We start from the raw sequence: 288358 nt of genomic DNA on the forward strand, positions 1-288358 counted from the left end.
CAATGGTAGATGGATAATAGCTCAATTGGAAGTGCGTAATATCCAATTCTTATTGATAAATGTTTATGCACCCAATGGAGATTCTCCGGAGTTCTTTTTAAACCTCCTTACCATGATTCAGACATTTGACCCCGTACCCATTATATTGGCAGGAGACTTCAATATCCCATTTGATCTTCATATAGATAAACAAACTACTACTAAGATAACTCCGCAAAAGTCTCACATATCCTTTCATTCACTTATTACACAACTACATCTTGCGGATTCCTGGCGAATTCAACATCCTTCTGCTAGAGAATATACCTATCACTCAATTCCTCACAATAGTTACTCACGTCTAGACTATATCTTTGTATCTCAACATCTTCTGCAATCACTTACAAATTCTTCTATATCCCCGATACTTATATCTGATCACTCTTTAATTTCATGTGTTCTATACTGGACCCCTGATTCTGTTCCTAAATCTCCTATATGGAGAATGCCAATCTCTCTCCTGGAAGATGACCAGATTGTGCAGCGCATAAAATTTTTTATTGCAGATTATTTTGCACGAAATCCATATTTGGATACCAATCCTTTAACAACATGGGAAGCATTTAAAGCTTCTTTAAGGGGGGAATTTATCTCCCTTGCTTCCCATAAACACAAATCTGAACAATCTGCTTTAGCAGATTTAGAGACTCAAATTTCGACATTAGAAATACAATTCTCCATTACAAAAGATCCTAACCAGTATAATGCTTTATGTCAGCTTAAATATAAATATAATTCTATCCTCTCCAAACAGGCTGGAATGCAAATCTTTATGACTAAGGCCATGTATTATGCTGAAGGAAATAAAAGCGGTAAAATGCTGGCCTCTTACCTAAAGAGGAAAAGAAATAAAACGCAGATTCCTGCTATACAGATTTATGATAATGTAAATGTAACTTCCTACACCGAGATCCTTACAGAGTTTCAGACCTTTTATAATGCGCTGTACCAATCTGATTCATCTCCATCATCGTCCTCCTTGTCTTCCTTTTTACAGGAACTAGATAGGCCTACTTGGTCTCCAAATGATAATGCCATTCTAGAGAAACCTATTGAATTAGAAGAACTACAAGTCGCCTTGAAACAATTACCATCTCTTAAATCTCCTGGAGCAGATGGAATCCCAGCAGAGTTTTATAAACTCTTTCAGAAAGATTTATTACATCATCTCCACAACCTGTTTCAGTATCTGACCCCTGAGAATGTCACGAATACCCGCTTCTCTGAAGCTATAATCACTGTTTTGCCGAAGCCAAACAAAAATCCTCTTTTTGTTAAAAATTATAGGCCTATATCACTTTTAAATGTGGACTATAAATTATACGCTAAAATTCTAGCAAATAGACTCAAATTGATCATTCACAAAGTCATTCATCCAAATCAAATAGGCTTTATGCCTGGTAGGCTGATTGCAGATAATACTAGATTATTTTTTCATTTGGCCCATATTGCTGAAAATTCGCAACACCCTATTATTGCCCTTTCGCTTGATGCCGAAAAGGCTTTTGATAGAATTGAATGGAATTACCTCTTTTCTATTTTACAATGGTTTGGCGCTCCATTTTCCTTTATTAAAATGATTAGAGTCATGTACGCTGACCCCTCTGCCAGAATAATTGCAAATAATACCCTTTCTACTCCTTTTCAACTACATAGGGGAACTAGACAAGGGTGTCCTTTATCCCCTTATCTGTTCAACCTCGCACTTGAACCCCTGCTACTTAGCATTAGACAAAACTCTAATATTTCAGGTATAGTGTGTAACTCCTTTGAAATAAAACTTTCCGCTTACGCAGATGATGTGTTTTTATATATCTCTAATCCTGAACATTCGCTAAAAGAACTCCTTCAAATTATTGCAGACTACTCCTCTTTCTCCGGATATAAGCTAAATCAAGACAAGACTGAATCTCTCCCTCTCAACCATTACTCCAACTCTTCCATGATTATGCCCTATCATCTTCAATGGACCCCTACAAAATTAAAATACCTTGGTATTGAACTCACTACGTCTCTTGCAGATACTATTGATATCAATACTCAACATATTTTTCAACTTGTCAAGACCCTGATTCATTCTTGGCATCCTCTACATTTATCATGGTGGGGTCGTCTTGAAACGATTAAAATGATGCTAATGCCCAAAATAAACTACATTCTGCTTATGATTCCCTCTCTTTTCCCAGCTGTTTTTTATAAAAATCTTGACTCACTCTTATCCTCTTTCCTTTGGAAGAATAAGCAACCGCGTATAGCTTTACATAAACTTAAGAGAACCAAAGATAATGGTGGTGTTCTTTTTCCTGATTTTCTTACTTACCACAAAGCATTTATCATTCACCAAGGCCTTTATTGGTTTGCAGAACATGGAATATACTCACCAATATGGTTTGAATTGGAAAAACATATTATACAACCACTTCACCTTTCAGCTCTCCTAACGGCCTCTCCAGATTCTCTTACCAATCCCATTTTAAAACAGACGTCACAATGCCTATTTGAGTTTGACTCACACTTAGATCATCCTTATCTCCAATCAATGTCTCTTTCACTGTGGTTTAATTCTAATATTCGTATCAATAAGAAACCCTTCCTTTGGAAGGAATGGATAGACAAGGGTGTTTTTTGCTTACAAGATGTCTTAGATGCAGATTATAAGTTGCTCCCATTTAATATCCTTCAAGCTAAATTTGGCCTTCCATCTTCCTCTTATTTTAAATGGGTGCAACTTCATCATTGTATAAAAGCCACACCTCTTTTTGATTCCATTAAACCTCAACTACCTACCCTTCCCCAACTTGCTACACAGTATTTGACAATAGGACATGTTGCTTCTAAACTATACAAATTACTATTGATGAAAAATGTACCATCAACTGTAGTTCTTAAGGACATATGGGAGAGGGATTGTAAATGTCAGATTGATACTGCATCATGGTCACTTTTATGGTCTAAAACAATAAGAGCAGTTTCCTCAGCTAGTGCGCTGCAATCTATGTACTTTTTATATCATAAAGCAATCTGGACTCCCCATAAGCTCCATACTGCTGGCCTCGGTTCCTCTAATGTCTGCTGGAATTGTAAGCTGCATCCTGGTTCCACCATTCATATGTTGTATGAATGTTCCTTTACTCACTCCTTTTGGTCTGATGTATGGAATATTATAAAATCAATCTTCCACCTGGACAGTGATTTATCGTTTTCTATAATAATGTTTAAGTTACAATCTCCTCATGTGGTCTTAGCAGACCAGCATAAAAAACTCTTCGATATACTATTGATTTTAGCTCAAAAATTAGTTCTTTCCAATTGGAAATCATCAAACTTACTTCATGTTCATCACTGGTGGAATCTGGTTTTACAACATCAACAATATGAGTTACAATTGTACAGGAAGCGAGGTCAGCTCACAACTATATCAATGAGATGGTCTCCATTATCTACATATTTACACAATGTATGCACCTGAGCTTCTTAACCTCTATTTCTGTATATGCATAATGCCTATGTACTCTGTACCTTTTCTTTTATTTTCCTGTTTTTTGTTCTTGAAAACTTAATAAATTTTCATGGAAAAAAAAAAAAAAAAAAAAAAAAAAAGTTTCTCTCTAGGGCAGGGGTAGGGAACTCTGGTCCTCGAGAGCCGTATTCCAGTCGGGTTTTCAGGATTTCCCCAGTGAGTATGCATTGAAAGCAGTACATGCAAATAGATCTCATGCATATTCATTGAGGAAATCCTGAAAACCCAACTGGAATACAGCTCTCGAGGACCGGAGTTCCCTACCCCTGATCTATCAGGAGGCATGGTTTACATAGTAACATAGTAAATGATGGCAGATAAAGACCTGAATGGTCCATCCAGTCTGCCCATTAGTTATACCCATTAAAAATACCTGATTAAATTAACTTGTCTCTTCTTTGATAGTTCTGGGTCATAGACTGTAAAGTCCACCCGGTATTGTCCTAGGTTCCATCTAATAAAGCCATTGTGACATCACTGCTGAGGTTGGCGCTTAGGCATTGGTGGAATGAGGCATTATGACATCACAATCTCAGCTCTGGAATGTTGCCACTCTTTGGGTTTCTGCCAGGTAACATAGTTTCATAGTACATGACGGCAGATAAAGACCTGAATGGTCCATCCAGTCTGCCCATTAGTTATACCCATTAAAAATACCTGATTAAATTAACTTGTCTCTTTTTTGATAGTTCTGGGTCATAGACTGTAAAGTCCACCTGGTATTGTCCTAGGTTCCAAATGCTTAAGTTGCCATCCAAGCTTACTCTAGCCTATCCAACCATCCTCTTTGCAGGATATCTACCATAACGTCTGGCCAGTAACATCCTCATGTTCCAAGTTAGTGGGGTTCCTATCGATGCCCTCCCCAGCCCATCCTGCTATATAATGTAGGCTACTTTCCTTATAATGTGTACTCCTGGCAAAATTCTGCACAAAACTTTTGAAAATTCTGTGCACAATATTTCAAAATTCTGTAAAGTTTATTGTAGTGTTTTGCATAGAATTCTCCAATCCTGAGACCTGAAATTCCTTCCTCCCTTTTCCTATCTTGGGTTCCAGCCTCTTCATTCCCTCTCTCACTCAAACTGCAGTTCTGTCTCCCTTTAAATCCCACCCCTCTCTCACTTGCACCCTGAATCCCCTACTTGGTCCCCGTAGTCTGGTATGTCTCTCTTCCTCTCTCCACTGGCTGTCTCTTCCTCCCTTCCCACCCCCTTTTTGGTCTTGGTCACTCTCTCTTCCTCTCTCAATTACCCCCCTTACGGGTCCAGAATCCATGTCCCATCATCCCACTCACCACCTCTGTTGCTTGCACTCTGAATCCCTTCCCCACTGCCCATGGTCTGACATCTCTCTCTCTCTCTCTATGATCAAGCATCTCTTCTTTCTCACCTGTTCCCCCCTTTTCTGGCTTAGGTTCCTTCTCATCCTCTTTCCCCTCTACTTACTGGTCCATCATCCATGCCCCCTCCCTTCTCTTCCTCTTCCTGCAGGTTTAGCATCCATGTCCCTCCCTCCCTCCCTCAACTTGCAGCCCAGGATTGATGTCCCCTTCTCTTCCTTCCCTCCACCACAGGCCTAGCATCCATATGTGATATGGTGACCAGAATGGAATGAAATATTCAAGGTAAGGTCACACCACAGGGCCGGATTTAGATGAAAAGAGGCCCTAGGCTATTCCACTTATGAGGCCCTTTCACCTCCCATTTTTAAGTTTGTAAATTACATGAGAGATAATAAAATACATCATTACTGTGATATATATCAATATGTTAAATGAAGCATGTTGTTATTGGTTCTAACCTTTATAAAAAATGTGACACGGATAATAAATAAAAAAAAGTCGAGAACACTTATTTGGACATTTATTCTCAGCACCATATATAGTACTTGTAACAATAACTAATCAAACATAACACACATTATCCCAGGACAAGCAGGCAGCATATTCTTAACACATGGGTGACGTCACCGACGGAGCCCTCGGTACGGACCTTTTTAACTAGAAGTTTCTAGTTGGCCGCACCGCGCGTGCGCGAGTGCCTTCCCGCCCGACGGAGGAGTGCGTGGTCCCCAGTTTCTTCGTTTCCGCGGAGCGAAGAAGACGCGTGTGTTTTTTCAACGGCCGTTGAAACCACTTTTTTGCCTTCCCGCTCGCGCTTTTTTCCTTATTTTTTCTCTCTTTACCTTCGGGTTTATTTTTCTTTGATTTGCAAAAAAAAAAAAAAAAAAAAAAACTTTGCTTTTTCGCCTTTTTTCTTTCGTTTTTTGCCCCGGCGGGGCCTGTTGCCACTATACAGGCCTCGGGCTTCGATTTTGCGGAGGCTATCTTCCCCTTCATGCCCCCGCAGGTCGGTTTTAAGAAGTGCCAGCGGTGTGCACGCCCGATCTCCATAACTGACCCACACAATTGGTGTTTGCAGTGTCTGGGTCCGGAGCATCGGGCGGACTCCTGAACCCGCTGTGCCACTCTTCAAAAGAGAACCCTTAAAAACCGAAGAATTCAACAAACTCTTCTCTTCGGCACCGAGTCGGCGATGGACTCCTCACCTTCAACGGCGGTACCTCAAAAATCGGCACCGTCGATCTCGACACCGACCGATCCCACATCGGCGTCGCTGGCGCCAGGTAAGCCGGCTAAGAAGCCTTCCTCTTCCCTTGAGCGCCCTCCAGCTACGGTGGCGACACCGTCCCTACCGGCATCGCACCGGTCCCGCAAACGCTCCGCCCCGATCTCGGTGAGTGCCTCGTCATCGGCCTCCTCATCGCCGGGGCGTGGAGCGGCATCCAAGGAACCGAAGAAAAAGAAAGCGGTTCCGATGCCACCCCTAGATGACCGTATCGCGGCCATCTTAAAGGCTCAACTCCAGGAGCAGTTGAAGAAACAACTTGAACAACTGTTGCCCACTGTCCTGGCACCGCTCCTTCCGGTACCAGACCGGCCCGAGCCCCGTACCGAGCCCCCGGTGTCCACCCCTTCGGTACCGGTGAACACCTCCATGCCGATCCTTTCGGCCCAACAACTTCATGGCGATCCGGTGGTTCATTCTCAGGCCACATTGGATCCTCCTCGGCACCAGGCGGTACGGCATTCTTCTCGGGACCGAGATCGACGCCGGTCATCCTCCCCTGGTACCGTTTCGGTGCGCTCTGGAAAGTCTTTGTCCAAGACGCGCCATACCGCGCCCTCCACCCCGGTGTCTCGACATGCACCAGAGGTCCGGGACCCTGACTTATGGGAGGAAACTCCTCTCGGTACCGAAGAGGATCCCTCCTCATCTGATGAGGAACCATCGGCACCCGATGCCACCTCTAAACCAGAGCAGTCCTCATTTTCTAAATTTCTGAGAGAAATGTCTGCTGCCCTGTCCCTTCCCCTAGAATCTGACTCAAAAAAGTCTCAAGCCTTTCTAGAGGCTTTAGACTTTGAGCAACCTCCTAAGGAGTTCCTCAAGCTTCCCGTGCATGACATCCTACGGGAAACGTTCTACAAAAACTTGGAAAATCCCCTCACGGTACCGGGAGCCCCCCGTAAACTGGACAACCTTTACCGTGTCATCCCTATTCCTGGATTCGACAAATCTCAATTGCCCCATGAGTCCCTTCTGGTGGAATCCACTTTAAAAAAGACTCAGGGCTCCAGTGTCTATGCCTCTACCCCTCCTGGCAGAGAAGGTAAGACCATGGACAAGTTTGGCAAGAGGCTTTACCAGAATGCCATGCTTGCCAACAGGGCAAACAACTATTCCTTCCATTTTTCTTTCTATCTGAAACACTTGGTCCAACAACTGTCTGCCCTCCAGAAGTACCTTACTGAGCGCAAGGTCCCGCTATTTCAACAACACATCTCTGGCCTTCTCCAAATGCGCAAATATATGGTCCGCTCAATATACGACTCCTTCGAGCTCACCTCTCGGGCCTCTGCCATGGCCGTAGCCATGCGTCGCTTAGCCTGGCTCAGAGTCTCCGACCTGGACATCAACCACCAGGATCGTTTGGCCAACGCCCCCTGTCTCGGGGATGAACTCTTTGGAGAGTCACTGGATTCCACCACCCAGAAACTCTCGGCCCATGAGACCAGGTGGGACACCCTGATCAAGCCGAAAAAGAAGGCTCCGCCTGCCCGACCCTATCGGCCTCAATCATCTTACCAGCGGAGGTTCTCAGCCAGGCCTCTCAATCCGCCTCCCCAACAATCTCGGCGACCCCGTCAACAGCAGCACCATGCCCAGGCTCGATCTCAGGCCACTCAACCCTCTAAGCCTCCTCAGCCTGCTAAACAATCTCAGCCCTTTTGACTCTTCTCTCCAGGGCATAGCCAGTCATCCACCCTCGCTGCCTCTTCCACAGCCTATCGGGGGTCGTCTCACCATTTTCTCCAGCCGTTGGGAAGTCATCACGTCGGACCAGTGGGTCCTCAACATCATCCGCCACGGCTACTCTCTCAACTTCCAGACTCTTCCACCGGACAACCTTCCCGTAGAGTCTGCTTCACACTCATCTCAAACCCCCCTCCTCCTGAGGGAGGTTCAATCCCTCCTCCTTCTCAATGCCATCGAAGAAGTACCTCCAGATCAAAGGGGTCAGGGATTCTACTCCCGCTACTTCCTGGTTCCCAAAAAGACGGGAGACCTCCGTCCCATTCTCGATCTCAGGGACCTCAACAAGTGTCTGGTCAAGGAAAAGTTCAGAATGCTCTCCCTTGCCACGCTTTACCCTCTTCTTTCTCAACACGACTGGCTATGTTCCCTGGACCTCAAAGAGGCCTACACTCACATCTCCATCAATCAGAATTCTCGCCGCTACCTGCGGTTCCAGGTGCTCCACCACCACTATCAGTACAAAGTGCTACCGTTTGGCCTCGCTTCCTCCCCCAGAGTCTTCACCAAGTGCCTTATAGTGGTGGCGGCCTTCCTCAGGTCTCACAACCTCCAGGTGTTCCCCTACTTGGACGATTGGTTGGTGAAAGCACCTACGTCTCAACTTGTGCTACAAGCTACTCATCACACCATCTCTCTCCTCCACCTCCTGGGGTTCGAGATCAACTACCCCAAGTCGCATCTGCTTCCCACCCAGCGACTTCAATTCATCGGAGCAATTCTGGACACCACACTAATGAGGGCTTTCCTTCCCTCCGATCGTCAGCAGACCCTGCTCCATCTCTGCCGTCAGGTACTCATGTATCCCTCCATTCCTGCCCGACAGATGATGGTCCTCCTGGGTCACATGGCCTCGACGGTGCATGTCCTTCCTCTGGCACGTCTCCACCTTCGTACGCCTCAGTGGACTCTCGCCAACCAATGGTCACAGACTACAGATCTTCTTTCTCATCCCATCTCTGTGACATCATCTCTTCAGCAATCTCTCCAATGGTGGTTGAACTCCTCAAATCTTTCCAGGGGTCTACTTTTTCATCTGCCCCCCCACTCTATGATCATCACCACAGATGCGTCCCCCTACGCGTGGGGAGCTCACCTAGGAGATCTACGCACCCAGGGACTTTGGACCCCACAGGAGCGTCGTCATCACATAAATTTCCTGGAACTCAGAGCCATGTTCTACGCCCTCAAGGCTTTCCAACATCTTCTCTGCCCTCAAGTCCTCCTCCTGTGCACAGACAATCAAGTCGCCATGTACTACATAAACAAGCAAGGCGGCACCGGATCTCGCCCCCTTTGTTTGGAGGCTCTGCGCATCTGGACCTGGGCCACGGACCGCAATCTCTTTCTCAGGGCGGTCTATATCCAGGGCGAACAGAACTCTCTGGCCGACAATCTCAGCCGCATCCTTCAACCTCACGAGTGGACGTTGGACCCTCCGACTCTGCTCTCCATCTTTGCTCGATGGGGCACCCCGGAGGTGGACCTCTTTGCAGCACCTCACAACCATCAGCTGCCCCAATTCTGCTCCAGACTCTTCTCTCCTCACCGTCTGGCTCCGGATGCATTCCTGCTCGACTGGAGGGATCGGTTCCTGTATGCCTTCCCTCCACTTCCTCTGATGTTGCGGACCTTGTCCAAACTCCGCAAGGACAACGCCACCATGATTCTTATCGCACCTCGGTGGCCTCGCCAACACTGGTTCTCACTCCTGCTCCAACTCAGCTCCAGGGAACCCATTCTCCTTCCTGTGTTTCCTACTCTACTTACGCAGCAACATCAGTCTCTACTGCATCCCAATCTGTCTTCGCTCCACCTGACAGCTTGGTTTCTCTCGGGCTGACCTCTCCAGAGAACCTATCTCAGCCGGTCCGCCTCATCTTGGACGCCTCCAGGAAGCCGGCCACCCTCCAATGTTACCATCAGAAATGGACCAGATTCTCCTCGTGGTGTCTCCGGCATCATCAGGAACCCACCTCCTTAGCGGTGGAAACTGTATTGGAATATTTGCTCTCGCTGTCCAATGCTGGCCTCAAAACTACCTCCATCAGAGTCCACCTCAGTGCCATCACTGCATTTCATGAGCCTATCCTCGGAAAACCCCTCACGGCTCATCCTCTGGTTTCCAGATTTATGAGAGGTCTCTTCAATATCAAACCGCCTCTCAAGCCTCCTCCTGTCGTCTGGGACCTCAATGTGGTTCTCTCAGCACTCATGAAACCTCCGTTTGAGCCTCTTGCCACTACTTCGCTCAGGCTTCTTACCTGGAAGGTGCTTTTCCTAATTGCCATCACCTCTGCCAGGAGGGTTAGCGAACTGCATGCACTGGTTGCTGACCCACCATTCACTGTTTTTCACCATGACAAGGTTGTTCTGCGTACCCACCCTAAATTCCTTCCCAAGGTGGTCTCGGCTTTTCACCTCAACCAGTCCATTGTGTTGCCCGTCTTCTTCCCTAAGCCTCACTCGCATCCTGGGGAACAGGCGTTGCACACGCTGGATTGTAAGCGTGCCCTTGCTTGCTACCTTGATCATACCAGAGCTCAACGAACATCCCCTCAGCTATTTTTATCTTTCGATCCCAACCGTTTGGGTCGTCCTGTCTCCAAACGGACACTTTCAAATTGGCTTGCTGCCTGTATTGCATTCTGCTATGCTCGGGCCGGTCTCTCACTGGAAGGAACTGTCACGGCCCACAGAGTCCGAGCTATGGCTGCTTCTGTAGCTTTCCTCCGTTCCACGCCCATCGAGGAAATCTGCAAGGCGGCCACTTGGTCCTCAGTTCACACGTTCACTACTCACTACTGTCTGGATGCGTTCTCCAGACGGGATGGACACTTCGGCCAATCTGTGTTACAAAATTTATTTTCCTAATGGCCAACCATCCCACCTCCCTCTTTGTTAGCTTGGAGGTCACCCATGTGTTAAGAATATGCTGCCTGCTTGTCCTGGGATAAAGCACAGTTACTTACCGTAACAGGTGTTATCCAGGGACAGCAGGCAGATATTCTTACGTCCCACCCACCTCCCCGGGTTGGCTTCTTAGCTGGCTTATCCTAACTGGGGACCACGCACTCCTCCGTCGGGCGGGAAGGCACTCGCGCACGCGCGGTGCGGCCAACTAGAAACTTCTAGTTAAAAAGGTCCATACCGAGGGCTCCGTCGGTGACGTCACCCATGTGTTAAGAATATCTGCCTGCTGTCCCTGGATAACACCTGTTACGGTAAGTAACTGTGCTACATTGCCCCTTCCTATGTCCATAGTGCCCCCAGTGCGTCCTTCCTCACCTCACCCCCCCTACGATGCCCGCCTGCCTCCCATCCCCCTTCCATTGAACACCCCCCATGCCATCCTGCCTGCCTGCTTTCTATTAAATCCCGCCACCCCCCCCCCCCCCCCCCCGATGCCAGCCTGCCTGCCTCCCATCCCCCTTCCACTGAACCCCCCCCCCATGCCAGTCTGGGCCACCCTGTCCTGACGGATCCACATTTTGCCTCTCTCCCCGCGGGGCTGGGCTTTGCCCAGCTGTTTCCGGACTGACGTCTTTCCCTCCCCGATTCTCCTTCCAGGGCAAGAAAAAGAAAGGGAGAAGCCGAGTCGGCCTCCCGTTGAGGCCGGAGCCGGTTCCGATCCCGAAGCGTAGAATTTCTCCTTATTTTTGGTTTTTTGGTTCAGTGTTTTAGTGTTCACTGTTTTTAGAATAGTGTAATTTTAATTTTGCTAACAATTTGAATGTAGGCCCCTCTTTATCTTGAGGCCCTAGGCTGAAGCCTAGTTAGCCTATAGGAAAACCCGGCCCTGGATACAGAGGCATTATACTATTCAAGATCTCACTAACTGCTCCCATCTCCATAACAATGCAACCGGGGCCATAACTGTAATTTACTTTACATGCCTTGTGATAAGTTGGCTCCGTCCCTTTTGGCTAAAAGGATAGGGTTACCATATGGCTCCAGAAAGAGGAAGGCAAATTGAGACATCTGGGTTTTACTTCCATTGCTTTCAATGTAAGTAAAACTCAGATGTCTCAAATGGTCCTTACTTCCATTACGTTCAATTGAAGTAAAACACAGATGTCTCAATCTATAGTCTGTTATTGAGAAAGACATGGAGGAAGCCACTGCTTGCCCTGGATTGGTAGCATGGAATGTTACAACTCTTTGGGGTTCCGGAATCTTGTTACTCTTTGGGATTCCATAATGTTGCTACTCTTTGGGTTTTGGCCAGGTACTAGAGACCTGGATTGGCCACCGTGAGAACGGGCTACTGGGCTTGATGGATCATTGGTCTGACCCAGTGGGGCTATTCTTTTATTCTTGTGTGATATGCAGTCTTCCAATTGGCGGAATGCTTAAATGAGAAAAATCCCTGGCTGTAAGCACTGCTTAATGCTAAATATTTGTTTACATATTCCTTTTGGCATTATAGTGGAAACCAGTGGCATAGTAAGGGAGCGGTGCGTCCCAGGTGCCATCTTTCTAAGGGCACAGCACCCCTCCTCTCCTTTGCCACATGCGTGCACCCCTTCCCTTCCCCGACATCTGTTTTACTTCCCCGGCGCGAGGTTGCTGCTCGTGTTGGCATTGGCGCGCTCTCTCCGACGCAACTTCTGGAACCCACGCCTAGGAAATGACGACAGAGGGCGAACCGACACCGACGTGGGCTCACGCTGGAGAAGTTGAAAAGGTGCGTGGAAAGGGAAGGGGGTTACACACGCAGGAGGGGTAGGTGGGGAAGGGAAGAGGGCGAGGGAGGGGGGCAACTCCCCCAGGCGCCTCTCACCCTTACTATGCCACTGTGGGAGCTTTACAGAATTTTAGTATAAAATGCGCTGCTTTTGGAAAAGCGTAGTAGGGTATATCTTTAGCTCGTGCAATTATGAAATGCAGAGCAGCTGAAGTGATAGTTTGCAATCCTTGCTAGGCAGTAATATGTCACGCAAAATGTTCCTCATACTCGCAACTTATTAAAAACTATTTATATTGTTTCTGGAACAAAATGTGAAGGGAAAAAAAAGTGTTGGCTGAAGTCCATAATTGAAAAGTATTCTCGCCTCGCTGTCATGCATTCAATAAGGCGTAGCCACGGTGCATCTGCGCCGGTGCCGAAGACAACGCACTGCTTTCTTGGCTCTCCGTCGCTTTCTGGGGATCTAGTAATAAGGGCTTTTGGGGTGATAGATATATGGGTATAGCAGGTTTTTGGGGGAGTTTTGGAGATCTCATCATAAACTGGTCAAGTTCCACATGATTGGTGAGTAAGAGCACTGAGCGCAGTACATCATGAAAAATTCATAATTTATTATTTTTGAATATCATTATATTGTTTTATAAGTACAAATATATAGGAATGATAAAGAAGGGGATCACAAACAGATCGGAGAAGGTTATCATACCGCTGTACCGGGCCATGGTACGCCCTCACCTGGAATACTGCGTCCAACACTGGTCGCCATACATGAAAAAGGACATAGTACTATTCGAAAGGGTCCAGAGAAGAGCAACAAAAATGGTTAAGGAGTTGCCGTACGACGAGAGGCTAGAGAAACTGAGCCTAAACTAAACTAAACCTTAGGTTTGTATACCGCTCCATCTCCGCAAGCGTAGAGCGCGGCATGGTTTACAGAGTTAGGATAGAAAGGAATTCCAATGAAGGGTTAAAGGAAAGGAACTAAGAGGGTATAGAGGGGCCAAGGGTATCAGAGAGGGGGGAGGTGTTAGATTTTTGAAAAGAGCCAAGTTTTCAGGTGTTTGCGGAAAAGTTGGAGGGAGTTTGAATTCCTGAGCGGGGATGAGAGGTTGTTCCAGAGTTCTGTGGTTCTAAAGGGGAGGGATGTTCCTAGTTTTCCTGCGCGGGATATACCTTTTGTAGAAGGGAATGATAGTTTTAATTTTGGGGAGGATCTGGTGGAATTAGGGTTTGACGAATTCCAAAAGAGTGGAATAACGGGAGGAAGGATGCCGTGTAGGATCTTGAAGGCTAAGCAGGCACGTTTAAAGAGGACCCTGGAGGCCTCTTTTCCCTTGAAAAGAGAAGACCGAGAGGGGACATGATCGAAACATTCAAGATATTGAAGGGAATTGACTTAGTAGAGACAGCGAGATCGTTCACCCTCTCCGAGGTGAAGAGAACGAGAGGGCACTCACTAAAGTTAGAAGGGAAAAGATTCCGTACACATGAAAGGAAGTTCTTCTTCACCCAGAGAGTGGTAGAAATCTGAAACGCTCTTCCAGAGGCTGTTATAGGGGAAAGCAAAGGTTGGATAAGTTCCTACTGGAACAGAACATACACAGGTAAGGCTAGACTCAAATAGGGCACTGGGCTTTGACCTAAGGGCTGCCGCGTGAGCAGACTGCGGGGCACGTAGGACCACTTGTTTGACCCAGCAGTGGCAATTCTTATGTTCGTAACTCAAAAAAAAAATGCCGACGATCTTCCTCCTAACCCCACCCACATTTAGACAGGCGCTTTGAACAAGGCGCCAAACTTATTCACTGACCAAGTTGTGCACCTAACATTCAATTGGATCGTAAATTTATACTGGAATGATGGCAAATCCAGTGCAAATTGTAACCTGTTAACTATGTACTATGTGTGTTTAACCTGTATCTCGTTCTGAGCTCTTTGGGAACAACAGGATAGAAAATTAATTAATTAACATTAATTATGAGGTGTTAAGTGCCAACTATCTACACCTCCCCCTCCCCATTCGCGATTTCACATATTCGCGATTTTTTGGGAAGGGGGAAAAAAAACAAAAAAACATCCTTAAGTCTTTCCCCCGGCATCCCGGCCTTACCTGGTGGTCTAGTGGGCTTTCGGGGCAGGAGCGGTCTTCCTATGCTCCTGCCCCGTGCAGATCGCCATTAGGAAATAGCTGTAGGGAGTTCCCGTCGTAGTCTCACGAGACTACGGGAACTCACAGCAGCCTTTTCCTCATGGCAATCTGCACGGGGCAGGAGCGTAGGAAGATCGCTCCTGCCCCGAAAGCCCGCTAGACCACCAGGTAAGGCCGGGAAGGCGGGAGGGAGGGGGTGGGTCAGAGCCGGATATGCGCGGTTTTTCTCCATTCGCGGTCTGGCTCTGCTCGTATCCCCCACGAATCCGGAGGGAGAAGTGTTTATCAATTAAGACTATTAATCAATTAAGTTAGGCACCTACATCGGCTATGCGCGCCAATATAGGTGCCTAATTATCGGCAGATTTTATAGAATTTAAGGGCTAGTTGTTTAAATGTATACACACTGGGCCGGATTCTACAAATGGCACCGCTGAAATGGCTGCCGATTGAGTGTCAATCACACAACGGTGTAATTTGGAGAATTGCTGCTATATGAAAGGCAAGTGCCAGAAATGTAGGCCAGGGTTTTAAAGGTTGGGGTTACCAGACATCCAGGATAACCCAGACAAGTCCTCTCTATAGAGGGCTATCCAGGTGGGTGTCAGGTCAAAAGCGCGCCGGGACATAGGTGCGAGCAGACAATTGAGCGCAGCGCGGAGGCGCGCACCGAAGAAAATTACTGTTTTTAGGGCTCCAACAGGGGGGGGGGGGCCACTTTACTTAATACAGATCGCGCCGTGTTGTGGGGGGCTTGGGGGGTTGTAACCCCCCACCTTTTACTGAAAACTTCACTTTTTCCCTGTTTTTAGGGAAAAAGTTAAGTTTACAGCAAAATGTAGGGGGTTACAACCCCCAAACCCCCCACAACGCCGGCGTGATTTGTATTAAGTAAACTGGGGGTGCTCACCAACAAAACCCCCCATCGGAGCCCCTAAAAACAGTAATTTTCTTTGGCGCGCACCTCCATCTTGCGCTCAGGTGTCGGCGCGCGCCTTTGTCTTCCGCGTTGTTGTCTAGGAACCATCCAGGTGCCCGGGCAGACTTTCTAAAACCCAGCAGTTTGTCCGTGTTTTGGAAAGCTCTGGTCGCATCAGGAGGGCCCCTGAGCATGCGTGGACAACGTCACACGCGCCGCACATGCTTGGAGACGCTCGTACGCGGCCTGGAGGTCAGGAACTAAAAGACAAAGCTTTCTGGCGGTGGGGCTTGGGGCAGAACAGGGAAGGGCTAGAGATGGAACGAGGCATGGCAGCAGAACAAGACGGGGCTGGGGGTGGAACGGGGCATGGCTGTGCGTCCAGGATTTGTTGATGCAAAATATGGTAACCCTATTAAAGGCCTACATTTCCGGTGCCTACCTCTCATGAGAATCGCATCTAAAGAGGTGCCTAAGGCCACTTCTGATGTTAGCCATGCCTACAGTGGCTTTGGTACCCTTAGGCTCCTCTTTAGTCAAGCCAAAGATGCCATTTTCGGGCATCAATTACTGCGCTGATTGAACCAATCAAAACATAGAAACATGACAGCAGATAAAGGCCAAATGGTTCATCCAGTCTTTCCATCTGCAGCATCCACTATCTCTTCCTCTCCCTATTCGCTAAGGCTCTTAACATTTGCATCTCCTCTTCCTATAGGCTAAGGCTCTTTACAGCTGCATTGTGAGGTCACAGAACTTTAGTAACATAGAAACATGATGGCAGATAAAGGCCAAATGGCCCATCTGTAACATCCACTATTTCTTCCTCTCCCTATTGGCTAAGGCTCTTAACATTTGCATCTCCTCCTCCTATAGGCTAAGGCTCTTTACACCTGCATTGTGATGTCACAAAACTTTAGTAACATAGAAACATGATGGCAAATAAAGGCCAAATGGCCCATCCAGTCTGTCCATCTGCAGTATCCACTATCTCTTCCTCTCCCTATTTGCTAAGGCTCTTAACATTTGCATCTCCTCTTCCTATTGGCTAAGGCTCTTTTCATCTGTATTGTGAGGTCATAGAACTTTATGGTCATGGAAACATGATGGCAGATAATGGCCAATCGGCCATCCGCTGTAACCATTATCTCTTCCTCTCTCTAAGAGATCCCACGTGCCTATCCAAGGCCCTTTTGAAGTCAGACACAGACTCTGTCTCCGCCACCTCTTCTGGGAGACCATTCCATGTATCTACCATCCTTTCTGTAAAAAAGTATTTCCTCAGATTACTCTGGAGCCCATCAACTCTTAACTTCATCCTGTGCCCTCTCATTCCAGAGCTTCTTTTCAAATGAAAGAGACTCGGGTCATGCGCATTTACATTACTTAGGTATTTAAACGTCTCTATCATATCTCCCCTCTCCCGTTTTTCCTCCAAAGTATACAGATTGAGATCTTTAAGTCCCCATACGCCTTAAGTTAGGTAGCGGTAGTCCGCCTACTGTAACCTACCTAACGGAGCCATTTTGAGAATTTGCTCCACTGTGGCCAGCGTTTCTACCTTTACTCACCTCTACGTGCGAGTGACTGGAGTGAGAGAGCTCAGTGGAAGTAGTGGCACGGGGGCTTTTATTTTGAAAGTCCCAGACCTACGTTTGGTGTTTGTATTCAAAACAGGTGCAAATGTTTGCCTCATAATTAAAACCCCCATTCCAGCATTCTGGCACTGTTTCCTAAGGAACTCCTCATGCGGTCAATCTGAAAATTGCTCCTTAATCTCACAATTGCCCTTTTAATGATTCAGATCAAACATTTGCCTCACCGACATTTTGGTGCGTCCTCTAATTGGAAGCAGAAATATTCAATATTGCCTTACAGAACAAGGACATTGCAAAGACCTCCAGCTTATGTAGGTTGGTAAAACTGCTACCTGAAATATCTACTGTAGGGAAGGTCAGTTTATCATAATAGCTCTCTCATAATATTTTATTGATTTGATCATTCATGAATAAAGTTAGGCTTGAAAGCACAATGAAAAGTTCAAGTGTTTATTTAACCCTAAATGAAACAACAGCAGAGGCGAGGGTGGGGCGTAAGAGCCTGCTTCTCCCACAATGCCCTCTGCCAATGGCCCCAAATCCTGTTCTACTGCAGAACCACCGAACTTTGATGATTATGAGCCCTGAGCAGAGATGCTTTTCAAAGAAGTGCATGTAAATGGCCAATTTCCTTGTATATTTGTATGCAAATAACCCTCATGAATATTCATGCCTTCCATTTCTGCATTAAAGGAACAGCTCTGTGATTAGTTGTCTGATGAGGGTGCCAGTTAATTCCAGTTTTTAAAAAAAGTTTCAGCGTTATGGATTTGTTAAAACTGGTAACGAAGACCTCCGTTTTTATATCATTTCTGTGGCTTTTTTTTTTTTTTCTTATTAGAATTTTCAAAAATTCCAACAGTTAATCTATAAATATGAGAAAATGAACGCTGTTCTTTTAGGGAATAATAAAAATTTTAATTCAATTTGGGGCCCATTGACGTTCTTTGTAGAATCATTAAAGTTATATTTTTTGTTGTTAGTTAAAATGCACATCCAGGTTAGGGGGGGAATACAAGGTTTTTAATGAACTATTTTTATGGATGGTAATAGGGGAGAAGGGTGGTATTTTTGTGGTTTGATAAATAAGTTTGAATGGTTATATATGTGTATTTTCTGTTTTAAAATATGTATAATATATTTTTAAAACTATGTAAATTTTATAGTAATTTTAATGATAAAATTACATTGGGTGGGAGAGGGTATCAATATGTATGAATCTTGTAAAATTTAATAATAATAATAATAATAATAATAACAACTTTATTTTTGTATACCGCAATACCACAAAACAGTTCAGAGCGGTTTACAAGGAATCAAGTAAACTATCTTGGCATCCCAATTCCTCTAAATTTTCTTCACACTTCTACCTCTAACCCTCTGTTGTAGTTCCTTCCTATTTCTCCTATTGTAAACCGCGTCGAGCTCTATGAACGTGGAGATGATGCGGTATACAAACCTAAGGATTAGATTAGATTAGATTAGAAGAGACTACATTTATAGCGAAGATGCAGAGTCAGATTAACCAGGGTAAAGTAACCAGTAAGAATAACAATTAAAATTAAAAAGTAAGATAGGTACTTAGAAATTCCCTTACTGTCCCGAAGGCTCATAATCTAACTAAAGTACCTGGAGAATAACAAAGAAGTGAAAAATAGAGATAGAGGAAAAATAAGAAATAAACATTCTAACAAGACTACATTGATCTAAAATACTATGGAAGGATGAAGAGAGGAGAGAAAGGAATATATACAGTTACAAGGGAGTGCAGGATGAGGATAGTAAGATCCGGGGAAGAAGAGGTATATAGGTGAGGAAGGAGAGGAAAGGAAGGAAGGACGTGATGTCTACAGTGTAAAATGTTTAATTCATTCTGTTCTCACTTATTGAATGTGTTTTAAAATGAATAAAGAATTAAAAAAAAAAAAAAATTCCAACAGTTCTATGCAAATGAGAAGAATGTAAAGAAATACAAGCAGCCAAACAATTGGAGAATTTTTTCCCCCCCAGGAAATCAATATACAGTAGCTCTAATTAGTCTACAGGAGCTAAGAACAGGAACATGTTTTTTATCAGAAGAATAAAGCAAGCAGAAAAAATTAATAATCTAGGGCCAGCAAACAGACTTAACAACCGTAGCCAGCATGAGAGCGTTACAGTATTGTAATTCATGCAGGTGCATCGATCAATACACTTTCGCCCCCCTTCTTTACCAACAGCAAAATCCAACAACTTCTTGGGTTTGAAGAAAAGATCTTTATTACCATCCAAAGAGACGAAGGGCTCCTTTTACTAAGCTGAGTTAGCATTTTTAGCGCACACAGCATTTTAGCGTGCACTATTCCGTGCGTTAATCCCTAACGCGGCTTAGTAAAAGGAACCCAAATAGCTACAAGGAAATGTTAGAAAAAAGTAGGACCTACTCTAAATCTTTTCTCTGGGTTTTACTGAGATCCTATTCAGGGTTTCTACAAAAGGCGTAATGGGCCGAAATACTGGACTGACTATTCCTAAACTAAACTAAACCTTAAGTTTATATACCGCGTCATCTCCACAGATGTTGTGGAGCTCGGCACGGTTTACAAGAACTTAAAATATAGGAAGAGAAGGAAAAAAAAGGTTTACATGAACTTATATATAGAAGAGAAGAGTAAGGGGGGATAGAATTACATTTTAGTGAAAAGCCAGGTTTTCAGTTGCTTGCGGAATAATTGGAGGGAGCCCAGGTTCCGCAGCGGGGTAGTAAGGTCGTTCCAGAGACCTGTGATTCTGAAGAGAAGGGATTTTCCCAGTTTGCCTGCATAGCGAATACCGTGTAGAGCAAGGAAGGATAGTTTATACCTTTGGCGGGTCTGGTAGAGTCAGGACTCGAGGAGTTATAAGATAGTGGAATTAAGGGAGGAAGGATGCCATGAATGATCTTAAAAGCCAGGCAGGAGCATTTGAAATGGATTCTGGAAATCACTGGGAGCCAGTGAAGTTTGGCTAGGAGTGGGGAGACATGGTCAGACTTCCTGGTATAAATTTTCTTTGTGTGCTGCACCTCTGCCTGTTTTTCATCCCCCTCGCCTGCATTCGAAGGACCTTACTCCCAGGACCTGGGACGTTGTTGACCTTAGCAGGGATAAATGAAGGATTTCTACTCATGACAGGCGGCTTCCTGCCACAATACACACTAGGGATCTAAAGCAGTATACATGGAGGGATATAATAATACAAAAAACCGTCGAAGTCCGTTTTGGGCCTAGGTCGCTAGTCGCCCAAATTCAGAAAAGTCCAAAGTCCATTCTCGCAAAATACGACCCAAAATATTTTTTTTTCCCTGAGAATCGTCTACTTCTAGGTCCAGCCGTTTGACAGTCCAGACTGCTAGGTCATCTTATCTTTATACCCCATTCTTGTCCAAAAAAATCATCCAAGTCAAAAATGTCTAGAACAAGACTCTTTTGGATGTGGGAGGGGTCAGCAAAGAGATGGACTGGACAACCAGACATGGCAACAGAGTAGTGGGGCACCTTACAAGGGCACTGCTGTGAACTTTACAAAAACGGTGCCACATAAACATCTCACCACAACTCCCTTGCAGGTCATAGTGAGCCTCCCCAAATCTACTATAGAAACCCACCTGTCTACAACCCCAATAGCCCTTATGGCTTTTAGGTCATCCAAATGCTGATTCGGGCAGGGGTTTTAGACATATTTCTCTTTCGATTATGAGCCCCTAGCTCTCATTTGTTCCAAATTTGGTCACCATTTACTGAATTTATCCCTTTCTGGGTACAGTGGGAATGCCAACAGTTTTCACAGAAGAAAAAAATAATTTGTGGACCATCAGATAGTGGACTTATAGTACAACATGTATAAAATGTAGTTATTCCCACCCTACTCTTCCTCATCAGTCCTTTTTGCTGAAATTCAGTAAAAAATATTCCTAAATTCTCAGTCCATATTCAATATGCATTATTCAGAATTCATTATTCAAGGTTCATTGTTCAATCTTCTCACTCTCATCATTCCGTTTCTCATATTTGTGTCCCGTTTCCCATATATTTAGGATATTGTTATAAATACAAATTGAAAAACACCGCTATGTTTCACACCAGTTGTGTCAGTGAAGCGTTTTCTGCAAAAAAAAGACAACCATAACTCAGTTATTACCATATTTAACGATGGACAAGCGGTACAGTTATTCAGCAGTTATTTTTCACTAGAAGACCCTGGTTCGCATCTTAAAAATGTTCAGGATTCTTCAAACTTTTATCCATTCTCTTCATTCATTATGGTGGCCACTTCCGATGGTAGTCTATGAACAAGACCTAACAGGCTGAGACCAACGGCATTCAGTTGAGTTCATCATTTGGACCAGTGGTTCCCAACCCTGTCTTGGAGGACCACCAGGCCAGTCGGGTTTTCAGGATAGCCCTAATGAATATGCATGAGACATCTGCATATAACGGAGGTGCCAGGCATGCAAGGAGAAGTTTTTGCATGCCTGGCACCTCCATTATATGCAGACTAGCTGATGCCCCGGCGTTGCACGGGTATTTAATTATAGCAATAACACTGTAAATGGATTCAAATAAAGATACCTTATAGTGGTGAATGAAATTATTTTTTAACAGCTTTATAAAAAGTACAATATTCAAATTATAATGTGAAATATTTGACAAAATGAATACAATACAACTAACACAAAACTTGATTATAAACAACATTTTTAGTTTCACCTCCAGGAGCAAGAACATATAAATTCTTGGGTGAACCCACCCTTGAGCAAGCAACATAGAGTTGTCCATGGGAAAAACAGGGGGATCTTAAATCCACTCCACAGTATGTAATAGTCTGTCCCTGTGATTTGTTGATTGTGATAGAGAATGCAAGTCTCACTGGAATTTGCAATCTCTTAAACTGAAAAGGAAGATATGTTGGAATAAGTGGCATCCAAAAGTTTCAGTATTGATTTAAACAACTCAATATGTGGAAACTCAGGTTGAAAAGAAACTCCATGCAGTTTTTTCCCGGTTCAGAATGGAACCTGTGTTCCTAGTTCAGCATATGTGAGTACTCATGTAATGTAATAACATTATGAACTGGGGTGCATGAAGGAAACAGTTACAAACACAGTTAGAACATACAAACTCTATATGTATGGTGTCCGTGGTAGAATAGAAACGATGTCCCTAGTGGTTATAGTGTCATAGAAAGTGTTTTATAGTTGGAATTACTGTGAGAATGGCAGCTTTTTACATCCTTTCCATTGACATGAATGGGTGAAATCTCATTTTCTGTTTGTAGCTCCGCCCACGTGTGCAGGTGGGCCGCGAGACCCCCAGAACATATCACCCCAGATAGTGAGGGATCTGCATACCAAGTTTCGTTCAATTCGGTCAAGCCGTATTTGAAGTACTGTGAGAATGGCAGCTTTTTACAATTTTACCATTGACATGAATGGGTGAAAACTGATTTTATGTTTGTAGCTCCGCCCATGTGTGCAGGTGGGCCGCGAGACCCCCAGAATATATCACCCCAGGTAGTGAGGGATCTGCATACCAAGTTTCGTTCAAATCGGTCAAGCCGTTTTTGAATTACTGTGAGAATGGAAGCTTTTTACATTATTACCATTGACATGAATGGGTGAAATATGATTTTATGTTTGTAGCTCCGCCCACGTGAGCAGGCGGGCCGCGAGACCCCCAGAACATATCACCCCAGGTAGTTGGAATTAGTGTGAGAATGGCAGCTTTTTACATTTTTTCCATTGACATGAATGGGTGAAATCTGATTTTCTGTTTGTAGCTCTGGCCACGTGTGCAGGTGGGCCGCGAGACCCCCAGAACATATCACCCCAGGTAGTGAGGGATCTGCATACCAAGTTTCGTTCAAATCGGTCAAGCCGGTTTTGAATTACTGTGAGAATGGCAGCTTTTTACATTTTTTCCATTGACATGAATGGGTGAAATCTGATTTTCTGATTGTAGCTCCGCCCACGTGTGCAGGTGGGCCGCGACACCCCAGAACATATCACCCCAGGTAGTGAGGAATCTGCATACCAAGTTTCGTTCAAATCGGTCAAGCCGTTTTTGAATTACTGTGAGAATGGCAGCTCTTTACATTTTTTCCATTGACATGAATGGGTGAAATCTGATGTTATGTTTGTAGCTCCGCCCACGTGTGCAGGAGGGCCGCGAGACCCCCAGAACATATCACCCCAGGTAGTGAGGGATCTGCATACCAACTTTCGTTCAAATCGGTCAAGCTGTTTTTGCGTGATCGCGGCACATACACACACACACACATACATACATACACACATACATACCTCCGATTTTATATATATAGATTGGGAGGACGGGCTAAAAAATTGAGCAAATAAATAAATTAAATAAATAAATCCCTCTCATGCATATTCATTAGAGCTATCCTGAAAACCCGACAGGCCTGGTGGTCCTCCAGGACAGGGTTGGGAACCACTGATTTAGACCATCAGAGTCCACTGACTGCAGTTCATAAATCCAACACTGCTCCTTATAATTCAAGAGGTGTTCAATATCACCGCCCTCTGACCCACATATCAGAGCCTATACCACGCCTGGGTTGAATGATTACGTTGAATGGAATACTATTATATATTATATGCTCTGATATATTGGGTGGCTCTGGTGGGTTTCATTTAATGAATCAACCAGTAATATATTGCATTCATTTCTCTAACTTCGCTCTCTCGCCTAGTGATGTAATTTCCTGTTCAATGCCGCTGGGGATTTCTAAGACGCCAAGACCCCATATTTAACTGGCACGGCATTCTTTTGGCCCAAGGCTGCTTTTTGATTGCCCCTTGAGACAGCTTCATTAGTGGAACTTCAGTGTGGAGTCGGGGAAATTTTGGATTATTTGGATGAGAAATTAAAGTTTGCCAAGTCGCAAGCTAAGTGCCTTTAAATATACTGTATATGATTTAAGTAACTGTTGGTTGTCACTACGGCCCTCTTCTATCAAACTGCGATTGCAGTGTTTAGCGCGGGGAGCCACGCTGAATGGCCTGCGCTGTTCCCGACGCTCATTGAGTTTCTATGAGCGTCGGGAGCAGTGTGGGCCATTCAGCGTGCTTCCTGCGCTAAAAACTGCTATTGCAGTTTGATAGAAGAGGGCCTATGGTTATACCAATAAAAGTTCATAAGGACAATACAACTGCCTTATATTGTTAAACGGCACACTCTATAAAGCCAAAATCAGCTAGCATGCATTACTGATATGTACAGTAACTACTATTCGACTCAAGCCTCTGTCAGTGCACAATCGTTAGAGCAAAAAAATGCCCAGGAGGTAGGAAAAAGCCTCAGAACCCTCCCCACACCAGCCAAATCATTCAAGTGTGAAAATGTTTTACAAGGGTAAGCGTTACCTCATTGACATAAACCTCCTCAACTGGACTGCTTCTAAATAAGCCTTGTGCAATGCAGAGAACAAAGAGTTGAAGGGGACAAGTATTATATGTTTAAGAACATAAGATTTGCCGCTGCTGGGTCGGACCAGTGGTCCATCGTGCCCAGCAGTCCGCTCTTGCGGCGGCCCTTAGGTCAAAGACCAGCGCCCTACTAGAGTCTAGCCTTACCTACGTATGTTCTGGTCCAGCAGGAACTTATCCAACCTTGTCTTGAATCCCTGAAGGGTGTTTTCCCCTATATCAGCCTCCGGGAGAGCGTTCCAGACCTCCACCACTCTCTGGTAGAAGAAGGAACTTCCTTACGTTTGTACGGAATCTTTTGCCTTCTAACGTTAGCGAGTGCCCTCTCGTTCACCTTGGAGAGGGTGAACAGTCTCTCTTTCTCTACTAAGTCAATTCCCTTGTCCAATGATACTGGGAAAAATAGAAACAAAAGTGAAGGGAATAACATCTCAGTCTCAATCGAGGGTCCGTCTCACATCGACGGTGGCCAGCGTTTCGCCGAAAATGGAACGCCTCAGGGTGTGGAGAAAATGGCTAAATCCTATTCGCCCCTGAACAGTGTCTATTTGTTTATTTTTTAAATTTCTATGCCTTCTAAATCCTAGGCGGTCTACAATATATCCACATACATAATACTTAAAACCAGTACAAAAAAAGAGACAAAACATCGTCAGAATTCAAATTCACAGTTAATCTTCGATCAGGACAAAATCAGACCCTATAAAAAAGCACCGACGAACAGTTGTGTTTTGAGGAGGTATCTGAAAGTTCCTCTGTCAGCACATTCCCTTAACTGCCCGACCAACGAATTCCATAATTTCACCCCAGCAAAACAAAAGGTCATTGCGCCGGTCTCAACATATTTCGGATTAACATTGACCTTTAACAAAGCAGAGTTTACAGAGCGCAACGATCTTTTGTGCTGATAAATTTGATAAATAATCCCAGAATGTTTTAATATGAATAATTTTTTTTTATAAAGAATGTGCACTTAATGCAGTATGATGACACTTTTTATTTATAGATCATGGAAAGTAACTGATGATTATTTGAAGGTCTTATTCGCCATTAGACAGCAGCCCATTGCGTGTTACAGTCTGTATGGCGTTGACCTGTGAACTCTGAGACTTATCCCTCACATATCATTATTATAAGGGTCTGGCTATTTTTGGAGAGTTTTTTTTGTTTTTTTTAAATTCAGAATACGGAAATGCTTCCTTCTATAAATGGCAGCTACAAAGTTGGGCACCTGAGTTACCCTCTCTTTTTTGAAGCCGCGTTGGCGTTTTTAAAAAAATTGCCACAGTAAAAGTTCTAATGCTCATAATAATTCTCTGAGTGTCGGAGCTTTTACCACTGCGGCTGGTGATAAAAAAATCCAAAAACCCTAATGTGACTTCATAATTAAAGCTTTTTATTTCATGGCGCCAAGATTATGGAATCGGTTATCACAGGAATTGAGACTGGAGGGGAATCGTAAGGCTATTAAAACAATGTTAAAAACTTTTTTTTTTTTCTTTGAAGAGGTATTTGGAAAAATTCTGTTGCAGCAGAAATAATTTACATATATCGAGTTGTGAAAATTGGCTCCCTCTTCATTGGGATTTTGAAAGAACTGACATCAGAAAACTATTTACGTGTGAATGAGGATGTGCTTTGACTGATTCTTTATTTAGGTCTGTCCTATTGTTGTAGGAGTTATTTTCTTTGTATTCTATTGCATTTGAATGACGTAAACTGCTTGGACCTGTGGTAAGAACAAGCAGTTTAATAAAACTAAAACTACAAAGTCTCTGCCCATTTGGCTGACATTGCTGCCTGGATGTCCTGCCATCATCTGAAACTACACATGTCCGATACTGAGCTGCTCCTCCTCCTCCGTTCTCCATCTCGGTAAATAATACTGTCATCGTTTCAGTCTCTCCTGATTGCAACCTTGGAGTCCTCGTCGATGTTGACCTCTCATTTTTAAGTGTATCCAACAAGCTGCTAAGACCTGTCGCTTCTATCTCTTCAATATCACCAAAACTCGCCCCTTCCTCTCTGAACAAACTACCCGGACCTTTGTCCAAGCTCTCGTAACCTCACGCATAGATTACTGCAATCTACCTCTAACTGGCCTACCGCAGTGTCGGCTCTCTCCCTTGCAATCTGTGCAGAACTCTGTTGCATGACTCATCTTCTACTATGTCACCCCTCTCCTTAAATCACTTCACTGGCTCCCTATCTGCCTTCACATACAGTTCAAGCTCCTATTGTTGACCTACAAGTGGGTTCGTTCTGCTGCCCCTCAATATCTCTCCTCTCTTCTCTCTCCTTATACACCTCCCAGCGAACTCCGTTCCTCAGATTTGTCACTCTTAACGTTACCCTTCTCCTCCACGGCCAGTTCCAGACTTCGTTCTTTTCACCTAGCTGTGGTAGAATAGTAATAGTTCAATAATAATAATAATTTTATTCTCATATACCGCCATACCGAAAAAGTTCTAGGCGGTTCACAACAAGGTGAGGTAATACATGGGATACAGATAAAATACAAATTAGAATAATGGACTTAAACAGATAAAGACAGAAAGCATTTACAATATAATGGCAGGGAAAGAAGTAATACATAGAACAGATCAAATACATCAAGTTGAATCTAAGGAACTTGATTGAAATAATGAAGCAGAATGCATTAAGATAGCAGCCTATCAAGATTCCAGAATCCCAGAGAGTAACAAGATTCTAGAATCCCAAAGAGTAACAAGATTCCAGAATCCCAGAGAGTAGCAACATTCCATACAGAATCTCAAAGAATAGCAAGATTCCAGAATCCCAGAGAGTAACAAGATTCTAGAATCCCAAAGAGTAGCAACATTCCATACAGAATCTCAAAGAATAGCAAGACTCCAGAATCCCAGAGAGTAACAAGATTCTAGAATCCCAAAGAGTAGCAACATTCCATACAGAATCTCAAAGAATAGCAAGATTCCAGAATCCCAAAGAGTAGAACATTCCATACAGAATCTCAAAGAATAATAATCATTTTATTCTTATATACCGCCATACTGAAAAGGTTCTAGGCGGTTCACAACAAGGTGAGCTAATACATGGGATACAGATAAAATACAATTAGAATAATGGACTTAAGAACAGATAAAGACAGAAAGCATTTACAAATACAATGCAGAAAATACCGGCCTGGCAGGGAAAGAAGTAATACATAGAACAGATCAAATACATCAAGTTGAATCTAAGGAACTTGATTGAAAAAATGAAGCAGAATGCATTAAGAGTTGAGTCTTTAACAATTTTCTAAAATCAAGATAGGAAGAGACCTCTAACATCATTTTTCCAAGCCATACATTCAATTTAGCGGCTTGAAATGAAAGGGTTCTCTCAAGGAACTCCTTATGATGACAGGATTTTATAGAGGAATATGAAAACAAGTGCACAAGGGAGGTCAATTTTTTTAATTGGTTCAATTGGCACTCTTAATTGAACAGCACCATTAAAACCAATTTTTTTTTTTTTAAAATTATTTTCAGGTAGGTGCTGAACTCAGGCACCTACCCTCGCTGAAAAAAATGAGCATGGCTAGGGACAGAGTTTGAGCGCGGAATGAGTTAGGCACCCGTATTTTAGGCTACGAAAAACTGAATTTCAAACTGCTTTGGAGAATTAGGCAGGATGACAGACAACATATAACATAACTGCGTACACTTCTCCCTCCGTATTCTCTGCGAGAGGGGATTAACAGACCCGCGAATACAGAAAAGCAGCAAATAACTTTTTCATATGTTATTTGCAGTTTTCTATGAAAAACCAACATGAATAGGGTGAAACCGCGAACAACACGGTGGGAGACCTGGTGTGTTTCTGAAGGAGAGGCAACACACGGTGACAAAAGCGCTGGGAATCGGTGATTTTCTCTGTAAACGATGGGAATTGGCGATTTCTCCCTGTAAGCTGATGTCATTTGGGGGGCGATTGCTGAACTTAATATGTTTTTTGAAAGTCTATAAAAGAATTTGCAGTTGTAAAAACTCCTTCTGTAAATGATTCCCGAAGACGTGCTTATCTCTTTCATTTTTAATCTCTAACAAGGAAAGGCCTATCTGATGGAATACCATCTTTTCATAAGCACCCCAGTGATTGCAGAACAATAAACGACAAGACGCTAGATAATTTTTTTGGGGGGGGGTAAATTGTACATATCGAAATTCAGATAATGCATTATACTTTCAGATCTTCTGACGACATAATAAACAAATCAGCAAATGGTTCTCCGAGGCACAATGGAACCTTCTCTTTACGGTAACTCAATCAGCTGTTGTTTGCTCACTGAGTGGTTCTGAGATTAGATAGTAGACGTCGAGAAATGTCAGTGTTCCGATATGTCATATTAAAGCCTCCCCACGCACGCCGTAATGCTCCCAACACTGGTTGTTTGGATCTTTCTTTTTGTTCTCTGCTAAGATATGACAAATTGTAACATTTCCATTTGTCAGCCAAACACATTTGATATTCACAAGAGGAGAATTCTTAATCTGAAATTTGCAAAATCTAGCTCTAATGTATTCTGCCCAAGAGAAATGACATTATTAAAGTAGAAACTTCATCAGCACATAAAGATCTTTTTTTTAATCTAATTGTCTTGGTACAGCAGAGAAGAAATGCATTTTCTACTCTCTCTGGTATTTTTAAAATAATTGTTCAACCATTGTCTGCTTGTGGTTTGTGGGGAAGATGGCAAGCTGGCATAACATATATAACATAACATAATTTTATTCTTCTATACTGCCATAATCAGACGATTTCTAGGCGGTTTACACTGAAGAGAACATAAGAACATAAGCAATGCCCCCGCTGGGTCAGACCTGAGGTCCATCATGCCCAGCAGTCCGCTCACGTGGCGGCCCAACAGGTCCAGGACCTGTGCAGTAATCCTCTATTTATACCCCTCTATCCCCTTTTCCAGCAGGAAATTGTCCAATCCTTTCTTAAACCCCTGTACTGTACTCTGCCCTATTACACCCTCTGGAAGCGCATTCCAGGTGTCCACCACTCGTTGGGTAAAGAAGATCTTCCTAGCATTCGTTTTGACTCTGTCCCCTTTCAACTTTTCCGAATGCCCTCTTGTTCTTTTATTATTCGGAAGTTTGAAGAATCTGTCCCTCTCCACTCTCTCTATGCCCTTCATGATCTTGTAAGTCTCTATCATATCCCCTCTGTCTCCTCTTCTCCAGGGAAAAGAGACCCAGTTTCTCCAATCTCTCAGCGTATGAGAGGTTTTCTATCCCTTTTATCAAACGTGTCGCTCTCCTTTGAACCCTCTCGAGCTGGACAATCAGCAAAATACAAATAGCGAAAGTACAACATATTTCTTTAAGAATAGTCAGAGTACAATTATTGTAATTAATATAACTTCTATTTAGGAAATGAATCTATCAAACAATATAGTCTTAATTTTTTTCCGAAATGCGCCATAGGTCAACCTGGCTCCATTGATGTAATTGCCTAACCAGAACTGCTTACTTGAAACATAAAAGTCCTATTCAAAAAGGACCTGGATAGGCAAATAAATGACAATTTCTGGTTATCCTTGTAGGGCTGTATAGCACGAAATGAGGCAAAAGATAGGTAGGGGCTAATCCTCAAACCAACTTGAAGCAAATGCAAGAGAACTTAAATATTACTCGTGCCTCCATCGGCAGCCAGTGCAGCAGTCTATAGTAGGGAGTAACATGATCGCTTTTCTTCAGCCCAAATATCAGACGGACAGCCGTGTTCTGTACTATTCTCAATTTTCTCAAAGTTTTTTTAGATACACCCAAGTAAACGATATTGCAGTAGTCCAATATAGATAGAACCAATGACTGCATCAGTAGTCTAAAAGACACGAGGATCAAAATATTTTTTGATGGTCTTTAGTTTCCATAGTGCAAAAAAGCACTTCTTCACCACTAAATTTGCGGGTTCAACCATGGACAAATGATTGTCTAATGTGACTCCTAATATTTTTATAGATTTAGAAATCAAGTAATCGTGACCGTTTAAGTGAAGCGATGTTTTAGTAATTTTATCCTTTGGGCTTGCTAAGAAAACTTTTGTTTTTTCTGTATTTAATTTCAATTAAAAATTGATTGTCCGTTGTTCTATTTCAGAAGGACAGAGGGTAACACTGGCTGTCTTCAGGGGTTAACAGGCTAATATTTCCCATGCCCAGCTAAATTTAATCCACCTACATTTCATTCCCTTGTGTTCTTTTCATTTCAGTTTGGTTGAAGAAGAAAGACACTAGTCTTTGCTATATAGTGAACTGTAAGAAGACACTACTATTTCCCATGTGGGAAAACCATTCATGTAGGGACGCCATTCTGCCATTCTGAAACAGGGTGAGATCGGCACACTGATTTCACCGCCCCTGTGAAAGAATTATGAATTATTCCCTTTCCCTTCTTGCCATGCAGCCATTCTAAGTAAAGGAAAATGCTAGCATCTTGTCACAAGACTGCGTTTGTCACATATTAACCTGACAGAAGTTTGCCCTTATCCCTTATATAGGCAACATCAGAATCTGCCTAGGCCCTGAGCTTAAGACTAATCAAGATAGCTTAAGGAGTATGCATTATAACCTTTGGACTGTCACATGCTTATCTTATTTGAGCAGTCTTTATTAGGAAAGGACATCAGCTGATAGGCCTTGAGGACGTGCAAAGACTCAGGCTCTGTCCACGTGTTAATCAGGCCCTTTATCTAAGTGCTGAGTTGGAGGATGATCACTAGGTAAAGGGAGGGTGATCACGATTCATAAGCATGTACCTATCTTTGTATCCACCAATGTAAAACCATGTACCTTTGTACCCACCAATCATGAGACGTGTAAACAAGGGAGTTACTATGATGTCATTAGCTTAGAAGCATAATAAATAGAGACTCGGAGCTAGCCCCTGACAGCGCCTCCTTCCCGACTCTAAGACTGCGTGTGTGTGTTTCCTTTGTGTAACATTCCTACACATTCAACACAGAAAGATCTTCTCACGGGACTCCTCAAATGTTGTATATTCGATATAGAAAATGTGAAAAGGATGCTATACTGGGGAGATGATACACCGACTTTAGCGTGAAGGACATTAGCATGCCGACAATTCCGCTCAGTCAAATGCGCGCATGAAGGGAGCAGAATTGTTGGGGCACAATTGTAAGTGTAGTGGGGAGGACAGGTTTGCAGCAATCTTTTAATTTAGAGCGCGTCGGCATTGAGCACCCCCCCTAAGAGCACGAGAGCGGGTAGTTGTAAAAGGTTCCCACCCACACACACCCACTTCAGAGCGAGAGCGTGAGTTGTAATCGAGATCGCCAACCTTCCCCCGAATGACAGTGGGGTTTCCCCCCACGCCCCCTTTGAGAGAGCGGAAAATGGAAGGAATAGGGTGGCACGCACGTGTTCTTCGTGCCACTGTTGGGGCTGAATTGTGGGCACGCCAATGTCCTGCGCGCATTTGACTGGTCACCAGGGACACAGGACAGATGCTAAACCAAAGAATCATCTCACGCAGGCACCACATCAAAAACTAGAAAGCAAATGGAGGTGACGCCTTTATGTTCAGGATAACAAGAGGCAGCTTTTTTGTGGTTTCCTCTTTTTTTCTTTGACTGTTTTGTATCTTGCTGTGTTTTAACAGATTATTATTTTTTTTTAGTGTTCCCTTTTTTTTAAACATAAGAATAGCCTTACTGGGTCAGACCAATGGTCCATGAAGCTCAGTAGCCTGTTCTCACGGTGGCCAATCCAGGTCACTAGTACCTGGCCAAAACCCAAGGAGTAGCAACATTCCATTCAGAATCCTAAAGAATAGCAAGATTCTGGAATCCCAGAGTAACAAAAGATTCCGGAACCCCAAGGAGTAGTAACGTTCCATGCTACCGATCCAGGGCAAGCAGTGGCTTCCCCCATGTCTTTCTCAATAACAGACTATGGACTTTTTCTCCAGGAACTTCTCCAAACCTTTCTTAAAACCAGCTATGCTATCCGCTCTTACCACATCCTCTGTGCTTTGCCCCTTTTTTATTTCCGCCTTCTTTTCTTCCTGCACTCCCTTTTCCCCTCCTCCCCTCTCTCTTCCTTTTCCTTTCTCTTCTTTCCTCCTTTGGGTTTTTCCCCCCCCCCTGTTGGTCCTTTTCCCTTCTCTCTCTTTATCTCCCTGTCTTTTTCTTTGTGTTTCTCTGCTCTTTCATATGGTAAAGAACTGGGTTTAGTGACACTGGGAGACACTTGCTTTCTTCGTTTCGGCATGAAAACCAGGCCCTTCCTCTCTCCTCTAGCTGTCTTCAGCAGAAAGAGGCTTTCCCCAGTGTCTTTATAAGACTGTTAGAGGGAAGCCACATTTTTTTCACTTTCGATCCTCCACAGGTAGATGTTGATCTGAGGTAAGTGGGCTGCTGGTTCTCTGTTTTCTATGCTTAGTTGGGGGGGGGATTTACTCCCTATTTTTAATTTTTTTAACTTTTTCATGCAGTGCTATTTGTGCGACAGCTGGGTCTTTCGTTATTAACCCTTTAGGTGCACTTTTTTGTGTTGTTCTATCCATGTACACACTAGAGAGTTGCGCGGGGACAGAAATCCCACCCGTCCCCACCAAAGTCTCACCCGTCCCCACCCGTCTCCGTGAGGAATCCCTCCGTCCCCACCAGTCCCCGCGAGGAATCCCCTACGTCCCTGCCCATCCCCGTGAGGAATCCCCTCTGTCCCCGCCCGTCCCTATAAACTTCAGAAATAGTTATTTCATTTAATTATGCTACTGAATTAAAGGCTCTGGTAGAAACCCATTTACAAATAAGCAGTGTCATAGTAAGGAGGCATGTGGGGGAGTGGGTCCGACCTGGGCGCCATCTTCCTAAGGGCTTGGCACCTCTCCTCCTCTCCACCCCCCTCTTCTCTGTACCTCTTTTCCTTCCCCGGTGCAAGGTTGCTGCCCGCATCGGCATCAGCGCTCTCTCTGATGTCACTTCCGGGACCCACACCTAGGAAGTGACGTCACAGGGCGAGCCGACAATGTCGCGGGCATGCTGCTCACGCTGGAGAAGTTAAAAAGGTACAGGGAAAGGGAATGGGGGCGCGTGCGCTGTGTGGGTAGATGAGGGGCTGTGTAGGGGTGTCACCGCCCCGATCGTCGCTCACCCTTACTACGCCACTGAATGCTTGACATTTTCATGGCACCTACAAGTCGAAGCCTGCCCTGCACTGGCCTTTTTTCCCTCTAATTACTAGTTATCTAATCCCCACCACGCTTGATTTGATTCCATTCTCCTGCCATATAAGAATCCTTTGTGTTTATCCCACTCCTTAAGACATTCCTCTTTAAAGACGCTTCTCAAAATTCCAATTGAGTCCCCCAAATAAAAACGGGAAAATAAAAACGCTTTCAGTGAAAAATTACTTCCTGATGTTACAATTCATGCTCCCTAGTTCTACTGTTTCCCCATCTCTGGAATAGGTTTGTTTGCATATTAATACTTTTAAACTATTTAAGGCCCTTAGTCTATAAACGGTACCCAAACGGCTCCTAACAAGTTGAAAATGCCGTTTAAAAAACCAAACATTACATTACATTAGTGATTTCTATTCCGCCTTTACCTTGCGGTTCAAGGCGGATTACATAAGAATTGTTATGATCTTAAGAAGTACATATTAAGAAGTATTTGAGGAATAGTTTGAACATTTTCTAATTTGCTAAGGAGTAGATAGTATTGCAGGAGGAGTTTGGAACATTATTGGTTGTGTTATATTGGTTTTATGTATTTTTTTGAAGAGTAGGGTTTTTGTTTCTTTTTTGAAGGTTTTGTAGTCTGTGGTCGAAGTCAGCAGATTGGTGAGTTGTCTGGCCAGTTTCGCTGCTCTGGTGGCCAGTAGGTTGTCATATATTTTTTTCATTTGACATTTTTGGTTGGCGGATGTGTGAATATTGTGTGGGTTCGCCTGTGTCTGTTTGAAGTGGAATGAGTTAGTCGATTGTTCCAGTAGGTAGGGCTGTTTCCGTTTATAGCTTTGAATATTAGGCAAAGGAATTTGAAGTGTATTCTGGCTTGTATTGGGAGTCAGTGTGAATTGTGGTATGCCTCTGTGATGTGGTCGTATTTTTTCAATGAATAGATAAGTCTTAAGGCTGTGTTTTGTGTTGTTTGAAGTTGTTTTATCATGGTTGCAGGCCAGGGGAGATATAGTACGTTGCAGTAGTCTATTAGGCCTAGGATCAGTGATTGAACCACGAGTAGGAATTGTTTTCTGTCGAAGAATTTTCGGACTTGTCTTAGGTTTCTCATAGTGGCGAATAATGTTTTTATAATTTTGTTGATTTGTATTTGCATGGTACAACCTCTGCCTATCAGCCCTCCGAGGAGTTTTAGCGTGGGTTGAATGGGGTATGAGATCGAGTTAATTTCTATGTTAATTTCTTGTATGTTAGGGCCTCGAGGTATGCTAGTAAGTTTTCATCTTGTTTGTGGGATTGGTTTTCGAGACATCTCAAAACAAAAAAAAATATAGGCGCCTACCAGTGCCTTAAAAACAGCGCCTGCATTGCGCCTACAGAGGCGCTTTATGACATTAAGGCCCGTATTCTGTAACCAGCGCCTAAAGTTAAGCACCTATTTCGGAGGCGCCCATCTAGATAGGCATCTACCAAAATTGAATAACAAGCCCAATTAAGCTTTTTAATCAGCACTGATTGAAACATAGGCGCCTATCAAGAAAAATGCGATTCTGTAACAAGGCGCCTCTAAAAATTTAGGCGGCCTTTAAAAAAATAGGCGCTATGCATGTTAGGCATGGGCGTGGCTTCGTGTTAGGCGCCTTCTTACAGAATCGCTGCTCTTAAGCATGCTTAAGCGCTCATATGGGCGTCTAACTTTTAGTTGTGCCTAGAGCTGGCCTATTTCTTGGGCGCCTCCGAAATAGCGTGATTCACTAACCAGCACCCAATTTTACTTGAATCACGCTGAACAGTGCCTATATCGGCGCCTAACTTTTGGGCGCTTCTTATAGAATTTGCCCTTAAAAGTCACTGTGAGCGTGGCTACCACTGGATGTGGCGTTGGGTGTCGTAAAGTGCCTCTGTAGGCATGATTCACATGAAATGTAGGCCTTGAAAATCCTGGTCGACATTTCCGGCGCCTACCTTTCCCGGAGCCGCCATTCTATAAATGGTACTTGTCGCGTGATTGACACGGGATCGGTGTCCACTGCCAACGGCGCCTTTTATAGAATCTTGGCCTAAATGACTATATCGCATGACCTCATCTCTCCTTTCTAGGGATACTAGACATCCGGATTTCTCCGGACATGTCCTCCTTTTGAGGACATGTCTGGGGGTCCGGACGGCTTTTCAAAACCTGGCACTTTGTCCGGGTTTTGAAAAACCTCCTCTATATCGCATCGGGCGGGAGGAAATCCGTGCATGCGTGGATTTCCTCCTGCCCGACGAGAGCAGGCAGCGGGATATGGGCGGGGCTAGGGTGGGATTGGGGGTGGGACTGGGGCATAACGGGGCAGGAATGGTTGGAACTGGGCGGGCCTGTGTGAGCAGGTCTAGGGGTTCGGATTTTACTATAGTAAAATCTGGCAACCCTACTCCTTTCTTTCTTTCTCCTCTAGGTTCACATAGTGCGATCATCAAATTTCTTCATTTATTTGTTGATTTTTTTATGCATACTGCATTATGTGGTACGGTACATAATAATCTCCAAATGCCCTGCGCTGCTCTATGAGTGTCAGGAGCTACGTGGGGCATTCAGTGCGGCTCCCTGCGCTAAAAACCACCATTGCGGTTTAGTAAAAGGGGGCCATAGTGCAAAATATAAACAGCAGATATAAATTCTCAAAACGGACACATTTTGATCATTCAATTGAAAATAAAATCATTTTTCCTACCTTTGCTATCTGGTAATTTCATGAGTCTCTGGTTGCACTTCTTTCTGACTGTGCATCCAATATTTCTTTCTTTTGTTCTGACTCCTGCATGTTTCCTCTCCTTCAGAGCTCATTCCATTCCCCAACCAACATCTCTCTCTATCCCTCCATGAGTTCAAATTTTTCTTCTTCTCTCCCTGCCTGCCCACTGCCACCTGACACACTCTATTCCCTCCCCCAATTTTTTCTTTCTTTCTCCTCTAGGTTCACATAGTGCGATCATCAAATTTCTTAATTTATTTGTTGATTTCTTTACGCATACTGCATTATGTGGTACGGTACATAATAATCTCTAAATGTAATCATGCTTAATAAGGATAGTTACAGTGTGTGTCCGACACCAACAATAGACACAAATGTTCGCATCTATCAAAGCACCTGCTGTACATTTAATTGCCTGGAGCATTTTTGGTGTTCCTCCAATTAATATTCAAATTATTCTTCTTGCCGGCAATTATTATGTCTTGTCAAGCTGTATAGAGGTGATGACTCTTAATTCTAAAATTCCTTTGCTTGGTCTCAGTTTGACTATTGTCACTTTGCTTTGGGTTCATGTCATTAAACAGAATCAGAAAATCAGAAATAATAAGATGCCGGAGAGCTCTTGTGTGTTTTGTGTTCATCATTATATCGCACGCCAGAGATCCGCTGCATTCAAGATCAGGGAAATTATCCTTATCAATATGCTGTACTGTCTTGAACAGGGCATAATAAGTTTCTGCAATACCTCCATGACTAGCGAAATGGAAGAGAAAGATAAGATAGATTCCTGCTGAAAAGAGCTTGAAGTTGTTTGCAAGGTTTCTCTTTATGATGACTCCATTGTTGCATGCGCTATCTCTCTCCCTCCAGATGTCCTCACGTCTTCCCCACCCCAGGCGTGTTCATTTCAATATGAATCAAAAGAAATCTAGACTTTTCATACAAGCTATTCAGCTCATTCCATAGATATGTATTAGGGTCGTAATTATGGCATGCTTAGAAAAACTTATCATCTCTCTGAGCGTTAGCAGATGATAAATTACCTTTTCAGTTACTGATTCTTTAAAGTATATATATATATATTGGGGGTGTAGGGGTAGGATGAAATAGGTCATATTGAAATGTATATTGAAGGAATGATAAATTTCATTTTATATTATAGTTTATTAATTACTTCAATACAATGTGAATAGGTGCGGGAAAAGGGAGGGGGTAAATGGGGGGGGGAGGAGGAAGTGGGGGAAGGGAGGTGGGGGTAGAAGGGGGTTGATTTGGGTCATGTGGAAACATATTTTGAAGGAATGATAGAAATATGTATGTAAATATTATAATTGTGAATCTATTTGAAATGAAATCTATTTGTATATTATATTATATTTAATTATTTCCTTCAATAAAATGTTATAAATTAAATATCCAAAATGCAGAGTTTGCAACAGTTTAAGAATATATATATAAGATAAGATAGATTCTTAAACTGTTGAATGGAAGATGACACATATTACTAGGTATTACAAAGTTATAAATGTTTCCAAAGCTTCAATGTAAAATATTAACAATCATACTTCGTGCCCTAGAGGAAAGATTTTGAATATATAGGTCCCAAATTTTTTTCAAAAAACCGTGTACGTCTTGGAAACTTTCAAACATCCCTAACTTCAAATAAAATTAAACAATGAAGTTGATTCCTCCAATGCCAAGTTTTTTTTTTTTGTTTTCTAATTTGATTTCCTTGTATTGTCCATATCGAACGTTTATTTGTTCAGGAAGACAGCATCTAATTTTTCTTTTTAAAAAAATTAAATAAATGATAAAGCGGGACAAGATTGCTCGGAGAAAGTGATCAGAAGAACATTCTTTTAGGGCCCCTTTAACAAATCCGTGCTAGCAAGTCCCACTTAACAAATGCGACACAGCTCATTCAAATCTGTGTCGCATTTGCTGCGCCGGTACTCGCTACCGCGGCTTTGTAAAATGGACCCTTAATGAATTTCAGTCTATTGATGTACAATATATTAAACTACCAAATACCTGACTAGCTGACTCATTCAAATATACGATTATGTTTAATGTTTATAATCTTTTGTAAACCGCGTAGAACCTTTTGGTAACGCGGTCTATAAGTATAATATTATGTTATGTTATGTTAACTGCAAGATGCCATTTAATTCAAATTGCGTTCCCTACACATTTCTAGTTCTACATGTATGGATCTTCCTCTCTTGCCCTCGTCACTCATGTGTAGCAGACTTGTGAATATATTGCAAATACGTTTTTTCATATACAGTTATAAGCAGGGATTCATCCAGACCAAAAATACAAAGATATAGCTGACAAACTGAAAATCAAAAAGATGAAAAAGATGAAAAGGAGAAAAATAAACCTCAATTGAGGGCGGTTGGGACTACACAAGTACCCAATCATCCACTCATCATCACGGGTCTATAAAAAACTCCAAAACATATATAAATAATCAATTCTTACGTCTTTCATTCATACAAAATCTTCTTTTTGTTATTTTTCACAGTCTTTTTTTATGTGATTTCAATATAACTGTCAAGCAGTAAGAGGCCCGAATCCCAAACTTAACCACATTACTTGGCGAGGACTACAGCTGAATATCATAAATATAAGCAGTTTTTAGAGATATGAAGCATATATCTGGAATCGTGAAAAAATACACTCATCTGAAATCGAGGGTTTTCACCAAAGGCTTCCAACTCAAGATCCCGACAGAAAAGACTTTCTGTTTCGCCCGGCAAGGGCTACTTCAGGGGAAGAATGCCAACTCGAATATCTCTCTGCTTCTAATTATTTGCTGGAAGTAAAGCCGACTCCTCTCAAGATGGTGCTGGGACTGAAAGACGCGCCCGGCTCGAATAAAACACGAACCGGGCGTATTGACGTCATCAACAGTGTGATGTACGATAGGTTAAACACAAGCACTTCTAACAACCACCAAAAAACCAAAGGAAGGAACTTTAAAAATAAATTTCAGAGGAACGGCTGCCATTCATAAGCTGTATTTAAGCCATCTGGCTCTAAAGTTTGTAATCGGCTAATCCATTGTTGTTCCTTCTGCCATAGTATTCTTCTGGTATCCCCTCTTCTCTGAGTCGGGCGCAGTTTCTCGATAACCCAACATTTTAAGTTCTCAAACCTATGGTCAAATTGGGTACAATGAGCAACTATCGGAGCTGTTAATTTCCGAGTGTTCAGACAGCTTTTATGTTCAGTAATTCTAATAGTTAAGGTCCGTGATGTTTGACCTATGTATAAGCAGTCACATGGACATTGAATAGCATATATGATGTTCACAGATTGACATGAGGACGTTTGGTGTAAAACAATATTCTTGCCATCACTAGGGTTGATAAAACTAGAAATAGTAAGCATTACCGTATTTTCGCGGATATAACGCGCGCGTTATACGCGATTTTACCTACCGCGCATACCCCTCGCGCGTTATATGCCTGAGCGCGGTATAGAAAAGTTTTTAAACATAGTTCCCACCCCGCCCGACGCCCGATTCACCCCCCCAGCAGGACCGCTCGCACCCCCACCCCGAACGACCGCTCGCACGCGCTCCCACCCGCACCCGCATCCACGATCGGAGCAAGAGGGAGCCCAAGCCCTCTTGCCCGGCCGACTCCCCGACGTCCGATACATCCCCCCCCCCCCGAAGGACCGCCGACTTCCCGACAATATCGGGCCAGGAGGGAGCCCAAACCCTCCTGGCCACGGCGACCCCCTACCCCCACCCCGCACTACATTACGGGCAGGAGGGATCCCAGGCCCTCCTGCCCTCGACGCAAACCCCCCTCCCTCCAACGACCGCCCCCCCCCCAACAACCTCCGACCGCCCCCCCAGCCGACCCGCGACCCCCCTGGCCGACCCCCACGACCCCCCCACCCCCCTTCCCCGTACCTTTGGAAGTTGGCCGGACAGACGGGAGCCAAACCCGCCTGTCCGGCAGGCAGCCAACGAAGGAATGAGGCCGGATTGGCCCATCCGTCCTAAAGCTCCGCCTACTGGTGGGGCCTAAGGCGCGTGGGCCAATCAGAATAGGCCCTGGAGCCTTAGGTCCCACCTGGGGGCGCGGCCTGAGACACATGGTCGGGTTTGGCCCATGTGCCTCAGGCCGCGCCCCCAGGTGGGACCTAAGGCTCCAGGGCCTATTCTGATGGCCCACGCGCCTTAGGCCCCACCAGTAGGCGGAGCTTTAGGACGGATGGGCCAATCCGGCCTCATTCCTTCGTTGGCTGCCTGCCGGACAGGCGGGTTTGGCTCCCGTCTGTCCGGCCAACTTCCAAAGGTACGGGGAAGGGGGGTGGGGGGGTCGTGGGGGTCGGCCAGGGGGGGTCGCGGGTCGGCTGGGGGACGGGCGGAGGTTCTTGGGGGGGGGGGCGGTCGTTGGGGGGGGAGGGGGGTTTGCGTCGAGGGCAGGAGGGCCTGGGATCCCTCCTGCCCGTAATGTAGTGCGGGGTGGGGTTAGGGGGTCGCCGTGGCCAGGAGGGTTTGGGCTCCCTCCTGGCCCGATATTGTTGGGGAGTCGGCGGTCCTTCGGGGTGAGGGTGCGAGTGGTCCTGCCGGGGGGGGGGATGTATCGGACGTCGTGGGGGGGCATCAGGCTTTCAGGATGGGGACAGACCTTCAAGGGGGGACAGGACTTCAAGGGGGGACAGTGCACGGAAGTCAGGGGGGGTGAACGGAGAGTCGGGACAGCGCACGGAAAGTCAGGGCGGGCGAAAGGAGCGTCGGGCATCATGCGCGTTATATGCCTGAGCGCGGTATAGAAAAGTTTTGGTACATATCATCGTGATTTCTGCGCGCTATACCCCTGTGCGCGTTTTACACAGGTGCGCGTTATATCCGCGAAAATACGGTATATCACAATTTGAGCAATGGCCACAAGGTTTGTGACCCTGGGTGTCATTTAAATTTTCTCCTATGAAATCTTCCTTAGATGTATGGCAAAGCCAATCACTTAAATTTTTATTTCTTGATTGTGAAAAAATAAATCTTTTGTTTTCAAAACAAGGAAGCGTTTTTAATAGGGGAAGATGTTTTTTGTATTTCTTAATCACCTGTGATGTCATTCGAGTTTGTTTAATCAGACTTGTGAAACAGTTCATGTTTATTGCACTCCAGACAGAGTGACATCCGAGCCTCAAATGTAAAGATTTGTAGAAATGTAACCATGCTGCAGTGCAATTGTTTAGTTCAGGGGTGCCCACCACGTTTTTGGCTTGCGAGCTACTTTTAAAATGACCAAGTCAAAATGATCTACCAACAATAAAAAAAACACACCACAAAGCACACTGTATGCAGAGAAAATGTTAATTATCATTTATATTCGGGGGGTTTTCAAAGAGGTCAAGGAAGATGACTTTAAAATATGCAATGTCACCATAGTAACAACTATACAAAAATAGACAAATATATCCCCCCACCCATCTTTTACTAAACCAAGATAGCGTTTTTTAGTGCAGGGAGCTGTAATGAATGCCCTGCGCTGCTCTATGAGTGTCAGGAGCTGCGTGGGGCATTCAGCGCGGCTCCCTGTGCTAAAAACCACTTTTGCGATTTAGTAAAAGGGGGTCATAGTGCAAAATATAAACAGCAGATATAAATTCTCAAAACGGACACATTTTGATCATTCAATTGAAAATAAAATCATTTTTCCTACCTTTGCTATCTGGTAATTTCATGAGTCTCTGGTTGCACTTCTTTCTGACTGTGCATCCAATATTTCTTTCTTTCGTTCTGTCTCCTGCATGTTTCCTCTCCTTCAGACCTCATTCCATTCCCCAACCAACATCTCTCTCTATCCCTCCATGAGTTCAACTTTTTCTTCTTCTCTCTCTGCCTGCCCCCTGCCACCTGACACACTCTATTCTCTCCCCCAATTTTTTCTTTCTTTCTTCATGCCAGCCTAACCCCTAACTTTTTCTTTCTTTCTTTCTTTCTCTCTCCCTGCCTGACCCCCAACTTTTTCTTTCTTTCTCTCTCCCTGCCTGCCCCCCAAGCCACCGCCAATTTCTCCCTGCTTCTCCGCCGCCGACTCAGCAACAGGGCCACGCCAAGCGTGGCCGTGCTGCGACTGTACAACGGCCAGCCCACAAGCCTTCCCCCGACGTCAATTCTGACATCGGCGAGGAAGTTCTGGGCCAGCAAATCACTACCTGGCTGGCCCGGAACTTCCACTCCAACGTCAGGGGGAAGGCTTGTGGGCCAGTAACATGCAATTGCTGCACGCACCTAGCCCTTCCTTGCGGCGGCTTCAGCAAGGGACAGGGAGAGATCCCAGGCTCTGTGATCAACTTGTGTAGCCTTTGCAATCTACCTATAGATCGTGATCGACGTTTTGGGCTCCTGGTTAGATTCTGTGTAGGTAATGGCCACTATGCCAGGACTATCCATTTAGTTGAGGCTTACTATTCATAATATACTGTGGTGTACTTGGCTTGTTGGCTGCCAGGGTTGGAGCATCCCCTCCTCGAGGCAGAGCAGCCCCCTCCTCTATGTGTGGAGCGGTTATGGGGCCATGGTCTGCATGGTCTCGGGCTTTGTTTGTTTGTTTATTTCTCACCCCCCCCTTATTCAGGATGAGTTACATATTAACATACAAATTAAAACATTTGCATTTGTCGTACAAAACACTTCAAGGATACACTGTGTTTGGTCACAGGGGGTGAGGCTGGTGGCTCTGTTGATGTCAGAGGGGGTGCGCCCTCACCTGGATTACTGCGTCCAGCACTGGTCGCCGTACACTAAGAAGGACTTCACGGTCCTGCGGTATATAAACTGTTGTTATTATTATAAGGACATGGTACTACTCGAAAGGGTCCAGAGAAGAGCGACTAAAATGCTTAATGGACTAGAGGAGTTGCTGTACAGTGAGAGATTAGAGAAACTGGGCCTCTTCTCCCTTGAGGGGACATGATCGAAACATTCAAGATAATGAAGGGAATAGACTTAGTAGATAAAGACAGGTTGTTCACCCTCTCCAAGGTAGGGAGAACGAGAGGACACTCTCTAAAGTTGAAAGGGGATAGATTCTGTACAAACGTAAGGAAGTTCTTCTTCACCCAGAGAGTGGTAGAAAACTGGAACGCTCTTCCGGAGACTGTTATAGGGGAAAGCACCCTCCAGGGATTCAAGACAAAGTTGACAAGTTCCTGCTAAACTGGAACGTACGCAGGTGAGGCTGGACATTTAGAGCACTGGTCTTTGACCTGGGGGCCGCCGCGTGAGCGGACTGCTGGGCACGATGGACCACTGGTCTGACCCAGCAGCGGCAATTCCTAGGTTCTTATGATGTTCTTATGCAGATGTGTACTGTGGTTCTGTGACTGCACTCAGGGCAGATTGCCCCTACTGCCCTGCCTTTGTTACACCACTGATAATATATGGTTGTTTTGTAATCTGAATGGTTAGAAATGATCCTTATGTCTTTCTAAAATAAAGCAATAGAGCAATTATGTATTCACTGGTGGTCATAAGGGGAAAATTCTATAAACGGCGTCCTGATTGTAGGCGGCGTGCAGCCATAACTCTTCACAACGTCTCTATCCCCGGGTGAAAAATTTGTACGAGGAACCTTTCTCACAAACCGATCAATCAGCGTTTGCCTGCCTAATCTGTCATTTTTTTTGCCTATACTGTTTCATCAGTCCTTCGTCTGTCCTTGACTTAAACAGTAGACAACTCGAACAATTCACGCAGACCATCCGGCCAAAAACCTGCTCACCATTTGCGCCTTCAACCAATCTGAACGTTTTCCAACATTCAGCTTTGCCATCTGCATTTTCCGTCAGGACAGAACAATTTTGAATCGCATTATACAAGCTGTCTGATGACCACAACTGAGATGATTTACAGACATTTTGACTGATAGTTCACTGCTCTTACACACATGGCGGGATTGCCCAGGAATACTCAATCTCAGCTCAGACCGCCAATCAGATTTCTACCTGCAGTCAATCCCGTCCTGCAAGGTTGCACTCAGCCACCAGTGCACGGAACTGGTGTATTGCTTTTACTGGGAAGTTGGGAGTCTCCATTGGGGCTGGGCTGTGCCTGCTCAGTCGTATCATCGTGGGCGGGGAGGGTTTCTCCTCACAATTGTGGCTAAGTTGTGCAGGCATTTCACACGGCAACTTCATGGATCTACAGTAAATTATCTCCCCAAAGCCACAGGCAGCAGAGTTCAAGCTTCTAGAAGCAGCGGCACTCCACACCCCCACCACGGCCTAATGGGCTTTGTAGGAGGGCCAAGCCATAAACACACACTACAGCTATCATGAGGGCTAATAACCTCCAGAGAGCAAGGCAAATTCAAGGAAGTAGGTAAATAAATAAATAAATATAATTTTATCGTGGATCAGGGACTCCGACCTGTGACTCACATGACCCATCCAATATTGTTGATTCGACCCGTGACCCATTGACTCATTATCAGCGTTGGGGTACCATTTATATAATCCTCTTCCCAATGTCTACATTTAGTTGAAATTTAGCTGAAAGAGTGAAGTTATGTCCCCCATCCGTACCATGTCCTCAGGAATGCCTACATTTTCAGCTGCTGAATATTGCACTCAGAGAATAGTTAAGCTCTGGAACGCACTGCCAGAGGATGTGGTAAGAGTGGTTAATGTAGCTGATTTTAAGAAAGGTTTGGACAATTTCCTGGAGGAAAATTCCATAGTCTGCTATTGAGAGAGACATGGGGGAAGCCACTGCTTGTCCTGGATCGGTAGCATGGAATGTTGCTACTCCTTGGGGGATCCGGAATCTTTAGTTACTCTTTGGAATTCCAGAATCATGTTATTCTTTAGGATTCTGAATGGAATGTTGGTACTCTTTGGGTTTTGGTACTAGTGACCCGGATTGGCCACCGTGAGAATGGGCTACTGGGCTTGATGGACCATTGCTCTGAGCCAACAATTCTTATATAGGATATCGAATTTCCCATGAGACCTAGAGAAGATGAAATTGTTTATAAATACTGTATATCTTAACAGTGTTAGCTAAAATTGAGGTGGAAACCTCCCTCCAAAATTCAAACTAATAGCTAAAGTTTACATTGCAGTCTTGCCAGTATTTATTTGTGGACAGTGGCATGAGGCTGGATGTCTGCCAAAAATGAATTTAGTCAAAGGTCTCGTAAAACAGAAACATCGCTCCTGAAAATTATTTAGTTCAGAAATAACACTTGCAACTCCCTTTTCTGTCAACGCAAATCCAAGGAATAACTCAGATGGCTGTGAGGATACCATGTTCCCCACTTGTAATCCCTATAACATAAAGCAGTAGGATACCATCCAAAGAGCCAAGCTATGTTCTGGAAGAGGAAAGCTTCCAAGAAAAACTTTAAGAACATAAGAATAGCCGTACTGGATCAGACCAATGGTCCATCAAGCCCAGTAGTCTATTCTCACAGTGGCGAATCGAGGTCACTATTACCTGGCCAAAACCCATGGAGTAGCAACATTCCATTCAGAATCCTAAAGAATAGCAAGATTCCGGAATCCCAAAGAGTAACAAAAGATTCCGGAACCCTAAGGAGTAGCAACATTCCATTCAGAATCCTAAAGAATAGCAAGATTCCGGAATCCCAAAGAGTAACAAAAGATTCCGGAACCCTAAAGAGTAGCAACATTCCATTCAGAATCCTAAAGAATAGCAGGATTCTGGAATCCCAAAGAGTGACAAAAGATTCCCGAACCCCAAGGTGTAGCAACATTCCATTCAGAATCCTAAAGAATAGCAGGATTCTGGAATCCCAAAGAGTAACAAAAGATTCCGGATCCCCAAGGTGAAGCAACATTCTATTCAGAATCCTAAAGAATAGCAAGATTCTGGAATCCCAAAGAGTAACAAAAGATTCCGGAACCCCAACGTGTAGCAACATTCCATTCAGAATCCTAAAGAATAGCAAGATTCTGGAATCCCAAAGAGTAACAAAAGATTCAGAAACCCCAAAGAGTAGCAACATTCCAATTCAGAATCCTAAAGAATAGCAAGATTCTGGAATCCCAAAGAGTAACAAAAGATTCAGGAACCCCAAAGAGTAGCAACATTCCAATTCAGAATCCTAAAGAATAGCAAGATTCCGGAATCCCAAAGAGTAACAAAAGATTCCGGAACCCTAAGGAGTAGCAACATTCCATTCAGAATCCTAAAGAATAGCAGGATTCTGAAATCCCAAAGAGTGACAAAAGATTCCCGAACCCCAAGGTGTAGCAACATTCCATTCAGAATCCTAAAGAATAGCAGGATTCTGGAATCCCAAAGAGTAACAAAAGATTCCGGATCCCCAAGGTGAAGCAACATTCTATTCAGAATCCTAAAGAATAGCAAGATTCTGGAATCCCAAAGAGTAACAAAAGATTCCGGAACCCCAACGTGTAGCAACATTCCATCAGAATCCTAAAGAATAGCAAGAATTCTGGAATCCCAAAGAGTAACAAAAGATTCAGAAACCCCAAAGAGTAGCAACATTCCAATTCAGAATCCTAAAGAATAGCAAGATTCTGGAATCCCAAAGAGTAACAAAAGATTCAGGAACCCCAAAGAGTAGCAACATTCCAATTCAGAATCCTAAAGAATAGCAAGATTCCGGAATCCCAAAGAGTAACAAAAGATTCCGGAACCCTAAGGAGTAGCAACATTCCATTCAGAATCCTAAAGAATAGCAGGATTCTGAAATCCCAAAGAGTGACAAAAGATTCCCGAACCCCAAGGTGTAGCAACATTCCATTCAGAATCCTAAAGAATAGCAGGATTCTGGAATCCCAAAGAGTAACAAAAGATTCCGGATCCCCAAGGTGAAGCAACATTCTATTCAGAATCCTAAAGAATAGCAAGATTCTGGAATCCCAAAGAGTAACAAAAGATTCCGGAACCCCAACGTGTAGCAACATTCCATTCAGAATCCTAAAGAATAGCAAGATTCTGGAATCCCAAAGAGTAACAAAAGATTCAAAAACCCCAAAGAGTAGCAGCATTCCAATTCAGAATCCTAAAGAATAGCAAGATTCTGGAATCCCAAAGAGTAACAAAAGATTCCGGAACCCTAAGGAGTAGCAACATTCCATGCTACCGATCCAGGGCAAGCAGTGGCTTCCCCCATGTCTTCTCAATAACAGACTATGGACTTTTCCTCCAGGAACTTGTCCAAATCTTTCTTAAAACCAGCTACGCTATCCGCTCTTACCACATCCTCTGGCAATGCATTCCAGAGCTTAACTGTTCTCTGAGTGAAGAGTACCAATTAGCCATCTTGATTCTTGTTTCTTTTCCTGTGTGCAAGTATATAAACACCAAGAAAACCTTTATAGCTTAGACCCCCCATTTCTCTAATAGCTCTTCTCCCCACCCCCACCCATGTTTCTGCCTCACCAGCTTGCAACACTTCAAATGTAACAGCCAATTATTTGACACACAGGAAATTAATCGGTCGGGGCCAGACTGCTAACTTTCACAGCTAAGATTATCATTCCTCCTACATAGCCAAGCTCCCCAGCTCACGTCCTCTGGAGAATTTAAGCAGGATATAAGTCTATGCCAATGAATTTCACATACATTATAACATTTTCATTTCAGTACCTTATATATTTGCTCTCAAGACTGGGTATGAAAATCTTCAGATCCAGGCGTACAAAGCTATTGATCTCAAATACACTTTTGGACACTCTTTCGAACCAAGCACAACTTAATGTACCAGGCAGGTATTCTTACTCAGAGGAATTTCCAAGATGATTAAAACTAAAAACCAAGTGTATTTGTATTTGATGATTAAAGCCCTATGTGTGCAGCAATGGGAAATGGAACAGGCTGACCCAAGGCTGAAGCCAATTCCTGTTGCTGTACAGTTTTAGAAACGCAGAGACTTGTGCGGGTAAGTGTACACTTAGATGAATTAATGTTGGTTTCTGGAAATTTACATGTGTTTCTGACACCCCCCGCCTCACCCCCCTTAACTTGTTTATGAAGGCTGTTAAGGGGGATGCCTCTTACCTCTGGCCAGTAGTCCCGCCTCTTCAATAAGATGGCCCTTCCCTTCCCTGGTGTATCCTGGGATGTGGAGAGGAGGGACCTAAGGTTCTGATAGGTCCAGGTTGCTTAAGGCACCTCCTATGAGAGGGGCCTTAAGCATCTGAGTCAATCAGAGCCTTAGGCCCCTCCCCTGCACATCCGGGGAGGAGCCTAAAGCTGCTGGCTGGAGGTAGGAGGCATCCCTCCAGCTGGCCTTCGTAAATAAGGTAAGGGGAAATCATTGGAGGCATGGGGGGGGGGTCATCTGAGTTATGATGGCAGCAGCGGGAGGGAGTGGGCATCCCTACCACTGCTGGGAGGTGTCAGGGAGGTTTCTTGGCATCAGAAGGGAGTGGGCATCTCTCCCAATGCTGGGGGGTGGGGGGTCGGGAGGTTTGCTTGATGGCAATGGTGGGAAAGAGAGAGCATTCCTTATGCTGACGGGGGGGGAGAGGGGGGTGCTTGACATCGGTGATGGGAGGGAGTGGGCATCCTTTCTGCCAATCTTCGATTTAGGGGTCTTTTTTTTGTGCATTTTTTCTGTGCATGTGCCAATCACTATCACCAGCGATTGGCACATGCAAATTTAGTGACCCTCCACGACTCTCCGCCAACCTCATTTGCGTGCATGTTTTTTTAAAGAATGACTCGCCTTTTTGAAATCATTACAGTAGCGGCCGCGACCGTGGCCTGTCGGATTTTACCGCCAACATTTGAGAATCTTCCCCTAAGCGGGGTACAAAAAAAAAAAAAAAATCATGCATAAAATTATAAAACATTTTAAGTACAAAACCTGTTAACCGAAACGTTAATAAGTCATACCCTTCAAACCAACACTACTGGTTGCTAATCCTGCTCCTAATCCTCAAGTCGAGCTAAGATAACCCTTCGTAGAAGTGTAGGAAGAGAGACTATGGGGCAGAGCCATAGAAGAAGAGAAGTTGAGGGCAAATCAGATCACAGAACTCATTATTGACCTTCCGAAGAGCAGGGAAGGCCTTTCTTTTCAACTAAAGGTCCAACCGCAAACAGTTCCCTCTGACCTCTCTCCCGCCAACAAGCACCAACTGGCGACCCCCCGGACCAATCTTCTGGAATGCCCCTCCAGGAACTCCCTATGACTGTCCTCAAGTTACCATACTACCCGGCCTTATCCTTTTGTGACTGTATTGTATAATATTGTATCGCCAAAAGTACTGTCCAATCTAACTTCTGTGAATGTTGGCTTGCAACCCATTCTGAGCCCCCGGGAGGACGGGATAGAAATCAAATCAAATCAATAAATCGTTATTATGCATCCTCGGCATTCATTGCCAGTTGTGTTGGCCTTGCCTTGGCGTTAATTCTGAACATAGGCAGTGGAATGCTGCTTTGTTTTTTTTGGGGGGGGAGGGGGGGTAGGAGGTCCGCCCTAGCGCACGACTTCTCAGCAGCTCCCGAGTCACCCACCCATCTCCTCCTCTTTTTAAATCTTCAGCAGCCGCCACACAGCGTCGACGAGCAGGCCTGTCCCCGGAAGTAGAATGAAGGGTTCCGGGATCAGGCCTGCGGTTTGACGCTGCTCGGCGGCTGCACGGTAGCTGCCCGTAGATTTAATTCTTAACACCGGGAGAAGGGTGGGTGGGTGGAAGGACCAGGCAAACAAAAATATTTGAGGAGGCCTTGGTCCCCGTGGCCTCTCCCGTTCCGACGCCTCTGATTCTGAAGAGCCCCTTACCAATAAATACATTTGAAAGCAATATTTGGAGTAAGAAATTCATTAACTACAAGAAATTAATTTCAGTCATCTCGGTTGTCGGAAGCAAATCGAGTTTTCGGCTCCTTACAGACAGCTTGTAGAGTTTGCAAGCTATAAACCCTTCCGGTGAAAATGACAATACAGCATCTCCACAGTGTGATTTTCTTCAAGGAAAAATACAATCCTGCTAGCTGGATTCTTTTATTATGTTATCAAGGAGTTCATTTTCATGCTTAGGAAGTGACTTTTTTTTGACATTGTAAGGATGTAGGACACAAAAAGAAATGATAAATTTACTTATCAGAAGCACTTCCCCATAAGTATCTTTAAACTAATGCGCTGCTATACAATGATTCTCCGAGAATCAGCAGGGGCGTTCTAGCAATCTGAGAGCTCTTGCTCTGGGTAGTTGAAAACCTCATTTGATACGTGTGGCAAAAGCAAGAAGCATCTCGACAAATCTACATAAATATTGGAACCTTAATGCAGTGAACTTTCATCTTTCCATGGGAAATTGCTGTATCAATATAATCAATGAAACGGGCCAGTGTTATGGAACATGGAATAAATAGCAAATATGTGATAACAAGTATATGTTCCCCATGACCTAATTTCATATGATAAATTGGTAAATTGGATTCCAGGTGGACATCACAGATCTGACGCATCTGTGTAAGTTTCAAGTTTCAATTTATTCAAAATTTGTTGAATCGCTTATTTAAATTTACTAAGCGATTTACAAAAACAAGAAAAATAATACAAATACAAGGTTAGTTTAACTTTAATACAATGTTAAAAGCATAAAATTGAAATTATACAGACTAACGGACATATAAGGAAGGAAGGGTAAAATTACATATGTATAAAAAAAAAAAAAAAAAAGGTATGAGGTAGAAAACATGAGGTAAGAAGGCCCAACGACACCTGTTTTCTAAAGACAAGAGAGGCGTCTTTGTACCTTTAGTAAATGACTTCTAGAAACAGCTCCTTGCCTCTGGGAAAACCATGGTCAAAATCCCCCCCCCCCCAAAAAAAAAAAAAAAAAAAAAAATTAGTTTATACAAATCTGATAAAATTTTCAAACACATCCAGGATAAGAGCAAAGTGGGATTGTAGTTTTAGGTTTCTGGGGTGTTTTGAATGAGGATTAACAGGATAGAACAGAAGTGAAATTGAGGAGGGGGTGTCTATTTATTTATTCATTCAGTTTTCTATACTGTTCTCCCAGGGGAGCTTAGAATGGAGTTATTCAAGTACTCAAGCATTTTTCCCTGTCTGACCCTGTGGGCTAAGAATCTATCTAATGTACCTGGGGCAATGGGGGGGGAGGATTAAGTGACTTGCCCAGGGTCACAAGGAGCAGCATAGGATTTGAACCCACAACTTCAGGGGGCTGAGGCTGTAGCTTTAACCACTGCACCACTCTAGAAACCATAATGTAGTAAAAGTGAGCCAAGTGTAGGACAATCCAGCCATTGTGACATCACTAATGAGGTTGGCTCTTATTGGTGGAATGAGGCATTATGATGTCACAATACCAGCTCTGGCTGAAACTTTTCACACTATTTATTTATTCATTCAATTTTATATACTGTTCTCCCAGGAGACCTCAGAGCGGTTTACATGAAATTATTCAAGTACTCAAGCATTTTTCCCTGTCTGTCCTAGTGGGCTCACAATCTAGCTAATGGGCGATGGGGGGATTGAGTGACTCTCCCAGGGTCACAATGAGCAATGTCACACCGTCAGAAGAGAAAGATCATTGGAAAAGGACTTCATGTTTGGGAAGATCAAAGGAACCAAATGAAGAGGGCAACCTGCAATCAGATGGCTGGACATGTGGAAAACAACCATGGGGATGATGCTGGAGGACCTTACCGGACTACCACCTAACTGGCTTTTTAAAGAAATGTTCACATATTTATCTCTGGAAAAGAAAGTGATGTAATTGCAGGTAAACAACAAACATTTTCCTTCATTTACTCATGAAACAAAAGATGTCCACAAAAATGTGTATTCTAACTGAGTTATAAATTAGGACACCCCCACATATCCTCCCACTTAAAGTGGCTCAAATCACACCCAGGTGTATCACATCAGGTGCACATGATTAGAACATCGTTACTCAGCATTCTGAAGGAGGTTTGCTCTACTTAAACCTCAGACATTTAGTCTGGTGTGCTCATGACTGCTGCAAACATTTCGTTGTCCTAATTTTTTCACATGACTGTAATTAATCTGGGATCTGCTCCCGGATTTGGTTGACTTATACAGAATCCGAGGGGAGGGGGGACGTCTTTATAGATATGCAGTTTAATTTAGACCAGATATACAGTAGAAGCTAAAAATTACAACAGGAAATATATCTTGGAAAACAAAATTCCACAAAATGGCCAAACTTGTAGAATAAAATTTCAGGAACTCAATCAAGATGTCTACTGCAGCATTGTGCATCTTTTTTATTTTTCTTTGAGTGTGTGTGGTAGGTCTGTCTTGTATTTTATGGCGTTCATTTTCCAATATTTTAAAAAACATAGGGCCCCTTATACAAAACCACAGCAGCAGCCGCCATGTAGGAAATGCTCCAACACCCATTAAATCCCTCTGGGCGTCAGAGTGAGTACTGCTGCGGCAGCCGCTACTGTGGCTATAATAAAGGAGTCCGTAATGTAAATGTTAATCATTTAGAACTGTTGTTAGCTTGAGCAGTATATTAAGTGCAATAAACATATCCCCAGATATCCCCAAACTGGGACGCTATTCTGGGGTACGCACGCGACTCAATTGGCTAACGGCCAATTCGAGACAATAATTGGGCGATGACAACAATTTAGACTTGAGCATGCATCTTGCTGAGTGTTTCTGCGCAACATTCAAAAAGGGGCATTGCTACGAAAGGAGCACGGATAGGTCAGAGGTGCGTAGTATTACGGAATACTTGGGATCTGCACCTAGCTTACGAGCCAGGATTTATACCAGATTTTAGCTGGTGTAAATCCTTGAACCCAAAGTTTGGGGCAGAAAACAGTTTTTAAATGCTATCTTTAAGTATGTATCTTGGGTGTACACTTCTCCCTCCGTATTCGCGGTCTCAGCAATCGCGGTTTCGATTATTCGCGGTTTTTAGCTTGCTGGCTCCTCCCCCCCAAATGACATCAGCTTGCATAGAGAAATCGCAGATGCCCAGCACTTTCTTCACCATGAGTTGGCTCTCCTTCAGGAACAGGCCAGGTCTCCCACCAAGTTATTCACAGTTTCACCCTATTCACGATAGTTTTTAATAGAAATCAGCAAATAACATATGAAAAAGTTATTTGCAGTTCTGTTAATCCCCTATCAAAGCGGAAAAGTGCAATTCATCATAGTAGTGCGAAGAGTTTCAGTCTTTGGGAAGCAGAGGTGAGATTGTGATGTCACAATGCCTCATTCCACCAATAACAGTCAACCTCATCATTGATGTCACAATGGCTTGATTTTAGCAGATTAACAGTTCCCCTTAACTGTATCCATGACATCCTGTTTGTCTCCTTTGTGACTCTGTACAGCGCTGCGTACGTCTGGTAGCACTATAGAAATACACTTCTCCCTCCGTATTCGTGGTTTCAGCATTCGCAGTTTTGATTATTCGCGGTTTGTAGCTTGCTGGCTCCTCCCCCCAAATTACATCAGCTTGCATAGAGAAATCGCTGATTACAAGCGTTTACAGAGAAAATCACCGATTCCCGGCACTTTCTTCACCGTGTGTTGCCTCTCCTTCAGGAACAGGCCAGGTCTCCCACCATGTTATTCGCGGTTTCACCCTATTCACGATGGTTTTTAATAGAAAACAGCAAATAACATATGAAAAAGTTATTTGCGGTTCTGTTAATCCCCTATCAAAGCGGAAAAGTGCAATTCATCATAGTAGTGCGAAGAGTTTCAGTCTTTGGGAAGCAGAGCTGAGATTGTGATGTCACAATGCCTCATTCCACCAATAAGAGCCAACCTCATCAGTGATGTCACAATGGCTTGATTGTAGCAGATTAACAGTTCCCCTTAACTGTATCCATGACATCCTGTTTGTCTATCTTGTCTGTTTAGATTGTAAGCTCTTTGGAGCAGGGACTGTCTTCTTTGTGACTCTGTACAGCGCTGCGTATGTCTGGTAGCACTATAGAAATACACTTCTCCCTCCATATTCACAGTTTCAACAATCGCGGTTTTGATTATTCACGGTTTTTAGCTTGCTGGCTTCCCCCCCTCCCCCCCAAATTACATCAGCTTGCATAGTGTTTACAGAGAAAATTGCTGATTCCCAGCACTTTCTTCACCATGTGTTGCCTCTCCTTCAGGAACAGGCCAGGTCTCCCCACCATATCATTCACGGTTTCACTATATTCACAATTGTTTTTAATAGAAAACAGCAAATAACATATGAAAAAGTTATTTGCGGTTTGTCTGTATTTGCGGTTCTGTTAATCCTCTATCACAGCGAATACGGAGGGAGAAGTGTATTACAAGACTTCTAACAAGATTAAAAAACTGTTCAAAATACTGCAGTTAGAGTTATATTCTCGATTCCCAAATATGAAAGGAATACGCCATATTTTGTTCAACTGCATTGGTTACCAGTTTTTGCTAGGACAGGGGTAGGCAATTCAAGTCCTCGAGAGCCGGAGCCAGGTCAGATTTTCAGAATATCCACAATGAATATGTACGAGATGGATTTGCATGCACTGCCTCCTTGAAATGTAAATCTATCTCATGCATATTTATTGTGGCTATCCCAAAAACCTGACCTGGCTCCGGCTCTCGAGGACCGCAACTGCACGCTGCATTACCGCACACGCTAGACGCTAACGCCAGCATTGATCTGGCGTTAGTTCTTGGCACGTAGCGCGGGGTTAGGTGAACAGCATCGAAAACCATCTTGAAAATAGGTTTTGAAAATGGCGATTTAAATGTCCACATGCCACCTCATGTCATGTTTTGGGACGTTTATCTGTTTTGAAAAGGAGCCCCAGAGTCACATACCAGCATTGCTCAATTTGTGGTTCCTCTTTCACAATCACATCTAGACTCACCTGAGCAAAATCAATCAATCGTAGAGCCAGGCTGCGCAAGACTCATCCATTCAATCTCCCTGTTAAAACCAAATGGGATTACAGAATTAAGTAAAAAAAAAAAAATCCATTGCTGTTCTTTATAGTTAAGAAACGGTATGAAATTCAACATAAAATCATTCTGACCTTATGAAGTGTATGAAGGTAATCCTGCAGGGATTGTGGTTTAACACTTCTCCTGAAGAAAATGTCTCTGGAGGTCACTTGAATGTGCATATAGCGATTGCATGGAGTCTTTTTGTAGTTATATTGTATTCATTTTAAACATTTGCTAACATATATCTGTGCTTTGGAATACATATATTCAGTGACACCACCTATCCAAAATGTGATACGCAATCTATGTAAATTTTTTAAACACCACGGCCAGAGTATAAAAATATAGGCCCTTTACCAGGTTTGCATATTTACCTGTATATAAGGAAAGGGTAAAGATGAAATGATTTCTCCTACAAGTACACCGACAAATCCGCGCACAATTGCTCTCCGACAAATGCACCAGGACAATTGTGGCCTGTCAAGGATATCTGGAAGGCCCTGATTTGCTCAGACTCCTCAGGCCCCGTCCCTTGGGAGGGGTTGAGGCACCTCAAGCCTCTCCCAAGGGGCGGGGCCTGAGGAATCTGAGCAAATCAGGGTTTTCCAAGTATCCACTAATCATGATGTAAACCTAACCCTTGATAGAAAATGAATGTTTTGAGTGTAGTGTGTGTGTGTGTGTGGGGGGGAGGTCCCCCCTCCCCCCTCAAAAAAGAGGGTTACTTTGTAACCCTCAAAAAGACAAAATAGTATCCTATCGGGGAACAATTGTTGGGTCACCTCCCATTCAGTGCGTGCATTTGTCCGTGCCACCCTCCCACAATATATCTTTGGTACAAACTATTTTATATACAGTATATGTCAGGGGTCTCAAAGTCCCTCCTGGAGGGCCGCAATCCAGTTGGGTTTTCAGGATTTCCCCAATGAATATGCATTAGATCTATTTGCATGCGCTGCTTTCAATGCATATTCATTGGGGAAATCCTGAAAACCCGACTGGATTGCAGCCCTCGAGGATGGACTTTGAGATCCCTGGTATATGTGCAGCCCTGGCATCCCAGCCCGCCCACGCGGGGCTCCAGCTAGATCTATGGGGTTAGGGGGTGTCAGAACAAAAAAGAATGACAATGATACACTGATGCTTACAGTCATTCACGGACTCAAAGATCACACTCGAGCTTGGGCGCAGGCTTAGGGTTACCAGATTTTGTCTGTAAATAAAAAGAAGACACATGGCCCCTCTCCATTCCGCCCCATCCGCACCCCACCCTTCCCTGTTCCGCCCCCACACAAACTTTGTCTCTTCTTCCCCAAGCTTGAGGGTCGTGCCCCCGAGCATTATGATGCGTGCTGATGTCACATCACATCCGGGCATGCTCGGAGGCCTTCCTGATGTGGCATTCAGCCTGGGGCCTTCCCAAAACCCGGACAAGCTGCTGGGTTTTGGAAATCCCTCTGAGCACCTGGACAGTCCTCTAAAAAAAAGGACACTCACCCCACTCGAATTCTTCACTCTCTTCTCTGATGAAGCGACAGCTCAGTCCAAGGTGTAAGTGAACCAAACTGGAACTTTATTGATTGCACAACAGCCTTTAACTAGTTACAATGATCTCACTTTGGTTCCATCAACAGATTTCCCCCTGTCACTCCCAATTCATCCTGGATTTGACTACTTCTATTTGCTCTTCAGTTCCCTCCCAAATCTCTCTGGGAGTCTCCCTCAGTCTCAAGGCTTTGGCGGGAGAAAGGAACAACCAAAAGGCCAGGATTGTGCTCTGCACTCCTCTTTTATACACTCCCCCCTCTCCTGGGGAAAATGGGGGACCTTCCACAGGTCTTTTCTAGCCATAGTCAGAATTCAGTGATCACCTGAAAAAGGTGACCCGTCAAATGCGCCCCAACAAATGCGCCCCGACAATTGTGCTCCCCGATCACAATCCACAATGCAGTGGATACTATTTTGTCTTTTTGAGGGATATGAAGTAACCCTCTTTTTTGAGGGGGTTCTCCCCCACTGCACTTAAAATATTCACTTGGTATCTAGTGTCAGGGTAAGGTTTACATGATGATTATGGGAACCCTTGCCATAAGTGGATATCTGGAAGGCCCTGATTTGCTCAGACTCCTCATGCCACGCCCCTTGGGAGGGGCTTGCGGTGCCTCAGGTGCCTGAAGCCCCTCCCAAGGGGCGGGGCCTGAGGAGTCTGAGCAAATCAGGGCCTTCCAGATATCCACTTATGGCAGATTCAGACTGATGTGCGCATTTCCCGGGTGCAATTGTCGTGCGCGGGCTACTCCGTGCGTGCACTTGTCGGGGGTGCATTTATCGGGGCGCAATTGTGTGCGGATTTGTCATTGCGCCCCTGAAAAATCCACCACCCACCACTACTCTTACAGCATAGGCATTTTTCAAGCGGTCACATATGGCTTTTGTACAAACTGTTTAATATCTAAAGGACATTGGCTTCATTAATCATGGTCTGAGGCAAAGCTTTTTTGATGAGGTGAGAGCATTCTGAGCACGCAGTGAAAGGAAATCAAGCAGATGCGGGTCATTACTAATTGGACTGTGAGCAGAATTGTCCTATCTTTGATTACACTCACGCTCGAATGTTTCTGTTCTGTATACGCAGGTGAGGAGCACTGGCGATTTCTCTGCGATTTGCAGCCTCAGCTATTAGAAGGCAATTTTTCTCTCACTCCCTTCCCCGAGTGCCAGGCTGCTGTGTGGAATTAAGCCTCTCAGTTCCCTTAACAGGCTCTGGCCTACTTTGTGGGCAGGAAGATCAAAGCAGAGATTTAATTGAAACACCCGAGACCTATGAGAACAGAAATACTGATATGGTGCTAGCAATCACGTCTGAGGGATACATTACTGAAATGATTCAAATGAAGCCCACAGTACAAGAGGAACAATATCAGACTGTACAATTAGACTGTATTAAGAATAAGTGAAAGCTGTCTGGTTTTCCCTGCTAAATCGGTGTTTTGCATTTGCCCTGCAGATATTTAAAAGTGCCAGTGAGCCCCTTGTTCAGTCAGAGTACTTTGATCATTGCAGAGATTAACAGAACTCATGACGGTGAAGTCCGCCTTCTCTGTACACCAGGTCTCCTCTGTCAGGGCTGGCGTTAGGGAGAGGCAAACAGGGCAGCTGCCCTGGGTCCCACAGCTCCAGGGCGCCCCATGGCTTGGCATCTCTTCCCTTTTTCCCCCACCATGGTCTAATGTTTCCTTCTAAACTAACTAAACTAAAATTTAATTTTATAGACCGGGTCTTCAACCAAAAGGTGCTCGACTCGATTTAGAATAACGTAAAGTATAGTACATAAATATGGAAGAAGAATTTAATCTCGAATTTAATCGTCCCCTCGCATTCCCTGTCTACTTTGAAAAGCATTTCCCTTCACAGGGGGCTGCTAATGCATCGGCTCTTCTGATATACTGCCAACTGCCTCAAAGCCTTCCCTCTAAGACATTCAGCCAAAGTGGAAACAGGAAGTTGCATCAGAAAACAGGAAGTTGCATCAGAGGGGGGGAGGAGCACAACAGAAAAAAAAGGTTTGGGGGCAGCTGCAGGCTGTGTATCAATCTGTTTATCTGCTCTGGGCCCCAGAATGTCTTAGGGTTACCAGATTTTTGGGAACGAAAATCTGGACCCGTGGCCCCGCCCCCAGGCCTACCCCATTCTTTCAGAGTCATGCCCCGTTCCACCCGAGTCATTCCCTGCTCAGCCCCCAGCCCCGCCTCCAGTCCCGCCCCCTCAATCTAGCCACTTGTCGGAAGGGCGTGTGCGCATGCGCTGGTGTGATGCCTTGACGTTGCATGCATGCACACATGAGCATGATGTCACTGTGTTCCATCCACGCATGCGCAGATGCTGTCCCTGCTACCTGGAAAGCTTTTCGAAACCCAGACAAAGTGCCGGATTTTAAAAAGAAGGACTTGTCCGGGGAAATCCAGACATCTGGCCCTGCTCTCGGTGAACTACATGATACATTTTGGTGAGAATTTAGGTTTGCCATTATTAAGCTAACTGCGCCACGTCTGACCTCAAAATCACCTACCTTAGGGGCATGTTTACTAAGGTGTTGTAAAGTTTTGCGCTTACTGCACTTTAAATGCAAACGTTACGGTATGGAAAGTGTAAAGTCTGTGCAGTAAATGCAGGGGGGAGGGGGGTGGGAGTGCCCAGCATCTGCCCTGCATGGTCAACACAGAGCAGATGCTCACCGCATGAAGACCATGCTAGTAGCAGTGCAGGACTCCATCCTTAAACACCAGGCATATGGTGAAGACGTGCTGCTGGGGTTCCTCGACCTAGTATAACACACACTGCTAAAAATCAGGTTGCAGAGAAGTAGGCCTCATGGGGAAAAAACCGTGGCGTGAATAGAATCATTTCTGTCTGAAAGACTAACAAGAGCAGAATGGCAAGGGGATACCAGCAACGGAAAGAGACTTCCATAGGGGTACCACAGGGATCCGCCATGCCGCCCATGCTGTTCAACATCTTTCTCCAACCGCTGGGAAAATTCATCCGAAAACTGGGGTGGGACTGCTACATTTACGCAGACAACATCCAAGTGATTATAGAAACATAGAAACATAAAAACATAGAAAGATGACGGCAGATAAGGGCTACAGCCCATCAAGTCTGCCCACACTATTGACCCTCCCTATTAAGTCTAATGACCCCCTTAAGTATAATTGTAATTATACTGCCACTCTACTGACCCGCTCTTTCAAGTCTATACCCTAGTGACCTTGGCATATAGAAACATAGAAAGATGAGGAGACAGGATGCGATAACTAAACACATGATCATGACAGACCTAGAGAATATCTTTGGATGGTTTCGAGTAAACGGTCTAGTAGCCAACAAAGAAAAGACAGAACTGCTTCTCATTAACATATGGGGAAGAAATAAAAATTAAACAGCATAGAACCATCCAATAATGGGATGAGAAACCTAGGTGTATGGCTGGACTCAAGCCCAGGCATGACAACACAGATCCAACACATAGTCAAAAATGCTTATGGAAAACTCTACTGGGTTACAGGACTGAAACCCTACCTCTCCCACCAAGCAATGTCCAACGTAGTAATATCCCTGGTACTCACAATCTTTGACTACTGCAATGCAACCCCTCTGGGTTTACCAAAATACACAATCAGATAGATGCAAATAGTACAAAACGTTGCAGCTAGGTTTTGCTAGGTCAGTCGAGACAGACGAATGTCACCCCGTTATTATAAGAGTTATACTGGCTCCCGATTGAGAGCAGGGTGAAATTCAAAATCTTATTGCTGACACACAAAACTTTACCTCTCGGGACCGCAACACCTAGCGGCTGGACTACAAAGCCATACACCCCCTACGCGCTCTGCGCTCAAGCCAAAAGTCCTTACTACAAATGCAAAAGCACCAGCGCAAGAATGTTCTCAGCAATGGCCCCAACGTGGTGGAATGTCCTACCGAGGGGATTAAAGCTAGAAAAAGTCACTGGAAAATTCAATAAAGGGATAAAGACTGTCCTTTTCTCAGACGACTTCAACTGACATTGCGAAGCTGACAGTGAAAGGAAACTCGAGCTTTCAGGGCTGATGTAAATAGATTAAAGTTAGTTGAAATGACCAACCTCCTTATATGTGTATATACATAGGACAATTGATTTGGTATAAACGTGTGCATATAAGTAGGATGATTGATTATGGCGGCATTAATAACTCTGTATTGTAATACCACCACAGAGCTCCGTATAATTCAGTATAGAGCCCATGTATTTGTAACACCACAAAGAAGTTCTTTGTAACTCTGTATGTTATCATCTCTACAGAAGCTCATGTAGACCGCTCTGAATTGACTCCCCAGTCATTAGTAGCAGTATAGAAGTCCTCAATAAACATAAACTATGCTTCATGCAGTGCCTGATAGCATCGGAGCATCGCCGCTATAAGCTGCTGCATTTAATGCAGTACCAGCAACTTTAGAGTCCTTGCCACAGCAGAGCAATCGGCAAATCCATGGAACCTCCATCCAACCAGCCCCAAAATGCACGCTCCCCTTCTATAATCAATCCTCTACCAACCTGACCCCCCTTGAAGTGCATTTCCCCTATTTTGCAATCACCTCTATCCAACCATCCCCCCCCCCCCAAGATTGAGATCCTCCCTCACCTGATTCCTACTTGATCTTCCCCCAGCCTCAACTCCCCCAAGACTCCTGGGCCTTACCTGTGAGCCATCCATGGTGGGCTAGCGAGCCCTGGTACTCCCACCAGGCCTGGCTCTGGGTTATAAAATGACAGCCACTGAACCCCTAGGGGTAGTCTCATAGTACTGCTGCTGGAAGCCAGTGGCTGCCAGTTTGAAGCCAGATCCAGGTCAGGCAGCACCAAAAGGATAGCACTCCCACTTGAATCAACCAGCCCATCATGGATGGCTCCCAGGTAAGTTCTGTGAATCTTAGGGGGTTGGAGGGTGAGGGAGGATTGGTAGGGAAAGGATGGGGGAGTCTTGATCATGCGGAGGATGATCAGACTGGGGTGATTACGAGATAGGGAAATGCACTTTGAGGAGAGAGTTGGGTAGGTGAAGGATGGATTGCAGATGAGAAGAAATGTACTGCTATTGACAGTCTTGACAGCTAATGGGCAGCCATGACCCATAAATTATTGTCACTGAGACCACTTCTCTGGTCCTACCAGCATTAATCTGCTAGCATGGGATTTTTCCCGTGTTGGCTTTTTTTAACGAGCTGCTTAGCAGAGCTTAGTAAATATACCCCTTAATCTATTACCTCAAGAGGATAGTTCAAAGAGGCAAATTGGAGTCTTTGGAGCAAGTTCCAGCATCTTGTACTGTCAGTCCTGATTAGACGGTGAAACTCTGCTCAACATGAAGGTTTGCATCATGTTAGTTAGTTAGCTAGGTGCCATCGATTCGTGTTCGAGTCCTAGCGACTTGATGAATTACGGATCTAAAGAGATCATCTTTGTGAGTCCAGTAAGGTCCTCCAGAGTCATCCCCATAGAAACATAGAAGATGACGGCAGAAAAGGGCTACATCCCATCAAGTCTGCCCACTCTGCTTACCCACCCCCTGTCTATGACCTAATGACCCAATTTCTTTATCTTGACCCTCGTAGGGATCCCACATGGGTATCCCATTTATTCTTAAAGTCTGGCACGCTGTCTGCCTCGATCACCTGCACTGGAAGCTTGTTCCAATGATCAACCACTCTCTCTGTGAAGAAATACTTTCTGGTGTCGCTATGAAATTTTCCGCCCCTGAGTTTGAGCGGGTGCTGTCTTGTGGCCGAAGGTCCCTTGAGAAAGAAAATATCATCTTCCACTTCGACACGTCCCGTGAGGTACTTAAATGTTTCGATCATATCTCCCCTCTTCCTACGTTCCTCAAGAATGTAGAGCTGCAATTTGTTCAGTCTCTCTTCGTACGAGAGACCCTTGAGCCCCGAGATCATCCTGGTGGCCGTCCACTGAACCGATTCAATTCTGCGCACATCTTTACTGTAATGTGGCCTCCAGAATTGCACACAGTACTCCAGATGAGGTCTCACCATGGCCCTGTACAACAGCATTATGACTTCAGGCTTTCGGCTGACGAAACTTCTATTGATACAACCCAATATCTGCCTTGCCTTAGATGAAGCCATTTGATTGCAGGTCGCCCTCTTTGCCTGGTTCCTTCGATCTTCCCAAACACTATGTTCTTCTGTAATGATCTTTCTCTTCTGACAGTGTGACCAAAATAAGACAGTCATAACTTCATCATTTGGGCTTCGAGTGACATAGCCGCAGTGGCATAACCAGTTTGATCTCTTCCAGAGCTAATTTGTTTGTTCATTTGGTGGTCCACGGCATGCATAAAATCCTTCTCCAACACCAAAGCTCAAATGAGTCAATCTTCTTTCTGTCTTGTTTCCGTAGTGTCCAGCTTTTGCATCCATAATTGACCACTGAGATAATGAGTGTGTGGACCTGTCTGATCTTTCTTTCTTTGGAGTATTATTTCCTGGCCTTTGAATACTTTGTCAAGAGCCTTCATTGAAGAGCGATCCAGTGCTATTCTGTGGAGTACTTCTTCATTGCTAGTTGCTTCTTTGCTTACAATAGAGCCCAGGAGGTTGAAATCCTTTACTGCTTCTATTCTATCGCCTTCAAGCTCAAAATCTTCATCATTATATGTGCTCATGATCTTTTTCTTGTTTATGTTCAGTTCTAATCCCATCATATTAACATGCGTAAAAGGTCTTGTATGTGTAAATAAGTGTAATGAAGTGCTCATCCCATTAGAGAAATACCCAAAGAAAGACAATATGGCAACATCAGCTGGGTTTAAGGAACTACAAGGCCAGGGGAGGTAACATAATCTATATCTCATTTGCATATGACTTAAGAGAGAGGAAAAAGGCCTGACTAAAAGAGAAAAAGGACTGCTACGGACTGAAGTCATAGTCTACGGGGAAGAGGAGTGCTTCTGCTTCTCCTTTGGGAAATCAGTGAAAGTAGTCTCACCCCGAGAGTACAAGGTCTCTCTTCATAGGACTTCCAGTCCCAGAGAGACTGAGAGTAAGTGCTTGTCCACAGGATTCCTATGGGTCAGCCTTGGGGGATGAATGCTTTCTCACACCTAACTCCCAGTAAGCCTAAACCTAACCTGATAGGCCAAGGACCTTCTAGTCTTACTAACGTGGCCAGAGTATGTCCAAAGACCTTATAGTCTTACTAGAAAAATAGCTTATGAAAATACTAGATACTCACTGGATTAAGTATATAGCCCTTGATGAAGACTATGTTGTTTAACTTGCATTTTTACCAATCTTTTCAAACCACCCTCGTATATATATTTTTTCTGCCTCCTTAGACACATTTTACAAGAGGTATCCTATATAATAATACCCTTTGCGCGCATACGCACTTCAATCTTCGTGGCTCCGTGCATCTGTAACTCCGTGGCCAGCAGAGAAATGTTAGAGCGTGCAGCGCATGCGTGTTCGGCGCGTGCGCACGTTGGGAGCTACGACGCAGTTTACTTTTCTGTGTGCCGGCTGCTCTTTCCAACACAACGCTTGATTTAAAAAAAAAAAAAAGTAGGTGGGAAAGTGGACAGGGACACTGACAGACTGAAAGACAGGTAGGTGGGAGTGAAAGACACACACAGAAGGACAGGGGGCCAGGGAGACAGATTGAAAGGAAAAAAAAAACCAGACAGCGGACAAGGAGAGAGAGACAGAAAGAAAGAAAGACAGACAGAAAGCGGCCAAGGAGGGGGAGAGACAGCAAAAAAAGAAAGCGGCCACGGAGAGACAGAAAGAAAGAAAAACAGACAGACAGGAAGCGGCCAAGGAGAGACAGAAAGAAAGAAAAACAGACAGACAGGAAGCGGCCAAGGAGAGACAGAAAGAAAGAAAAACAGACAGACAGGAAGCGGCCAAGGAGAGACAGAAAGAAAGAAAAACAGACAGACAGGAAGCGGCCAAGGAGAGAGAGAAAGAAAGAAAGACAGACAGTGGCCACGGAGAGACAGAAAGAAAGAAAAACAGACAGACAGAAAGCGGCCAAGGAGAGAGACAGAAAGAAAGACAGACACACACATCTATTCTAGCACCCGTTAATGTAAAGGGCTTAAAGACTAGTACTGTATGTTTAATAAGTCTTTTGGCACATATTTTGCATAGTTTAAATATTCTGGCTTAGACTTCCCTTTTCCTAACTCAGCTACCCACATATATACTTGTAGAGAGATTTTGACGTTTAAAACACCTTCAAAAAGAGTTGGGTCGTAACCATAGCAGCTAATAAAATTAATTGCCTTCCTACTCCCATTGGTGGCATGATCCAGCATCTCTCTCTCTCTCTCCATCTCCCTGCCTCCACCCACAGTGGTTCACTCTCTCTGCCTGTCTCTTAATAGTTTGCCTTATACTTGTCTTCTAAAGCTCAGCGCACTGATACACCTAGGCCACCTGGGTCCTGCTCCGAAGCGTTCCCTCTCACCTGTCCTAACCATGTGCAAATAGGAAGTTGCATCAAAAGGGCAGAACAGCTCAGAGGAAATGCTTTGAAGGTGCGTCATTGTGCTGCCGTTGCTCTCTAGAAGACAAGTTTACAGTAGTTGGGTAAGAGGGATTGAGAGAGCGAGAGAGAGAAAGAGAGATGCTGGATAGAAGGATGACAGGGAAGTGACATTAGATCCAGAAGTGGAGGGGAGGAGGAGAGAAGGAGCAATGTTGGAACCAAAGGTGGAGAAAAGGGAGAGAGGATTGCTGGATCAGGTGACAGAGAGAAGCCTGGAGGGGATCATCAACCAATACATAAGTCACAGCATTTCTGACTATTTCTTGTCCCTCAAACCACCCTTGACTTATATAGGTATCAAATGGTATTCAACTTATCATCCCCCTCATGTCTGGCTGCTTGTATGGTTGATAGAGACTTTTAAAATACTAAAAGGAATTGACAAAATAGAGCAAGAAACAACATTATTCACGTTGTCAAATGTGACTCGGACAAGAGGTCATGGACTGAAACTGAAGGGAGACAGGACCAATGTTCCCTCTAAGGATTGATGAGGTGTGTGCAAAAAAAAAATATGCATGAGCGACAAGTTACATACTCCACAAATTTATGAGCAGGCGCGGAGGACGAGTGCCCGTGAGATTGTGGGAGGGTTAAATACTCAAAACTTAGAAGAATAACAATTTACTTAAAGTTTTTGCTTCACCAGCTTTCTGGTATCTTTACATACAGTGGTGTACCTAGCATATGTAACACACGGGGTCCATCATTGTTTGCCCCCCCCCCCCCCACCATCTGTACGAAAAACATGATTTTTAGTAACAAGCCACACGTCACATATTAGTACCTAGGAAAAGGCAGCATCTTACATATTGCAGTGAGCAGTACATCAATACACTCATTGTAAAACTAAACAAACCAGACCAGCACAGATCAATCCTACACCGTCAATCCTAACAGAAAACCAGATACCCTCGATCTCTAAATTTCTCGAGCCTAAATCCATCAATATATTAATTCATTCTCTGGTCAAAGCCAAAATCGATTACTGCAACTCTCTTTTACTCAATATTTCGCAAAAAGAAAAAAGAAGGCTCCAAATAATACAAAATACGGCGGTTAAATTTATCTATAATGCTAAAAAATATGACCACGTCACACCCTTGATAATTGATTCCCATTGGCTTTCAATTAGCCATCGCATCACTTTTAAAATACTACTTCTAGTTTTTAAATCTTTAATTTGTAACGAACCTCAATTCATAGCCAGAATGCTTACCCCTTATAACACCTCCCGATCTCTCCGTTCAACTTCTCATAACCTCCTAACTGTTCCATCCCTGAAAATTATAGGCACCAGAAGACACAATATGTTTTTGGTCATGGCCCCTCAACTGTGGAACTCACTACCACAGTACATCAGAGACGAAAAAGACCTTTCACCCTTTAAAAAAATCTTAAAAGCTTATCTTTTTAGAGATGCATTCAATCTTTCACTTATTGACCAATAACCAGAAGTCTTAGGGTTTTTTTTTTTACCCTCCCTCTCGTTTACTCCCCTCCTGTTTTTTTGCTCTAACAAGGAATTCTAACTTTTCCCACCTATCCTCCACGATTCATGTTAGTCTTATTTTGTAAGTTTGAAGTTACTTTTTCTGTATTCACAACCCTGTTTTTATAAAATTGTACATCGCTAAGTAAATTAAATAAGCGATCCATCAAATACTAATAAAAACTTGAAATTTGATGTCTTTCGAGCACACAGAACACAGAAAACACCTTCGCCTAGTATGGAATATGTCATCACAAACTAACCCCTCCCCCTTTTACAAAACTGTAGTGTGGATTTTAGCCACGGTGGTAACAGCTCTGACATTCATAGAATTCTGAGCATCAGAGCTGCTACTACCACGGCTGGTGCTAAAAAACGCTCCACGGTTTTGTAAAAGGGGGGATAAAATAGAAATACACAGCTTCAACGCTCTAGCTCAGGAGTGCCCAAACTTTTTGGGCTTGCGAGCTACTTTAAAATGACCAAGTCAAAATGATCTACCAACAATAAAATTAAAAAACACAAAGCACACTATATATGCTGAGAAAATGTTAATTATCATTCCTATTCTGGGTTTTTTTCAAAGAGGTCAAGGCAGATGACTCTATGCATTGTCACCTCAGTAACAACCATACAAAAATAGACAAATATACTCCCCTTTCTTTTTATTAAACCACAATAGCAGTTTTTAGTGCTGGGAACTGCACTAAATGCAAAAACTTGAAGATCGAAAGGTGAGGCGAGTAGAATAACTTCCAACCAAACAAATCCTCACTTAGCAGGAAAAAGTATATGATGGAAGAATAGACCAACTTATATCTTTCTTCTTATTTCTTTATTGAAAATTCTTTATAGAAACATTCTTGCTCCAAGCAATACTGCCCGACGGGACCCGTTTCGCCAACAATGGCTTTTTCAAGGGTTCCTGCAAGGAGCACTAAAATATACAAATTACAATAAGGAATAAATTCTTAGATAAACAATTCGTTATACCATAATATCCTAAAAATTACTAAAAATTACTGTGTTTTAACCTTATATCTAGATATAGACCATATTTAATTTATATGGTTCATCTGTATATTGATTATTATATTCTTTTGTATAATTATTGTTTTACATAATTGTACAGATATATTATATAAATTATCATATACATTTATCATGACTCAATAAATACCTTCAAACTAGACATAATATTGTATTATAATGTATACTCTACAATAGATAGTTCAATTAACCTAATGTTACTTAAATAATACATGAAAATTAAATTGATACCTCTCCAATCATTCTTGTCTATTGTTTATCTAAGAATTTATTCCTTATTGTAATTTGTATATTTTAGTGCTCCTTGCAGGAACTCTTGAAAAAGCCATTGTTGGCGAAACGGGTCCCGTCGGGCAGTATTGCTTGGAGCAAGAATGTTTCTATAAAGAATTTTCAATAAAGAAATAAGAAGAAAGATATAAGTTGGTCTGTTCTTCCATCATATACTTTTTCCTGCTGAGTGAGGATTTGTTTGGTTGGAAGTTATTCTACTCGCCTCACCTTTCTATCTTCAAGTTTTTGCTTTACAGTGCTACTAATTTCTAAGAAGATGGCCACGGGCATGTGAAAAACTGGTTTTAGCTTTTCTAGTAATGTTTTGGGGAGTATTTTTACTACCCCTTCATATTTTGACTCTTTGAATACCCTTACTTTGAATTCTGACAATAGTGATGATATCTTTAAAACTCTTAAAAATGTGATTAATATAGAACTCAACAGCTCAATCTTAACCGAATACTGCAAGGTTGAAAGAATCCACAGGGGTCTAAGAATTCTAAAAGAACCCCAAATTTTCAAGGATGATGATGCTTTTGTGGAAAAGTGGAAAAAGATTCTAAATAAATGCTCTTTAGACCTGATGGTCTTAATCATTGAGAAAAGTAACGAGGTTCTGAATGAACAGAGAATGAAGTCAGATCAAGAAATCCAAAAGCTTAAAGACTCTTTATCATCAGAACAATTTGATCTTCAAATGAAGGATATGAATGCTAAACTAGATACTCATCGAGACACTATAAAAAGAAATAAAATCAAAAAATTCAAACGAGATGAATGGGACTATGCTAATAATATTGTTTATAGTTGGTCCAATAAGAGAACAAAGTTATCAATGAATGATCAGTCTGTAAATGTTGATGGTTCAGTTTCTAGTGTTTCTACATCAGGTAGTTCAAGTTCTCTCTCCTCAGGTGGTTTTCCTCAAAAAAAATTTTTGTGGCAAAAAAACAGAAACAGAGGAAGGAGAGGAAGAGGTCAGAACCAATCCAGACCCACCACCAGGTCTCAGACCAAACAAGTGAGGTGGTGATTAACATCTCCAACACTGTATTATCTCCAGTTGAAATTAATCTTCTTTCCAAAGGCCTCTCTTTTGTCCCCACTCAAATCTTTAATTCTTTTCAGTTCAATATTGATTTAGAAAAGTTTATTAGAAAATTATATCTTAAGACCTTCTTTTATGGAAAAGACGATATAAAAGATCATACGATCTTTAATCCAAAATCTCAATGGTATCCTCCCATACCTACGGACGATAACATTAAGATTTATAAAGAATGTGTCTTAAAAGAAATAGAACAACAGTCATCTAAAAGATTCTATAGACATCAGAATATGCAAAAAGAAGAAAAATTAGCTTTAGAGGGGTTATGTAATAATAAAGACATTACTATACGGAGAGCGGACAAAGGAGGGGCAATTGTTGTTCAAAATACCTTTGATTATCTTAAAGAGATTAATAATCAACTAGCTGATAAAAATGTATACCATGCAACGACATTAGATCCTACTAAGCGCCTCATTGGTAAAATTGATAACATAGTTACTAAAGGAGTAGAAGCTGGTTTTTTAACCGAGAAAGATAAAAGATTCTTATTGAATAAACATCCTATAACCCCTATATTCTACACTTTACCAAAGGTTCATAAAAACAGACAACAACCACCCGGGCGTCCGATTATGTCATCTAGAGGCTCGGTACTTGAGCCTCTTTCATGTTTTGTAAATTTTTTTCTCAGCCCTTTAGTAGAAATGAGCCCTTCATATATAAAAGATACGACCCACGTTTTGAATTTAATTAAGGAGATTCCTGAGGAAGAATTTCCCTTTACACTGGTGTCTTTTGATGTAGCATCTCTGTATACATCAATACCCCAAAATGAAGCTATAGAGGTAGTTAGAGATTTTTTGGAAATTCGCCCTAGACCTCACCTCATCCCTACAGAGTTCCTAATGCAATTAACTTCTTTAGCATTAAAAGAAAATTATTTTCTATTTGAAGATAAACCCTCCCCTTGGTACGCCACTGAAGAGGTGGCAGCGGATCCTCTCACGATCCCCATCTGCGTCGGAAGTGCGTCGGGGATCTTACTATGCAGTCCTCAGTTTCCCACTGCGTATTTTAGTAAGGGACACGAAAAAAATTATGAGCAACGCCAATGAAAATAGTGAGCTCATGCGCTCAGCTTAGAGGGAACATTGGACAGGACCAGGACAAATATCAGAAAATACTGTTTCACACAGTGAGTGGTGGACACCTGGAACGCACTCCCAGAAGAGGTTGTGGTGCAAACTACCATTCTAGGATTTAAGGGCAAGTTGGATGCACATCTTCTTGCATGACACATTGAGGGATACGAGTGACCAAGATCCTCGTCGGGGAACACCTAGCTGAGCCTCCGCAGGTGCGGGCCACCGGACTAGATGGACCCACGGTCTAATCCGGTGCAGGCATTTCTTATGTTCTTATGACATGGAGGTGACTTCACAACTGCCATTTAAACATGGCTGACCTGGGCCAACACTAGGGTTATCAAATGTTTGGATTTACCCAGACATATCCTCTTTTTAGAGGACATGTCCAGGCGTTCGGACGGTTTTTAAAAACCTGGCACTTTGTCCAAGTTTTTGAAAAGCTTCCAGCTCAGGACTGCGTCGGAAGGGCATCTGTGCATGCGTGAATGCAACGCGGTAAAATCACGCGCTTGTACACATGCATATGATGTCATCGCCTCACACCTGAGCAAGTGCAGGTACCCTTCTGATGCGGCACCAAGCACGGGAACCGGTTGAGGGCATGGGGATGGGAGGCGAGGTTGGGGGCAGAGCGGGGCATGACTTGGGCAGAACGGGAGCGAAGCTGGGTGGAACTGTGCAGGCCTGGGGGGCGGGGCCATGGGTCCGGATGTTACAATGGTAAAATCTGGTAACTTTAGCCTACACAGAGTGGTGGGAGGGGCTCTGGTCACCTTCGGGGTAGACTGGATGGATCACGAGGTCTTTTTCTGCTGTCATTGACTTTGTTTCTATGCTAAGATAAATATTTGCATTTCCAGTGTGTCCAATGACTAGCTTTCTGCTAAATAGATATTAATTTAAAGGAATCTAGCCTCTGCCTCTGCTGCCTGGGAGGAATTCTGTTCCTCGGCATTCTGTAGATGTAAACGCTCCCTTCCATTTGCCCTGAAGTCTCATCTGTAGAAGAGGCCTATGTGATATCAGATTTAGTATACAGGCTAATCAAATGAGCATCTGTTCCACAGAATTCACTGAAAAGGGCACTGATTTACTACTGTTTAATTCCACCAGTTTGCCTTGGGCACTTGCTGGCGAGTTACTGTTATTACTAGTGAGGTCGGCATTCTCTCTCTACTCGGAACCTCTCAGGTGACAACGTACCAACACGGTTTTTTTACCATCCCAGTACTGTACCCTGGTGTATACTTACACTGATGCTTTATGGTTTCAATATCATTAGTTTTATTTCAAGAAGCTTAACATTTAATGAGGGGAAAAATATGCAAATGCTATAACAGAAAATTATCATTTTTTTCAGCCTTTCTCCATATTGAAACACATTCATTAATATCATTTTTTTTTTTTAATATTCCAAGCTCCTTAAGTGAATATTTTAATATATAATTTCTTATCTACAGACCTATGTGTGAGCAGCAATTCAGTAAATGGAAATGACAAACAAATTCATTTTTCTTTACGACATTTGACATACAACCCAGCCATAAGCATTTAAGGTACTTGTGGGGAAGGTTTCTGAGGCTGGAGCCTGATGATGTGAGGTTGAAATTACATTCCAGAAGTCTGTTCTATAATATGATGCGGTTATGGTTTTATTAATAGCCTTGTATTATGTCACTGGAACACAATAGGCTAATTTGGAAAGCCATTTTGTCCATAAAAAATGGAAATCCTAATTGGATTCACCAGCTTGGAAATCTGGATAATTGTATAACTAAGTCTACTTTTCCTTTGCTAAATATTTCCATTGGACTCTAGAGTTAAGCTAAAGAACTAGATTCTGGATGTGGTGCTGAAAAAAACTGAGTTAGGAGCCATTTATAGACTAGCATTTGGTACTGGGAGAGATCTACACTACGACTTAGAATTTCTTTTTTTTTTTTTGTAAATATTTTATTAAATTTTCCAAAAAATTTAACAGTGCATTGTACATATTATTATTAATAATAATAATAACTTTATTTTTCTATACCGCCATAGTCAGACGACTTCTAGGCGGTTCACATCGAAGAAGGCTGGACATTCAGCGAATTACAAATGCATGAGGGGAATGTTACAGAAGAAAAAGGGTTGTCGGGGAGGCAATGCAAGAGGGGTTGAAAGGGGCAGGGAAAGTGAGAGGGGTAGGAATTGCCTGAGAGATTGCTTCGGGTTTGTAGGGGGAAAATGCGTAGTGAGCACAGATCGGTCTGTTTAGGTGATGAATTTGTCAAACAGAGTGGTTTTGGTTGATTTTCGGAATGCGTTGTAGGTCTGTCTGGTTTTATTTATGTGGTTTCCCAGCCAGGATTGTTGGCTGTTAGCTTGGAACATGAAGATTCTGTCAAGGAAGGATTTGTATTTGCAGCCAGTAATTTTAGGATAGGTGAAGGTGTTTTTGTTTCTGGTTGTTCGTGTGGGGTTGTGTAGAGTAAAGTGTGTGTCCAGGTAGGAAGGTGCTAGGTCCCAGATTTGTTTGAAGCAGATGCATGCAAATTTGAACTGAATTCGCGCTTCCATTGGCAGCCAGTGCAGTTTTTTGTAGTATGGGCTAATGTGGTCTTGTTTTCTCAGTCCGAAGATTAAGCGAACTGCAGTGTTTTGTACTAATCTCAGTTTCTTTATTGTTTTTTGTGGGATACCCAGGTAGACGATGTTGCAGTAGTCCAGGGTGGATAGGATCAGCGATTGCACCAGTCACCTGAACGATGTTGTGTCAAAGTATTTTTTAATAGTCCTTAGCTTCCATAGTGTATAAAAGCATTTCTTCACTGTTAGGTTTGTGTGGTCAGCCATGATCAAGTGCAGTCTAGTGTGATACTCAGAATTTTTATGGTTTTGGAAATTGGATATTCGTGGTTATTTATTTTTAATGATGCTCTCGTTATTTTGTCATTGCGGCTTGCCAAGAAAACTTGTTTTCTCTGTGTTTAGTTTCAGTTTGAAGTTGGTGGTCCATTTTTCGATGTCTCTCATTGTGTTTGAAAAGTTGTGTATAATTTCAGTTGAGATATCATTTAAGGGGATTAGGATGGATATATCGTCTGCGTATATGTAGTGTTTTAAGTTTAATTTTTGTAGTCGGTGACCTAAGGATGCTATGTAAATGTTGAATAATGTAGGTGATAGAGGGGAGCCTTGGGGTACCCCTGATGGATTTTTCCATGGGTTGGAGTGATTTCCATTGCTGGCTACTCGGTAGGATCTGTTTGTTAGGAATTCTTGGAACCATTTCTTTACCTTTCCCGAGATTCCCATTGCATCAAGGCACAGTAGCATGATTTCATGGTCTACTAGGTCAAACGCACTGCTGAGGTCTAATTGCAGGATCAGTGTGCTTTTGCCTTTGCTGAAGAGATCATAGAGGTGGTTTAGTATGGAGGCTATGACCGTTTCTGTGCTATATCCTTTCCTGAAACCTGATTGATGTTCTCTGAGGATGTTAAATTTGTCTAGGTGGTTTACCAGTTGGAGTTGACCAATCCTTCCTGTAGTTTTGTGAAGAGGGGAATGCTTGCTATGGGTCATCTTATATATAGAGATGGTTTAGTATGGAGGCTATGACCGTTTCTGTGCTATATCCTTTCCTGAAACCTGATTGATGTTCGCTGAGGATGTTAAATTTGTCTAGGTAGTTTACCAGTTGGAGGTTGACCAATCCTTCCTGTAGTTTTGTGAAGAGGGGAATGCTTGCTATGGGTCATCTTATATATAGAGATGGTTTAGTATGGAGGCTATGACCGTTTCTATGCTATATCCTTTCCTGAAACCTGATTGATGTTCTCTGAGGATGTTAAATTTGTCTAGGTGGTTTACCAGTTGGAGTTGACCAATCCTTCCTGTAGTTTTGTGAAGAGGGGAATGCTTGCTATGGGTCATCTTATAAACCTATACATACAGTATCTTTATCCAACCCACCCTTCTATTAAATAATCAATAAATCAATAATAAATACATATTTATACTATCAAAATTCTTATCTTATATAATAATATTAAAGTATTCCCTCCCTCCTCCCACCCACCCTGGATGTGAATAGAAGTAAACCAAATTAAAGAAACCAGTTATGTTGCATTCATAAAAGATGTCAATGGTTCCCAAACCTATTTATATATGACCATGTCCTAATAATTCCGTGTTTATTTTCTCATTCTTATATGCGGAGCATAAATTTGCCCACCAAAAAGAGATTTTCCAGCTATGTGTTATCTGCATTGCAATCTCAGTCATGACTAAAAAAAGACGACTTTTATAACGATCCATGGGAGGTTTAACATGTAATAATGTTCCGCATATGACTAGCTCATACATTAATGGGAACGAAAATTCAAGTATTGCATTAATTGGTCCCCATATTGACTTCCAAAAACTGAGATTCAACGGACAAAAGAACAACATATGATCCAACGTCCCTATGTCTCGATGACAGTGCCAGCATCTACTTGATTTTGAATTATCTAACTTTTGTAACTTAACAGGGGTCCATAAAGATCTTACTTAAAATTTTGATAGTATTACCAGGCATAGGGCTACCAGATGTCCAGAAAAACCCAGACATGTCCCCTTTTTAGAGGACTATCCGGTCTCCTGGATGAACTTTCTAAAAACCTGGCATTTGTCAGGGTTTTGGAAAGCCCCTGCAAGCTCTGGCTGCATCTGGAGGGTCTCTGAGCATGCGCGGATAAGGCCACATGCATCCTTACATGTTTCAGGCCCTCCAGACGTGGCTTGAGCTCCTAGCAAAGAGAGGAGGCTTTCTGGGGCTAGAGAACGGATTGGGGCAGAACTGGGCAGGGCAGGAGGTACAACTGGATGGGGCTGTGGCAGAATGGGGCAGGGTCATGTGTCTGGGGGGGTTGTGTGTTTTTTTTGTATAGTAACCCTATGTATAAGGAGGAACAACTATTTTCAAAGCACAGACATTGCATTACATTCTATAAACAGCACAGAAAAATCAGTGCCAAAAAACCCCCATAAATGACCCTCAAAGTTAGGCGGAAGGATCCTGGAGGAATGATCACATTGATTTTCATCAGTATTCAAAAAGCTAGTGCAATTGAACTGTGTTGGAAGGAGGGGAGGCTATATATCTATTTGAGAACTGGAGAGATTTTTTATTTTGGTATAAAGTGGGATAGGGCTTGTTTTGGATTGGTTGCGTTGTTTTTTTTTAGTGTTGGTTTTTTTTTTTTTTTGCTCAGTCTGCAATTTTATAGACTTCAATCCTATCTCCCCTCAGCCATCTGTTTTCCCAGCTGAAGAGCCCTAACCATTTCAGTCCTTCCTCATACGAGAGGAGTTCCATCCTCTTTACCATCTTGGTCGCTCTTCTTTGAACCTTTTCTAGCACCACCATATCTTTCTTGAGATAAGGAGACCAGAATTGAACGTAATACTCCAGATGAGGTCGCACCATGGAGCGATACAGGGGCATTATGACATTCTTAGTCTTGTTAACCATCCCTTTTTAAAAAATAATTCCTAGCATCCTGTTTGCTTTTTTGGCCACACATTGGATGGAAGGTTTCATCGTATTGTCTATGATGACACCCAGATCCTTTTCTTGGGCGCTAATCCCCGAGGTGACTGGTAACTGTGATTTGGGTTATTCTTCCCAATGTGCATTTAAGGGTTGGGAATTCTATGTTTTCAGGAGCAGGGGTCAAATTATGGAATGCCTTGCCAGATTACAACTATCTTTATAAAACTTTTGAAGACACAGTAATTTCTTGATGCGTTTACGTGAGTAATAGAAAAATGGTCAATAGGGTCATTTTTCTCTAGTACTTAATTTCATTTTAGTTTGATACTTTGTAAACTGCTTAGGTCAGTATAATGCAGGAGCGGTAGATCAAATCTTAAATGAACATAAACATTTTTCCTTTGGTTTTATATTTGCGGTCCATTAAATAACTTGACCTTGCATAATCCCTGAGGATCAAAGCCCTAGGGATCGGTTGCCATCTTGAAAATCCCCCACATGTGCCTATTGTGGCTCTGTCCCTACGCCACCCAAATTCCATTCAATGCTGGCATACTGGATTGGATTCATTACCTTAATATACTGCTTAGCAAAATGTCAGTTTCAAAGCAGTTTATTAAAACACCCGCCATATGTGTAAATGTGTGTCAGGGGGTTTGATAGACTGCCTTTATGTGGTTTAATCAAAGTGGTTTCAATTTATTCCATATATTTACTTTCTCTGTCCCTAGTAGATTTACTAGATGTTATCTTATTTTTTAATTAATTGTAAACCGAATCGAGTTCCTTCGGGAAATGATTCGGTATATACATTGAAGACTAGATTAGATTAGATTACCTTGACAGAGGTTAACACCAGTGGAGTAGGTAAGAGGACGGGGGGGTCCTCCCCGGGAGCCGTCTTCCTAAGGGCACGGCACCCCTCTGCCACCATTCCTCTCCTAGCCGCTTGTGCGCGCCCCTTGCTTTCCCCCATATCTTTTTTACTGCTCCGGTGTGAGGTTGCTGCCCTCGTCGGCATCAGCGCTCTCCGATATCCTTTCCGGAACCTACGCCTAGGAAGGGACGTCAAAGGGCGAGCCAATGCCGACGTGGACATGCTGCTTACGCCGGAGAAGTTAACAAGGTACGGGGCCGTGTGCGGCGGGGGGGGGGGGGGGGGCGGGGAAGAGGGCAGGGGAGGTGCACCACTGCCCCAGGCATCGCTCACCCTTACTATGCCACCGGTTAACAGAATTACCAAATAAATATCATAAAAGCTGTATCCTATCTTGGTCTATTTTTATGTATCTCAATTTTCTTCGAACACAAAGATTTCTTTCTATCAAAGGAGAATACCTTTGGACACTGGTTTCTTTGCAGTTTAATCAAGGAAACAGAGTTGCTATGGAAACATCTGTATTGCATGACATTTCTCCCATGCCATGGATACACTGATATATCCTATATGAAATACTCAACAGGCTCTATCACTGTGTCAAGTGAATTTCAGCTTTTCACAACGGAAAAGGCAAAAGCAGTTTATTTCAGCTTCCATTGTGTGTCTCTGGGAACAAAAGAGAGATCAAAGGCCATTCAAACAGCGGCTATGAGGACAGGTAGACACATGCGTCTATCTTTAAATGTACCGTATTTTCATGTAGATAACGCGCACCCGTGTAAAACGCGCTCACGTGTATAACGTGCAAGGGTATACGCGGCTTGTAAAAACCACGTATAAAGCGCGCGTTATATGCGAGAAAATACGGTAATATTTGATTTAAACAAATGACGGGATTTATAGTGCACAGTGGAGCTAGTGATGGTGTGCATGTGCATCGCTTATCTAGTGACCAGTGAGAAAGAAGTTCCCTTCCACCATCTCTGGTGCTCTGAACCCAGCTCAAGCAAGTTGAGCAGTGACCTTAAAACTCGGCGGAGATTCCATTAATGTTTGGATCACATAACCCCTATCCTCTGTGGGATCCGCTTGCCTCCAAAAGAATTTAGGATTAAATATAAGATTTTGTGTACGGCATTTAAAATCGGGCGCAACTTGTCCTCTGAGTGTTTGTGTTCCATATCAAAGCGCATTATCAGTGATTACTTCATAAAGGCCTTGTTAATATAACTCTACGTTCAGGTAGGAGCCAGATGACTTGTGCAAGGTCATTTTCAATCTATTCACCTAACCCGTGGTCCTAATGAACTGTGGACCGTAGGAGATGTCTACATGTTTTGGAAGGGCCTGATGACTTGTTCACTCAGGTGTATAATTAAAAGTTATGGTATGCTTAATGGAATGAGCTATTTCTGTTTTCTGTTCAGTTTCATAGGTCTTCTTGTTGTTCTGTTGTTTATGACTAAAATGCATATTTACTTCACCTTGAACCCTAAATTAAATACAGTAAAACCTTGGATTGTAAGTAACTTGGTTTGCAAGACAAGCAAAAACACTTGATTAAATTTTAACTTGATATACAAGCAAGGTCTTGCAATACGAGTACATACGGTATACGCGCGTCACATCATCACAACTGGTTCTTCTCTCTCTGACGCTGCGGGAGTGTAGCGACTGTTCTAAATGAGCGAGGTCTTGCAATGCGAGTACGTAAGGTATTTTGTATTAAAGTTTTTGGGTTGTGGAACGAATCGTCTTGAGTTTCCATTATTTCCTATGGGGAAATTCGCTTTGACATACGAGTGCTTTGGATTACAAGCACGCTTCCGGAACGAATTATGCTCGCAAACCAAGGTTTGACTGTATAAAAATAACTAAAAATCACATGTCTGTACAGCAGTGTGTATGTCTACTCAGTTCTATAGAAAAGATAAGTAGCAAAAGCAACAAAAAAATTCAGAGGCTAACTGAAGTAATCGCGATAGAAGTGGCACGAATAATTTCTGTAGCTGGATCAAGAGGTACATAAATGTGAAAGGACTTTCCCCCCTGTTTTACAAAGATGCGCTATGCTTTTTAGCATGCGCTAAATGCTAATGCATGCATGTTATCCTATGGACGTGTAAGCAGAAAGGGCGCGCTAATCACGCATTAAAATGCTTATCGCACCTTTGTAAAAGAGGGCCTTAGTATCAATTGTTGACATCATCAGATCTTCATGTATCAACTGAAATTGTTCAACTACAGTAATAATGTCTACCAAATTCCTTGGGTAAGATGGTATAGTAGGGACTCATAACAACAATAATAATAATAACTTTATTCTTCTATACCGCCAACAATCAAATGACTTCTAGGCGGTTTACACAGAAGAGAAACTGGTCAATCAGCGAAGTACAAAGTATTGAGAGTTATGAGACTTCAGTTAAGAAATGAATTTATCAAATAGTGCAGGCTTAATCTCTTTTCGAAATGCGCTGTAAGATTGCATGGTTCCGTTGATATAATTGCCCAACCAGGATTGTTGTTTATTTGCTTGGAATGCTAGCATCCTGTCCAAAAAAAAAATGACAAGAATGAGTGACGATTTCTAGCAGAAACCCCTTTGCAGAGATAAAAAAAAGCTTCTAACAGAGCTGCCTTTGCAGAGAAGACAATCTAAATCTAGTCCAGTATTTCTGAGTTGCACTATACCTAAACAGGTTAAGTGACTTACAATACAAGGAATTACAGAATGTATATGCTACATTATATTATAGCAGTTCGAGGAGGACCGAGTTATGAACGGAGTAACGGGAAAGGGAGGATTGAGTTTCTATGACTGTTGTAGAACGTTTCCATTCTAATGGCAGTTGGGAGGTTGTTCCAGGTCTTGATGTCAAGATAAGCGAAGAGCAAGTCAAACATGTGTTTCAAGTTTATTTCAAGCTTATTTAAGTCTTGATATACCGCTTTTATAGTCAAAGCGGTTTCCAATTAATACAAAGTTTTACAAAGTTAAAAAAATAAAATAAAAGAAACAAATTTACAATTACCATACAGACATAACATGATACACGTGGGCAAATTGAGAGGATACACTGCATAAAATAAAAGGGGAGGTTAAAAACAAAAGATACAAAGGGAATCATTAACTTCTTTGGGAGATGGAAGGAGTAGGAAAAGCGACTCCATTTTTTTGGTTTATGTTGACCAGGAATCGACAAATATTTTGAGTGGCTCTGTGGTTTTTGCATATAGAATTTGGAACATTATACACAATAGTTTGAAGATAATACCAGTTTTGATGGGTAGCCAATGTAAGTTCTTATAGTAAGGTGAGACCGAGTCAGTTTGTTTTAGTTTGAATATTAGTCTGATCGCCGTGCTTTGTATCATCTGTAGTTTGTTCAGGAGAGTAGAGTTTAGACCCACATAGAAGGAGTTGGGACAGTATAAGAATTTGTAATAGTACAGATGATTGGCGCTCTTGAAAAATGGGTCATATTGTCTTCTCATATTATAGAAGGTTTTCTTCCTTAAATTGGATACTTGAGATTCGTATGACAGGGTGGTGTTGAACCTTGGACGTCTTGTTGGAAGCAGGAGGCAGGAGCTGCTTTGACACGCAGCTCCTGATTGGATAAGGCACGACTTAGTGCTTGAAGAGGCGGTCGGAGCGTACCGCGAGTGATTTTCTGCACTCGCGGCACTCCGGCTGCTCTCTCCGGCTGCCTTCTTATGGCTCCCCCATGAAAAACCGTATTCGCGGTTTTTCGAGATTCGCAGGGGTTCCTGGAACGGACCCCCCTGAATATCAGGGGAGTACTGTATATGCAAGTCCGCTATACGTGGTGCTTTTCTGCATGTTCATAAAGGCGCACGGCTGGGACCAGTGGACCACATCTGCTATAGATGATATTCCATTATAAGTGAGTCCGCTATAATGAGATTATGGTGTAGTACTTTTAATTGAACCTTTCTCCATGACCCACATTTTTTGAAAAAATCTGTCAACACTCCTTTCAAACAGTTACTCGTTTTGCCAGTCAGAAGCTTATGATATTCCAGACTTGGACTTTCATGCGACTCCTCTCCACTTTGGCCGGTGACCACTGGCGCTCAGGCAGCTGCCTATCTAGGCATTTCTGCATCCGCAATTAACTGCCAGTTTTCATTTTTCTGAAACGTACAGCATTGTACTGTACGTGAGCACTTCACGACGCATTCGGCACCTGCCGAGCCAGAGAATGGACCCGACGGCGTTGGCTTAAGGGCGCTACTTCTGGAACAAGGCTGCAGGGCTTTGAGCAGCCTTAGCTGAAACGACCGCACTGCAAAACATTAGCCAGTCGTACATTAATTCACTTTAATGCAGTCGATCCCTCCAAGGTCCAAACAAATCAAACCTGACCTTCGGATTTATGTTTTGCCTACAGCCCAAAAGAAAATGTTTAACGTAAATTAATTTGCAGAACATGCAATGATCAACCCGGTTTTTTAAATCATATGAAACATTAGCCATCACATACGCACACACACACGGACTCTCTCTCATGAGTCATTATTATTGAATTTCCGTATGCACACATATTGATTTTTCTTTGTGTTCTCGTTTTCCTGTCTTTTTCTCCTCCTAACCGAAAGTTGCTGTTCCTTTTCAAAGCATGTAATAGCTATGGAGGCAGAAAAGACTTTTCATGCTGTATAACCATTACCCTGCAATATAAAGACTTTTTTTGTGGGGGAGACTTTGCAGAAAAAAAATACCTCCCTTCAAGATTGTAACAGCATATTTTATGGTTGGTAGCTAAGAATTATCCTTTTGTAAAAAAAGAAAAGAGTTATGGCTTCAGCGCAGTGTGATAAGTGCTTTGAATATGTCTCGGCCCAGAATTTTGAATTGTTGATGGTTTAGCAAGGAAAAGGTCTTTCAGACAACAGTTCTCAGACATTGAAGAAAATGCTAATTCATAGAGCCTGAACCCACCACTGAAAAGGTTGCTAAGAGAAGCAATTCTTACTATACTGGATTTTTCAAGGGTCGCTGGTATGAGTGGATGATTCTGGGTTCTCTGGTGGTAGAGAGATGAAAAAGCAGATTCTAGGGAAGGTAAAACATGTAGACTTCACGGAAAGGAATTACACTTCTCCCTCTGTATTCACAGTTTCAGTAATTGTGGTTTAGATTATTCACGGATTATAGCTTACTGCCCCCCCCCCAAATTACATCAGCTTGCATAGAGAAATTGCCGATTCCAAGCGTTATCATGCCGCTGTACCGGGCCATGGTGTACCCTCACCTGGAGTACTGCGTCCAGAACTGGTCACTGTACATGAAGAAGGACATGGTACTACTCGAAAGGGTCAAGAGAAGAGCGATTACAATAGTTAAGGGGCTGGAGGAGTTGCTGTACAGTGAGAGATTAGAGAAACTGGGCCTCTTCTCCCTTGAAAAGAGGAGACTGAGTGGAGACATGATTGAAACATTCAAGATAAAGGATAAAGCAATCGCCGACAAACTGAACACATTTTTTTGCATCTGTATTTACCGAAGAGGATATACACAGCATACCGGAACCCATCAAGCTATATGCTGGAAACGAAGATGGGAAACTGACAGGGTTGACGGTCAGTCTAGAAGAGGTATGCAGGCAGATCGATAGGCTCAAGAGCGATAAATACCCAGGACCAGATGGCATCCATCTGAGGGTCATCAAGGAACTGAAAGGGACTATAGCTAAACTGCTTCAACTAATAGCCAATCTGTCGATGAAATCGGGAAAGATTCCAGAAGACTCGAAGGTGGCGAATGTTACACCGATCTTCAAAAAAGGTTCGAGGGGAGATCCGGGAAACTATAGACCGGTAAATCTAACCTCGGTAATGGGAAAGATGGTAGAGGCGCTGATAAAGAACCGCATCATTGATCATCTTGACGGACATGGTTTGATAAGGACCAGCCAGCACGGTCTCAGCAAAGTCAGATCTTGTTTGACGAACTTCGAGGGAGTAAACAGGTAGATAGACAAGGGCGACCCTGTCAACATTGTATATCTGGATTTTCAGAAGGCGTTAGACAAGGTTCCACATGAACGACTACTTCAGAAAATTGCAGGCCATGGAATCGAAGGTGAAATACGTGGTTTAAAAACCGGCTGGAGCATAGGAAACAGAGAGTGGGGATAAATGGACAATACTCGGACTGGAAGATTGTCACCAGTGCTCGGTGCTTGGACCTGTGCTCTTCAACATCTTTATAAACGATCTGGACATTGGTACGACTAGTGAGGTGATTTAATTTGTGGACGATATGAAGTTATTCAGAGTAGTGAAGACACAGGGGGATTGCGAAGATCTACAAAGTGACATAATCAAGCTCATGAAATGGGCATCGAAATGGCAAATGAGGTTCAACGTGATGTATGTCAGTAACAAAAATCTCTTGCACGAATACAGGATGTCTGGGGCGAAAAGGGCAAAACGAATGCTAGGAATGATAAAGAAGGGGATCACGAACATATTGGAGAAGGTTATCATGCCACTGTACCGGGCCATGGTGCGCACTCACCTGGAGTACTGCGTCCAGCACTGGTCGCCGTACATGAAGAAGGACACGGTACTACTCGAAAGGGTCCAGAGAAGAGCGACTAAAATGGTTAAACAGCTGGAGGAGTTGCCGTACAGTGAAAGATTAGACAAACTGGGCCTTTTCTTCCTCGAACAGAGGAGACTGAGAGGGGACATGATTGAAAATTCAAGGTACTGAAGGGAATAGACTTAGTAGATAAGGACAGGTTGTTCACCCTCTCCAAGGTAGGGAGAACGAGAGGGCACTCTCTAAAACTGAAAGGGGATAGATTCCGTACCAACGTAAGGAAGTTCTTCTTCACTCAGAGAGTGGTAGAAAGCTGGAACGCTCTCCCGGAGTCTGTCATAGGGGAAAACACCCTCCAGGGATTCAAATAGGGGGAAACACCCTCCAGGGATTCAAGACAAAGTTAGACAAGTTCCTGCTGAACCAGAACGTACGCAGGTAGGGCTAGTTTCGGAGCGCTGGTCTTTGACCAGAGGGCAGCCGCGTGAGCAGACTGCTAGGCACGATGGACCCCTGGTCTGACCCAGTAGCGGCAATTGTTATGTTCTTAGGAATCTGGAGCAGTACTCTAAGTGGCTTACTCCTTAACTCATCGTCATACCAACCATAAAAAAAGATCACTGAAAACACATTTGACTAATTTGTTTAAACTTTCTTACACGATTTCCTCTACGTCTTCCGGCATGCTCCTACCCCCTATTATATATAACTACGCTTCATGCCTGTTTGTTTCCTCCTATTTCATGCTCACGATGTAACTTCACTGCATTCCTGCAGCCTCTCTTGTTGTAAACCGTCTTGAACTGAAAGGTATGACGGGATATAAATAAAGCTATTATTATTATTATTATTATTACCATTGGGAGAAGATCAGATACTGCTTCTCCAAGAGCTTTGCTCCTTCATGTTGTAGCTTTGCTTGGTAGTATCTAATAGCCATCTTGATCCCCAGTTTTTCAGTGATTTATTTTTGTTTCACGTCTCGACGTCATGTTTACGTCTTGAGGTGGACTGCGTTGCTGACGCGGGTTCTCCAGGGCGTCTTCAAATTCTTCAGTCGCCATTGCCTTTACCTCCGTCGCAGGTCTCATTTTTGGCCACGGTTGGAGTTTATTGTGGTGGGGTTCACTTTTGATGGGACATAATTCCAACGTCTCAGTTCCCGAGGAAGTTTTCGAAACAGAGCTCTGTCAAGCCGTGACAGGAACCCTTTGTGACACAGATAAGTTTTTCTTTTGCTGCATATTATTTGGACATGATTGCTTATTTTGCAAATCTGAAAATATTTTGAACTCTTGAATTGATTGCAAGGGAAGGGGTTTATGGATACGTCATTTTCCCTTCTTTCTCCTTTCAGCACTTACACTGAAGGTTTGTTTCACTGGCATTTTTGATTGCAATTTTTGCATCGGACTAGATGATGTAAGGGGCAGGACTTATTTAGGTTTATTAACCTGGTGCTGGTCACCTATAAGTTTCCTATCCGGGGCTTTAAAAGTATTTATTATTTAACTTTTTGGTCCTTACTGATTTGTCCTATTCTCCAATCTGCTGACTATGACGCCCAACTACAAAGCATTCAGGAAACAACTTACAACTTTTCTGTTCAAGAAATTTGTCAAATGATCTAACTAAACCTGATCGACCCTCCACAGATCCCGACGCAAACTACATCTATTAACCATGTATTCTCCCTGGAAACGCCCAGGGCAACTCTTGTTGTAAACCGCCTAGAACTGAAAGGTATTGGCGGGATAGAAGACACCAATTGTAATTCATTGCTTTGTTATTGCCATGCTCGTTCTGTGAGGGGATTTGAAGTTTTGCTTTGCTTTCTCATCTTGATCCCCAACATCTGACTATTCTATACTGACTAGAGAATGACACAGGGACAGATTTTTCCCCCAATCCCCGCAGGAACTCAATTTCTCCATCCCGTCCCCGCAAGTTTTGTCCCTGTATGTGTCTTTGCCCCTTCCCTGTAAGCTGAGCCTTAACTTCACAAATCTTGAACACTTATGATTTTAAAGTCTTTGAGGCTTGTGCAAATGAGGGCAGAGACAGGAAAAGAGCTCGCTGGGACAGGACGGGAAAATGAGTTCCCGCGGGGATGGGGAAAAATTTGTCCCCGTGTCATTCTCTAATACTGACTTCAAAGCAAGGATTCTTGTACTTACAAACAGCATTCACCCGTTCAAATGATAGCTCTAGACCAGTGGTTCCCAACCCTGTCCTGGAGGAACACCAGGCCAATTGGGTTTTCAGGCTAGCCCTAATGAATATGCATGAAGCAAATTTGCATGCCTATCACTTCCATCATATGCAAATCTCTCTCATGCATATTCATTAGGGCTAGCCTGAAAACCCGATTAGCCTGGTGGTCCTCCAGGACAGGGTTGGGAATCACTGCTCTAGACAGGCTTCTGTGCCTTCCCCATCTGTCGTGTTGTCTTCTTACAAAACGTATTATTCTCTAAGTATCTGTCATCTCGTTCCTCTTAATTCTTTTACTGTTCTTCCTAGACCAGGGATGGGCAACTCCAGTCCTCGAGGTCCGGAATCCAATCGGGTTTTCAGGATTTCCCCAATGAATATGCATGAGAACTGTTTGCATTGGGGAAACCCTGACTGGATTCTGGCCCTCGAGGACTGGAGCTGCCCACCCCTGTCCTAGACCAGGGGCCTCCAAAGTCCCTCCTTGAGGGCCGAATCCAGTCGGGTTTTCAGGATTTCCCCAATGCAAATAGTTCTCATGCATATTCATTGGGGAAATCCTGAAAACCCGACTGGATTCGGCCCTCAAGGAGGGACTTTGGAGACCCCGGTCCTAGACTCTTCAGTTTATCTTTCTGTTTATTCATCAATATTATGCGTTGTAATTATTCGTTTATTATTGTTAACCGAGTCGAGCTCCTTTTCCATGAAGATGACCCGGTCTATAAACATAAGTTTTAGTTTAGGGCTCCTTTTACGAAAGCGCGTTAGGGCCTTAACACGCGGAATAGCGAGCGCTAGCTGCTACCGCCTCCTCTTGAGGCTAAAAACGCTAGCCCACCTTCGTAAAAGGAACCCTTAGTGTAGTTTAATTCCTTCCTCTCCATATTCAGGAATAGCTTCTGGCCAGTTAAATAGCATATCTGAGCCTAACCGCAGATATCACTATGTAACTTTTTCTTTTAATTAATTTTCAACTTAAATACCAAGTATTACAATACACTTGTACAGAAAGCAATATTAGCCATTACATACTTCATTACATTAAAGTACACAACTTTAACAATCATTAACAAGAAAAAATAACTTTAACCAATTATGCTCAAGTCCTCAAATAGGATCCAAGATATTAAGAATTAGCGTAATAAATGTTCTTCCTTAGGTGCCTCTGTCACAAAAGTATAGAACTATCATGCCCCTCAAACTTTGCTTTTGTGACCAGAACATTGATATTTCGAAATTTACCTTTCTCACAGAACATTCCAGAATGATTCCAAGCTGGGTAAACTTAGGGGCCCTTCTAGTAGGGCTCGGTAGGCTATCGCCGCGCTGCAAATAACACTGCAGGTGTTCTGCACTGGCTCCGGTAACAAAATAATTTACCGGGCAGCAATTCAGGCAGTAGGGCTTCCTGAAGCTGTGGGCAAAGACGGGCAGAGGAAGGGGCGTGTCGCGTGGGCGTTCAAACCCACAATGCACCGACACACTGCGGTAAAGGTGCGCAGTGCTTCTTACTGCCAGATTAGTAAGGGCTTTTCAGATGCGCCGTGTAAGTAGGCGGAAAAATGCCTCTTAGCATACATGACTACGAGCCACGTTTTTTGGGGTTTTTTTTACCTATGGTAATTTCTGAATTGCCACAGGCTAAAATCAGCAGCACAGTGCAAGCAACACTGTTCCTCGTGCACTGGGCCCAAGCGGCGAACGCACAGATTGTGAGGATTCAGTGTACTCATCCTTTTCCTGCAGCCCAGACATTTCTTAAATGTTTCTGGCATCTTCAAGATGGTAAGTAGAAAAAGTCTTGATTGTAGACAAAATGGTGATGGAGAGCTGTGGAAAAATCCGACCGATGGGAACGGGCGGAAACTAAAGACTGGGGATTAGGGGGAAGCAGGGGGAAATGGGTAGGGCTTGGGCATGCCCAGTGGGGCCCGGGCATTGCACATGCTCAGAGAAAAAAAAAAAATCTCTCTGAGCTATTGGAGAGCTTATCCGCAAATTGGGAGCTGTTGGGACAACACCCATATGTGGCTGACTCATCCTGCTTGTCCTAGGAGAACTTCAAACTTACCGTCCTTCCCCCTTCCCTCTTCCCGCCACACAGAAACTACATAACCTACTCATTACTTCTCTCAAAAGGACAAATGTTCTTCCAATGTAACCCTCCGTTTTTTTAAATCTCTTTTGTAATCCGCCTTGAACTGCAAGGTAATGGCGGAATAGAAATCTCTAATATAATGTAATGTAATTCTTAAGACCACCAGCTCAGTTTGGCTGCAATTGCCTAAGTGGTAACATATCTGCTTTCTTTCAGATGGCATCCAGAGGCTGAAACACAAGCAAAAATATTGACCCTTGAAACTCCACAGAAAATGCAAGTCCAGCAGAAACAAAACAACGCTGTGGAGATGGTGATGTTCGAGATGCAGGCTTTATTAAAAATACAATTTAATCATCCACATAAAATATATCTTGGACCCAATACGGTTCGTGTTTCGACGATGATGTCTTCCTCAGGGGTCCCTAAAGATCCAGATATAAAAGCACATGGATTAATAACTAAAAACAAACCGAATCGTGACTCTGCGTAGATGAGAAATTCTCAAGAGGCTGAAAACATTCGGCAGATGCCTTTTGCTATGTATGCTGCCAAGAGAGAAAAATTACTCCACAGAATTTGAGGCAAACTGTTTTAATATTTCAGAGACTGTTATAACATTTACTCCAAGCATTAGAAAATATAGCAAAAATGTTACATTTTTGCATTATAATGCTCTTTTGCCAAAAATCAGAGGGTTATATTTTAAAACTAGTCATTAAGCCCGTTACATTAACGGGTGCTAGAATACTGTTCACCCTCTCTGTTGCCCCTTCCATTCACTGCCCTCTCTTCTCTTTCCATCCAGTGTCCGCCCCCTCTCTCTCTGTCCCATATGGCCTCTCTCCATCTCCTCTTTCCTTTTCCCTTGGTCTGGCATACCTTCCTCCTTCCCTCCATGCCCTGCCATCTGTTCTTCCCTCCAAGCCATTCTCTCCCCCTCTGCTCACTTTCCTCCTTCAACTACTTCATCGGGCAACAGCAGCATTCACAATTCATTGCTGTTGCTGGCTTCAGGTATTCCTCTCTGGCGGGTCCTGTCTTCATGAAAACAGGAAGTAGGCAGGACCGGCCAGAGAGGAAGGCCTGAAGCCGCAACAGCAGCGAATTGTAAACGCTGCTACTGCCTGAAGCACCCGAGGCAGATGCTTGTCTCCCCTTCCAGCCCAACCCCCGCTGACTCTGCGACCCTCCCGGCAAGATGACTTTAATAAGAAACCTCCCTCCAGCGTTGGCAGCCGCAGCACGCTAAACAGGCTGCTTCACAGCTTTCTTCTGCCATTGAGTCTCTCTGTCGCGTCATTGATGACATCATTAGTGACGCGGCAGAGGGACTCAACTGCAGGAGAAAGTCGCGAAGCAGCCTGTTTAACGTGCAGTGACTGCCAACGCTGGAGGGATGTTTGTACCGGTGCAGAAGCGATGTCTCTCCCCCTCCAGTACCTGTGCAGCACTTTGCTGCGGCGCATCCTCCCATCGTGAGTCGGCCACAGCTCTCGAGTCTGTTTCTCCCGCTTTGTCTAGCCGCCGCATACGCACTCTGGCCACGGACCTACAGATCACGTATCAGGGATTACAGATCACGCAGGTCTGAGTGCGCATGCGTGGCTAGCGTTTTATTATATAGGATTAAGGTCAGTTTTGAATTCAGTGACCCCCAAATCACTATAGAACACCCGCTACAATTCATGCCCACAGTGTTATTATTGTAATCGACATAATTATGTCAATGTCTGCAATGTGATTTTTATGAATGTTATCGTGCAGAAGTTGTTGAAAGGGATATATAACCATCTCCGCTCCACATCCCTAAAAACTGACCAGCAGCTTCACTTCGGGCAGCACAAGACCATTTTAGCTACAAAATATTTAAATCCATCGGCAAATGTCTCTGTTTACAGGCCAAGCTCCGCTGAAACCAGAGCACAAAACAAAACCCCCATAAGACACATCGCAGATCTATAGGACAGGATTTGCCGAGACACAAACCGGTGACAGACAGCGGAATAGAAGGTGACGAATTACCGCTGGGGATGAAAGAAGTGAAACTGGAGGAAAGGCAGGTTCTTGAATCCTGCTGATTGCAAGCATGTTCTAATTACTGGAACAGGACATCCAAAGAGCAATCAATAGCCCCAAGCCAGTCAAACAATTGTTTCAGTATTCACGTGACATGTGAAAATAAGCTGCCAGAGAGGCTGGTCTGCGGGTGAAGCATTAAGACTTGTAAGTGAAAACTGTGGATTTCCATTGGATTTAGAGTGCCATATGAGCATCGGAAGGTGACCCCAGTCCAGATGGCAATGCATGTGAGAGAAAATTGATTCAAGCTGAGCTGTCAGAGGATTTTCCAGTTTGCAAGCAGTGTCTCACTTCCAGCTCACCACACAATTGTTTCCCACGTACTCACCTTTATAGGACCCCCAGGGACCCCTGAAGAAGACTTTTTGTCGAAACGCGGACCGTGTTGGGTCCTGTATCCCTAGTGGACTAGGTCCTTTAAGGCTCTTATGTGGATGATTTACTTTTATGTGGATGAAATTATTTTATGTGGATGATTTTAGTGTACCTTTGGAACTTTGATACTTTCAAATAAAGTCCATTTAGGAACATCGTCACTCCACAGAGGTTTTTTTTTTGTTTTCTCTGGATTTTCTTCCTTGTGGATATTTTGGGGTCAATTCCTTTTGTTTTTGCTACTTATGATTTTAAAGTGTTTGAGGCTTGTGCATATGAGGACAGAGCTTAGGCATTGGTGGAATGAGGCATTATGACATCACAATCTGAGCTCTAGAATGTTGCAAACACAAGCAGTGTCTCACTTCTGGCTCACCACACAATTGTTTCCCACGTACTCACCTTTATAGGACCCCCCAGGGACCCCTGAGGAAGACTTTTTGTCAAAACGCGGACCATGTTGGGTCCTGTATCCCCAGCGGATTAGGTCCTTTAAGGCTCTTATGTGGATGATTTACTTTTATGTGGATGGAATTATTTTATGTGGATGATTTCAGTGGACCTTTGGAACTTTGACACTTTCAAATAAAGTCCATTTAGGAACATCGTCACTCCACAGAGTTTTTTTGGGGTTTTTTTTTGTTTGTTTTTTTTCCTCCAGTTTGGAAAGCTCATCTTTTAGAACCAAGAGAATGTTTACTCTGGAGCTAAAGATAAAATGACATCATTAGTCCTAAACCTCCTCCTTTACCAAGCCGTGCCAGCGTTTTTAGCGCCGGTTGCCACGGTAACAGCTCGGACGCTCATAGGAATTGACCACTTCTCCCGCTTCCAACCATTTCCTATGAAAATATGAAGAACTCTTGGATCGACTATTACATAGTGTGGCCCCAGTTCTGTACACGGTGCCCACGATATACGTGCCAAGGAATGCGGTACTCAGAGCATGTCAATCTTAAGTTGTTATTTATAGAACCACACCTAGAGACACCCTATTTAAGCCAGGCTTTTCTGGGCCTAAATACTGGAACTTAACTTCGCAAAACTCCCTTACAATCTGCCTCTAACCATGCCTACTTTCTGAGGGGGGGGGGGGGCTCCTTGGACTAGGAGCCCAGCTGAGAGTGGTAGGCGCCAACCAATCAATTAATTTTAATTTAAGCCAATTATGAGGTGCTAATTGCTTGCCATTGGTGCTGATTAAATTTTTTCAATAATTTACTGCGAGATGCACTAAAGTCAGCGATCGTTGCTAAACTTGTTTTGACAGCTTTTGTGATGACCGCTCTTACTAACCCAATTCACAAAACGGCTCACCGTATGTTTTTTCCCTCAATCGCCCATTTTCCGGTCTGACCATGCAAATTAGCTAAAACCCCATACAAAGTAGCTATGCAAAAAAAAAAAAACCAATAGGTTTGCCTGTTTTGTTTTGTTTTTCAATGGCACAGATATTTTGTGTGTGTTATACATGCAAAATATCCGTCCCATAGAAAAAAAAGTTCCCTACCGCCGATGACGGCTCTCCCCAATGACCCCTGATGAACGCGGCACCCAGAATTCCCCCCCATGAGAGAAAATTGGCAAAAGGGATGGCCACTCACTCCTGCCAACGGCGGTCCCCCTGAACCATCCCCTCCCCCCTTCCTCCTAAAAAAAAAGGCAGGATGGATGTTCACACCCTCTTGCCACCGGATACTCCCCCGAACCCCACTCCTACTCCCCCCTGTATCTTTTGTAGAAGTTGGTAGCTGGAGAGGAGCATGGTCTCTCCAGCTCCGAGGCCTACCCATTGAAAATTACAGGACCTTCCCAGTTCATCATATGATGCACGGGGAGGAGTCTTAGGCTCCTCCCTGTGTATCCCATGTGATACAAAGTTAGGGGTCTTAGGTCTGACATCTGAGCAATCAAGACCTTAGGCCCCTCCCCAATGGAAGGGGCTTTAGGCATTTGAGCCAATCAGGGCCTTAGGCTCCTCCCTGTACATCACATGGTGCACCGGGGAGGAGAAGGTCTGTCATTTTAGACTGCCGGGTCTTGGAGCTGGAGGGACTGTGCTTCCCTCCAGCACCCAATGTCTACCAAAGGTACGGGGCCTGGGTTTGGGGTGTTGGGATGGGTTCAGGGGAGCAGCCACTGGAAGGAGAGGGTGGGCATCCCTCCTGCTATTTTCGCATGCTGGGGGGGGGGGGGGGAGGTTGGTTGGTTCCCGGTGCCATCAGGGAGGGCTTTTTTCCTTTTTTTTTTTTAATGGGGCAGATATTGTGCCTGTGTAACACACACACATCTGTCCATTAAAAAAGATTTCCTGCCTCAAACGGCTGAGTGGCAGGAGGCTGCTTTTGGGGCTTCCCCTGCCTCTTAGCTGCTCGGGCTTCTCTTTGCCAGCTTTGCGCATGTGTGAGAGTCGCTCGCACACTGAACACGAGAGACGGGGGATTATGACGAACCTCTGCGCGAATCATTTGCATGCAATCTTTTTAGTGCATCAGCCGCTCTTCCACAATCGGCCAACAGCGATCCAGATGGTAATAGCAATTATTTTTAGTGCATCCAGGCCTGGATCCTCTTGGGGCGCTGGTCTAGGCACCTAACTATAGGCCTATGGGATCCAGTTAAAGCATTTAACTTTAAGTTACTAACCATTGTTAGCATTTAAATACACAGTAACGCTCGCCTCTTCAATCCGTTCAAAATTCTGCTGCATGACCCATATTCCGTGAGAGCCGCTTTTCTCACCTTACCCCTCTCTTCTAGTCTCTTCATTGGCTCCCCGTCCATTTCTGAATACAGTTTAAACTCCTCTTGCTGACTTACAAGTGCGTTCGCTCTGAAGCCCCTGATATCTCTCCTCACTTATCTCCCCCTATGCTCCCCCTCCCCCCGTGATCTCTGCTCATCGGGCAAGCCCCTCTCATCTGTATCCTTCTCTTCCACTGCCAACTCCAGACTCCGTCCCTTCTTTCTTGCGGCGCCGTATGCCTGGAACAGGTTGTCTGAATCAATACGTCGTGCTCCATCCCTGGCAGTGTTCAAATCCAAGCTTAAGGCCCGCTTTTTTGAAACTGCTTTCAACTCTTAACTTCCCCTCACTGCTGTCAGATACCTAGACTCACTGTATCATTTCCTCTACCATAATCTCCTTAACCCTGAAATGTCCTGTCTAGATTAGATTGTAAGCTCTTCTGAGCAGGGACTGTCTGTTGCATGTTAAAATGTATAGCGCTGCGTACGCCTTTTCAGCGCTATAGAAATAATAAATTGTGGTAGTAGTATTAATGCAGGCCAATACGAGTTCACTATTTCATGCAAGCTCCATGATTTATGACATCACAATCTGAGCTCTAGAAATTTGCTACTTAGGATTTTAAAGTGTTTGAGGCTTTTGCAGATGAAGACAGAGCTTAGGCATTGGTGGAAAGAGGCATTATGACATCACAATCTGAGCTCTAGAATGTTGCCACTTATGATTTGAAAGGGTTTGAGGCTTGTGCAGATGAGGACGGAGCTTAGGCATTGGTGGAATGAGGCATTATGACATCACAATCTGAGCTCTAGAATGTTGCCACTTATGATTTGAAAGGGTTTGAGGCTTGTGCAGGTGAGGATGGAGCTTGCAGGAATGGGGCAGGTACAGGAAAAGAACTAACGAGGACAGGATGGGAAAATAAGTTCCCACGGGGATGGGGAAAAATTTGTCCCCGTGTCACCACTAAATTTCCCCCCTCTGAGTTTGACGGGTGCCCCCTCGGTCACAAGGGGGCACCCGCTCAAACTCAGAGGGGGGAAATTTAGTGGTGACACCAGGAAGCATTTCTTCACGGAAAGGGTGGTAGATCACTGGAACAAGCTTCCGGTGCAGGTGATCAAGGCCACCAACGTGCTCGATTTTAAGAATAAATGGGATATCCACGTGGGATCCCTATGAGGGTCAAGTTAAGGAACTAGGTCACTAGCACTCAGACTCAATGGGGTGGGTCAATAGAGTGGGCAGACTTGATGGGCTGTGGCCCTTTTCTGCCATCATCTTTCTATGTTTCTATGTCATTCCCTAATGACAGTATTTCGACCTGGCCACTTAAACCACCAACAGAACTGGCATAAATGCAGGAGATATGTGCCTGACTGTATAAGGTACACTGCATAAGTGTGAGCCATGCTTCTATCGTTTGGAAAATAAAATTAAAAAGTTCAGAGAAAAGCGTTCACAAAAAGCCTTTGGGATGTAGGAGAGTGGGGGGGTCAGAATTCTTACCAGACTGGCCACATAGACATCCTAGTAGAGCAATGGGGCACCCTAGGGGCACTGCTGTGAACTTCACATAAAAGATTCCAGGTACACATCTCAACATAACTCTCTTATATAGTATGATGAGCCTTCCAAAACCTACTGTACTCACCTGTACACCACCACAATAGCCCTTATGCCGGCAGGTGTTATCTTTATGTAGGTACAGTTGTTTTTAAGTGGGTTATGGAGGGCTCACACAGTTCACCACAAGTGTATTAGGTAGGCTGGGATATGGGCCTGTCTCCATGGCTGTAGTTCACTGTACCAACCACTAGGGCTACTCCTGGAGCCTGCTTGCTGCTCTAATAGGGTTGGCCATAGCATCTGATGCTGTCGCACAGGCTGGTATATACTTTTCCTTTCACATTTTTGGGTGGTGACCACTGGGGGAGTGTGGGAAGGTCATGCCTTAATCTCTCCGGTGGTCATCTGCTCAGTTTAAGCACCTTTTTGTCATTTATTTGTTACTGAAACCGGTCTAGCCTAAGAAGTCCATTTTTTGCCTTGGATGTTTTCTACAATGTACCATCTATTCAGAAAAACATCCAAAACAACACAACCCCTTGAGATTTAGACACACTGCATAGAAAACTGTCTAAAAATATCTATTTATTTTAGCATTTATAGACCATGTATAGCCTAAGAGGCTCATAATTGAAAAACAGACATCTACAAAGCATCCTAAACCGGCACTTGGACGTCCTAATCGCCAGGACGTTCAAGTGCCGATAATCAAAACTGTATTTCTGTACATCTAGCGAGGTGTTCCAGCCTCTGTATGTCCAGAGCATGAGCTGGGCGTGGTAGAGGCATGTTATGGGCGGGCTTTTGGGTAGTTTCAAGGGCATAGAAATATAGAGTATGACGGCAGAAACGGGCCGACGGCCCATCAATTCTGCCCACTCATGAACAACCCTCCCTCCTTCGAGAATCCGTCTTCTAAGTATTCCTCTGGAGCGACCCCCACCTGATGGTCCCATCGTCCTTTGAAGTCGAGCGTTGTGGTCGCTTCAACTACCTGAGGTGGAAGACCATTCCATCTATCAATCACCCTTTCGGTGAAGAAGAATTTCCTGGTGTCCCCATGAAATCTTCCCCCCTTGAGTTTTAACGTGTGCCCTCTTGTCGCCGTGGGACCAGTAAGATGAAAGATTTCTTCCTCCACCTCAATGCGGCCCGTGATGGTATTTGAATGTTTCTATCATGTCCCCCCTTTCTCTGCGCTCTTTGAGAGAATATAAGCGTAGCCTGTTCAGACGCTCTTCATATGGGAGATCTTTGAGTCCTGAGACCATCCTAGTGGCCATTCGCTGAATCGACTCCATTCTCTTCACATCCTTTTGATAATGTGGTCTCCAAAACTGAACACAGTACTCCAGATGAGGTCTCACCATGGATCTGTATAACGGCAGTATGACTTCAGGCTTTCGGCTGATAAAGCTTCTTCTAATCTAATGCATCCCAGCATTTGTCTCGCCTTTGCTGAAGCTTTCTCTACCTGATTGGCAACCTTCATATCTTCAAGTCCCGTTCTGCTGCAGTTCTTGTCAGGTTCTCACCATTCAGGGTGTACGTCCTGCATGGATTTCCTCTACCAAGGTGCATTACCTTACATTTTTTTGGCATTAAAATTCAGCTGCCAAGTAGGCGTTAGACCTGGGCATCTTGCAGCGATCATCAAACATTTTGCAAGACATCCTCGAAGAAACTTATACGTTTGGAACTAGACCTGTTTTAGAAGGGTCTAAGTGCCACAAAGGTGCACAAACTGTGCAGACGACCACTGCATGCATTAAGGTAAGATAACCCCACATTCCCCCAGTGCTCACTGACCCTCTTCCCTCACACACAAAAATGAGAACAGAAAGGTACATATCTGTTTCTAAAACTCTAGCATCTAGTATGGGGAAGCCTTGCAGAGCTGAACTCAGGTGTCTTAAGTAGCCTGGTGGGTGGACTAATGACCCATAGAGAGGAGGACCCAGGCCCATAACCCGCTCTAATCACTACATTTATGGAAGAACATGTGAGTCCACCCAAACCCTACTGTGCTGCCATATAGGTGCCATCTGCAGCCATAAGTGCTATTGGAGTGGTATATAGGAGGGTATAGTAGGGTTTTTTTCCAGGGGGTTGGGGGGACTCGCCCTAAATTATAAGAGGGTTATAGTGAGATATACATCTGGCACCCTCTATGTGACGTTCACAGCAGTGCCCTCCAAAGGTGTCCCATTGCTCTGTTGGGATTACATTACATTACATTAGTGATTTCTATTCCGCCTTTACCTTGCGGTTCAAGGTGGATTACATAAGAATTGCTATGAGCTTAAGAAGTACATATTGAACATAAGCTTCGCCTCTGCCGAGTCAGACCATAGGTTCATCATGCCCAGCAGTCCGCCCCTGCGGCGGCCCCCCCAGATCAGGGACCTGTAAGTGATCCTTTACTTAAAGACATTTTATCCTATATGTACCCCTCTAACTATACCCCTCAATCCCCTTTTCCTTCAGGAACTTATCCAACCCCTTTATGAAACCCAAAATCGTAGACTGCTCTACCATCTCCTCTGGAAGCGCATTCCAGGCATCCACCACCCTCTGAGTGAAGAAGAACTTCCTAGCATTTGTTCTGAATCTGTCTCCCTTCAATTTTCTTGCGTGCCCTCTTGTTTTTGTTTCCCCCGCCAGTCTGAAGAATCTGTTCCCCTCTACCTTATCTATACCCTTTATGATCTTGTAAGTTTCTGTCATGTCCCCTCTAAGTCTCCGTTTTTCCAGGGAAAAGAGCCCCAGTTTCTCCAGCCTCTCAGCATATGAAAGGTCTTCCATGCCCTTTATCATTTTTGTTGCTCTTCTCTGGACCCTCTAGAGTGTCGCCATATCCTTCTTAAGGTACGGTGACCAGTATTGAACGCAGTATTCCAGATGCAGGCTTACCATCACCCGATATAGCGGCAGGATAACTTCTTTGGTTCTGGTAGTGATTCCTTTTTTGATAATGCCCAACATTCTGTTCACCTTCTTTGAGGCCGCTGCGCATTGTGCTCCCGACTTCATTGATTGATCCACTAAAACCCCCAAGTCCATTACTATGCTGACCCCATCCATGTGCAAATAGTCAGAATTAGGACACTTTCAACCTGGATGTTTTTCTGATCAAAAATGGGGTATAAATTTAAGATGTTCTGGTGGCTTAGACATCCCTATGGCCAAGACATCTAATTAGATAGAAACATAGAAACATGACGGCAGATAAAGGCCAATTGGCCCATACAGTCTGCCCATCTACAGTAACGATTATCTCTTTCTCTCTTCAAGAGATCCCATATGCCTATCCCAGGCTTTCTTGAATTCAGACACAGTCTCTGTCTCCACCACCTCTTTCGGGAGACTGTTCAATGCATCTACCACCCTTTCCGTATAAAAGTATTTCCTCAGATTACGGAGAAGCATAGCACCTCATAACTTTATCCTATGCCCTCGCATTGCAGAGGGCATCCATCAGTTTTTTATTCGAAAATGGCCATTTTTGTACCTTGAACTTTGCATTTCGGTAACAAAAATCTTATGCATGAATATAGGATGTCTGGAGTGGTACATGGAGAGACCTCCCAGGAAAGAGATTTGGGAGTTCTGATCAACAAGTCGATGAAGCCGTCTTTGCAATGTGCGGCGTCGGCAAAAAGGGCAAACAGAATGCTAGGAATGATTAAAAAGGGGATAATGAACAGATCAGAGAGGGTTATCATGCCGCTGTATCGGGCCATGGTGCGCCCTCTCCTGGAGTACTGTGTCCAGCACTGGTCGCCGTACATGAAGAAGGACACGGTACTACTCAAAAGGGTCCAGAGAAGAGCGACTAAAATAGTTAAGGGGCTGGAGGAGTTGCCATACAATGAGAGATTGGAGAAACTGGGCCTCTTCTCCCTCGAACAGAGAAGATTGAGAGGGGACATGATCGAAACATTCAAGGGAATAGACTTAGTAAATAAAGACAGGTTGTTCACCCTCTCCAAGGTAGGGAGAATGAGAGGGCACTCTCTAAAGTTGAAAGGGGATAGATTCCCTACAAACGTAAGGAAGTTCTTCTTCACCCAGAGAGTGGTAGAAAACTGGAACGCTCTTCCGGAGGCTGTTATAGGGGAAAACACCCTCCAGGGATTCAAGACAAAGTTAGACAAGTTCCTACTTAACTGAATGTACGCAGGTGAGGCTGGTCTCATTTAGAGCACTGGTCTTTGACCTGAGGGCCACCGCGTGAGCGGCTGCTGGGCAGATGGACCGCTGGTCTGACCCAGCAGCAGCAATTCTTATGTTTGTATGGAGACATCCAAGTTGGACTTAGATGGGCTTTTTCTTTTTTTAAATGCCCCTCCAATCTGACTAACATACCTGGGGCAATGGGGCGTTCAGTGAATTGCCCGGGGTCACAAGGAGTAGTGCTGGGCTCAAACGTACAGCCTCAGGGTGCGGAGGCTGCGGCCCTAACCACTAGGCCACTCCTCCAAAAATAGTGGTTTGGACGTTTCAGCAAGAAAAACGACCAAATACCTCCTCATGCCATTGGGGAGACATTTTTCTCTTTTCAAAATGAGCCCCATAGTAACCTATTAGAACACAGCACAGGAAGACAGGGATTGAAATAGTCACTGCCCAGAAACCTAGAAATAGCTAAGATACGATGCATGGTGTTTGCTGAAGGAGACAAATCCCCATAGAAGCGGCTTTCTGTGTGATTCAAGATATATATGCAGCTGGCTGAGTGCATTACTACACATGAAATATACCGATGGAGAAAGAGAAAAGCTTGGGCAATCTATAAACAGGGAAACTTACTGCCCTGCAGGTTAATTAAGAGGTTTTAATGCTTACATGCTTTGAAGAGGGAGAAAGTGTTCCTGCCGATGGTTTATGAAGTGACTCATGACTAGATTCAGCATTACCGAGTTTTTATTTTTTATTTTATTTTATTTTTTTTTTTAAACAGCTTTTACAACCTCCCTTTTTGTTCTTCCCTTTTATGTTTTTTCTTTTCTTCTATCAAAAAATTGTAACTATTCCCCCTCTTAACCACACATGTCTTGTATGTCTTACCCACAAAATTATTTTAAACTTATGTCTACACTCAGTTTGTTTAGTATGTTAAATTTTAACTAACAACAAATTTGTTTTTATGTCACCATTAACATTGTACTTGTTTCATTTATTAATATATGTTATTATTATTGTACATCGCCTAGCAATTTAAATAGGCGATTCATCAAGAATAAATAAACTTGAAACTTGAACGTATTGTTCTCAGGTGTCAAAATTTGAAGGAAAGAATTTCCAGGGCTGGAGGTTCATTCGTGATAATGTTGAACATTTTATCATTTGAATCGATGTGATTCCTTCGATCTAAACGGGATTCTGGTACCGTTTGCAGCCATATTGCCTGGGTGTTGCTTATAAGCTTCCGATCGAGAAGGGATTTTACTGCAAGTCACAAGTGCCATCTTCCCAGTGCAAGGACAATACAGGGAATGAAGGTGTCGTGACAGGGCAATTATTTCAGGCTCAGCTTTTCAAAAATGCCCCATGACTCAGCATCACTTTTAATGGTACAGCCAGTGGCGTAGTGAGGGTGAGAGGTGCCCCCTCCACCTCCATACATGCCTCCCCCCCCCACACACACCACGCTGTTTCCCTTCCCCTGTACCTCTGTAATGTTCCTGGCATAAGCAGCAACCTTCCTCTGATGTCACTTCCTAGGCATGGGACCAGGAAGTGACATCACAGGAAGAGCAGATGCCGGTGCAAGTTGGGGGGTTGCTGCTCGCACCAGGAATGTTAGAGGCACAGGGGAAGGGAAGCAGCACACATGCACAGCCGGGGGGGGGGGTATTTTTTTTACAGGGCGCATGACAGGTACTTGTAATTGCTCCTATTTAAGAGCTCCTTTTATCAAGCAGCGGTAGAGCATTTTGCTGCGGGCCAGCGAGATAAATGCGCCGACGCTCATAGGAATTGAACGAGCGTCGGAACATTCATCTCGTTGACCCATGGTAAAACACTCTACCGCTGCTTGGCAAAAGGAGCCCCCAAGTCCTTTTCCTATGAAGAAAATATACGAAGGATGTTCAATCCTTTATCTTACTTCAGTAGGAAAGAAAAGAGTTTTCAAAAAAATGTTTGCTTTATTTTTCAATATTGCCCCCTGACAGCTCCATCCACTTCATCCGCTTTTCCTGTCATGACCTTAACCCCTTTGAAAAGAATCCTTCGGCTTAACCTGGGTCACGACTTCCTTGAGGTCTTCGTCGCTTGAAAAACCGCCGTCCGCGGAGAGATTTCTTCAAAACTCGCAACAGGAAATAATCCGAGGGAGCCAGGCCAGGACTGGAGGGTGGATGGTTCAGCTGCTGAAACCCACTTTCTCGCATGGCAGCCTGTGATTGCCATGACATGTGCGCCGGCGCATTGCCGTGAAGAAGCAGCGCGTCTGCTGTGAGTTTTCCTTGTATTTTCTCCTTGATTTATTTACGGTAATTCATTGTCTATCCTGTTCTCCCCAAACGGTTAACATACATAATATACAGTTAACCCCTCCCCTTCAACCCTTCTCTTCTGTAACATTCCCCTCACGCATTTGTAATTCGCTGAATGTCCACCCTTCTTTCGATGTGAACCGCCTAGAAGTCATCTTGAGTATGGCGGTATAGAAAAATAAAGTTATTATTATTATTATTAACTGGCTACAATTTGTCATAGTTACAGTATGAGTTATGTCGACACTAGTTTTTATCCTAACTTGACACATACTAGGGATCTGACTCCCACATAGCAATCATTGCGTTGGCGTAATTCTCCCCAGTTATGGCTGTCTTGGTTGGCATGAACTCCACAAGCAAAAGTCCTTCGTCGTCCCAGAAGACAGTTGCCTGCAGATATTTCTGTCTATCTTTTTTGGGGTGGGGCGCGATAACTTGTGCTTCCAATGCATTGACTCCATTTTGGACTCAGGATCTGTGTGATAGACCCAAGTCTCATCTCCAGTCACCACACGATGAAATAAAATTCACTTGGTCTTCACGGAGCATTTCCAAATTCTCCTGACAGCAATGGGGCCTCATGGCTTTCTGGCATGAGGCGTTCTTGGAACTTATCTTGCACTAACCTTGGACATGGCCAACTTTTCATGAATTATTTTCCAAAGTGTACCTGCCGAGATACTCATTTTTTCAGTTACTCGGGAAACCTTAATTCACCTGTCTGCCAAAGCTAAATCCTTGATTTTCTTGCACATTTCTGTGGAAGTTGCTTCCACAAGCCATCCACTGTGAGGGTCATAAGAACATAAGACTAGCCTTACTGGGTCAGAACAATGGTCCATCAAGTCCAGTAGCCCAGTCTCACAGTGGCTAATCCCTAGTACCTGGCCAAAACCCAAGGAGTATCAGCATTCCATACAGAATCCTAAAGAATAGCAAGATTCCAGAATTCCAAAGAGTAACAGAAGATTCTAGAACCCCCCAAGAGTAGCAACATTCCATGCTACTGATCCAGAGCAAGCAGTGGCTTTCCCCCTGTCTTTGTCAATGGACTCTCTACCCCATTTAAACTGCTTGCTTCAAAATTTTACTTTGTAGGATGGAGGTGCAGACTCACCATAAACTGCAGTCATACATTCATGGATCTCCTTTGGCTTTTTCCTTTCTTTTGTGAGAAACTTTATCACTGAACAGTGCTCCAAATCTATCACTTTATTACTTGATTCGTACCCCCCACTCAAAGTGGCAACAGAATGATCTAACACACTGGAGTTGTAGAAACCTCATCTATCTCGCACCATTTCCGGAACTTGGAGGCGAGGAGGATGGCAGTTTGAGTGCAGAGCTCCTCTCCCTGGACAATCTGCCTGCTTTTAAATATCAGCAGCAGTGGGAGTTCAATTGCTTTTACACCTAAGCAGCAACGGGACCAACCCACCAAAAACCCACAGTCCCGGTCCTGCAAAAATATGAGCTCCACCCTCCCTGCAGTTCGCTAGGAAAATCAACTGCTTTTACACCTAAGCAGCAGCAGGACCAATCCAGCCAGGCATGTGAGCTCCTCCCTCTGCAGTCCATTGGAGAGATCAATCTACCTGCTTTTAAATATCAGCAACAGTGGGAAATCAACTGCTTTTACACCTCAGCAGCAGCGGAACTATCCGCAACTACCAAGAGCCCACAGACCCGATCCAGCCAAGAGTGTGAGCTCCACCTCCCCCTGCAGTCCACTAGGAAGATCAACTGTTTTTTACACCTAAGCAGCAACAGGATCAACCACCACTACCGAGAGCCCTTTGCCCTGATCCAGCCAGACAAGTAAGCTCTTCCCCCAGCATTCCGTTGGAAAAATCAATATGCTTGCTTTTAAATATTATCAGAAGTAGGAGATCAACTGCTTTTACACCTAAGCAGCCTATAATAGGAGCCCTTGCCCCGATCCAACCAGGCATGTGAGCTCCTCCCCCTATATCCCGTTTAAGAGATCAATCTACCTGCTTTAAATATCAGCAGCAGTAGAAAAACAACTGCTTTTACATACAAGCAGCAGCGAGACCTACCGCAACCACCAAGAGCCCACAGACCCGATCCTGCCAGGAGTGTGAACTCCTCCCCCTGCAGTCCATTGGAGAGATCAATCTGCCTGCTTTTAAATATCAGCAGCAGTGGAGATCTACTGCTTTTACACCTAAGCAGCAACGAGACCAGCCACAACCACCGAGAGCACACAGACCCGATCCTACCAAGAGTGTGAACTCTTCCCACCCTGCAATCCGCTAAGAAGATCGACTGTCGGCTCCGGGCGGCTTTCCCGCAGAGGAGAGAATCCTGCATTCACCGTGGGCCTCATCTGGGGCAGCCTCCTTGGAGCGGAGGGGGCACGGGCAGTGTGTCTGGGAGGGAATGCATGGATGGGAGAACATCGCAGGGGAGGAGACATAGGCATCCTGGGACTATCGGCTAAGTCTCTTCCCTGAAGAAGCCCTTTCTGGAAACTTCAATCGCTCCTCCTAAACTTACTTGCTCCACTTCATCACTGACGCTAACCCATTCTGCTTCTATTCCTTTCTCTCCTCTCTTCTACCTTCCAAGTATTTAGATCAATGCTGTCTTGTTATTTTATTTTTCCTCTAACTCTACTTTTCACTTCTCTATTACCCTCCAGGTACTTTAGTTAGATTGTGAGCCTTCGGGACAGTAAGGGAATTTTTCAAGTACCTTTCTTATTTCTAATCTTAATGTATATTTTCTGTAAACCGCTTAGAACCTAACGGATGTAGCGGTATATAAGAAATAAATTACATTACATTACATTACATTACATTTGCAGGACAGACCATAGAAATCTGTCTGGCATGCGTGATTTGGCTAATCTTCTTTCAGAGTTGGGAAGTGTGGAGGAAGGATAAATGAGATGGAAGAGCAATCTTTTTTTTTTCAATGCCAAGTAGTTTCATTACTTTTTATAATTTCTTCCTTAGTGTCACAGGTATATCAGCTCAGGGTCTCCCGTTTCTACTAACAAATGTGTGAGAGAGCCACCTTCTCAGGGTGCAATACAACTTTATTAGTCTCCAAATAGGCAAACACAGTCTGAGCATGAGCTGCTAGGTTAGCACTGCAGTATCCTCTCCGGGAGGGTTTTCTTTCTTAACCCTCTGCCCTCTAGGATCTTTTCATGGGCTTGGGCTCTACCCTTTTCCTATTTGTCCCTGACTCCTCTTCTCTATCTCCGTGTCTTTTGGAATATTCAGCTGTATGCTGGGGCTCCCCTTTCCCAGTCTTTAAAGGAGCCCTCTTCTGTTGTAATATGGTGTATTAAACTATTTCAAACTCCTTCCAATAGAGAGGCATCACACCAGGTTTTTCCTCAATCCTTCTAGTCCTTGAGCTAATAATCTCTAGTTCAGGACTTTTCCAGTTTCATAGGAACCTTTCATCCTTTCCAGCCACTGGGATTAAACTCCATATTTACTACTGGGAGGGGAGGCTGAGGGGTTTAAGTGTGCTGGAACCATGGCTTATGCACCACATTATGAAAAAGGGATTTATGAGACAAATATTAGGAATTAGAGGCTGTATCGAATGCAATAGCTGCCAAATTAGCCAGTTTAAGAAGGCAGGGTAATGAGTTTTACAGTTCCCTGTAAGTGCCAAGCATCAGCAAAAGTATTTACCATGAACCTTATTGTTTTTAATTTCATGGGTTTTATTTTTTAGCAAGTTTATGTAAAAAAATATAATGAAATCTTACTTGCAGGAGAGAGATAACGAAGCCTCCAGACGCTGTGAAAGTTGAAAGGACGGTAGCAGGTAGTTTATTCATCAGAGATTCGCTCCCTTTCATTTTTTTTTTTTTCGCTAATTCTAGTGATTCATCTCTGCTTTTTTCTTGCCACACAACCTGAGGAAGAAAAAAAAAGCTATGATCAAATTCAGTGGGGCACAACTTATGAGGGGACCGCTGAAAAGTTCTCAGTCCAACCAACAACATTGGGGAAGACTCCGTCAAGGGCCATAGACTTTTTGGGATAAGACCCTCGTGTTTCAAGCAGGTAAACGGCAGTCTTGGTTGGGCAAATGTATCTGTCAAGCCACTGTAGCTTTTCGGAAAGTAATTCATTGCATTTTAAGTAAAAGTTTGTATTGTACTTTTAAGAAATATTTTGTACTTTTTTAAATTATTTTGTTTTTCGCTGATTGGCCAGCCTTCTTCAGTGTAAACCTCCTAGAAATCATCCGGTTATGGGGGTGTAGAAGAATAAAGTTATGTTATGTTATGCCCCAGCTTTCTTGGCTGGGCTGAGAACTTTTCAGCGGCCCCCTCATAGTGTTTTAACCCAGCAGCACTTGAAACGGTTCTCTTCATGTCTACCTTACGAAAGGATTTTCCTTCATGTCTACCTTACGAAAGGATTTTCCTTCCAGTGTGTTGTCTAAGTATCTTAAGTTGTCAATTAACTGTTGAACATGAATAGATCTTTATTAATGAGAAATAACGGGGCGGAAATATTCAGGCATCCAAAGAAAAAACTGCCATACTGCAAGATTTAGTCAAACTCGACTGCCCTGCTTGTCATCTCTCTCTCTCTCTCTCACTCTGATTGAAGACAATTTATTGACATGACAATCTGTAGACGTGTTGCCAAAATAAAATATAATCCCTATTTACTAAAGCATAGTAGCATTTTGCTTTGGCGGCTTACGGACAGAATGAATCCATGGTAATTGCATATCCTCCGTATTAATGGGGTGGGGGGAGGGCATGCCCAGCATCTTCTCATGCAGTTAACACGTAGAGGTGAATTTTCAAAACCTATGTCTAAGTCCGATTTACTTGCATCCGAGCCATCTTTCCGTAAACCATGCTGGTGCTTATAGGATTTCAGAACGACCCCCCGAGTATCATAACTCACTGGGGTTCAATTCCTCATTCTTTCCAATCTGGCAAAAACCATACTCGTATTTTATGGTTAGTTTAATTTGATTTTCTTAGTTAGTTAGGGATGCAGGCGGCGCAAGTGATATTACTAAGTTATATTTAGTTTCCCCGATCTTGATAAATATATGGGCTCAAGAGGAGGCAGTAGCGGCTAGCGTGCACGGCATTTTAACGCGAGCTATTCCGTGCGTTAAGGCCCTAACGCGCCTTCGTAAAAGGAGCCCTATGTGAAATGCATTGGTAAAGGGGAGAAAGCTTGTCGAAATGCTGAACAGCTAAAAAGCTAAGTTATTTATTTGAAAACTATTAAAAAATTATTTATAAACTATTAAAACTATGAAATAAGTCAACTAGCTAAGAAAAATCAAATTAAACTAACTGTAAATGCTTTTTGCCAGATTGGGAAGAATAAGGAATTGAACCCCAGTGAGTTATGATACTCGGGGGGTTGGTCTGAATTCCCATAAGCACTAGCATGGTTTAGTCATAAGAACATAAGAAGTTGCCTCCACTGGGTCAGACCAGAGGTCCATCGTGTCCAGCGGTCCGCTCCCGCGGCGGCCCATCAGGTTCATGACCTGTGAAATGGTTCCTGACCATTTTTATAACCTACCTCTGGTTCTATCTGTACCCTTCAATCCCCCTTATCTTTTAGGAACCTATCCAAACCTTCCTTGAACCCCTGTACTGTGCTCTGGCCTATCACAACCTCTGGAAGAGCGTTCCATGTGTCTACCACCCTCTGGGTAAAAAAGTACTTCCTAGCATTTGTTCTAAACCTGTCCCCTTTCAATTTCTCCGAGTGACTCCTAGTGCTTGTGGTTCCCCACAGTTTGAAGAATCTGTCCTTGTCCACTTTCTCTATGCCCTTCAGGATTTTGAAGGTTTCTATCATGTTCCCTCTAAGTCTCCTCTTCTCCAGGGAGTCTGCAATATTAATGAAAAATTGTTACTGTGTAAGTCCGATTTAGACATATGGCACTAGACGTCCAAAGTTGGCAGTAAGAAAATGTCTATTTTCCAAAGGCAAACCACTATAGGTCTAGAAATATTCTTGGTTTTGGGGTGGTTTTTTTTTTGGGGGGGGGAGGGAAATCCTCTATCTGGACGTCCAGGCCTTTAGGATTCCCAGACCATTAGGCCGTCTATCTTCATACCACAATTTCGACCAAAATTTCATCCGAGTCCCAAACGCCCAGAACAAGACCGTGTGGATGTGGGAGGGGCCAATCTTGTAATGGACTGGCCACCCAGCCATGGCAACAGAGCAGTGGGGCACCTTAGAGGGCACTGCTGTGAACGTCACAAAAAGGGTGCCAGATAAACATCTCACCAGAACTTCCTTATAGGTTATGGTGTGCCCCCCAACCCACTATACCCAAAAGAGGCATAGCCATCACAGGAAATTGGGTGGGTCAGGGGTGTTCGTAAAAATTAGAATTAGATGCAACTGACATTAATTGCGCGCCAGTTACACCTAAAGTTAGGTGTGATATTTCAAAATTTGGAGTGCCCTTCACATCATTGGTATTACTGTATTAATGATTACGTCGAGATTGGGTGAAAAAGTCTATTTAATGTATTAATTGTATAGTTAATAGTGCATTTCATACAATATTCATGATATAAAACTGCTGGAGAGGGTGCAGAGATGAGCAACGAAGCTAGTAAAAGGTATGGAGAACTTGGAATACGAGGAACGACTTAAGAGACTGGGGTTGTTCTCCCTTGAGAAGAGGAGACTGCGAGGGGATATGATCGAGACTTTCAAAATACTGAAAGGAATCGACAAAATAGAGCAGGAAAAAAAATTATTTACAATGTCCAATGTGACATGGACAAGAGGACATGGACTGAAGCTAAGGGGGGGGGGGACAAGTCCAGGACAAATATCAGGAAGTTCTGCTTCATGCAACGAGCGGTGGACACCTGGAATGTTCTCCCAGAGGAGGTTATTGCGGAATCCACCGTTCTAGGCTTTAAAAGCAAACTAGATGCACATCTCCTTACGAGAGGCATAGAGGGATATGGGTGACTAAAATTATGCCAGGTGTACATCCCTTCAATTGTGCTATAACCAATTGAAGGGATGGCGCTGCCTTATTTCAAGCTGGTAGACAGCAAACTTGGCTAGGCTACTTCATTGATGTCGCTAGGTTGACCTACAGCATCTTCCGGAAAGAATTAAAGACCACTTTGTTTAAGAAATTCATGTCCTAGCCAGACTCTCTCCCCATGACCAAAGCTACCTCACCTCACCCTGAATTCTTTTTTCCTCATTATAGGTACCCTATATTCTCCGTCTGCTATAATGTCCTCTTCACAATTATATCCAGCTACTCGCTGGTGTCCGAGCATTGTCAATGTAATATGTAAAAGTTAAGTCTTATACTGTAACCCAGTGGTTCCCAACCCTGTCCTGGAGGAACACCAGGCCAATTGGGTTTTCAGGCTAGCCCTAATGAATATGCATGAAGCAAATTTGCATGCCTATCACTTCCATCATATGCAAATCTCTCTCATGCATATTCATTAGGGCTAGCCTGAAAACCCGATTGGCCTGGTGTTCCTCCAGGACAGGGTTGGGAATCACTGCTGTAACCTATGTATATATTTCTTCTAACCAATTTGCACCTTGTAATCACTGACCGCTCAGTGACCTCTTATCTATTTATACACTGTAATTCGCTGTCTGTACAGCTATTCTTCATTGTGAACCGTCTAGAAGTCGCAAGATTATGGCGGTATAGAAAAAACAAAGTTATTATTATTATTACATCTGGCTGTGCCTCCGCGTGTGCGGATCGCCGGACTTGATGGACTGAAGGTCTGATCCGGAGATGGCGATTCTTATGTTCTTATGTTCTATTGCACTATCAAAGTTTAAAAATCAATAAAGATAAAAATTAAAAAAAAGAGTGCCCTTCACAGACTACTATGGCGCTCATTTTCAAAAGAGAATGGTGACTTCAAAAGAGCTCTTCTAGGCGATTGCCACCCCTCCTCCTCTTTTTTTTTGTTCTTTCTGCTTAGATGTAGCATTCTATGGAAGAAGGTCTTTTATTACTGGGTCATCCTGTAATTGCAACCATGGTTGGTCTTGCATTAGCCAGTCCCTAATTAGGTCTATGACAAGCTTCATAAATTTAACCTTAAGTTTTCAACTGAACCATCTCCCCCAGCCCGCTCTACCAACTCCCCAACCCATCCCATGCCCCGTCCTAAAATTACTGCATATTCTCTTTCCTCCTCTAAACTTACCACCTGTTCCTCTGATCCCATCCCCACCAATCTACTTACCACTATCTCACTTATTGTCATCCCATTTGCTATATCCTTAACCTATTGCTCTCCACTGCAACCGTGCCTGATACCTTCAAACATGCAGTTACACCACTCCTCAAAAAGAAACCTCGCCGAACCCTGCCTGTCCTTCCAACTATCGCCCTGTCTCCCTTCTCCCCTTCTTATCCAAGCTACTTGAGCTGCTGTTCAACGTTTTTGTCTTGACTTTCATCTCAAGCTGTCCTCGACCTGCTTCAATCGGTCTTTCGCCCTCTTCATTTTACAGAAACTGCCATTACGAAAGTCTCCCATGACATGCTCCTGGCCAAATCCAAAGGCCTCTCCTCTCCTCTGTCTTTATCCTTCTTAATCTATCCATAGCTTTTGACATGGTAAATTACTACCTACTCAATGATACGCTGTCCTCACTTGGATTTCTGGGCTCTAATATCGTATGGTTTTCTTCCTATCTTTACCATTGCACCTTTAGCGTAGGCTGTGGTGGATTCTCCTCCATCACCATCCCACTGTTGGTTTACTTCCTTTATTTCCATCTAAACTTCTTCCCTTGGTGCTCTAATCCCTCCCAAGGCTTTCAGTATCACCTCTATGCTGATGACTCGCAGATCTCTCTCTCCACACCTGAAATTTCAACAGTCATTCAGGCCTGGGTTTCAACCTGCTTGTCTGACATCACTACCTGGATGTTTCACTGCCATCGAAAATTAAACCTGGCCAAGACTGAGCTCCTTATCTTTCCACCTAAACCTATCTCTTCCCCCGTTCTCTATTTCTGTGAATAAAACCCTCATCCTCCATTTCTTGTCGGCTCGCAACCTTGGGGTAATCTTTCACTCATCTCTATCCTTCTTTTCACATATCCAATAGACTTCCAAAACATGTTGTTTCTTTCTCTACAATATCGCTAAAATCAGACCCTTCTTTTCTGAGCACACTGCCAAGACCCTCAGCCATACCTTCATCACCTCTCACTTAGACTACCGCAAACTGCTTCTCATTGTACTTCCACTTAACCATCTCTCTCCCTTTCAATCTGTTCAGAGCTCTGTTGCACATCTCATAAATAGGGAGGGTCATTAGAGTGGGCAGACTTGATGGGCCGTGGCCCTTATCTGCCGTCTATTTCTATGTTTCTATGTTTCATATTCTGCCAATGTCACTATGACCACATTACCCCACTCCTCAAGTCACTTTATTGACTCCTTTTTCCCCACACTCCCCCCCCCCCTGGGCACTCCACTCATTGGATAAGTCTCTCTTATCTGTACCCTTCTCCTCTACTGCCAACTCTAGACTCCGTCCCTTCTACTTTGCTGCACCGTTTGCCTGGAACAAACTGCCTGACTCGGTCGCAATACAGATGCATTATAACATTCTTAATCTTATTTACCATCCCTTTTCTAATAATTCCTCGCATCGTGTTTGCTTTTTTGGCTGCCGCCGCACATTGGGCGAAAGGGTTTTAGCATATTATCTATGATGACACCTAGATCTTTTTTCTTGGGCGCTGACCCCTAATGTGGACCCTAGAATCTGGACACCGATTTGGATTATTCCTTGCAGTGTGCATGACTTTTCATTGGCCCACATTAAATCTCATCGGCCATTTCGACGCCCAGTCTTCCAATTTCCTAAGATCTGCCTGCAATTTTTCGCAGTTCCTATGCATTTTAATAACTTTGAACAGTTTAGTGTAAGAAGAATGATTTTCTCTGCCATGGGATCTAACAGGGAATTCTGATGACTAATGGGGTAATTATATAAAACAGTTTTACTTGTAAAGCTTGCTGTTATCCAATTTCAATTCAGCACTCTGCATCCAGAGACCTAACTTGTGACGCCCAGTTAAGGAATTGCTCCCTGTACCTCTCTTCCAAAGCAGAAACACAGAAAAACTATTTCCAAATAAGAATAGCTTGCGTTCGCCCTACAAAATCCCTGAATGGGAAAATCTTAATACTCAGTCCAGTTTGGAATTCTTATGTTTTCAGGCGGACTTTCTGGGTCACCAGGCCGCACAATGGTATAAACCTATTAGTGATTTGGTTAAAAAAAAACAACTAAAAATGGTCTGAGGGATATTTGGAACATTGAGATTAAGCATCAGATTTCAGCATCTCAATGGCCACAAATTTGGTCTTGGAGAATGAGATGTACAATGTCAGCGTCTATGAGACAAACTTGGTTTTTTTTGTTACATAGAGCTTTTTGGACCCCAGTTAGATTTCAAAAATTAAATAGTTCCTTGTCCAATAGCTGCTGGCATTGTAAATTGGAGGGAGGGACTTTGGATCATCTTTTATTCTACTGTCCCCATATCTTAGCCTTTTGGAACTCAATTTGGGATCAAATAAATTGTTTATTGGAAAACCATGTAGCGTTATCTTATGATACTGTGATATTTGGAATGTCTATGAGAAAAAAGAGTCAGATATCAGCGTGTAACGACAAACTTTTAATGATTTTGACTGGAGTTGCCATCCAACATATTACCAATAACTGGAAAGATTAAAGTAGGCTTAATTTTAATTTTTGGTGGAATTCAGTATGTCACATATATAGAATGGAAAGATCAATAGCGATACAAAATGGAAATTATAATAATTTTATTAAAATTTGGGAGCCATTAACGTCTTTCTGTCATGATTAGATGCCATTTTTCTATTAATTATACACCATTTAGCATTGGGTGGGGGGAGGGTTTCAAATATATGATCTTATAATGAATAGAGGAATTTGAGGGAGGGTGGGGTGAGGGTTACATTTCTACTTATAAGTTGTAATGATAAGATGTTCAAGTGCTCAGACTAATTGTGTTTATTATGAATATTTGTACACTTGATGAAAGTTTTAAAATGAATAAAGAATTAATAAAAAAAAACCCAAAATATAGAAACAAGCATAAAGCTCCCACTAGAGTCCCGTTACATTTTACTATATGGAGCATTATGCATTCTACATCAATATTACTTGTCAAGGGATTTGTTTTCTCTTCCTGTCATTTGCAAGTGATGTAAAAAAAAAAAAAAAGTAATCAAACCAGAACTTTCTTCTAAGTAATCTAGGGGAATGAAAGCTTCACACTGGCCCTCCACTGTGCGTAGCTAAGAGACGGACTTTCTACAGACAGCACCTCTGGGAATGAAACCGCCTCCTTTCCATTGAGGCACATCGGTCATTGTTAAGAGCATCCTTTCCTCGGAGGAAAACGCACCTATTTATATGGAAAGCCACATGCTTTGGCTGAATCGGGCCAGAGATAACTCATTGACATTGTGTTTAGGTGACAAACTCAGGAAGGTACGTGGTTTACATCAGGTAATGTTACCGACCTGCAAACCGGCCAGATTATTTTACAAATTGCTTAGTTATCGTCCTACCATAAATACTGCACTAACTAATTAAACGGAGTAAGGAAGATGCAAGCTACGAAGATATATCAAAAACTGGAGCAATAATGTATGCAAAAATGAAAGGAAGATTTGGAAGCAGCATTTTGTGTTTCCGTCATAGACTACGAACATTAAAAGAAGAGATTTGGGTTTAGCGTCTACATTTTCAGGAGCAGCCAATGCAAATTGTACAGACAAGTAATGGCCCCGGGGATGGGGGGGGGGGTAAGTGGACAGCAGCCGCCCAGGATCTGTTCCCCTGGATTTGGGTCTGGAGCGAGGCAGCCGTGGTCGCATCAAAAGACACAACTGAATCACAGTGTTGGACTTGCTGAGGGATCCAATCGGTCTGAAGATGTCAACAGCATAGACTAGGAAGTCAGTTTAACAACTCTCTTCTTAATTACTCCCCTCTGCCCTCCTACCCAACCATTCCCCTTAACTGTATCCATGACATCCTGTTTGTCTGTCTTGTCTGTTCAGATTGTAAGCTCTTTGGAGCAGGGACTGTCTTCTTTGTGACTCTGTACAGCGCTGTGTACATCTGGTAGAGCTATAGAAATAATTCATAGTAGTAGTGTGAAGAGTTTCCGTCTTTGGGAAGCAGAGCAGAGCTTGTGATGTCATAATGCCTCATTCCACCAATAGGAGCCAATCTCATCAGTGATGTCACAATGGTTTGATTGTCCTGTACTCCCCTCTGCCCTCCAACTCAGCCAGCTGATTAACCCTTCCACTTAACTGTATCCATGATTAACCCTTCCACTTAACTGTCTTGTCTGTTCAGATTGTAAGCTCTTTGGAGCAGAGACTGTCTTCGTTGTGACTCTGTACAGCGCTGCATGCGTCTGGTAGTGCTATAGAAATAATTCATAATAGTAGTAGTAGACATGGAAAGTAATTCTAGGCTCCTAGCGGTGGCATTTCTATAAACTTGCACCTCATTTTAAGTGTCGTAAAGGACCATGTTTTTTGCTAATTCTATGGAAATCCATTACAGATTACTAGCACAAATCCACAATGGTGTGACTACTTACGAGGGGCGAATAGCTGCCATGCAACACGCACATCTAATAGTATTCCATAAGTTGTTTGCATCACTTGGTTGCATGTCCTTGCTTTGCCCACATGTTCACACCTGACAGTTGCATGCTAACCCCCAGGTTCTATACATGGAGTGTGTGGCACAGTGGTTAGAGCTACAGTCTCAGCACTCTGAGGTTGTGGGTTCAAATCCCTTGCGACCCTGGGCAAGTCACTTAATCCCCCATTATCCCAGGTGCATTAGCCTACTGGGACAGAGAGGGAAAATGCTACTTAGACTATAAATGGTATATAAATTCTATAAATAATTATGTGTGTGCCCAAGATGCACGTGCAAAAGAATTGAGTAGCAAGTCTTAACTTCCAATAACTGGGTGCTACCAAGCAATTAATGAAATTAATTGGCACTCATTAAAATTTGTATGCATTTCTGGCTGCATGCTATTCTATAAGGCATGATGCTTAACTCATAAGGAAGCATATCAAGGGTGCTCCAAAACACTGCGCACCTAGGTATAAAACACTGACTTGATGTCCCCACTTGGGCGCCAGCATTTTCAGGCAAAAGGTCTAGTGTCTACAGTTAGGAGCAAAATTCTCTGAAGGCCATGCACCATTTATTTTTATTTTGTGTATTTATTTTTGTATACCGCGATACCACAGCTGTTCAGAGCGGTTTACAGAGGAAGAGACTGTACACAGACAGCGATGTTACAGAAAAGATATTCAAATTACATTAGCAAGTCAAGAGTAGTCAGGTATATCCGGAGGCATATTAGAGATACAACATTTATTTCGTCATTTATTTAGCCTGTCCTCCCAAAGGAGCCCAGAACGGGTTACAAGAGTACATTCATAGTATGGGTAGGACACACTTTAGTGAGAAATACAGACTTTACAGCATTTACGGTAAAGACAAAGGAGGTTTGGATTACAGCATCTACAGTGAAGCCATAACATACAGACTTAAAAATGCAGACTTAGGGCTCCTTTTCCGAAGGCGCGTTAGGGCCTTAACGCGTAGAATAGCGCGCGCTCAAATGCCGTGTGCGCTAGCCGCTACCGCCTCCTCTTGAGCAGGTGGTAGTTTTTTGGCTAGCGCGCACTAATCCGGTGCGTGCACTAAAACCGCTAGCGCACCTTCGTAAAAGGAGCCCTTAGTAGACATAGCGTGTACAGTGTCGATATAACATGGAGGTAACATAGCTTTTCTTAGCAGGTGGGTGCATCTTGGTTGTCGGAGTTATATTTGTGGTGACCTGCGAGTTTTAGTGAGGTACCATCTGGTGTATTAGGCAGCGCTTAACCTCAAATTCTATAAAGTGCGCCTAAAGCTAGGCGCCTGCATCGGAGTACCTAGGGCTCCTTTTACAAAGGCGCGTTAGCGGTTTAACGCGCGTAATACCACACGCTAAACTGCCGGCCGCGCTAGCCGCTACCGCCTCTTCTTGAGCAGGCGGTAGTTTTTAGGCCAGCACGGGGGTTAGCGCGTAATGAAAAGTCGCGTGCATTAACCCCGTTAGCGCGGCTTAATTAAAGGAGCACCTAGTCGATATAAATTACCGTATTTGCCGGCGTATAAGACGACTGGGCGTATAAGACGACCCCCCAACTTTTACAGTTAAAATATAGAGTTTGTTATATACTCGCCGTATAAGACTACCCCTTCTTCCGATTCGCGACCCCCCCCCCCCCAAGCCGGCAAAAACAGCTTTGCACCGTAGGCCCAGCCGCCCAAGACAAGTCGGAGGCCCCTACCCGCCGCATCCTGCATGTGGGCAGACTCAGCACAAACGCTGCTGATGGCCCCAATCGACACGCTGACCTCCCCGCGCACGCTGACCATCTTCTCTCTGCCTGCACTTTCCCCGCGGCCCTCTTCGGCGACTCAGCAGGGGCAGCGATCAAGACAGGCTGCAAACGTCGGGACCTTCCCTCTCTGAGTCCCGCCTATTTTGTTTCAACTTCCTGTTTCCGCATAGGCGAGACTCACAGAGGGAATGACCGCCTGTCTTGATCGCCCGAGGCTGGGAGGAACAGAAGATTTCTGCAAACACCATCGGGGCAGAAAATTTAACGGGTCCATCTCGCCGGTCTTGTGCGGACCGGCAGGAATTTTCTGCGGACCGGCACCGCGGACCGGCGGTTGAAGAACTGTGATGTAAACAGTACCCAGCGTATAAGACGACCCCCGACTTTGGGGAGGATTTTAAGGTACTGAAAAGTCATCTTATACGCCGGCAAATACGGTAATCGAGTAAAAGGCTAAATCAGCACCAATAATTGGCACTAAATACCTCGTAATTGGTACTAATTGAAGTTGATTAAAAGTTTTTTTGTTTTTTTTATTAAAAAATTTTGACGTTCTTTCATTCACAAAGTCAAAAATATGGAAATTATCATCTATCTATAAAGAATGTACAACATGTACAGAAAATAATCTTTTTTTTTTTCTTTCAATAAATTTTTTTATTATAATTTGAATAATACATTATCCATTAATAATAGGAAAAAAAGGAGAAATCTACAATCAAAGTACATAATTTCATCATACATAAATCCTTTTTAAGCCCACAAAACAGGGGGGCAGGGTACTAATACAACAAGATCCTACTTTTCCCTCTCTTGGAAACCTTCTCTGATCTAACGTTGTAACCCTTCTTCCATAACTTTTTGTAATCCGCTTTGAACCGAAAGGTAATGGCAGAACAGAAATCTGTAATGTAATGTAATGTAAGATTCTCAGCTCACCTAGAACAAGAAAAGTAAAAGAAAGATAAAAGAAAGATTCTCAACTTGACCTTCGTGAACCTTGTATCAGTCCTTATTGTTATAGGGATACATGCCTCCTCAAAATCTTAGGGATGAAACAATACAGAAAAAAGAAATAATATTATTTTTGCTCACGTGCAACTAAAAATTGTTGCAGTTGAATGGGATCCCAAAAAACATATTCAACATCATGTAACGACTAAGCATTTACAGGGAAATTTTAAATAAAAAGACGCCTCTAGGGCCAAAACTCTAAGCTTTAGCTTCAAAAACTCTTTCCTTCTAAATTGAGTAGCTCTAGAAACGTCAGGAAAAATCCTAACTAAGTCACCACAAAATTTAGTTAACCTATTTTTAAAGTAAAGTTTACAGAAAATAATCTAAATAAATTCCATCTAGCCCACATTTATGAGAGGAAAGTACCTATATTTAGGCTCCAGCTTACATCACTGGGCAACAAAATTTTCCCAAAATTTTGCTTCCTTAAAACAAACTGGTGATTATGATAGATCTCTTCAAAATAAACACAAATATAATTTGTGACTGTATCATGTAGGAATTTTGAGAAACATGATGCAATCTTTAAACTAAACTAAAGCTTAAGTTTATATACCGGGTCGTCAACCTAAGGAAGCTCGACTCAGTTTAGAACAATTAGATAAAAACTAAAGAAAGTTTACAATGATTAAATAAAAACTAAAGAAAGTAATACCAAAAGATTCAAAGAGATTCGTTTTTAAAATGTTTGGCAAAAAGAAAAGTTTTTGGAAGTTTGCAGAAAGATTGGAAAGAACTGGGGATCCTCAGAATTAAGGGAAATTCATTCCAAAGTTGAGAAAGTTTAAAAGACAGAGATTGACTGACAATCTTAACTCCTTTAATTCCGTTTCTAGAAGGGAGAGTTTGAATTGTTGGATGCCTTTTGCAAAGGAAAATCTGTAAGCATCCCATAATAAGGGAACGAGGGGAATAAAAATGCCATATAAAATTTTGAAAGAGATGCAAGCACATTTGAGTTGGATTCTAAGATAAACCGGGAGCCAATGAAGACTCAAGAGCAAAGGGGTCACATAGTCAAATTTACTTTTTCCAAAGATCAGCTTCGCAACAGTATTCTGGATTAATTATAATCTTTGGAGACAGATCTTTGTGATGCCAAGATAGATAGTGTTACAGTAATCTAGTCGAGGTAATTACATTACAATAGAGATTTCTATTCCACCATTACCTTGCGGTTCAAGGCGGATTACAAAAGAATTATAAACGGTCGGTTACAATGGAAGATCATTTGTCATTTCTAGAGAGGTAAAGAGACAGTCAGGTAGTTTCTGTGTGGCGGGAAGAGGGAGGGAGGAAGGACGGTATATGTGATAGGACTGTTTCAGGAATTTCTTGAAGAGTATAGTTTTTATTTCTTTTCTGAACATCTTGTAGTCTGGGGTAGATATCAGTAGATTGGAGATCTGGTTATCTAGTTTTGCTGCTTGAGTGGCTAGGAGGCCATCGTATCGTTTTTTCCGTTTTACTTCTTTGAACGGGGAGTGTGATTAATTGGACCAAGACAGAGAAATGTCGATGACGAAAAAGATGTCTAACCTTCCTCAACATTCGTAAACTAAAAAAGCATTTCCTGACCAGGGAATTTATTTGGTCCTTAAAGGTAATTGACTATAACATGTTTTAATGTACAAACCCCCTCTTCTATGAAACTGTGCTAGCAGTTTCTAGCGCAGAGAGCTGCGATGAATGGCCCGTGCTACTCCCGACGCTCATAGGAACTCTATGAGCATCGGGAGCAGCGCGGCTCCCCACGCTAGAAACTGCTAGCGCAGTTTAATAGAAGAGGCCCAAAGTTTCTGATACACTGTGATACTTTGCCGTGGCTAAAAGTGTTTTCCTGCTGATTTTCGTTTGTATTCAGTGTCCGGTGCATCTCGGCGCAGTGTCCAACAATAGTCAGCCAGTTGCCCTGATATCTTTTTTGCCATAGTGGCAATGTCCTGGTGAAACCTTTTGACATATTCGTCAATGACTAAAGGGTAGAAGTCACTAACTGCGGGGACGAAGTCAAAGTGTGAATGTAGAAAGTGCATTTTCAGTGACATGTTGCACTTCATGGTTTTGTATGCTCTAAGAAGTTTGTCAACCAGATGAATACAGTTTGGCGCTCTGTAACTGCCAAGAAAATTCTCAACGACATTCTTGAATGCTTTCCAGGCAATTTTTTTTTGTTTGCCCAACTAACAGATCTTCAAATCTCTCATCATTGATGACATATCAGATCTGTGGACCGACAAAAATGCCTTCCTTAATCTTGGCGCCAGTTATTCTTGGAAACATCTGTCTTAAATAAAGAAAACCTTTGCCTTCCTTGTTCATCGTTTTTACAAAATTTTTTCAGCGATCCAAGCTTTATGTGAACAGGAGGCAAAAATATCTTTGTCGGGTCAACAAGTGGTTCATGTACCACATTTTTCTGTCCTGGAACCAAATTCTTACAGAGTGGCCAGTTCTTTTGAATGTAATGTAACTTCTTAGCAAGATAAGAAAATTGGGTCATTAGGGCATAGACAGGGGGTGGGTAAGCAGAGTGGGCAGACTTGATGGGCTGTAGCCCTTTTCTGCCGTCATCTTCTATGTTTCTATGTTTCTATGACTGTCCCAGTCACAAATAAAACAACAGTACTTGGTACATCCAAGCTGCATTCCAAGTGGCAGAGCTACTACTTTAAGGTCACCGCAGCAGTTCCATGTTTCCATATGCTTTTATATAGCCTTTTCAGGCAGCGTCCATCAAGCCCATGCACAAGCAAGCCCAGGCATGCCCAGACTGCATCTTTTCCATGGACGTTATGCAACCTGCCCTGAATGTACGCCTGGACATGTTCACACTATGTCCAGCAAGGTATAATGTGAGCAGTAGGCCTATATTAACAATTAGGCTAAGAACTAATTGTGTTAGTCTGAAAGTATAGCAAGAAATTGTAAAAATGTACTTTTTTGTTAAAACGGTACATGATATGTAATTTTAAACTTGATTTTCATGATCAACAGCCAAAAATCTGTAAGATATACCCGAAAGTGTTGAATAAGCAAAATCTTTGTTGTCCAGTACTATTTCCTTTCGTATCTTTCTCTGAGGTAGTGGAAGATTAAGCGATTTAAACTCTAGTTTCCATGGTTTACAACCTGATGTTTAACGACTGGGATACTCCTGAGGTCAAATGATATGTTTACATATCTGAAATTCTGTCTGAAATTCAAGTTGAAGTTTATTCCATAATGCAGGAGTGCCAACCAAGAGTGTCATTACAGGTTGTATTTCTCAGATTCCTTCTCATCAATCCGCAGCTACGGTTGGCCCAATTTAGAGGCCTCCCTTGGCTATCACAGTGAGGGAACGAAAGGCTCTCCTCGGCCGTCACTGGCGGGCACTGGAATCTTCCCTCAGCTCTTCCCAGGGCCTGTCTGTTTTTTTTTCTTCCCTTGGGGATTTTAAATCTGTTTTTGGTCTGGGCCCTGCTTGAACCGCACTCCTAAGGTGACCCTACGAGGGGAGTGTTATTCAGGAAGACTGGCAACTCTCTATGCACTCCCTCAGAGTCTCCAAAATATGACCACCGTCTCACTTTGTTAACGTCATTCAGGAATTGTACATAATTTTTAGTCTTTCTCCCTTCTCTCTGGAAAGTTTAAAATCCCAAACAAGGGTAGTCGTAGAAATAGCATTATCTGAATAGCTATTTAGCTGACTTGTCCATTTACATTTTTTTTGTAAGAGATTATGCAGCGATATGGCTCCTGGCTTCTCATAAATCCATGGCGCTGATGTCATTAGGGTACAATGCTTTCAATTAGCACTGTAACATAATATCAATACTTAAACATGTCAGCAGCTTATCATATTACTCGACCTTATTAATCCATTTCTACTTCATGGAGGAGAGCCTCGCTGGATTTCATTCCTTCTGGGATATAGCTTACAAGAAGCATAGAATCCTACATTAATATACCACAAAATGTAATTGAAATGTTTGGAAGCTTCCAGTTTTTAGATTTAACGTGTATATGGTACTCATAAGTCACTTTGAAGGAAAAGGATGTTAAAAAGCCATTTTCCACCTAGGATATATTTTGGACATTTCCACCTTTTGATTTTGATCGTCTCAGTTATAGAATTGCAGCTCTAAATTAAAGAAATCCAAACCGACCAGACCTGGAAGATTCCAGATTTTAATTAAAAAGATACTTCATTTAATTAAAAACTTTGAGTGTTTTATTTCAAATGGAACATCTCATACTACTATGCAATGCCATTAAACTAATGCCAAATTATCTCAATGGTAGCATCAGATGTTATACTACAGGCGTAAATGATATTCAATATATGTAGCTAGTTTCAATTTCAACAACACATCAAGAAAGGTGATAATAATACCAGTCACAGAATGACCGCTCACATATTCTTTATTCTAATGCAAAATATTTTTGCGGACCTTCAGAATATGGGGGTTTTTTTGGAAATAAATTCCCAACAAACCACGCCAACATTGCCAAATTCCTCATCGATCCATTTTCATATACTGTTCATCTTTCATTTTCGGTATTCTATTTACTATTTTCAATCAATTATTTTAAGAATTCATATTCATATAACATCCCAAAGATAATATAGCTTTAGTTCCAGTACTTAGCTTTCAAGATGTTCAGGTCTATTGGACTCAACCCGGTCCGTGTTTCGGTGTTCTTTGCATTCCTCAGGGGTCCTTAAAAGAAAATGGTTTTATTTTGCTTTTTCTCATGGTCATAACCAGCACTCTAAACATAGAGTGTTTTCTTGAATTCAGTCTGGTTTTCTCTAATTTTCTTATTTTTAAATTCAATACACAAGTGATTTGATGATTAAGTTCAGCCTTTATCTTCATAAATGGTCACCTTTGCTACAGTGGCGTACCTAGCATATGTGACACCCGGTGCCCATCATTTTTTACCCCCCCCCCATCTGTATAGAAAACATGATTTTTAGTAACAAGCCACACGTCACACATGAGTACCTAGGAAAAGGCAGCATCTTACATACTGCAGTGAGCACTACAACATCAATACACCCATTGTAAAACTAAACAAGCCAGACTAGTACAGATCAATCCTGCAGTCAAGCCTAACAAAAAACCATGTCTTTCGAACACACAGAACACAGAAAACACCTTCGCCTAGTATGGAATATGTAATCACAAACTAACCCCTCCCTCTTTTACAAAACTGTAGTGTGGATTTTAGCCACAGTGGTAACAGTTCTGATGCTCATAGAATTCTGAGCATCAGAGCTGCTACCACCACGGCTGGTGCTAAAAACGCTCCACAGTTTTGTAAAAGGGGGGATAAAATAGAAATACATAGACAAAGGTTAAATTGAACCAGTAAGAAGCTGGACTCTGCATACAATGCAACACCAAAGAAACAGTGACACATGTCTCCTAAAGCAATAAATAAGTAGAAAATTTTTTTCTACCTTTGTCTTCTGTGGTTTCTGCTTTCCTCATTTTCTTGTAACTCTTTTCCTTCCATCCGCTGTCTGCCGTCTCTCTTCCCCTATATGGCATCTTCTCTCCTTCTATGCCCCTTCTAGAAACTGTATGCCTCCCCCTTCCATCTCTCATTTCACCCCGATTGGTCTGCCATCTCTCTCCTCTCCTTCCCTCTCCCACAACTCTCCTCTGCAATCCCTTTCCCTTTATTCCCTCATTTTCCTTTTCAATTTATTTTCTGCATCTGTCTAGATTACGTTCTTACTACCCTCTCTTCAATGTCCTTGTTTTACTGTCTACCTAAAGCTTGCCACCTCTTTCCCTCACCCCTTCAAGTATCTAACTCTATCCTCGTTCCTCAATCCAGCATGTGCTCTTTTTTCTTTCTCCTCCCCACTTCCTTCCAGCGTCTGCTCCCCCTCTCCCTCACACTTCCATTCAGTGGCTGTCCCTCTCTCTACCCCTTCAATCTACTGTTCACTTTCTGTCTCGCTCCTTCCAGTCACTGCCCTCTCTGCCCTATCCATCCAATGTCTGCCTTCTCTCTCTTCCATACATCTTCCTTCTTTCTATGCTCCTTTCATAACTATCTATCCTGTGCCCCTTCTCTCCTTTGTACATGATTGATTTCAGCTCTGCCACCTCTCCATTTTTTTCTCTCTGTCACCAAGGAAGTGATCAGAGACAAGAAAACTTCATTTAAGGAATGGAAAAGATCAAAAACGGATGAAAACTGGAATAAGCACAAACAACATCAACGCAGGTGCCATAAGGCGGTAAAAGGGGCCATAAGAGACTACGAGGAAAAAATAGCCATGGAGGCGAAGAACTTCAAGCCGTTCTTTCGATATATTAAGGGGAAATGACCTGCAAAGGAAGTAGTGGGACCTTTGGATGACCATGGAATAAAGGGAGCACTAAAGGAGGACAAAGCAATCGCTGACAAACTGAACACATTTTTTGCATCTGTATTTACCGAAGAAGATGTACACAGCATACCGGAACTCATCAGGCTATATGCTGGAAATGAAGACGGAAAGCTGACAGAATTGACAGTCAGTCTAGAGGAGGTATGTAGGCAAATTGATAGGCTTAAGAGCGATAAATCCACGGGACCGGATGGCATCCATCCGAGGGTCATCAAGGAACTGAAAGGGACCTTAGCTGAACTGCTTCAACTAATAGCCAATCTGTCGATCAAATTGGGAAAGATTCCGGAAGACTGGAAGGTAGCGAATGTTACACCGATCTTCAAGAAAGGTTCGAGGGGAGATCCGGGGAACTATAGACCGGTGAGTCTGACCTCTGTACCGGGAAAGATGGTAGAGTCACTGATAAAGGACAGCATCATTGATCACCTTGACAGAAGGGGCTGATGAGGATCAGTCAGCACGGTTTTAGCAAAAGCAGATCGTGTTTGACGAACTTGCTGCACTTCTTTGAGGGAGTAAACAGACAGATAGACAAGAGCTACAGTCGACATTGTATATCTGGATTTTCAGAAGGCGTTCGACAAGGTTCTGCATGAACGACTACTTCGGAAAATTGCAAGCCATGGAATTGAGGGTGAAATACTCACGTGGATTAAAAACTGGCTGGAGCATAGGAAACAGAGAGTGGGGGTAAATGGACAATACTTGGACTGGAAGAGCGTCACCAGTGGGGTGCCGCAGGGCTTGGTGCTTGGACCCGTGCTCTTTAACATCTTTATAAATGATCTGGACATAGGTACGACGAGCGAGATGATTAAATTTGCGGATGATACGAAGTTATTCAGAGTAGTTAAGACGCAGGGGGATTGCGAAGATCTGCAACGTGACATAATCAAGCTCAAGGAATGGGCATCGACATGGCAGATGAGGTTCAACGTGGATAAGTGTAAAGTGATGCATGTCGGTAACAAAAATCTCATGCACGAATACAGGATGTCCGGGGCGGTACTTGGAGAGACCTCCCAGGAAAGGGACTTGGGAGTTCTGATCGACAAGTCAATGAAGCCATGCACACAATGTGCGGCGGCAGCAAAAAGGACAAACAGAATGCTAGGAATGATAAAGAAGGGGATCACGAACAGATCAGAGAAGGTTATCATGCTGCTGTACCGGGCCATGGTATGCCCTCACCTGGAGTACTGCGTTCAGCACTGGTCGCTGTACCTGAAGAAGGACACGGTACTACTCGAAAGGGTCCAGAGAAGAGCAACTAAGATGATTAAGGGGCTGAAGGTGTTGCCGTACAGCAAAAGATTAGAGAAACTGGGCCTCTTCTCTTTCGAACAGAGGAGATTGACAGGGGACATGATCGAAACATTAAAGGTACTGAAGGGGGTAGACTTAGTAGATAAGGACAGGTTGTTCACCCTCTCTAAGGTAGGGAGAACGAGAGGGCACTATCTAAAGTTGAAAGGGGATAGATTCCGTACAAACGTAAGGAAGTTCTTCTTCACCCAGAGAGTGGTAGAAAGCTGGAACGCCCTTCCAGAGGCTGTTATAGGGGAAAACACCCTCCAAGGATTCAAGACAAAGTTAGACAAGTTTCTGTTGAACAAGAACGTGCGCTAGTAGGGCTAGTCTCAATTAGGGTGCTGGTCTTAGACCAGAGGGCCGCCACGTGAGCGGACTGCTGGGCATGATGGACCACTGGTCTGACTCAGCAGTGGCAATTCTTATGTTCTTATGTTCTTAACCCATCCCCTATGCTCTGGCATCTCTCTCTTCTCCTTTCTTTCCTTCGCACCCCACAGTCTTTCCTTCCCTGATTCTCTGGCATTTCTCTCCTTTCCTTCCATCTTTTCCTCCCCCTCTGTGCTCTGAGATCTCCCCCTTCCTTTTCCCTTAGTCTGGCATACCTTCCTCCTTCCCTCCAAGCCCTGGTATCTCCTTTCATTCCCTCCCTCATCTTCCTTCTCCCTCCAGCTGGGTACAGCAACACTCTCCCCTGCAGCTCTGGACTTCCCCACACCTGCTCCCCCCAAATTGCCATGCTTCTGTTCCTCTTCTTCCTTCCTCCCTTTCCCCGTGGGACCCTGCGGCACCATAAGCTCTTACTCTCTCTAATGCCGGCCCTGCAGCTCCGGACTTCCCCACACCTGCTCCCCCCCCCCCCACCCTCCAGATCACTATTATTTTAAATGTTATGGCAGCCGCGGCGCTGTATCCATCGGAGGAGACTTCTAACCTCGGCCTGCCCCGGAACTCTTCCTGCAACAGTGACTTCCTGTTCCCGCCTAGGCGGGCGGTGGCTGCAGGAAGAGTTCTGGGGCAGGCCGAGCTTAGAAGTCTCCTCCGATGGATACAGCGCCGCGGCTGCCATAACATTTAAAATAATAGCGATCGGGGGGGGGGGGGGGAGCAGGTGTGGGGAAGTCCGGAGCTGCAGGGCCGGCGTTAGAGGCAGTGAGAACAGCCGGCTGTGCACCCGGGGCGGCTCGCCCCCCCTTGGTACACCACTGCTTTGCTCACACATCATGCAGTGCAAATTCTGTTCACGGAAGCACTTTTATGAACTTTTCATCCGCTATCTGGGCACTCATGTCTCATTCATGAACATCTTTCATTAATCATCTTTTATTCTTTCAGTTATCAGAAACATTGCACTCATTTTTCACAATGCTACACCCTATTATACTCTTCATCTGTTCTATTTTCTTTTAAGGACACCCGAGGAAGGCAAAGTATGCCAAAACATGGACCATGATGGATTCAATACATGCTTCTGTTCCTAATGATATATGTTGCCACCTTCATGAACAATTGTTACTTTTTGGACTTTAGATATATACAATGTTGATTTTATTCTCAAATAAATCAACATTGCTCTACACTAAGTTCCTGCCAAGTCCAGACACTATTATTCAATTTTTGTTCCCCCTTGACTTTCTCAATGACAGACTATGGACTTTCCCTTCAAGAATTTGTCCAAACCTTTCTTAAAACCAGCTACACTATTCTCTCTTACCACAACTTCTGAAAGGGAATAGACTTAGTAGATAAGGACAGGTTGTTCACCCTCTCCAAGGTAGAGAGAACGAGAGGGCACTCTCTAAAGTTAAAAGGGGATAGATTCCGTACAAACGTAAGGAAGTTCTTCTTCACCCAGAGAGTGGTAGAAAACTGGAACGCTCTTCCGGAGATTGTTATAGGGGAAAACACCCTCCAGGGATTCAAGACAAAGTTAGACAAGTTCCTGCTGAACCGGAACGTACACAGGTTGGGCTGGTCTCAGTTAGAGCACTGGTCTTTGACCTAGGGGCCTCCGTGGGAGCGGACTGCTAGGCACGATGGACCACTGGTCTGACCCAGCAGCGGCAATTCTTATGTTCTTATGAAATACGTGCCAGAGCTTAACTATTCTCTAAGTGAAAAATGCTTCCTCCATTTGTCCCCTGGTCTTTGTAATTTTTGACCGAGTGAAAACTCAATCCACTTGTACCCATTCTACTCCACTCAGGATTTTATAGACTTCAATCCTATCTCCTCTCAGCCGTCTCTTTTCCAAGCTGAAGAGCCCTAACCGTTTTAGTCTTTCCTTATCCCAGGAGATTGAAATCCTTAACAACTTCTAGTCTATCGCCTTCAAGCTCAAAATCTTCATCATGTTCCATGTTCATGATCTTTGTCTTTTATATGTTCGATTCTAATCCCATGTTATGACTTTCGGCTTTGACTTTTCTCAGTAGATACAGTATGTCTTGTTTGCTGCTGGTGATGAGCGTTGATGATCACCGGTGAAGGACATCATGTCTGGGAAGATTGAAGGAACCAGGCGAAGAGGGCGACCTGCAATCAGATGGCTGGACACATTGAAAGCAACCATGGGGATGACGCTGGAGAACTTTTCCGGACTAGCACAGAACCGATTTCTTCTTAGATCCACAATTCATCAAGTCACTAGGAGTTCCGGCTCACTTCAATTTTTTCACAAATCTTTGAAAACTATTTTATTTGCTAAACACTTTGAAAATTAATTTACCGGAATTTAGTGGTTTTTATTTGTTAAGTTAATTATTGTAAACCGAGTCGAGCTTTCTTAGAATGATGACTCGGTATATAAAGCCAAGCCTTAGATTAGACTCGAGCATGAGTTGATGGCACCTAGCAGCAACAATCCCTTTATTAAAAAAAGAACATTGGCTTTCACTTCCACATCGAATTACTTATAAAATACCCCTGTTCACCTTCAAAATCCTTTCTTCTCAGGAACTACAATATCTTGCTAGATATCTCTCAGATCTATAAATCAAAATCTACTTACTGTCCCCTTCACATCGTACTATAGTCTATGAACACATGCGACAGGCAATTTTCTCTGTCCATAGCCCCCATTTATGGAATGATCTTCCAGCATTTATAGGACTTCATACATCACTAGATAGATTCAAATCAGAGTTTAAACATTGCTTTTCGCTGATGGCTATTCCTGAAGGTTTATCCTTAAGCCGTTTTGTAAATATTCCATTTTATTTTTTTTTGAAGTGATTGGTGAGCACACACAGTTAGTCACTTAGGTCCATATTCTACAAATGGTGCTTTAACTTAGGCACTGGTAGGTGCCCTATTGGCGCCTAAGTTAAGTGCAAAATGCAAAAGTGCAAAGTGCAAAAAGAGGATCAAAAAGAAATTCAAGGCGCCTACTGGTGGCTGCAAAAATGACACTGGAATTGTGCCTCTGGAGGTTCATTATGATACCTAACATCACTGTAGGCTTGGCTAATGCCTGACGGGGTGTTCAGTGTTGTAAAGCACCTCCGTAGCCACGATTCATGAAAAAGGCAGGCACTGGAAATGTAGGCCTTAAAAACCCTGGCCTACATTTCCGGCAACTACCTTTCCCAGAGTCATGATTCTGTAAATGGTGCCGTTGCATGACTGACATGCAATCAGTGGCTTCTTTTATGTTGGCCACCAACAGCGGCACCTCTAAGGGCTTCTCTTCCCTTCTTTTCTATCTACCCTCACTTCATGTTTTGCATATCACATCTCCCTCTCCCTCTCCCTTTTCCTAAATTTTAGTATTGCGGGCCGCTTTGGAAGTTATTACTGTAATGTGGGGTAGCACATCTTCAATAAATTTGGAAACTCGGGGCTCCTTTTACTAAGGTGGGCTAGCGTTTTTAGCGCACGCAGGCAATTACCGTGCGCTACACTGCACGCTACGCTTCTAGAACTAACGCCAGCTAAATGCTGGCATTAAGGTCTAGTACACGCGGCAAGGTAGCACGCACTATTCTGCGCGTTAAAGCCCTAGCGCACCTTAGTAAAAGGAGCCCTTGGATTTTTCTCCAAAATTAATTTTTCATGTGCATATCTATATAATAAAATGCTAGCCCGCGCATGCGCACTCACGACAAGCGTGTTCCCTGATCCCTTTTCTGTCGGGATATGGCCACACGAGTACGCATGCGCGCGTATTACCTCACAACAGCCTCCCTACTCTCCACCAAGGCGGAGAGCTCTGACACCAACAGCAGCGCCACTGCGATCGGGAAAGCACAGCACAGCCGGCGACTCCCCCCTCCCGCCCTCACTCACTGACAAAACCACCACCTCCTCCTTCTCGCCGGCTCACCCGCTTTTAAATGAAGAGAACGCTGGCTTTGCTGTCTTCTGTCCACTGCGGGCCGCCCTCTCTGACTACTTCCTCTTTCCGCTAGGGTTGGCCGCAGTGGATAGAAGACGCCGAAGCCAGCGGCTGTAACCGCCGATATCCGTTCCTCCAGCGGAGAGGGGGGGGGGGGTGTCTGGGAGGAGAGGGATCGCGGCCACTCAGCGCCCCCCACCGAGGAGCCCAGCAACTTTCCGCTGCCCGGGACCCGACTCATTTGCCGCCCCCCCCCCTTCCCTTACCGCGGGCCCGACTGCCGATTTAAGCAGCATGTCCAGCAGTCTTCACATGCTGCTTCGGGCCCTTCTACTGCCCTGATTTGCTCCGGACGTGCCAGAGTAAATCAGGGCAGTAGAAGGACCCGAAGCAGCATGTGAAGACTGCTCACACACGCTGCTTGAATCGCCATGTGTAATCGGGCCTGCGGGAAGGGAGGGGGGGCGGCGGCAAAGGACTCGGGCCCGCTTTTGTAGTCGCGACTGTGGGAAGGGAAAGGGGGTAGAGGAAACGCTAATGCAGGCACAGGGAACTGGTGTGGGGGGAGGGAAATGGAAGGGGGAGGGAATGCTGCTTTGGACAGACAGAGGGAGGAAGGGAGACAGAAAGAAAAGAAGAAAGACACAGGGGCAGGTGCAGAGGGAACTGGTGTGGGGGGAGAAAAATGGAGGGGGAGGGAATGCTGCTTCGGACAGACAGACAGAGGGAGGAAGGGAGACAGAAAGAAAAGAAGAAAGACACAGGGGCAGGGAGATATACAGAAAGACAAACAGACAAAGGGGGCCAGGGACAGAGACAGACAGAAAGAAAGATAGTGGGAGTCGTGTCAGGAGGGGTGTGGAATGCGGCAGAAGGAACTTTTCCAATGGGTGCAACTGGGCGGCTGTCAGGAACCTCTGATCAGGGGCAGAGCAAGATAAGTGTATCATAGGGATAAGAAAGAGGAGGGTGGGAGAAAAAGGAAGGGACGCCTACTGCTGGACAGGGGGAGAAGAAAAGAGATGCTGATGGATAGGGGGGAGGTAAAACAAAGGGAGAAGGGCTGCTGCTGCATAAGGAGAGCAGTGAAGGGGTGGTGGTGGACACAGGGGAGGTAAAAGGAAGGGAGAATGGACACGGGGAGCAGGCAAGGGGTGGTGATGGACAGCCAAGGAAATAGAAAGAAAGAAAGCGGCTAAGGAGAGAGAGAGAAAGAAATAAAGAGAGACACACACACATATATTCTAGAACCCGTTAAGGTAACGGGCTATAAGACTAGTATTTAATATCTCTTTCATTATGGCTCTTGATATTTGTAACATCACATAGTTCTCCATATTGTTTGTTATATATTGTGTTATACCTGTGGGCTCTACTTCTTTTATATCCAAACATATAAATAAATAAACTTAAAAAAAAATCAACAAAATGCAAAACATGCATTTGCATATTTTGCATCTCATCATTTTGTAACACAGAACTTAAATATTGCCATGTTATTTTTGGAACACAGTGTTTTAGGGCTGTTTAAGTTGTGGTAAGGGTAATTATCATGACTTAAAACCCTAAAGCTGCTTGATGAATTTTTAATTTTTTTAAAAATTTATATACCGCCTATACTCTAAGCGGTATATTGCACCCCAACTTGGGTCATTCGTGTATATTAAGGTCATTATAACCACAGGGCTAATGTTGGGATTTGTTCATTAATGTTGCCCTCAGCTTGAGCCCCTACCGTCACTTATTTTGTATAAAGTAGTACTCGCGAGCTAATCATGCGCTAATCAGTTAGCGTGCAGCAATGTAACCCCACTAGCTGATAAGTGCAGAACATGCCTACTTTCTGCCCCCAGACACACTCCTACCATGAAAAAATGAGGGGGGGGGGAATTCATGAAGGGGCGTTAAACACGCTAGTGCATGCTAACGGATTAGCACGTTCAGTAGTGTTAGCGTGCAAAAAATGCTAAAGACGCTCATAAGACTATAACGGGCATCTTTAGCTGTTAGCATGATTGTGCATGCTAATGCACTTAACCCCCCTTTTACAAAACCACAGAAGCGTTTTTTAGCGCAGGCTAGCAAACTGAATGCGCTGCTCCTGACACTCATAAGGCTCCTTTTACTAAGCTGCGATAGCATTTTTTAGCCTGCGCAGAATTTTAGCACGCGCTAAACCCACGCTACGCAGCTAGAACTAATGCCAGCTCAATGGTGGCGTTAGCGTCCAGTGCCCACGGCAATTTAGCGTGCTCTAAAACCGCTATTGCAGCTTAGTAAAAGGAGCCCATAGAGTTCCTATGAGCGTCAGAAGCAAAGCAGAGCATTAATGTAATGTAATGTAATTTATTTCTTATATACCGCTACATCCGTTAGGTTCTAAGCGGTTTACAGAAAATATACATTAAGATTAGAAATAAGAAAGGTACTTGAAAAATTCCCTTACTGTCCCGAAGGCTCACAATCTAACTAAAGTACCTGGAGGGTAATAGAGAAGTGAAAAGTAGAGATAGAGGAAAAATTAAAAAATAAAAATAAACATTTTAATAAGACAGCATTGATCTAAATACTTTGGAAGGTAGAAGAGAGGAGAGAAAGGAATAGAAGCAGAAGGGGGAGCCGTTGAACAGTAGAATTCTGGAGAAATTTAAATGATAGAAATAGAACAAAACAAAGACAAAAGGCAAAACAATAGATAAGATTAAAGATAAATCATAAGCTGGAAAGAAAAATAAAATAAAACTTTGTCTTCAATCCACGGTTTCAGCGTCAGTGATGAAGTGGAGCAAGTAAGTTTAGGAGGAGCGATTGACGTTTCCAGAAAGGGCTTCTTCAGGGAAGAGACTTGGCTGACAGTCCCTGGATGCCTATGTTTCCTCCCCTGCGATGGTCTCCTGTCCATGTATTCCTTCCCAGATACATTGCTCGTGTCCCAGCCGCTCCAAGGAGGCCGTCCCAGATGAGGCCCACGGCGACCGCAGGATCCTCCCTTCTGCGGGAAAGCCGCCCGGAGCCGACAGTCGGTGTGCGCTGGCGCCGCTGGAGCTGGGGCCGACAGGGAACCCCTGCCCTGCTCCTCGGGCAAGCGATGATCAAACCGTCGTCGCCGAAGCCAGGTACGCAGGAGATAGGCGGAGGTGGTGAAAAGCACTGCACCGACCACTGGGTGCTGAAGCCGGATATTGGGGGTGAGGCGGAGCTTCCCCTGACCAAGGGATCGGCCATTTCCTGTCTTAGGCAGTTCCTGTCTTAGGAAGCCAGCGCTTCCTAGGCCCCCGCTGCCGTAGCTTGGCAGGTGACTCCCGGTAAGCTTCAGAAAGATCTTGGTTGTGGCTTGCAGATAGGCAATGGTGGCGGACGATGACGGCGGCAACACAGCTGTTCAGCCCCAGCTTACCGCTGTGTTCGGGTCTCAGCCCCAGCTCGCCTCGGTTCAGGCGACCGAAGTCCCTCGGTCCCTGCTGATGCTGCGGAGAATGACCCACCACCAAAACCCCAGTCGCCTCCAACCTCCACAGGAGAGGGCCACCCCGACTGTTGAATGCGTGTCAAACCGTTACAAAAAAAAAAAAATATATATATATATAAACTCACAGTTTTGAAAAGACCGATGATAGGGGAACTTTGCTAGGGTATTAAGCGCGCCACCCTATGCTAATAAACACTTCCACGGTTTTGTAAAGGGGGGCGTTTAATGACCTTTCATCCATTCCCCCCAAATTTTATTTTTTAGTGCCTGGGTAGCAGGCGTGCAACCCAAAACTTCTGTAGCATGTTTATTTATTTAAAAATTTATAGCCCGCATATCCTGCAATATTAGGTGGTAACATTAAAACACGCAGAATAAATTAACACACCATTACACAACAATAAAAGTTATACAAACAGTTGACATTTAAGATCACTGCAATCAAAACTAGTAAAAACTTTAAAATAACCACAGCCACGCAGTATGCCATTTTTTTCCCCCTGCGGTGAGCACGTATAAGTGCTTTCTGCGGCTTTGTAAAAGAGCTTCTTAATTTGTTACAACAAACCAGAAGTCCTCGGTGTTCCGCAAAAACAAGACAAAAAGTACGCAAGGCGTGTAACCAATGTCCTGGATCAAGCAGGTTTATTCCAACATACGAGGAAACAATAAAGGGCTCCTTTTTAGCGTTAGCGTTTTTAGCGTCCACAGGAAATTACTGCACACTATACCGTACGCTACGCTTCTAGAACTAACGCCAGCTCAATGCTGACATTAAGGTCTATTCCGCGCATTAAAGCCCTAACACGGCTTAGTAAAAGGAGGCCAAAGTTCGCCATGAATAACAATTAAATTATAAAATCATACAGCAACAAAGGTCCCCATATACTGTATACTGCAGCAGGGGGACCAAACAAGGTCCGTGTTTCGGCTAAAGGAAAGCCTTCCTCAGGGGTCCAGTGCATTCAACCAATTCAAAGCAAGGTATCAAATCCCCAAAAATAACCTGATAATTCCGCCAGACAGAAAAAAAAGATGCCAGTGCTTCCATGTAAAAACATAACTCTACTGATTTAGCCCGCTTTTACAAAACTGCGCTAGAATTTTAACGCGCTGGACGTGGCGGTTACAGCTCCGCCGCTCACAGAATTCCTATGAGTGACGGAGCTGTTACCGCCGTGGCCAGCGCAATAAAGCGCAATTCTCTCTATCATGGAATTACCCAAAAAGAGATCAAGGAGGTTTCAAATGATCCAAATGATCTTTAATGTTACGAAATTTGACCACGTAACTCCTCTTCTTAAAAAAAAAAGGCTCACTGGTTGCCAGTATCCCATAGACTTACATTCAAAATTCTTTTTCTCGCATTCAAAGTTCAAATCAATCATTCTTCATCGTTTATTGATCCTGAAGGAGGCTGGGACTAGTTTCCCTAAAATCGGAACTAAGCTTTCTCGTTAGCAAGGATGCTGGTTTGTGTTTAATAATAGTATCTGACTTATCTGACTTACCTCACATATTAATCTGCCTGCACTATGTGCCTTAACCGCATCCTGTTTGTGCTGAAAACATGACCATACGTGTACTTTGCCCTCCTGGACATGTAATAATGAAAACTGCAAGGCTTAGAGATATTAGAGTTGCACCCTATAGGACTATAAGGTTATCCCCTGAGCCAATAGTAAATGTGGGCTTAGGACCAATGTATAGCAAGAATTTGTGACAAGAGTAGCGAATGGAAAACTGCAGTTAGCATCCTTTCGGCTTAGACAGGAAGCATATATTTACCACTGAATATACGTACCATTATGGGTCCTAAACTGCTTCCTATTATCCTGCCTGGGCATCCAGCAACCCCCTGCGAGGTCGAGCCGCCTCCTGTGCCCCGGTTGGAGCCTCACTCTTTGCAGGGAGCAGAGTCTCTGCGAGTGTCTGGTCTGCCACCTAAGCACGAAAGGCAAGGAGTAGATTCTTTGCAAGTGCATTGGCAGAATTCCTCACACTCTCAGCAAGGAGCAGAGTCTTTGCGAGTGCATCGAGGTTCCTCTTCCAAGCCTCTGGAGCTTCGATCTACAGCCTCTAGTCCTATTCATACATTGGCATTGGCTGCTTCCGTCTCCGAGGCAAAATCTCCTCGATCCTCGAGGTCTGGTTCTAGACACAGTTCTCACCATCGTTTGAGATCTTCATCGAGGCATTCTTCACGGCATCGTTCCTCGCAGGATATTCCATCTTCCTCGAAGATGCACAGAAGTCTTTCGCATATATGCTGAATAAAAACCTGTTGCTTTCTTCACGTCTCTGATTATTGTGGTTGACCAAGTGACCTTTCAATCCTGTAGAAAACTTAAAGAACGCTTCAGTCGACAAAACATCTTCTCATAATTCCTTCCGTTTGACAGTTATTCTACGACACGACTCGTAAAACCATTTACTCCGTGGTAGCATCTGCATTATGGAACTCTCTCCCGATAGCCTTGAGACAGGAAACTATTTCTAATCATTTTAAAGCTCATCTCAAAACCTCTCTCTTTAAAGATGCGTACGAGATCTAGACCAAGCACTCTGCTTAGATTACTTCCCTTATCCTGATGTTTTAAGTTTCAAGTTTATTGAAATATTTGATTTGATCGCAAAATCCAAATCCAATGAGATTTACATTTAGTTAAAAATTAGTTTAAAAAAACAAACAAAACAAGACAATGGGAACTATTTTGACAAAACAATATATGCGAAAAAGGGAGTAAAAAAAAAATTGAAGCATTAAATACATTACATTGCATTAGTGATTTCTATTCCGCCATTACCTTGCGGTTCAAGCAGATTACATCCAAACTAAAACAAGAATGACATTCAAAATTTGAAGGAATAGAATAAGTGATGACATAAAATTTTTAAGGTAATAAAAAACGTTGGGTAAAGAGTTACCAACGGGAAGTAGAAGTCTTTAGGAGATAAGAATAGGGTGAATTATGGGGTTTTAGATAACGTTTGGTAAATAGAAGAATATTAGAGCGTACTAAGGGTATAGAGAGTGTTGGATGTTGGGTTGGGATTGGTAGTGCTGGATAGGTTTTATGTGTTTTTTGAAGAGTATGATTTTAGTATCTCTCTTGAAGGTTTTGTAGTTTGTAGTTGAAGATAACAAAGTGGTGATTTGTCTGTCCAGTTTAGCTGCTTTGGAGGCTATTAGGTTGTAAACAAATAAAAAGGGAAAGGTAATAAAACAAGAGGTTAGGGAAGGTTACCCACTTAATTTTTGCTTACCTTCACCATCTCATGTTTATTTTAAGCAATGTAACCCCACCCAGTTTCCTTATGTAACCCCACCCAGTTTCCTAATTTTTTATCTACGCAGATGACATCACTATAATCATCCCGCTAACCAGTTTCACATCAGAGCTCCTTACCTTCCTTTCAAGCATACTCAATCAGATAGAACACTGGATGTCATCATACAGACTAAAACTAAACCCGGATAAAACAAAATTCTTCCTAGCAACCCCCAAAGATAAAATCAAAGACACCACAATTCAAGTAAAAGGATCTGTTTCCCCCCTTGAACAAAACCTAAAAATACTGGGCGTCACACTAGACAAACATCTATCCCTTGACAAACACACGGACAATACCGTCAGAAAAAGTATCTCGGTGCTTTGGAAACTCCGCACCATAAAAAAATACTTTGACGACACTTCATTCCGCCTGCTAGTACAATCCTCCATCCTTAGCATATTGGACTACTGCAATATCATTTACTTAAGCTCCTCAAAAAAAAACCATCAGGAGACTCAAAATGATCCAGAACACTGCTGTCCGCCTCATATTCGGCCTGAAAAAATGGGAACACATCACCCCTTTCTACCACAAACTCCATTGGCTGCCATTAGAATCCAGAGTCCTATTCAAATTCGCCTGCTTCTGCTATAAAACAGTATTTGGTTTATCCCCAAGCTACATCATCCCTCACTTCGCCCTGAATCACAGCATCAAGGACTCCCGCAGAATCCAACTTTTCGCCTACCCCACCCTTAATCTTTGCCACTCTAAAAAATTCCTCGACAAAACCCTCGCCTTCCAAGCCACTAAGCTAAACCCATGGTTATCCCAAATGGCCCTCAAGGCCCCCAACTACCTCGGCTTTAGAAAACTACTCAAAACCCGCCTCTTCCAAGACCAGGATCCCAACGCCCCTTCTATCTAACAACCCCTCTCCCCTCTACATCCTTCCCTCACCCCCCCCCCCTGGCAACTTTGATCAATTTGTTATTGAACCGCTTGTAACCCCGTTCAACTGATGTAAACCACTTGTAACCTTGTTTAATTGATGTGAACCGCCTAGAACTCTTCCGGGTATGGCGGGATACAAAAATAAAGTTATTATTATTATTATTATGTATCAAGTCTGGTCCATTAAGATTTTAACATTGGATGTCTTTACCCTATTTTTAAAAGAGTTTTATTTGAATTTGTATAATGTAAACCACTTTGGAAATTAAAGTGGTATTTCAAGCCATAATAAACTTGAGCCTTGAACTTTAAAAGGGTGGGGGTGGGGGGTTAAATTAAAAGCGGCTTTTGCTGCACCTTTCATGTCTTCATTTTGCACATTTTAAATAGAATAATGGTGTCCAGACAAAGTGCTTAAAAAAGATAAGACTCCAGAGGACATCTGCCACTTTCTCATGTCACCCCTGACTGTAATGAAAACCATATATGTGCATTCTAAGGAAGCACCAATCACAGCATTCAGACTTTGCCCTTTTTGACATGCTATTAAAACCCAAATGTATTCAAAGGTATTGTTTGATTGACTTGCAGTCATTTTAACACAAAAAGCACCAAATACCAGTTTGAAACAATTTAGCATTAAGGAATCTTTAAGGCAGTGGTTCCCAACCCTGTCCTGGAGGAACACCAGGCCAATTGGGTTTTCAGGCTAGCCCTAATGAATATGCATGAAGCAAATTTGCATGCCTATCACTTCCATCATATGCAAATCTCTCTCATGCATATTCATTAGGGCTAGCCTGAAAACCCGATTGGCCTGGTGTTCCTCCAGGACAGGGTTGGGAATCACTGCTTTAAGGTATCATCACAAAAAGTATTCAATCCTGTGAAAAAAAACCCAAACCCTTTAATGTACAGTACATATTTATATAAATGTACATAAATATATCATATATATTGAATTTTTGTGAATACCTAGTATTTTTATTTGAATTCTAATATAATAAAACGCTAGGCCGCGCATGCGCACTCCCACCTGCGTGTGCCCGTTTTCTGTGAGCTGTAGGGCACTACAGGTAGGAGTGCGCATGCGCGCAAAGCTATCTCTTCCCTCCCCCCGAGGTGGATGTCGGTCGCAGCGGCTGTCGGCGGCCCGAGGCAGATGTCGGCCACGGCGGCTGCTGGCCGCCCGTAGCTCTCTCTCTCCCTCCCCTCTGAGGCGGATGTCGACCGCGGCGGCTGCAGCCAAACCTGGACAGCATTTTAAAATAAGTTTTTAAACGATGGCTTTTCAACCCCCCCTCTACCACCACCGCCGACGCCGCAATACCTTTTAAAACTCTCCCCCCCAGCTTTGTGCTTAAGGCCTGGCTTCTTCGGGCAGCAGCAGCGTTTAAAATTCGATGCTGTTGCCGGCTTCACGCCTTCCTCTCTGGCGGGTCCTGCTTACTTCATGTTTTCATGAAGTAGACAGGGCCGCCAGAAAGGAAGACCTGAAGCCGGCAACAGCAATTAATTATAAATGCTGCTGCTGCTGCTGCTGCTGCTGCCCGATGAATTTGAAGGAGGAAAGGGAGCAGAAGGGGAGAGAATGGTAGGGCATGGAGTTAAGGAGGAAGGTAGAGGAGGGGGAGGAGAATACTGCACAGGGAAGTGGGGTGGGAGGGAAATGCTTCAGCACATGGAAATGGAGGGGCAGAAAAGGGGTTGATGGACAGGGGAAGAGGTGCTGATGGACAGGGGGGGGGGGCAGAAAAATGAAGACGCCTACTGCTGGACAGGGGGAGCAGGAAGGAGGTGATGATGGACAGGGGGAGGTAAAACAAAGGGAGAAGGGCTTCTTCTGGATAAGGTGAGCAGTGATGGAGTGGTGGAGGACACAGGGGAGGTAAAAGGAAAAGAGAATAGACAGGGGGAGCAGGCAAGTGGTGGTAGTGGACAGCCAAGAAAAAAAAAAAAAAAAAAGACAGACAGAAATACAGAAAGCGGCTAAGGAGAGAGAAAAAAAAAATAAAGACAGACACACACACATATATTCTAGCACCCTTTAATATAACGGGCTATAAGACTAGTTGTTAAATATTATTTTATGATTTAAGATGGGCCCACAAGGTCTTTCTCTAACTTGTGGGAGCAAGGGGGGTTGGTCCTTGTTTGGAGGGGTTGGGAGGGGCATCGGAGCTGGTGCTGAATTATTCTATGTTATGTCAGTTTTTATTTGCCCCTGATACAGCTCATTGAAAGGGTGAAACATGATTCACGTCAGGCAATTGAATAAAGTTCTGCAATCATAGGATGTGTGCTCTGCTCTTTTGGACTGTTCCGTCAAAAGATTAGACAGAAAAAGTATCGATGGCATTTGAGATGTGATGTTGGCAATGAATTTTGTAATTATTACGACCAGCAACTGAATATCATTAATTAGTTAAGCATTACTATCTGTGGTCTATCCTAAGTCCAGATTTTGTTAAAGCTGTGCGTGTAAAAATCAGAAGCCAGCAAATTTATAAGTTTGGAATTGGGTAATCACGCTAGCTTTTGGGACTCTACCAGGTACTTGTAGCTTGCACTGGCCACTGTTAGATACGATAATGGGCTAGATGGACTCGTGGTCTCACCCAGTGGAGAAGCTCTTATGAGCTGTCCACAAAGCATAAATCCTTTTGAATTTCGGACATACAATCTTTACATAAAGACTTTCCAACTTTTTTTCCTGATATGATATGCAGAGGGCTCTAGTGAGCAAAACAAGTTCCCATATGTGTCTCAGGCACTAGGGGCTCTTCTTTTGGGTAAGCAAATAATCCATAAAGCAGTTATCTAATGCATGTAGAAATAGTTCTCCATGATTTTTTTTTTTTTTTCCAGAAAGGGTGGTAGATGCATGGAACAGTCTCCCGGAAGAGGTGATGAAGACAGAGACTGTGTCTGAATTCAAGAAAGGCTGGGATCGGCACGTGGGATCTCTCGGAGAGAGAAAGAGATAATGGTTACTGCGAATGGGCAGATTTGATGGGCCATTTGGCCTTTATCTGCCATCATGTTTCTATGTTTCTATAACCATAAAGTTCTATGACATCACAATGCAGCTATAAAGAGCCTTAGCCTTTAGGAAGAGGAGATACAAATGTTAGCCAATAGGGAGAGGAGGAGATAGTGGATGCTGCAGATGGACAGACTGGATGGGCCATTTGGCCTTTATCTGCCATCATGTTTCTATGTTACTAAAGTTCTGTGACATCACAATGCAGGTGTAAAGAGCCTTAGCCTATAGGAAGAGGAGATGCAAATGTTAAAAGCCTTAGCCAATAGGGAGAGGAGAAGATAGTGGATGCTGCAGATGGACAGACTGGATGGGCCATTTGGCCTTTATCTGCCATCATGTTTCTATGTTACTAAAGTTCTGTGACATCACAATGCAGATGTAAAGAGCCTTAGCCTATAGGAAGAGGAGGAGATGGTGGATGCAGTGGATGGGCAGACTGGATGGGCCATTTGGTCTTTATCTGCCATCATGTTTCTATGTAACTGAAGAAGATACATTTGTGTAAACCTTTGCTAAGTTCCTAAGAATTTATTCTGCTCTACTTGAAACTGTAGTTTGCCACTTATATTGTCTGCATTGTATAATTAGCAGTTGGATTTTTGCTTGGGAAGAGGAACTGTTGAACAGCAGTGACGACTTTTGACATCTACCAGAAAGACTGCAGCCAATCTTCGTCAGCCTCGGAACGGGACTTACTGATGGCAGGACAGAATGCCAACACTTGACCATGGAAACATGTATGCAAGACTCTGACCCTGCCAGCATAAAAATACGTGAAGAGCCCCAGCAAACAGGGGAAGATTTATTGGGAATAGTAAAGCGGAGAAGCTTTTTTTTTTCCAGATGTTCCCAGAGTAAAGAGTATTTACAGCCTTACTTCCTTTACAAAGTAGAAAGCTTATAGATTCCTTAGACAAATGTTTGCCCTGGTAAACGCAGTGCTGATGTCTTAGGGAATATATTATACCACTATCTTGTAAATGCACACTGTATATTTTAATGCTCCTGGGACCACAATGCCTCCATGCAGTGAGAGCATTTTTTTTTTTTTTTCTGTTCAGGTTAAACATCATTGTGGAACTAAAACAACCCCTAAAGGCTTACAAATAAAGTTTGTTCCTTTCTTTTAGAGGAAAATTTCTAGTATTGTTCGAACCGGTGAAACCGAATGAACACCATCCATTCTTCAAGCACTTAATCAATGTCCTATTAACACTCGAGCTATCTTCAGCAGCGTACAGTCTAAGGAAGCCGCAGGTTTCTCTAATTCCCCCATGCAAGCAGCGGCTGAGGCATGGTTTGATAATAATGTCACATTATAAAACTCTTTACTTGCTGGTCATGTATATGAATAATATTTTGAAAAGGTGTACGCTCTGTCAGTCAATTCATCGGCTCGATGCGCTTCTAAGATATCATAACGATTGCTTGTAGCGAGGAACCGTCGTGCCTCTGTATTTAGCCTGGTGATTGCAAAATCATCTTTTACTTTTCAGAATTATAATTATACATAGGCACCGAGCTCCAGTCGCCGTCAAAAGAATCAGCATGCTGTGACTGTCATGGCTTGAAGGCAGGAAATGAGCTCTTGCATTTTCAGTTGTGACATGGTTCTTTATTTCTGATTGCATAATAGCTCGGTCGTAAGAGATCATGAAATTAGGTTGATACAAGACTAAGGAGATAATTTTGGAAGACATCTACGGAGACAGACTTAAATTGTATTGGGGCAGACTTCAAGGTTTCAACGAAAATGAAAAACTCTGTGGAGGTGGTGATGTTCAAGATGCAGGCTTTATTTAAAACACTAGTCTTTAAGCCCGTTACATTAATGGGTGCTAGAATAGATGTATCTGTCTATCTTTCTTTCTGTCTCTCTGTCTCCTTACCGCTTTCTTTCTGTCTCTCTCAGTCCTTGGCCGCTGTCTGTCTGTCTTTTTTTCTTTGTCTCTCTTTCTTTGGCTGCTGTCTGTCTGTCTGTCTGTTTCTCTGGCCCCCCTGTCTGTCTGTAATTCTTTTTGTCTGTGTCTCTCCCTGGCCTCCTGTCTGTCTGTCTATCTCTCTCCCTGGCCCCCTGCCTATCTCTCTCTGGCCCCCGAGCAAACCAAGATTGCTGCCTGCCCCCCAGCACACCCTTCTCCCCCAAAGCAGTCCCTTTTCCCTCTCCCCCTCCACTTCCCTGTGCAGCAGTAGCACCTGTACTCTGTACGCTTCATCCAGGCCAGACACCCTCCTGCCGCCACTCAAACCACTGCACGCGCCGCAAGCTGATGCACACTGCATGCACTCAAGCCTCTGCCCGCTGCCCGCGCCGCAAGCCGCCCCATGTGCCGCAAATGGAATGCGGCCACGGAAGCACACAGCATGGCGGCAGGGATCAAGGCCTCCTAAGTGCTCTTGCGCGCTTAGGGTTTTATTATAGAGGATACAATTGATAATCCACATCAAATATATCTGGGACCTAAACCCTGTTGAGGTGTGGACCCAACACGGTCCGTGTTTCGACAATGCTGTCTTCCTCAGGGGACCCTATGAGTCCAGATATGATAGGACGTGGATTAAACACTGAAAATGGTACTCAATCACGAGTCTGCTCGGATGCGATGAGGAGAGCAGAACTGAATGCAATACTCAAGGTGAGGTCACACCATTGAGCAATTCAGAGGCATTATAACATCCTTTTTCTAATAACTCCTCGCATCTTGTTTGATTTCTTGGCCGCCGTCGCACATTAGAAACATAGAACATGACGGCAGAAAAGGGCCATAGCCCATCAAGTCTGCCCACTCTATTATCCCTCCCCAAACTACCCTCCAAGGGGTCACTCACAGGTGGCATCACCTCTACACTGGGCGGAAGGTTTCAACGTATTGCTTACAATGACACCCAGATCTTTTTCTTGAGCACCAAGGCGGACCCTAATATCCGGTAACTATGATTTGGATTATGCATCGCAATATGCATCACGTTAAAGGTCTTCCTGCAGTTTGTCACAGTCCGCATGCGTTTTTTTTTTTTCGTAAATCTTTATTAGTTTTAAATTATTAACAGTGCAATACAGTGAACTTAAACATAAACAAATCAAACAAAAGCACTTTAAATATACAGTGGAACCTTGCTTTACGAGCATAATTCATTCCAGAAGCATGCTCGTAAAACAAAATTACTCGTATATCAAAGCGAGTTTCCCCATAAGAACTAAGAGAAACTCGCTTGATTCGTTCCCACCCACCCCCACCCCCTGAGGCCAGCGGCGCTGCTCTACCCCCCCCCAAGAGCCGGCATTGCTCCCCCTGCTCATGAAGGACCCCCCCTGCGTGATCCACCATCCCCCCACTCGTGGCGCCCCCCCCCCCCGCGATCCGGCAACTCCCCTCCCCGCTCATGTTGCACCCCCCCTCGGAGAGAACGGGAACCCGAAGGCCTTGAGCAGATCTTCGGGCACCAGCATGTCCTATGCATTGGTGCCGGTGCCAGTACCAAATGGGGGTAAGGAATGTGATCGGGTGAGTGGGTGCCTGGGGGGTGCCAGATCGCGGGGGGGGGGGGAGTCGCTCATAAATCGAGGCACGCTCAGTTTCCGAGGCGCCGATTTTGCGAATGTTTTGCTCGTCTTGCAAAACACTCGCAAACCGGTGCACTCGTAAACCGAGGTACCACTGTACAAATATTTCAACAACAAACATTTTCACCCCCTCCCCTTAACTAATGAAAATTAAACCACATGTATAATTTCAATAAAATAGATATAATCTATATATATAAAATCGGAGGTATGTATGTGTGTATGTATGTGTGTGTATATGTGCCGCAATCACGCAAAAACGGCTTGACCGATTTGAACGAAACTTGGTATGCAGATCCCTCACTACCTGTGGTGATATGTTCTGGGGGTCTCGCGGCCCACCTGCACACGTGGGCGGAGCTACAAACAGAAAATCAGATTTCACCCATTCATGTCAATGGAAAAAATATAAAAAGCTGCCATTCTCACTGTGACCAATTTGGACAAAACTTGGTATGCAGATCCCTCACTACCTGGGGTGATATGTTCTGGGGGTCTCGCGGCCCACCTGCACACGTGGGCGGAGCTACAAACAGAAAATCAGATTTCACCCATTCATGTCAATGGAAAAAATATAAAAAGCTGCCATTCTCACTGTGACCAATTTGGACAAAACTTGGTATGCAGATCCCTCACTACCTGGGGTGATATGTTCTGGGGGTCTCGCGGCCCACCTGCACACGTGGGCGGAGCTACAAACAGAAAATCAGATTTCACCCATTCATGTCAATGGAAAAAATATAAAAAGCTGCCATTCTCACTGTGACCAATTTGGACAAAACTTGGTATGCAGATCCCTCACTACCTGTGGTGATATGTTCTGGGGGTCTCGCGGCCCTCCTGCACACGTGGGCGGAGCTACAAACAGAAAATCAGATTTCACCCATTCATGTCAATGGAAAAAATATAAAAAGCTGCCATTCTCACTGTGACCAATTTGGACAAAACTTGGTATGCAGATCCCTCACTACCTGGGGTGATATGTTCTGGGGGTCTCGCGGCCCACCTGCACACGTGGGCGGAGCTACAAACAGAAAATCAGATTTCACCCATTCATGTCAATGGAAAAAATGTAAAAAGCTGCCATTCTCACAGTAATTCAAAACCGGCTTCACCGATTTGAACGAAACTTGGTATGCAGATCCCTCACTACCTGGGGTGATATGTTCTGGGGGTCTCACGGCCCACAACTCTATTTTGCTTGCTCAAGGGTGGGTTCACCCAAGAATTTATATGTTCTTGCTCCAGGAGGTGAAACTAAAATTGTTGTTTATAATCACGTTTTGCGTTAATTTTATTGTATTCATTTTGTCAAATATTTCACTTTATAATTTGAATATTGTACTTTTTATTAAGCTGTAAAAAAATACTTTCATTCACCACTATAAAGTATCTTTATTTGAATCCATTTACAGTGTTATTGCTATAATTAAATACCCGTGCAACGCCGGGGCATCAGCTAGTGAATAATAATTATAATATTTTCCCATCTCCCTCCTTCCCACCCTGGATGTGTAAGGAGGACAGATAAAAAGAAAAGGTACATTTTAAGAAAAGGTGCGTTTTAACAACTTTGAACAGTTTAGTGTCATCTGCAAATTTAATCACCTCGCTCGTAGTTCTAATTTCCTATTGACAAAAACAGTTTCATTAGCATTATGAGAGCTGTAAGACAGTAAAATCAATGCCAGATGAAGTGACTGGAACAATTTTGGTCAGACTGTCCAAAATAATGCAGAGTATCCATCACATGCCTTTGTATGCCCTGGGGATCTTCGGTGGATTGATTTTCTTAATTTAATTTTACATGGATATGATCGTATATGCCACTGTTCTTCATTGCAAGGCCCGCAAACCAATGGCAGCCCGCGGTGACCTCTTCTGCGGCTCGCAGCTCCCGACTGGGTTCCAAATGATGTTAGCTTCAGTAGCCAAGGGAGTGCCAGTTCTGTGCCTGGTACTTCCGTCACCGGGTTTAAAAGAAAAATGGTTGTAGCAGAGATGGTTTCTGGGAAAAATTCGAGTAGGCCAGCTCTGATATTAAGCTGATCTACTTCTAATTCTCTTTATTTGAAGGCTGTTGCATAACATTACCATTCGCACACCGTCACCTACAACTGAAAGCTAAACACCGTCAATCAATAATCACAAAACTCAGTTTTAATGGAATAAATATTTGGCCGCAGCTTCATTTATCTATCTTAATATTATCTCCATTTACAATACAATCTGTATCCAAAACCAAGAAACCCACAATGCATATTTAACTCCTCTTCCCCACCGAGAGCTTTTCGATGTCGAAACTAGTTCCTGTTAAGTCTTTAAACTTATAACATTCCCCCAAACATGACCCACGGTGGCACCAGGCCATGTTTTCCCTTGAAGTGGTGGCGTCTAGGCGTGTTCCATGTATTTATTTATTAACGGCTCATCTCCCGGATCCAACTGGGCCAAACCCCATTTCCTGGCCCCGCCCAAAGCTGCGACCCCCTCCCCCAACCCCAAAAGCTCAACCGGATCCACCCAAGTCCACATAAAATCTGTAACCACCCCCTCCCCCAACACTGACACAAAACATACCACCAGCACATGGGAGCGAAGGAGGGATCATTTTTTTCCCAGAAGCGGCTACTCACAGAACTCCCTCCAGCCTGCCACAACATCCAACCAATCCCGTGACTTGCTCCACCCTCATCACCTCAGACACCTCCCCAATCCTTTTTCTTCCTTACCTCCTCTTATAAACTTGTCAATCCTTATTCTACAGACCCTTGACATTCCTCATACAATCCCCTCACCCTCTGCTCTCACCATTTCACCAACACCACTATCCAATAAATATTACCCGCGTGTGACATCTGCTCAGCTAATGTTATATCACACCAGATGAATCTGGTATTCTATAAGATAAGTACTTTTTCAAGACACCTTTCAAGACATTTGCATTAATGTTCCATTTGATTGCTATGGACACCTTGAGCACGGGTGGTTACGGAGATTAGCCCAATGAATGATAAAAATATATTTTCACTTTCAAGACAGCATCTATCATTAAGTTGCTGTATGTAGGGGTGAATTTATTATCTGAGGGCATCCCCACATCAGACAATATTTATTCTTATGTTTCACGTGGCCCCTCTTTTTTCCCTGGTATAATGTTCGCAGAAACGAGGTAGGACACGAGACAATGGAAAGAAATTCTTGGATTCCTTAAAGATGGCTTCTAGGCTCATCTTCTGGTATGAATTTGCATTCATCGGCATCCATTCTATGAGTTAGACTTGTTAGTGCATGCTAAATCAATTTAATTCACATTAACCTACAAATTACATACATCATGTTAGGGCAACAGGTGCATGTTCAGAATTTTCCATTAAAGCGAACGAGAGATACAAACCAAGAAAAAAAAAAAAATCTAAAATTCAGGAAGAAAGCCCAAATGAATTGAGAACAACGTGAAAACTTTTGCCCTGTGCATGTCAACCTTAAGTTAGATTGTAAGCTCTTCTGAGCAGGAACCATCTATTATATGTCAAAATGTTCAGCGCTGCGTTTGCCTTTCATCGCTATAGAAGTGGTAAATAGTAGTAGTAGCAGGTGCTTCTGTCATGTCTGTCTGTCCAAGTTAGATTGTAAGCTCTTCTGAGCAGGAACCATCTATTATATGTCAAAATGTTCAGCGCTGCGTTTGCCTTTCATCGCTATAGAAGTGGTAAATAGTAGTAGTAGCAGGTGCTTCTGTCATGTCTGTCTGTCCAAGTTAGACTGTAAGCTCTTCTGAGCAGGAACCATCTCTTATATGTCAAAATGTTCAGCGCTGCGTTTGCCTTTCATCGCTATAGAAGTGGTAAATAGTAGTATTCTCACAGACTTACCATACTTTTTTCTTCTTTGTTGGGTCTTATTAAACTTCACGCATAATAAATGGAAAAAAAAAGAAATGTATGTGATTGACTGACTGAAATAAAAAGAAGCAGGTGTCTCATTCTATACTTCCAAAACACCTTGGAAGAAAAAATGTTTCAATAAAACATTAGGATCTTTCATCTTTCATTCTTTATTCCTTTTCTGCATGGTCATTGCATGCCAAATAATTTTCTCCTTTACTCTGAGCAGTTTTGAGATGATCTAAATTTACTTTTTTCTCTTCTCCTCAGATTTTTTTCTTAACGCTTCGTAATTGAACGTTGCTATTGTCATTACTGGGTAATTGTGCAAGAGTGAAAACTTTAAAATCCAGCTGAAGGCCAAATCGAATCCAGGTTCATTTCTAAGCCTTTTCAGGTATTTGCCTGTGTTTCCTGCGTTGTCTTCTAGAATCTTTGGTCTCTGGCTTTCTTTTCTGTTCCTGGTGCACAGCTTTTTGAGATTTTTCAATATGGCTTTTCAATTTTACAGATAAACATTATCTCTGTCTTCTTTTAAAATCCATTCACTGTCGCTTGCAAATAGTTTAGGGGCTCATTTTCATAAAAACATAAGAATTGCCACTGCTGGGTCAGACCCGTGGTCCATCGTGCCCAGCAGTCCGCTCACGCGGCGGTCCTTAGGTCAAAGACCAGCGCCCTAACTGAGACTAGCCTTACCTGCGTACGTTCTGGTTCAGCAGGAACTTGTCCAACTTTGTCTTGAATCCCTGGAGGGTGTTTTCCCCTATAACAGACTCCAGAAGAGCGTTCCAGTTTTCTACCACTCTCTGGGTGAAGAAGAACTTCCTTACGTTTGTACAGAATCTATCCCCTTTTAACTTTAGAGAGTGCCCTCTCGTTCTCCCTACTTTGGAGAATGTGAACAACCTGTCTTTATCTACTAAGTCTATTCCTTTCATTATCATAGAGAGGTAGCAATCTATCTGATACAGTTCAGACCTTACATTTCCAGCAGCCATTTTGTTTATGGAGGAAGCTGGATTTTTTTCCTGCTGAGCAATTGTACGTGATGCAGGATTTATTCAATCAGAAAAAGTGCCATATAGTGTCACAAATAATGTCCAATCACGCGTTAGAGTTTCTTTTACCTTCCCCTATATTTGAAGATTTCTATTACAGAGAGGATCTTTTGTCATACAATATCAAACATCATAATGCATGGACCCAACACGGTCCATGTTTCGACTAGCGCATCTTCTTCAGGGGTCCGAAAAGATCAATGTTCATAAGAGGAAGCCTACAATGAATTCTAAGACACAGAAAGTGTCTTCTATTATTGAGCATCAAAATACGCAGACCTCTGGTAGCTGTTAAGGTTTGAGAGAACCGTTCCTTGCAATGCCGGAATAGCAAAAAAAAAAAAAAAAGCAGTGAACTCACAAACCAACAGATGATTAAAAAAACAAAACACCAGATTGCAATAAAAAGAATAATATCTTTTACAAAATCAAAGGATAAATATCAATTTCTTTAAAACATCATAGTCAAACCACCCACCTGTTATTGGTTATTGAGAGCCTCTATACCGCTGCTAATGACTGGGGAGTCAATTCAGAGCAGTTTACATTGGCTTCAGTAATGGTGTTACAATACGGAGTTAGGGTGTTTCTGTGATTTCTTTTTTCCATGCAGGAGCTTCTGTAAAGGTGATACAGTACAGTGCAGAATTAGAAGGTTGCTTTTTTTTTTTTTTTTTTAACTGAGTACAGTGTTCCCCCGCAAATTGGCAATTCACGGACTCAGTTATTCGCAGTATTTTCTGACTGCCTCTTCCGGTAAGAAAATAAAGGGGATGAGTCCACGAATCAGCCTTCTGCACAGCCGATTCCTCCTCCTCTCTCCCCATGGACAGCCAATCAGCCTTCTGCACAGCCGATTCCTCCTCCTCTCCCCACCCTGGTCAGCCAATCAGCCTTCTGCACAGCCGATTCCTCCTCCTCTCCCCCCCCCTGGAGCAACCATGTATGATTTACTGCACCCATCAGTGCCCCAGCTGCCCTCTCCTGCCTTTTTACAGACTCAAAACCGCATTCATGGTTTTTCAAAATTTGTGGGTGTTCCTGGAACGGAACTCCCGTGAATGTCAGGGGAGTACTGTATATAGTATGGCACCCACACTAAAATAACTCAACCTGTACTAACGTAACTCAGTTTAGCAGTAGCCTGTTAATAACGCCCAGATAATCCTGAAAAACATCGACCCATAACCATCGTATATCAGAAAAACTGCAAAATAAAACTTTCTATGATGCACCTATCACTATGTAAATAGGACCCTTAGCCAAAGGGGTAAAACCTAAATAAGAACAATATGTCTGATAGTCAGCCCATGGCAGTAAGTGGTATCTCGGGCACTCGCAGATGCAGGATGAACTGAAACTAGATATCGGATGCCGGGGAATGTGCAGCCTACAGCATTCGATATTTGGGTATTACTAAGGCGTGCTAACCGATTTAGCACGCCCTAAATGCTACGGCGCCACACGTCCTCTTTTGGTACAGACCAAATCTGGCAACCCTAATCTTGGTTCGATGGCCAGTCCTTACCTTGCGGCAAGCAACACGTTCCCTTCCCCCGTTATCTCAGCATCAATAGCCAAGGGGGTGTCAGTTCTGTGCCTGATTCTTACGCCACTGGGTTTAGAAGGAAAAAAATGGTTGTAGCAAAGATGGTTCTGGGAAAAATTAGAGTAGGCCTGGAAAAAACTGAAGTAGGCCAGCTACGATATTAAGCTGTTCTGCTCCTTTTCTCCCATCCCACGTGGACAGCATCTGATATACTTCTAATTCTCCTTATTTGAAGGCTGCTGCATTAAGATAAGTACTTTTTAAGACACTTTTTCAAGACATTTGCATTAATGTTGTTTATTAGTATATGAAGACATATTTCCATTTGATTGCTATGGACACCTTGAGCACAGGTGGTTACGGAGATTAGCCCAATGAATGATAAAGGTCTATAATCACCTGCAAAGCAGCATCTATCATCAAGTTGCAGGTTGTAGAGGTGAATTTATTATATGAGGGCATCTCCACATCACACAGTATTTATTCCTATGTTTCACGTGGCTCCCTATTTCTTTTTTTTTTTTTTCTCTGGTTTATTTTGTTAAAATTAAATCTGTCGTCCTGCAGATTGTATCTAAGGAAAAATGTTCAGTGGAGTTTTATCTTCAGCTTGGTCATCCATTCAGATCATTTTCGGCTGCTAAAAACAAACAAACAGTGACATCCTTTCATTTATTTCCATTAAAGTCAATAGGTCATGCAATTTTGTTCTGTAACAGTGTTTTCTATCTACCTTCATGAAACTTATTAGCCGAGGCAACAGCACAACAAGCCATAAAAAGTGGAACTATGACCCAATATCCCAAAAGAAGAGCAAAAGACACTGAGAGCGCCGTGAAAACTGTAAGGCATCATCAGCGGGGCAAACCAAGACAAAGACAGGAATAAAGACCCCCCAAAGTACTGAAAAATAGGCAAACCAGTACTAAAATTGTCAAAAACACACAAAGTCCTTGTAGAGCAGGGATCTCAAAGTCCCTCCTTGAGGGCCGCAATCCAGTCGGGTTTTCAGGATTTCCCCAATAAATATGCACGAGATCTATGTGCATGCACTGCTTTCAATGCATATTCATTGGGGAAATCCTGAAAACCCGACTGGATTGCGGCCCTCAAGGAGGGACTTTGAGATCCCTGTGTAGAGGGACAAAACAGATCCGACAATGGCAAGAAGATTCCAAGGCTTCGGAAGAAGGAACACTGGCTGGGCAACCCCAAGGCAGCTAAAGCAGCAGTACCTTTAGTTCAGTGGTCTCAAACTCAAACGCTTAGGGGAGCCACTTTTGGATCTGTAGGTATTTGGAGGGCCGCAGAAAAAATAGTTAATGTCTTATTAAAGAAATGACAACTTTGCATGAGGAAAAAAACTCTTTATAGTTTATAAATATTTCCTTTAACAGTTAAAGGAAAGATTTTTTCTGCAGCCCTCCAAGTACCCTATGGGGCTCATAATAAAAAAAAATAAAAGTCTAAAAAGTGGCCTAAATGGGTACTTGGACGATCAAAAAGCCTGATCATCCAAGTACCCATAATCTAAAAACAGCTTAGGCCTTTCCCCTGCCTCTAAACGCATAGAGCGAAAAGAGGCGTTTTTAGAGGACGAGAAAGGGCGGGAGGTGGGTGAGAGGTGGGCTGACCTAGACCTAGGCATGCAATAGGTATAACCAAAGATTTTGACAGGTTGCCTAGTCAGCACTTATACATTTTGACTTAGACCAAGTCAAAACAGGTATAAGTGCCGAAAAAGTGGCCGATTCCAATGGGGGCATGAGGGAGCCCAAGACTTCCTGACCCGGCAGCACCTTGACCCCCCACCCGCCCGACACGATCATGGCCAGGAGGGAGCCTAAGCCCAGCGATCCCCAACTCCCCTCCCCACCCTCCGTTTCCGATGGGGCCAGGAGGGAGGGGCGATCCACAACCCCCCTCCCCCCCTGCTGATTCCGATGGGGCCAGGAGGGAGCCCAAGCCCTCCTGGCTCAGTGACACCCCCTACCCCCCCACTAAAATACAAACCCCCCACCGACCCCACGAACCCCCCTACCTTTAAATTGTTGGTCAGATGGATGGGTACCAAGCTGGCCTTAGGGCCTGATTGGCCCAGGTGGCTCAAATCCCACCCACAGGCGGGGCCTGAGACACCTGGGCCAACTGGAATAGACCCAGTAGGCTTAGGCCCCTCCTGTGGGTGGGGCCTTAGGCACAAGGGCCCAACACGGCCCGTATGCCTAAGGCTCCGCCCACAGGAGAGGCCTAAGCCTACTGGGCCTATTCCGGTTGGCCCAGGCATCTCAGGCCCCGCCTGTGGGTGAGATTTGAGCCGCCTGAGCCAATCAGGCCCTAAGGCCAGCCATTAAACGGATGGCTGGTCTGTCGGACGGACGGGCTTGGCACCCGTCCATCCAACCAACGATTTAAAGGTAGGGGGGTTGGGGGGTCGTGGGGTCGGCAGGGGGTTTCGTATTTTAGTGGTAGTTGTAGGGGGGATTCTGTAACCAGTGTTGTTTTTGACAAACACCGGTTACAGAATTCAGCTTTTAGGCGAAGGACTGGCCCCTCCTTCGCCTAAAAGCCCTTGCTTTGGGCGTTTGGAACTTAGGCTTTTTTTGGGTTCATTATATGTAGTAAGTGTAGACGTAGTGGTAGTCTGGGTGTTTAAACAGCTGAACGTAGAGGCAGGCTATTATTTTTTTTAAAAACCTCCTTTTGGGCGTTTTTTTTTATAATGGACATTTTCCCTGCTTCTACTTTCAACGTTTAAGGCCTTAGGCCAAAAGGGGACTTAGACTTTTTTTGATTATGCCCCTCTATTTTTTCTGCAGCCCTCACATTTAAAGTTTAATATCTTTCCTTTCTCAAAACTGACACATTTCAATCACTATATTGAAAATAAAATCATTTTCCCTAACTTTGTTGGCTGGTGACTTTATTTTTCTGTGCTTTTAACTATGTTTCCAGGGCCTTCTTGTCCTTTGACTGTTTTTCTCTCCGTCTTCACTTTCTGCCTTGCCATCTTTGGTATTAACTTAATATTCAATTTTTCTGCTTTCTTTTCAAAATCTACGTTTCCATGTCTTACCTTCCCTTCTATCTCTCTCTTCTTCCGTTCCTATTTCCATGGTCTGACATCTCTTTCTTTCCTTTCTTTCCCTCCCTCCTTCCTTCCTTCCTTTCCCCTGGTCTGGCATCTGTCTCCTTCCCTCCCCCAACTTTTTATTTCTTTCACCCTGCCCCTTATTTCTTTCTCTCTCTCTCCATGCCCCCTTTCTTTCTATATGTCTGTCTTTCTCTCTCTCTCCGTGCCCCCTTTCTTTCTTTTATTCTTTCTCCATGCCCTTTCTTTCTTTCTGTCTTTCTCTCTCCATGCCCCTTTCTGTCTGTGTCCCATCTCCCTTCTTTCTTTCTGTCTCCCTGTCCCCCCTTTCTTTCTCCCTACCCTCCCCCATTGGGGAACAGGCCACCACCGCCGCAATAGGGGAACAGGCCAGGTCTTAGCTCTCCCTGCTTATCTTCCCCAGTGCGAGGCCGACCAATTCTCACCACCCGACGTCAATTCTGCCATCCAAGAGGAAGTTCCGGGCCAGTGCCCGTACAGTCTGTTCATCCATATCATCTGCTATCTCCTTCTCTCTCTCAGAGATCCCATGTGCCTGTCCTATGCTTTCTTGAATTCAGACCCAGTCATAAGAACATAAGAACATAAGCAATGCCTCTGCTGGGTCAGACCTGAGGTCCATCATGCCCAGCAGTCCGCTCACGCGGCGGCCCAACAGGTCCAGGACCTGTGCAGTAATCCTCTATTTATACCCCTCTATCCCCTTTTCCAGCAGGAAATTGTCCAATCCTTTCTTAAACCCCTGTACTGTACTCTGCCCTATTACTCCCTCTGGAAGCGCATTCCAGGTGTCCACCACTCGTTGGGTAAAGAAGAACTTCCTAGCATTCGTTTTAAATCTGTCCCCTTTCAACTTTTCCAAGTGTCCTCTTGTTCTTTTATTTTTCGAAAGTTTGAAGAATCTGTCCTTCTCTACTCTCTCTATGCCCTTCATGATCTTATAAGTCTCTATCATATCCCCTCTAAGTCTCCTCTTCTCCAGGGAAAAGAGACCCAGTTTCTCCAATCTCTCAGCGTATGAGAGGTTTTCCATCCCTTTTATCAAGCGTGTCGCTCTCCTCTGAACCCTCTCGAGTAACGCCATATCCTTCCTAAGGTACGGAGACCAATATTGGACGCAGTATTCCAGATGCGGGCGCACCATCGCCCGATACAATGGCAGGATAACTTCTTTTGTCCTTGTTGTAATACCCTTCTTGATTATGCCTAGCATTCTATTTGCTTTCTTAGCGGCTGTTGCGCACTGTGCCGTCGGCTTCATTGTCATGTCCACCATTACCCCCAAGTCCCTTTCTTGGTTGCTCTCATTCAATAATATCCCTCCCATCGTATAGTTGTACCTCGGGTTTCTGTTTCCAACATGCAATACTTTACATTTCTCAACGTTGAACTTCATCTGCCATCTCGCCGCCCATTCCCCCAATTTGTTCAAGTCCCTTTGCAATTCTTCGCATTCCTCTTTAGTCCCAGCTCCACTAAATAGTTTTGTATCGTCCGCAAATTTTATTATCTCACACTTCGTGCCTGTTTCTAGATCATTTATGAATATATTAAATAGCAGCGGCCCGAGCACTGAGCCCTGCGGAACACCACTCGTGACCAGTGTTCCCGCTAAGGTGTGCTGGCCTGCGCGCGCGCACAAAATATTACATCGCAGCGCAAAGTTTCTCTTCACAGCGCACACACGCGTCGCAAAGGTAAGGGGAGGTAAGGTAAGGGGACGCATTGGGGGGATTGCACTTCCCCACAATTGCCATGCTTCGGTTCCTCTTCTTCCTTCCTTCCTCCCCCCCGCGGGACCCTGCGGCACCATCAACTCTTACTCCCTCTAATGTCGGCCCTGCAGCTCCAGACTTCCTCGCACCTTCTCCCCTCCCCCTTTGGATCGCTATTATTTTAAATGTTATAGCCGCGGAGCTGTATCCATCAGTGGAGATGTCTAACCTCGGCCTGCCCCGGAACTCTTACTGCAGCAGCCGCCCGTCTAGGCAGGAACAGGAAGTCACTGTTGCAGTAAGAGTTCCGGGGCAGGCCGAGGTTAGACATCTCCACTGATGGATACAGCTCCGCGGCTATAACATTTAAAATAATAGCGATCCAAAGGGGGAGGGGAGAAGGTGCGAGGAAGTCTGGAGCTGCAGGGCCGACATTAGAGGGAGTAAGAGTTGATGGTGCCGCAGGGTCCCGCGGGGGGGGGGGGGGGGGAGGAAGGAAGGAAGAAGAGGAACCGAAGCATGGCAATTGTGGGGAAGTGCAGAGCTGCAGGGAAGAGTGTTGCGGTACCCAGCTGAAGGGAGAAGGAAGATGAGGGAGGGAATTAAAGGAGATGCCAGGGCTTGGAGCATAGGAGGAAGGTATGCCAGTCTAAGGGAAAAGGAAGGGGGAGATGTGAGAGCATGGAGGGGGAACGAAAGATGGAAGAAAAGGAAAGGAGAGAGATGCCAGAGAATCAGGGAAGGGGAGATACCAGACTATGAGGAGAGGTGTGGGAGAGGGAAGGCGAGGAGAGAGATGCCAGACCAATGGGGTGAAAGGAGAGATGGAAGGGGGAGGCATACAGTTTCTGGAAGGGGCATAGAAGGAGAGAAGATGCCATATAGGGGAAGAGAGACGGCAGACAGTGAATGGAAGGAAGAGAGTTACAAGAAGATGAGGAAAGGAGAAACCACAGAAGACAAAGGTAGAAAAAAATTTCTATTTATTTATTGCTTTAGGAGACATGTGTCACTGTTTCTGTGAAGCATTGTATGCAGAGTCCAGCTTCTTGCTGGTTCAATTTAACCTTTGTCTATGTATTTTTATTTTATCCCCCCTTTTACAAAACTGTGAAGCGTTTTTAGCACCAGCCTTGGTGGTAGCAGCTCTGATGCTCAGAATTTTATGAGCATCAGAGCTGTTACCTCCGTAGCTAAAATCCACACTACAGTTTTGTAAAAGAGGGAGGGGTTAGTTTGTGATTACATATTCCTTACTAGGCGAAGGTGTTTTCTGTGTTCTGTGTGTTCGAAAGACATGGTTTTCTGTTAGGATTGACGGTGTAGGATTGATCTGTGCTGGTCTGGCTTGTTTAGTTTTACAATGGGTGTATTGATGTACTGCTCACTGCAATATGTAAGATGCTGCCTTTTCCTAGGTACTCATGTGTGACGTGTGGTTTGTTACTAAAAATCATGTTTTTCTTACAGATGGGGGGGGGTGCCAAAAAATGATGGGCCCCGGATGTTACATATGCTAGGTACGCCACTGTATGTAAAGATACCAGAAAGCTGGCGTAGCAAAAACTTCTAAGTTTTGAGTATTTAACCCTCCCACAATCTCACGGGCACTCGTTTCAAGTTTATTGAGATTTTGATTTAAACGCAATATCAAATATTTTCAATGCGTATAACAAAAATAAATTTGGGGAAATAAATAAAACCATTTGAACCAGTGTTCCCGCTAAGCTGCGCTGGCGTGCGCTGGCGCACAAAATATTACATCGCAGCGCACACGTTTCTCGTCACAGCGCACGATCGGAAGAGGCGTACGGCAGATGGTAGGGCGGCGAGAGGAGAATCGGGCGAGTTGGCTCATAACTTGCTGGCGCCCGATATTTTTGGCTCACGGTGAAAAAAGTTTGCTCACAACACCCGCCCGCTTAGAGGGAACACTGCTCGTGACCCCCATCCAGTCCGAGTAGTGGCCCTTCACCCCTACCCTCTGTTTCCTACCCGCCAACCAGTTTCTGATCCATCTATGTACGTCTCCGTCCACTCCATGGTTCTTCAGTTTCCGGAGTAGACGTTCGTGAGGCACCTTGTCAAAGGCTTTTTGGAAATCAAGGTATATGATGTCTATGGGGTCTCCTCTGTCCATCCGTTTGTTAATTCCTTCGAAGAAGTGCAATAAGTTCGTTAGGCACGATCTCCCCCTGCAGAAACCATGTTGGGTTGTTTTCAAAAGTTCGTTTCTTTCCAGATGTTCATCGATGTGTTCTTTAATCAGTGCTTCCGTCAGTTTCCCCGGAACCGAAGTCAAACTCACTGGTCTGTAGTTTCCCGGGTCACCTCTTGATCCCTTTTTAAAGATGGGCGTGACATTGGCTATCTTCCAATCCTCCGGGATCATGCCTGTTTTCAAGGATAGGTTGCAAATTTGCTGCAGTAGTTCCGCTATCTCCTCCTTTAATTCCTTCAGAACCCTGGGATGGATTCCGTCCGGACCCGGGGATTTGTCAGTTTTAAGTTTTTCTATCTGCCTGTGTACATCATCAAGGCTCACTTCCATGGATGTTAATTTTTCTGCTTGATTTCCATTGAATATTTGTTCAGGTTCCGGTATGTTGGTTGTGTCTTCGTTTGTAAATACAGACGAGAAGAACATGTTGAGTCTTTCTGCGACTTCTTTCTCCTCCTTCACCGCTCCCTTCCTGTCTCCTTCGTCCAGCGGTCCTACCTCCTCCCTAGCTGGCTGTTTCCCTTTAACATATCTGAAGAACGGTTTGAAATTTCGTGCCTCCCTGGCTAGCCTCTCTTCATACTCTCTTTTGGCTTTTCGAACCACACGGTGACATTCTTTTTGATACTTCCTGTGCTCCTTCTGGTTCCCTTCAGTTTTGTCCTTTTTCCATTCCCTGAATGAATTTTTCTTATTGCCTATCGCTTCCTTCACTATTTTAGTCATCCATACTGGGTCTTTTGTTCGACCCTTTTTGCACCCCTTTCTGAATCTGGGGATGTGCAGATTTTGTGCCTCGCTCACTGTGTCTTTGAAAAAAGACCAGGCATGTTCTACTGTTTGCCATTTTTTGGAAGTGTTCCTAAGTTTCTTCCTTACCATTTCCCTCATTGCTTCATAGTTTCCTTTCCTGAAGTTGAAAGATGTCGCTATGGTTCTCTTTCCGTTCGGTATGCCTACTTCAACCTTGAACTTGATCATATTATGATCACTGTTTCCCAACGGTCCCACTACTTCCACTTCCTTTGCAGGTCCCCTTAGTCCATTTAGGATTAAATCCAGAGTGGCATTTCCTCTCGTCGGTTCTCTAACAAGCTGCTCCATGAAGCAATCTTGTATAGCCTCCAGGAATTCTGTCTCCCTAGCGCATCTTGAGCTTCCAAGACTCCAGTCTATCCCAGGATAGTTGAAGTCTCCCATAACAACTGTGTAACCACTTTTGCATTCTCGCTTCATCTCGGCATCCATTTCTTTATCGCTATCTTCAGTTTGCCCGGGTGGACGATAGTATAGGCCCATCTTTATTTCATGCCCTTTCCTACCCGGTATTTTAACCCATAGCGATTCCAGTTTGTTGATCATCTCCGCTGTGTCCATTCTTGTCGATTGTATGCTTTCTTTTACGTATAGGGCTATTCCTCCTCCTTTCTGACCTGACCTATCCCGGCGATAGAGCTTGTACCCCGGCAGTGCTGTATCCCATTTGTTTTCCTCATTCCACCATGTTTCAGAGATTCCAATGATGTCTATGTCCTCTGCAGTCCTTATCTCCACCACCTCCACTAGGCGTTTATTCCATGCATCTATCACCCTTTCCATAAAGAAGTATTTCCTTAGATTACTTTTGAGTCTATCCCCTTCAACTTCATCTTACGCCCCCTAATTCTTTTCATTTGCTTCCTCTTTGCAATTAGGTCAAAGATATTTAAATGTCTCAATTATATCCCCTCTCTCTCGTCTTTCCTCCAAAGTATACTGTATATATTGAGGCCTATAGGTCTGTCTCTATGTGCTTTATGATAACGGCCACTGACCATTTTAGTAGCTGTCCATTGGGTCGACTCTATCCTGGTTACATCTTTCTGAAGATAAGGTCTCCAGAATTTCACACTGGACTCTTAAATGTAGTCTTACCAGAGACTTACACAGAGGCACTATCGCCTCTTTTAACCTGCTGGCCAACCTCTCCCTATGCACCCAAGCCTACTATTTACCGCAAGGAAACTCTACCTCAGCTCAAAGTTAATTTTCTGGGAGATTTTAATTTTCTGGGAGATTCTAGGACGAAAGGTGTCAAAAGGACCAGAATATCCCAAACCAAAGGGGAGGTTAAAAATGTGTGTGTGCTGAAAAGAAAATCGTTGAAGGACAATTGAGCATTTTATATATAAGCCCAATGTGATTCATTTTTCAGAGTATGAAACCCACACTAAGGGCTCCTTTTATCAAGGCGTGCTACGGGGGTCAGTGGGTCGGACATTTCATCACGCGCTAACCCCCGCGGCAAGCCTAAAAACTAACGCTTTGTCAATGGAGGCGTTAGCGACTAGCGCGGCAGGCGGTTGAACGCGCGGTATTCCTCACGTTAACTGCCTACCGCCCCTTGATAAAAGGAGCCCTAAATGCCATAAAGGGTTCATTTAGCTTGCATCTGCTTAGAACGCTGCCTCACCGGCTGCAGACATAACTTAAAGATCTGGAAGCGATTTGCAGCTTCCAGCACTGGCTCTGTGTGGCTTTGACCTGTCTTGGAGGTGTGAAAGGAGGGTGCCGAAAAACAGGCTCGTAATAATTCTCTGGCAGCTCACGGCTTAAAAGTCATACTGTTTCAAATTAGAGAGGACGGCAATATTTATTTGCTACTGAGTTTTAGCCAGCATGGCATTTCAGCAAGCAGCACTTTCAAAGATTAAAAGTTACGACCACAGAAGTTGCAGACTTGTACTTTAACTGTACTGACATGAGATTCTCTAAAATTAACTTTCTATTTTCTTTTTTTTTTCCTTTCCTCTTGCTCTTTTGCTCCCTGTCCCTTTTCATCTTTTTCCTTCTTATTTTTTTTTTCCATTTAACTCTTTTGAGGCTCATAATCAAAAAACCCATCTAAGTCGGCATTTGGACGTCCTAATCGCCGAGAAGTCCAAGTGCCAATAACCAAAACTATTTTCCTTGACGTCTCTCTAGATGTTTCTCCTGCTGTGCATCCAGAGCTCCAGGTGGTATGCTGAGAGGAATGTTATGGGTATGTTTAAGTTGGGCTTAACTTGGGGGTTTTGCAGTGATACAATGGTGAGGCCCCATTTGGATTATTGTGCTCAATTTTGGAGACCATATCTGGTGAAGAACATAAAAAGATTTGAAGCGGAAGAGGAAGGCGACAAAAATGGTAAGAGGTTTGTGCCAGAATACGTATGAGGAGAGACTGGAAGCTCTGAATATGTATACCGTAGACTGGACAGGGACAGGGGAGATATGATTCAGACGTTCAAATACTTCAAAGGTATTAACGTATAACAAAATCTATTCCAGGGAAAGGAAAATGGTAAAACTAGAGGGCATTATTTGAGGTTGAGGGGTGGTAGATTCAAGAGCAATGTTAGGAAATTCTTCTTTACGGAAAGGATGGTGGGGATACATGAAATCTAATCTAATCTAATCCTTAGGTTTGTATACCGCATCATCTCCACGTTCGTAGAGCTCAGCGCAGTTTACAGTAGAAGAAATAGGAAGGAACTACAACAGAGGGTTAGAGGTAGAAGTGTGAAGAAAATTTAGAGGACTTGGGATGCCAAGATAAAAGAGTTTCCTTGATTCCTAATTTGGAGGGAGACTTACATTTTTTGAGAAAAGCCAGGTTTTCAGATGCTTGTGGAAGATTTGGAGAGAGCTCAAGTTCCGAAGAGGGGAGGTAAGGTTGTTCCAGAGCTCAGTGATTTTGAAGTGGAGGGAGGTCCCTAGCTTTCCTTTGTGGGAAATGCCTTTTTGTGAGGGGAAGGATAGTTTTAATTTGTGGGAGGATCTGGTGGTATTAGGGTTTGAGGAATTCCAAGAAAGAGGGATAAAGGGAGGGAGGATACCATATAGGATTTTGAAAGTTAAACAGGCGCATTTATAGTGGACCCTGTCGATTATCGGAAGCCAGTGGATCTTGTCCAGGAGCGGGGAGACATGGTCAAATTTGCTTTTAGCGAAGATGAGCTTGGCCGCGGCATTCTGAATCCGTTGGAGTTTGTGGAGGTTTTTCTTGGTTAGGCTTAAGTAGATAGAGTTGCAATAGTCCAATCTGGAGAGGATGATGGATTGGACATGGAGGGTAAAATGTTTTTGATGGAAGCAGGATCTAACTTTCCTCAGCATGTGAAGGTCGAAAAAGCATTTTTTTACCAAGGACTGGAAATGTGCTCCAGAGGGAGGTGGTGGAGAGGAAAATGGTGACAGAGTTCAAACAAGCATGGGATGAACACAGAGGATCTCTAATTAGAAAATAATGGGTATACATTGGAGGAACTAAGGCCAGAACTGGGTACGCCTGCACGGCCTGTGTCCCATATATGGACATTCAATTGAGGATGGGTTAGGTAGGGTTTTGATGGCTGGGATGGTCAAGATGGGCTGGGATGAGCTTTGATGGAGACTCCAGTAGACGGAACCTAAGCACACTACTGGGCAGGGCTCTGGGTTTCTATCCCAGAAATATCTAAGAAAAAGGACCATTTAAATTAAATAAATTTGTGGAGCATGTATGGTTGGACCACTCTGCCATCATTTACTATGTTACTATAATCAAACCTTTTCCAAGACATCCTGGTGTAACTTAGACGTTCAGAGCTAGACCTGTTTTAGAAACATCTAAGTGCCGCAAAGGTACTCAAACTGACCAGGTGACTACTGGATATATTAAAGTGTGACTCACTTCCCCACACTACTCACTAACCCCTTCCACCCCACAAAAATGTGAATGAAAGAATACACACCTGTCTGCAGAACAGCAGAACTTGGTATTGGAAAGCTTAGTGGTGGATGGGCTCGTGAGCCATAGAGAGGAGGACCCAGGCCCATAAGCCACTCTAACCACTCCATTAATGTGGAAAGTTTAAGTCCACTTAAACTCACCAAAACCCTACTCTACTGACATAGGTACCACTTGTAGTCATGAGGTCTATTGGAGTGGTAGACAGATGGATCTAGTAGGTTTTGGGGAAGTTTTGGAGGACTCAGCATAAATTAAGAAGGGTATATGGAGAGATGTACCTCCATATACTGTTGAGGAATATAAGGAACTACAAAGGGCCCTGAAGAATCTGAGTGAGTGGGCAAATAAATGGCAGATGAGCTTCAATGTAGAGAAATGTAGTCTTGCACATAGGGAAAGGGAACTCGATGTATAACTATACGATGAAAGGGATGGTACTGGGGGAAGGCAACCTAGAAAAGGACTTGGGGGTTTTGGTGGATAAAACAATGAAGCCGGCGGCACAATGTGCAATGGCCACAAAGAAGGCAAACAGAATGTTGGGCATTATCAAAAAAGGTATCACTACCAGAACGAAGGAAGTTATCCTGCCATTGTATCGGGCGATGGTGCGCCCGCATCTGGAGTACTGCATCTAATACTGGTTGCCATACCTTAAGAATGATATGGCGATGCTCGAGAGGGTCCAGAAAAGAGCAACAAGGATGATAAAAGGCATGTAAAACCTTTCATGTGCTGAAAGGCTAGAGAAGCTAGGGTTCTTTTCCATGGAAAAGCAGAGACTTAGAGGGGACATGATAGAGACTTATAAGATCATGAAAGGCATAGAGAAGGTGGAGAGGGACAGATTCTTCAGACTAGCGGGGAAAACTAAAACAAGAGGGCACTCAGAAAAATTGAAAGGAGACAGATTCAGAACAAATGCTAGGAAGTTCTTCTTCACTCAGAGGGCGGTGGACACCTGGAATGCACTTTCAGAGGAGGTGGTAGGACAGAGTACGATATTGGGATTCAAAAAGCGATTGGATGATTTCCTGAAGGAGAAGGGGATTGAAGGGTATAGATAGAGGGTTACTATACAGAATAATAAATGATTAGGGAATAAAAGGTTTAGGTAAAGGATCACTTACAGGTCATGGACCTGGGGGGCCACCGCGGGAGCGGACTGCTGGGCATGATGGACCCCTGGTCCCTGGGCATGATGGACCCCTGGTCTGTTCTTATGCTCTCTAAGTTGTTCCACTGCTCTGTTGGCATATCTGGGTGGTCAGTCCATCACAATGCTGACCTTTCCCATGTCCAAATGATCTGAATTTGGATGTTTTCAGCTTGGGCATTTCTTTGGTCAAAAATATTTATGCTTATTAAACTTTGATATACCACCAAATCTTACATCCATAAAATTTCTAATTAACATATAAAACACAAAGAACGCCATAAAATATAGGATAGCACAAAGAGAGATACAGCAAGCAACATCAAACAATGTTACCATCTATAATTACCATATATACTCAAATATAGGACGAGATTTGGGGGCCAAAAAAATGGCCAAAATAGAGGGTCTCGTCCTATATTTTGGTCATCACCCAGTGACTAACCGACCCCCCTCCTGGACTTGTTGCAGTCCTCTGTCAGCTAGCCATATGAACTGATAGGATCCCTCTCTTGTCGGTACGCTTTCCTCTACTGACAATTCCTAACTCAGTCTCTCCTACCTTCCTGTGCCTTATGCCTGGAACAGCCTACCTGCCTTATGTCTTATGCCTGGAACAACCTGCATGACTCAGTACGTTGGGTTCCATCTCACTTTTTTGAAACTACGTTTAAATCCTAACCCAACCAGCTTGTAAAACACCCATATCTGTTTGTCATTCCCTCTACGTATAGTCACCTACCCCATCTGCCTCATCGTTCCTCTTGACCTTCCCTACCTGATCAGTGTGTATAGATTCATCCTTTGGTCCTGTCTGTCTGTCATAAAAAGATTGTACGCTTTTTCGAACAGGGACTGACTCTTGTGTGTTCAATGTACAGCACCGTGAGAAGACATGGTTTACAGTAGCTGACTTTTTCTGGAATAAATGGAATATAGTTTTTCTCACTGGAAACTCTCTGTACACACAGGAGAACTGATATAAATGCAGCTGGTCTAACTAATTGAGGATGTGAGATGTCTGTGTTTAAGGCCTCAGGACACTGAGACAGGATTTTCAAGAATCTCTGTAGTGAACTAATCGCTCGCCATAACTCGGCCATGAATTGTCCAACAACGATCGCTGTAGAGCGATTGAAACATATGCACAGATTAACCTTGTTGGTTGTAGATGGGATTTACACATGCACTTGCTGTTCGCACATGCGAGGTCAAAATAAAGGGGGAGGGGTGGCTGCAGTTTACTCGCTGGCCCTACGAGTGGACATTTTAAAAGGAACCATTTCAATTTGTGCAGCCAGATTATGGAACAGAATACGCTTTAAACCCGTGGTTAAAACCACAGGCTTGCAATGCGCTCTTTTAAATATAAAAAGGGAGTTCGTATGCATATGTACAGTTTGATTTTTTATTTTGATGGTTGTTTTGTAACCTCGATACTGGGATTTCAGGGCGGCAGAGAGCAGGAGAGTCGGCAAGGACGGTAAGCGGCTGGTCCTCGGCAGTCGCTTCATTTCGGATCGGCAAACCCAATCGGTGTTTCTGCTTCCGCTTAGTGAATCAATGCCTTCCCACTTATGCAGGCCACTTCCCCTCATTTGCATGGGCGGATCGGGTGGGAGATTGATCGGGCAGAAGGTTAGTGAATCGGGTCAGGGGTTGGGGGAACGATCGCAAACTGCTCGGGACGCGATCGGTGAGTTTAGTGAATCTAGGCCAAAGTACATGATGGCAGATAAAGACCTGGATGGTCCATCCAGTCTGCCCTGTAACCACATGCATTACAATTTCATGATTAAATTGTCTTTTTTCTTTGTTTCTTCTGGGCCACAGACCTTAGAGGTCCACCTGACACTTTGATGTTTTACTCTTGTATACTGATAGCTATCTTCATTTGCTCATGTCTGATCTAGTTAGTCCAATAAAAAAGGTAACACTTGGATTGTATTTTTTTTTTTAAAAAATTATTTCTACATAGAAACAAGGCTTAAATTGTATTTATTTCCCAGAGGGAAAGTTTCTTGATTGTTTTTTTTATTGCTTTGTATACCATCTTGAATGATTTCTGTCGTGAAGATAATGTGTAAATATTTTATAACGAAATAAGAATTCTTCTGTCTCCCTTGCATGCTAACAAGCTAATTCAATGTTGTGCATTCATGCTCACATAACCATTTGGATGTGAATTGGTTCTAAACTTTTTAAAAAACTAACTTTGTTCAGATGGGGGATTGCATCAAGGAATTGTCTGGATGGGAATAACTGAAAGAAGTAGGAACGCAGTGGGCAAAACTGAAAGGAGCGATTGTAAGGACAAACTATTTTGTAAGGAGAGTAAGTTATGTCATGTACATATCCTTAGATTTATTTATTTGGCGTTTTGCTTATTATTGTGTTTCTGTTATATAAAACTTTCAATAAATAAACTAAGGGCTCCTTTTACGAAGATGCGCTAGGGCATTGCGCGCATTAAATTCCCGAGCGCGCTAGCCGCTACTGCCTCCTTTTCAGCAGGCGGTAGATTTTGCGGTAATTTTGTGTGTGCGTTAAAAACCCTAGCGCACCTTTCTAAAAGGAGCCCAAAGACTAAAAAAAAGAAGAAAATAAGGCCGCTTTGGTTCTCAAAAGTAGTAGCTGAGAAGCTAAAGAAAAAGAGGTTAGCTTTCATAAACTACAAAAGATTACAAAAAGATGAAGAGAGGCAAAAATATCTGGAAAAGTTAAGAGAGGCTGGTCGAGTAGTCAGGAAAGCAAAGATGCAAATGGAAGTAAAAATAGCTGACATGGTAAAAAACGGGGGGGGGGAAGACATTTTTTTAGCTATATTAATAATAGGAAGAAGTGCAAAAGTGGCATTGTGAGACTCAGAGGTGAAGGGGAGAAATATATTGAAGCTGATAAAGATAAGGCTGAATTAATGAACAGATATTTCACAGCTCATGGCTGAAGCCCCAGAAATGGGAATGCAGAAGACAAACACAAATAGGGATGGCGATGTGATAGACCCTGATCGATTCTCAGAGGGTTGTGTTTGTGAGGAGCTAGTTAAATAAAAGGTGGACATAGCGATGGAGCGGATGGTGTACATCCAAGGGTACTGAAGGAACTTAGGAAAGTGGCTGGCCTTTTCAATGCTTCTCTAGAGTTGGGAGTGGCACCAGAGGACTAGAGAAGGGCAGATGTGGAAGTAAGGAAGAAGTAGATGCACTAAAGACCGATAAGTTTGACTTCTGTGGTAAATAGATTAATAGAAACACTTGTAAAACAGAGAATAGTGAAATTTCTGGAATCCAGTAGATTACAGGACCCAAGGCAACATGGATTCACTAGAGATAGGTCTTGTCAGACAAATCTGATCAATTTCTTTGACTGGGTGACGAAAGAATTGAATAAAGGGAGGGCGCAAGAAGCTATAAATTTAATTTTAGCAAAGCCTTTGACAGTGGTCCACACAAGCATCTAATAAATAAGCTGAGTGCCCTCAGTATGGGCCTCAAAGTGATGGACTGGATCAGGAAATGGTTGAGTGGAAAATGACAGAGGGTAGTGGTCAATGGAGATCGATCTGAGGAAAGGGATGTTACCAGTGGTGTGCCTCAAGGTTTGATTCTTAGGCCGGTTATTTTTAACATTTTTGTAAACGATATTGCTGACGGGCTATCAGGTAAGATTTGCCTCTTTGCAGATGATACTAAAATCTGCAATAGAGCAGACACTCCTGATGGTGTGAATGAGATAAGGAAGACCAAAAAAGAATGGTCTGAAATTTGGCAGCTAAGACTTAATGCTAAGAAATGCAAGGTCATGCATTTGGGCTGCAAAAATCGAGGGGAATGGCACAGTTTAGGGGGTGAAGAACTTATGCGCACAAAAGAAAATCAGGATTTAGGTGTGATAGTGTGTGATGATCTTAAGATGGCCAAACAGGCCCTACGGGGTCATGCCAAGGGATAGGGTCACTAGGACTTGAATGAGCGGGTCAGTAGAGTGGCAGTATAATTACAATTATACTTAAGGGGTCAGAAGACTTAAGAGGGTGGGTAAATAGTGTGGGCAGACTTGATGGGCTATATGGCCCTTATCTGCCGTCATCTTTCTATGTTTCTATGTTTCTAGGGGGGAGGTATGGCCAGTAGGAAAAAGGAGGTTTTGATGTCCTTGTCTAAGACTCTGGTGAGACCTTATGTAGAAAATTGTGCACAGTTCTGGAGACCACACCTTCAAAAAGATATAGACGGTGTGGAGTTGGTCCAGAAGAAGGCTACTAAATGGTTGGTGGTCTTCATCATAAGACATATAGGGACAGACTTAAAGATCTCAATATGTATAGTTTGGAGAAAAAGCTGGAGTGGGAAGATATGATAAAGATGTTTAAATACCTACCTGGCATAAATGCACATGAGACAAGTCTCTGTCATTTGAAAGAAAGCTCCATAATGAAGGACATTGGATGAAGTTAAGAACATGAGAATAGCCTGACTGGGTCAGACCAAAGGTCCATCAAAACCCAGTAGCCTTTTCTCATGGTGTCCAATCAAGGTCACTAGTACCTGGCCAGAACCCAAAAAGTAGCAACGTTACATGCTACCGATTAAGAGCAAACAGTATATCTTTCTCAATAATAGACTATGGACTTTTCCTCCAATTAAGAGGTAATAGGCTCAGAAGTAATCTAAGGAAATACTTTTTTACAGAAAGGGTGGTAGATGTATGGAACGGTATCCCAGTAAAGGTTGTGAAGACAAAGACTGTGTTTGAATTTAAGAAAATGTGGGGCAGGCACGTGAGATCTATTATGGAGAGGAAGAAATAGTGGATGCTGTATATGGGCAGACTGGATGGGCCATATGGCCTTTATCTGCCGTCAAATATCTATGTTTCTATGGATATTGAGGCCTTCTGGTGATATATAAGAATGGTGCTTGACTGGGTAACACAGCAGAGAATATACAATATAGAACCACAGCCCCTATACAAGTAGAAAGAATACATAAGAAAAAGAGAAATGATAGGCTTTTGGCCGAATGTATTTATGCAAATTGCAGACAGAAGAAAATTATGTGTGATAGATAGTTGAAGATGTAGTATCTATAAGCAGAACTAGTCAAGAGGTTTTATAAACCTTAGAACCAGCCCAAGCACCCAGCATACTAGGCACCTGTCTAGAGTGGCACAATGGGGGGGAGGGGAGATTTGTTATGGCAATTAATGGGTCTATGTTCAGCATCTCTTCATCCTCCCCCAAGGGTGTTCAGTGTCTTTTCTTCTCTTCCTTTACCTCCTCCATGTCTGCACTGGCATTTCAGTCATTTTGCCAACATAACACTTGGTGCACCCGGGGGTAGGGCCATGACCGAGGGGTGGGATCTAGCAGGCATTGAGCATGTACAAAGACACAAAATTCTGTGCTGGATGTGATGAGTGTTGTGTTGACAAGCTGACTGTCATGCCAGTATCGCTGTAGGGAAGATAAGGAAGAGAAACCATTACCATTAGGGGAAGAATGAGGAGATGGTGGATATCACAGGGAGAACAGGGAGAAAAATGCATAGCCCTACACCCCTCTCCGACATCCCCCTGACATCCTCCACATCATGATATTGCCTGGATATCCTCCACACCCCACCTCATATCCTCCTGATATCCTATAACTCCTACAACATCCCCTGACATCTCCACCCCCCCACCTTCCGCCAACATTCTTGCTCCCCCCAACATCCTTGGAACCCCTCCCCGTATTTTCAGTAAAGCAAATGGCAGGAGGGAAGCTGACAGGGCCGCGCAAATGACGGGATGCAGTGGGATCTTGGGAAGCAGTGGATGGGGATGGATCTTCTTTCTCTTTAATTGTCAGAACTAGTTTTTTTAGGCCTATTTCCTGAGCTGTAGTAAAATATTCTGAGTTAGTGACTCCCGTGTGTTGCAGTTGTCCAGGTCTTGCTGTGTCTGAGTAAGCAGAACCGACATTTCAGCTTCATGCTATGGCTTTTTCAGAGTATGCTGTGAAGTTTGCAGCTTGTCTGTAGTGGGTTCTTGAACCTGACCGGCTGAGGTTTGAGGTGATTTCAATAGGAAATTGAGGTGGAAAAGTCCATTGGCAACAAGTTTGAATTTTGGTGGGAGTCCATTGATCATGAATTTGAATTTTGGCAGGAAAGTTTATTGGTCACAAATTCGGGGAGAGTGTGGTACAGTGGTTAAAGCTACAACCTCAGCATCCTTAGATTGTGGGTTCAAACCCACACTGCTCCTTGTGACCCTGGGCAAGTCACTTAATTTCCCATTACCCAGGTACATTAGATAGATTGTGAGCCCACCAGGACAGACATGGAAAGATGCTTGAGTACCTGAATAAATTCATATAAACCAGGGTAGGGGTTACAGTTAGAGGGGGTGGTTAAACTTCTGGCTAGGGTGGAAAGCAGAGGATCTGGGGGATAATGTTTAGAGAATGGCTGCCTTCAAAGGGCAGATCCCTGTCCTATCCAGTAAGAAAAGAGGGCCTGGATTAGCTCCTAGTAACTCCATCTATCTAAACCTAACCAAGAAAAGTCTTCAAAGACTTCAGCGGATCCAGAACCGCAGGTTGATCTTCGCCAAAAGTAAATTCGATCATGTTTCCCCACTTCTGTCAAAACTTCACTGGCTTCTGGTGATTTCTAGGATTCACTTTAAATGTACCTACCTAACATTCAAGATCCTACATGGCATTCTTCCTCCCCTAATTCCACTATCTTGGAATTCTTTGAGACATTACACTACCAGATCTACCCAAAAACGTAAACTATCTTTCCCCTCGTTAAAAGGCGTCATCTATCTTGAAAAATTTTTTTTTTTTAATTTATTTATTTATTCGATTTTTTTAGCCCGTCCTCCCAAAAGAGCCCAGAACAGGTTACAAAGAATATATTGGTGCATTAAAATTATAAGTAAGATAGGTACTTAGAAATTCCCTTACTGTCCCAAAGGCTCACAATCTAACTAAAGTACCAGGAAAAATGACAATTAGAAGAGTAATAAAGAAAGAAAATAGAGATAGAGGAGAAAAATAAGAAAATAAACATACTAATAAGATTACAATGATCTAAAGGAATTTGAAAGGTTAAAAAGAGGGGAGATAGGAATAGATGCAGAGGGAGAACCGTTGAAGCAATAGAATTCTGGGGAAATTTTAATGATAAAATAAAACAAAACAAGTGGTAAAACAATATGTGATATTAAAAAAAATATATCATAAACTAAAAAGAAGTGAAAATAAAATCAAAACAGTCAAAACTGAAGTCCAGCTTGAACAGGCCCCCAAGCCAACCGTTGGTCCGATGGCCGTACTGCAGCCCTCCTCCGTCGGCTCTCCCCTGCTGGAATGGGGGAGGAGCGAAGACAGTGTCGGGTGCCCCGCTGGAACGGGCCCCCGAGCCGACCGTTGGTCCGATGGCCGGACTGCAGCCCTCCTCCTTCGGCTCTCCCCTGCTGGAATGGGGGAGGAGCGAAGACAGTGTCGGGTGCCCCGCTGGAACGGGCCCCCGAGCCGACCGTTGGTCCGATGGCCGGACTGCAGCCCTCCTCCGTGGGCTCTCCCCTGCTGGAATGGGGGAGGAGCGAAGACAGTGTCTCTTTTCTTCAAATTCACTGAGCTTTGGAATAACCTTCCTGCCCTGCTGCGGAATCTGAGCTCCCTCCAATTATTCCGAACGCATCTGAAAACTTGGCTATTCTCGAAAATGTAAATCTCACTACCCTCTTTATAATCACTAATTCTTATTATGTTTTCCGTTCCTTATTTTAAAGTTCCTGTAAACCGTGCCGAGCTCTAACTTTATGGAGAGGATGCGGTATATAAACTTAAGGATTAGTTTAGTTTAGTTTACGTTGAGCTATAGTAGGGTATTTTCCTGTCCCTGGAAGGAGTTACAGTCTAAGGTTGCATCTAAACAATGGAGGGTGAAGTAACTTGCCCAAGATCACAAGGAGCTGCCCGAGATTTGAAGCTGGCTTACCTGGTTATCATCTCCTCTGCTCTGTGATGACATAAAGAATATTATTTCTTTTTTTTGATTTTCAAACTAGAAATGCGCAATAAATGATTCACAGTTTTGTATCTTATATAATAAGCGCAACAAACTTACAAATAATACTGCACAAAAAAAATCCCCCCCCCCCAGCTAATAAACAAATATATCAAAATCTTCATGAAATTATTCATAAAATCCCCGGATCAATTCCAATTCCAATTCCACTCCCTTCCCTTCCCCCCCCCCCAGGATGTGTATGTTTACTTGTCAATAAAATAAAATTAATTATTTCTCTTTACAGTATTTAGCCAATGGCTCCCAAACATCCATAAAATTCTTAAATCGTCCCTGTTCTATGGCCTTGCAATGCTCCATTTTATATGTGTAGCACAGGGATTCCCACCAGAATGTGTAGTTCAACCTATCCCAGTTTTTCCAACTTCTTAAAATAAGCTGTCATTGTTATTTCTCATTGATAATTGGCTTTTAGCTCTCATAAGAGTACCAAATAAAATAGTATCATAAGATAAAGCCACTGGATTCTCTAACATATTATTTACTTGGTCTACTTGTCGAAAGGCTTAGCTAACATTTGCAGGAGCTGTTTGGAACAGAGTAATGTAAGTCTTGCACGCATGCTGCAGGAGTAATCAAGGCGTATAATACTGCCTTATATAAAAAAAATCAATAGACCTCTCAGGTCAAGGGAGGATCCACATCACTAATAACAGAGCTCAGACCGATTCCTTTTGCATCTTCTTTATTGATCCGACAAGAAGATCTTTCTTGCTATGTAGGGCTTAGAAATTGCTCGTGCCTCTGGAGTGAAGTTCAAACTTGGGGAGTATCTACATGCCCACAAGAGCTGTTATTATCCGACGTTGATTGCTAATGTGCGAGAGACTTTTGTTTCAGAGCATGGGACGCTCCCCCTTAGAAAGCCGTCATTTGTTTTCTAAGGCATCTAATCGCTGCAAGTCTCATTTTCAGTCACCGCCCCTTTAATTTGGAACTCTCTCCCTCTATACCTTAGAGCTGAACGAAACTTGCAGAAATTCAAAATCAGCCTAAAATGCTTGCTTTTTAAAGATGCCTATAACTGATTTTTATACACGTATCTACTCCAGCTTTTTCTAACTTTTTCTATTATATTTTCCTTTTATGCATTCTTTCTATAAAATTGTAGTTCTTCCCTCTTTTCCCCATTGTTTTCAAGTCCTAAGTTTAATTCGTGTATGTCTAATAACTAGTTCATGTATGTCTAATTAATTTAAAAATGTTCGCCTCCCAGTTATTTTTAAATACTTTGTACAACGCTTTGTACGTTTGGATAAGCGTTTAATCAAAACTTAAATAAACCAAGAAACTATAGGCAGGGAAATTTTTTAAAGTGTAACTTTTCATTTTGCCTTGGGAAATAATCGCAAAGCGTCCCCTCCCTTGACTTTGCTTCTAGACGAGATAGTAAGGAAGACTTCAACCAACCGGATTTGTGGTGTTAGAAAGTTTGAACGCATTGAACACCCTGGTTGACGAAACTCCATTGGTTACCTGTATGCTTATGTATTATTTTCAAGACATTGGTACTGGTGTTCAAAGTCATTTACCATGGGATTCCCTGGTATTTATCGCAGGCTATGGCAGTCTATCAACCACTTAGAACTCTGCGGTCTGAGGGCGCGATACGATTGTTGTTGATGGACTTCTCAACAGCACGCTACGAGAATACGAGATCTTCTGCTATTTCCATCATGGAAGCAACTCTTTGGAACAAATTAACTGGACCACAAAGAGCTCTTCCTGATATTCAGAAGTTCAAGAAAATGCTGAAGACTACACTTTTTATAGAGGCATTCCAATGAATGATGATTCTGGTTTATTCCAGTTGTGGGATTAATATATCATGGAGCGCTGTGCATTAATTGTCTTCACTGAATGATCTGTACCGCAATCTTTGTCGCTTGTACAAATCTTGTCTGTTTGCTTTATTTTATGCATGTTGCTATTTGTAAAGGTGCCCTGGAATAATCTCATCTAATCTAATCTTCATTTTATATACCGAATCTACTCCCTAAAGAGCTCGACTCGGTTTACAGTACACTTCTCCCTCCATATTCGCGGTTTCAGCATTCGCGGTTTCGATTATTCGCGGTTTTTAGCTTGCTGGCTCCTCCCCCCAAATTACATCAGCTTGCATAGAGAAATCGCTGATTCCAAGCGTTAACGGAGAAAATCACTGATCCCCAGCACTTTTTTCACCGTGTGTTGCCTCTCCTTCAGGAACAGGCCAGGTCTACATATAGTAACATAGTAGATGACAGCAGATAAAGACCCGAATGGTCCATCCAGTCTGCCCAACCTGATTCAATTTAAATTTTTAAATTTTTTTTCTTAGCTATTTCTGGGCAAGAATCCAAAGCTCTACCCGGTACTGTGCTTGGGTTCCAACAGCCGAAATCTCCGTTAAAACCTACTCCAGCCCAGCTACACCCTCCCAGCCACTGAAGCCCTCCCCAGCCCATCCCCCATCAAACGGCCATACACAGACACAGACCGTGCAAGTCTGCCCAGTACTGGCCTTAGTTAAATATTTAATATTTAATCTCCCACCATGTTATTCGCGGTCTCACTATATTCATGATGGGTTTTAATAGAAAACAGTGAATAACATATGGAAAAGTTATTTGTGGTTTTTCTGTATTTGCAGTTCTGTTAATCCCCTATTGCAGTGAATACGGAGGAATAAGTACGTTTTTTATAAAACATAAAAATAGGTGGTTGAGAAATCTTTTAAATAAATAAATAAATATCCCTTTTTAACGAGAGCACTCTCAAGTTGAAAGGGGATAGATTCCGTACAAATGTAAGGAAGTTCTTCTTCACCCAGAGAGTGGTAGAAAGCTGGAACGCTCTTCCAGAGACTGTTATAGGGGAAAACACCCTCCAGGGATTCAATAAAAAGTTACATAAGTTCCTGCTGAACCAGAACATACGCAGGTAAGGCTAGACTCAAATAGGGCACTGGTCTTTGACCTAAGGGCCGCCGCGTGAGCAGACTGCTGGGCACGAAGGACCACTGGTCTGACCCAGCAGCGGCAAATCTTATGTTCAACTTGCACACTACGGTCAACTGTGAAAGATGGTGTCATTTGGAGGGACAGGATGCTGTGATTAACCGTGCAGGGGAAGAGAAGTAAAGCAACATTTATTTATTCATTTATCTGGATTCATTTACCACCTTTTTGAAGGAATTCAGTCAAAGCTGTGTCCAGTAAGAATAAGGCAAACCAAAGCAACAATAAAAATATTCAAATATAACAATAGAAAGTATGACAATGCATGGGACACACTATAAAAGTAAAGACAATTTGTTTTCCAACATTTAGCAAGCTACATATTAAGGTACTTCTTAAAAAGTGGGGTTTTTGTTGTTGTTGTTGAAAGAGGCTCGGTGAAAAGTGCTTTGGTTCTATAAACGGAGCTGGTGATACTTAGCAACCATCACTGTACCTGGTCTACGACCAACCAAATGGCCTCATTTGGAATACTGTGTGCAATTCTTGAGGCCACACTACCGAAAAGATGTGCTGAGAGTAGAGTCGGTGCAACGGATGGCCACCAGGATGGTCTCGGGGCTCAAGGATCTATCATATGAGGAAAGGCTGAAAAATTGGCGGCTGTACTCACTCGAGGAACGTAGGGAGAGAGGAGACATGATCGAGATGTTTAAGTATATTACCGGCAGTATCGAGATGGAAGAAGAGATTCTCTTTTTCAAAGGACCCTCAGCCACAAGAGGGCATCCGCTCAAACTCAGGGACGGGAAATTTCATGGCGACACCAGGAAATATTTCTTCACCGAGAGAGTGGTTGATCCTTGGAACGAGCTCCAGGTGCAGGTGATCGAAGCAAACAGCGTGCAAGAATTTAAGAGCAAATGGGATGCCCATGTGGGATCCCTTAGAGGGTTAAGCCAAGGGAACCTGTCACCAGGAGTGGGATCCCTAGGATAGTAGACTTGGGGGTGGGTCAGTAGAGTGGGCAGACCTGATGGGCTATGGCCCTTATCTGCCGTCATCTTCTATGTTTCTATGTTTCTAACCGATCTAAACCAGTCCTTGATAATGTTAAACCAATGTCTTTAGAATGTGTCAAAAACAGCAGTAATTATCCATCGGCCCCTGGGAGTGGAACAATCTTCCAGGATACATTCGCCAGAAGCAAAATGTTCAGAGCTTTAGGAAACTGCTAAAAAGACATCTGTTCTGTAAAATGAAATATAGGGTCTGAGTTTGACTGAGGGAGGAGTGACGACTCTTGAGTGCTGGTCACGGAGGTGTTCGATGGTCTGGTTTGTTTTACTTGGTTTAATGATGTCTGTTATTGAGGCATCTTGGATGACTTATGGAATTTTATATTTTGATGTATGTGTAGGTTTAGCCAGTTTTGACCTTAAATTGAAATTCATCGTTGATGCAACGTGTATGTTATATGTATTTTGATTTGATATGTAATTTGTTATAGTGTATCTCTGAAGTGTTTTGTACCATAAATGTAAATCTTTTATTTTGTATGTTAATATGTGACTCGCCCTGGATAAGGACGGGTGAGAAACAACCAACCAACCAACCAAAAGTCATGAGCAGCATAATCTTGTGGTGCTAAGTTGCAGGATCTTCACGATCGCCAATAGTAGAAGGGGGCGCTAGAAAGTTATCAGCCCAACCAACCCACTTCCTAAATTCTGAGCGTCATTTTGCCACTGTAGCTGAAAAGAGCGTTATCTTATTTCGTTAAGTGCCAGTTTACAGAAGCAAAATTCTATGCTTTGACATTGTTTCAGATCATTGATTGAACCATATCCACCTCATTCTCTTCATGGTTGAGCTGAGAATGTTTCAGCACCCCCTGGTAGTGTGAACAGTAACCAGAGCTGATACTGTGATATCATAATGCCTCATTCCACCAATAAGAGCCAACCTCATCAGTGATGTCACAATGGCTCCATTGTCCTACACTTGGCTCACTTTTATTACCTAAGAGGGGGCGCTGAAACGTTCTCAGCCCAACCAACCCACTTCCTAAATTTTGCCACTTATTTTGTTAAGTGCCAATTTGCCGAAACAAAATTCTGTGTGTTGACATTTTTTCAGATTATTGATTGAACCATATTCACGTAATTCTCTTCTTTCAGCACTCCCTCATATGTTCAAACAGCTTGTTACATTTTGTATCCTTATTGAATTTACCTTATCTCCTTTGTTCTTCCTCAGGAAGCCAAATTCAATAGAACATAGAAACATAGAAGATGACGGCAGAAAAGGGCTACAGCCCATCAAGTCTGCCCACTCTGCTTACCCACCCCCTGTCTATGCCCTAATGACCCAATTTTCTTATCTTGACCCTAGTAGGGATCCCACATGGGTATCCCATTTATTCTTAAAGTCTGGCACGCTGTCTGCCTCGATCACCTGCACTGGAAGCTTGTTCCAATGATCAACCACTCTCTCTGTGAAGAAATACTTTCTGGTGTCGCCATGAAATTTTCCGCCCCTGAGTTTGAGCGGGTGCCCTCTTGTGGCCGAGGGTCCCTTGAGAAAGAAAATATCATCTTCCATTTCGACACGTCCCGTGAGGTACTTAAATGTTTCGATCATGTCTCCCCTCTCCCTATGTTCCTTGAGAGTGTAGAGCTGCAATTTGTTCATTCTCTCTTCATACAAGAGACCCTTGAGCCCCGAGATCATCCTGGTGGCCGTCCGCTGAACCGATTCAATTCTGCGCACATCTTTACTGTAATGTGGCCTCCAGAATTGCACACAGTACTCCAGATGAGGTCTCACCATGGCCCTGTACAACGGCATTATGACTTCAGGCTTTCGGCTGACTAAACTTCTATTGATACAACCCAATATCTGCCTTGCCTTAGATGAAGCCTTCTCCACTTGATTGGCAGTTTTCATGTCTGCACTGATGATTACTCCTAAATCTCGTTCTGCTGAAGTCCTAGTTAAAGTTTCTCCGTTCAAGAAGTACGTCCTGCATGGATTTCCGCTTCCGAGGTGCATGACCTTACATTTCTTAACATTGAAGCCTAGCTGCCAGGTTGAGGACCAACTTTCCAATGTAAGCAGGTCCTGCTCCATATAATTCTGTAAACTGCATTCACTTACTATATTACATAGTTTGGCGTCATCGGCGAATAGTGTTATTTTACCTTGAAGCCCTTGAGTCAGATCCCCTATGAATATGTTGAAAAGGAGTGGACCCAGGATCGAGCCCTGCGGCACTCCACTGGTCCACTGGTTTTAGAGAGGGTACCATTAACCACCACCCTCTGAAGTCTGCCACTCAGCCAATCATTGACCCATGCAGTTAGTGTCTCTCCTAACCCCATCGATTCCATCTTGCTTAGCAGCCTGCGGTGTGGGACACTGTCAAAAGCTTTACTGAAGTCCAGGTACACGACGTCCAAAGACTCTCCCAAGTCCAACTTTCTTGTTCAACATGTAACAAACAGTTTGAACATGCATATTAATTATATCAGTGATTCCCAACCCTGTCCTGGAGGAACACCAGGCCAATCGGGTTTTCAGGCTAGCCCTAATGAATATGCATGAGAGAGATTTGCATATGATGGAAGTGATAGGCATGCAAATTTGCTTCATGCATATTCATTAGGGCTAGCCTGAAAACCCAATTGGCCTGGTGTTCCTCCAGGACAGGGTTGGGAACCACTGAATTATATGATATGATATTGTATGGCATTTTGATCACACACAGATCTACAAAAAGGCAAAAAATATATGCATATAGCAAAGCAGAAAGTTCATTAGTACATTGAACACGGACAGTGCTCAACTAGAGACAATCCATCAACATAAGTGGAGAAATAAGCCTCAAATTAATAATGCAGCTTCCACATCAATAGTGTACATATGAGGGACATTCAATAATTTATCTACCAATGAAAGAAAGTAGCAAGTGTGTTGACACAAGTCTTTGCATGTTATGACATGTCTCAAGGTTACTCATGCACAGTTGTGGCTCAATGTGAGTCTAACATTCCAAGAGACAGGATGTCCGGAGAGTCCTCAGGCAAATGAAGTAAGAAGCTCCTAGATTTGGAGCACCGTTCAATGACAATATTTCTTAGACTAGAAGGGAAAAAGCCAGTTTATGGTGAGTCTGCCCCATCATCCTACAAAGTAAAATTTTGGATCAAGCAGTTACAGTGGGGTAGAGAGTCTATTGAAAATGTCCTTCACACTGGCTGGCCTGTGGAAACAACTTCCACAGAAATGTGCAAGAAAGTCAAAGATTTTATTTTGTCAGACAGATGAATTATGGTGTCCCAAAAAAGCTGAAGAAATGGACATCTCGGCAGGTGTAGATTGGAAAATAATTCATGAGAAATTGGGCATGTCCAAGGTTAGTTCAAGATGAGTTCCAAGAATGCTGACACCATGTCAGAAGGCCACGAGGTCTCCAATGTTGTCAGGAGAAATTGGAGATACTCCTTGATGAAGAAGTGGATATTTTTTTCATCATTTGGTGATTGCTACAGATGAGACTTGGGTCTTTCACAGAGATCCTGAGTCCAAAATAGAGTCAATGCGGTTGAAGCACAAATCATCCCCCATCCCCAAAAAGTTCGAGACAAAAAAATCTGCAGGCAAAGTCATGGCAACTGTCTTCTGGGATGATGAAGGACTTTTGTTTCTGGAGTTAATGCCACACAAAGATAGCTTAATATTATTGGCATTAAAAAAACTCCATGAGTTGACCAAATTTTGTCTCAAAACAAAGCAAACTGCCATTGTGCATGCAGTATTTACCTTTTACCACAAAGATCCTGTTGAAATATTCTCTTTATCCCAAAATGCTTCATTAACAGTTTGCCAAAAAGACAAAGTTCAGAAAAATTAATTGGACAGGAACAAAACAAATCCAACAAGTTTCCGTGTTTCGCTGGACATAGCCGGCTGCATCAGGGGAAAATTTAGAAAACCAAACAAGCATAGCCCCTGGCAATACGTTCCAGAGCTTAACTATTTTTTGAGTGAAAAAATATTTCCCCTATTGGTTTTAAAAGTATTTCCCTGTAACTTCATCGAGTGCCCCCTAGTTCAGTGTACCTCAAACTGTGTGAAAGGCACGTCCTGTAGGCAATCAGTGGACGCCAGCACCAATCCTTCTCTCTGGCCCTCTTCCCTTCTGGCACCCCCACTGGCGTCTCAGGGCCTGCCTAGAGGGCCTTCACACACAACCGGACATCAACATGATGATGTCACACATATGCGCAATGTCATCATGGCGTTATCCGTGCACTTCCAGGTGCCTTGAGCCACTACCTTTCGTGTGCCACAGCTCGAGAAAGTTTGCTGGACAATGCCCTAGTTTATACAATCAGTTGCTTTTCAGGAAGAACAATAGTTTTGGAAGTAGGATTGGAGGAGGAGTCCACTAGTCAGAGCAGTGGGTTAGAAATTAGGGAAGCTGGGTTTCAAATCCTGCTTCTCCTGTAAACTCTCTTTGCCGTTTATTTATTTATTTAGATTTTTTTTTAAAATCCCGTCCTCAGAACGGTTTACAAATAAACATTCACAATGGAGTGAATTGGACATACAAGATTATACAGTAGATTTCAATACTTGGACATACGAGACTGTGCAGCAGTGTAAACATAGGGACTATACAGCAAATTAAGAACAGTAGTTTAAATATAAGTAGTTTAGTTTAGATACAAGTTATTTGAGTATAGGCTGAGAGTGGACTATACAGAAATTTAGGCAGAAGATTAGAATGGAGAAAGAAGGGTAGAGGTGGGGTTTAAGGGGTTGGGTGTAGACTGAGGGTGACCTTTAGTTGAAGAGGAGGGTCTTTACCATTTTCCGGAATGTCATTAGTGAGTTCTGTAGTCTGAGTTGAGGGGGGAGTTGGTTCCAAAGTTGGGGATGAAGTGGCTGTAGGAGCGTTTGCGGGCGGTTTCTGAGAGGAGGGACCTTCCGGGGGGAATGCATAGGCGTATCTCCGTTTCTGAGCGGAGGGTGCGGGTGGGGATGTAGATGGGTAGCTTGGATTTTATGTAGGAGGGGGTGGTGGCATAAATTCTTTTGTGTGCTATTGCCAGGGTCTTGAATGCACAGCGTTGGCTAATTGGGAGCCAGTGTTCAGCGCGGAGTGCTGGGGAGATGGGATCATGGTAGTTGAGGCTGTGTAGGAGATGGATAGCTGCATTTTGGACCCGTTGGATGCGCTTGAGATCTTTTTGGGTTATTCCATTAAATAGGGAGTTGCAAAGTCACTTCACGTTCCCCCATTACCTCAGATCCAAGTTAGATGTAAAGGTGAATTTTAGAAAGGGCGTACAAACTTTTCTAAAATACGGCAGCATACATAAATGTGTCAACAATTTTCCAAATGTACATGTCTGTGTTTCCCAAGCTGTCACAGAGCTCAGTATAAAATTGTCAAAGCTGCTTTTTATAGGAGGGCAAGGGGAGGCAAAAAACACTGGTGATTTGGGCAGATCGTGGCATATTTTGAGTTAGCTGTCTATTTTTTGCGTAGGCGCCATTGTGCACACAACGTAGACATGGGTATTTAGTCCAAGAAATCCCTGGCAATAAATACAGTGCATTTAAAAATTAGGATGCCAAACGATGCCTAAGACCACTTAGCTGCCACTGTGTGATTCTATAAAATACGCCTAACTTTAATAAAATCACGCTTAGCACCGCACTAGTCGTTGTCGATTTTTAGATGACATATGTAGAATCAGGATCATAGCACATAGGATGCTATTTTCCTGGGCAAGCTTAAGCTTCAATGCTTAGGTCCCATTATGATCCAATTATACTAACGCACAGTGAAGGTGATCTGGGAGAAGTCCAAGTAAGAAATTAAGCATAAGAGATAAGGTCACAGGCTCAGCAGGAAAGTGATGCTTTATTATGTCTCGTCTTTCAGTATTTGGCAGACAGTCTGCAGAAGAAGCGAGCCAGACATTTGCAATTGTGTTATTTCTAAATTTTGCATAGCACAAGGTCTTTCAACTCCTTCTAGTGGACACGAAATGAAGGATGCTATAGAGCTGAACATCATACCTAGATGGATCCCATTGTTAAGAATGAGATGAGGTGACCGAGCTCCAGACCTCAGATCTGAGAGCTTTCCAGTAGAGAATGACACGGGGAAAAAATCTGTCCCCGTCACTGCACCGTCCCCGGCCCACTATCCTCTGCACCGCCCCGTCACCGTCACTGCCATCCCTTTCACCGCCCCATCACCGCCACTGCCATCCCATTCACCGCCCCGTCACCGTCCCCGCAGCATCCATATAAGCCTTAGTACTGCAACATTTAGCTTATTCCTTTCTTATAAATCAAAGTTCTGGCTGTTGAACTAGAGAAAGAGATGTTCAGCTGGCAGGGCTTTGTTTATAAATTTTTATCAACACAACTAATATACTACTTTATCCTAAAGCAAAAATTAAATAAATAAATGGAATTTTTTTTTCCTACCTTTGTTTGGTTTCTGCTTTCCACATCTTCTCATTCAATTCCTTCCATCCACTGTGTGTCTTCTCTCTGCGTCTTCCATTTGCTGTTACTGTGCCTCTCCATTCACCCCCTCCCACAATTGGTCTAGCACCCATCTTCTTTCCTCCGCTCCCCCATAGTCTAGCATCTGTCTTCTTCCCTTCCAGCATCTTCTCCCCACTCTGCCTTCCACATTTCCCTTCAGGGTCTATTCCTCTCTACCCTCTTTCAATGTCTGTTCTATTCCTTTCCACCACCACCCTTCCCTCCCTCCTTTACCATCTGTTCCTTTCTACCACCCTTCTTTCATATCTTCTATCAGTCCCCCCACCATCACTAGCAGTCTCTCTTCTCCCTTACCATGAGCAAATAGAACTTCTGAAAATTGTATTGCTGAGGCATTATTTCTAATGCCTTAGCATTCGACTAATGCCTCAGCATTAGACTAATGCCTCAGCATTAGACATCAATTTTATAATTCTTACTATCTGCTCTGATTTCATTCACAATTTGGTTTGTTTTGTGGCTGAGGATTCCATAAGGATTTAATTAACTTTTTCCTGTCTCTTGAACTGTGATTTCAAGTTGATTCCTTCAATAATGGAGTCTCACGCCAGTAGCAGTTTTCTCTTTTGGGCTCTTTTGACATTGTTTAAGGGATTTCTTGTACATTTGGTGCTGGTCTTCTTTGATGAGGTCACTTCAGAATCTATTTCCAAGGAAGAGAAACTTTTTCCCTTTCACTCCCTCCTTCCTTGTGTGAGCCCCCACCCGCACGCCGGCTCGATCGTTTAACCAGCTTCCTCTCTCCACCTCATCTTAGTTTGCCGGCTTTCTTTTTCGGCAACTGGCACGCTTTCAAAGAGCCGCACATGCGCGGCTGTTAAAAGTTCAATCTTCTGCTCTGCAGCAACTTCCTGTTTCCAGTTGGGTCAGAGCAGAAGATTGAATACTGAGCAGCCACGCATGCGCGGCTCTTTGAAAGCGTGCCGGTCGCCGAAAAAGAAAGCCGGAAAACTAAGGTGAGGTGGAGAGAGAAAGCTGGTTAAACGATCGAGCCGGCGTGCGGGTGGGGGCTGCGGGGACCGCGCGATCCTTGATGCCTCACTGCGGTGACAAGACCATTCACCGCTCCACGGGGCAGTGAATGGCCTTGTCCCCGTCCCCGCAGAGGCTGCTAATTTTCATTCCCCGTTTTGGCAGGTTACCCGCGGCTAAACGCGGTAGCCGTGGGTAAACCGCCATCGTGTCATTCTCTACTTTCCAGCTTCAAATGGGAGCCCTTCTTACTGCCATCCTTAAACGAGCAGCCCTGCATAATCTGTGAAAAGTTAAGCTCATTTAAACAAAACCGAGGGTCAATGAATAACTTTTGAGCAAGCCAGGTTGCATTTTGGTATCTCTTCATCGTAAGATTATTGAGCAGTTTCTGTCTCACCTTGGAGTTACTGCCAAAAATAAGGTTTTGGGGGGCAGTTACTATACAACACATAGCACTGGTTTCTTAACATAAACTAAATGGGGGGGAGGGGAGGGGAAACCCAATGGTGTTGCCTGCTAATAAAAAGCCAATCATGCAAATACATACAATGCTCTTCATTGTTATGCAAGTTGAACAAAGCAGTTTGTGTTGAATTTTTCAAGCTATTTTATTTCTGGAAAAATATGTCCAGTTTTGAGAAGACAACATTTTTCTGAGCAGGTTATCGGGTTACTAACATATAGCCCAATGCTCTGGGGCAACATTTTAAAAGGGCCGGAGTCTAATAATGGCTTCATTGGCGCCCTTCTTCTGAGCCAAGACTTCCATCCTCTTGAAAAACCACTCTGACCCCAAAACAAGCCCCCGCACCGTAAAAATCCTCCTGGGACTTTCCAAAGGGTTTCACTCCTGCCCCCATCAGTCTCCTACGTCAAACTGATACTACCACTAGGAGTCAAGCTTTCAAAAAGCAAGTAGGTCCATAGCAGGCTACTGCAATGGATCAGCCAGTGGCATTTTGAAGCTGGAGTTTGATGGGGCAGAATCAACTGGTGATTGCTCCACTAGAAATCATGGAAATTTCCTGGTAGATTCCAGGAGGTCTTTAGGGAGAGGGGATCTAATTATTAGCGCATGCTAAATGTCGTGCAGTCCATAGGACTTTAACAGGCTACGTGGCTTTTAGTGCATGCTAAACCCGTTATCGCATCTTAGTAAAATGGCCCCTCTGCATTTGCATGCATTATATGCCCTTTATATATTAGTTTATTGAAATGTGAGCAAAATAATAATAATATATAAAACATGCAAATGAATCCAAATCACCTCATTATTATGAAAATTGAGAAATGTTACTTGAGTTTAGCCATGCAAACTGCATTAATTATGGAGCTACTGTTTTCTTTCCTTCCATGGGAGCCTCAACCTGCTAATATGCACCCTGATACCCCCAGGAAGTCTCAGCAGCTCCCATAGTGGTAGTACCCCAAGACTACCACTAGGGGTTAGCTTGTGCTGTTTTGAACTCAGGCACATGAGGCAGGAGTGACTAAGGACTGCTCCTATCCACCAATATGACACAAAATCCTAGTAGGTGATGGGGAGGATTTGGGGGTCAAAGGTGGAAGGAAATGGATGGATGTAGAGGGGTTGGGGTAAAATTTCTAACATGGTCTCTTTAAGAGATAGCAGATCCAGTTTGGTACTCAATGTGTGAACTACTGTAGCTAAGAATGGGTAATGTTCCCTGCTGCAGTTTAGTGGCTTCTACAGTAAATATTATGAGGGGTGTTCAATAATTTATCTACCTCAGTAGGAATGAAAAAATTATGAAAATAGAAGCAACCGTTACTTTCCTGAATTACTTTTATGGAACAACGTGTCCTTGGAAGGTCACTAGCACTCAGACTCAATGGGGTGGGTCGATAGAGTGGGCAGACTTGATGGGCTGTGGCCCTTTTCTGCCGTCATCTTTCTATGTTTCTAATGAAGTGGATAGTTATTTATGCTCAACTGAATACTGGTCCAATCTCTGGTACTTAGTATACTGGACTACTGTAATTCAGTTCATTTGGCAGGTCTTCAGTCAAATTTGCACAGATTACACAAAATCCAGAATGCGGCTGTGCGTCTGATTTTTGACTTGAAGAAATCAGATCATGTTACTCCATATTACAGACAATTCCATTGGTTGCCTTTTGAGGCCAGGCTTTGGTTTAAATTTGGGACGCTCTGTTATAAAGCCGTACATGGTCAGGCACCTGGTTATTTACTAGAACAATTTACATTTTTTAAGGTGGTTCATCCACTAAGGATAACTTCATTGTTTTTGTTCCCTTCAGTACGAAGATGTCTTTCCAATAAAATTTTTGCATCGAACAATTGCATATCAGGCTGCTAGTTGGGATTCGGAACTGCGCATGTTGTTTGCTTCTTCAATTTCATATATGCATTTCCGAAAACTACTAAAGACATATTTTTGTAAAATTCTTAGGAAAGTAAGGAAGATGATATTTCTCTTGTATTTCACTGTGATGTTCAGTCTCTTGATGATGTAAACCGCATCGATCTGGAAGATATTGCGTCTAGAAATGTATTTTAATGTAATGTTAATGCAAACAAAAGGTTGACCCTTGGAACGCCACAAAAATAGAAATCTGGCATAAACAAAAAACTCGGGAGAAGGTGATGTTCAAGATGCAGGCTTTATTGAAAGTACAATTTAATAATCCACATAAAATTTATCTAGGACCGAAAGTGTTGGGAACTATGGACCCAACACGGTCCATGTTTCGGCGATGCTGTCTTCTTCAGGGATCCTATGAATGTAATGGTGCAATGTCTAATAAAGTGATTCCTGTGCAACAAGTATGGTGGATACACATTGGTGTACGAGTGACTTGTGCCAAAAGGTGTGAATGTGTAGTATTGGCGAGTGAGATATAGTGTAATTAGTCTCAAGATATATGAATATGTGCTACATGGTGTACAAATGTGTAGGAATGGTGCATAGTGAAAACGGCCAAAAGGGGTGCTCTCCAATTTGATATCTCCAACCCCCCTTTTGGCCGTTTTCACTATGCAACCGTTCCTACACATTTATATACTGCGTCGCAACTGCGCATGAGTAAACTCGAGACATGTCTCTTGTTATTTCTAAAACTGATTATTGTAAGTCGCTATAGAAAGGGTTAAGTCAAAAAGATATTTAGGCGTCTCCAATTGATCCAGAATACAGCTGTTAAAATTATGACGAATTCAAAAAAATACGATCACTTCTCTCCCTTGCATTGGCTTCCCATCGCTCATCGAATGACGTACAAAATTGCTCTTCTTACTTTCAAATCTCTCAAGTGCAATGAGCCGGCGTTTCTTAATAGACTCTTGATCCCATAGGAGCCTTCTAGAACTCTAAGATCTGCTTCGCAACATACTCTTTGGGCTCCTTTTACTAAGCTGCGTTAAGGGCTTTAACTCGCGGAATAGCGCGCGCTAGACCTTAACGCCAGCACTGAGCTGGTGTTAGCTCTAGCTGCGTAGCGCGCGGTAATTTCCCGCGTGCGCTAAAAGCGCTAGCGCACCTTAGTAAAAGGAGCCCTTCATGTCCCCTCATTAAAAATTATTGGGACACGCCGCGCTTTCATTTTTCTGTCACGGCTCCTACTATTTGGAATTCCCTTCCATTACACATTAGAGCAGAACAAAATTTCGATCAATTTAAGGGCAATTTAAAAATGTTTTCTTTTTAAAGACGCTTGTGAGTAGTTCACCATTTGGACAGTTTATTATTTTTTAACTTCTTCCTCCTTTACTCTTGTTTTATATCCCACTCTATGGGCTCCTTTTACAAAGCTGCGCTAGCGGTTTAATGCACGTAATCGCGCGTGCTAAACCATCGGCCACGCTAGCTGCTACCGCCTCCTCTTGAGCAGGCGGTAGTTTTTCAGCCAACGCAGGAGTTAGCGAGTAATGAAAAGTCACGCGCTTTAAACCCGCTAGCGCAGCTTTATATAAGGAGCCCTATGTTCTGTTAGTAGATCTGTACTAATGTTAACTCCCCCATTTATTTTAGGGCTCCTTTTACTAAGGTGCGTTAGGGCATTAATGCGCGGAATAGCCACGCACGCTAGACCTCAATGCCAGCATTGGGCTGGCGTTAGTTCTAGCCGCGCAGCGCACGGTAATATCCTGCGTGCGCTAAAAACGCTAGCGTACCATAGTAAAAGGAGCCCTTAATGTACAACGCTTTGAATTCTATGGGCTGCTTTGATCAAGCTACGCGCTAGCGGGGTTCACGCGTGCGACTTTTCATCACGCGATAACCCCCGCGCTGGCCAAACATTACCACCTGCTCAAGAGGAGACAGTAGCGGCTAGCGCGGCTGGCGGTGTACCGTGCGCTATTACACGCGTTAAACCGCTAGCGTGATAAAAGGATCCCTATGTTTAGCGTTTAATCAAAATTTTAATAAACTATGAAACAACGTCACAACACGCACAGACTTGTTTTAACTTGCGTACTTCTTTCTTTCATGCTCAGGTAGGTAAATTATGGAGCGACCCCTTGGATTGTGTCAAAGGCAGGATTTCCCACAGCGTACTAACTACCCCTTCTCAGTTTTTTTCGGTATGATCCACAGAAAATAATAAGAGTTCTATAGGGAAAGCCAAATGCCTTCTGCGAAACATTGTCTTTCGTTAAATCAGCTGTGTTAAAGCCTGATTACCAGTCACAGACATCAAACTGAGACAAAAAAAAAAAAAAAGCTTCTGGGTACCTATAAAATTTAAAAAAATTGAAATTGAATCAGGTTGGGCAAACTGGATGGACCGTTCGGGTCTTTAACTGCCGTCATCTACTGTGTTGCTATGTATGTTGTTACTATACTTAAAACAACGCTGAAGTTCAGCGCTCATGTGCAATGGATTACTGCCCCTGTGTGTTAGGATCTGGCTCTGGATGAGCTGATGTGGCTTTGGCTTGTCATGACAGATTATCACTTCAAACACTTCACAATAACGAGCGAGGGAATCGAAAATTGCTATCTAAATGGCAAAGTGTTCAACCAGAATAGATAAAATATATGTCTAATTGGCATTTATCTCCATAAGTTTTCAAGGGATGGCCCACAGTTTTTTGCATTTATAATATTATAACTTAGTTTCATTACAGATGTCAGATATGAACTGGATTACCCAGGAAATCTTTTTTTTTTTTTTTAATAGTTTATACAGTAAAACCTTGGATTGCAAGTAACTTGGTTTGCAAGTGTTCTGCAAGACAAGCAAAACATTTGATTAAATTTTAACTTGATATACAAGCAAAGTCTTGCAATACAAGTACATACAGTATAAACACATCACAGCCGAGCCGATAGTTCTCTCTCTGACGCTGTGGGAGTGCAGTGACTGTTCTAAATGAGCAAAGTCTTGCAATACAAGTACATACAGTATACACACATCACAACTGAGCTGATGGTTCTTCTCTCTCTGACATTGTGGGAGTGTAGTGACTGTTCTAAACGAGCAAAGTCTTGCAATACGAGTACATACGGTATACACGCGTCACATCATCACAACTGAGCCAATGGCTCTTCTACCTCTGACGCTGCACGAGTGTAGTGACTGTTCTAAACGAGCGAGGTCTTGCAATACGAGTACATACAGTATACACGCGTCACATCATCACAACTGAGCCGATGATTCTCTCTCTGACGTGGGAGTGTAGGGACTGTTTTAAACGAGCAAAGTCTTGCAGTACGAGTACATACAGTATACACACGTCACATCATCACAACTGAGCCAATGGCTCTTCTACCTCTGACGCTGCACGAGTGTAGTGACTGTTCTAAACGAGCGAGGTCTTGCAATACGAGTACATACAGTATACACGCGTCACATCATCACAACTGAGCCGATGGTTCTTCTCTCTCTGACGCTGCGAGAGTGTAGTGACTGTTCTAAACGAGTGAGGTCTTGCAATACGAGTACATATAGTATACACGTGTCACATCATCACAACTGAGCCGATGGTTCTTCTCTCTGTGACGCTGCGGGAGTGCAGTGACTGTTCTAAATGAGCAAAGTCTTGCAATACGAGTACATGTAGTATACACATGTCACATCATCACAAGTGAGCCAATGGCTCTTCTCTATCTGACGCTGCGGAAGTGTAGTGACTGTTCTAAACGAGCGAGGTCTTGCAATACGAGTACATACAGTATACACGCGTCACATCATCACAACTGAGCCGATGGTTCTCTCTCTGACGCTGCAGGAGTGCAGTGACTGTTCTAAACGAGCGAGGTTTTGCAATACGAGTACATACAGTATACACGCGTCACATCATCACAACTGAGCCGATGGTTCTCTCTCTAACGCTGCGGGAGTGCAGTGACTGTTCTAAACGAGCAAAGTCTTGCAATACGAGTACATACGGTATACACGCGTCACATCATCACAACCGAGCCGATATTTCTTCTCTCTCTGAGGCTGCAAGAGTGTAGCGACTGTTCTAAATGAGCGAGGTCTTGCAATACAAGTACGTTTAGTATTTTGTATTAAAGTTTTTGGGTTGTGGAACGAATCGTCTGAGTTTCCATTATTTCCTAGGGGGAAATTTGCTTTGATATACAAGTGCTTTAGATTACAAGCATACTTCTGGAACGAATTATGCTCGCAAACCAAGGTTTTACTGTATTTAGAAAATGGTATACAATAAAAAGACACAACATTCGAAAAACAAGTACAACCATAAACCAGAACTCAAGATGATAAAGTCTACCGTGTGGTTTCTTCGCGGAGATTAAGGACTCCTTTTACAAAGCCACGCTAGCAGTTTTAGAGCACGCTAGCCGAAAATCTACCGCCTGCTTTGTAAAAGGAGCCCTAAATGAAACATACTGGAAAACAGCACAACAGCCCCCACCCCCACCCCTTCCCATCCTGCCCTCAAGCACTCCAGTGCCAAAAATTCAAAGGAGCACTTCGGGCTCCAGGGGACAAATTTAGGAAATCATTTTTAATAACGCTTTTAATTTGAGCCAAGAAATCTAAGTAATTGTCAGTTCATCTTATTTGTCTCTTTCCTTTTTTTCCCTCCTAAGTTCCCTGGAGGCAGAGGAGGACTTTGCCGCTATCTGGAGGTGAAGAAATCCAAGTAGGGATAGATTCCTACCTCCAGTTACATTTCTTTGTAGAGAAAGAAAAAGGAAGGAGGGGACATGATTTGACGTAAAGAATTGATTTTTCACTCTGTCAAAAATGACAAAGATTAGGGGACACTCGATGAAGTTACAGCAAAATACTTTTAAAACCAATAGGAGGAAATTTTTTTTCACTCGGACAATAGTTAAGCTCTGGAACGCGTTGCCAAAGGATGTGATAAGAGCGGATAGCATAGCTGGTTTAAAAAAAAATGTTTGGACTAGTTCCGTGAGAAAAAGTCCATAGTCTGTTATTGAGAGAGACATGAAGCCACTGCTTGCCCTGGATCGGTAGCATGGATGTTGCTACTGTTTGGGGTTCCGGAATCTTTTGTTACTCGTTGGGATTCTGGAATCTTGCTATTCTTTAGGATTAGGAATAGAATGTTGCTACTCTTTGTGGTTCCGGAATCTTTTGTTACTCTTTGGGATTCCAGAATCTTGCTATTCTTTTGGATTCTGAATGGAATGTTGCTACTCCTTGGGGTTTCGGAATCTTTTGTTACTCTTTGGGATTCCGGAATCTTGCTATTCTTTAGGATTCGGAATGGAATGTTGGTACTCTTTGTGGTTCCGGAATCTTTTGTTACTCTTTGGGATTCCAGAATCTTGCTATTCTTTAGGATTCTGAATGGAATGTTTGCTACCCCTTGGGATTCCGGAAACTTTTGTTACTCTTTGGGATTCCGGAATCTTGCTATTCTTTAGGATTCTGAATGGAATGTTGCTACTCTTTGGGTTTTGGCCAGGTACTGGTGACCTGGATTGGCCACCATGAGAATGGGCTACTGAGCTTGATGGACCATTGGTCTGACCCAGTAAGACTGTTCTTATATTCCTGGTCAGTGGTTGCAAGGAGGCTGTGGATCTCAGGGTTGCACTGTGTTAAAATTCTCTCTTCTTGAGGGGGAGAAGGGCAACTAAGATTGATGGTGTGAAATGCACTTCCTGATGAAAAACTGATGTACAACTTAGGCAGAAATATGTGGAATGAGGAAGACTTTACGACCAGTAACAGATCAAAGGGGGGTGATACAAATGAGCCATTCATTATGATGCCAAGAAATCATAGAAACATAGAAACATAGAAATAGACGGCAGATAAGGGCCCACGGCCCATCTAGTCTGCCCACCTTAATGTCCCTCCCCTACCTTTGCCCTGTGAATAGATCCCATGTGCCGATCCCATTTGGCCTTAAAATCAGGCACGCTGCTGGCCTCAATCACCTGTAGTGGAAGACTATTCCAGCGATCAACCACTCTTTCAGTGAAAAAGAATTTCCTGGTGTCACCTCGTAGTTTCCCGCCCCTGATTTTCCACGGATGCCCTCTTGTTGTCGTGGGACCCTTGAAAAAGAAGATATCTTCCTCCGCCTCGATGCGGCCCGTAAGATACTTGAACGTCTCGATCATGTCCCCTCTCTCTCTGCGCTCCTCGAGCAAGTATAGCTGTAATTTGTCAAGCCGTTTTTCGTATGGTAGATCCTTGAGTCCCGAGACCATCCGGGTGGCCATTCTTTGCACCGACTCCAGTCTCAGCACATCCTTGCGATAATGCGGCCTCCAGAATTGCACACAGTATTCCAGGTGGGGCCTCACCATGGATCTATACAATGGCATAATGACTTCCGCCTTACGACTGACGAAACCCCTTCGTATGCAGCCCATGATTTGTCTTGCCTTGGACGAAGCCTGCTCCACTTGATTGGCAGACTTCATGTCCTCACTGACGATTACCCCCAAGTCTCGTTCTGCTACCGTTTTTGCTAGGATCTCGCCATTAAGGGTATAAGACTTGCATGGATTCTGGCTGCCCAGGTGCATAACTTTGCATTTTTTGGCATTGAAGTTGAGTTGCCATGTCCTAGACCATCGCTCCAGTAGGAGTAGGTCGTGCATCATGTTGTCGGGCACTGAATCTTCGTCTGTTGTGCATTTGCCCACTACATTACTCAGTTTGGCGTCATCGGCGAATAATGTTATTTTACCTCGAAGCCCTTCTGCCAAGTCTCTTATAAAGATGTTGAATAGGATTGGGCCCAAGACTGAGCCCTGTGGTACTCCACTAATCACCTCCGTCATTTCGGAGGGGGTGCCGTTCACCACCACCCTTTGGAGCCTACCTCCAAGCCAGCTCCCAACCCATTTCGTCAATGTGTTACCTAATCCTATAGAACTCATCTTGTTCAGTAACCTGCGGTGTGGTACGCTATCGAATGCTTTGCTAAAGTCCAGGTACACGATGTCCAGGGACTCCCCAATATTCAGCTTCCCCGTTACCCAGTCAAAGAAGCTGATCAGGTTGGATTGGCAGGATCTCCCCTTAGTAAATCCATGTTGTCGGGGATCCCGTAGATTCTCCTCATCCAGGATCTTATCTAATTGGTGTTTGATTAGAGTTTCCATTAGTTTGCTCACTATCGATGTTAGACTCACTGGTCTGTAGTTTGCTGTCTCCATCTTTGAGCCTTTCTTGTGGAGTGGAATGACGTTAGCCGTCCTCCAGTCAAACGGGACGCTGCCTGTACTAAGGGAGAGGTTGAAGAGCGCGGACAGTGGCTCCGCCAAGACATCACTCAGCTCCCTAAGCACCCTGGGGTGCAGGTTGTCCGGCCCCATTGCTTTGTTAACCTTGAGCTTTGACAGCTCACCGTAGACACTGCTGGGCGTAAACTCAAAGTTACTAAACGGGTCAACTGAGCCAACCCTTGTCTGTAACTGAGGGTCGAGCCCTGGCGCTTCTCGGGTGAAGACTGAGCAGAAGTATTCATTTAATAGCTGGGCTTTTTCCGAATCCTTTTCCACATAGTCTCCTTCTGGTTTCCTAAGACGTACAATCCCGCCTGAGTTTTTTCTTCTATCACTGATATACCTGAAGAAGGATTTATCTCCCTTCTGGATGTTCTTTGCTAGAGACTCCTCCATGAGGAATTTAGCCTCCCTGACTGCTGTTTTGACGGCTTTTGATTTGGCCAGGTAGTCTGCTCTAGAGTCCTGCTTCCCTGATTGTTTGTAAGAGATGAATGCTTTTTTCTTCTCCTTGATCAGGTCTGAGATCTCCGCAGTAAACCACTGTGGCTTATTGTTCCTTCGCCGTTTACTTACTGATTTTACATAGCGGTTTGTTGCTTCTTGTATGGTTGCTTTCAAAGTCGACCACATGTCTTCCACGTTATCGGTTTCTTCTTGGCTTTGTAGCGCCTGGTGAACGAAGTCTCCCATTTCTTTGAAATTTGTGTCCTTGAATTTGAGGACTTTGGTTAGTGTAGTAGATTTAGTGAAACCTTTCCTGATATTGAACCATACCATGTTGTGGTCACTGGAGGCCAATGTGTCGACCACCGAGACCTCTGTGACACTTTCTCCATTGGTAAGTATCAGGTCCAGTATTGCCTGATCCCTTGTCGGTTCCAACACCAGTTGCCTGAGGCTTGCTCCTTTCATAGAGTTTAATAGCCTCCTGCTGCCGCCGGAAGCAGAGGTAAGTGTAACCCAATCCACATCAGGCATAGGGGTGTATCGAAATATATCACTGTTATTTAGTGAACCCACAAGTGCATTTGTTCTGCAACCTAGTATTTCTCCTCCCTTAACTGCCCCATACCCCTCCTCATGACCTTTGCTCATCAAATAAGCCGCCCTTCTTGCTGAAAATTTATTTCTTCATTTTTCTATCCTGTTCTCCCAGGAGAGCTCAGAACGGTTTATATGAAACTATTCAGGCACTCAAGCATTTTTCCTTGTCTGTCCTGGTGGGCTCACAGTCTATCTAATGTGCTTGGGGGGGCAATGGGGAGATTAAGTAACTTGCCAAGGGTCACAGGGAGCAGTGTGGGTTTGAACCCACAACCTCAGGATGCTGAGGCTGTAGCTTTAACCACTGAGCCACTCTAGAAATCAAAATCTAGCAAAAGTGAGCCAAGTATAGGACAATGAAGCCATTGTGACATCACCGATGAGGTTGGCTCTTATTGGTGGAATGAGGCATTGTGATGTCACGATACCAGCTAAAGTTATCCGAGGCTGAAACTTTAAACACTATTTATTTATTCACTTTTCTATACTATTCTCCCAGAGAAGCTCAGAATGGTCTACATGAATTTCTTCAGGCACTCAAGCATTTTTCTCTGTCTGTCCTGGTGGGGCAATGAGGGGATTAGGTGATTTGCCCGGGGTCCCAAGGAGCAGCATGGGCTTGACCCCACAACCCCAGGGTGCTGAAGTTGTCGCTTTAACCAGTGTGCTACACTCTCCACGTGTGTTTGACTTTGCTGCACTGTCTGTCCTAGAGCTGAAACTGCCTTCTTCCATTGCCCCACCTTTTTACTAAGCCGTGGTCAAGGTTTCTACCGTGGCCTGGAGCGCAAATTACTCCAACACTGCTCTGATGCTCATGGAAATTCTTCAGAGTATTTAGCGCTCGGGTTCATGGTAGAAACCTCTATTGGGGTTTATTAAAAGGGGGAGGTTAGTCATAAATGAATCCTCCCTCACTCCATTCAAACCCCAATTGAAAACCTACCGCATTGAAGCAGCTTTTCAAATGTTAACCCCTAGCTCTGCCTGAATTCACTCTCTTCCATTTTAGCCATGTTAACCCTTTCAGGACCAAGGGACATATTTGTCCCATAACTTTAAAATCCTATAAATTTTGATTGGGATAGTCTACAGTTCTAAATTTGATATGTACGGATTCCATAGGATACTGCCTTTATGTAAACAAACTGGTTCCGACATTCATTCATTAGTGTCGTTGCCAGATTGACGAGAAGATTCACTTGCCACACTGTCCATAAGCCAGAAGTTTGATTTTTTAAAAAAAAAATAATGATATTTCACAAAAAAAATCAATTTTTTGGCATCTGCAAGCCCTTTTTACCATAAAAATGTCGTCAAAACCACAAAAATTGGCCTACGATCCTTATGGTCCTGAAAGGGTTAAGAACATAAGACTTGCTGCTGCTGGGTCAAACCAGTGGTCCATCGTGCCCAACAGTCCACTCACGCGGCGGCCCTTTGTCAAAGACCAGCGCTCTAACTGAGACTAGCCTTACCTGCGTACGTTCCGGTTCAGCAGGAACTTGTGTAACTTTGTCTGGAGGGTATTTTCTCCTATGACAGACTCCGGGAGAGCGTTCCAGTTTTCTACCACTCTCTGGGTGAAGAAGAACTTCCTTACGTTCGTACAGAATCTATCCCCTTTCAGTTTTAGAGAGTGCCCTCTCGTTCTCTCTACCTTGGAGAGGGTGAACAACCTGTCTTTATCTACTAAGTCTATTCCCTTCATTATCTTGAATGTTTCAATCATGTCCCTTCTCAGTCTCCTCCGTTCGAGGAAGAAAAGGCCCAGTTTGTCTAATCTTTCACTGTACGGCAACTCCTCCAGCTGTTTAACCATTTCAGTCGCTCTTCTCTGGACCCTTTCGAGTAGTACCGCGTCCTTCTTCATGTACGGCGACCGGTGCTGGACGCAGTACTCCAGGTGAGGGCGCACCATGGCCCGGTACAGCGGCATGATAACCTTCTCCGATTTGTTTGTGATCCTCTTCTTTATCATTCCTAGCATTCTGTTCGCCCTTTTCGCCGCCGCTGCACATTGTGCGGACGGCTTCATCGACTTGTCAATCATAACTCCCAAGTCCCTTTAATAAATACATATCTTGAAACCTCTTGCATTTTTACTTTTTTTTTTTTTTCAAATGTCTTGTGTTCTACCAATTCAGATTGTAAGTTCCTACAAGAAAGGACTATCCCTCATGTGAAGTTGTATGTCTAGTGGCACTGTAGACTTGATAACTTGTAGAAACAGGTGCAATAACTCAATCAATGATATTGATCCTACAGAAAATTAGTAGGTTGTTACTGCTATCTACTTCTTCTCTTGTTTAGTGGCAATGACTTCATTAGCCATAGACCCTCTCCACTTAGACATAATGGTACAGTGGCCAGAGAAGCAGGAGCCAAAGAGAAGAAACTCTTGCTGGGCTTGGTGTTTATATTACCCCCGTTTTCCCTCTAAAAGGTAACTCCTCCTACTACTGTCAATCAAGGCAGAAAGCCACTTGTAGCTAAGGTAAGAATCAAATCAGACTGCATTATTATTGTAGATCCACTAGAGGTCTCTGTGAGTCTTTAAAGGAGAGGAACCTTAGTGTATGGCCTTCATGGGCAAATTGCAAGGGCTTGATTAACTCATAATCAAGGCATAAAACATTTCTGGCAGAAAATGGGGTTTGTTGATTTGTTTACATTCATCTATGGTATTTGAATGTTGCCAAAAGAGTTACCTAAACTTTTACACACCTTTTTAAACAGTCTTGCTCTGCATCATAATATATTATAAGTGGCATTCTGATTTTACTTCCTTGTATTTTTCTCTGTATGTAATGTTTTGCTCCTGGTGGCCTTCCTATTTCATCCTTGTTTTCACTGCCAGAAAAACACTGGCTGATCTAGTTTTGGTTTTGCATGTGTAGGTTTCAGAAATCAACACACGTGTGTATTTGCCAGTCTCCTTATATGTATTTTACAAAAGGCCTCACATTTACCAGAAATGTGAATGCCCTGACCTGGACCTCCCGTTCCCACACAGTCTCTATGCAGAACGGGGCTTCCCCTGTAATGTGTAAAGAAGAAGCAGGTCTACTCTGTGCTTACATTTAAAGAAGGAAGTCTTTGAAAGAGAAATTAGCCGGATGGGGGTAATTCTGTAACAGTGCTTATGGGAATATCCAAACAGAGGTGGCTGTGTGCCTTTATAAAATACTTATGTGATATCATCCCCAGTAGCACACAGATCCTCATTGTATTGTTGGAAAGTCAGTCCATGTCTTGTCTGTTGCAACTGACTCTCCGTCAGTGGAGTGTAATGTTACATCATCCAAGAGGCTTGGGATGCCACTGAAGGTCGTCCTTGCGGTTGTGATTTTATTTTTGAAGAATTCTGCTAGTTGGGTGGCTGAGGGAGGTGGGGGAGGGGGTTCCAGTGGTGACCAGGTAGGGTTTGGTGTCTATGAGCTCTCTTACTAGTTTGAATAGTTTTCTTATGTCTTGGACTTCCAGCCCTATCTGTTTGGAGTAAAATGCTTTCCGTTTCTCCTTTAGTTTAACCTTGTATATTGTTTGATCAGGCTTCTCCATGCTGTTTTTGTGTGCTCCTGGTTCTTCTTTCTCCATTTTCTTTCGAGTCTCTGCATTGCATTATAAGTAGGAATAGTTCATTGTCAAACCACTTATCTGCTCATCTGCTTATGCTATACTTTGTATGTATTGGGGCCAATTCATCCAGGATTGCTTCGCTTAGCGAGCGCCATTGAGGTATAAATTCTTTGGGATTGCAAGCTTTGATCATGAAATCTGCTTTGGCCAAGAGAGTGGGGAGGTTGATAATTTGACATGTTTTGTAGGTCGATCTTCGGGTTTCTTGTTTGGTTTTGCCTTGTGCCCAGTTTAAGTTGAAGGTGTGCATGTAGTAGTCTGACCAGAGGAAGTGGAACCATGCCCCATTGGAGATGTAGATCTCAGGTGAGATAGGCTGTTGAGTCATGTAGGTTGCTATATCCAGTTGGTGACCTTTCTTGTGTGTGGCTTTGGGGTCTAGAATCTGGTAGGACAGAGCTTTGAGAAAGGAGAGGAGGTTGTCTACTTGTTTGGAGGAGTGGTCTTCGAGGTGAAGGTTTAGGTCTCCTAGAATCAGGTTGTGTGCTGATGGTAATGAGTTTTGGAATACAAACTCTTCGAATTCTGGTCTTGCAGTACCCCATTTCCCTGGTGTTATGTAGCAGAGAAGGTAGGTCATGGAGCCTCTAAGCGTATCACCAGATAATTGGCAGGTGAGTATATCCATGTAAGGAGTAGAGGCTTTGTCCAGGATATTTATGTTTAAGTTTTTTTTGGCTAGGATAGACAGACACCCTCCTCATTTTTTCTCTCGACAGACTACCTCTAGCTTGTGGCCCCACGGACAGAGTTCTGTTATACGGGGATCGGAGTCAGAGCTTAGCCAGGTTTCAGCGAGAAACAGGCATCCTAACTTCTCATTCTCTATCCAGCCCTTTATTAGGTCCACTTTTGGACCTATTGCTCTGATGTTCTTGCACACACAGGCAATTGGGTCCTTGCACACACAGGCTTAATGTTGGCCTTTTTTGAGTAAAGAAGGTTATTTGGCCGGGGGTAGGAGTTGGAAGGTGGCGTGTTCCTTGGTGTGAATGTTGGTCTTCTTCCCCATGTATGGGGGATGCCGTTGTGCATAGAGGATGAACAGTCTACCAGGTTCCTGCCTATATAACTTTTCCTGACTAACAAGTGAGGTCTATTGGCCGTTAGCACTACTGGGTTTGTGAAGACGTGCTCTGCAACTTTTCAGTTTGTCAGGAGCAAGGAGAGTGGCAGGATAATGTGCATTTGTTTTGCCGTGGGAGGCTTCATTGTATTTGTTAGGTGGGAGCCTTTTAAAGAGGAGGGAGGGTTTGGCGAGGGTGTGGGTTGAGGGTGGTAAAAGGAGAGTGCAAGTTAGAGGGGGTGAGAGACTACCTATTTAACTAAGCAAACGACTTTATAAATTGCCCTCTGATTTAAAATATGTTTTCAGCTTGGAAAGATCTCTTATTAATCCAGAAATATTGGAATATCATTTTTTTCGGCATCCACTATTACTGGCTTTATATTATTAAGTTGTCCAGCTCTCTTTATTTTTATGATCTGTGATATTCTGTTTGAGTGTTCAGAACTTGAGGACTAAAAGGCTGCGCCTGAAAGCAAAGCAAAGAAATTAGATCTCAGGAGCAGTCACAAGCCAAGGCTGAATCTTCACAAATGTACAATGCCGCTCTGAGATGTATTTCCTACGTTCCATGTCCACGAATCATGGACAAATCTACTGTACAAGGTCCGCCTTTAGCTACAGATTTGATCTACATCATTTACAGCAGCCCTGTGCTGTTGTCGGAATATTTATCTTTAAATGCTGGAGCATGACCTTCAAGTCCTTAAAGGAATCGTTTGCCATTTTAACTCCAAAAGAGAAAAAAAGCCTACACTCACTTGGGAGTGGAACAGGCCTGCGGTAAATGGGCAATATGTGACCTTTCACCATTTTGGTCTCCTGAGATACTTCATGAAGTGCTGCAAAATTCTGCCCTTACTTTGGAAGGTCAGAGTCCTTGTGGAATACTGGGTCGGGCTACCATATTTTTCTCTGGGGAAACCCTGGACACATGATCCAGCCCCATCCCGCTTCACCCCAGCCCTGCCCCATTCTGCCCAAAGCCCCACACCCACAAATCCTCCTCTCTTCTTCTGGACGTGCTCCAGCTGTGTCTGGAGGTCCTGGTGGTGGAAAGCCTCGACCTTCTCCGGCCGCATTTGGAGGGCTTCTGAGCATGCAAGAATGACATCAGATACATCCGTACATGATGTCATTCGTGCATGCTCAGAAGCCCTCCAAATGCGGCCGGAGAAGGTCGAGGCTTTCCATCACCCAGACAAATGCTGGGTTTTGGAAAGTCCATCCGATAGCCTGGACAGTCCTCTAAAATGTCTGGGTTATTTTCCGGACATCTGGTAACCTTAATACTGAGACACTAGAGTCAGAGGCTAGGCTTGAGGAGCAGTGTTAGCTTGGGTGGATATGACTGCTGGTATACATACAACTCTTGCATAAGGTGATGCTGACCCAATAAGGTCCGTGTTTCGACCAAACCACCTTCTTCAGACGTCCAATGTGGTAAGCAAATGTGGATGTAGCCTAAATAAACGGGACCAACTTTTTCGCCACTTTGGCTGACTGAGGATTTCACTTGAGTTGCCTTCGGACAAGTTGGTCCCGTTTATTTAGGCTACATCCACATTTGCTTACCACATTGGACCCCTGAAGAAGGTGGTTTGGTCGAAACACAGACCGTGTTGGGTTCAAAATCACCTTATGCATAGGTGGATTTATTGATTGAATAAACGACTATAACATAACATAACAGTACTCTTATAGACGGCTACAACCTCACAGCTCAGTGCGGTTTACAAGAAAGAGAACTGCGCATACGCAGTGATATGACAACTCTGTAATGAGACATATTCAAAGAGAAAAAAAGAGGAATTTTGACAATTAAGTTGCTAAAAGTTCTTCTTAAAAAGAACATCTCAGAACCCTATTAGTTACATTAGCTTTGGAAAGTGACCGTGAATATATTCTGCGCTTGTATTTTCGTCATTTAAATGACCAGTTTTTGGGGGCCAAAATTCGTATATTTCCTGACATGGCTCAAAGTCCCAGAAGCGGAGAAAGGAGTTCTTGGCATTAAGGCCAAGAATCCTCGCCTTGGGCGGAACTTTTCTGTTTTTTTTTTTTTTTAAAATTTTTTATTTCTATTATTCAACAAAATTTTACAAGAATACATCTTGTTACATTAAATACAGGAAAGAAAAAACAATACAGAAGTATTACAGATTCATACTTATAAAAATAACTTTTCCTTTCTTAGACCACCATAATAGTGGGATGGTCAATCGGAACTTTTTGAGAGAAATTTAACGAGGAATTTAATTAAACGATTAGGCTTTATGTTCTAAACACCAGCTATTAATTTCTATTTTCCCTCAATCCTTGATGATTTTCTTTACATCCAAGAATTCCTTCAGGTGATTAGGAGAAAAAAAATGTATATTTAACTCCCAAATACCTAACTAAGCATTTACAGGGGTATGCTAACAAGAAAGTTGCTCCCAATTTTATAATATCTTGACGCATAGAAAGAAATTCTTTCCTCCGTTCTTGTGTAGTCTTTGCGACATCAGGATATATCCAAACTTTTTGCTCCCCAAATAATTTCTGTGAGTTTTTAAAGAATAGTTTCATAATCATGTTCACGTCTTGCTCAAAAACGAATGATACTAAGAGCGTAGCTCTAACTGTATCAGTAGTAATTGTTTGTTCAAGAAGAGCAGTCACATTAGCAAATTCTATTTCATTATTTTCCCTCCTTATCTCTTTCTCAATCTCGTTTTCTCCTTCTTGTCTTCCGGGTGTCTTCTTATTTGGTAAATAGTAGATTTTATTTATAGGGGGAATACAATTTGACGAAATCTTTAAATTTTCAATCAGGTATCTTTTTAATAAGTCCAAAGGCAATATACCCGGAATTTGAGGAAAATTTAAAATACGGAGGTTCAAACGCCTGTTGAAATTTTCAAATTGCTCCAATTTCTTATTTATAAGGAAACTATCTTTAATTGAAGCCACCTTGAATTGTTGTAAATGCAATATATCCTCCTGCATCTGCTTAGTTTGAGCACTAGAATCCCTTTTCATTATTTCCACAGTTTTAGTCAGCGAGTCCAATTTTTCCACTATTTTTGTTACCTTTTCAGATGATTTTTCCATTTTTGACTCCATCCGCTGAAGCAAAGACCAGATGCTTTGAAGAGAGACCTCCATCGGAGAGGACAAATCCCCCTCTCTCTTATTGGCTTCCATCAGCAAACTGTCTCCAGACGCTGTGCCCTCGTCGGGAGACCCCGCGCCTCCACTTACGGGATCGGGTGTCTCTCGCCACATCGTTCCGGCAGTTGCTGGACACGGAGGAGTGTGGGAAACCGGAGGAGACAGCGATGTTTGGGGAGCAAAAAGTTTGGATATATCCTGATGTCGCAAAGACTACACAAGAACGGAGGAAAGAATTTCTTTCTATGCGTCAAGATATTATAAAATTGGGAGCAACTTTCTTGTTAGCATACCCCTGTAAATGCTTAGTTAGGTATTTGGGAGTTAAATATACATTTTTTTCTCCTAATCACCTGAAGGAATTCTTGGATGTAAAGAAAATCATCAAGGATTGAGGGAAAATAGAAATTAATAGCTGGTGTTTAGAACATAAAGCCTAATCGTTTAATTAAATTCCTCGTTAAATTTCTCTCAAAAAGTTCCGATTGACCATCCCACTATTATGGTGGTCTAAGAAAGGAAAAATTATTTTTATAAGTATGAATCTGTAATACTTCTGTATTGTTTTTTCTTTCCTGTATTTAATGTAACAAGATGTATTTTTGTAAAATTTTGTTGAATAATAGAAATTAAAAAAAAAAAAAAATTTCCTGTAAAATGTTTTATTACCTATCAAACTAAGAACTTCTTTTTTTTTGAACCCAAACAGCTGTTAGGGTTTATTGAATTAAGAGAAGGAGAAGCATCTGTAGCAAATAATGTAAAACTTGCTATACCGGCTGTAAGTAATTCAGAACAATGCCGCTTTCTTATTGTGTTATGATATTTCATTTGATTTGATTTCCTCAAAATATGGTGAACTAAATATCTAAACAAATTGTTTTTCCTGTTCTTAGGTGTTTCTATTATGTTTAATTGATCTATTCAAGTTGTAAGAAGGACACGGTACTACTCGAAAGGATCCAGAGAAGAGCGACTAAGAAGGTTAAGGGGTTGGAGGAGCTGCCATACAGCGAAAGATTAGAGAAACTGGGCCTCTTCTCCCTCGAACAGAGGAGATTGAGAGGGGACATGATTGAAACATTCAAGGTACTGAAGGGAATAGACTTAGTAGATAAGGACAGGTTGTTCACCCTCTCCAAGGTAGGGAGAACGAGAGGGCACTCTCTAAAGTTGAAAGGGGATAGATTCCGTACGAACGTAAGGAAGTTCATCTTAACCCGGAGAGTAGTAGAAAACTGGAACGCTCTTCCGGAGGCTGTTATAGGGGAAAACACCCTCCAGGGATTCAAGACAAAGTTAGACAAGTTCCTGCTGAACCAGAACGTACTCAGGTAGGGCTGGTCTCAGTTAGGGCACTGGTCTTTGAACTAAGGGCCAACGCATGAGCGGACTGCTGGCACAATGGACCACTGGTCTGATCCAGCAGCGGCAATTCTTATGTTCTTATGGGCGCCATCTTTGCGGGGGTGCCAGCATTGCTCCTCCTTTCCGCCCCCTTCTGCGCATCTCTTGAAATGTTCAACAGCACAAACAGCATATTCTACCTGCTGCTCGCGCTGGCCTCAGCTCCCTTCTGACGTCACTTCCTGGTTGAGGGACCAGGATGTGACAGAAGGGAGCCCAGGCCAGCACGTGCAGTAAGTGGAAGATGCATATCGCGCCGGCGAACGTTTTAAGAAATATGTGGGGGAAGGGGCGCATGACGCAACGATGCCAAGCACCACCACGCTGGAATCAAACCTCCCCACACTAAACAGGTAGCATGTGGTGGTGCCCCAATGGTGCCCCACATGTGGCACACCCCCTTTCCTAAAAATAAAATTTGTTATTTTAGCATATGATATCTGCGTTCAAATTCCCAAATTTACCCTTTTAAAAGTGAGGTAAACACTGTTGGCGCTGCTGCCACATCCGCTTCTCCACTCCCTGCCCCTTCCTGACACCCTCCCCCTTTGCCCTGTGCATGATCCCCTTCCCTTTCCCCTTCCTTTTTAATTTTCCAGGCAAGAGCAAAAGCACAAACTTGCTGCCCGAGTTGTGTCGGCTGTCTCGCTGACGTCACCTCCTAGACGTGGGAACAGGAAATGACGTCAAAGAGAGGCAACACCAACGTGGACAGCAAGAATATAAGAACATAAGAATAGCTGGGTCAGACCAAATGTCCATCAAGCCCAGTAGCCCGTTCTCACAGTGGCCAATCCAGGTCACTAGTGCCTGGCCAAAACACAAAGAGTAGCAACATTCCATTCAGAATCCTAAAGAATAGCAAGATTCTGGAATCCCAAAGAGTAACATAAGATTCCGGAACCCCAAGGAGTAGCAGAATCCTAAAGAATAGCAAGATTCCGGAATCCCAAAGAGTAACAAAAGATTCCGGAACCCCAAGGAGTAGCAACATTCCATTCAGAATCCTAAAGAATAGCAAGATTCTGGAATCCCAAAGAGTAATAAAAGATTCCAGAACCCGAAGGAGTAGCAGAATCCTAAAGAATAGCAAGATTCCGGAATCCCAAAGAGTAACATAAGATTCCGGAACCCCAAGGAGTAGCAGAATCCTAAAGAATAGCAAGATTCCGGAATCCCAAAGAGTAACAAAAGGTTCCGGAACCCCAAGGAGTAGCAACATTCCATTCAGAATCCTAAAGAATAGCAAGATTCTGGAATCCCAAAGAGTAATAAAAGATTCCAGAACCCTAAGGAGTACCAACATTCCATTCAGAATCCTAAAGAATAGCAAGATTCCAGAATCCCAAAGAGTAACAAAAGATTCCGGAACCCCAAGGAGTAGCAACATTCCATTCAGAATCCTCAAGAATAACAAGATTCCGGAATTTCAAAGAGTAACAAAAGATTCCGGAACCCCAAGAAATAGCAACATTCCATGCTACTGATACAGGGCAAGTTTGTAATGTTGCTCACGCAGGAAAAATTAAAGAGGTGCGAGGGCATGGAAGGTGTGTACGCACGCGGCAGGGGGGGTCGGGAAGGAGGGTGGGTGCCTGTGTCCTTTACAAAGACCGTGCCTGGGGCAGACCGCACCCCTGCAACCCCCCTCACTACGCCACACATTAGTGCTTTCTACTGCTTTGTAAAAGGATGCCACTGTGTTTCTAAAGCACCGTGATGGCAGAGCAGAGCTGTGAGTTTTTGGAAGAAGGTTCTTGGCTGTTCCAGGCTTTTGAGCTTGTCTTGCAAGGCATTGCAGTTTTTCTCATCCTTTCTCCTTCCATGTGAAATCACAAATCAATCCTATCGGTGCCAGAATACATCGGGAGAGTGCCATGAAAAGCCAAACAGTGGTTTAAAATTTCCCTTTAGGAACTGGGCCGTGAAGCCGCTCTGAGTGAACTCCTCGAGGAGCTTCAGTGGGAATGTGAGAAACTTTATAAATAAAAGATTACCGCTGTTATTCTTATTTGAAGCCAACACACCGGAGCTGCCAAAACCTGACGCAGCAGAAACGGATGCTGGTAAGGGGGTTGCACTCTGTTTTCTTGGATGGATGCCCCCCTCCCCAGGTTATTTTAGCCTAATTAGTCAAGGGTAGCTGGTGTGAATTTGCTTGTGGGTGAAAGTATACCGGTTCATAGGGAGATGAGTGACTAAAGTGAACTTCAGTTGGCTTCACATTATTTTTCTTTGCATATTTTTGGCTTGCGTTGGTTAAGACAATTTTCAAACAGAGAGCATCTTGAATGAGGAATGTGTGGTCACACAGTTAAATCGATATTCCCTGCCTTTAGATGGGGAGATACCTTGGGGAAACGCTAATATGCTTTTTTCCCAGTTCAAAGATTTATTGGCGATGTCAGTATCTTTTCCTCTGCTCGATTTATCCTCTTGAGTTAATGTTCCCAAGATGTGCCCTAAAAAAACAACAATAAAAAAAACAAACTGTACGACTTTACTTGTCATCCTTTGTATAAACATGAACTTATTTTTTTCTGTAACAGAATCCTTTTATGAGTGAGGCTTGATTGAATAGCTATCGACATTAGCCTTCAAGGCCCGTTAATAATGAAATGTCATTCATTTTCACCAGGACTAATTGATAAGCCACAATGACAATTTCTCAGCTTCCACAGTTAAAATAAATATATAGTCGTGCCCTGCTAACTTCTGGCCATCTCTATGGAAAATGTGCTTTATGACTTACCTGGGCAGATATCATGCATGGTATGCCACAAGAAATTTGAGGAGTGGCTAGGTACATTCCTAGGTAGGAGTGGCTTGGTACACTTTAACTTGAGATTTGCAGGCTTGTAACATGGAGTGGAGGCGTGGCTTAGTGGTTAGAGCGGCTGCCTCCACCGCCTGAGGTTCTGGGTTTAATCATGAACCTGAGTAAGTCACATAACCCTCCATTGTCCTGGGTGTCGTAGCTAGTTGATGAGCCCCCTAGAAAGACAATGTAAAGGGCCTTGGGTGAATCTCTTCATAAAAGCAGTTAATAAATCATAATAAAAACATGGAACATGTCAGCAACATTCTCCATGTTTTTATTAACAGAAAAAAGTACAGCTAGATTGAAGCCACAGACAGTTACACTAGGGTTATTAGACATCCGGATTTCTCTGGACATGTCCTCCTTTTGAGGACATGTCCAGGTGTCCGGATGGCTTTTCAAAACCCGGCACTTTGTCCAGGTTTTGAAAAGCCTCCTTAAATTGCGTCGGGCAGGGAATGGGGGTGGGGGGTAGGGTGGTAATGGGGGCAGGATTATTCCGGGATGGGTGGAACTGGGTGGGCCTGTGAGGAGGGTCTAGGGGGGTCCGGATTTTCCGATTGGAAAATCTGGCAACCCTAAGTTACACCCCTCCAGAAGAAGGCAAAAAATGTGAATGCATTTGATTATTTCTTTTTTTGTTGTTGTTTATTTTAATCAAGAATATTACTTCATCCCTTACAACACCCAGAGAAAACTTACTACACTACAGGGACAAGAAAACCACAGACTGGACCCCCCTTGGTGGTGACATACCATCCAAAGTTGGAAAAACTAAGAGAAATTACGAGATCAACAACCACTACTCCAGGAAGATGAATTACTGAAAGGAATATTCCCAGTTACATAGAAACATAGAAAGTGACGGCAGAAAAGGGCCAAGGCCCATCAAGTCTGCCCACTCTATTGACCCACCCCCCTAGCTACCCTTTGAGCGATCGCACTCTGATGATCCATCCCCTCTTAGAGATCCGACATGAGCATCCCATCTGTTCTTAAAATCTGGCACGCTGCTGGCCTCGATCACCTGTACCGGAAGCTCATTCCAATTGTCAACCACTCTTTCGGTGAAGAAGTACTTCCTGGTGTCGCCATGAAACTTCCCGCCCTTTATTTTCAGCAGATGCCCCCTTGTGGCCGAGGAAAGAAAATATCATCTTCTACCTCGATGTGACCAGTGATATACTTAAACGTCTCAATCATGTCTCCCCTCTCTCTACATTCTTCGAGAGAGTATAGCCGCAATTTGTTCAACCTTTCTTCATATGAGAGATCCTTGAGCCCTGAGACCAACCTGGTGGCCATTCGCTGAACCGACTCAACTCTCAGCACATCTTTACAGTAATGTGGCCTTCAGAATTGTACGCAGTACTCCAGATGAGGCCTCACCATGGTTCTGTACAATGGCATTATGACGTCGGGTTTCCAACTAACAAAGCTTCTCTGGATACAACCCAGCATTTGCCTTGCTTTGGATGAAGCCTTCTCCAATTGATTGGCAGTTTTCATGTCTTCACTAATGATCACCCCCAGATCCCATTCTGCTGTAGTCCTTGCTGGCCTTCCGTCAGGCATCTGATTTAAAACAAGAACTGGTAAAGAGCAAATTCCCCACACAAACCCACAAAGAAGAGAATGGCGCACATCCTTGTGGTGGAACAGACTGCAAACTGTGCGAACACATCTCCAAGGATGCCACAGTCACTCATATGGGAAAAACATTCAGCATAAAGGGATCCTTCACATGTTCATCTTCTCATGTGCTAAAATACTACTAATAATTCAGTTTTATATACTGCCAAACCATCAGTTCATGGCGGCTTACACAATGATATTATGCTAGGGAATAAAAATACAAAGTCATAAAACAATTATTAAAATAGAAAAAAAACACAATCTATATATATAAAATCGGAGGTATGTATGTGTGTATGTATGTGTGTGTGTATGTGCCGCGATCACGCAAAAACGGCTTGACCGATTTGAACGAAACTTGGTATGCAGATCCCTCACTACCTGGGATGATATGTTCTGGGGGTCTCGCGGCCCACCTGCACACGTGGGCGGAGCTACAAACAGAAAATCTGATTTCACCCATTCATGTCAATGGAAAAAATGTAAAAAGCTGCCATTCTCACTGTAATTCAAAAACAGCTTGACCGATTTGAACGAAACTTGGTATGCAGATCCCTCACTACCTGGGGTGATATGTTCTGGGGGTCTCGCGGCCCACAACTCTATGTTGCTTGCTCAAGGGTGGGTTCACCCAAGAATTTATATGTTCTTGCTCCAGGAGGTGAAACTAAAAATGTTGTTTATAATCATGTTTTGCGTTAGTTGTATTGTATTCATTTTGTCAAATATTTCACATTATAATTTGAATATTGTACTTTTTATTAAGCTGTAAAAAAATAATTTCATTCACCACTATAAAGTATCTTTATTTGAATCCATTTACAGTGTTATTGCTATAATGAAATACCTGTGCAACGCCGGGGCATCAGCTAGTTCCGAATAAAAGCACTCGGCACAAGATACAACTTTGTAAGACTTGTAGAAGATAGTGATAAGGAAATTGGGTCATTAGGGCATAGACAGGGGGTGGGTAAGCAGAGTGGGCAGACTTGATGGGCTGTAGCCCTTTTCTGCCGTCATCTTCTATGTTTCTATGTTTCTATGATTGCACAGTACAATTAATGACAATATGGTAAATAGAAATTACACAATACAGTTGATTGTACGAATAATCATAAATTGATTACCTTAATAAATTTAAAAAATAAAATCAATTTTGTATTTCATATTTTTTGAATAGATAAGTTTTAAGATCTTTCCGGAATTGATAATAGGTGAGGGATGGAGAGATAAGAGCGTTCAAACATGAATTCTTTACTCCTGCCTGGAATGCCAAGGTCCTAGCCAAGAATTTTTGATACCGGCATGCTTTAACGGAGGGGAAAGAGAACCAACCTGAGCTTTGGGTATTTTTCTTTATAGCATAAAATCTAAAATGGGAAGAGAGATAAGTTGGTGCCAAACCAAACAAGATTTTAAAGCAGATACAACCAAATTTGAATAACACTCTGGCTTCAAACAGCAAAAAGGGCAAATGCTAAAGCTCAGAATCAACCTACACAGATATCATATTAAGAATTGCAATACCAACCAGGATGTCACCTCTGTCAGACAGCACTTTAATAAGAAGAAGAACATAAGAACATAAGCATTGCCTCTGCTGGGTCAGACCAGGGGTCCATCGTGCCCGGCAGTCCGCTCCCGCAGCCGCCCCCCAGGTCCATGACCTGGAAGTGTTCCCTACCTAACCTAAAATATCCATACCCTATTCGCTCAATGTCCTGTAAGGTAACTCTATCTGTACCCTGTAATCCCCTTCGCTTCCAGGAAGTCATCCAGTCCCTTTTTGAACCCCAGAATTGTACTCTGTCTTATCACCTCTCCGGGAAGCGCGTTCCAGGTGTCCACCACCCTCTGAGTGAAGAAGAACTTCCTTGCATTCGTTATGAATCTGTCTCCTCTCAGTTTTTCTGAATGACCTCTTGTTTTAGTTGTCCCTGCTAGTCTAAAGAATCTGTCCCTCTCCACCTTCTCTATATAATAATAACAGTTTATATACCGCAATACCGTGAAGTTCTATGCGGTTTACAAAAGATTAGAGAAGGTACAGAATAATTGGACTTAAGAGCGGAAAGAGTGAGTGAGTACGAGGGAGAAGAACAGGTCAGTTGTCTAGGTATTTCAGGAACAGGTATGTTTTTAGACGCTTCCTAAATTCCTCGTAAGTAGTGGGCGAGAGCAATTGCTCTAGGTCCTTACCCCATAATGCCGCCCGATGTGAGAGAAGGTGTTCATGGCGTTTTTTTTAGTTTGCAGCCTCTAACTGGAGGGGAAACGAAGTTTGAATGTGTGCTTCTCTTGTGTTTGTTGGTGGAAAAGGAGAAAAGGTCCGTTATGTATTTGGGGGCTAGTCCATATAGTACTTTGAAGCAGAGGCAGGCGAATTTAAACTTTACGCGTGCTTCCGTCGGCAGCCAGTGCAACTGCCGGTAGTAGGGTGTTACATGATCGAATTTCTTTAGCCCGAAGATAAGTCTGACCGCTGTGTTTTGCATTATTTGAAGGCGTCGTATATTTTTTTGGGAGATTGCTAAGTAGGCGATGTTGCAGTAGTCAAGTTGACTTAGTACGAGGGATTGCACCAGGATTCTGAATGCTTTGGAAAAACTGGCCACTGTACCAATGATTTTATGGTGAGAATACTAAAAGGGAACTTTAAGACAATCCAAGACCGTAAAACCTTTGAAATCAAAACGATAAGGCATTTTCTAATCTGAAACTTAAGCTTATATACCGAGTCCTCTCCTGGAAGGAGCTTGACTCGGTTAACATAAGTAGATATCAAGAGAAAATAATATCCAATTAAACATAATAAATTAAGATTAAACCTGGTATTACAACCAGCTAATGGGAAATAAGATTCCCAGAAAGTAGAGAAGTTTGGTTTTTAAAATTACCTGGGACGCTTATCTAAATATTGTTGAAATAATATTGTTTTCTCTAGTGTTTTAAAAATCGGTTCGGACACCCAGTCAGTCCTCAAAAAAGACGACTTGTCCGGGTAAATCCGGACACTGCTAGCCCTACTAATAGTTAAGCCAGCAGGTTGAGAAACAGAAAGCCCAGTTCAAATCCCATTGCAGCTCCTTGGGAAGTTTCTCTATTGAAGGTCCAGGGGCCAGTGGAAGCCTCAAGAGAGCTCGGGAAGAAAATCCATTCATCTTTCTGCTTTTTAAAAATGATTATTTCTGTTACTATCTGCCTCTCAAACAAGCTCACGACAGAAAGGCAGAAGTGCATGAGAGAAGAGACGCGTGCTTGACGGACAGGACATTTCTCAATAGACAAAGAGAATGCGCTTCTTTAAGGATAACCCCAGTGAGACGCTCAAAAGTGGGCTGGTGGGGATGGATGTCATTGACACACTCTGATCAGCAGTGTTGAGTAGGGTTACCAGATGTCTGAGAAACCTGGGCATGTCCTCTTTTTAGAGCACTGTTTAGGTGTTTGGATGGATTTTCAAAACCCAGCAGATTGTCTGGATTTTGGAAGGCCTTGAGCTCGGGGCCACATCTGGAAGACCTCCAAAAATGCACGATTGTGACACAATGACATCATACACACGTAGTAATATAGAAACATGATGGCAGACAAAGGCCAAATGGCCCATCCAGTCTGTCCATCTGCAGCATCCACTATCTCCTCCTCTCTCTATTGGTTAAGGCTCTTAACATTTGCATCTCCTCTTCCTATAGGCTAAGGCTCTTTACACCTGCATTGTGATGTCACAGAACTTTAGTAACATAGAAACATGATGACAGATAAAGGCCAAATGGCCCATCCAGTCTGTCCATCTGCAGCATCCACTATCTCCTCCTCTCCCTATTGGTTAAGGCTCTTAACATTTGCATCTCCTCTTCCTATAGGCTAAGGCTCTGTGCACCTGCATTGTGAGGTCATAGAGCTACCCATCTGCAGTAACCATTATGTCTTTCTCTCTCCGAGAGATCCCATGTGCCTATCTCAGGCCCTATTGAAGTCAGACACAGTCTCTGTTTTCACCACCTCTTCCAGGAGACTGTTCCACGCATCTACCACCCTTTCTGTAAAAAAGTATTTTCTCAGATTACTCCGGAGCATTTAACTCTCTGGCATAAGATAGAAACCTCTACTGCCATTTAGTAAAACCCAGCCCTTTGAATTGCAACAAATAAAAAAGACCTGATCCAAACACTATATAAATTAAATCAATATTACCCACAAATATCCCTGAATGAAATGAGGATATTTTAGAAATAAAAGTCATAACACCTTCATGATCGCCTGCATCTTGGGCCACCCCAGAAATATCAAAACCATTTGATGTCAGAGTGGATTAGGTTAATGACATTTTATCATTTCTTAATAGATTTGACTTCATCACATTGTAAGCTACCAGAGAGCATTCTTGCTAACTGACATTTGCCACCTTTGTGTAATTAGTTCTTAATTCTCTTCTCTAGCTCTGTTGAAATCTTTGTGATTAGAACAAAGCCTGCTTTAATTATTCTAGCATGCAGCTTCATGGGTGTTCCACGGTAACTTGGAAGTCCCTGCTGAAATCTGGGTTCAATTTGCAGCCTTGCAAAACCAAAGGCTTATGCATTCTCCAGGGCCTCATACTGGAACGTATCGGCCCCTTTTACAAAGCTGCGGTAGCGATGCTGCCACGGTAAATATACCAAAGCCCATAGAAATGGAATGTGCTTCTGTGAATTTACAGCAACACCATCGCTTCCACGGCTTTGTAAAAGGGGACCTAAATGTACTTAAATATGGACTTAGCCTAATTTTAACACAGGACTTTCCCATGTACAAAGACCATATTTCAGGTGGCAGTATTTTTAAGATTTCCTTTCTTCTGTGCTCAACCAATTAATGTTTCCTGATGTAATAAGCTAAGAATAGCTTTATTGGGTCAGACCAATGGTCCATCAAGCCCAGTAGCCCGTTCTCACGGTGGCCAATCCAGATCACTAGAACCTGGCCAAAACCCAAGGAGTAGCAACATTCCATTAAGAATCCTAAAGAATAGCAAGATTCCGGAATCCCAAAGAGTAACAAAAGATTCCGGAACCCCAAAGAGTAGCAACATTCCATTCAGAATCCTAAAGGATAGCAAGATTCCGGAATTCCAAAGAGTAACAAAAGATTCCGGAACCCCAAGGAGTAGCAACATTCCATTCAGAACCTGAAAGAATAGCAAGATTCCGGAATCCCAAAGAGTAACAAAAGATTCCGGAACCCCAAAGAGTAGCAACATTCCATTCAGAATCCTAAAGGATAGCAAGATTCCGGAATTCCAAAGAGTAACAAAAGATTCCGGAACCCCAAGGAGTAGCAACATTCCATTCAGAACCTGAAAGAATAGCAAGATTCCGGAATCCTAAAGAGTAACAAAAGATTCCGGAACCCCAAGGAGTAGCAACATTCCATGCTACCGATCCAGGGCAAGCAGAAGCTTCCCTTATGTCTTTCTCAATAACAAACTATGTTACAATATTTTTACAATAAAACTGTTTTATCCCCCCCTCCCCCCCCTAAATGCATGTGATTACAGAACAGACTGGATGGACCATTGAGGTCTTTATCTGCCGGCATTTACTATGTTAGTATGTTATGATCACCTGAGACATCCTCATCTCAGACAGATAAAAAGCTGAATGCAAGAAAAGCAGATATTAGATTGTAAGCTCTTCTGAGAAGGGACCTATTGAATGTTAAATGTACAGCGCTGCATACGTCTTTCAGCACTACAGAAATGATTAGTAGGAGTACAGATCCTTCCCATTTAGAGACTTTTTGGTTAGATAAACTTGTTCTTCAAGGAACTGTTTCTTAGATTTTTTTATTTTGGGTTGAGAGATTTGAGCCATTTGCTTTAACCAGCTCTCAGTAAGTTTTGAGATGATCAATCTAAAGGTGTGACTATATGGTAACTATTTTATTTGTATACTAGGCTTTAAGCCCGTTAACGGGTGCTAGAATAGATGTGTGTGTCTGTCTTTCTTTCTTTCTGTCTCTCTCTTTTCTCGGCTGTCCACCACCACACCTTCCCTGCTCCCCCTGTCCAGCAGTAGCCGTTCTCCCTTCCTTTTACCTTCCCCCTGTCCACCACCAGCACTTCACTTCTCCCCCTGTCCAGCAGCAGCCCTTCTCCCTTTGTTTTACCTCCCTCTGTCCAGCAGCACCTCTTCCCTGCTCCCCCTGTCCAGCAGCAGGCCTTCTCCCTTCCTACTACCTACCCCCTGTCCAGCAGCACCCCTTCCCTGCTCCCCCTGTCCAATAGTACCCCTTCTCATTTCCCTGCTCCCCCTGTCCAGCATATGCTAGCCCGGGCAGCCTGGGGGCTTTTGCTAGGCCGGCCCACCTTGCATTAACAAAGTAGGCCGGCCTAGCAAATGCCCCGCGGCTGCTGCGTTTGATGGTCTGGGGGTGAGAAGAGGCGTCCCGGCAGCAGCAGAACAGGAAGTCAGCCGGCATTGAAGATCAGGGCAGAAGGTAGGCAGTGCGCATGTGCGGCACGGACGCACACATCACGGCGGCAGGGATCACGGCCTGGTAAGTGCGCATGGTTTTCAGGATATCCACAATAAATATGCATGAGATAGATTTGCATCTCAAGGAGGCAGTGCATGCAAATCCATCTCGTACATATTCATTGTGGATATCCTGAAAACCTGACCTGCGTCTCTTGAGGACCGGAATTGCCTTCCTAGGTCAGGGGTAGGCAATTCCGGTCCTCGAGAACCGGAACCAGGTCAGGTTTTCAGGATATCCACAATAAATATCTATGAGATGGATTTGCATGCACCGCCTCCTTGAGATGCAAATCTATCACATGCATATTTATTGTGGATATCCTGAAAACCAGACCTGCCCGTGGCTCTCGAGGGACCGGAATTGCCTACCCCTGATCTAGTAAATGGGCACAAGTATACAGAAACCAAGCTACTGTGACATTACCGATGAGGTTGGCTCTTAGGCATTGGTGGAATGAGGCGTAATGACATCATAATCTGAGGGGCTGCTGAAAGGTTCTCAGCCCAGCCAAGAAGAGATTGATGTGGAGCCATGAAACTTACACGTTATTCCACACTTTTCTTGACAATTTTCCTTTCAATGAGGCAAATGCATCTAGTACAGGAGTGGGCAAGTCCGGTCCTCGAGAGCCGCAGGCAGGTCAGGTTTTCAGGATCTCCACAATGAATATGTATGAGATGGATTTGCATGCACTGCCTCCTTGAGATGCAAATCTATGTCATGTATATTTATTGTGGAGATCCTGAAAACCTGACCTGGCTCCGGCTCTCGAGGACCGGAATTGCCTACCCCTGGGCTTTACTAATATAAACACACGAGCTAGATAAGCTTCCACACCCACTGTCCATCCATAACACAGGTACGGCTAGTCCCAGTTAGGGCACTGGTCTTTGACCAGAGGGCTACTGTGTGAGGACCACAGGTCTGACCCAGCAGCGGCAACTCTTATGTTCTCCTGAAAATAATTATGGAAAATAATAAAAAGTTTATGCTAACTACCACAAAATACTTTAATTAATTTACCCCTTCCCCCAACTTTTACAAAACCGTGAAAGTGTTTGTTAGCGCAGGCTGGCGCTCTGAATGCTACGCCCTGCTCCTGAATCTCATAGAGTTCCTATGAACGTCGGGAGCAGCGCAGAGCATTCAGAGCGCCAGCCTGCGCTAAAAAAACAGCTTCAAAAAAATCAATTTTTAAAATGGGGGTGGGGGAGGTGGGTTCAATGTGGATTAGTAAAAAGGGTCTCAGAGGAATCCCACGTTTCTTTCTCTCTTTCTTTCACTCCATCATCTGAGTATTATTTTTAATGCAATTTGATTTAGTTTTGCATTAATTGTAGAGGCAAAAACCCTAACATAAGATTACACACGTGTATTTTTTTAAATACAAAACACAAATCGCTTTGCTCCCAGATTGCAAGTCCAGAATCACCCCTCGCTGCTATTCACAGACATTGATTCCCAGCAAGAAATAACTACCATATGTTACGCTTAATTTCACTTGAAATAAATGGTTAGGTGGATGGAAATATTTGTAAAAAGAAAGATGATACAGTAAAGGGAATAAAATAAGATATTACAGCAAACAATTAAGTGGATGTTTCCTAAAGGGAGACTAGATTCGCTTGGAGTTCTTATTATGTTTTCCCCACCTCCCGTCTCTTCAACAGTTAGACATGTGTTTCTCATCAGTGGTCTCAGACGTGAGCGTTCTAGCGCCCAAAATGTTTCCGTTCCATTTTGAACATAGTCCACGTTCTCTCTCGATGATCTTAAGTGACTCTTAATTCATTCCACTCTTTCCAGACAGTCTGCAATACAGACCCAGGGATAAGACCCTGTTGCCAGGAAAGGAGTCCAGCAGTCAGAGAAGCTACCCGTTACATCTCAGGCACGATCCTATTCCAACTGGTGCAGCTGGTGTTCAGAATCCTCTATAATAAAACCCTAAGCGCGCATGCGCGCTTAGGGTTTTCTGATCGCTGCCGCCCTGCTGTGTCCCCCCGTGCCAAATTCCATTTTGGAACACGGAGGCAGGGAACGTGCCGGCGACTTTCCCCTCCCGCCCTCACTCACCAACCGCTGCCGACGGCGCTGCTCCTCCTCAAAGCAGCCTACTGTGGATCGCGGCCGGCAGTAGCGCACCTCACAGGCCGCTCTGCACCACGGTAGCACGTTCCCTCTGACGTACATGTGCGATCGCTTCAGAGGGAACGTGCTACCGAGGTGCAGAGCGGCCTGCGAGGTTCGCTACAGCCGGCCGCGATCCTCAGTAGGCTGCTTTAAAGAAGAGGAGGGCAGACGCAAACAACAAGGAAGCCGCATGTTGGACAGGGGGAGCAGGCAAGGGGTGGTGGTGGACAGCCGAGGAAAGAGAGAGACAGAAAGAAAGACACACACATCTATTCTTGCACCCGTTAATGTAATGGGCTTAAAGACAAACATATAAACACGAGTTCAAATGCGATCTTCAAAAAGTTCCCACACTTTTATTTTTTTTTTTAACACTATTTATTAAATATCTCAAAAAGCAAACTACGTCACCAGTGGTGTAGTAAGGGTAAGAGGCGCACGGGGTGGTAATGCACCTTCCCCACTCTCTTCCCCGCTTCCCCCCCCACCTCATGGGTGCCCCCTTTCCCTGTATCTTTTTAATGGCGACCTGTCAAATGCACGTAGGACAATTTTGTACCGACAATTGTGCCCTGACATTTCCACGCACGGACAAATGTACGCACTGAATGGGAGGTGACCCGACAATTAGGATACTATTTTTTGAGGGGGTGGGGGAGACCCTCCCTCCACTACACTCAAAACATTCACTTTCTATCTAGTGTTAGGGTTAGGTTTTAATCATGATTATGGGAACCCTTTTAGTGCATATCTGGAAGGCCCTGATTTGCTCAGACTCCTCAGGCCCCGTCCCTTGGGAGGATTTTGAGCCCACCGGGACAGATAGGGAAAAATGCTTGAGTACCTGAATAAATTCATGTAAACCATTCTGAGCTCTCCTAGGAGAACTGTTTAGAAAATTGAATAAATAAATAAATAAATTTTTCAAAATAATAATCATAATTTTTGAATTGAATGCGATGAGAAGGGAACAAACATTGCTGTTGGAATCAGTTTAGTGGCTTCCTTTGCATTCTGGTTTTGTACAAAATATTTTGTTATCCTAATGAGAGTACCGTATTTTTCGCTCCATAAGACGCATCTGACTATAAGACGCACCCACCTGAAGACGAGGAAAAACCAAGAAATAAAATTCTGAACCAAATGGTGTGCTCTGTACCCTGTCTGCCCTCTGGTGGTCTAGTAGTAGACTGAGTCAGGGTACAGGGCACGTCTAGTGGTGGGCACCTCTAATGGTAGGCATAAATAGTGGCAGCCAGCCAGCCAGCCCCAGCCAGTGTCAAGCCAACCAGCCAGCCCCAAGGTAGCCAGCCAACCAGCCAACCCACCACAAGCCAGCCAGTCCCAAGTCAGTCAGCCAGCCAGCTCCCAGCATCCAATCAGCTAGTCCCAAGGCAGACAGCCAACCAGCCAACCCACCCTCAAGCCACCCAGCCCCCAGCTAACCCCAAGCCAGCCAGCCAGAACCCCCCCTCCCATATTTTTATAAAACACCCCCTCCCCCTGCTGCAGGTACAATTTTTTTAACCCCCGCCCCCCCTGTATCATTTAAAAAAATTCTCTCCCCCGCCACAAATCCCTTTTTAAAACATCCCCCCACATGCCTGCCGCAGCACCTTTTTAAAACATCCCCCACAAACATCCGCCACCATACCTTTTTCACACACCCCCACTCCCCTCCGCAAACACCTGCCGCCGCACCTTTTTAAAGCATTCTCCACCCCCCCCCCCCCCCGCAAACACTCACCGCCGTCGTACCTTATTAAAAACATCAACCTGGTGGTCTAGCGTGATTCCTCCCTGCTAGCTGTCTCCTATTTCCCGGACAGGAGCAGCAGAGGTCAGGCACAAGCTTTCCATGCTCCTGCCTGGCCCTGCACTGCTTTCTGATTAGTTGCCATCAGTTCTCGCGAGATGCAAGCCTACTCATGAAACAGGAAGTTACATCAGAAGGAAGGACTCAGGCAGAGGGAAAACCCAGGTGCAGGCCTGTAAGGATTAGCGGCAGTACAGAGCTTTTGTTCTCAAGTAAGGGGGGGATGAAGATAATGCAAATGCAAGCGCCATGCCTTTGCTGGATGCCCCCACCCTCAGCCCTTCTCCAGTACTGGACCAGAAATACTGCTGCCATACAGTAACTCACTGATACATCCAGAGAGCAATGAGATTCATCTGGTTGCAGTATCGACAGCAATTCCCACATGCTGCCTGCCGCTAATCCAGAAGTCTTTCTGCAGCAGAGAGGAGGTTTCTGGGTTAGCGGCAGCAGCATGAGAATCACTGCTGATACTTAAGGGAGAAGAGAATACAGGGGAAGGAAGGAAAGAAAGATGTTGGCACAGGAAAGAGGGACGGGTGATAGGAAGTAAAGCTGCTACTCAGGGGGATGGGAGAGGAGAAAATATGTTGCACATGGGGAACAAGAGAGGAAGAATTATTGGACATGAGGTAGAGAAGAGGAAGGGAGAGATGCAACACAGAAGTAAAAAGGGATGAGCGGGAGAAATCCTGTATATGGTGGAGGGGAGGGAGACATGCATGGAGAAGAGAGAAGGAGAAATATTGGACACGAGGTGGAGGGCAGGGAGAGATGGTGTATGGGGAGAGAGAAAGAAATTTTGCACATGATAATGGAGGGAAGGAAGATAGAGATGCTGCATGGAGGGGGACAGAGAGGTTTGATCCAGGACACAAGGCAGGGAGAGAGAGAAAAAGAAAGATGGTAGACAGAGGGAAATAAACAGAAATGTTGGATATGGCAGTGGAAGGGAAGGTACAAAGATGAAAGATGGATGGTGAGCATGGAAAAAGAAGAAAATGTCAAATGGGCAGGAGACCCTGGTAAGCGAGTTAACAAAAGTCAAGCAAAACCTAGAGCCTGGGACCAACTTGATTGGAATACTAAAAATGGACCAGAAAACGAAAGGGGTGGCAAACCACAAATGTCAAATAAAAAATGCAAGGAGTGGAAAAGCCACAAATAACCAGGGTAATTACCAAATTAATGGAGGAAACTAAAACAGCTTGCCTAGTATTATCGTGGTAGTGGTAGACTGTTCTGCGGTAGTGCAAGCAGCCATCTGTGTTGGCGGCAGGGGCAGGAAAGAGTTGGGTTCTTTCCTGCTCCAAAAGAGGCCACTAGACCATCAGGGGTGAGATAAGGTAGGGTGAAAGGTCGGGCCGGCATCGGGGGTTGAACCAGAGGGGAGGGAGGGAGGGATGGCCAGCAGAGCAGAGAGCGATGGATGACAGAGTAGGGGGAGGGAGGAATGGATGGCAGAGTAGGTAGGGATGGGAGGATGGCAGAACGGAGAGGGAGGGAAGGATGGATGGCAGAATAGGGATTTAGGGAGGGCAGAGCAGAGGAAGGAGGGAGGGAGGGATGGCAGCCAGCCAGGTATGTGCGAAGGCCATCCAGGTGGACCCTGAGACACCAGTAGGGGGTGCCAGCAGGGAAGAGGGCCAGAGAAAAGGAGAGGCCTACAGCATGTACCTCTCGCCTCCTTCCCAGTGCGCCGCGGCACACCTGAAATCTCAGGCACACAATTTGCAATACACTGCTCTGACTTATGCACAAAACATTTGCCCACTAGTCACAAATTGTGCATCCAAATTTATAGAATTTGGAGGTAACTGGGTAGTTTCAGTTTGATTTTCTTCTTCGCATTGGCTTTTCATATCATTATTGTTAATGTACAGCAAAGGCTGACAGAGAGGCCAAATAACCTTTGCAGCACTTTTCAGCATTTCAAAGAGTCCCCCTAGCCCGGATACTTCCATTTACATCTCCTCCTTGGCAGGGAATAGTATGTATCATTTGGCTCAAGATGACATGTTCCTCCAAAATGCCTTCTAATTACATCACTTTCTATTCACGGTGAACTCTTCTCCTGCCTCGACTGATTGTGTTTCTCATTTTCTACATGCTTTTAGCCAAAGATGAAAAAGATAAGATAAAGGGGGAAGGAAGAAGGGATGCAACAAATTCTGGTTCAAGTCGAGCAGGTCAGAAAGTCAGAGCCACTCTCCCAGAACCTCAAAGAAATTGGCCTGGAAGATATATTTTATTGAATTATCTCTGACAGCTCTCACCCAGGTTCCGCTTGACTGAGGACTGCGCTATGCAAATTAAAGAGACAGAGGAGCACAGAGTGGAATCAGTTGAAGTACGATTATTCTTCTACTATGATCCGTCTCGTACTGAGACCCAAACTTTTTGAGATTTCTTTTAAATCTTAAAGGGGACAAAGGTTCAACATGGGCCACTGTTAAGACACATTATGTTACTGTTACCCCCAGTTATTAGTAACTACGTCTGATTGCATAAAATGGGACCTGTGCTGAAATAGCACGTTAGTGATATCATAACCCATCTTAACGGTAGCCCACATTGATTATTTTTCCCCTTTGTGTGACGAGTTTCCAGTCTCTGTAACCAGAGCTGATATTGTACAAACAGAGATACATGATGGCAGATAAAGGCCAAATGGCCCATCAAGAGCATCCACTATCTCCTCCTCTCATTATTGGCTAAGGCTCTTAACATTTGCATCTCCTCTCCCTATTGGCTAAGGCTCCTGACACCTACACTGTGAAGTCACAGATCTTTATGGTTATAGAAACATGATGGCAGATAAAGGCAAAATGGCCCATCAAGAGCATCCATTATTTCCTCCTCTCCTTATTGGCTAAGGCTCTTAACATTTGCATCTCCTCTCCCTATTGGCTAAGGCTCTTGACACCTACATTGTGAAGTCATAGAGCATTATGTTTATCGAAACATGATGGCAGATAAAGGCCAAATAGCCCATCAAGAGCATCCACTATCTCCTATTCTCCTTATTGGCTAAGGTTCTTAACATTTGCATCTCCTCTCTCTATTGGCTAAGGCTCTTGACATCTACATTGTGAAGTCATAGAGCTTTATGGTTATCGAAAAATGATGGCAGATAAAGGCCAAATGGCCCATCCGCAGCATCAACTATCTCCTTCTCTCCTTACGTGGCTGCCCCATGCTTTTTTGAATTCAAACACAGCTCTTGTCTCTACCACCTCCACCGGGAGACTAGTCCATGCATCTACCACCCTTTCAGTAAAAAAGTATTTCCTCTTAACTTTGTTTTATGTCCTTTCTTTCCGGAGTTTTCCTTCATTTGAAAAAGGCTCACCTCCTGTACATTAATGCCACAGAGACACTTAAAAGTCTCAATCATATCCCCTCTCACCCTCCTTTCTTCCTGAGTATACCTATTTAGGTCTCTAAGTCTGTCCCCGTACACTTCATGACAGAGACCACTGACCAGTTTTGTAGCATCCAGACTACATCTTTTTGAAGGTGCCGTCTCCAGAATTGCACACAGTATTCCAAATGGGGCCTCACCCGAGACTCATGTCCTTTTCTCTCCTTATGCGCCTGAGTATCTTTCTGGCTTTAATCATTGTCTTCTCTACTTGTTTTGCCTCCTTAAGATCATCAGAAATGATCAACCCCAAGTCCCGTTCATTTTTCGTACACAGAAGTACTTCATCCCCTATATTATATTCTTCTCGTAAACTTTTGCAACCCAAGTGCATGCTCCTGCCTTTTCTAGCAATATTACAATATTGCGTTGCCACAATGCCTCATTCCACCAATACCTAAGAGCCAACCAATGGTACTAAGTGTAAGAGCAGGCCACGGGGCCTGGCAAGACAACATATAACATAACATAACTTTATTCTTCTATACCGTCACAATCATACGGTTTCTAGGCGGTTTACACTGAAGAGAGCTGGACAATCAGCGAATTACAAAATACAAATAGTAAAAGTATTTCTCAAGAATAGTCAGAATAGAATTATTAAATTTAGTATGACTTCTGTTTAGGAAATAAATCTGTCAAACAATGCAGTCTTAATTTCTTTCCGAAATGGCCGTAGGTCAACCTGGCTCCATTGATATAATTACCTAACCAAGACTGTTGTTTACTTGCTTGAAGCATGAAAGTTCTACCCAAAAAGGACCTATATTTACAACCGGTGATCCTTGGATAGGTAAATAAATTACAGTTTCTGGTTATCCTTGTGGGCCTGTATAGCACGAAATGAGGTAAGAGATGGGTAGGAGCTATTTCCCAAACCGATTTAAAGCAGATGCAAGAGAACTTAACCATTATTCGTTCCTCCATTGGTAACCAGTGCAGTAATCTATAGTAGGGACTAACGTGATCGCTTTTCTTCAGTCCAAATATTAAACGGACAGCCCTGTTCTGTACTAGTCTTAATTTTCTCACAGTTTTTTTAGATACACCCAGGTAAATGATATTGCAGTAGTCCAATACGGAGAGAACCAATGACTGCACCAAAAATCTACAAGATAAAGGGTCAAAATATTTTTAATGGTCTTTAATTTCCATAGTGCAAAAAAAGCACTTCTTCACCGCTAAGGGGCTCCTTTTACGAAGGGGCGCTAGGGTTTTTTAGCGCACGCACAAAATTACCACGCGCTATAGTGTGCGGTAGCCGAAAATCTACCGCCTCCTAAAATGGAGGTGGTAGTGGCTAGCGCGCTCCGGAATTTAACCTTTGTAAAAGGAGCCCTAAGTTCGTGTGTTCAGCCATAGATAATGTGACTCCTAATATTTTTATAGTTTTAGAAATCGAACAAACCGCACGTACTCAATAAATAACGGTGGAATAAATCATGTTTTATTAAAGGTGTACACAGTGGTGTAGTGAGGGTGAGAGGGAACTGCGGGGGTGACGCCCCTGCCCGCCCTCATCTTTGCCCCCCCCGCTCCTTCCCTGACAACCCCTATCGCATCCCCCCTACCACGCACGCAGGCGCCCCCTTCCCTTTCCCCGTACCTCTAGCTTTTCACCACAGTGCGCAACAACATCAGTGTGCTCCTCGCGACTGCGACAGATGTCCTTATAATGTCACTTCCTACGCACATCACCCGGAAGTGTTGTCAGCGGGAGCCGATGCGGTCGTGAGGAGCACATTGAAGCTGTTGCGTGCTGCGGTGAACAACTAGAGGTACAGGGAAAGTGAAGGGGGGGCACGTGAGGGGGGGAGGAGTAGGAAGAGGCTGGAGCAGAGAGGAGGAGTGATGCCGGCACCCACACCATGATGGCGCCTGGGGTGGACCATCCCCCGTCTCCCCTTACAACGCCGCTGGGTATACAGCTGGGTTACCAGACGTCTGGATTTACCCGGATATATCCTGTTTTCAGAGGGCAGTCGGGGCATCCGGATGGCTTTTCAAAACCCGGCACTTTGGGTTTTGAAAAGCTGGTAAGATCAGGGGTCGAGTCTGGGGTGCGCAGATAAAACACTGTGACGTTATGTGCATGCATGCAACTTCATTACGTGGCATCTGCGCATGGACAGTTGCAATCCAGACCCGGCCCGAAGAGACGAGGTTTGCATGGGGCTGGGGTTGGGAGGCAGAACAGGGCGGAGTCAGGAGTGGAACGGGGCAGACCTAGGGGCGGAACGGGGCAGAATTCTTGTTTGACCTTCAAACCAGAACGTTACAGCTTCCTTGACGTTTTCATCAGTTGAAAACTATTGGCCAAGGAGAGATTTCTTCAAAAGCCAGAACCTGAAATAATCCAAGGGAGCCAGTTAGGGTGGATGGTTCAGCTGCTGAAACCCACATTCTCGTATGGCAGGCTGCGATTATCGTGACATGTGCACCGGCGCAATGCCTGCTACGAGTTTTCCTCATCTTTTCTCCTTGGTTGGCTCCTGCTAAGTGATCATTGTGTCGGCTTAACTCTCCCTTGTTTTGGTGGTTTTGTGTGTCATGAACTCCAGACATCTATTAATATTGGCCTTAACAAATATCCTCATCCAGCCAACATCGATAGACAATAACTCCCAAATTATTTCTGGTCTGGATATTATCTGACTCTTTGCAACAATATACTATTTATCAAGACGCCTCAGCCCCACCACTCCACCGCAGAAAGTTTCATTCAAATCGCGGGAAGTATCTTGTGGTGCTTCATCATTGGCTGTCTTTGATTTGATACACAAATATTTTTCTAAACCTTTTTAACTTTTTAATTTTTTATCTTTTCTTAATTACTCCTTTATATTAATGTTAAATTTCTCAATTGCATTGAATTAGAAAGTGAAATCCTCAAGGGATAATACTTATCTCAGCCAACCAAGGGAGCCAGACCCGACATGTTTCGCACATATATCGTGCTTTTTCAAGGGTCTCCCTGTAAAACAAATATAATATATATAGAGAAGGAGCCGTTACATCTACTTATGAACCGCCCCCTCCCTTACCCACAATAATTCTACCTCTACATCAGTGCATAAACCTTACCGAGGCACAAATCCTTCATCATCCCAGAAGACAGTCGCCATGACTTTGCCTGCAGATTATTCTGTCTTGAACTTTTTTGGGCTGGGGGGATGACTTGTGCTTCCACTGCATTGACTCTTTTGGACTCAGGATCTCGGTGATAGACCCGAGTCTCGTCTCCAGTCACCAAACAATGAAAATAAAATCGCTTGGTCTTCACGGAGCACCTCCAAGTTCTCCTGACAGTGTTGGAGCCTTGGAGCCTTCTGACATGGCATCATTCTTGGAACCCATCTTGCACATGCCCAATTTTTCACGAATTGTTTTCAAAACTGTACCGGCCAAGAAGCCCATTTCGTCAGCTATTCAGGAACTCTTAATTCGTCTGTCTGACAAAATTAAATCTTCAAATTTCTTTGCACATTTCTGTGGAAGTTGCTTCGGCAGGTTGTCCAGTATGAGGTAATCTTCATTGGACTTTCTACCCCACTTAAATTACATGCTCCAAAATTTTACATTTTAGGATTATGGGGTGGGGGGAGGGGACACTCATTATAAACTGCAGTCAGGCATTCACGGATCTCCTTTAACTTTTTCCCTTTCATGTGAGAAATTTTATCACCGAATTGTGCTCCAAATCAAGCAGTTTCTTACTTGATTCGCATGAGGACTCTCCTGACATCCTGTCTCTTAGAATATCAGACTTGCACTGAGCCACAACTGTGCATGAGTAACCTTGAGACATGGTACAACATGTGCAGACTTGTTTCAACACACGTGCTACTTTCTGTCATACTCAGGTAGATAAATTATTGAACGCCCCTCACAAGTCATTTTACACTCCATTGCTCCGGATACAAAATAAGTCCCTGTCTGGTTACAATCAAAGTGATTTACATATTTTAAACAGAAAAAGCAGTATATCAATTCCTTTACCCTTTATCATCAAACTATTGTGACATCACTGACGAGGTTGACTCTTATTGTGGAATGAGGCATTATGACATCACAATCTTAGGTTACTCTTCACACTAAGGAGGGAAGTTAGCAACATAGGCCACCAGAATGGAGGAGTGGCCTGGTGGTTGAGCAGGTGCCTCAGCACCCTGAGGTTTTGAGTTCTATCCCACTGCAGCTCCTTGTGATTCTGGATAGAGAATGACACGGGGACCGTTTGCCACAGTAAATCCGCAAGAATGGAGACATTTGCAACTAGTTTACTGCATGAATGGGGACAAGACCTTTCACTGCCCCGCGGGAACGGGGACAAGACTTTTTACCATCCCATGGGAGCGGTGAAAAGTCTTGCTCCTGTGGTAAAAAAAATTGTGCCCATGTCAGGCTCGGCATCTTCTCCCCAGCTCCTCTTGCACTTATTTTACCTTCAGGAGCCAGCCATGCCACGATGAAGACAGAAGGAACCCAAAACCAAAGCCTGAGACCAATGTGATTTGAAGAATAAAATTACCAGAGAACAAAAAGAAAAAAAAATAAATTTATTTTATATTTTGTGATTAGAATATTTCAGATTTGAACTATGTATCCTGCTAGAGCTGGTATTAGACATAGCTGGGGACTGCAAAGCCCAGGCTGTGCTTCTTTAGCTTCCAGCTGGCTTAGGTCTCTCTCTCTCTCTCTCTCTCTCTCTCTCTCTCTCTCTGACCAGGGGGCAGTTGCCCTAGTTGCTCTCCCCTAACACTATTCCTGCCATGTGTGACTAAAATATTCTGTTAGCTTGATTTTTCTATGTAGCATTCTGTAGTAATTTGGTTTGTTCAGTTTTCACAATAGTGGAGTTGATATTTGTGAAAGGGAGGGGAGACAGGGGTTTTGTTGATCCTTGCTCTGTATTATTTGTGTTTATCAAATGACAATTATACAGAATATTGTCTCTTTTATACTTTGATAAAATAAATTCAGTATAAAATCATAACCATTCGAGGCTTGTGCGGATGGGATCTGACAGTTTGCGGGGACGAGGACTGAGCTCGCAGGGACGGGGACCGAGGTAGCGGGGACAAGACAAGGATGGAGACTGAGCTCACAGGACGGGGCGTAAATGGTGATTATTTCCCCCCCCCCCCTCGTGTCATTCTCTAATTCTGGACAAGACATTTACCACTTCATTACCCCCAGTACAAAATAAGTGCCTGTCTAAAATATGTACACCGCTTTGATAGTAACCCCACAGAAAAAGCAGTATATGAAGACTCATCCCCTTTATCACAGCCCCAATGCTCCTTCATAAGTACCAGCATAGAATGGATGCTATGTTTTGTTTTGTTTTTTGTGTGGTAGATGCCAAGTTATAGAATTGCAATTATAGGACTGTCTTTGGGTAGCATTGCTCTAGAAATGATAAATAGTGCCAGTAGAAAAAAATACTAGGGCACTTTAAGATAACTTATCTGAGACACTTGCAAGCAAGTTCTTTTATGCCAGGGAACAGGAGTTACATATCTTTCTGACCCCATCACTGAAGACAGCCAGAGAACTCGCCTTAAGATTCAAGAGAGTAAGAAAAAAAACAAAAACCCTGAAATAATCGGGGATCTGGAAACAGTTAATGTTCTCCATGAGATTATTAGATAAGGGAGGCTGAGTTGGATGATTTATTGGTTTTAATCTAAGGCATCCTCTGCATTTCTCTACCTTCTCCCATTGTAATTTCTACCTTTCTCTCATTCCGCAAGACTAGAACAGAGTCGGAGCTGGCATTCATTATCTTTGACTTACAGCTGTACGGCATTGCATGAAAAATCTTTCTGATCTCAGGGAACTCTTGACAAAAGTTGTGTTGATTGATAACGCTATACGACTATTTCCAATTCTGTTTGATATTTATGAAGCAAAAACAAGAATTCCCCCCTAGTGGTGAAATATCCCCCCCCCCCCTCCAAAATAGCCACAGTGACTGACGACCGAAAGCAGATAAGCAATGAAAGTTGACGAATGATAGTGATGAAGCTGTACTGACATAGAAGAGAGCTGATCGGATGGAAGTGATCTAAAGACATGAGCCCTGCTATCTGCTCTTGTGTATCTTACCAGACGTCTTCCTGTTTTTGTCAAGAGATTTCAGTTGATTTAGTTGAAGGCAGTTTCCCCTATTAATTGAATTCATATTTTTCGACAATGTGTTGCATTCAGAACATTGAGAGTCAGACTAAAGCAGAGAATGCCACATGGACCATGAAAATGCAAGTGTTATGAGATCTGGAAGACGGATTCTAGAGATTTCAAAAGAAAGAAAGTGCTTTCCTCATTTGGGCCCCGATTCTAAAATGGCGCCTGAAATTAGCTGCTTAGATTGGCGTACCAAGGCAATCTAAGCGCCTAACAATTATTTAAAAGGCTTTGACCAGCAACATTAACTGGCAATTAACAGTGGTTAATTAATATTAATTGAACTAAATCGGATGGTATGCACACATGAACGACTACTTCAGAAAATTGCGAGCCATGGAATCGAGGGTGAAATACTCATGTGGATTAAAAACTGACTGGAGCATAGGAAACAGAGATGGGGGTAAATGGACAATACTCGGACTGGAAGAGCGTCACCAGTGAGGTGCCGCAGGGCTCGGTGCTTGGACCCGTGTCTCTTCAACATCTTTATAAACGATCTGGACTTAGGTATGACAAGTGAGGTGATTAAATTTGCGGACGATACGAAGTTATTCAGAGTAGTGAAGACACAGGGGGATTGCGAAGCTCTGCAACGTAACATAATCAGGCTCGAGGAATGGGCATCGACATGGCAGATGATGTTCAACGTGGATAAGTGTAAAGTGATGCTTATAGGTAACAAAAATCTCATGCACAAATACAGGATGTCCTGAGCGGTACTTGGAGAGACCTCCCAGTAAAGAGACTTGGGAGTTATGATCGACAAGTCGGTGAAGCCGTCCACACAATGTGTGGCGGCGGCGAATAAGGCGAACAGAATGCTAGGAATGATAAAGAAGGGGATCGTGAACAGATCGGAGAAGGTTATTATGCCGCTGTACTGGGCCATGATGCGCCCTCACCTGGAGTACTGCATCCAGCACTGGTCACCGTACCTGAAGAAGGACACGGTACTACTCGAAAGGGTCCAGAGAAGAGCAGCTAAGATGGTTAAGGGGCTGGAGGAGTTGCCATACAGTGAAAGATTAGAGAAACTGGGCCTTTTCTCCCTCGAACAGAGGAAATAGAGAGCGGATATGATCGAAACATTCAAGGTACTGAAGGGAATAGACTTAGTAGATAAGGACAGGTTGTTCCCTCTCCAAGGTAGGGAGAACGAAAAGAGAAGATGGAACTTCTATCTACGTGGGTGTAGTCTACAGACCTCCGACTCAATTGCAGCAAATTGATAAGGATCTGATTGTGGATATCCAAAAGTTTGGAAGGAAAGAGGAGGTTCTGCTGTTGGGAGATTTCAACCTGCCGGATGCGGACTGGAATGTTCCATCTGCGGAATCGGAAAGAAGTAGGGAGACTATGGATGCCTTTCAAGAGGCTCTGCTCAGACAAATGGTAACGGAACCCACAAGGGAAAAAGCGATATTGGATCTGGTCCTCACAAATGGAGAGAGTATCTCTAATGTTCGAGTGGGTGCTCACCTGGGTAGTAGCGATCATCAAACGGTTTGGTTTGATATAACGGCTAAAGTGGAGAGCGGCCGCACGATACTTAAAGTCCTAGATTTCAAACGTACGGACTTTAATGCAATGGGAAAGTACCTGAAGAAAGAGCTGTTAGGATGGGAGGACATAAGAGGAGCTCAGTATCTGGCGAGTCCTTTTAAAGACTTGTTCAACAAATCTCTGGAGACGGGAGTGATTCCTGGGGATTGGAGGAGAGCGGATGTGGTTCCTATTCATAAAAGTGGTCACAGGGATGAAGCAGGAAACTACAGGCTGTGAGCCTCACTTCAGTTGTTGGAAAAATAATGGAAGTGTTGCTGAAAGAAAGGATAGTGTATTTCCTTGAATCTAATGGGTTACAGGATCCGAGGCGACATGGCTTTACAAAAAGTAAATCGCACCAAACGAACCTGATTGAATTTTTTGATTGGGTGACCAGAGAGCTAGATCGAGGACATATGCTAGATGTAATTTACTTAGATTTCAGCAAAGCCTTTGATTCAGTTCCTCATAGGAGGCTGTTGAACAAACTTGAAAGGCTGAAGTTAAGACCCAAAGTGGTGAACTGGGTTAGAAATTGGCTGTCGGACAGATGCCAGAGGGGGGTGGTTAATGGAAGTCGCTCGGAGGAAGGAAAGGTGAGCAATGGAGTCCCTCAGGGTTCGGTGCTGGGGCTAATCCTGTTCAATATATTTGTGAATGACATTGCTGAAGGGTTAGAAGGAAAAGTGTGTCTTTTTGCAGATGATACCAAGATTTGTAACAGAGTAGACACCGAAGAGGGAGTGGAAAATATGAAAAAGGATCTGCAAAAGTTAGAGGAATGGTCTAATGCCTGGCAACTAAAATTCAATGCAAAGAAATGCAGAGTAATGCATTTGGGGATTCATAATCGGAAGGAACCATATATGCTGGGAGGAGAGAAGCTGATATGCACGGACTGGGAGAGAGACCTTGGGGTGATAATGTCCAAAGATCTAAAGGCGAAGAAACAGTGTGACAAGGCAGTGGCTGCTGCCAGAAGGATGCTGGGCTGTATAAAGAGACGCGTAGCCAGAAGAAGGAAGAAGGTGTTGATGCCCCTGTACAGATCATTGGTGAGGCCCCACTTGGAGTATTGTGTTTAGTTTTGGAGACTGTATCTGGCGAAGGACGTAAGAAGACTTGAGGCGGTCCAGAGGAGGGCGACAAAAATGATAGAAGGCTTGTGCCAGAAGACGTATGAGGAGAGACTGGAAGCCCTAAATATGTATGCCCTAGAGCAGGGTGTCAAAGTCCCTCCTCGAGGGCTGCAATCCAGTCGGGTTTTCAGGATTTCCCCAATGAATATACATGAGATCTATTAGCATACAATGAAATTGGTGTATGCAAATAGATCTCATGCATATTCAATGGGGAAATCCTGAAAACACGACTGTATTGCGGCCCTCGAGGAGAGACTTTGACACCCCTGCCTTAGAGGAAAGGAGTGACAGGGGAGACATGATTCAGACGTTCAAATACTTGAAAGGTATTAACGTAGAACAAAATATTTTACAGAGAAAGAAAAATGGTAAAACCAGAGGACATAATTTGAGGTTGAGGGATGGTAGATTCAAAGGCAATGTTAGGAAATTCTACTTTATGGAGAGGGTGGTGGATGCCTGGAATGCGCTCCCGAGAGAGGTGGTGGAGAGGAAAACGGTGACGGAGTTCAAAGAAGCGTGGGATGAAAACAGAGGATCTAGAATCAGAAAATAATAGTAAATATTGAACTAAGGCCAGTACTGGGCAGACTTGCACGGTCTGTGTCTGTAAATGGCCGTTTGGGGGAGGATGGGCTGGGGAGGGCTTCAATGGCTGGGAGGGTGTAGATGGGCTGGAGTAGGTTTTAACGGAGATTTCGACAGTAGGAACCCAAGCACAGTACCGGGTAGAGCTTTGGATTCTTGCCCAGAAATAGCTAAGAAGAAAAAATTAAAAATATTTAAATTGAATCAGGTTGGGCAGACTGGATGGACCATTTGGGTCTTTATCTGCCGTCATCTACTATGTTATTGTGTAAAATTAAAAGGGGATAGATTCCGTACGAACGTAAGGAAGTTCTTCTTCACCCAGAGAGTGGTGGAAAGCTGGAACGCTCTTCTGGAGGCTGTTATAGGGGAAAACACCCTCCAGGGATTCAAGAGAAAGTTAGACAAGTTCCTGCTGAACCGGAACATACGCAGGTAGGACTAGTGTCAGATAGGGCGCTGGTCTTTGACCAGAGGGCTGCTGCGTGAATGGACTGCTGGGCACGATGGACCACTGTCTGACCCAGCAGCGGCAACACTTATGTTCGGCCAAGAAAATCCTGGCATAAATAGGATGCTCCTAAGTTTAGGACCTCTATTGATGCCTAAGCCCACAAATGAACTGACAATGAACCAAAAATAATTGGCCTGTGAACATCCCTTCTGGATAGTTTTTATGTTGTTCCAGTGCATGTCTTCATAACGAGAAAAGAATTCCAGTGGAGCTCACCTGAGGGAAAGTTTAGCAAGAAAAGAAGTGTAATTGAGATAGCCTGGGTCCTTGACCTGGTGCCATCTCTTCAATTTTTCATTTGATGTTGTTGAAGTCCCAGGGCTGCTTTAAACAAATACCTAAGAACTGTTAGGCACCTGGCAGCTCTTAAGATGGATGTTGTTGGTTTAATTTAACCCAAGACATGGATTTAGAAATAGACAATGTAAGCAACTAGTGGCATAGTAAGAGGGTAGGTGGACCACCCTGGGTAGGGGCGCCGGCACCTCTCCACCCCCTCCCCATGCCATGCTTGCGCCCTCCCTCCCGCCGTACCTCTTTAAATCTTGCCAGTACGAGCAACATTTCCGGCCCTCTGCTCGCGCTGGCTTGCTTCCTCTTGGAAATCACTTCCGGGTCACGAGGCCAGGAAGTGATGTCAGAGGGAAAGCCAACACCAGTATGAACAGCAGGCTGGAGAACCTGTGCCCGCTGGCAAAGATTTAAAGAGGTACGGGGGGGGGGTGTGCGCGAGTGTGGCATGAAGGGTGCGGAAGGAACAGGGGAATAGAGAAGAGGACGCGGGGGAGTGCCACCACCCCAGGCACCTCCTACCCTCGCTACGCCACTGTAAGCAACTACTTCAAGTGACAAGTTTTGATAGGCACCAGAGCCCCACTACCATCGTCATGCCTCAGGCTGGCACTGTTCTGAAGAGCAGGTGGTCCGGCAGGCAGCATCTCCCTCTGTAGCAGGTAATTTCGGTATGTGGTCTGTTAGGCATCAAAACGTCCCACTTCTCATACGGGCATAATGGCAACACAGTAGCAGATGTGAGGGACGGGGAGGGAAAGAACTGGGAAGGGCTGATAGGGAGTGAGAACTAGAGAACGGCACGGGTAATCCACCGAAATGGTGGAGAGAAAAAAAGTGCTCACTGCAGGCAAGTGGACAAGGCCATTCACTGCCCCGTGGAGCGGTGAATGGCCTTGTCCCTGCAGTGAAGGGAGGGTACCCGCACGGTCACCGTTCGCGTGCGGCCCCCTCCTTCCTTCCTACCTACCGAATCTATCTCCTTTCCTCCCCTTTACCTTCGCGCCGCGTTAGTAAAGTAACTTGCTGAAGCCTGCAGTCACGTGTGTGTGGGCAGAAGATTCTCCTCTGATGGGGACGGGGCGGGGACAAATTTTTTTACCCGTGTCATTCTCTAGTGAGAACATATAGTAACATAGTAACATAGTAGATGACGGCAGATAAAGACCCGAATGGTCCATCCAGTCTGCCCAATCTGATTCAATTTAAATTATTATTTTTTTATTTTATTTTTTTTCTTCTTAGCTATTTCTGGGCGAGAATCCAAAGCTTTACCCGGTACTGTGCTTGGGTTCCAACTGCCAAAATCTCTGTTAAGACTTACTCCAGCCCATCTACACCCTCCCAGCCATTGAAGCCCTCCCCTGCCCATCCTCCACCAAACGGCCATACACAGACACAGACCGTGCAAGTCTGCCCAGTAACTGGCCTAGTTCAATATTTAATATTATTTTCTGATTCTAGATCTTCTGTGTTCATCCCACGCTTCTTTGAACTCAGTCACAGTTTTACTCTCCACCACCTCTCTCGGGAGCGCATTCCAGGCATCCACCACCCTCTCCGTAAAGTAGAATTTCCTAACATTGCCCCTGAATCTACCACCCCTCAACCTCAAATTACGTCCCTGATGCTTTCCCTGGGGAGCCCCATTGTATGTGGGTGCCAGTATCTTAAATCTGACCCTACTTTATATGGGCTCTTATTGCAGGAAAAAAAAATGGAATATCATTGAGACAACATACAGAAGTTTCCTGACAAGAGCTGAAGACATGATGGAGGGAAAACTGATTTGTTCAAGGATAGTGCAGTTGACAAGGAGGAATTAAAAATTATATTCCCTAGGCAGTGTTTGGATAGAAATTCCCCCCCCAAAAAAACTAACCTTAGAGACATAAGCAATTGGGCCCAGATTCTTTAACCAATGCGCAACTTTTTAGGTGCTGGTAGGCGCCCGAGCTCAGTAAAAAAATGCCATTGAAACAACGTTTCTGCGTTTCAAGGCACCTACTGGCACCTAAAAATGCGGCACTGGAATAACGCTTCCGTAGGCGCTGGTTGGAGAGGCCAAACAAACCAAGCTATTTAGTTGCCAATGAAGTATTGGGCAAAAAATTAGCTGGGCATGGTTTCTGTGGTCCATTGCATGCTGATCACTCAGCCATGTTTCAAGGGCAGCAGACCAGAGAGCAAACCAACTCTCCAGAAACTTTCCAAATCTCTGGTTCTGCACCGCTCCTTTTGGCAAACATTTTTTCCTGGTGCAACACCAGTCTCCTCATCTGAGCTCCCTTCAACCCCAGGCTGCTAGGTTCTCACGGCCACCTGTTTCCAAACATCTTGTGTCCAGGAAATGTAATTCCTTTCAATAATTCTATGTTAATCTTTGCTTTTGTGTTCGCCTGCTGTCGTTTAGTCAGTCCGCCGCACCACAAATACTTCATTCACTGGAATCCTATTACCCGGAGAATCTAATATCGCTTTACATGCAGTGACCGTGATGCCTTAAAGTGGAAGAATCGTGGCTTGGAATGCTAACTAAAAAGATATAGAGAGTTTTAGGAGAGGACTTGAGTATACTGCTTGAACAAGGTGGATTAAGCGGTTTTCAATCAGCTACTCAAGAATTTTTCCCTACCTGTCCTGGCAAGCTCACAGTCTATCTAATGGACCTGGGGCAATAGAGAATTAGGTGATTTGCCCAGGGTCACAAGTGGCAGTACAGGCTTTGAACCCACAACCTCAGGGTGCTGAGGCTGTAGCTTTAACCTCTGTACCACTCTAGAAATCCAAATGTAGTACAAGTGAACCAAGTACAGGACAATCAAGCCATTGTGACATCACTGATGAGGTTGGCTCTTAGGCATTGGTGGAATGAGGCATTATGATGTCACAATATCAGCTCTTGCTGAAACTTTTCAGACTATTTGTTTATTCAATTTTCTCTACTGTTCTCCTAAGGGAGCTCAGAACGGTTTACATGAATTGATTCAGGTACTCAAACATTTTCCCCTGTCTGTCCCAGTGGGTTCACAATCTATCTAATGTGCATGGGGCAATGGGGGGATTAAGTGACTTGCCCAGGGTCACAAAGAGAAGCATGGGCTTTTGAACCCATAATCTCAGAGGGGCTGAGGCTTTAGCTTTAACCACTGCATCACTCCAGAAATCAAAATCTATGAAAAGCGAGCCAAGTAAAGGAGCCATTGTGACATCACTGATGAGGTTGGCTCTTATTGGTGGAATGAGGCATTATGATGTCACAATACCAGCTCTGGTTATCAGAGGCTGAAACTTTTCACACTATTTATTTATTTTGTAACTCTAACCACTGCCCCACACTCTTCTCCCTAGGATCTGTAAATATATTCCACTATCCATGATTGGATTTCAAGGTCACAAGTCACAGGCTTGATCTTCTATTGCATTTTTATACTGCCGAAATCTCTGTTAAGACTTACTCCAGCCCATCTACACCCTCCCAGCCACTGAAGCCCTCCCCTGCCCATCCTCCACCAAACGGCCATACACAGACACAGACCGTGCAAGTCTGCCCAGTAACTGGCCTAGTTCAATATTTAAGAATCAGAAAATAATATTAAATATTGAACTAGGCCAGTTACTGGGCAGACTTGCACGGTCTGTGTCTGTGTATGGCCGTTTGGTGGAGGATGGGCAGGGCTTCAATGGCTGGGAGGGTGTAGATGGGCTGGAGTAAGTCTTAACAGAGATTTTGGCAGTTGGAACCCAAGCACAGTACCGGGTAAAGCTTTGGATTCTTGCCCAGAAATAGCTAAGAAGAAAAAATTAAAAAATTTAAATTTAGGTTGGGCAGACTGGATGGTCCATTCGGGTCTTTATCTGCCGTCATCTACTATGTTACTATGTTACTATGCTCCTTTCCTTCCGCCGAGGCAGCGGCGGTGATCTGGCCCCCATCCAGGTTCCACCAGGAATCAGTGCAGCAGCTGAATGGCCTTTGTTCCTGTTTCCATACCACTTTTCTTCCTTTATGAAATAGCTGCACTTGCCACTAGTCGCGAGCTCCCATGACATTAATGCTGCAGTAGTCAGGAGCCAAAGATGACATTTCCACTCAGATGGGTAATATACACCAGCACAGTTTCCCTCTAAGAAATGTCTTCTCCTATTATTGTCAATCAATCACAGGCAGGAGAAACTAGAGGAAAGGTGGGAGAGGGGAGATATGATAGAGACGTTTAAATACCTACGTAATGTAAATGTACATGAATCAAGTCTCTTTCATTTGAAAGGAAACTCTGCAATGAGAGGGCATAGGATGAAGTTAAGAGGTGATAGGCTCAGGAGTAATCTAAGGAAATACTTTTATACAGAAAGGGTGACAGATGTGTGGAACAGTCCCCTGGAAGAGGTGATGGAGACAGAGACTGTGTCTGATTTCAAGAGGGCCTGGGATAGGCACGTGGGATCTCTCAGAGAGAGGAAGAGATAATGGTTACTGCAGATGGGTAGCTCTATGACTTCACAATGCAGGTGCACCGAGCCTTAGCCTTAGGAAGAGGAGATGCAAATGTTAAGAGCCTTAGCCAATAGGGAGAGGAGGAGATAGTGGATGCTGCAGATGGACAGACTGGATGGGCCATTTGGCCTTTATCTGCCATCATGTTTCTATGTTACTAAAGTTCTGTGACATCACAATGCAGGTGTAAAGAGCCTTAGCCTATAGGAAGAGGAGATGCAAATGTTACGAGCCTTAGCCAATAGGGAGAGGAGGAGATAGTAGATGCTGCAGATGGACAGACTGGATGGGCCATTTGGCCTTTATCTGCCGTCATGTTTCTATTTTAAGTCAAAAGGTCAACGCTCAACCTGGTAGAGGCATTCGAGATCCCCAAGGGAGCAAAACCTGTCTCTACTGATATTAAAGTCACCCCTAAATAGAACATATGGTACACAATGCACATTATGCTTGTACATAAGGCAATGGAGGGTAATTGGCAGAGAAGAAACACTTCTTCCATACTGAAACTTGGCAAACTGGGGCCAATGTTTTTAATGTTACACATTATCAATTAATATAGCATAACATTAGTAAATTATAGCCCCATTTTACAAAGGCGATTATTGTGGCAGGCTGCGGTAATCACTCCAACGCCCATAGGGATTCAATGGGCATCAAAGCCAGTGGTGTAGTAAGGGCATGAGGCACCCAGGGCAGAGGCGCCCCCCTTCATCTTCTTCTCCACACCCCCACTCCTACTGAGCCCCCCCCGTTCATTTCTTCCTGCCCCCACTCCACACACTCACTTTCCCTTCCCCCCTTGCCTCTAAATCTTTGCCAGTGCAAGTGGCTTCCCCAGCATGCTCCTCGCGCCAGCGTTGGATTTCCCTCTGACATCACTTCCTGGCCTCATGACCTGGACGTGATACAGAGGGGAACCAGGCTGGCACGAGCAACAGGCAGGAGAAGTTGCTTGCACTAGCGAAGATCGACAGAGGTACGGAGTGGGGGAAGGGATGGCGCGAGCGGGGGTGGGGCAGGGCTGAGAGGTGCCGGTGCCCCTACTAATATGGCACACAGGGTGGTCCACTCCTTCTCCCCCCCCTTACTGGTCAAAGCGTTTGCCACACAGCAGCCGCTATCGTGCCTTTGTTAAAAGGAGTGAGGGGGTATATTATAGGTATTCTGTTTATAGACCAGACCTTAATAGTTTAGCTAACATCCAATTCATTCTCCAGGCATATCTTCTTCTGCACCAGGAACAAAATGCCACCCTTCTTCCCGACCTGTAGGAGCATATTGAAGATGCTGAAAATAACAGAGACTCCAGAAAGTGGTGCAGAGACAAAACGGAGGACAGGGAGAATGCAAAGTAGTAAAAAAAACAACCCAGAGGAATTCATTAAAGAAGTTTAGGGAGCTGTTAATGCTGTTCTCATAAAATAAACTTAAGAACGTAAGAATAGGCTTACTGGGTCAGACCAATGGTCCATCAAGCCCAATAGCCTGTTCTCACGGTGGCCATTCCAGGTCACTGGTACCTGGCCAAAACCCAAGAAATAACAACATTCCATTCAGAATCCTAAAGAATAGCAAGATTCCGGAATCCCAAAAAGTAACAAAAGATTCCGGAACCTCAAGGAGTAGCAACATTCCATTCAGAATCCTAAAGAAAAGCAAGATTCTGGAATCCCAAAAAGTAACAAAAGATTCCGGAACCTCAAGGAGTAGCAACATTCCATTCAGAATCCTAAAGAACAGCAAGATTCTAGAATTCCAAAGAGTAACAAAAGATTCCGGAACCCCGAGGAGTAGCAACATTCTATGCTACCGATCCAGGGCAAGCAGTGGCTTCCCCCATGTCTTTCTCAATAACAGACTATGGACTTTTCCTCCAGGAACTTGTCCAAACCTTTCTTAAAACCAGCTACGTTATCTGCTCTTACCACATCCTCTGGCAACGCGTTCCAGAGCTTAACTATTCTCTGAGTGAAAAAAAATTTCCTGCTATTGGTTTTAAACGTATTTCCCTGTAACTTCATCGAGTGACCCCCTAGTCTTTGTCATTATTGACGGAGTGAAAAATCGATCCACTTGTACCCGTTCTACTCCACTCAGGATTTTGTAGACTTTCATCCTATCTCCCCTCAGCTGTCTCTTTTCCAAGCTGAAGAGCCCTAACAGTTTTAGTTTTTCCTCATACGAGAGGCGTTCCATCCCCTATACCATCTTGGTCGCTCTTCTTTCACTAACATCGGCACCTATTATTTAATTCCCAAAGATACGCACACAGGCCTGAGAGATCTGTGCACAGAGAAGCTCAGTGGAGGAAGATAATTAGAAAAGACCACAGGTTATCAGTATTTGTAAGAGCACGCACGCTGCAAACATTGGCTGTGTATTTCTGGAAGACTGATAGAATGTTTGCATAAGACATATCTATGGAAACCACAGGATAATTGGGGGGGGGGAAAAAGCAATCTAACCAACTATGAACTATCGGTAGTGTTGTTACAACTGAAATCTCGTATTTCTCAGTATTTGCCATCTATTTTTCAAATGAAGCTCTGGGTCAAGTAGGATACTTATTAAAGAGCGGCATGCATACTCCGGAGCTGTTTTTTTTTTTTTTTAAATCTTAACAAATGTACGACTTGGGCCAGGGACTGGTTTGCTGCATTCACAGTAAAATGATAGAAGCCTAATTGGAATTTCAGAGCCAGAGCCAGGAAAAGTGATGGAAATGAGGCTCAGCGTGCTCTTTCTTGGGCCTTTTGTTCAGCTCAGCGTGTGGAATGAAGCAGTCCCGGGTCTTAAGAACGGAAGAAAGCAGGAGCGCAAGGCATCCCCCACGCGGAGGCGACAGGACACTATCGGCGCAAGGAGGGCGCCGACCCTCGCACAAAGCTGTTGCACCGCGCCTTTCTCTCGTCTCCCTCGCAACAACCACGATTCTATTCAAAAGTAAAGTGCAGGTTATTTGTTTTACTGTATATTTTTATTTGATACAGTACAGTATTTTGTATTCGAGTTTTGGGGTTGTGCAACGAATCGTCTGAGTTTCCATTATTTCCTATGGGGAAATTCGCTTTGATATATGAGAGCTTTGGATTACAGTGGTGCCTCACATAACAAACGCCTCACACACCGAACGCTGCACACAACGAACTTCATGTCTTGATTCACACAACGAACTTCGTTTCACACAACGAACTTCACACAACGAACTTCGTTTCACACAACGAACTTCGTTTCACACAACGAACTTCGTTTCACACAACGAAGTCGCCCGAGCTGCCGATGTATTGCATCCTTCCGCGCAGGCACTGCAGGCAGTCGTTAGTCACTGCGCTTAACTGCCCTCTCTCACTTTATACAGTCGTCCTTTTAAGATAAACTCAATATTTTTTATATATCATGGCTTCTAAAAAAAGCAGGAAGGTGATTTCTGTTGAAATGAAACGGGAAATAATTAGAAGGAGTGAATGTGGGGTAAAACAGTGTGATCTCGTCAAAGAGTTTGGCCTCAGCAAGACCACCATTTTCACCATTTTGACAAATTTATCTTTTTTTATGTCATCTTAGCATATTTTATGCTGCAGAACGAATTATTTTTTTTAACATGTATTGTTATGGGAAAACGCGTTTCACATAACAAACTTTTCGCATAACAAACTTGCTCCTGGAACGAATTAAGTTTGTTGTGTGAGGCACCACTGTATAAGCATGTTTCCGGAACTAATTATGCTCGCAAACCAAGGTTTTACTGTATTTCTTTCCTATTAGCCCTCTTTTGGCTATTTACTGTACTTAACTCCATCTATGCAAAAGGCCTTAAACCAGTACTAAAATTCTGGTGTCGTGAGCCCGCATCTGAGACCACCATGGGATTTTCCCCCATTGGTTAGATTAGATCAGCGGTCTCAAACACGCGGCCCGCGGGCCGCATGCGGCTCTCCAGGTGCTATTTTGCGGCCCGCGGTCTGGACGCGATGATCAACTGCTCCCTTGCTGCAGTTGATTGTTCCGGTTAAAGCTGCGGACGGCGGCGGCTCCTCGCACCATCCACACCAGCGTTTCACTTCCCCTTTCCCTTCCTTCTGGAGCAGCAGCGTATCTGGCCGGCTCCCTCGCTCAGTCGATCTTTCCGTTCAAAGCCGCGGGTGGCGGCTCCTCGCGCTATCCACTCCTGCATCGGAAGCCTCTCTGACGTCACAACATCAGAGAGGCTTCTGACTCAGGCGCGGATCTCGCGAGGAGCCGCCACCCGCAGCTTTGAATGGAACGATTGACTGAGCAAGGGAGCCGGCCAGACACGCTGCTGCTCCACAAGGAAGAGAACGGAAGGGGAGGGGAAAGAGAAATGCTTCTGCTGCATAGGAAAGGGGGACCCTAGGGAAATGCTGCTGCTGCACAGGGAAAGGGAGAGGGAGGGAAGGGGGAAGAGAAATGCCTCTCCTGCACAGGAAAGGGGGGAGGTAAATGCTGCTTCTGCTGCTGCTGCACAGGGAAAGGGAGGGGGAGGGAAAGCAGACCATAGAGGGGGAGGGAGATATGCCAGGGCATGGGGTGAGGGAAGGAGACAGATGCCAGACCAGGGGAAAGGAAGGAAGGAGGAAGGGAGAGAAAGGAAGGAAAGAGATGTCAGACCATGGAAATAGGACGGAAGAAGAGAGAGATAGGAAGGGAAGGTAAGACATGGAAATGTAGATTTTGAAAAGAAAGCAGAAAAATTGAATATTAAGGTAATGCCAAAGATGGATGCAAGGCAGAAAGTAAAGACGGAGAGAAAAACAGTCAAAGGATAAGAAGGCCCTGGAAACATAGTTAAAAGCACAGAAAAATAAAGTCACTAGACAACAAAGGTAGGGAAAATGATTTTATTTTCAATATAGTGATTGAAATGTGTCAGTTTTGAGAAAGAAAAGATATTAAACTTTAAATGTGAGGGCTGCAGAAAAAATAGTTAATGTCTTATTAAAGAAATGACAATTTTGCATAAGGTGAAACTCTTTATAGTTTATATATCTTTCCTTTTAACAGTTAAAGGAAAGTTTTATAAACTATAAAGAGTTTTACCTCATGCAAAATTGTCATTTCTTTAATAAGACATTAACTATTTTTTCTGTGGCCCTCCAAGTACCTCCAAATCCAAAATGTGGCCCCACAAAGGGTTTGAGTTTGAGGCCAAAAAACTAAATTGAGCTGCAATTAGAGCACTTAATACCACTTTTCACTGGATTTTATATTGGGTTCACGAGGTCCGAGGATGTTTCACGCTTATGTACCCCGTTGGGTAACATTGGCTCACGTATCTTATTACAGGCTTATCCTGACCAAAGAGGAGTGAATACTGAGGACCTCAATCATTAATCCAGTATTTTGAAAATATGCCATTTCAAAACGAATGCTAGGAAGTTCTTCTTTACCCAACGTGTGGTGGACACCTGGAATGCGCTACCAGAGGGCGTAATAGGGCAGAGTACGGTACTAGGGTTCAAAAAAGGATTGGACAATTTCCTGTTGGAAAAGGGGATAGAGGGGTATAGATAGAGGATTACTGCACAGGTCCTGGACCTGTTGGGCTGCCGCGTGAGCGGACTGCTGGGCACGATAGACCTCAGGTCTGACCCAGCGGAAGCATTGCTTATGTTCTTATGTTCTGACTTCACAGAGGCAATAAAATATCACAGGAAGTTTTTTCTATATTGTACTATTTGCAAACAGCATGCATACTTTCCTGCTAGTGCATACAAGTGTGAAGTAGTGCACCTAGCAACCCATCACACGTGTGCTCTGTTAAGAAAGAATATACCCTCTTTGCATAGAGGGTGCACTCACGATGGCCAATCCAGCTCCCTAGTACCTGGTCAAAACCCAAAGAGTAGGAACATTCCATTCAGAATCCAAAAGAATAGTAAGATTCCAGAAACCCAAAGAGTAACAAAAGATTCCGGAACCCCAAGGAGTAGCAACATTCCATGCTATGAATCCAGGGCAAACAGTGGTTCCCCCATGTCTTTCTCAATAACAGATTATGGACTTTTCCTCCAGGAACTTGTCCAAACCTTTCTTAAAACCAGCTACGCTATCCGCTCTTACCACATAATCTGGCGCACTGAGTGAAAAAATATTTCCCTGTAACTCCATCGAGTGTCGCCTAGTCTTTGTAATTTTTGGTGGAGTGAAAATCAATCCACTTGTACCTATTCTATGAAGACTAACCAAAAACAAAATGAACAACGCCACAAAGAACATGGAAAGCAAAAAAAACCAAAACATTTTGGGGCCGCTCATCCCTACCCTCTAATGTTCTTAGTTTGGTTATTGTTGCTACCGCAGCAATAGTTCTGAGGATGGGGGCTGTGAACCAGAGCTTCTGTGTTAGGGGCCCAAAATCCAGTCAAAGGTTTTCTTTATAGAAGGCTATAGCTCCCTCCCAGCAAGGGCTGAGACATAAGAACACAAGAGTTGCCATAATGGGACAGATTGAAAGTCCATCAAGTCCAGTATCCTGTTTCCAACAGTGGCCAATCCAGGCCCAAATACCCGGAAGATCCCAGAGTAAAACAGATTTCATGGTACTTATCCTAGGAATAAGCGGTGGATTTTCCCAAGTCCATCTTAATAAAGGTTTATGAACTTTTTAAGGAAATCATCTAAACCTTTTTTTAAACCCTGCCAAGCTTTCACTACGTTCTCTGGTAGCGAATTCCAGAGTTTAATTCCATGTTAAGTGAGGAACTATTTTCTCCAGTTTATTTTAAATCTACTATTTAGATGCTTCATTGCATGTTCCCTAGTCCAAGTCCTAGGGTGCAGAAGAGCCAATCCAGGAATCAAAGTAGGGACCTTCAAAATGGAAATGCACGTTCCCTGAACCACCACGTTGGACCAACAATACAAAATGTAATAGATGACACAAGAATGTCTACCAGACTATTTCCATGGTTTTGAAAAGATTCCCCCATCCACCAGAAGGTTGTCATTTAGTGGAATTTATGGGTTTTCTTTTTCTTTTTTTTTCAATTTTGATGTAGTTTACTCAGCTGGAGAGTCAATAATGCAGTTCTAGGTGGTTACCCTAGACCTCTGTGGAAATTTAAGTGATTTCCCCACAGAGAAATAGGAAAGAATCTAAAAATTCCATCAAAATTCCAATAGGCTCAAGTATGCCTCTTCAGAGGTCTACCTTGAATTTTCAGCACCTTTCCATTTGCTAATGTTTATCACTTTTCCTACCAATTAAATTTAATTAGTCTGCATAATGTTAAAAAAAAGAGAGAGTGAAAAAACAAATTCCTTTCTACTTAGATTCATAGGCATCGTCTATACTCATCTGCAATGCTTGGGTCACAACCATCTCTGAAGGTTTCAGTGGTAAACCCAGGCAAAATTCATTGTTTTCAGATAGCTAATGAAACTAACACCAGGAGGCTAATCTATTGTCTTTTTAATGCATATACCTAAGTAACTTTTTATTCAGGAAAGTTTAGATAAAAGGTAATAGAAGAAAGATGCATGTAATGGCTCTTTTGTAACCACTTGATGTCTTGGTTGCATTGTGGGATCTCAGTAGTCTATGTCGGATACAAATAAAGCATTGATGGAATTATTTATTTTAGAGGCGTGGTCTATGCAAAAATATTAAACCAAATGTCCTTACTTTTCTGCACAAATTATTGAGGAATTTATTTATTATACTCATGAAAAATCTACTGAAAATGTAAGGCTTCATATTAAAGGAGTAATTTACTGACAGTATGTACTATTGCTGTTATCACATGACCCATTGCTCTTTGCGATTGCTTTGGAGCTCCAGGCTTGGAAAATTCAGAATAATCCTTACATTCAGCCTATTTCCATAGGCGGAAAGAATCATAAAGTATCTTTTATATGCAAATGATACAAGATTCAATTAAATATCTTCCTCATGTTTTGTCAGAGTTAAATTTATTTGGCATAGTGTCTGGCTTTAATGTCAGTATTGATAAGACGGAAGCTTTGTGCTTTAATCTTTCTCCTACAGAAAGGCAAAATGTTCCTTTTAAAATCTCACAAAGAGAAGTATGATATCTGGGAATAATTATCTCAGACAAATTGTATCAATTATACGACCTCAGTGATGGGAAGTTGATTGATCAAGTTGAGACCTCTTTGACTAAATGGGACTCTTTGTATTTAGCTGAGATACAAATAACAATCTATGATAATATGGGGATTTTTATTCCAGTTAACCAAAAAAAGAGTCAAGGCAGATCACAAATAAAAGTACAAAACATTATTTTCTTTGATTATAAAATTTACATTCCTCTAATTTTAGAATTTCCTTCATTATAGTTATACAATTTCATCCATATATCACCTCCAAACTTGTTATCTATACTGTGGATTTTTACAAATGTATTTTTTATCATTGTACTTTTTTCATTGAGTTTTCATGTTTTTTATATGTCAGTATATAATAAATTATCTCCAGAACATCTGTATCCACGGTTTTCTTTGTTTTTGTTTCCAGAGTAGGGTCACAGACCGTCAACGATATTTGTCTACTGATCGATTTCTGACAAACAGAAACCAATGGTATTGTTAATCGAATTTAAAATCTGGGACCGTATTTTTCAACATTTTACCTGGGAAAGGAAAAAGCCAAAGATTGGGATCTAAAGATTCTCCCTTCCCAAGCTTAGAAGAGGTATTGGATTTCCCAGTCTCAGGCTACTATAAGGCTGCAATATTGAAGGCTATGGGGCTATTAAATGTGCGATGTTGTTACTTCTTTCTGTTAGCTCCGGTCGTAGCCCTGAAGAAGTGGCGGTTGAATTCTTTGATTTACAATCCTGAATCCTTGTGTAAAATTCTCCATTACTATTATACTGTCAGAGCCTTGAACCTGTTTACTGGTCATTTCCAGATGATTACAGGAAAGCTATTGGTTGGAACATTTGGAGTCTGGTGATGGAGTGAGGATATTGGTTGTGTCGGGAGTTTGTCTTATCATATTTCATGAACAACCTGGTTTTTATTTCCCTCCTGAAGGTTCTGTAGTTTGGTGCTGAAATCAGTAAATTGGAGATGTGGCTGTCTAGTTTCGCTGTTTGCGTGGCGAGTAGTCCGTCGTGTATTTTTTTTTTTTTTTTATCACTGGATGCCTTTGATTGAGGGGTGGGTGAAGGGTTTCCGAGTTCTCCTTGATCTGGAAGAGTTGTTCCAAGTTAGGCGAGTGTTCAGGTAGGATGGTCCATTGCCATGTAGGGTTTTGAAGAGCATGCAGTAGAATTAAAAAAGTATTCTTACTTGTACAGGTAGCCAGGGTGTGTCTTGGTATGTGGCGGTGATGTGGTCGAACTTCTTCAGTGAGTAGATCAGTCTGAGGGCTGTGTTTTGCACTGTTTGTAGTTGTTTTATCATGGTGGTGGGGCAGGGTAGGTATATGATATTGCAGTAGTCTAGTAGGCCTAGTATTAGTGCCTGAACCAGGAGTCTGAATTGTGTTCTATCAAAGAATTTTCGAATTTGTCTTAGATTTCCCATGACTGCGAAGGCTTTCTGGACTGTTTTGTTGATATAGAAACATAGAAACATGATGGCAGATAAAGGCCAAATGGCCCATCTGGTCTGCTCATCCGCAGTAACCATTATCTCTTTCTTTCTCTGAGAGATCCCATGTGCCTATCCCAGGTCCTTGGATCTTAATCTCTTTCACCCTTTATTTCAGCCTATACAGTATGTAGTTGCATGGTACAGCCTCTTTCTATCGTCACCCCTAGTATTTTAGGTGGGGTTGCATGAGGTATGAAATGGAGTTTATTTCAAGACTCATTATTGTAAGGATTCTGTCGTTTTCGAGAAGTAGGAAGTTTGTTTTGTCTGGGTTTAGTTTTAATTTGTGGTTTTTTAGCCGTTTTACTGTTTCTAGTGTTTTGTGTAGTGCGTTTATTGCTTTGTGTCTGGAAACCTCTAGAAACTTTTCAGGAACCTTCTGAGCCTTTCCCTAAAATGTTTCATGGGTGTCCAAAATGCATTACCAGAGCTGCTGAGTTAGCCAGTTCCAAGTAAGGGATTTTAAGGTTAGTCCTGGCTTTCTATGGGATCCACAGCAAGAATTCAATGGCTAGAATCAGGGATTATAAATCTTTGGGATACCAGGATTGGCCAAAAAGTATCTCCTATGAGCGTCGGGAGCAGCGTGCAACATTCAGCGTAGTTCCCTGTGCTAAAAAACGCTATCACGGTTTAGTAAAAGGGTGGGGGGGGGGATTGTAACATGACAGCTCTGCATTAGAGAGATTCCTTATGAAGTGTTTTCAGTCGTTCCTGGCTCACCTCAAAATGTTCTCACAGAAGACGTTTGGGTGGACTTTATTTGCCTGTTGGATGAGAACAGCTCACTTCTGTACAATCTGGAGGACTGTGGAATTACCGTGCCCCTTTGGCTTGGGTTCCTTCACCTGCTTTAAATATTTCTAAATATGTGGCATAGTTCACTTGCATTTTAGCAGGATATAATAAGCCAAATCTTACACCAATATCTTATAGGTCATGTGGAAACAGAGACTGTGTCTGAATTCAAGAGGGCCTGGGATAGGCACGTGGGATCTCTTGGAGAGAGAAATAGATAATGGTTACTGCGGATGGGCAGACTGGATGGGCCATTTGGCCTTTATCTGCTGTCATGTTTGTATATTTCTTTTCTTAGAAATGGTCTCCTTTTTGAGCAGTTGATTTTGCTGAATTGGGGATAATTAAAATTGTCTTACCTTCCTATAAATGTGTTTTTTTTCTCCTTAGCTGCCTTTAGAATTTGTAGAATGTGTAAATATCTTAAAATTTTCACAACTATTGGTCAAGAGTATTTACTGTTTGGCAGCATGTGAAAGGGAGCTCTTTCTGTTTCCACAGTTGATTCAAAAGAAATGCCCAGACGTTTTGGCAGCAGTGAAGTCAGAAAAGTCATGGTATCAGAACCTTTGGATATTTCTATTAGATCTGTGATGTCTCTATTATTACTTCTGTTTCAGTTGAATAAGTTCTCAATGTCATTTTGAAGTTTTTTCCAATATTTTCTTAATTCTTTCAATGTTTTGAGAAGTTGCTTCCAGGTTTGAGATGCAATGTTTTCTTGCAAAGCAGAGTTTAATGTTTAAAGCTTCCAAGTCTTTCTGCTTCTCTCGAGTTATTTCCAAGTGTGTTTTAAGCATAGCTTGGAGAGATTGTATTTCCAGGGGAATACGGACTGAGACAGCATTTTTTTCTCCTTTGGCAGCCATTTTGCCTGGAGTCGGGAGAATTACTTTATGTCTTTTTAAATTGACAAAATGGAAAATTGTGCATCCCGCTTTCCATTTCTGTTTCTGACATGAGTTGATTTATGCAAAATTTATTAGAGGTCTGAACTCTGTTACCAGATTCATATTCCAAAAAGTGTGTGTTAAATAAGATTTAACATGCGTAAAGGTACACATTGGCCGAGACTCAGCTCACTGCATGGAATGATTCATATATCAGATTGAATCATGATCAGTCCTGTGAGATGTAAAAACAGTTTTCATAGAAAGTAAATGCCATGACCAAAGTGATTGTAGGGCCGGATTCGGGAAACAGTGCCTATATCGGCCAGTGGCTACAAAAATGGCGCCAGCCATGTGTCAATCGCATGTAGGCGCAATTATCAGAATTACAATTATAGTTTGCCAGAGTTTTGAAAGATTTAATTACTGGTGCCTATGTTTGATGGAGAATCGTGCCTAATGGCGCCTAAGGTCACTTACAGCCAAAACCACACGTACGTTGACCTAGCTAGGCGCCTCTGTAAATGTGATTCCGGCATCCTTTTTTCTAAGTATCTACATTTAAAAAAATAAATTATTAATTGGTTTTAAATGATGTGATCAATTACCACACCAATTAAAGCCAACTAAAGCAATTAAGATAGGTGGTGGTAGGCAGTGGCTTAGTAAGGGGTGGGGGTGGTGGAGTGGTGCATCATGGGCATTGTCATGGTGGGGACACCTCCTCTCCACCCCTACTTCTTTCTTGCCTCCCACAACCACATGTGCATATCTTTTCCCTTGCCCTACACTAGAAAATGACACGGGGACAAATTTTTCCCCATCGCCGCAGGAACGTATTTTCCCGTCTTATCCCTGTGAGTTCTTTTCCTGCCCCTGCCCCATTGCTCAAAGTTCCATCCTCATTTGCACAAGCCTCAAACACTTGAAAATCATAAGTAGCAACATTCTAGAGCTCAGATTGTGATGTCATAATGCCTCATTCCACCAATGCCTAAGCTCCGTCCTCCTTTGCTAAGCCTCAAATGCTTTATAATCATAAGTAGCAACATTCTAGAGCTCAGATTGTGATGTCATAATGACTCATTCCACCAATGCCTAAGGTCCATCTGCACAAGCCTCAAACACTTTAAAATCATGAGTGTTTGAGGCTTGTGCAGTTAAGGCAGAGCTTACAGGAATGGGGCAGGGACAGCGACAGTGACAAAACTCACGGGAACATGACGGGGGAATTGAGTTCCTGCAGGGACGGGGACAAATTTTTCCCCTCGTCATTCTCTACCCCATACCTCTTTAATGTTCCCTTCATGAGCAGCAACCCCAAGCTGCTGCTCGTGCCAGCATCGACCCTTCCTCCGATGTCACTTCCTGGAACCCGCGGGGAACGTTAAAGAAGTGTGAAGAAAGGGACGGGGCAGAAGAGGGCGGGGAAGGAGCGGATGGGAGTGGGGAGGTGGAGAAGCAGGCGGGGGAGGGGCGCCAGCACCCCGGCCGTCTCTCACCTTCACCACGCCTGTGGTGGTAGGGCACCTACCAAGGGCTAACTTGCGGCACTGTTTCCAGAGTCAGCCCCCTTAGTGCACTTCAATGTCTGAGAGCGAATGCAAGGGAAAAATCCACAGGTAATGCTTTGCCTTCTATGTTATGCATACTTCAGTCTATTCCTGGGCGGATCAAGACTCTCTGCTTTTGTGGGGATTTGCATTTAAACAGTCTGTTAAGCAGGCTTCCCTCCTGCCATGAAGCTAGGTGTACCGTTAAAACTCAGTCAACGGCATTAGCTTATATTATCTACAAATTATTCAGATTCTGTAGTACTGTTTTCCCTTTAGATGAATATCGTTTACGGAACCTCGGCATTTCTTAGGAAACCAACATAGACTCTTATGAGCCGCATGGCTTCAAATGCTGATAACAAATCATGCGGCAACCACATTTGCCTTAATCCTGGATCAGATCGTTTTATTACATTACATTACATTAGTGACTTCTATTCCGCCCGTACCTTGCAGTTCTAAGCGGATTACAGTAGAAGACAGCTGGACATTTCCAGGAAGTTACAGTTTAGGGGACTTTAAATAGTAGAGGCAGAGGGAAGAAATTGAGGAAGGGAGGAGAATTGAGGATTAATAGTAGGGAAGATGTAGTTCAGGGTTGGTTACTTGATAGGGTCATTGGGGAGATATTAGTAGAGGGGTAGGAGGTCGGCTGGAAATTTGCATGGAGGGGGGGGGGGGCGGATAAGAAGGCTGTAGTGTTTTTGTGAATAGCAGAGTTTTGATTTCTTTTCGGAATGATTTAAAGTCAATTGTAGTTGTCAACAGGTTGGAGATGGAGGGGGTCCAGCTTTGCTGCCTGCGTCGCTAGGAGGCCGTCGTACATCTTCTTGCGCTGAGTTCCCTTGAGTGGTGGGTAGGAGAATAGGATCTGGGTTCTTCTTAGTCTGGGTGTGCGGTTGCGATTTAGACGGTGGTTGAGGTAGGTGGGTGCAGTTCCGCTTATTGCTTTGAATAATAGACAGTAAAATTTGAATTGAATTCGAGCTCGTATCGGTAGCCAGTGCGAGTCTAGGTAGGCATTGGTGATATGGTCAAATTTTCCGAGTGAGTAGATCAGCCTGAGGGCTGTGTTTTGCATGGTCTGTAGTTGGTTTATCAAGTTTGTGGGGCATGGAAGGTAGAGGATATTGCATCTTTCATCCCATGCTCATCTTATTTCTCCAAGTGACCTATTTACTAAAATACGATACAGATTTGCAGTTTCAGCCCAGGAAGGGCCACGCGTACCGCGCAAGACCTGCAAAGCCTCAGTGCTAAATTCTTTGCAAATAAACCATGATGCAAACAGCTACATCCGTTTTGGTGGTGTCGGCTGTGCTAGGAAATAAATCGTAGAAGGATTTAAGGGAAAACCAAAATGTGTTTTTTTTTTTATTTAAAGAGGCCTTTGATACTTGAAGCCTTCTAACAGACCTCGTCATCTCCTGATGTTATAACCTTTCATGTTCTTCTTTCCCATAATTATGGTAGTTCTTCTCCCTCTCCTTTTGTTTCGCGAGTCTGTCATTGCATTGTCCCTGTTTATGTCCACGACACCCAACTACAAAACATTCAGGAAAGAAGTGAAAACCATACTATTCAAGAAATTTGTCAAATGATCTAACCAAACTGTATCGACCATTCCCAGATCCCGACGCATACTATAGCTATCAACCTTGTAATCTCCCTGGGAATGCCCAAGCTAATTTCTTGTTGTAAACCACCTAGAACCGAAAGGTATTGGCGGGATAGAAGACATCAATGGAATGGAATGGAATAATTATAGCTTTATTTATATCCTGTCAAACCTTTTCAGTTCAAGACAGTATACAGTAAAATGGCAAGAGAGTGTGGATGGATACCGTAGGTATCGATGCATGAGGAGAGAACAGGAGATTACAGCATTGGTTTAGTGGGAGAGGGTGAGATGAGGGTGGGTTGCACAGGTGGGAGAAGTTGCGTGGTTAGAATGGATGGGGTTTGAAGGATCAGATAAACTTGTCGAATAAGCAAGTTTTCAGAGTTTTTCTGAAGGATTGGTATGATGGAGAATTCAGGAGAAGGGGACTTAGGGTGTTGTTCCAGATGCCTGCCTGAAAGGATAGTGTCCTGTCAAGGAATCTTTTCTATCAACATCCTTTGGGAGTGGGGAATGAGAATAGAAGTGTTTTTCGGGAGGGGCGGGGAATGTCCTTTATAGCAAAGTGTTTCATGAGGTAGGTGGGTGAGGTGTCTATGTCTGTTCAACAAATTGTTTCACATTTAGAATGGGGAGAGGACCTGAGTAGGCTACATCCAAGCTAACATTTTCCATTCAAGCTAGGATTATCTTAGTTGGGTGGGAGGGTGGCGATGCAGTACAGTGGCTTAACTACCAAGAGCAAAATGGATATATGATTTGAATACTGTAAGCCCAAGAGGCCTTAATTTGGAGGTCAAATGGATGACTCTAGTTTAAATTCCCCGCTGCTTTTGGAGTGGTCTTCATTGATTGGTCTAGTAAATCACATGACTTTACTATAATTAATAAGGAGCGAAGATGCCGCCGCCATCTTTAAAACTTTTGTAGGCTGGCGACGAGAAGTCTGAATAGTAAGTTGATGTTAAAATGTTAATATGAATGTGTAGGATTTAAAGTTGTTTCTACTCTGAATCTCTTGTTTGCTGATGTGTTGCAGGGATTCCTCCTTGATACAGCGGCATGGCGAAACATGATTTTCATGTCGGGGTATAGAGTAGCTTTAATTTATAGATACGTGAATTTAAAATATTTATAAAAGAAAAAAACAAAATTATAAATTTATTTCATAATGGTGGTGTGTGGAATCTAGGACCGATGAGGAGGCTTGCTACAGATAATCCTAGCTTGAATGGAAAATGTTAGCCTGGATGTAGCCTACTGAGGTCCTCTCTCCATTCTAAATGTGAAAAAAGATCTGTATTAAGTGATTCTCTGATAAGACTCTTACAAGATACAGTATTCCCCCGGTCATTCGCGGTCGGCGGTTCGTGGTCCCAGTCATTCACGGTATTTTCCGACCGCGACCACCGACCAGAAGAGGACAGCTGGAGAGGCAGGAGAGAGCAGCCGGAGCACCGGCGAGCGAAGGAAATCACTCGCTGTATGCTCCGATCGCCTCTTCCTGCACTAAAGTCGGGCCTTACCCATCAGGAGCTGGCGTTAGTTCTAGAAGCGTGGCACACGGTGTAGCACACGGTAATTTCCTGTGCGCGCTAAAAACACTAGCGCACCTTAGGGCTCCTTTTACGAAGGCCCAATAGCGGTTTAACGCACGTAATAGCGCGCGCTAAACCGCCGGACGCACTAGCCGATACCGCCTTCTCTTGAGCAGGCGGTAGTTTTTCGGCCAGCGCGGGGGGTAAGCGTGTGATGGAAAGTCATTTGCGTTAAACCCACTAGCGCAGCTTCGTATAAGGAGCCCTTAGTCAATCTTTCATCTTCAAATTAACACAACTATGGAATTAAATTCCTTTTATCTTAAGGGGTACCGGTTCTTTTCAATTTTTTTCGTAAAACATTAAAAAAACTATTTTGTTTGCTAAATATTTTGGAAACCATCTGTACTAATATTTCTCCTGACTTTGTTTTCTTCTGCTCATCTTTTTTTTTTGTATTCTTTTTTTAAATTAGTGTTAACTGAGTCAAGCTCCTTATTTAGTTGATGGCCCGGTATACAAAGCTAAGTTTTAGTTTAGTTTAGTTTAAAAAGTGGTACTGGGCTAAGGAGCAAGGATGAGACCTGGAGGGGCTAAGAATGAGATTGATTGAAGAAACTGGGAACAGAGACAGAGATTTACTAAAAAGTTGCTGGATATTAGAAATGTATCTGAAAAATTGGATCGAAAGACTCTTGTAAATAGTTTGAATTGCAATTCAGATCTTTAAGTAAAGTTCAAGTTATCAGTTTTTCAATCAATCTCAGCTTGACTCTTTTCCATTAAGTAAAAGACTGTGTGAAGTGATTGCCTACCAGGAAAAATGATCCTATGGCCTGCTGGAGTAATGCCCAGCTTGAAAACCTGAACTTTGTTTTGTACATCCTGATCCGGGTGCCTGACCCAAAGAGCTAGCTGGCACCAAAAGACATTGTGAGACCAAGGTAACGCATAGAAGAATTTCTGCTCAAAACAAATCATAAATAACGTTCACGCTTCAAAAAAGCACAGAGGGGAGTAATCTGCAGGGAGTCGCAGTTACAACCCCCAATCACCTTAGTGGTCAGACTAGATGGGCCTTATCTGCGGTCAAGTTCTACGTTACTAAGTTACATTGAATTGTTGTTCCAAAGAATAACTTTTCTAAGACGCATAAATTTCTTCCACGGTGACAATGGTAGAGCCAGTAAATTTAGCAGGTGATGAATCAGGACACTCCTTCCAGAGATTTCAACACATCCCATGCAGCTTATAAAAAAAAATCTGTACCTTTTACAGACAAATTCAATTAGGAGATGCCTCTCCTAACGACAGCTTTTCTGAGTGATTACGGGAACTTCAGCGGTCTGGAGCCATTAAGGGCACTCAGCGGTTATCACTCCTCTCCCAAACTGTTCTCTCTTGCTGGTAACATTTTGTTTCTTGACTTAAGAGTCTTCTTACGCAAAGTTTAAAACAAAATAAACGTGTACCAGTTGATTTTCGGCCTGTGGCGCTGAGCGTTTTCGATAGGGCTGGCCACTGGGGGCAGAATTAGACCCCGGTACTCAATGCCAGAACCGATCCGGGTACAAACAATGCCAGAACGTATCTGGGCGGTCATAATCAGAGAGCTAAGCAGGCATAGAAAAGATTGTTTTGCATGCGGGTCCGACATGCCGATTTAGGTACCCAGACATCATCGCTGAATATCTGTGATACCTGGATAACTTCTGCGTCTGCCCCAAATTTACATGTTAGTTCACTGTTAACCTCAGTTAGGAATTATGTCTCACTGCTTGAAAAGAAACTTGTGTTAAAATGGCATGAGCTAATCGTTACATAGCACATCTTATCGTATACTGTAATGCAGGGGTGTCAAAGTCCCTCCTCGAGGGCCGCAATCCAGTCGGGTTTTCAGGATTTTCCCAATGGATATGCACGAGATCTACTGGCAGCGGTGCATGCAAATAGATCTCATGCATATTCACTGGGGAAATCCTGAAAACCTGACTGGATTGCGGCCCTCGAGGAGGGACTTTGACACCCCTGCTCTAGTGCGTCGAGATTTTGGGGCTAATCAAATGGTTCAAAGATGGGGGTCTCCACTCGGATCTGTTGCAGGCCTCCGCCGGGCCTGCCATAAGACCTGGTGGCCAGCGGTGGGCCGGGACACGATCTTTCTATGCTCCTGCCCCGAACAGAGCCGCTGGCTGATTGGCTGCTGTGAGTTCTTGCGGGACTTGTGAGAACTCATGGCAGCCAATCAGCCAGTGGCTCTGCATGGGGCTGGAGCACAGGAAGATCTCTCCTGCCCCGGTTCACTCTTGACCACCAGGGATTTGAAAAGTACATGGGGAGGCGGGATTCTAACGCTCCCCTCCCTTTTGGTTTTCCCATTTATGCGACTTTGTAGCTCTTCCCTTTTTTTATCCTCTTGTGCCTTTAAGTCTCTCGTTGCAATTGTGAGTCTTTAAGTGTTGGTCTTTGTAAAAAAAAAAACAAAAACTAAACTTATTTGGTTTTTTATTGTACACCGCCTTGAGACGTTGTCTAGGCGATTAATCAAATTTTTAATGAAACTTGGAAACTTGGAGGGAAATAAAAATGGTCACAGTCGCCTGGGACAGGAAGCAGGAGGGATTTCTTCTGTTGCAGGACCACTACGTCTTATAACAGGCCCGATGGAGGACTGCAAGGCATCAGGAGGGAGGGAGGGAGAGAGAGGGTACAGGGCAGGGAGGGGGCAGGGTGCAGAGCCTGGCATGACAGGGAAGGAAAGGGATGGGTACAAAGCCTGGGAGGGGAGGGAGGGAGGGGGGCAGGATGAAGAGCCTGGCATGGCAGGGAAGGGGAGGGATGGGTGCAGAGCCTGGCACGGAGGGGGGGGCTGGATGCAGAACCTGGCAGGTCAGGGCACTTGAATATTAAATATCCCCCCCCCCCAGTTTATATTTGAGTCAGCAAAGAGAGAGTGGGAAAGGAACTGTACACATCAACCTGAGATAAAGTTGAGTTTATTGAATACAATCAGCTTATTAAAATGCACAGCAAATAAAATGACCAAACTATCTGCCATAACCCTCCAGACTAGAGGTCTACATGGGAACGGGGATCGCGGCAATCCCGCAGGTCCTGCGGGGGTCCCGCGGGAATCCCCCCTAACCCACGGGGACCCCCCTCTGGACCACGGGACTCCCACGGGGACCCCCCTCTAGCCAACGGGACTCCCACGGAGATGGAAGGCTTTGGAAGCAGGGTTCGTCCATATAATATAATGGACACGTCAGCCTTAGTAAAAGAGGGGGTTTATAAGTTAATTATCTGAACAGAAAACAAAAAAGGGTTCCACCAAAGAGATTCCACAAGGAAAACAGCAGCACAAACACAAGAAAAAACTGTGGAATTGATGATCCGGTCAGAAGTAATTGCTGCTTTTTATGGGGACGGGTGGGGATGGAGGTAATTCCTTGCGAGGATGGGTGGGGACGGAGAGGATCTTGACAGGGACGGTGGGGACGGAGAGGATCCTGGTGGGGACGGGTGGGGACGGAGAGGATCCTGGCGGGGATGGTTGGAGATGGAGAGGATCTTGATGGGGACAGATGGGGACGGAGAGGATCCTGACGGGGACGGGCGGGGATGGGTGGCATTTTTGTCCCCGCGCAACTCTCTACTCCAGACCTGACACAGTCCGTGTTAGTCCAGTAGATAGCGCTGTAGTGTAAAACATCTGTAGTTAAAACCACTGTATGCCGCAATAAGAAATACTATTGTTAGCACTCGTAAGTAATGCCACATGGCTACATGTACATGGACAGGGGAAGGGACAGGGTGCGTTTGCACCGCAGGAGGGGTCAGGGAAGGAGTGGGTGGGGTGGGGGAGGGGTGCCATTGCTCCGGCTGCCTCTCACCTTCACGATACCTCTGCTACCACTAGTTATCAATTCTGTTGCACTACCAGACATATGCAGTGCTATACATTAAAGAGACAGTCCCCGCTCAGTAGAGCTTACAATTTAATCAAACAAACAAGGCAAGCAAGGTGTCAGGGAGACTAAACCAGCCAGTATTGCTGTTAAAATGTGGCTGCGTGTATTTCCATCGGCTTGAGAGTATGCTATACGCTGACAGATTAGAGAAACTGGGTCTCTTTTCCCTGGAGAAGAGGAGACTTAGAGGGGATATGATAGAGACTTACAAGATCATGAAGGGTATAGAGAGAGTAGAGAGGGACAGATTCTTCAAACTTTTGGAAAATAAAAGAACAAGAGGGCATTTGGAAAAGTTGAAAGGGGACAGATTCAAAACAAATGCTAGGAAGTTCTTCTTTACCCAACATGTGGTGGACACCTGGAATGAGCTTCCAGAGAGCTTAATAGGGCAGAGTATGGTACTGGGGTTCAAGAAAGGATTGGACAATTTCCTGCTGGAAAAGGGGATAGAGGGGTATAGATAGAGAATTACTGCACAGGTCCTGGACCTGTTGGACCGCCGCGTGAGCGGACTGCTGGGCACGATGGACCTCAGGTCTGACCCAGCGGAGGCATTGCTTATGTTCTTATGTCTATTTTATGTGTACATGTGTACTTTATGATTCCATCTAAAGTCTTTTCCCAAACATGCTTACACTGGGGTCATCTACATGCATGTTCCTGGTAGCCATAGCGCATGCAATCCCTAAATAGAAGTAGGATGGAAGCAAAACATGGATGCTGAGATGTTCGGTTGAGCAAGAGTAGTTGGGTCTTTCTACAATCTGTGTCCAGTAAATGGCAAAAGACAGATGAAGAAGGGTGACCAAAATGATAAACGGGATGGGATGATGAAAGGCTAAAGTGGCTAAGGCTCTTCAGTTTGGAGAAGAGATAGCTTGGGGGAGATATGATAGAGGTCCACAAAATAGTGAGTGGATAGGAGTGGGTATTTATTCTAACCAAAAATACTAGGACTAGGGGGCATGTGACGAAGCTACTACGTAGTAGATTTAAAACAAACAGGAGAAAATATTTCTTCACTTAACATGTAATTGAACTCTGGAATTGGTTGCCAGAGAATGTGGTGAAAGCAGTTAGCTTGGCAGGGTTTATAAAAGGTTTGCATAACTTCCTGAAACAGAAGTCCATAAGCCTTATTAAGATGGATGTAGGGAATCCACTGTTTCTTCCTAGTATAAGAATAGGGTGTTGAAAGAGGCGTTCATGAGGAGGTTATTTTATAAGAGACGTTTTGGGTCAGATTCTATAAACGGTGCCTAGGGTTAGATGCCGCTAGGAGCCCCTTATCATGGACACCTAACCTAAAAATGTGTTACAAATTAGGAAATTACTTAAACCCCATTTCTTTGGTACCAGAACTTCTTGTTAGTCGAGCAATAGTGGAGTAAGACCCTGAAGAAGAGAGAGAGAGAGATCAAATTACACTCCCACCTCAATATTCGTGGGGGTTAGGGGCAGAGCTGGCCCGCGAATTTTGAAAATTTGCGAATAACATTTGGGCCAATTCTGACCCACCGCCGCCTCCCTCCCGCCTTCCCCCCCCTGGCATCCCGGACCTTACCTGGTGGTCTAGCGGTCTTCTAGGGGCAGGAGCGATCTTCCTATGCACCTGCCCCGTGCAGACCACTCATCCAAAATGTCTGCCGTGAGTTGCCGTAGTCTCTCGAGACGATGAAGGGACCTCACGGCAGCCATTTTGAATGAATGATCTGCACAGGACAGGAGTGTAGGACGATCACTCCTGCCCCGAAAGACCGCTAGACCACCAGGTAAGATCCAGGGAGGTCTGGGAGGCAGGGGGAGGTGGGGGGTGATTCTGGTTTTAGAAAATCGCAAATAATCAAAATCGCGAGTCCTAAAACCGCTAATCAGGAGGGGGAAGTGTAGAAAGGATGATTTTTATTGTTTGATTTTGATAGCTATAAAGTACTCCCCCAATGTTTGTGGGGGGTTCCATTCCAGGAACCTCCACGAATCTTGAAAAACTGCAAATATGGTTTTTAGCGGGGGAGATGGGAGAGGGCAGCCGGAGAGGCAAGAGAGAGCAGCCGGAGCACCGGCGAGTAGAGGACATCACACCTCTTCCTGCACTAAAGTCAGGCCTCACCAATCAGGAGCTGCTTTTGACACGGATCTCCTGATTGGTGAAGCCCGACTTTAGTGCAGGAAGAGGCAGTCGGAGCATACCGCGAGTGATTTCCTTCACTCACCGGTGCTCCGGCTGCTCTCTCCTGCCTCTCCGACTGCCCTCTCCTGCCCGGTCATTCGCGGTTGGAAAATACCACGAATGACTGGGACTGCGAATCACCGACCGTGAATGACCGGGAGAGCACTGTATTTTATTTTATTGTTATAATGTGTGTTTTATTGTGAGTCGCTTAGGCTTTTAAGCAGATTATACATATTTTAAATAAATAAATACCGGTAAATCTGTATTTAACATAATTTTTATAAATTGGTCAATTGGCGTGGTAATTAACCACACTATTAAAAACCAGTTAAAAATATTTTAATTGTTAATTTGAATTACGCATGGATATCGGCGTGATACCTTGTGATGCTAAGTCTAGGTGCCCTCCGACGCCTAATGACGCCTGCCTGAAGAGTAGGTACAGTTAGTGGAAGAGAATAGATGCGGTAAACTTAGCCATCGCTAGACGCAGGTAAATATACCGGTGCCTACCTTACCCCCCTTTTACAAAGCTGTGCCATCGGCGGCGGCTGCGGTAACTGCTCCAAAACCCATAGAGATTTAAAGGACCTTGGGGTTTAATGATGCCTTAGCATTGCTTAAAGGATGCCTAGACAATCTTGCAGACTGGCACCTTAAAATTAGATGCAGTTAGGCCCTTTTTGCGAATACAGTCCTCCTCCACAAATTTGCGGTTCAGAGTTCGCACTCCCAGTCATTTGTGGTTTTTCCCTCCGCAATTTCTTAACGCCTTTTATCATTACAATGTGACCCGAAACGGAGCTCAGCATTGCTAGTCTGCTAACAACGCTATTGAACCTCGGTGCACAAAGCTTCCACTGCACGTTCTCCGACTCACGCCTCTTTCCGCAGTGGCCTCAGGTTTGAGCCTGTCAGCTTCCCTTAATCACGTGATCAGAATCAGGAAGTGTTTGACGGCTGGGCGCCGAGAGCAGGAAGCACCGTGGTACCGAAGCCCTGATAAGTGTGACTGGAGGTCTTTCCTCTCTCTTCCCTCCCCTGGTAATTGCCCTTGGCTCTGGGGCTGTAGGAGAGCCTTCTCCTCGTGCTTGGGAGGGATGTCTGCTGTTTCTAGTGAGCCTAGGAGAAGAGCAACAGCCTCCAGCTCTCCCTGCAAGGCCACACTTAAGGGATAACGCTGTAAATATTATTTTGTACCGCATCCAATATTCACCGTTTTTCGAAATTCGCTGGAACTCCCAGAACGTAACCCCCTGTGAATTTCTTGGGAGTACTGTATATAGTACTTGGAACATCCCTCCCCTTTAGAATCACAGAACTCTGGAACAACCTCTCATCCCTGCTCAGAAATTCAAGCTCCTTCCAATCCTTCCGCAAACACTTGAAAACTTGGCTCTTTTCTAAAATCTAATCTCCTCCTGCTCTCTAGTACCCTGTCCCTCTCTATCTTCTTAGCCCTCTCCCATATCCCTTCATTGTAGTTCCTTTTCCTCTTAACTTCTGTAAACCGTGCCGAGCTCTGCGCTAGCGGAGATGGTGCGGTATACAAACCTAAGGTTTAGTTTAGTATATTTTAGACATTTGCCTAAAAAAATTTATTTTTTGTGGAAATTACACTCCATAAAGTTCAACCAGAACTCCGGTAATATATTTAAAGTTGTGTATTAATAGTCACATTAATGCAAACGTGTGCAAGTGAACACATGCTGTGATTTGTATCTTTTTTAAAAAAAAATAATAATAATTTTAGCAGTTTACTGAAGTATGTAAATGTGCTAATGGGAAATCCACATGCTTATATTTTATGCAGATCCATTAACACTTGTCAGCACCTTTTTAACACAAATTAAATGATAACACAGACATTAATGAGCATTAAACTCCCGTGTTACTATTAATATATTTGAGTAAATAGACCGTCTAATGTGGCATTGCATAGATTAGCAACTCCACTGTGAATCTGCCTTAAGTTCTCCATACTCTTGCTGGGAAATTTTGACAAAATTTTGCTGCTAAATTTGAGCAAAAATTAAAAAAAACCAAATTAACCCTCCCTTTTACGAAGCTGCTTTAGGCTTTTTTTTTTTTTTTTTTAAATCATCAGCCGCAGCGGGATTAGCTCTGACGCTCCTAGGAATACCGTCGCGGCCGGCAATAGAAAAAAAAAAAAAAGCGAAGCCTAACGCGGCTTCGTAAAAAAAGAGGCCTAAATTTCAACGGGATGAAAACGCGCTCGCTGCGATTTTGATTGCAAACAGTTTACACATTCCTAGTTCATACGCTTGCGAATGGCCTGAGCGTATTTTGAGTGACTTGCTAAGCGAATCGGACATTGCACAAGTTAGAAATCAGCGCTTTCCTATGTGGCATGCTATATTTATTATTCTTAGTGAACTTTCTCTTCCTGCGGTAGGGTACCTTACTGCTTCAAGTGCTGTGATGGATGGGACATATGTGAACAATGTGGCATGATACCTGTGTTTTGATCCAGACGGATGAATCGGCATAACCAGCCCAGGCAGCCTGTTTAGGTCATCAGCGATCTTCCAGCATGGAATGCGCTTTCCCTGTGACCGATCGTTCCGTCTGAAACATGATTGAGGATGTTTTGTTTCAGCACAGCAAAATGGCATTTTGTGGCTTTGTGCGGGTATTTGCAGATTAGCTCACAGAGGAGAGGAAGGAGAAAAAAAAATCCTCAAAATTCCACACTAGCAGCCCAAGGGGCTTATGCTGACAGCTAAATACAGTCTACGCTGTGTGGGCCCGTCAGATTTTTGTGTTCCCTATGACAAATGTCTTTTCGTTCTGAGCCAGGTGGAAGAATATTATTTGTTAGTGCCGCCGCGTGTATTTGCCAAAACATTTATGGGTAATCCGAGGCAGTCCGTAGTGATTTGCCTTTTCCCAGTCACTGACAAGGGCTGAGAATCGATGTTAAGACGTACCTACAAATGAGTTTTTCAGACAACTGTTTTTTCAACAAATACCACTCACTTACAGACAATTTGTCATTTCAGACTGTAATACGAGATTACTCAGTGGAGCAGAAATAATGCTTCATAGATTAATTGCAGTTAAACCAGATCTCAGGGTAGCTTTTAGGCTAAGCAATTTCTAGTATTCTGTATAAAAGTGGCAACAATGACTAGTTCACCCCCAAATTCTAGACATGGTGCCTAGATGTGGGTGTGCAATTATAGAATAGGGTTAGTTATGCATATAACATAATTAAACTACCGTATATACTTGAATATAAGTTGATCCGAATATGTCGAGACCCCCATTTCCCCCTCCAAAAGAAGGGAAAAATGGTGACTCGAATATAAGTCGGGCAGCTTAATATTCAAATGCCCTACCCTGCCAGGATCTGCACCCAACAACCCTCCCTCCCCTATCAGGCTCTGCACCCAGCCCCCTCCCTGCCAGGCACACATGAGTGTAGAACAGCGGCACATACATGTGTGCACATATGAGTGTAGAACAGTGGCATATACATGTGTGTGCATACATGAGTGTAGAACAGCGGCATATACGTATGTGTGTGCACATATGAGTGTAGAAAAGCAGCACATACGTGTATGCACATATGAGTGTAGAACAGTGGCATATATGTGTGTATGCATACATGAGTGTAGAACAATGATATACACGTGTGTGTGTGTGTGCACACATGAGTGTAGAACAGTGATATATACGTGTGTGCACACATATGAGTGTAGAAAAGCGGCATATACATGTGTGCACACATGAGTGTAGAACAGCAGCACATACGTGTGTGCACATATGAATGTAGAACAGTGGCATATATGTGTGTGCACATATGAGTGTAGAACAGTGGCATATATGTGTGTATGCATACATGAGTGTAGAACAATGATATACACGTGTGTGTGTGTGTGCACACATGAGTGTAGAACAGTGATATATACGTGTGTGCACACATATGAGTGTAGAAAAGCGGCATATACATGTGTGCACACATGAGTGTAGAACAGCAGCACATACGTGTGTGCACATATGAATGTAGAACAGTGGCATATATGTGTGTGCACATATGAGTGTAGAACAGTGGCATATATGTGTGTGCACATATGAGTGTAGAACAGTGGCATATATGTGTGTGCACATATGAGTGTAGAACAGTGGCATATATGTGTGTGCACATATGAGTGTAGAACAGTGGCATATATGTGTGTGCACACATGAGTGTAGAACAGCGGCACATACGTGTTTGCACATATGAGTGTAGAACAGTGGCATATACATGTGTGTGCATACATAAGTGTAGAACAGCGGCATTTACATCTGCGTGTGCACATATGAGTATAGAAAAGCAGCACATACGTGTGTGCACATATGAATGTAGAACAGTGGCATATATGTGTGTGCACATATGAGTGTAGAACAGTGGCATATATATGTGTGTGTGCACATATGAATGTAGAACAGTGGCATATATGTGTGTGTGCACACATGAGTGTAGAACAGCGGCATATATGTGTGCACATATGAGTGTAGAACAGCAGCACATACGTGTGTGCACATATGAATGTAGAACAGTGGCATATACGTGTGTGTACATACATGAGTGTAGAACAACGGCATATATCTCATAACTTTTTAATTTTCTCAGGAGTTTCTCATGAACAACTTTGTCAAAAGCTTTCAGAAAATCTAGATACTCTAGATCAGCCCCCTCTGCACCCAGCCCCCTCCCTGCCAGGCACTGCACACAGCCCCCTTCCCTCCCTCCCTCCCAGGCTTGGCACCCTGCCCCCCTCCCTGCCGCTGCAATACCTGGTGGTCCAGGGGTATAGTGGGCAGAAGCGAGCTTTCCGTGCTCCTGCCCCGCTGCTACCCGGTTGGTCACTGCCTCGAGTTCCGGCTTCAGCTGCTGAGTGGTACCGAGTAGGGGTAAGCAACTTTCTAAATGGCTCCTTGAGCTCCTACTCGGTTCCGCTCAGCGGCTGAAGATGGAACTTGTGGCAGGGACCAACCAGGTTGGCAGCGGGGCAGGAGCGCGGAAAGCTCGCTTCTGCCCACTAAATTCATGTAAACCGTTCTGAGCTCCCCTGGGAGAACTGTATAGAAAATTGAATAAATAAATAAATCGTTAGTGTTTAGTGCAGTCTAACTTTTAGCATGCACTAAATCGGTTAGTGCCCTGATGAATTCCCCCCCTTAGCGATCCCATGGACTGCAAAAAGCACATCATGGTTTCAGGAGAAGGACCCACCAGAAGTACTGCATCCAGATGATGGAGCCTCATGCCTGGGACCTGACCTGGGAATGAACGGCCGAAGCGGCAGGGAATTTGCGCAATCCTTGCGGAAGGCTCCGGCAGAGCCTAGGTTTGGAATCTGGCTAAATCACACAATTGTACGATATGTAAATAATTCCTGCTCTAGAAATCATTCGGTGCAAAGCTTCCCGACATCTTCTTGAGACCGTACAGCCAGCCAAGTTTCCAGGATATATACAATGAATATACATGAGACAATTTGCATATACTGAGTCTCCAATGCTTGTAAGAACATAAGCATAACCTTACTGTGGGAACATGACTTCCGAATGGAAATCGATGAGGTTATATGGACAATTTTCTGGAGAAAGGTATGTCATTAACACAATCTTTATTCTACGTTGCTCAGCGAGCGTATTGGACACCTTATAGAGTCTCCAGATTTTCAGCGCATGGGTCTAAGTTATTCTGGACTTGTAAAACCGATATAGGCACATATTATCATATGCTCTTTGAATGCCAAGCTGTTAAAGTATTTTGGGATGAAGTCTGGCAACGAGTGCACAAAATCTTTGGATTCTGTATAGAGCTGGCTTATGAAATTGCCATTTTGCGTTCTGCTATCTTATTGCACTTAGTTAAAACATATAAGGCTAAATTATTTGATGTTCTTATGGGTCTAGCAAGTCAGCATGTGTTATCAGAATGTAAAAATAGTACAGTTCTTTCTTTTCCTGCATGGCGGGCGGGAGTTTTCTCTTGGGCGTATATATGAAGAATTGGCTGCTGTTAGGCCATGTTCAGTTTGATATTTTAAGAGGGTTGGGGCTCTTTTAGATGACTATTGTAGAATACATGCTAATTGACTTGTCTTTCTGGTTTGTACTCCCAATTCGTCTTTTACAATTTTGTTGGGGGGGGAGGGGGGACGAGTTTAAATGGCATTAGATTAGTTGTGTTGAATTATTGTATTTTATGAAATTCAATAAAGACATGCAAACAACAAACTGGATCAGACCAATGGTCCATTTAGTCCAGTAGCCCATCCTCATGGTAGCCAGTCCAGGTTACTAGTATTTGGAAGAAAACACACATTGATCGCATGCATATTGTAGATATCCTAGAGACCTGACAGGACACATTTGGGAAGCCTTGATATAATGCATCTCAATGTGTTGCTATGGTGATAGAAACACAGAAACATGATGGCAGATAAAGGCCAAATGGCCCGCCCAGTCTGTCGCTCTGCAGCATCCACTATCTCCTCCTCTTTCTATTGGTTAAAGCTCTTAACATTTGCATCTCCTCTTCCTATAGGCTAAGGCTCTTTGCACCTGCATTGTGATGTCACAGAACTTTAGTAACATAGAAACATGATGGCAGATAAAGGCCAAATGGCCCGTCCAGTCTGTCCATCTGCAGCAACCACTATCTCCTCCTCTCCCTATTGGCTAAGGCTCGTAACATTTGTATCTTCTCTTCCTATAGGCTAAGGCTCTTTGCACCTGCATTGTGAGGTCATAGAGCTGCCCATCTGCAGTAACCATTATCTCTTTCTCTCTCCGAGAGATCCCACTGCCTATCCCAGGCCCGTTTGAATTCAGACACAGTCTCTGTCTCCACCACTTCTTCCAGGAGACTGTTCCATGCATCTACCATCCTTTCTGTTAAAAAGTATTTCCTTAGATTACTCCGGAGCCTATCACCTCTTAACTTCATCCTATGCCCTCTCATTGCAGAGTTTCCTTTCAAATTAAAATTTACATTACGTAGGTATTTCAACGTCTCTATCCTATCTCCCCTCTCCCGCCTTTCCTCCAAAGTATACAGATTGAGATCTTTAAGTCTGTCCCCATACGCCTTATGATGAAGACCACACACCATTTTAGTACCCTTCCTCTGGATCGACTCCATCCTTTTTATATCTTTTTGAAGGTGCGGCCTCCAGAATTGTACACAATATTCTAAATGAGGTCTCACCAAAGTCTTATAACACCTCCTTTTTCGTACTGGCCATACCTCTTCCTATGCAAGGGAAACAACATGAGAAAAAAAAAAATTTCAGGCCAACCATCCCAATTATCTTTTTTTTGTTTCCATGGATTAATTTTTAAATATAGGTTCTGTAAAAGAGCGAACAAAAATGTTAAATTGTTGTCAGTGCCTTTGAACACACATTTTGAAAGAACACATCTTTCCCCCCCTGGACATTAATTTCTCGCTACTTCTCAGTGGAAAAAAAAATTCTTCAGAAAATGCTATGCAAGCAAAAACACTTTGAAGGTAAAATTCCCACAGCACTTTTTTGCATAAATTATTAGCCATTGTAATATAATCGCTCAAAATCACCAGGAACCCTTGGTGCATTGTGAACATTTCAGGACAGAACAGTCCTCTGGTTCAAAGCGTATATCACTGTTATGAGGTGACCTCGCTATACAAATTTCACGTTGGTTTCCTTCAATCATATTTCAGCTGGTTTTTGGGTTGTTTTTTTTAAGAAACTGGCGTTCTGAACAGTCATCAGATGCAATAGAAACTCTTGCCAGTTTGATTATCTTCAACTAGAGTAAGTGTCACACCCAAGAGAGAATAAAAATGAACTCCAGGTTGTCAGCACAATTGTGAAACTCGTCAGTGCAGCTGAATATCACCACACTGAAGATCCATCAAGCCCAGTGTCCTGTTTCCAGCAGTGGCTAACCCAGGTCACAAATACCTGACAGAAACCCAAAGAGTAGCAACATTCCACAGCTGAGATTGTGATGTCATAATGCCTCATTCAACCAATGCCTAAGAGCCAAACTCATTGGTGATGTCACAAGAAACATAGAAAAAAAAGCGGCAGAAAAGGGCTATAGCCCACCAAGTCTGCCCATTCCAAGTATCCCCCCTCTGAATTTACTCCCTTAGAAATCCCACAAGAGTATCCCATTTTCTCTTAAAATCCGTCACGCTGCTGGCCTTTATCACCTGGAGTGGGAGTCTGTTTCTATAACCATAAAGCCCTATGACCTCACAATGCAGATGTAAAGAGCTTTAGCCAATAGGAAGAGGAGATGCAAATGTTAAGAGCCTTAGCCAATAGGGAGAGGAGGAGATAGTGGATGCTGTGGCCATTTGGCCTTTATCTGCCATCATAGAAACATAGAAAAAAGCAGCAGAAAAGGGCTATAGCCCACCAAGTCTGCCCATTCCACGTATCCCCTCCCCTGAATTTACTCCCTTAAAGATCCCACGTGAGTATCCCATTTTCTCTTAAAATCCGTCACGCTGCTGGCCTTTATCACCTGGAGTGGGAGTCTGTTCCAATGATCCACTACTCTTTCGGTGAAGAAGTACTTCCTGGAGTCGCCATGAAACTTCCCTCCCCTGATTTTCAGCGGATGCCCTCTGGTGGTCGAGGGTCCCATGAGCCAGAAGATATCATCTTCTGACTCGATGCGTCCCGTGATGTATTTATACGTTTCAATCATATCTCCCCGTTCTCTTCTTTCCTCGAGTGAGTACAGTCGCAATTTCTTTAGTCTTTCTTCATACGGGAGATCCTTGATTGTCCTATACTTGTCTCACATAAGAACTGGAACAGATCAAAGGTCTATCAAGCCCAATATCCTGTTTCCAACAGTTTCCAACCCAGTTCCCAAGTACCTAGCTAGATCCTAAGTAGTAAAACAGATTTTATGCTGTTTATTCTAGGAATAAGCAGTGGATTTCCCCAAGCCATCTCAATAATGACTCAATAATGACTTCTCTTTTAGGAAATTATTCAAACCTTTTTTTAAACCCTGCTAAACTAATCAATTTCACCACATTTTCCGGCAACGAATTTAATTACATGTCCTAGTATTTTCAGAAAGAGTAAACAAGCGACTCAGATCCACCCCTTCCACTCCTCTTATTATTTTATAGATCTCTATCATATCACCCCTGAGCTGTCTCTTCTCCAAGCTGAAGAGCCCTAGTTGCTTTAGCCTCTCCTCATAGGGAAGTCGCCATTAACCTTTTATCAGCCATATCAGCCATCTCTTTCGTTCCATAGAGCGATACATGGGCATTTCAACATTTTCATCTTTGTTTTCCATTCCCTTCCTGCTAATTCCTAACATTCTATTTGCTTTCCTAGCCACTGCCACACATTGAGCTGAGGGTTTCCACGCACCCTACTTGTCTGCATAATAAGTAGACAGCTGCATAAACCCAGATGTTTAATGCCGATGCCCGGACATGGTCTGGCATTGAATATCCAAGAATATCGCCGGTGGCAGCTAAAACAACGTGCCCTGCCACTGGCGCACTATCGACCCCAGCATATTTGCACGTGTTTTGGTAGCTTTCTCTCCCATAGTTCCCCACACCAGATAGCATTCCATGAGCAGTTCAGGGACCTGATTCGATCTGAGGGCTGGAGGAGCCCTTCCCTTGAGGTGACCTCAAGCGCTGCTCTTTGGCAGCCAGGGGCTTTCACTTTCACTTCCTGCTTGGATGCAGGTAGGGCTGGTCTCAGTTAGGGCGCTGGTCTTTGACCTAGGGGCCGCCGCGGGAGCGGACTTCTGGGCACGATGGACCACTGGTCTGACCCAGCAGCGGCAATTCTTATGTTCTTATGTACACTGCATGCCCTTTATGGCATACCCGGGCTTGGCATGCTGGATGAGGGAACTCAACCCATATTTCCTATGTGACTGAAGAAGGTTCCATTTTCCATTGCTTTCTCTCCACTCATGGCTGAACTCAAAATGGAATAGAGCTTTCTTATTTCTGTAAAGTCAAGTTCGATCTTTACAAGTCAGTAAACCTTTTAGCATATCAAGTTAGTGCAAAACAAACATGCCTATAAATGAAACCGAACTTCAAAAAAGGTGACCTTCAGGGGTGAAAAATGAACTTGGATTAAGTTATGCATTTCTATTATATACTAATGTATTTTCCCGGTGTATATCTAGCAACCTTGAACTGCAAGGTGCAATGCTTACAAAGAGTCCAGCTTCCAGAGTCCAGCTTCCAAACACATTATCTGTGTCTATGGAAACTAGCTAATGCAACTGAAAAACAAGTTTCAAAAGAATTTAGGGAGTTAGTATTTTTTGTTTTTCATTGTAGCAAAATGTAACCATACAAGTAACCATCCAGCATTACCTCAAGTAGTGATTCATGCCATAAACGAAGGCCCTCTTTTACTAAGGTGCGCTAATCGATTTAGCGCATACTAAACGCTAATACGTGCATGTCAGCCTACGTCATGTTAGCTAATCTTTTAGTGCACCTTAGTGAAAGAGGGGGTAAATTTTGCCCTGCTGCACCTGAGAACATCGCACGTTCCAAGCTGGATTACTGTAATCTATATATATAAAATCGGAGGTATGTATGTGTGTATGTGCCGCGATCACACAAAAATGGCTTGACCGATTTGAACGAAACTTGGTATACAGATCCCTCACTACCTGGGGTGATATGTTCTGGGGGTCTCGCGGCCCACCTGCACACGTGGGAAGGGTGGGTTCACCCAAGATTTTATATGTTCTTGCTCCTGGAGGTGAAACTAAAAATGTTGTTTTTAATCAAGTTTTGCGTTAGTTGTATTGTATTCATTTTGTCAAATATTTCACATTATAATTTGAATATATGTGTGTGTGTATGTATGTATGTTCCAGCATAACTCTTCAATGCATGGACAGATTTCAACCAAACTTGACATACACATTACTTACTATCTGAGGACAAACACTGTGGGGGTGGGAAGGGGGGGATATGTAAAAATGATTGAAAATGACAGATTTTAGTATTTACCCCATAGTGTTTTCGGGCTCACAGATGAATACTCACCATAACTCTGAAACGCATGGAGAGATTTCAACCAAACTTGGTACACATATGACTTACTATCTGGGGAAAAATATTGTGCAGGTGGGACGGGGTAAAATACTGTGGGGGTGGGAAGGGGGTGATATGTTAAAATTATCAAAAGCGACAGATATTAATGTCCAGCCCATAGTTTTCGGGCTCGCAGAGATGAATACCGACACTCCCGATGTCATCTAAGTCTAAGTTCAGCCCCATAGAGAGGGACATTCCTTTGGGACATGTGGAGGGTAGGGGGTTGGGACATGGGGGTGGGGCATATGGGACATGTGGGGTGGGTAACGTGGGGGGTGGGACATGTGGGACATAGGGGTGTGGGACATGTAGGGGGTTGGACATTTTGGGATAAATAAATATCCGGGCAACACCGGGTAATCAGCTAGTATCATATATTTGGGCTCCTACAAGAAAACCATCAAACGTCTGAGACTCATCCAAAACACCGCCGTCCGCCTAATCTATGGCCTCAAAAAGTCAGACCATATCAGCCCTTACCACAGAAAACTTCACTGGTTGCCAATAGAAGCGAGAGTCATCTTCAAATTTGCCTGCCTCTGCTTCAAAACCCTAACTGGCTTGTCCCCGATAAATCTCTCTCACCACTTTGCGTTCCCAGGCACCACTCGCACGCGTAATGCCTATCTCTTTACCTACCCATCCCCATAGGGATGCACCTACAAAAGATTCCTTAATAGAACTCTCTCATTCCAAGCTGGCAGATGGACAGATTGCCTGACCACCCTCATCTCATCTGCCTCATCTTACTCATCCTTCAGGAAATCTCTCAAATCTTACCTCTATGATAAATTTCTCGAACCCCTCCCCTCCAAATAACCAAACTCTACCACCTCTCCTCCCCCCGATCTCTCCTTTCCTCCCCCTCAATCCAATACTCCCATCCTTCTTACTTACCCCTCCCCTCTCGGCACCCTCCCGAAATTGATACTGATTGCCTTTTTCTTGTCATTCACCACTCTATATCCTCGCTATATAGGTAACTATCTTTGCATAGTAATCCGCTACAACCGCATTATACAGTCTCTTGCGTTGTATCATACTCTATAAGTCTCTCGCACTGTATCTTCACTGTATAAATATTTCTGCTGTAATGTACAGTCCCCTGCATTGTAAATTGCTCTCAACTGCATAGTACATTCCCTTACATTGTATCTTTGCTATATATGTACAGTCTCTTACATTGTAAACCGCTCTTAACTGTTTCTGGTATTGCGGTATACAAAAATAAAGTTATTATTAACACTAACACCCTGAGCCAGCGCCTCACCCGATCCACAGGCTGAGCAGCCCTGCCTATAGCTGGGGGTAAATGTTTGCACCTAGGCGTACCAAGAGTTTTAAAAATTGGGATTAGTCTCTATTGACCCAACATGGGTCATCTTCAAAAAAATGAAGCTTGACTCGGTTAACAATGATAAGGTGAACCAGTAAGAATAAAACAAAAAATACGAAAACAAATCAGATAAACTTAAATGTACAAGTAATTATAAAAAGAAATTTAAACAGAGCAAGTTACTAAATGCTTAGAAATTAAAAAGGTTTTTAGTGCTTTACGAAATAATTTGCCAAAAGGATCCAAGTAGGACACTGGCATTGTGCGTTATTAGGCAGGATCTTTTTGGCGAATACTTAGAGGGGCATAATCGAAAGGAACGTCTTAGTCCGTTTTCGTCCAAGTCGCAAGTCATCCAAAGTAAAAAGGAACTTAGGACACATTTTCAAAAAATACATCCAAATTTTTTCCCGTTTCGAAAATCGGCTAACTATACGTCCAAGCCGCTAAATCGTCCATCTTTATACCACATTTTCATCCAACTTTTCGTCCACGTCAAAAACGCCTCGGGGTGTCCAACCTTTTGGCTTCCCTGGGCTGCATTGGCCGAAAAAAATGTTTCTGGGGTCGCACATATGCGCAAACGCTGCAGCAAGACAGAGGAGGGAGCCGGCAAGACGGTAAACACCAGGGGGCAGCAGAGGAAAACACTGCATCGCCCTCGACCGGGGCCACACAAAATACTTCACGGGGACGCATGTGGCCCTTGGGCCGCAGGTTGGACACTCCTGGCCTAGAACAAGCCCTGTTGGACATGGGAATGGGTCTACAAAGTGATGGACTGAACACCCAGACATGGCACCTAAATAGTGGGGTACCTTACAGGGCACTGCTGTGAACTTCACAAAAAGGATGCCATGTATTCATCTCACTACAGGTCCCTTATAGGGCATGGTGAGCCCACGCACCAAACTACCTCCAGAATCCCCTAGATCCACTTATCTACCACCCTAATAGCCCTTATGGCTGCAGGAGCCACTTATATGCCAATACAAAAGGATTTTGGGGAGTACACATGTTTCAGTATCAATGCAGGGATTACAGGGGCTTATGAGCATGGGGCCTCCTCTCCATGGGTCCCTAACCCACCCCAAGATGGCTTAAGCTGCCTCTGTGCTGGACGACTAGGCTTTCCTATGCCAGGCTGCCAGGTAATGATGGTCTGGAGGCTGAATTTTAAAGGTGTGATTAATATTTTTATGGGGTTGGGGAGGGGTCGGTGATCACTGGGGTAGTGTGTGGGGGTCTGTATTATATGTTTGCAGTGCTTATTTGGTCAGTTTAGGTCAGTTTTTGTGACTTAAACCATGTTTTAAATGGTCTAAGTCACAATGTCAAAGTTCTGTCGATTCTGTGCTGTATAACTTTCGGTTATACATGCGGTACGACTAAGTCTATGCCTGCCCACGTCCCACCCAATTCCCGCCCTCGACACGTCTCCTGACACTCCCAGTTTAGCTATGTTCGTTCAGCGGTATTATGAAGGCCTAGGTCATTTGTAAACACATCCAAAACCCGTTTCGATTATCGGCACTTGGACGTCTTTCGTTTATGATCATCCAAGTGCTGACTTAGGCCGGTTTCTGCTTCTTTTGTTGTATCTAACTTTGGCCCTCTCCTTGTTGAGTGCACCATTTTGGTGGGACCATTGGATGACCAAGGACCGTTATTTGATCAAGGAGTAAAAAGGGTGCTCAGGGAGCTTAAGGCCATAGCGGAAAGACTGAATGAATTCTTTGCTTCGATCTTTACGGAAGAAGATATAAGAGATCCACCTGAACTGGAAATGGTTTTCAAGGGTGATGATGCGGAGGAACTGAAAGAAATCTCGGTGAATCTGGAAGATGTACTAAGACAAATCGACAAGTTAAAAAGTGATAAATCACCTGGACCGGATGGTATACTTCCCAGGGTACTAAAAGAACTCAAACATGAAATTGCTGACCTGCCATTAGTGATCTGTAACCTATTGCTAAAACCGTCTGTAGTACCTGAAGATTGGAGGGTGGCCAACGTTATGTCGATTTTTAAAAAGGGCTCCAGGGGAGATCCGGGAAATTACAGACCAGTAAGCCTGATTTCAGTGCCGAGCAAAATGGTGGAAAACAATTATAAAAAATAAAATTGTGGAACACGTAGACAAACATGGTTTAATGAGACGGAACCTTCTAATACTGCAATTTACATGTTTTCTGCTTGATTTTATGTCATTTGGCGCCATCTACTGGGCTGTTTTTTACACCCCTAAAGAAGGCCATTGTAGCCGAAACATGGACCGTGTTGGGGTCCAGTATAAGTTTTATTACAAAGGACTTTATATGCCTGCCACATTTTATTTATTTATATATCTGTGTGATTTTAATTGAAATTTGTTTGGCATTTTAAATAAACGTATATGTCCACACAGTGGTTTGACCTGTGTCCCTTCACCACTTTTTTTGTTCCTATAGTTCGCCCGTGGGGTTGCGTTTTTTTTCCTTTGTGATACAAAGTGATACACATTGGGAAGAATGACCCGAATCACAGCTATTATAATTTGACATCAAATGACCCCTTTTTGTTAATGTAGGAATCTTGTCAGAATTAGTAAGAACGACATCTAGATAATTCTGCCATGTTGATATTACTTGTATGATGTACAATTCTCCCTCCGTATTTGCGGTTTCAGCATTCGCGGTTTCGATTATTTGCGGTTTTTAGCTTACTGGCTCCTCCCCCCCCCCCCAATTACATCAGTTTGCATAGAGAAATCGCTGATTCCAAGCGTTTACAGAGAAAATTGCTGATTCCCAGCACTTTCTTCACCGTGTTTTGCCTCTCCTTCAGGAACAGGCCAGGTCTCCCACCATGTTATTCGCGGTTTCACCCTATTCACGATGGTTTTTAATAGAAAACAGCGAATAACATATGAAAAAGGTATTCACGGTTTTTCTGTATTCACGGGCCTGTTAATCCCCTATCACAGTGAATACGGAGGGAGAAGTTAGACGTGTTGGTTGTTAGTCGATTATGTGTATTTATTTTGTACACCGCTTTGATTAAAAGCAGTTTATAAATTTTAAAAATAATAGTTGTACGTGCATACAAGAGATATTTTGTGTGCACTTAAAATTAAATGCACGTTCACATATGCTCACTCCATTTTACTTCTGTGAGACCAGCGCCAGAAAAACAAATGGTGCAGCCATAAAAGTCAGGGTAACCAAAAGGATGATTTGGGGAGCTGAGGAATGGGAGACCCCCATTTCCCTGCTGCCTAGAGACCCCCCAAATTCCAAGCCCACCTTAGTCATACATTAATTTCTCATTGACAGGCACCCTAATGACACAAATAAGAACCTTTGCAGCCAAAGAACTACTTTAGATAAACAAGCTGAATCTGGATAATCCACCGCAAAACTCAATTACACATCAGAGATATCCCTGTACAATGCTTGCGCGAGGAACGTTAAATCTTCTGTCTACTAAGAATATAAACAAAGCATGTCATCATTTGCTAGCAAAAGTCACTCATCTGTTCATCTGGAAAAGCGTGTTTTCTGTTTTGTTTTGCTGAATGGGAACACAATAGCGATGCCGCTGGGAAGGCGAAAGCTGCGGCTCGGGGATGCTTCATTGCATACAGATTGTCCTCTGAAGTATATTTGTCAGGTTTTTGTCTTGAGGGGAGCCGTTTATTTTCAGATAATCTCCTGTTATCTCCGCGTCATTCACCTCAAATAGTAAGGTGAGTCCCTGTTTCTTTAAATTGCAGGTCAAGGTTTTGTTCCTCCTAATTATAAAACCTATAATTTGTACAGTTCGGTACCTTTTCATTCTAGCCCAGTGAACTCAGCAATTCATAGTATTAGGACTTTGTAAACTTAGATATATTTACCTCTGTGATGATAGGCATGGAGAGCACTTTTTGTATATATTTGCACTATAAAAGAAACCTGAGGGAGATCAGTGACTTTTGAAGGTCATAAAGTCAGGCTGGAATTGCAAGGTGTCTCAGACGTACATCCGAGGACTTCCACTAACTCCTAAGTCAGGGGCCTAGTTAACTCTGTGGGCTACCATTAAGACGGGTTATCTTACCACTAACCGGAGGAGTGGCCTAGTGGTTAGGGCTAATCTAATCTAATCTAATCTAAACCTTAGGTTTGTATACCGCATCATCTCTACATTCGTAAAGCTCGACACGGTTAACAAGAGTTAGGGTAGAAAGGAACTCCAGTGAAAGGAAAAGACAAAATGAAGAGAAAATTTAGGACAGAGTAACCAGAGAGAGGAAGAGTTACATTTTTGAGAATAACCAGGTTTTCAGATGTTTACGGAAGAGTTGGAGGGAGCTCAGATTCCTAAGAGGGGAGGTAAGGTTGTTCCAGAGCTGAGTGATTCTGAAAGGGAGGGAAGAACCTAGTTTTCCTACAAGTGAAACGCCTTTTAGAGAGGGAAAGGAAAGTTTCAGTTTTTGGGTGGATCTGGCGGAATTGGGGGTTAGAGGAGTTCCAAGAAAGAGGAATGAAGGGAGGGAGGATACCGTGTAGGATCTTAAAAGTGAGGCAGGCACATTTGAAGTGGACTCTGGAGATAATCGGAAGCCAGTGGAGCTTGGATAAAAGCGGTGAGACGTGGTCGAATTTGCTTTTTGCGAAGATAAGCTTAGCAGCGGCATTCTGAATCCGCTGGAGTCTTTGAAGGTTTTTCTTTGTTAGGCTTAGGTAGATAGAGTTGCAGTAGTCTAGTCTGGAAAGGATGGTGGATTGGACAAGGACGGCAAAGTGTTTTTGATGGAAACAGGATCTCACTTTTCTCAGCATGTGAAGGCTGCAGATAGAGTGATGAAACGAACTTGATGGGACTCAGCTAAGTTGAAATTGCCTTAGCATTTTTGTGTTTGAGTTTAAGGGCTCCTTTTACTACGCCGCGTTGAGCTGGCGTTAGTTCTAGCTGCGTAGCGCGGGTTTAGCTCGCGCTCAAAAAGCTAACGCAGCTTAGTAAAAGGAGCCATGAGTTTAGATTTTTTTTCATTACTGTATATTATTTAGGAGTTGTGGTTCGGGGGGGGGGGGGGGGTTGAAGCGCTTCTCAGTCTTTTTGCTCCTACTTTTGAAATTATTGCTAGTGTTCTGGGCTTATTGGTAGGAGTATTTATTTCTAATGGAATAATTTTGCAAGGACGTTATGATGTACGGGGTGGAGTTTATTTCGATTTCGGTCCGGGGCTAGTCATCAATGAACTTCCAACCAGGGCTAAATTAGAACCGTAGGGCGGTCTGAGCCCATACCTAAAGTCCTTTTAATAATTTCAACTACCCTATTATTATTTCTCAAGTGCTGGGGTAATACCAAAAGGGATTTTAAAAGTTCTTACCAATTTGTTTTTTGGTATAGTTTTTTTTTTTAATTTTTGGGTGGATATTCTGGTTTTTTGAAGCCAGTGATAAAATAACACATCTTAATGGTAACCCACCTTGATAAAGATCAATTTAACATGCATGAACCAATGAATTAACTCACATGTATATTAATTTAACACTGTAAAATGAACCGGAAAAGTCTGAAAATTGAGAAAAATTTTGAAAAATGACCCCAAACCAAACTAACCCCCCTTTTCACATAACCGCGAAAGCAGTTTTTAGCCCCAACTGGTACGCTGAATGCTCTGCGCGATGAGCATCGGGAAGGGATGCGGATGCACGCACGCGGCAGGGGGAGGAGTGGGATAGGGGCGGGGAGGAGGAGGGGTACTGGCGCCCCAAGGGATACCACGCCCAGGGCAGACCACCCCCCTCGCGCCCCCCCTGATGACGCCACTGGTCAGCCGCCTATGAAATGGTTGTTGATTGCGCGCCAATCAGGCAACAGCGCCGTTTATAGAATTCCACCGTTGTGAAAGGTAGGCGCAGGAAACTTAGGCCGGGGTTTTCAAGTCCTACATTTCCGGCACCTGCCTTTCATGAGAATCACAGCTATGGAGGCGCTTTACGACGCTTAATGCCACTCCTGGCGTTAGAAACGCCTAGAGGCAGGTTTTTGTGGGCGCCTACATTTTTCTTTTAAAACTGCTTGCTAACGGCATTTTGCACGTACGTTAGGTGCCGCTAGGGTGCCTACCGATGCCGAACGTAAGACGCCACTTATAGAATCCGGGCCTGAGTGCCTTATCTGAGTGGTCATGATTCACCCGGATGCATTTGCAGGGCTTGAGCATTTCAGGCAATTGTTTGAGGGCCACAACAGTGGACTTCGGGGGGGCCGTGCGTTAGAGAACACTGCCACAGAGGCTGGATCTGTAGACGTATTTTATAAATGCACACAGGTGCCTGTATTGCCTTCATAAAAAGAGCTTCAAATAGAGCCTCTGCACTTCTCATACAGATTCCTATTACAACATCAGATCATAAATGGTTGGGTTATATATTCAGTGTATGACTGCCGGAAGGCAGATTTTTTTATTTTTTAAATCGTTATTAATTTTCAAAACTAATACAAAGTGCCAAGAATTGTGCATGCATTAATAATCCTACCCCTAATGTTTTATCCCCTCTCTTTCCATTTCCTTTCTACCCTCGTTTTTTTTTTCCCCCCTTCTAAACTCTATTAATGTAACTTTACCCCACTCCTCCCTTTCAATCATCACTTTCAAGTCTGTCTTGTCGATGTCTTCAATGTTCACCTCCCTTTCTTTCCATTGACATTACTTTTAAGTACTATTTTTATCTCTATTTTAGTATTTTACTGTAAACCGGCTAGATACTCGTTGATGGTCGATATATTAAAAATCAATAAACTTGAAACTTAATCAACGTAAGCACTTAAATTCCATCAATAACAATGCAGAAGAAAAATATCCCACCCCTCCCATCCAACAATTTAATCAAGAAATAAACCAAAAAGATTTCCCCCACCCGCCCCATCCTGGATATGTATAAAAATAAACAAAAATAAAATAAAAGACAACTATGTTGAAGTAACAAAGAATGTCAACGGACCCCAAAACCAAATTAAAAGAATTGCTAGGCCCCAATATATCAGCATTCATCTTTTCATATTTGTAACCTAGACCAGAAGTTGAGTATCAAAGGACAAAGGAAAGCAGATTTAAACTACAGTTTGCTTGTGGTGATGGTAGTCAGTGGTGAGAACATACGAAATGCAGTACTCCCCTGAAATTCACGGGGGTCCCGTTCCAGGAACCCCCGCGAATTTTGAAAATCCACGAACGCGGTTTTTCGCCAGTCAAAAGGCAGGGGAGGCAGGAGAGGGCAGCTGGAGAGGCAGGAGAGGGCATCCGGTGCGCCGGCGGGTGAAGAAAATCACTCAGGGTCTGCTCTGACTGCTTCTTCCTGTAGTAAAGTCGGGCTACACCAATCAGGAGCTGCTTTGACATGCAGCTCCTGATTGGTGTAGCCCGACTTTACTACAGGAAGAGGCGGTCAGATAAAATCGTAAATTCACGAGTCTGCGATTCGCGCACCTCGAATTCACGGGAGAACACTGTATATCTAGGTTCTTATCAAAAAATCATTAGGAGGATGCGAATCATCCGAAATACGGCTGTGCGTCGAAGTTTCAGTCTATAAAATCAGAACATGTAACACCATACGATCGAAAGTTGCGCTGGCTCAAGGCAGAGGCAAGAATAATTTTTAAATTGGCCTGTATTTGTTATAAGACATTATGGGCTCCTTTTCTAAGCCGCGTTAGGGCATTAACACACGGAATAGCGTGCGCTAAATTGCCACGCGCGTTAGATGCTGGCGTTAGTTCTAGCCGTGTAGCGCGGGTTTAGGGCGTGCTAAAATGCTGCGTGCGCTAAAAACGCTAACGCTGCTTAGTGAAAGGAGCCCTATATGGTCTTATACCAAGTCACTTTTTAGATCATTTTGAACTAGTAGGAAACCGATGTTCTTCACGATAACAACCTAATTTTTTTTCCCCTTCAATAAAAGGCTGTGTAGACAAAAGATTTCTGAATAGAACCTGATCCTTTCCGGCGGGACTTTGGAACAAAAGTTTTAGTGCTTTAATCTTAAATTCTTCTTATCAGGCCTTTAGAAGATAAAAACTGATCTGTTTGATAAATATATATAATCTATATAAGTTAATACTTTTTTAAATGTTATATTTTATATATAATACTCTGTGCTTTGTGGTGTAAATTTGCTGTGTTTTTACAGTTCTTATATTGTAAACCGCACTGAACCGCGAGGTATTGCGCTATTTAAATACATTTTTATTTTTATTGTTATTAATTCAAATGTAAGCTCTATTGGACAGGGATTGTCTTTTACATCATTAGATATCTAGCACAGCTATAGAAATGAGTGTTGGCACTATTACCGCCATGGCCAGCGATAAAAAAGCCTAACACTGCTTCACACAAGGGGGGGGGGGGGCATAATTATTTAAAGGACACATCCATGGTTTATTTAAATAAATACACTGACCCCTGCTACAAAATAGTGATTCCCCCCATATGCACCAACATACTTCCTGCTTTAATGGAAAAACAAGATCTAATAACTTTTATTCTGCCTTCTAGAAGGTTCCTCAATTCACCCTTCACAGCAATGTCTGTGAAGGAAAGATTACAATGACACGGCATATTTCGGGAGCTGCCACTTCAGCTTTTCTCCACCATTTCAGTTTCAAAAGGAATTACAGTTCTTTCCAGCCTCACGCCTCCACCGCAGACGCTGCACTCTGGAATAAGTGGTCCACACTCCCAAGCACCTCTGCAGCGCACAGTAGAAGGACGGAAAGATTTCTTCCTGTCACTTCAAGTTGAAATGAAGGTGAGAGCGGTGGCTGCAGTCCTTGAATTCTGTTCCTTCGCAATCCTCTAGCCCAGGGATAGGGAACTCCACTCCTCGAGAGCCGTATTCCAGCCGGGGTTTCAGGATTTCCCCAATGAATATGCATTGAAAGCAGTGCATGCAAATAGATCTCATGCATATTCATTGGGGAAATCCTGAAACCCCGACTGGAATACGGCTTTCGAGGACCGGAGTTCCCTACCCCTGCTCTAGCCCAAATCGCTGTCAACCTTTTCCATTTGGGACCTACAGGTCAGTTATCACAAAATCACAGGGACATCTCATTAAAAAAAAAAAAAAACTGAAACTGGGAAGATTCCTGACTTTTTTATTTTAGTGGGAAGGGGTCCTGGATCATGATATGCGTATATGCAATTGGTAAATTATATTAATAAATTGAAGAGATTGAATTTTTCTTGTGGAGTTCATGACAGAATTATTTCTTTTTTTAATCAATGTGATGATGTGCCTATTTCAGTTTCTTTATTACACAAGTGGCGGCGGAATATATTACCTACCCGTACATATGATAAAATTCTACAAAATTGGAATGAGGAGTTGGGAATTCAGATTTCTCTTCTTGATTTTACTCAATCTATTAATAGACTACCAAAGATTATAAAAGCGTATGTTTGGAGAAAATGTACTTATAGAATTTTGCATAGGGCTTATTTTTCCCAAATTCAAGCTTTTCATGCGAATTTAATAGATACTCCAATTTGTATTAAATGTAATAAAGATCCTGGCACATTATCTCATGCTTTTTGGTTGTGTCCTTTGATCAACTCATTTTGGTCTGCCATCCTATTATTTTTGGGTTCTTTATGGGGTAATTCGATAGTGGGTTGTCCTAGGGGAATAATTTTTGGTAAAGCATCAGCTTGTGGGGTTTTTGGCCAACTAAAATGTCTTTTATTTCAGAAAGCCTGTATGATTGGGCATAAATGTATTATGCAATTTTGGTTGCAGAAAGAATCTCCAAGTTTTTAGCATTTGAGGAATCAATTACATCGCTTAGTTTTATTTGAGAGTTGGGAGGTTCGAGGTTCGCCTAAAAAAACTCATCTTTTTATGGAGGTTTGGGATCCTTATATTCAGAATCTTTCACCCAAAATAGGAAGTTTGGTTATCAATGATTTATTATGAAAATTAGGTTTAATAATTACATTCCAGTTATTTATTTTAATTCTTTATTTTTGTCAACTTTCATCCAGGGTGAGGAATTTCATTTAGGAGAAGATAGTGGATAGGGGATGGAATTAAGGGGGGGTGTAGATAAGATTGAATTAATTCATATGGAAATTAAATTTGAAAGAATGATTTAAATTTGTATGAAATTTATTGTAATTCTTATTGTATTGAATGTATTTTTGTATTATCTTATTGTACTGATTATTTGATTCTTTCAATAAAAATTGTTATACATTAAAAAAAAAAATTTGAAAGCAACCTTTGTTTCTTCCCGGATTTATTACATTAATGTTTGTTTAGCCTATATTGCATTTTTGGCTTGGCTGAATGCTATCCAACTCTGGAGTTTTCTGAGTGTTCCCCATAGGGCATGACTGCATGAGTCTTCTGAAGCCACTGTTTGCTTGATAAAGAAGGGGGATCATGAACAGATCAGAGAAGGTTATCATTCCGCTGTACTGGGCCATGGTGCGCCCTCACCTGGAATACTGCATCCAGCATTGGTCGTTGTACAAGAAGAAGGACATGGTACTACTCGAAAGGGTCCAGAAAAGAGTGACTAAGATGGTAAAGGGGCTGGAGGAGTTGCCGTACAGCGAAAGATTAGAGAAACTGGGCCTCTTCTCCCTCGAACAGAGGAGATTGAGAGGGGACATAATCTAAACATTCAAGGGAATAGACTTAGTAGATAAAGACAGGTTGTTCACCCTCTCCAAGGTAGGGAGAACGAGAGGGCACCCTGTAAAGTTGAAAGGGGATAGATTCCGTACGAACGTAAGGAAGTTCTTCTTCACCCAGAGAGTGGTAGAAAACTGGAATGCTCTTCCGGAAGTTGTTATAAGGGGAAACACCCTTCAGGGATTCAAGACAAAGTTAGACAAGTTCCTGCTGAACCAGAACGTACGCAGATAGGGCTAGTCTCAGTTAGGGAACTGGTCTTTGACCTAAGGGCCACCGCGGGGGTGGACTGCTGGGCACGATGGACCACTGGTCTGACCCAACACTGACCTGGAAAATTCTGATGTGTCTTCCTATTCAATTAACTTTGGTACAAAAAGCCCTCTTTCACATCTTTATTTTTTATACTGTTCTTTTAAGCTTCCACCTCAAAACCTGTCTCTACTGGGTTAATCGCCTGTTTGGGACTAACCAGGTATTTTCAGCGGCATTTAACCCAACAGTGCCTCTGAATTTGCCTGGTTAGAGCCCAAGCTGAAGCCAGCTACATTTAGGCATTCGGGGATAGATGAAGTCAGCACTTAACCAGTCATCTGTCTAATCAACAAACGTTTCTGTTTCAGTAGTCTCTCTTTGATCAAGTAGAGTGCCATAATCTCATGCTCAAGGCTGAGACAAGTTCTTGGAGGAAAGGACCATAGGCTGCTGTTGAGAGAGACGTAGGAGAAGCCACTGCTTGCCCTGGATCAGTGACATGGACTGCTGCTACTATTTTGGTTTTTGCCAGGTACATGTGGCTTGGATTAGCCTCCGTGAAGATGGGATACTGGGCTAAATGGTCCATTGGTCCGACCCAGTAAGGCTATTCTTATGTTCTTATGATAAATACACTTTGTTCCATGCCAGCAATTAGCTGGTCACACATTTTCATCATATCATCTCTAGGGATTTTTTCTCCGATGCTCATAAAGTCTTCATAAGAACATAAGAATAGCTTTACTGGGTCAGACCAATGGTCCATCAAGCCCAGTAGCCCATTCTCACGGTGGCCAATCCAGGTCACTAATACCTGGCCAAAACCCAAGGAGTATCAGCATTCCATACAGAATCCCAAAGAACAGCAAGATTCTGGAATCCCAAAGAGTAACAAAAGATTCCAGAACCCCAAAGAGTAGCAACATTCCATTCAGAATCCTAAAGAATAGCAAGATTCCGCAATCCCAAAGAGTAACAAAAGATTCCGGAACCCCAAGGAGTAGCAACATTCCATTCAGAATCCTAAAGAATAGCAAGATTCCAGAATCCTAAAGAGTAACAAGATTCTAGAACCCCAAGGAGTAGCAACATTCCATGCTACCGATCCAGGGAAAGCAGTGGCTTCCCCCATGTCCTTCTCAATAACAGACTATGGACTTTTCCCCCAGGAAATTGTCCAAACCTTTCTTAAAACCAGTTACTCTCACCCACCACCACTATCCTTCATATGTTTCTGTAACATTATTTCAGCAATCTTGCCATCACTGAAGTAATCAAACAAAGGTGCATCTCTGTCAATATTCGGCACTTCATTAATATCAGCTGCCTCTAACATATTAACATTTTCAGATGATAGGCTTCTGGCTTAAACAATGATGTTTGATATCATCAACATTTCATCACTGACTTTGAAACCTTCAAAGTCTTCCTCTACAGGTTGACTTTCATCAACTGTTGTTGATGGCCAATGTTTATGCTAAGCATTGTTACATCTTTCCAGGCATTGGAAAGTGCTTGAATGGCATTCTTAAGAATGAACTCCTTGAGAAAGTTGTGAATTCTTATGTCTCTGTTAATTGCATCAAGCAGGCAATTTAGTAAACAGTCTTTATACTTGGTATTCATGGAAAGTAAAATTCCTTTGTCACAAGGTTGTAGTAAGGATGCCACATTGGGTGGGAGGTAAATGGCAGAAACAAGAAATTCTTGAGGTGGATGTTCAGAGCAATTATCTAGAATCAACCAGGGCAAACAGAATGCTAGGAATGATCAAGAAGGGGATCATGAACAGATCAGAGAAGGTTATCATGCCGCTGTACTGGGCCATGGTGCGCCCTCACCTGGAGTACTGCCCTCACCTGGAGTACTGCGTCCAGCACTGGTCGCTGTACATGAAGAAGGACACGGTACTACTCGAAAGGGTCCAGAGAAGAGCGACTAAAATAGTTAAGGGAGGAGTTTCCATACAGTGAGAGATTAGAGACACTGGGCCTCTTCTCCCTTGAAAAGAGGAGACTGAGAGGGGACATGATCGAAACGTTCAAGATAATGAAGGGAATAGACTTAGTAGATAAAGACAGGTTGTTCACCCTCTCCAAGGTGGAGAGAAGAGAGGGCACTCTCTAAAGTTCAAAGGGGATAGATCCTGTACAAACGTAAGGAAATTCTTCTTCACCCAGAGAGTGGTAGAGAACTGGAATATTCTTCCAGAGTCTGTTATAAGGGAAAACACCCTCCAGGTATTCAAGACAAGCTTGGACAAGTTCTTGCTGAATCAGAATAGAAACATAGAAAGATGACGGCAGAAAAGGGCCAAGACCCATCAAGTCTGCCCACTCTATAGACCCTCCCCTTAAGATTAGCCAATGTTTTACCCAGACCCACGTAGGGATCCCACATGGGCGTCCCATTTATTCTTAAAATCTGGCACGCTGCTGGCCTCGATTACCTGTACTGGAAGCTTGTTCCATTGATCAATCACTCGCTCCGTGAAGAAATACTTCCTGGTGTCGCCGTGAAATTTTCCGCCCTTGAGTTTGAGCGGGTGCCCCCTTGTGGTTGAGGGGCCTCTGAGAAGGAAAATGTTATCTTCCACTTCTATACGTCCGGTGACGTATTTAAACGTCTCAATCATGTCTCCCCTCTCCCTGCGTTCCTCGAGAGTGTAGAGCTGCAAATTGTTTAGTCTTGCTTCGTACGAGAGACCTTTAAGCCCTGAGACCATTCTGGTGGCCATCCTTTGGACCGACTCGACCCTCTGCACGTCTTTGCGGTAATGTGGCTTCCAGAATTGCACGCAGTATTCCAGATGAGGTCTCACCATGGTCCTGTATAATGGCATTATGACAGCAGGCTTTCTGCTGACGAAACTTCTACGGATGCAACCCAGCATCTGCCTTGCCCTTGAGGAAGCTTTCTCCACCTGAATGCAAGTAGGGCTGGTCTCGGTTAGGGCACTGGTGTTTGACCTGGGGGCTGCCGCGTGAGCGGACTGCTGGGCGTAATTGACCACTGGTCTAACTCAGCAGCGGCTTTTCTTATGTTCTTATTTTCTTATGAATTCACTGAAGAAATGGAAATCCAACATTGTGGAAGCTGATGTAAAAGATGCAGACTTTATTATAGCAAGAAGATAATCCTCAACTCTGGAACAATAAAAATCCACACAATTACTGACAGATCTAGACCCGTTGTGTTTTGTTTTATTTTTGGATTGCTAGAGGTAATTGCTATTTTTTTGTTCATGGCTGACCAATGATAGAGCATCTATTAGTCAGTTACTTTACAACTATTTGGGTTTCTGCCAGGTACTTGGGACCTGGGTTGGCCACTGTTGAAAACAGGAGACTGGGCTTGATGGACCTTCGGTCTGTCCCATTATGGCAGCTCTTATGTTATTATGTGAGCCAAGTATAGGAGAATCAAGCCATTGTGACATCGCAGATGAGTTTGGCTCTTAGGCATTGGTGGAATGAAACATTATGATATCGTAATCTCAGCTCTGGGTTTCTGCCAGGCATTTGGACCTAGGTAGCCACTGCTGGAAACAGGAGACTGGGCTTGATGGACCTTCGGTCTGTCCCAGTATGGCAACTCTTCTGTTTTTGTGTTCATCTGGTTCCGTCGATCTTCCCAAACACGATGACCTTCTCCAGTGATCTCTATCTTCTGATGGTGTGTCCAAAATACTTAGGGTAACCCCCCCCCCAAAAAAAGAACCATAAAAGCTGTTCATTCACCTGCCTAGAAACCCGAGGTTGGTTCTTTCAATGACACACTGATGTTAGCAGTGCAACACAGAGCACTAGAATGTTAGATTCCCATCCGCAGGTAGCAATGAGAAACACATCTTGGGTTTCATTAATTTAAATAGTCATTTAGCTGTTCCTAGGAATTCACAAGTCTTTAGCACTTAGCCTTGAGCTCATATTACATTACATTACATATTATCGCCTTCTTAAATGAAATTTCAATATAGACTTTAATTAACCCTCAACTTTAATTCTCCTTTAACAAGCACACGTGCTTGGCCTCCTTCACACTGTCTCTCTGGCGATAAAAGTCACTTAGTATGAATGAAATCTTTGGTTTGCCAGCGGAGAGCTTTTCAGTAATTCTTGGCTCAGTTATTGACAACATTCACTAATTTATTTTATAAACTGAAGAAGTCCACAGAGAAACATAAAATGAACCTGTGGATCCTGCAACCGTTACCAGACACTCAATCCTCACCCAAGGAAACCAAGTAATTGAGTCTCTAGTCGTACATGGGCTTGGCAGCCCGAGCCTTTGAACGGGAAGAGGAGACTCATGGAGAATACAAAGCAAAAGACCCATCTAGTCAGCCCAATCTCATAGACCCCGAACTGATAGGGTTATCACACGTCCGGATTTCCCCGGATGACTTTTCAAAACCCAACACTTGGTCCGGATTTTGAAAAGCTGGTGAGATCGGGGCCGGGGCTGGAGCGTACCTGTGCCTGCGCGGATGTGACGTGATGACGTTGCGCATGCCCGAAGAGACGAGGTTTGTGTGGGGCTGGGTTTGGGGGGGGGCATTGCGGGGCGGGCCCAGGGGTGGAACGGGAAGACTGGGTGCCCCATTCAAGCCATTATTTGCTGCCATTCGCTAAGGGTTCCTTTTACTAAGCTGCTTTAGCGTTTTTAGCACATGCAGCATTTTAGCACACGCTAAACCCGCGCTACGCGGCTAGAACTAGCGCCAGCTCAATGCTGGCGTTAAGGTCTAGTGCGCGGGGCAATTTAGCACGCGATCTTCCGCGCGCTAAAGCCCTAATGCGGCTTAGTAAAAGGAGTCCTAAGTTCTTCTTGCGGGTCCTCTGTTTAATTTGTTTTCTGTAATTTTATTATGTTAACCGCTTAGAAATTTGATTAAGCAGTCAAACAAATATTTTAATAAACTTGAAACTTCCCCCATGCTCTCTTAAATTAAGCTTATGTACCGCAGCTTCTGTATAAAAATAGAGCTCGACACGCTTTACAGAAAATTAAAGAAAAAATACAATAGGGATAGGGATAATATAGAGGGAAACGAAGATCACAATTTTGGAAAAAGCCAAGTTTTCAGATGTTTCCGGAATAATTGGAGAGAGCCCAGATTGCGCAACTGGACAGGAAAATTATTCAAGTTTTAAATCGAGCCTTCTAGGCGGTGTGCAAAAACATCAAAACAATGTGCCAAATAAAACACAATTTAAAGAGAAACAGACCAGGGGAAATGACAATATTTAAAGACATTGACGAATGGGAACAAAAGGAAACGTGTAGTTACTTACCTGTAACGTAGGTTCTCCGTGGACAGCAGGATAGTCAGCCACCTGCATTCCAGTCATTTCTTTTGATGATTCAGGCATCTTCAAGTGATGAGTAGAAAAGTTGTAATGGAGAGCTGTAGAAAATACGACCGATGGAAACGGGCGGAGACTAAAGACTGGGGATTAGGGGGAAGCAGGGGGAAATGGGCAGTGCTCGGGCATGCCCAGTGGGGCCCGGGCACTGCACGTGCTCAGAGAGAGAGAGAAAAAAAAAAAATCTCTCTGAGCTATCGGAGAGCTTATCCGCAAATTGGGAGCTGTTGGGACAACACCCAGATGTGGCTGACTCATCCTGCTTGTCCTAGGAGAAGAAGGGTTAGAACTACAATTGATAGAGAGAAAGAGAACACACAAGGGAAAGAATGACAAAGGGAGGGGGAACAGAAGGTGGAAACCTTTCTTGAATCTAAGTCGTCCTTAAAAGGACAGTTTAAGTTGCAAAAGCATCAAGGAAGAGAAATGTCTAACTTCACCTTAAAATTGGCAAGAGTTGTTTTTTTCGCGTAAGTAATTTGGGATAGTGTTCCAAAGAGAGGGGGCGCTAACAGAGAAAATTGTAGGCCTCATTGCGCTGATATGTTTCAATGAGGGGATGGTAAGGAGGGTGTGAGCTGTAGATCTTAACGTCCTAGTTAGATTATATGGGATAAGTACGTTATTAATAAATTCTGGCTGATTATTTACTCTGGTTTTAAAAGTTAGTAGAAGAATCTTATAGGTGATCCTATGTTCCATTGGTAACCAATGAGCTTTATGTAATTTTGAAAAGAAGAGACTTCTGTAGTTTTCCAGCCTTTCAGGTGACTTGGATGCCGATCCAAATTGAGGCAAGCGGGAGTCCGTTATGTTTACTTTACCCGGCAGTTATAATAATAATAATAATAATAACTTTATTCTTGTATACCGCCATACCCAGTGAGTTCTAGGCGGTTCACATTAGTTAAACAAGGATTACATGCAGTTAAGAATTGGTTGAACAGATTTACATTGATTGAATATAATTACATGCATAGTTATGTGCAGTTAAGTAATAATTGAACAGAATTGCATAGAGTTGGGTGTTAGTATGAGCAGGGATGCAGGCAGCGGAGAAGATGACATTGGGGAGAAGGATAAGGTGGGTCGGGGGGGGGGGGGGGGGCGATGAGAAAGAAGGGGGGGAAGTGGGGATTCTTTGGGGAGGGAGTTTAAGTGTCGTGGCGTCGGAAGAGGTGTGTTTTGAGTAGTTTTCTAAAGCTGAGGTAGGTTGGAGCCTCGAGGATTAATTGGGTTATCCATGGGTTTAGCTTGGCGGCCTGGAAGGTGAGGGTTTCGTCGAAGAATTTATTGGAATGGCAGAGTTTTAGGGAGGGGAAAGCAAATAACTGGATTCTGTGGGAGTTCTTGCGGGTTACTTACCAAAATAAAACCTCTCGTTACGAAGATCCGGAGGGGCTGCAGGAATTCCTGGATCAGCACCCAGAACCAATGAATTAAATGGTTTTCAGGCTATTTCCCGGTCCGGGGTCTGAGTAAACAATCTATATTTATTATTCTCTTACCAGAAACTGTTGGATCTGGGTAAAGCCATCGCGAGAAGGATCTTCGAAAAAAAAAAAAAAAAGATCATTTACATACTGCTGACAATTGGGACACTGTGAGCTCCTTTTACGAAGCTGCGTTAGGGCATTGCCGCGCACGCTAGACGCTAACGCCAGCATTGAGCTAATCTGCCGCGTGCGCTAAAACCGCTAACGCACCTTAGTAAAAGGAGCCCTATAGTAAATTCAAAGAGAGATTTGGGGTCCATTAACAAACTTTTGTAAGAGTTAATTATTACTATTTCCCTTTGATTCCTGAAGAAGGACTGTTGTACACATCCAGGAAGGGGGAGGGAGGATCCGGGGAGGGGGGGGGGGGTTTGAGTACCCGGATCCTTTTTACATGATTTCTGTTTATCTTATTGCATCATATTATGTAGCGGTTTCTCGTAGTAGCGATTCCTCGCAGTAAGAGTGCTTTTAACATAAGTTTCCTTAAGCAATTGGTAGAAACTTTATTAAGTTTAGGTTGAAGTATATACTAGTATTTAAGCCCGTTACATTAACGGGTGCTAGAATAGATGTGTGTGTCCGTATTTATTTCTCTCCTTGGCCTTTTTTTTTTTAGCACACCCCTCCTCATAAA

At 43.6% G+C, this 288358-nt stretch overlaps 1 long non-coding RNA gene across 3 annotated transcripts; it reads right to left on the minus strand.

The window, feature by feature from the left end:
* Positions 1-21213: 21213 nt before the first annotated feature.
* LOC117364107 lies at positions 21214-149720 on the minus strand. 3 transcript variants are annotated; one of them, XR_004540181.1, is made up of 5 exons: positions 149642-149720; positions 148592-148732; positions 105047-105196; positions 55521-55579; positions 21214-21417 (listed from the first exon to the last, which is right to left on the minus strand). It is a non-coding gene; the product is annotated as an uncharacterized LOC117364107 (long non-coding RNA). The 3 variants fall into 3 exon arrangements; XR_004540180.1 differs by lacking the exon at positions 149642-149720 and having other exon boundaries at positions 148592-148855; XR_004540182.1 differs by lacking the exons at positions 21214-21417; positions 149642-149720 and adding an exon at positions 39326-39836 and having other exon boundaries at positions 148592-148855.
* Positions 149721-288358: the final 138638 nt, after the last annotated feature.

This window comes from Geotrypetes seraphini, chromosome 7, assembly GCF_902459505.1.
Source record: "Geotrypetes seraphini chromosome 7, aGeoSer1.1, whole genome shotgun sequence".
Lineage (NCBI taxonomy): Eukaryota > Metazoa > Chordata > Amphibia > Gymnophiona > Dermophiidae > Geotrypetes > Geotrypetes seraphini.